Genomic DNA, 288,358 nt, shown 5'->3' with positions numbered 1-288,358 from the left:
GAGGAGGACCTACACCCTACAGATTTGCATCTATTGTGTGTGTGACAAACCTCCGTACCTATATTACATTAACTCCGTCACTCCTCTTGGATCGACATCCAAAGGCTTTACCTTCAGCAATGTATTCTCCATAACTTTACGCATGGTCTAACTACTTGATTCTGCTAACCTGCAGACCTAACTGCTTGTATGATGGTTAAAATTGGGCAACAAAAATCAAGAGACGTTACTGGATAATTTCATTAAAAAGTCCCTACCCTCAAGCGTCAGGGATCACCTTTCTACTACTACTCGTCACGAGAAAGATATGTCTGCTAAGGCCCAGGCTGCACCTATGGCGGATGCTGACAGTGACATGGATGATACCATGTTTAACAGGGACTTACCCGTCTCCAGATCCTTCATTAGTAGCGTTTTGAACAAGGCACTCGAACCGGTCGTCAAAGAACTCAGTGACATCAAACAAGAGGTCGGCCATATTGGCAATAGAGTTGAGCAGCTGGAGTCTGCTCAAATCCATCTCATCAATTACACTGAGGCTTCTACGTCATCTTTTCTCGCCTGTCAAACCCACCTGAACTCTGTCATAGACTGGTTGGAGGACCAAGAGGGTGATGCAATAACTTACGCTTGAAGGGCGTATCCGAATCAATACCTGATGAGGGAGAAAGAGTTCAATTCCGTCCTCTCACAAATTTCTGCTCTAGAGAGAGTTGGTAAACGATCGAAAGCGCTTGAGATACAACGGGATTTGAGTGACTTGCGGAAGAAGTTGAAGGACTTACTTAATATTAAGTCAGCCAAACTTTATCAGCATAGCTCTTTCAAATTTTATGCACATGGGGACAGAGGATCCAAAGTCATGTCCAAACTTCTTAAAAAACATGTAGAACAATCCTTTATCAAGGAGATCTAGACTCCCTCAGGTTGCCTATCTTCCGATACTGGAGATATAACAAACAAGTTCTTGCAATACTATACATCGCTATACAACTTACCTGAACCTCCAGACTCGCACACTCTCACTGATCAATTTCTGCAACATATAAACCTCCTCTCCCTCACAGACGAAGATAGAGACACTATCACTCAGCCTTTTACATTAGACGAATTGTCCAGAGTTCTCTCATCAATACCTGATGGCTTCCCCATTAGCTACTATAAAAAATGTAAACAGATATTACTACCCAAATTCCTTGCTGTATGCAATAGTCTCTTGGATGGTTCTAATCTGCCACCGCAAGCGTTGGAAGCACATATTACCCTGTTACCTAAAGAGGGTAAGGATGGTGCAGAGTGTGGATGCTATCGCCCCATCTCACGTCTTAACACTGATCTCAAATGGTGGGGAAAACTCCTGGCCAACAGACTCACCCCTCTCCTCTCCCGCCTGATCAACCTCGAACAAGTGGGGTTTGTACCCTCGAGAGAAGGCAAGCATAACACCACTAGACTTCTTAACATAATTCATTATGCCACATAGAAGGGGATCCCTTTATTCTTACTAGGGACCGATGCCAAGAAGGCTTTTGACAGGGTCCGGTGGTCCTTTATGCTTGCCACTCTACAAAAATTTGTTTTTCCTGACAAGTTTATATCCGCCGTTTTCTCTCTATACACTACACCCAAGACTAGCTTACGCATAAACGGCACAATCTCACCTACTTTTGACATAAAAAACGACAAGGTTGCCCCCTCTCCCCAGCCTTATTCATCCTCACCTTAGAAACACTTATCCAGAAACTTATACAGACTACTGATATCTCAGGTATACAACTGGGGAACCACACTCACAAAACAGCTGCTTTTGCAGGTGACCTGCTGTTTATCACGAACCCTAAGCAGGCATTTCCCTTGATATTACAAGCTTTCAATTCCTTTTGGTTACGTGTCAAATTTCAAAATTAATTACTCCAAGTCGGAAGTTCTTAATGTTTCTGCATCACTGGTGGATATATGTGACATACAACATCTGGCCCCGTTCCAATGGCCACAACATAACATCAAATATCTGGGCGTCAAGCTTACTAAAAAATCCTCACAACTTTATGCTGCCAATTTCGTCCCCTTACTGAACAAAATTAAAACCCAATTAAACTTCTTGCGGATTCCCTTCCTATCCTGGGTGGGGAGAAAAAATTATCTGAAGACTTACATTCTCCCTCAAATCTCGTACGTGCTTCAAACTATACCCATTCATTTGCCCAATACTTTCTTTAACTCCATCAAATATCTACTCTCTAAATTTCTTTGGAACTCTATGAAATGTTAAATACTTTTGTGTCAAAGCCACGACTAGCACACAGACACTTGATTCTCAAATCCCACTCTTGCGGAGTGGGCCTCCCAGACATTTTGACTTACTATAAGGCTATACACCTTAGCAGGTGGGTTTCCTTGAATAGAATCCGGGACGCGTCCCCGACCCTGGATGCTGAGAGAGCTTTACTTCCTCCAGGTTTACAAGCTCGACTCTGGTGGCCCTCTCTAAAAACTGGTCTTGCAAACTCCATAAGCCCTATGATTAAAGGCACCATTTTAGTATCTCAGAAATTTTTCTGCGGCAGTACCCCAATGACAAAAATACTGCCACTTACACCTCTCCACCTACTCCCTATACTCACAAATTGCACGGCTAACCCTGATGCTTTCTGGTCTTCTTTAAAATATAATACTGTAGCTGACACTTTTGGCGATGGAAAAATCCCAATACACTTTTTTTTATTATATATTTGTATTTTCCCAAAATAAAATAGTAATATGAATTAAACACCAATGTATATGTACTAAAAAAATCCCACCTAAGGAAAGAAAGTACAACGCATCCCGCAAAAACCACAAACTAATACAGCTACATCAACTTATACCACCATTTTTTATGCAAGTTCAATCATAGCATACGTAATATAAATGTCAGATGTTACAATAACTATGATTTTTATGTATGTTCCGCCAGTCTACTTTTTATGGTTGATTGTTTTTTACATCTTGAGTAGTCAATAAGTTCACTTGGAAATAATCAAATCGCAACAATTATTGCTATCTGTAAGGGTATGTTCACACGCAGAGTCAAAAATGTCTTAAAATATTGAACTGTTTTCAAGAGAAAACAGCTCCTGATTTTCAGACGTTTTTTATGCCACTCGCGATTTTCGCTGCGTTTTTTACGGCTGTTTTTGGAGCTTTTTTCTATAGATTCTATGGAAAACGGCTCCAAAAACGTCCCAAGACGTGTCCTGCACTTCTTTTTTGCAGCAGTTTTTTTACGCATAAATAAACGCTGCGAAAAACGCTTCATCGGAACAGAACACCGTATTCCCATTGAAATCAATGGGCAGATGTTTGGAGGCGTTCTGCTTCCGATTTTTCGGCCGTTTACGGCACGAAAAATGACCGAAAATAGGCCGTGTGAACATACCCTAAATGTTGCTTAAAGGGAATGTGTCACTAGAAATTTTTGTATTTTTTTTAGGTTTAACTGTTAGTACATAAATAATTACACATTGTTCTAATTTTTTTAATTTTTTCACAAGTCGGGAAATATTATAAATTAGATTCTAATTTATAACATTTCCATGTGCTGGTCACTAGAGGGAGCAATTCCCAAAATTGCAGCATTGGCATGTGGTAAAGCAACCTCATTGCTTTATGCTGCAAATTTGGAGAATACACACTCGCTCTAGTGTGCTCAAAGAATCCCCCCTCCTTTATCCTGGCTAGTGCTAGGAGAAAGGAGGGGGTTAAATGTTCAAACCTCTTACACTGTGTGCCGCCATTTTTTGAGCGAATGCACAGTGTAGGAGGATTAGATACAGTATACACGAACATACACAAACATACACAAACATAATTACCTGCTCCTGCCGCCGCCGCTGCCTCCGCTCCCTCCGCTTGTAGTCCTTGCTTCTCAACATATGGACGGAAGCCGCGACCGGAAGTCGTCATCTGTCCGGCCGCGGCTTCCGGTCCACATGAAAATGGCGCCGGATGTCGCTCGGCCGAAGACCTTCCTTTTGGACTGTGTGGGAGCGGCGCATGCGCCGTTCCCACACAGACGGCATATGCTGTAGTGAATGGAACGGCTCCCATTCGCATTCACTATGGGGATGTATGTGCCGTATTCCATCTCTGTATGTGTCGTTAATCGACACAGAGATGAAAAAAAAAATGGCAGCCCCCATAGAGAAGTAAAAGTTAAAAAAAAGAAAAAAGTACAACAAAAAAACACAAATAAATAAAATTTATTTTAATAAGATACTAATTGCAAAAACATTACAAATTTTTTTTTCGTGACACCTTCCCTTTAAGGGAAGTTTCATGCTATTGTGATCAGAAATGATTGTTGCAATGGAGACAGTACAGGGACATCACCGCAATCTCTTCCTGTCACTAGTTATCTTATAAGGTCAGGATTTAGAAGATAAGGCTGTTAAGTGATCACAAGTGAAAGTACATCGTGCCAATGGACTAACAGTATATCATATGCGTTTCTTGTTCCATGTTATCCTTCCAAGATGTGGCATGTTAGCTATTAATGCAAAATATACCCAAGAAGGGGACATGACCGTGTGTATGAAAGGCACTTGCACTCCAATATAAATGCAAAAAATACATAAAAACTTTAATTAGACCAAAGGATATTAAAAAAAACGTGAGCTGCAGAACATTAAAAACCTTTAGAGGCTCTGTCACCACATTATAAGTTGCCTATCTTGTACAGAATGTGATCGGCGCTGTAATGTAGATTACAGCAGTGTTTTTTATTTAGAGTTATGACCTTTATTAGCTTTATGCTAATGAGTTTCTCAATGGACAACTGGGCGTGTTTTACTATATGACCAAGTGGGCGTTGTACAGAGGAGTGTATGACGCTGACCAATCAGTGACCAATCAGCGTCATACACTTCTCTCCATTCATTTACACTGCAAATAGCGATATAGCTATATCGCGATCTGCAGCCTCATACACAAACACTAACATTACTGCAGTGTCTTGACAATGAATATACATTACGTGTATAGCCAGGACGTGACGTGTATTCATTCTCCTGACCACTTCTGTAGCGTCTCTGTGATTTACAGCACAGCAGGCGTAGTCTCGCGAGATTACACTGTAAACTGTCATCCACAGCGAGATCTCGCTGTGCTGTGCTGTAAATCACACAGACACTACAGAAGTGGTCAGGAGAATTAATACACGTCACGTCCTGGCTGGAGGCAATGTATATTCATTGTCATAACACATGAGTAGCGTTATAGTGTGTTTATGTGACTGCAAATAGCGATATAGCTATATCGCGATCTGCAGTGTAAATGAATGGAGAGAAGTGTATGACGCTGATTGGTCACTGATTGGTCAGCGTCATACACTTCTCTGTACAACGCCCACTTGGCCATATAGTAAAACACACCCAGTTGTCCATTGAGAAACTCATTACCATAAAACTCTGTCAAAAATGATCGTTTTTCTAAATAAAAACACTGCTGTAATCTACATTACAGCGCCGATCACATCATGTACAAGATAGGCCACTTATAATGTGGTGACAGAGCCTCTTTAAAAACACATCTCTCCCCCACATGAGGTGATCCTGAATATGGATAAACCTCCTGTATGGACACTTTGGGCCTCTTCACATCAGCGTTAGGCTACCGTTTATTGGTTGCTTTTGACCTTTTTGTCAGAGGAACCGATGAGTGGAAAGCCAAACGGAATCTATAGCTTCCATTTGCATTGCCATTAACCTCTTTTGTTCGGAAACAATAGCATAGTCGACTACACTATTGTTTACGTGAAAAAAACAGAAACTTTACGGAACGGAAACAAACTGCAATGGAAGCATTACCATTGAAATAAATGATACTGCAAACGGAAGCTATATTTTTTGTTCGGCTTTCCGTTCATCAGTTCCTCCGACAGAAGGGTCAGACAGAACCGATGAACGGAACGCAATGATAATGTGAACATAGCCTAACTGTCGGAATACAAAAGATAAAATCTTGGCTGCCCAAAATATAACATGTATCAATATAACATGAGAAAGAGAATAAGCATTGCCGATTCACGCATGTCAGCTATTAGATACTACAAATTACGACATGCAGGTTGCAGTATATTGATATATATAAGGAGATGGGCGCTGTAATGTAGGTGACAGTAATGCTTTTTATTTAAAAAAACGATCTTTTTTCACAACGTTAGGAGCGTTTTTGGTTTATGCTAATGAGCTTTCTTAATGCCCAAGTGGGCGTACTTTTACTTTCGACCAAGTGGGCGTTGTACAGAGGAGTGTATGACGCTGACCAATCGGCATCATGCACTCCTCTCCATTCATTTACACTGCACTAGCGATATAGTTATATCACTATGTGCAGCTACATACACAAACCCTAACATTACTGCAGTGTCCTGATAATGAATACACATGACCATCCAGCCTGGACGTCATGTGTACTCAGAATCCTGACACTTCTGACTCTTTTTTGTGAGATTCCAGCAACGGATACGAAATCTCACGAGATCACGGAGCTAAACGAGATTTGGGTTCACTTGCCGGAATCTCATAAAAAAAGATTCAGAAGTGTCAGGATTCTGAGTACACATGACGTCCAGGCTGGATTTCATGTGTATTCATTATCAGGACACTGTAGTAATGTTAGGGTTTGTGTATGAGGCTGCACATAGTGATATATCTATATCCCTAGTGCAGTGTAAATGAATGGAGAGGAGTGCATGATGCTGATTGTTCAGCGTCATGCACTCCTCTGTACAATGCCCACTTGGTCGAAAGTAAAAGTACGCCCACTTGGGCATTAAGAAAGCTCATTAGCATAAACCAAAAACGCTCCTAACGTTGTGAAAAAAGATCGTTTTTTTAAATAAAAAGCATTACTGTCACCTACATTACAGCGCCGATCTCCTTATAAAGGAGATAGGGCACTTATAATGTGGTGACAGAGTCTCTTTAACTTCAATATATACTGGACATAACACTGGGAAAGGTGTGGGGTTATGTGGGAACCAAAAATGATTAGCAGTGTACTCACTGCAGTATGTGAGTACACTCACTAATATACAAGCAGGAGCAGTAGTATAGCGAGTACATGGAGTACAGCGGGGTGGGTCACATGTCGAAGAGTTGTATCGTCATCAAAGAAGACTGTGCCACTAGACTTCCGGTCCCCCGGCAGCGCTATAAAAATCTATGAAAATCTCAGAATCACATACTACAGTGTGTACACTGCTAATCATTTTTGGTCCCAACATAACCACTTTAAACGGATTGCCTGCTTTAGAAACCCAATGTTTAAAATTCCTTATTAAGGGTAGTCTGAGTTAATAGGGGGGGGGGTTCTCCATTCGGGACCTCCATGTATTAGCCAGAGTGGAGGTTAACTACAAAGAGTGTCTCTCACTCTCGGGGACCAAGTACAACCGTACATTTATAATTAGGCCCCATGCACACGACCGTAAAAATCGTCTGTAATTACGGACCGCAATTACAGACCCATTCACTTCTATTGACCACGGACACCTTCCCGTATATTTTCGGGAAGGTGTTCGGAACATAGAATTGCTCCGAAAATTATGGAACTTTTCCGTTCTTTTGCTTTTTACGGGCAGTGCTCCCATACTTTGTATGGGAGCACGGGCCGAAAATGTGAGTGGCTGTCCGTGGCCGGCCATGCCTGTAATCGCGGGCTGTTATTACGGGCACGGCCGTGTGCATGGGTCCTTGCAGTCAATTGATTTTAATAGGAAATGTGTAATGCCTCGTATCCCCTGTGGCAGTGCTGCAGGTGAATTAAACACTTGCTGTCTGGTTCCTTAATATATTATAGCTGTTTGCAGGAGGTTCCCAGCAGCAAAACAACTTTGATTAGTGTATCTTTGAGCAAAACCTATAACAAAATGGCCCACATGTTCAAACGTTTCAGATTCATTGTATAAAATCTGTTCCATACATCTGAATGTTGGTGTTTCTGCAGCATATAGAATTTACAAACCTCATTCAGATGTACTAGTCCTTCTCAATCAATTAGAATATCATCAAAAAGTAAATTTATTTCAGTAATTCAATTCAAAAAGTGAAACTCATATATTCTATAGATTCATTACACACAGAGTGATCTATTTCCAGCATTTTTTTCTTTTAATGTTGATGATTATGGCTAACAGTTAGGCCTTATTCAGACAAACGGGAAATACGTCCGTGCAACGCGCTGGATTTTCACGCGCGTCGCACGGACTTATATTAGTCTATGGGGCCGTGCAGACATGTGCGTGATTTTTACTCAGCATGAGTCCCCTGAAAAAAGTCACGACATGTCCGTTCTTTGGGTGTTTTTCGCGCATCACGCACCCATTGAAGTCAATGGGTGCGTGAAAACCACGCATGTCACACGGAAGCACTTCCGTGCGAACAGCGTGATTCGCGCAACAGCTGTCAAAAGGATGAATGAAAACAGAAAAGCACCAAGTGCTTTTCTCTTTACAAACATCCAAACGGAGTGTCATAATGATGGCGGCTGCGCGAAAAGCACGCAGCCACGCACCATATGCTGAGGCCACACGGAGCTGTTAAGTGCCTTTTGCGCAGGCAAAACGCCACGTTTTTGCATGCGCAAAAACGCTGCGCTTGTGTGAATCCAGCCTTAATGACAACTCAAAATTTAGTGTCTCAGAAAATTTGAATATTGGGTAAAAGTTGAAGATTCAGACTCATGGTGTGACACTCTAATCAGCTAATCAACACAAAACACCGGTAAAGGTTTCCGAAGCCTTTAAAACGACTCCTCTGTTGCTCAGTGTCCAAAGTCCTGTTTTCAGATGAAAGTAAATATTGCATTTCATTTGGAAATCAAGGTCCCAGAATCTGGAGGAGGAGTGGAGAGGCATCAATCCAAGTTGCTTGCGGTCCAGTGTGAAGTTTCCACAGTCAGTGATGGTTTGGGGGGGGGGGAGCCGTGTCATCTGCTGATGCTGGTCCACTGTGTGATATCAAGTCCAGAGTCAACATAGCCATCTACCAGGAAATTTTAGGGCACTTCGTGCTTCCCTCTGCTGACAAGCTTTATGGAGATGCTGATTTCATTTTCCAGCAGGACTTGGCACCTGCCCACACTGACAAATACCTGGTTTAATAATCACAGTATCACTGCGCTTGATTGGCCAGCAAACTCACCTGACCTAAACCCCTTAGAGAATCTATGGGGTATTGTCAAGAGGAAGATGAGACACCAGACCCAACAATGCAGACGAGCTGAAGGCCGCTACCAAAGCAACCTGGGCTTCCATAACAGCTCAGCAGCGCCACAGGCTGATCGCCTCCATGCCACGCCACATTGATGCAGTAATTCACTCAAAGGGTATGTTCACACGATGAGAGGCATTTACGTGTGAAAAGAGAGACTGTTAACAGCTGCCTCGTTTCACACGTAAATGCTCCTCCTCGCATTTTGCGAGCCGTCTGAGACGCTCTGAGACGCTCGTAAATCTTGAGCTGTGCTTCATTGAGTTCAATGAAGAACAGCTCAAATTACGTGGCAAAGAAGTGCCCTGCACTTCTTTGCCGAGGCAGTCCATTTACGCGTCGTCGTTTGACAGCTGTCAAACGACGACGAGTAAATTACAGGTCGTCTGCACAGTACGTCGGCAAACCCATTCAAATGAATGGGCAGATGTTTGCCGACGTATTGTAGCCCTATTTTCAGGCGTAAAACGAGGCATAATACACCTCGTTTACGCCTGAAAATAGGTCGTGTGAACCCAGCCAAAAGGAGCCCCGACCAAGTATTGAGTGCATATACTGTACATACTTTGCGGTAGGACAGCATTCCGGTATTGTATATAATATATGAGTTTTACTTTTTTAATTGAATTACTGAAATAAATTAACTTTTTGATCATATTCTAATTCATTGAGAAGGACTAGTATAAAACAGATTTCTGCTGCAGAAATATTCCCTTAGGCATCCCTATAAATTCATAGAAATTAAAAATGAAATAAACTTTATTTACATAAATACATATTTACCCTTTCAAAAGTTGAACCTATCCCACATACGACCCTCAACTAACGGTGACAGTAGGTGGATTGGCTTAGTCACCGTTAGGTGTTAGATCTATTCTGATCATACAAAAGAGATAAGAGTTCAATGCCAGGTTGACAAAAGTTAAATTTTAAAAATCAGCAATTATGGTTTTCTCCCTTTTTTATTTATTTGTATTTTTTTCTCTTACTTCCCACAAATGATTCACCTCGTTATTGTAACTTTTTTGTCACTTTGCTTGAAATGCAAATTGTTCGCTCAAGTGGTTAGTCACTCAACTTTCCAGAAACTGAAGATATACTTTTCACTCTGCTGGTTCTGAATCAATCAGATGAAGCTGAGCTAGCTGACACTGGTTACCATCGTATGAGTAGAGAACACTTGATATGTAATGTAATCAGAGGCAGCACAGATGAAAACCTACCGAGCTGGGCACTTGAAAGGTTTAGCCTTCCCGCAGATAGCAGTGCCTTTCCACTTTCATGCAGGGATCGGAGCCTCACCAAATGGCATGCTGGAGGTGCTATTAAATATTTACGGGCAGAAACAAAGGTGTGCTCCACTATCTTGTGTTACCCTTCTCTACTGTTACTTTAGCAGACAAAGGGTATTAAACCTGCCTCATGAATAATGTGTTATGTAATATACAGGCTGAATATTTCATGCTGCAAGCTAATAGCATTAAGAAAGATCTTTTGCAATCTTACAATATCACACAGCACCCAGCTCAGAAATGTGTAGTGATTGTAGTCTTGCGAAATCTAAATGATATGGCATAAACTTTAGATTTAGAGAGAACTGCATGCAGGAAAGAGCTGGCAGGGTAGGCACAGGTGTGCCACAAATTATTTATGACCTGCCATCTTATGCCAATAGTTATATTTTATTAAGCTTTGTTCCTATCCCTTTATAGATACGGGACGTTTGGAATTACTGGATACTTTTTACATTGGTTTGTGTATTTCTATCTTGTAATTGTTCAGTCACTAATTTATAGCAACAAGTCAGCTCTTAGTTTTGTCAGTCAAGTACAAATGAAAGCTTAGCTATATGGGCATTGTTGGCTTGCGCGGCAGCGTGCTGTAACTTTGTCAGACAGTCACCGGAAAGACATACTAATTGGGAAACTCTACCTCCGAAGTGGTAAATCATAGAGAATTGCTTAAAAAGAACCTGTCACTAGGTTTGAAAATCGAATGAAATGTTTCCATCGCCGTTTTTCTTTTCTTCCTGCTCCCTCCTGGGTTATTGTCCCCCATTCTTTTGGTGTCCGATATGTAAATTTACTGTAGTAAGCCAACAGGGCGGGAACTACAGTAAATCTCACCGGGCGGAGCCATCTTCACTGCCTCTGATACTGTCCAGTTAGCGCAGGGCAGCCTATGACAAGCCTTGCCCAGTGTGAACTCATGAGAACCAGGCTGGGAAAAGACATTATCAATTTGATTTTCCTCTTACTGATGCAGTGGAAGGACATCTGAGGGCTCTGGTTTCCGCCGATGTCCAATTCCGTAGAATGAGGGTCCCATCATACCCAGTTTGCTGATTATGGCCACCAGAGCCTCCATATGGTACAATTGGGCTAGATTTACTAATTCAGTATAAGATTTGGACAGTGTAAACAAGACAGTCAGAAGATGTACCAAATTTAGTAAAGTGGTACATGCTGTATGATAAATTTGGCTCATCTTGCTCTAAATGTTAGACACATTTCTTATACTAATCCTTGGTTACACCAGTTTTTTGGGGCATCACATTTAAGCCCCCTTTCTCGCTAAGACATGCCCCTTTGTCCAGGGTGGTGTAAAAAGTGTCCTTAGCAGTTAATAAATGTGCCACACAGCATGTACACCATAATTCTGGCACATTTTAATAGTAAATGGTATTGCATGTATGTATTGTACACTGTGTGTATTGTGTTGGTATTATGGAAAGAGACAAGTTCTGCTTGCGCAACTCTTTCTGTAACTCCCATAGCAGTCAATGCAATTAACCAACTGATATCTATGAAAGTACCAAACTACATTGCTGCAGGGGATTTCAATTTAAAGCTCCATCAACATATTACAAGTTGATATTAACAGCAGCCTGTGGGACAAGCACATCGGACTTAAAAGTCGTGAAATACCCAGTAGCTAACGGGAGCGTTTCTGAAAATGTTATATTAGGGAATTGCTATTTATGCCATTTTTTAATATATTTCCTCTTAGTCTAAATTTGTTACTGCAACATAACTACATAAAGCTCTACTTTCCTAAACCACAAACAGTCACCATGTAGCAAAGCACCCCAGATGGATAAACATGACACAGATTTATTATAGTGTATAAATGTGTACTCTATTTTGGTAGGACATTTGCAAAAACAAAAAGAACAAGAGCAACAAATAAAGCAACACACAGTTCATACAAATACATATTAACCCCTTAATGACTAGCCTATTTTAGACCTTAATGACCAAGCCATTTTTTAAGTTTTTCCATCGTCGCATTCCAAGAGCTATAACCTTTTTATTTTTGCGTCGACATAGCTGTATAAGGTCTTGTTTTTTGCGTGACAAGTTGTATTTTTTAATACCACAATTTTGGGGGACATATTATTTATTGATTAACTTTTATTAACTTTTATTTGGAGGGAAATAGAAAAAAACCTGAAATTTCGCCACGCTTTTTCGCGTCTTAAATCTACGCCGTTTACCGTGTGATATAAATAACACAATAACTTTATTCAGCGGGTTGTTACAATTGCAACGATACCAAATTTGTATCGTTTTGTATGTTTTACTACTTTTACACAGTAAAAACGCTTTTTTTTCAAAATTATTTGTTTTTGTGTCTCCATATTTGAAGAGCCGTAACGTTTTTATTTTTTCGCCGATGCAGGTGTAGGAGGGCTTTTTTTTTTGCGGGAAGACTTGTAGTTTTTATTGGTACCATTTTGGAGTAGGTGCGACTTTTTGATCACTTTTTATCACTTTTTTTTAAAGTCAGGATTCACAGAAAACAGCAATTTTTCCATAGTTTTTTATACAATTTTTTACGGCGTTCACCGTGCGGGTTAAATAATGTAATAGATTTATAGTCGGGGTCGTTATGTGTAACTTTTTAACTTTATTTTGTTTTTTTAATAGTAAAGCATTTTGTAAGGGGAAAAGCTGGGTTTTTCATTTTTTTTCACATTTTTTTTTATTAACTTTATTAAACTTTATTTTAACTTTTTTACTAGTCCCACTAGGGGTTTATAATATGCGATTCTGCGATCACTATTATAATACACTGCAATACTTTTGTATTGCAGTGTATTACTGCCTGTCCGTTTAAAACGGACAGGCATCTGCTAGGTCATGCCTACGGCATGATCTAGCAGGCATTCGCTCCAGGCAGACCTGGGGGCCTTTATTAGGCCCCCGGCTGCCATTAGAGACACAGACACTCGGCGATCGTATCGCCGGGTGTCGGTGGGAGAGAGAGGGAGCTCCCTCCCTCTCTCCAAAACCACTCAGATGCGGTGCTCACTATTGAGCACCGCATCTGAGGGGTTAAACGGGTGAGATCGATACTAATACCTCTGGCAGCTGAGAGCAGGGAGATTTGACAGCTCCCTGCTCTGTTTACTTATTCCGATGCCGCAACGTAAAAAGTCTATGGCATCGGAATAAGGCCCGTTAGTGACCGACATAAAAAGACTATGGGCCGGTCACTAACGGGTTAAGCTGCCCCAACAATCACAACTTCCTGCAGGAACATTTACATACATACGAGCGATTGCTTATTTGCAACTCATAATAACAATTTTTCTTTTTATTCTCTTTTTACTATAGGTTTAGTAGCCTTTTAAAAGGGGTTATCCGGGGACCAAAAATTGCATTGCAATAATATATTTATGTGAAACTAAGTAATTTACTAACATACTTTAAAATTCTGTACTAAATGGTGCAGTTCAAACCTCGTGAATTGTTCCCGGAAGTCCTGGAGCTTTTCTAATAATGACGACGGCCCCACGTGACTGAGCTCTTGCTTCATGTGCTGTTCGTGAACATGACCGCAAGGGGCAGTCAAATTGCCTATGGCTGGAGTCCCGAGCAGAGCATCAGCTAGCACTTTTCTCGGGACTCCAGCACTGCTCCCGACATCCATAATTGGTCAGTTCAGGGGTTTCCTACCACTGGAGTTCCCAGGCAGAGCATCAGCCGATGCTCTGCCTGGGGACTCCAGCACTTCTGCCAATGTCATTATCCATATATGGACAATGACGTCGGCAGCAGTACTGGAGTCCCCGAGCAGAGCATCGGCTGATGCTCTGCCTGGGAACTCCACGATAGGAAACCCCTGAAGTCACTGACCATATATGGATAATGAAGTCGGGAACAGTGCTGGAGTCCCCGGGCAGAGCATCAGCTGTTGCTCTGGTCGGGGACTCCGGTACTGCTGCCAACATCACTGTCCATATATGGACAGTGACGAGGACAGAAGTGCTGGAGTCCCCAGGCAGAGCATCAGCTGATGCTATACTCGGGGACTCCAGCGATAGCAAACCCCTAAACTGACCAAATCTACATGTCGGGAGCAGTGCTGGAGTCCTGAGCAAAGCACTAGCTGATGCTCTACTCGGGACCCAAGCAATAGGCAATGTGGCAGCCCCTTGCGGTCACGTTCATGAACAGCGCATGAAGCAAGCCCTCAGTCACGTGGGGCCGTGTCGCAGCGTCATCATTATTAGAAAAGCTCCAGCACTTCCGGGAACAATTCACGAGGTTTGAACTGCACCATTTAGTACAGAATTTTTAATTAAAGTATAGTAGTAAGTTACTTAGTTTCACATAAGTATATTATTGCAATGTCATTTTTGGTCCCCGGATAACCCCTTTAAGGCTATGTATACCTTTGAAAATGTTGGTTTTTTAAAAATGAATATGTGTTTCAGTGTGTTTCGTGCAACTTTGTAATTACTTTTTAATAAAAAATAATTTTTACTTTTTGAGATACAGAGCAGCTGTATCTAGTGCTGAAACCTGAATTCATCAGGTCAGGGGCACTGACAGGTTCAGTGACAGCGGGTCCTGCGTGTCTCTGACACACAGGATCCACCTGTTATCGATCACATCTGTTATGAACTTAAATGTGATTGGTAACAGCTCAATCCTGTGTGTCAGAGACTCGCAGGACCTGTGGACACTGAACCTGTCAGTGCCCCTGACCTGACGAATTCAGGACTCTGCACAAGATACAGCTGCTCTGTATACAGCATACAAAGCGGCTGTATTTTAAAAAGTAAAGATAATTTTTTAATAAAAAGTCATTAGAAAGTTGCACCAAACACGCTAACAGACATTTTTATTCAAATAAAAAAGTACAAGGGTGTACATAGCTTTCAAAGGGAACCTGACACCAGAGAAATCCATTATAATTAGGGCATCTACTGCAACCCCTTAATACCCCTCTTCTGTCCTGAATACTGGATCATGGGGTTGAGGTTGTAAAAGAGCATGTGCAGGAAAGTGCCATGAAGCCGGTCAGCTGATTCCTTCCTCTCCCTGAGTAGTCTGGGGGACTCTTCAGTGGATGATGTCATTTAAAGAGATCCCTGGTGACTGGGTTTTGCACCAGCATTTCAGCCACGTCTGAACATGGCCTTAATGGAAACTGGACTTACAATCTGTATTTTCCAATTCCTCCCTGGCATTGTATCTTCAGAACCCATATTTAGCAAAGACTGGAGTTTTTCTATTTTAAACGACCCATGTACAGTGACATCATCACACTGAGCTCCCAATATAGTAATCCTCCTACAGACGCTAATTTCAATGTCCTGTAGCTTTTGCAGAAAAGAGTAAAATCAGTGCATTTGATCTGTATAGAAAAAATATATATTTAAAGGGACACTAAATGTATATCTTATGTTCATTTGCTGTGTAGTTAAAGGCTATGTAAATGTTTGAAGGGGATTTAAAAAAATAAATAATTGTGAGAGCAGCTGTATCTAGCGCTATTCACTGAATCCGTCACTCCCGGGGACCTGCCGGGTTCAGTGACAGCGGGTCCTGCATGTGTGACACACAGAATCCACCTGTAATCTATCACATCTAAGTTATGAACTTAGATGTGATAGAGACATGCAGGACCTGCTGTCACTGAACCCGGCAGGTCTGCAGGACTGACGGATTCAGTGAATAGCGCTAGATACAGCTGCTCTGTATAGAAAATACAGAGCAGCTGTATCTTAAAAAGTAAAAATAATTTTTAATAAAAATTAACAAATTTAATAAATATTTACAAAGTTTATTAACACACAGTAATACATAGCTGAGCCCGCTCCATACAATTCGGGTGTCAACTGTATGTTACATCCAACACTTCACAGTAACAAGCGAGATCGCGCTCCAGCATGGTCCTGCTCGTTTAACCCATTAAATGCCGCGGTCGATAGCGACCACGGCATTTAAATCTTAAATCGTTAGAAAGAGGGGGGCGATCCCCTCTAACAGCTAATCACCGCCCGCGACGCAATCGCGGGGTGGCGATGGTTGCTATGGCAGCCTGTGGACCTTATGTGGGCCCCGAGGTCTGCCATCTCTGTGCTCCTATTAAGCCCTGCCTCTGGCCTGTCTGAAAGACGATATACTGCAATACTTTAATATCATCCAACGATTAAAAAAAAAGAAAAATCAGTTAAAGTTTTTTTATGTACAAAAAAATATTAAGAGATCAAAAATAAAAACCTTTTCCCATTTTCCCCCTAAAGCAATTAAAAAAATTAAACTTTAAGCGGCATGAGGGCTTATTTTTTTGTGTGATAAGCTGTCGTTTTTATTGCTACCATTTTGGGGTATATGCGAGGTTTTTGATCACTTGTTATTCAATTTTTTGTTTGAGATGAGGTGACCAAAAAATAGCGATTCTAGCGTTTTTTTTTGTTTTTTTTTTACGGCGCATGCTGTGCGGGTTAAATAATGATATATTGTAAAAGTTCAGACTTTTATGGATGCGGCGATGCCAATTATGTTTATCTTTTATTTTTTTACTGGTCACGGTGACTCCTTATATCTTTAATTTATAGAAGGGGTTTTATTATTACTTATAATACATACCTCAACTACTGCAGAACCTCTTTTTAAAAGGGGAGATTCCTGTACACAATTAATTAATATGAAAAGGGTTCATCATTTTCAAAAACAAAGTGTGTATAGAGATGTTCTGCAGCAGCTGGGACATTAATACACATTGCAGCTGCAAGAGAACCTCCTTTTTTTTTTTTTTTTTTTTTTTTTTTTTTAAAAGATAGGAAGCTCAACATGTTAATCAGTGGTTGGCACAGGACAAGGAACTTTCTGCAAAAGTGATCTATTTCTGCAGGAATAGATGAGCAGCACCAATGTATATTTCTGTATAATCAGAATGTGATTTTATATGAATATTATATTCAGACCTGATGTGTATTATAATGAAATTAATAGTAGACATGTACATTTTCTGTATAGCTGGAGGGTGGACATCCGAATCATTTCCTCTGGTGGGTCCCCAGTGTGTACGATCTAAGCAGCTCATTTTGTAAGCCGCACTTCTGTAAGCGTCTAGAGAGTTTAGTTCAGTCCTTTAATGTTTTTATAATGAAAAGTGACACTAATGAAACATCTTTACTGCTACGCCCTCTAGTTTAATGTAGGGAGGCAAGAAAATACACAACCACTGTTCTCTAGGCTAAAAATATGCTGTTTATTTCCTTCCTCCAACAAGTAGAAGTTTGTTTGTGGCACCATTGCCCTAAAAACACCAGCTAAAATGCATTTATGAGTGCTACTATGAGCGCTGGGTGCTACTGTGAGCACTTACACTTATTCAGTCCTCAGCTATCTCCTCCAACCTCACGATAAACATGTGTGTTTGGCCATCAGGATGCGGTCTGGAGGGCCTCATACACATTAGAACAGCCACCATTATTTTAATGTGTAGCCTTAAGACTCTTTCATATGAGCCCATTTTTCATGATTCTTACGTCAGTATTTTTCGGTGCATAATACGGAGCCAATGTTACTCTATGGGGTATTTACATGGACGTGTAAAATGTGCACGTATTTCAACAATGCAGAATGCACTTCTTTTATCCATTCTGCGGATATTAAACAGTCAACAACTTTCCAAGAGTAAAACCATTACCCAGGGAGGGTCTCCATAAAGAACGGTTTTACGGCTAGTTTTAATTTGTAAGCATGCGTAATACAGATCTGTAATGCGTCCATATTAGCGCTCCTTTAAACAGTATTTTTGAAGCTTTTTTTTCGCCATTTTTTACATGCGTTTTTAATGGCATCCTTTAATTTGTGGAATTTTGCATGTGCATTTTTCGAGGGGTCGCACTGCAGTTAAGAAATGATGTACATGGTCAGGCTCGGTGTATTTAACCTATGGATACGCCTGCTTATTACTATTTATATGGCTTCTATTGAAGAAATGTTAAGAATACCTAGTGTGACATTTCTATTGCTTTACATTTTATCTTTTAATGAGTAAATCGCACATTAAAAATTGTTGGCTGTAAGATTATTCCATTGCGTACTTTTTTAATTCATGAATAAATCTCCAGTGATAATGTTCTGCTAAACATCCTAAGGTCGAGGAATCCCACCTGTTGACATAATATATGGGCACAGCAGCTTGCATACCTGTCTGTGCAGTGAACAAGGAAACCAAACCTGTCAAAGACGCAGATCCAGCAGAATGAAAGGAGGGTCTGTTGTTATGACCCCTGTGATAACATTTGGCAGGCATGGTCACTCCGCATCAGTTCAGTAACACAATACGGATATATATTGTTCTACCATTATGTCAGACTCCCATTGTCCCTACATTGGTATCACAATTCACGAGTACTCAATGTCTACTATCAATCCATTTCTTTCTGTGTACTCGGCAATTCAAGGAGGGAAAAATTGGAGAAAACTGCACTACAGTGATTTTACTTGCCTACAGAGGGGACAAGTATCACCACTAGGCACATCAGACCACCAAAACGTAGCAAGAAAATAGATACAAAACCCAATTGAACCTTCCACACGCGTGGCGGATTTCTTGCAGATTTTTCTGCAGCAAATCCACAGCACGATCCGATATCTTTGAGAAAAATGTTGAACAGCATGTGGGTGAGATTTGTTAAACTCATCTACATGGCCGGGATTGTAATCCGCTGCAGATTTTCTGCTGCATTTCGGTCCCACGTGGGGGGGGGGGGGGGGCATAGCCAATATAAAGACCACCAGACTATCCTATATATAACAACTTTCTGGATTAACAGCTTCATCCGCCCAATAGACTTTGACTAAAAGAAAACAAAAAAGGATCCTGAGCATTTGGGACTGCAATTTAGTGTGCAATACACAACCACATTGCGAATCTGATGGGTTCAATAGATTTGTGGTCATTACTGTTCCCTACTTGGTGCTATATATCGCCAATATTGTAGCATGCATGCCCCCATTAAAATGCATAGCATCTGTATTCAGGATTCATGTGATACAAATCCCATATACGCCATTGTGCAGGAGGCCTTAATTTAGTCTCTTGTGTATATATTATGTATCTAATATAATGCACATCCCTGTACCATCTTTATAATGTGATAATGTGGGGAAAAGTGTAGCGATAGCCAATAGGATCCAATATAGAAATGGCAACTGTGGTCTAAGAGAAGGCTTCCAATCCTCAGAAAGTGCAACGCGTTTCTATGTAATAAAGCACGGGATAGCAATTGTTTCTATTGCAAAACTTTTTCTTTCCTCTTTATTAAATACAAAGATAATGACAGGTGCATGATATTATTAAAATTATTTGACACCACCCTTACTGCCAAGTGTTCATTAAACGCAAAGGTTAATCTTTATCCCGTGGAGGTGAGATATAGTGCAGAAAATCCACGAGAAGGAGAGGTTGGCGTCTTGCAACACCAATGCGATGTTTCTGGGGTCTACTCCCTTTCTCAAACTTGGCAAAAGCCCTTTAATGGAATTTTACAAATATTAATTTATTTTTTTGTAAAATAACTCAGGGTGGTTCAGATCTTTATGCTAAAACCATGGACACTGTACATGAAGGTCTAGTAACTTTACATTTTCTAAAACTTTAATTTAGTCACTTTGCAGTTTAAAAGCAAAAGCATCAATTGATGAACCCTGAATTGGGTTGTTTCTGTAGCATGTGCATGGATTTCTGCAAGCCCTATTTAGATAAATGGGACAGCCACCGAAATGTCTGTAGCACATCTATTGTATGTGAATAAACACTATAGTAATGATTGAAGGCGTTGTTCTGTTTTCTGGAGTATCCCCCTATTTATTATAGTCTTACTGCTTTCACCTTAAAGACTGGTCATACATGGCCCAACCTGATGATCCAGTCTGATGTTGTGGTAACACTCAAGTGTTAAAAGCACGTGACTTTGTACATCTTAAAAGACTTTGGAAAATCTTTCCACAGTGAAATGAAAGATAAATTTAAAAACAAAACAACAACTGGTGTTTCTATCAGTGGAATCAAGTGAAGTTTTTTGCTGGAAATGATGTAATTTTATTGACACGAGGACATAATTTGGAGCAGAAGTAAGCATCACACAGGGCAATGATTGGGATCATGTCTACATACAACATAAGTCAAACCAGTTACATAAGTCAAATGTTCAATTATCACTCCCCCTCCCTAGACTTCTATGGGCAGTGTGTATATTTCTCTCTCTACCTGCACCCTCCTTCCCTCCCAACAGACTTCTATGGGCATCATGTCTGTGTGTGTGTGTGTGTGTGTGTGTGTGTGTGTGTGTGTGTGTGTCTCTCTCTCTCTCTGCTTCTCCATCCTCTCTCCATAGACTTCTATTGGCAGGCAGTAAAGAGACACACCCTCACTTTCTGAAGTCCTTCAATTCTGCTCTGTAACTAGTGACGGATTTAGCTTGACAACAAGGGGTGGACAGCAGATTACATGAAGGGAGACACCTAGTGGCAGTAACTTCACACAGAATTTGCATGGATAAAACAACTAAATTTTAACAGTAAGTAAATTACAAATGTGATCTATATCATGTATACGATTAGATTAGCATAAGTGGTTTGAAAAGTTAGTGTCTATTTGAGGACCTGAAGACCGGAAAAATGTTTTTGTTCTTAGATATCCTGCATTCCAGATTTTATAACTTTTTATTTGTATGCCGATTTTTTGCTGTACAAGCCACAGCTTTTTTGCATTACAACTTGTAGTTTTGGAGTACATGTACAAGAAGTCTTAAATATACGGTAGTATGGGAGAAATGCAGAAAAACAATACCACAATAAACAATTTATTGTATGGGTTGTTATGGGAATACCAATGGCACAGAGGCATAGGTTGGCTTCACTAAGGGGTTAATATTTTGCCCATTTTGCCCATGAGCATGTGTCCTGCTTTAGCCCCAAATATTGCCCCATCATAAATAGGCACAGCATACCTTTAAATTATGGTCATAGAGTCTCCAAATAATACCGCTATACAAAGACTAAATAATGACACACTGACAAAATCATACCTTCTCACCAAGACCAAATGTTACCACCACATCGTGTATAAATAATATCCCATGGGTACAATTAAAAGTGGTGATCACTGGCCCGGGATACCCAGGGCACCAGGTAAAAGATCCGGGACATGTGCCCCTGGTGCCAAGGTGTAACAAAGCTACTGAGAATATATAAGTAGAACGTGACTTAATTAATGGCTAAAACAGTTATAAGTTTAGGCAATAACATGGCAACATGTATAATTCTGATATATGTCAGATTTCTGATCATGCCATTATTTTTGGCACAGGTTGATGTCAAATACTGTGCAAACATCTTGGTGTTTTAGGTCACTTGGTCGCTGCATGTTTTTTCTTTGATTTTAAATGACATTATAAAATAAAAGCGAAGTTGACTTTGCTGGGAAGCGGACGAGATGAGTCTGAGTGTAATACAGAAGTGCACTAACCACGAATTGTGAACTGGTAGCCAGCGCCTATTCTCATAGTGAACACAGCACTTCCCTTAACCACGTGTCTGTCTCCTAGCCAGATTTATTTGTAGTCTTTATGACATTCAGGTGACTGAGAAAGTGGCTCTGGATCTTTCACTTCCTTCCTAGAATACAAGTACATTTAAAAACCAAAGAGTTTCCTTCTGTTTTTTAAATTTGTTTTTGGAGGTAAGGGAGGAAGTTAAATATAAATTGTACCGTAATAATTTACTTTATATTTTATGAGTTTCTTATGTGTGGGAAAATGACACCTTTGCATGTGAACATTATGGTTTGTGGGTAGTGGTATCATTTGAGTTGGAAATCATGGTTTGTGGGTAATAGTCTAACCTGAATGTCAAAAGGGTATGTCGATAAATGTTACAGTACTGTTGGATTTTCTTAATCACATTTACAATAAAGTTGTGAGATGGAACAGAGAATGATGCGGAAGCAATCAGTTATGGTGTTAGGTCTTACTCCACTGGCCTTAGGTGAATAGGTAGTCTAGGTGGCTCCCTCCATAGAGGTAAGCAAGTGTTACTAAGTAGGGCTGGCAATCATAAGGGCAATAACCACATTTCTTGAAGCCTATCTCTATGCATAATAAAATACTGATTCCGTTTTTACAACATTTTTGCATAGAGCAGTGCTGTACTAGACATGATAATGTCTCCCATGTTAGTCAGCCCTTCTCAATAATGGGGAAACTGCTGGTTTTCAAGCAAGGACTGGACAACCCTCTGCCACCAACAAGCTCAGAAATTAGGACTCTTGGTAATGAAAATATTTAGGAACAAGTGGATGAATTTTCAATGGGCACACTCACTCCTCTGGGCCCATGGGCAGCTGGATAGAATATATGTCCACCAATGATGTATAAAATATGCAGAGCCCCACAAAACTCCAAAAACAATAGCAATAGGAACCCTATAAGTTGGCCTGATGAAGACGATTGTTCATCGTCGAAACGCGTAGCCACTGTCAATAAAATTGAACTATTAAATTTCCTGGGACTTCGTTCCACATCATTTATACCACACAGCAGCGCCTCCAAAAAGATCCAATTTTCTTTTATCTGCAATTTTCTACCCAAGCGGTCCCATCTTGGATACCGACCCGGATCTGGCAGCAGCACTGTGGATATTATACGCTTTTTTACCTCCGTCTATCTGGTGAGCATATTTCTTTGCACTGTGTTCTCACCTCGATCTACTGATCTACACAAGGTGGCGCCGTCTTTTTTCTCGTATTTCCTTCTCAATAATGGGGAAACTGCTGGTTTTCAAGCAAGGACTGGACAACCCTCTGCCACCAACAAGCTCAGAAATTAGGACTCTTGGTAATGAAAATATTTAGGAACAAGTGGATGAATTTTCAATGGGCACACTCACTCCTCTGGGCCCATGGGCAGCTGGATAGAATATATGTCCACCAATGATGTATAAAATATGCAGAGCCCCACAAAACTCCAAAAACAATAGCAATAGGAACCCTATAAGTTTTAGCTGCTATAGTACCTCCATAAGTGTCAAACACTGTACCCCTAGAAGTGACAGCTACACTTAGAGTCCACTTAGCCCTTTTGCACCTAAGGACAATTATCACACTTTTGACATATACAAATAAAACCTAAGTGCCCAAATAAAAAAAATCATATTAAACCCCCATAGGTTTAGATTTTCTGAAAGAAGACACCTGGCACATTGTCAAGGTGCCACCAAGCACTTTATACATACAAGCCTGTCATGCACTTTGTGTCAATGTGTAATGTTCCATAAAAAAAAGCATAAAATGTATATTTGTAGCGAAAAGTGAGATTCAAGCAGAAAATTAGATGCATCACACATCCTAAAAATAAACGTTCATGCAAATATCTTCGTAAAAGTTTAAGAGACCAAAAATCTGGTTTTTAGCTGGAAATCTAAAAAAAAGTAACAATCTATAAAATGCAGAGATTCCACGCCTTGGAATGTAAGTGCACCCCCTAACCCTATATATTTCCTGATAGCAGACAACCTGACGATCGCAGTTGTCTTGACGTGCTGTTGGTAGCTTGTGCTCTCAAAAAAGCTGAAACAGAGGCCATGCAATATTTGCCCATCATCCACAAATGTGTTAAAAATATATACTCCACACCCCACAAACAGCTACTATACTATCAGTATTGTCATATTTTTTAGAGCACATAGCAGGGGCGTAACTAGGTAAGACTGGGCCCCATAGCAAACTCTTGACCGGGGCCCCTCCCCCGGGTGCCACAAACAGCCCCCCTTATAAATAGTGCCCCCTGTAGAATGTGCCATACAGCCCCCCTGTAGAAAGTGCTATATTGCCCCGTCTATAGACAGTGTCACACCCGTTTTGTAGATAGCACCCCCACCTCCCCCTTGTAGATAGTGCCATTCAGCCCCCTGTAGATATCACCATAAAGCCCCCGCTGTATATAGCGCTATACAGCTCCCACTGTATATAGTGCCACACAGCCCCCTCCCTTGCATATAGTGCCACACAGCCCCCCTTAGTAGATAGTGCAGCATAGCCTCCCTTAGTAGATAGTGCCACACTCAGCCCCCTGTAGATAGAGCCACAGCCCTCCCCCTTGTAAATAGTGCCATACAGTTCCCCCATGTGTATAGTGCAACACAGCTCCCCCTTGTGTATAGTGCCACACAGCTCCCCCTTGTGTATAGTGCCACACAGCTCCCCTTGTGTATAGTGCCACACAGCTCCCCCTTGTGTAAAGTGCCACACAGCCCCCCTTTGTGTATAGTGCCACGCAGACCCCCCTTGTGTATAGTGCCACACAGCTCCCCCTTGTGTATAGTGACACACAGTCCCCCCTTTGTGTATAGTGCCACACAGCACCCCCCTTGTGTATAGTGCCACAAGGCAATGATGCATCTGAGAAAGTTGTATCAGCCAGGGAGATGTTACTCAAACATGGAAAGGTGGGTTTGGAGGCAGGACCATGACTCTTCGGGATAGCGGCACCGCCCCATGACCCTCTAACGAGTAATTAGCATATAGTGTGAGCCGTTTTAAAAGTGTATTTTAAAGCTTTTGCTGCATCTGAAAAACATACAAGGGAATGTTTGGAAATATTGTCAGGTCATGTATTACCGCATAATGACGGTTCAAGGGGTTAAAACTACCTGACAGATTCCCATTAAATATATAATGAATTGAGAACAATTCCATATATATAGCAGACAACCTGACGATCGCAGTTGTCTTGACGTGCTGTTGGTAGCTTGTGCTCTCAAAAAAGCTGAAACAGAGGCCATGCAATATTTGCCCATCATCCACAAATGTGTTAAAAATATATACTCCACACCCCACAAACAGCTACTATACTATCAGTATTGTCATATTTTTTAGAGCACATAGCAGGGGCGTAACTAGGTAAGACTGGGCCCCATAGCAAACTCTTGACCGGGGCCCCTCCCCCGGGTGCCACAAACAGCCCCCCTTATAAATAGTGCCCCCTGTAGAATGTGCCATACAGCCCCCCTGTAGAAAGTGCTATATTGCCCCGTCTATAGACAGTGTCACACCCGTTTTGTAGATAGCACCCCCACCTCCCCCTTGTAGATAGTGCCATTCAGCCCCCTGTAGATATCACCATAAAGCCCCCGCTGTATATAGCGCTATACAGCTCCCACTGTATATAGTGCCACACAGCCCCCTCCCTTGCATATAGTGCCACACAGCCCCCCTTAGTAGATAGTGCAGCATAGCCTCCCTTAGTAGATAGTGCCACACTCAGCCCCCTGTAGATAGAGCCACAGCCCTCCCCCTTGTAAATAGTGCCATACAGTTCCCCCATGTGTATAGTGCAACACAGCTCCCCCTTGTGTATAGTGCCACACAGCTCCCCCTTGTGTATAGTGCCACACAGCTCCCCTTGTGTATAGTGCCACACAGCTCCCCCTTGTGTAAAGTGCCACACAGCCCCCCTTTGTGTATAGTGCCACGCAGACCCCCCTTGTGTATAGTGCCACACAGCTCCCCCTTGTGTATAGTGACACACAGTCCCCCCTTTGTGTATAGTGCCACACAGCACCCCCCTTGTGTATAGTGCCACAAGGCAATGATGCATCTGAGAAAGTTGTATCAGCCAGGGAGATGTTACTCAAACATGGAAAGGTGGGTTTGGAGGCAGGACCATGACTCTTCGGGATAGCGGCACCGCCCCATGACCCTCTAACGAGTAATTAGCATATAGTGTGAGCCGTTTTAAAAGTGTATTTTAAAGCTTTTGCTGCATCTGAAAAACATACAAGGGAATGTTTGGAAATATTGTCAGGTCATGTATTACCGCATAATGACGGTTCAAGGGGTTAAAACTACCTGACAGATTCCCATTAAATATATAATGAATTGAGAACAATTCCATATGTTCCTGCAATTTTGTTATTATAAATATATCCTATATAATTACAGATCCAGAACCAAGCTCTGACATATATACAGCACCAGAACCAAGCTCAGTACATAAATACAGCACTAGAACAAAGCCCATACATATATGCAGCACCAGAACCAACCTCAGTACATAAATACAGCTCCAGAACAAAGCTCACTACAAATATACAGCACCAGAACAAAGCTCAGCACATAAATACTTCCCCAGAATCAAGCTCAGTACCAGTGGCGGATTAAGAAGACCATGGGCCCTGGGCTGTTACCCAAACTTGGGCACCCCTTCTCCACCGCCACCCTGCCGCGCCGTAACTATTGCGAACACTACCTTTTTGCACAAGCATTAACAAATGGGTGTTACGATTCCCCTTTTACAGGGCTGTGTCCCTACATACTGACAGTATCACACTGTGCAGGGACACATCCTCCTGACAAGGGGATTGGTAACACCAATTTTTCTATCAGTCTTGGACTGCACAAAGACGTTATGTGGAATACAAGGATTTCCTATAATAAACATGTCAAGAGAGGGGACAGATTCTCTACAAATCCAGTGACTCACAGGTGACAACATCTCAGATGCTAGTAGTTTTTTTTCCTCTTTTCTTCTCCATCCAGTCCAGAGCACATGACGACTTCTCCCGGCCATGACCCATTTCTGCAGCCCTTAAATATAATATCACGATGCACTGCGCCCCTGAATATAATTGTGTCACACACTGTAAAGTAAAGCACCACATACACAGTGCCCCCTGTAGATAGCGCCAACCCCCCATCTAGACAGCGCCACACACACACCCCCTGTAGATAGCGCCACACACACACCCCTGTAGATAGCTCCACACACACCCCCCCTGTAGATAGTGCCACACACACACACACACACCTTTGTAGATAGCGCCACACCCCCCCTGTAGATAGCGCCACACACACAACCCCCTGTAGATAGCGCCACACATACAACCCCCTGTAGAGAGCATCACACAGCCCCCTATAGATAGCATCACACAGCCCCCTATCGATAGAGCCACACAGCACTCCCCCTTGTATATAGTGCCACACAGCGCTCCCTTCCTTATATATAGTGCCACACAGCGCTCCCCCTTATATATAGTGCCACACAGCGCTCCCGCCCCTGTATATAGTGCTACACAGCGTCGCTACAGTGCAGCCCTGGGATGACATTTGATCCCATATGACTGCTGGAGCCTGTGATTGGCCTGTTATTGGCTGCAGTGGTCACATGGGGTGAAACATCATCCCGGGAGGCCGGCCCGGACCAAGAAACAGTATTCTGAACAAGTATACGATTTTTATTTTTTCTAAATTGCGTTTTTACATAACATCTGCTATCTGTTGCAAGTTTTACCTCCCCACTGAATTAAATGGGGAAAACCCGAAACAAATGAGCAGCGTTTACGCAAATACAATTGACATGCTGCGGAATAAAAAACCGCACCGCAGGTCAATTTCTGAGCTTTTTTTCCCCACTTATCATTTACGCAGCGTGTATGAGAATTGTTCACATCTAATCTACTCAGCTGCTACTGTATTAGGGCTTGTCCACACTTAATGGAATTACCGGGCGGAAAATACGCAGAATACAGTAGCAGCAAAGTGAGTGAGATTCAACAAATCTCATCCAGACACTGCGTAAAATTTGCCACCAGACATTTTGTCCCGCGGTGCGTATTTCTCGTACTGCAGCATGTCAATTCCTGTTGCGGAAAGTGGACAGAATTGCTGCGTTTTTTCAGAGGAGACGTCACCATCTCCCAACATTGGTAAAAACGCAGCAAAATACGCACCATTCTCTGCAGCAAAAATGCAGGAAATGGTGCTTTTTTTCTTCAGCGGAATTTCTGCTAGTTTCTGCGGAATTTCTGCTGAAATATATATATTATATATACACACACATCCATCCATACATACATACATACATACATACATACACACACTATACATATGTATATATATATATATATATATATATATATATATACACTACCGTTCAAAAGTTTAGGGTCACTTAGAAATTTCCTTATTTTTGCAAGAAAAGCACAGTTTTTTTCAATGAAGATAACATTAAATCAGAAATACACTCTATACATTGTTATTGTGCTAAATGACTATTCTAGCTGCAAACGTCTGGTTTTTAATGCAATATCTACATAGGTGTATAGAGGCCCATTTCCAGCAACCATCACTCCAGTGTTCTAATGGTACATTGTGTTTGCTAACTGTGTTAGAAGGCTAATGGATGATTAGAGAACACTTGAAAACCCTTGTGCAATTATGTTAGCACCGCTGTAAACAGTTTTGCCGTTTAGAGGAGCTATAAAACTGACCTTCCTTTGAACTAGTTGAGAATCTGGAGCATTACATTTGTGGGTTCGATTAAACTCTCAAAATGGCTAGAAAAAGAGAGCTTTCATGTGAAACTCGACAGTCTATTCTTGTTCTTAGAAATGAAGGCTATTCCATGCGAGAAATTGCCAAGAAACTGAAGATTTCCTACAACGGTGTGTACTACTCCCTTCAGAGGACAGCACAAACAGGCTCTAACCAGAGTAGAAAGAGAAGTGGGAGGCCCCGCTGCACAACTGAGCAACAAGACAAGTACATTAGAGTCTCTAGTTTGAGAAATAGACAAGGAGGCAGCACTTCAAAAACTCAGAAAACCTTTAATCACCCATGCAACGTTTCAATCCCTCAGGACCTTTCTCAAGCTTGAGAAAGGTCCTGAGGGATTGAAACGTTGCATGGGTGATTAAAGGTTTTCTGAGTTTTTGAAGTGCTGCCTCCTTGTCCGTTTTTCTGTCCGATATTGTGGACCTAGGACCGGGTTCTGAAGAGACGTGCACCGCTTTGGCGGTTCTGTGCTGTGGTATTTCTCTACTTTTAGTTTGAGAAATAGACGCCTCACAGGTCCTCAACTGGCAGCTTCATTAAATAGTACCCGCAAAACGCCAGTGTCAACGTCTACAGTGAAGAGGCGACTCCGGGATGCCGGCCTTCAGGGCAGAGTGGCAAAGAAAAAGCCATATCTGAGACTGGCTAATAAAAGGAAAAGATTAATATGGGCAAATGCAAACAGACATTGGACAGAGGAAGATTGGAAAAAAGTGTTATGGACAGACGAATCTAAGTTTGAGGTGTTTGGATCACACAGAAGAATATTTGTGAGACGCAGAACAACTGAAAAGATGCTGGAAGAGTGCCTGACGCCATCTGTCAAGCATGGTGGAGGTAATGTGATGGTCTGGGGTTGCTTTGGTGCTGCTAAAGTGGGAGATAAAGGTAAAAGGGATTTTGAATAAGGAAGGCTATCACTCCATTTTGCAACGCCATGCCATACCCTGTGGACAGCGCTTGATTGGAGCCAATTTCATCCTACAACAGGACAATGACCCGAAGCACACCTCCAAATTATGCAAGAACTATTTAGGGAAGAAGCAGGCAGCTGGTATTCTATCTGTAATGGAGTGGCCAGCGCAGTCACCAAATCTCAACCCCATAGAGCTGTTGTGGGAGCAGCTTGACCGTATGGTACGCAAGAAGTGCCCATCAAGCCAATCCAACTTGTGGGAGGGGCTTCTGGAAGCATGGGGTGAAATTTCTCCCGATTACCTCAGCAAATTAACAGCTAGAATGCCAAAGGTCTGCAATGCTGTAATTGCTGCAAATGGAGCATTCTTTGACGAAAGCAAAGTTTGAAGGAGAAAATTATTATTTGAAATAAAAATCATTATTTCTAACCTTGTCAATGTCTTGACTATATTTTCTAGTCATTTTGCAACTCATTTGATAGATATAAGTGTGAGTTTTCATGGAAAACACAAAATTGTCTGGGTGACCCCAAACTTTTGAACGGTAGTGTATATATATATATATATATATACATACACATACATACACTATACATATGTATATATATATACATACACACACTATATATATATATATATATATATATATATATACACACACTATATACATACATATATATACACACACTATATACATACATACACACACACACACACACACACTATATATATACACACACTATATACATACAAACACATGTACACATCACAGACACACAAGAGTATGCACATTATACACATATAAAGTGCACATTGTAAACACACATGCACTTACCTTTTATGTAGGATATTTGTGAAGGGCGTTCAGCAGGTTGATGTGGTGGGAGTCTTCACTGCAGCTCTTCTCCTGCTCACAGCCCGACACAGAGCCCGCCGACAGTCACCCCTCCCCCATGTCCCGACTGCTAGCAGCAGGAGGAGAGATGTGTAGAGCAGGGAAGGGGGGCTGGAGGGGGAGCTCCTAAAGCAGCAGAGGGAGTTTCAGCACAGACCACGGCTGCTAAGTAGGAGCGAAGCTCACCTCGCCTCATGACAGATGCGGTCCTGGCACCGGGGCTCCCTCCGGTGCTAGCGACGCCACTGGGCATGAGGGGGTTTGAACCGCCCGAATGATAATACGCCACTGCTCAGTACATTTATACAGCACCAAAACCAATCTCATACGTATATACAGCACCAGAACAAAGCTCAGTACTTACATACAGCATCAGAACCAAGATCAGTACATATATACATCCCCAGAACCAAACTCATTACATATATGCAGCACCAAAACCAATCTCATACGTATATACAGCACCAGAACAAAGCTCAGTACTTACATACAGCATCAGAACCAAGATCAGAACATATATACAACACCAGAACAAATAGGGCTCAGTTTAGTGCAACCCCTGCCGTATTGGTTTGTACGGCGTAAAGCTACAGCTCCCAGCATGGCCCGAACAATGGTAAGGATATGCTGGGAGATGCTGTTTCACAAAAAATATCATACCACCCATTATCTCGCTGCAGATCATACAGTGACTACAGTACTGAATAGAGGCAGAATAAACATTTACATTAAGTGACTCACCGGTGACGTCTCAGAGTCTAGTTCTTTTCTTCTCCCTCTGGTCCAGACCTCTATGATGGATTTCTTCCGGCCACGACCCATTTCTGCAGTTTTCTGATCAAATGTCTTCAGCTTCTCACTTTTAAAAAATGTCTGCACCTATAAACGAAGTTAAAATTCTCAACACCTCTAAATATAATAAAGCACCATACACTGCACCACTAACTATAATAGCGCCATACACTGTGTCCCAGATTATTATAGTACCATACACTGTGTCCCACACACACAAACACACACACACACACACACACACACACACACCGTGTCCCATGTAGACAGTGCCCCCATAGCCCCTTGTAGATAGTGCCCTACTTAGAAGCTCCTGTAGATAGTGTCCCACATACAGCCCTCTGTAGATAGTGTCTACATATGGACTCCAGAGCTGCAAGGTAAGGGTATGTTCACACGATGAGAGGCATTTACGTGTGAAAAGACAGACTGTTTACAGCTGCCTCGTTTCACACGTAAATGCTCCTCCTCGTAATTTACGAGGCGTCTGTGACGCTCGTAAATCTTGAGCTGTTCTTCATTGAGTTCAATGAAGAACAGCTCAAATTACGTTGCAAAGAAGTGCCCTGCACTTCTTTGCCGAGGCAGTCAATTTACGCGTCGTCGTTTAACAGCTGTCAAACGACGACGCGTAAATTACAGGTCGTCTGCACAATACGTCGGCAAACCCATTCAAATGAATGGGCAGATGTTTGCCGACGTATTGTAGCCCTATTTTCAGGCGTAAAACGAGGCATAATACGCCTTGTTTACGCCTGAAAATAGGTCGTTTGAACCCAGCCTAATAGTGCTAACCACTGAGCCACTGTGCTGCCCTACATATAGCTTCCCCTACAGATAGTGCTCCACGTATAACCCACCTCTGTAGATAGTCTCACATATAGCTCCCCCTGTAGACAGTGCCCTACCTATAGCCACACTGTAGCTAGTGCCCCACAGGTAACCCACCCCTGTATATAGTGTCCCACCCCTATAGAAAGTGTCCTAAAAATATCTCCCCTATAGATAGTGCTCTACATATAGCCCGCCCCTGTATAGTGTCTCACATATAGCTCCCCCTGTATATAGTGCCCCACATATAGACCCCCTGTATATAGTGGCCCACATCCCCACATATAGACCCCCCTGTAGATAGTGGCCCACATATAAACCCCCCTGTATATAGTGGCCCACATCCCCACATATAGACTCCCCTGTAGATAGTGCTCCACATAAAGACCCCCCTGTATATAGTGGCCCACATATAGACCACCCCTGTATATAGTGGCCCACATATAGACCCCCCTGTATATAGTGGCCCACATCCCCACATATAGACCCCCTGTAGATAGTGCCCCACATATAGTCCCCCCTGTATATAGTGGCCCACATATAGATGACCCCCCCCCTTTAGATAGAGCCACCACTATAGATAATGCCAGTCACAGTTTTATTAGAAAAAAAAACTTTAAATACATGATCCCGTTCCCACGCCGTCCTATGGCAATGCAGATCCGCTTACTTCCGAGCAGGTCTGCTGGAGCTGAACGATGCGTCGTTCAATGACGCTGATTGACGGGGCAGAATGGGTTGGGGGCGTGTCGGCTGGCGGCACGGGCCCCCTCAAGCTACGGGCCCCCGTATTAGCCGCTACCGCGGTATTTATGCCAGTGGCACATAGCATACCGTGTATAAAAATACAACTTAATAATTATACACACTCCCGCTTTCACGCAACTTTGCATCAGTGATTATAAGAAAAAATTGCATGAAAAACTTTGCGACTAAAATGCGTACTCAAATAGACCCCTTATGCAAACAAAATTTTCTTTGCAAAAAACTAAGATGTTAACGCACGCACCTGTTAAGATTCACAGATGCGTGTGTTATAGAGATGCCAAAACCGCGGGAATGCGCCAACCAATTTTTGCATGCAAATTGAATTAGGGGTTATATAAGTAAATCATTTTTTATCCCCTATACAAATTCTAAGGCTGTGTCCACATGTCGCGATCAAAATGTTTTTTGCTGCGATTTTAAAATAAATTTGCCGCAAAACCGTGCCATTTTGCCAGGATTTTTGTGTGAACACAGCCTAATTCTAATCAGTACTCACTAATCTAATGCGTTAAGTAATACTGATTTTATTTTTTAATAGAACTAGTTGGAAACGATCATTTATGGAGAAATTCAGAGGGTGCAAATGAGTGCCAGAAATTGTTTCCATCTATCAGAAATGTATTCTACATTCTTTAGTGATAAATGTTATCACTATCACTTGTAGCAGGTATCTAGAGAAGCGGTCAGCAGATTTTACGCTTAAAGCGGTTGTCTAACAAAACACATGTATCCCCTATCCACAGGATAGGGGATACATGTGTGATCGCTGGGTGTCGGACCGCTGGGACCCCCAGCGATAAGGAGAACGGGGGACCGAAAGTCCCCCGAAGTGCTCCATGAGAAGCATGGGACATCCGAGGTCTGTGTCCAGCTTGTGTTTGGCAGCTCCATAGAAATGAATGGAGCGCCGGTCGCGTTTGAGCTTGAGTGGTCGGACCCCCAGCGATCACACATGTATCTCCTATCCTGTGGATAGGGGATACATGTGTTTTGTGGGACAACCCCTATAAGATCTGGTACCGACAGAATAGGGACAGCGTAAAATGTCTAAACTTTATTGATATTGGTGTGTGCGTATGGTGCGAGTGTTTGGTGTGACATGATTAACGCTGTGATCTGGAAACTGGTTAACGTCGGGGTCGTGGAAATACTAGACTACCTAATTAAGCACAGATCGATGATTGGATGATCTACTGCTCATCTTCTCACTCATTTTCTGAAGAAAAAAAGACCTCCACATGTGACAATCATAGAGCAAATATGTTTTTTGATTGACAAAGGAAGGTGATAACCTGAACAAAAGTTAATGTTACCCCCTCCCCTGTTGTCATCTTCAGCCATACAGGGACAGGAGGAGAATCCCATATTGCATGCCTTCTGCCAGCGCATCCCCCGCCCCCCCCCCTCTTCTCCTGAAGTGAGAGCTGCAAATATACGCAGCTCCAAATTCATCTTGCTCTAACTCTGCCAAGATTCTTCCTGAGCCTAAGCTAGAGCCTTTAGAATCTTAGCTATAAAACAAGACCTAGATCGCAGCTCTAGCTGCAAACTAGCCTGAGCTAGAACCTTTATTAGCAAGCATTTATCAGATAGGTCCTTGGCTACTGAAGTGCCTTCATGCTAAGGATGTATCCCATGCGTCCTTGATCGGAAGGTTAAAGTGGTTGTCTCATGAAGATAAGCCCTTTTTTAAAATTAGATCAGTTTATCAGAGCATCTCTAATCCCCGGTGGTCAGCTGTAATCACCGTACCATTTAGGTATCAATTTATTCAAGAGGTACAGGCCAGTCAGCATAGCTACAGTACTTTACAAATAAGTACACTTGGAGGGTCTGAAACGGTCTGGTGAGTCTGTAAAGTAAAGACCACACCAGCCTGGCACTATCATTTTTATTCTTTCCTGATCTCTAGAGATAGGGTTTAGCAAGACAAGAGAAAGTGACATGCAATTGGCTGCGCATAGGCTTTTAGTCAGTGGAGGAACACAATAGCTGGCATTTAATGATGCACCATGGCTGGCAGTTTTGGAGCACTTTTGTATTTCCTGGGCAATATAGCCTGGTATTTTGTATAAGTTGTATGCCTCTATTTATTACAAATGTATAGACTATGGTTGCAATTATTCAGTGTACACTATGGCTGCTACTTTCATATAAACACTGACTGGTAATATGGTATAGGCACAATGGCTAATACTAAATGTGCGCTATATTCTGGAGTGATTTTTTGTGGGATTGTCATCCCAATTCTTTCTGTGTACATGGGTTCTACTATATCTGGTATTATATGGGCACTGTAGTTGGTATTATCCTATTGAAATTATGTTTAGTACATAGACCCACTTCATGACTAGCTTAAGCAGCGAGGACTTGAAAATCATAATAATTTTAGTCTTTCCTCTGTTCCATGTTTAAAGATTGGATGGATGGATGGATGGATAGATAGATAGATATCGTTATCGGCAGCACATCTCCCTAGGTAAACAGGGAACTGTGCTGCCGAGATGATGGAAATGTATGGAGCGAACGATCATAGTAATGATCGCTTGTCCCCATACATAATCAAGCATTGCTCCTTGTGAAAGGAGCAAATGAGCGCCGATCATGAGCCGTCTCATTGATTGGTGCTCGTTTTCACAGGCAATATCGGGCCGTGTAAAAGGACCTTTACTCTTGTTCTTTTCTGTGACCTTTATTCAGTAGGTCCAAACAATACTCAAACAAATGAAGAAATTATTTTTATTAATTTAAAACATATTTTTCCAATAAATAGGCATCATTAAACAAATAACACTTCAAATGACCCATGGCCATCATATATTTACAAACAGCTTGACTGGGAACAGCTCTAACAGTGAGATACATAGTAAAATGTTATGATTAAGGCAAGAATCTTCAATGATCAAATCAAAGAGTGTAGAAACAGATCTGACTTGCATGCTCACTTTCAAGCTTACGTTCCACAGAAATTCATACAAATCTCCCACTTTACAATTCATCTTATCCTATATCGCTTTGTGTGCATCCCTTAACACCTTGACCACATAGTAGAACAGTGCACCAGCTTGGAAACTGGATAAGCTTATATTACGCTGGGGAAGTGGAAATCCATGTGATTGAAATGCAAATAAGAAGCCTTCTAAGCACAGGAATTCAAAGGGACTGCCAGAGATCCCCTACTTGTTGGGTGTTTTGTCTTAAACTCGCCTGACATTGCCCAATATTTTTGCCGGATCTGGTTATTGGACCAGTAGTTGAGCTGTTCAGGGATCGACGCTCAGGGAAGACTTAAAATCAGTTTTCTTATAGATGAGGCACCCAGCTGCAACGTCAGTGGTGGCTAGCTTAATATGGAGATCGCATTTAGTTCACTTTGATGCATTCTTGTATAGCTGATTTAACACATTTATCCTGAAAAGATGTGTATTTCCAGTTCTCTGATCTCTAGATACATTCACTTCTAGTGCAGATACAAATCAGTAACTAAACAAAAAACAACTACTCCTGAATGGTAGAAGGAGCTTTCCTACGATACGATGTGGAAGATCGATATTAAACAGATGTAATGTACTAATAAATGGATCATTCACATTGCAGCAGGTGTTTTTCTCATAACAACAAACTGATAGAAAAGAAAGCAAGTTTCATACATACACGGTCAGTGTTTGTTCATAGGAGAATGCTTCAGTTCTCTCACTAAATATTTTTGGTATTTTTAGGTTACAAAAATAAATAATTATTGAAATAATTTAGTTAGTTAGGGTTTGGATGTTGTAACCCTTGTTTGCTATGACTTGATGTGTCCTTTTGGAGATTTGAAGTCATCTCTACTCTCTCTGCATCCATCCACAAGAGCTGCAATCCAAACCAATATCTGTATACCATACTCTTGACCTGGGTACTTGCTAGTGACCTTGATCATGGAAGACTGACTCTAAGGTGAGAGTTTTTTCACATTCCACCCCCATTAGTAGTCAATGAATCACCTAGTGTTCTCAGATGACAAAGGTTTCCTGCATGGAACGAGAGACATTTTCACTTCTTGATCATTTTAGTCCATGCTGTGTTTCCCGATGTCTCCTCAGATCCACCTTCCTTTGAAAGCCCTTGCCACAAAGGTCACAGCCAAATGGCTTGAAGCCAGTATGTTTCCGACTATGAGTGATGAGATTGGAGCTCTGGCTGAATGCTTTGCCACAAACTTGACACTTGTGAGGCTTTTCCCCTACAAGACAAAGACAGGGAATAAATAAAACTTATTGATCAATGCCTATCAATTTATACTTGAATTTCTACAATTTGAATTGTTCAATTTAGGCCTCATGCACACAACTGTAGCCATGTGAAAGGCCGTGATTTTCGAGTCAGCCGGCCACGGAGTGTCAGCCGCGAGCCGCCCGCAAATTGTGGGCTGTGCACATGGCCGTGGCCATTATTTTCAATGAGCCTGGAACCCGGGCTCCGGGGCCATGCACGAACCATGGAAACCACGGTCGTGTGCATGGCCCCATAGAAATGAATGGGGCCGTAATTCTCCCGTGGATTTTCGGGGGAATTGCGACCGCAAAAGCACGTTCGTGTGCATGGGGCCTTAGTTATTTTATTTATTGGTATTCATAAATTATTGCACATTGTTAATACATTTACCATGTATATGATTTTGGCCAAAACAAAAATCAAGAAAATCCCCAAAAAATCCTGGTTGCTACTTAACCTCTTCAGTACCACCAGGGCTGGCCTTAGGGGTGTGCAACCTGTGCGAGTGTACAGGACACTGCACCCACCCATTTAAGGGGCGCCACTGTACTCTAACTCTGCTCCTCGTTACACAGAGGAAACAAGAGCTGAAGGAGCAAGAGCTGAAGGAGCAAGAGCAGAGGAGCAAGAGCAGTGGAGGAAGCTCCGCCCACAGCCTGTCCTGAAAGAAGCCTGTGATCCTGTCAGCAAGCAGATATGGTAATCATGCACACGACCATTGTGCCACTCGGGCCGTTTTTGACGGCATCCGAGTGGCACCCGATAGTCTTCACGGACACATTCACTTTAGCGGGTGAATCGGGTCCTTGAAAAATGGTCCGAGTCTCCGATCCAAGGAAAGATAGGACATGTCCTATCTTACCTCGGATCACTGACGGGACTCGGACGGCACACACGTTCATGTGTATAAGGCATAAGTGTCTGTGTGTGTCTGTTTCTCTGTGCTTGTGTGTGTATATATGTTCCAGTATGTGTGTATATGTGTATATATGTCTATGTCAGTGTATATATGTATGCCTTTGTGTGTGTATAGTTATCACTGTGTTATCTGTGTTGTTACATAGGACTGCAGGTATCATCTAATACATTGTCTGCACTGTGTATATATGGGTAAGCATGTGAATGTGTCTTTGTGCTTGTATATATGTGTATTTTATGTATTTGTTCCGGTCAGTGTATTTATGTGTGTGTGCGTGTGTGCGTGCGTGCGTGTGTGTGTCTTTTGACAGCAGGCGGTGCAGGTACCTCGTCCACAGCGATGTCTTTTGGCGTTGCTGTAGAAGAGGCTGACGAGCGCTCATGCTCAAAGCAGGAGCTGTAACTTACAGCTTCTAATCTTAGAGCAGCCTGCTAAATACAACTGGGATCGCAAAACATTCCAATCCCAGCTATTTAACTCTTTGATCGCCACAGTCCGTGACCGCGGCATGATCAAAGGAAACTCCCCTCTTTGATCTCGTCATCGGAAACCCAGTGACGTAATCAAAGAGCAGGGAATCCCTCTGCAATCAGCCCTGGGGACCTAGAAAGGACCCCAGGGCTGTGTGTTTAGTTTGCCCGCTGTTAGGGCACACTATGTGCTGCCTTAACAGCAGCCTGTGTCATAGTGACACAGTGTAATATATTAGCATACAGGAGTATGCTAATACATTAGAAATAAAAAATAAAGTTGTAAGTAAAGTTATCCCTTAATGTTTTTGTTTTTTTAAAAGTAACAAAAAGAAATAAATAAAAAAGATCCCAAAAAAAGGGTCATTATTTTGCATAAAATATATTTTATTTCTCCTATATTACATAAAAACAAAAAACCTACACATATTAGGTATCTACACGACCGACATAACCTGAAGAATTAATTAGACAGGTTATTTAGTGTGAAATGTGAATGGGATAAAAATAAATAAGAAAAATTATGCAGAGTATTGCTTTTTCCTATATTCACGTCGTAAAAATAATTTTTTTCTGACCCCAAACTGCAAAAAAAAATAATACTATTTCTCCCACATAAAACAAGGCCTCATACAGCCACGTCAATGAAAAAATAAAAAAAGTTATGGCTGCTGAAATGCAGAGAGACAAAGACAGAAAAATGTAGTTGGTCATTAAGGCCTTTTCGGGCCCGGTCATTAAGGGGTTAACGTTGCATTAAAACAGATTGATAGTAGGGCGACTGCCTTTCATTGTCATCCATGATCACCTGTCATTTCTAGTTGCCTTTAAATTCAAGTCCACAGTCACAATGGATTGCAGTATCCTATAGAAAAGCCCTTCTGTACAAACACAGGGCAGATCGTATTAAAGCGACACTGATTGCATGGCTAGGATTCATTTATTAAACAGATGCTGGTACTGAACAAAAATCTCTCCACAGCTATTGTTCATGGACTAACGTTAGTGCTGTGACGACGGACTAGGTGGCTTAAATCATCGAGAGAAATTACAAAGCTCATTCAATGGGACAATACTATATGTACAATCAGCAGTTTTGGAAGCAGAAGAAATATATCAGTATACATTTGTACACTTGGAACAGAACACAGAACCAGATATTATTTCATATCGATTCATATAATGCCATCAATTTAATGATGATGTCCAATGCCGCATTTAAGGTTTCTGTTAAAGTTCAGTTAAAGAAACACCCAGGTATTTTTTGTGTGATGTGATGTAATGTAATGTAGACATGTGTATTGACTTACCTGGTGCTGTATTTCACAGCCGCTGCTCCATTCCGGGCCACAGTGGGGTCATGTGATCTTTATTCTGACTCCCTGTATCCTACAGCGTCTACTGAAAGGAACGGAGGTCAGGTTCTCAATGCAAGTCTATGAGGGCCTCGATGTGAGTCTCCTAGATTTTCATAGAGAGCCTGATCTCCGGCCCAAACAGCAGACGCTGTGGGATTTTGGTTGTCCGGGTAAAGATCATGTGACCTTACGGCGGGCCAGAACACAGCGGCGCCCTGTGACATACAACACCAAGTAAGTCAATACACATCACCCCATTACACTACATCACATTTGAGAAAAGGGGTGGAAAAAAGAATGGAGCGCTTCTTTACAGGATATAGATATAACTATAAGAACTGCGCAGTAGGCATGATCAAATTGTCTAATGTAGTTCGGTTACAATGAAATGTAAAAATACAAACTCATTGTCCATGAAATATCCTCCATGTCTGTGCTGCTGGCGTCACTTGTGTGGGCTGAGGAGTCTTCTAGCACTACTGATCATTTTTACCATATCATAGAAGAATATTTTATAACATGAGATCAAGGATTAAAATGCCAAAACATCTCCTAAAATGTCTACCAAACAACAAGTGACCACGAAAAAAAATAAAAAATTACTACATGTAAAGAATTATTAGAATCTGTGGATTTTCAGCTGTTCGGAAACTACTGATCCCATGGTTATAGACTACAGATTGGTGCGCGCGCGTGTGTGTGACACTCACCTGTGTGTATGAAGGTGTGCTTCTTCATATCTGATTTCTGGTGGAATCTCTTGCCACAGTACTGGCAGGGGTACGGCCTTGTGTCCGAGTGGATAAGTAAGTGTGTGGAGAGAGTGGATGATCTCTTAAAGCTTTTACCACAAATTTTACAATCAAAACTTCTTTCCTGGGTATAATAGAGAGATAAAATGCATCAATACAAAAACACATGTATATTGTCTGTCAAGTTATTTAATGTATTATTTATTTATTTAAGTTAAACCGAAATTCCATGAAAAATTATCAGACTCGTCACACATTTTGGAAGCTTTGGCCACCATGAATGGACTGCGGTGAGTGCTCTGTAGACTGCAGGGACTTTTCAGTCACTAGAAGGGACAAATCTCACAGCAGAGTATCAATAAGTTCAATGGCCTCTAAGTTTTTGAAATTGGTTAAAGCTTTCAACAGTGGAAGCGCTTACTTGTAAGTATCCCTAGAGTTTTAAGTAAAAATAGAAGCCACTGGGGGAGTTCTTCAAAGTTCTGTCCATTTAAAGGTGCAATGGACTGATAATGCTAAACGATAATGAGTGGGAATTTTCTTTTAATTATCATACTATTGTAATAATGGATTGTTGTGCTATATAAAGTATCTGATATACATAATATATCATATAAAATGCCTTTAATACCTGGGAGTGAACTGCCTTATGTTGCTCCAAACTGACAGCATGGCCAAAAGTTTTCCCACATATTTCACAGGCAAAGGGTCTCGTGCCACTGTGAGACCTTCGCACGTGTACTTCTAGTCCATGAGGTGTGGAAAAGACCTGGGGGAACAAAGAGTAAATATTAAATGAACAGTCGAAGTAAACCTTATTACAGTAATAATGATAGTGATTTATTATAACAGAGAGGAAGTGTTCTTAATGGTGAACTCCTAAAGTTCAAAAACATGGTCAACTAAACGTCTCAAACAAAGTGTTGATATTGTGTGACACGTCGTTGGGCATGAAGTGATCTACGTGACATACCTTGCTGCACTTAACACATTTGTATGAGCCGGTGTTGAGCAACAGTCGTGTACACAGCAGGTCCGACTCCACCTTGATCCCTTGCGTCTTCTCTCCATACAGAGTAGGGGAAGAACGAGAGTCACTATAGCGGGATACCCCCTGTGCATAATCTCCATAGAGTCCATGTACACGCCTGTCAGAGCTATACAAAGGCGGCGGCAGAGCTGGTGGCGCCCTGTCTCCATAGACACCCAGGGAAGAACTTCTCTCCAGTCCTGAGGGCCTGTAGTCATGCACCAGCTGTCGTAGTTCTGATCCTGCTAGGCTGCTCCAAATATATGGTTTGAAGGAGGCTGGAAATGGTGGCGAATCCTCCAAGGATGGGCAAGCAGACCTTTCTGAAGCTACAAGACAATGACAGTGTTAGAGACACTAAACAGCAAAGTATATGTAAAATCAACTGTTACCATTGAATGGATACTTGCCGTGGTTAGCTAAACTGTATGTTTTCATTTGTTAATTGACATTTGGTAATCTGACTTATCATAAACCATTATTCACCATGAGGTACATTACACATAATGGTTATTCAACGGTGTACAAAATTGTTTGAATTGTAAAGACTAAGGCTCTGTTCGCACTGGCATTTCTCCTATTCGATCAGGTTTCCAATGCTTTTTTTACATCAAAAACAGCAAAATCTTCAAAGCTATTCTTGCTGGCCAAAATACCCATGTCCAAGCAGAAACCCAATGGACTCCATTATAAGTCAATGGGATCCGCCAGGATTCATTTGAAAACGTCATGGCTGTCATGCACAGAGTCTTATTTTTTTTTGTTCATGTCCTGTGAAGAAAATTTATATGGTTTCATGCACCAGTTGTCCAATCTGTTTGGATCAATTTAAATAACAAAAACAATTTAAATTGTACTTGAAATAAATGCTGATAAGAATTGATTCTCTTATTTTAAAACAATTGGGTAATTTAAAAAAATGAATAAATAATATGAATGTTTTATGATTTTTTTTATCAAATTGCTACATCTAAGGTCAATGTCACATGAGGGTTTTTTCATCCACGTCACATCCATATTTATATGATCTGTACTGTAGAGCCAATGTAAACCTATGTGGCTTTTCAGATGGTTGTATAAAATATGAATGTATTTGAAATACAAAGCTTGTGCGACAGTCGCAAAACACACAGTGAAGCCTATTAAGAGTGTTCAAAATACGAATGCATCCAAATGTCATCCAGATAACGGATCTGGAGGCAGATACCTTATTAAAAACAAACCTAAAAAAAAACACCTTATTTGACATAAATACACATACATTTTTTGAATTAGAAAATTCTAAACATGAATGCAAATATTGATACAGTATAGATGCTACATAACCTATACAGGTGTATTGTAGATCCATATTCTGGGCAGAATAAGCCACCAATGTGGTCCAGGAGACCTTATTAAAAATGTAACAAAATATAAATTAGTTTGTTACATCCATAGTGAAAAAAGAATCTGTATTTATATTGTCGCTTGTAAATATGAAATTATAGCAGTCTAATCTTTACCCCATTGACCTCAATGCAACATAGGGAAAAGCATATGGCTCTAAAAAAAAACATGGATTGGACAACTGATGCTAAAAAAAAACATCTATAAAAACAGACTCAAAAGAAACTATAATGGTATAATGGCATCAAAACTCATCAAAATTTCTCTCTCTAAAAAAAAAGGAAGAGATTACATTCCTTTCTATAGTATGTAAACAGATGCAGAAAGGCATGTTTTATTTGACAGAATCTGTTTGTTTTTTTAACAGGATTCCAAAATTTCAATATGAACTCTTTCCACACAAATCAAAATGAAAAAGGACACAAACAATCAAGGGATTTAATTTCTTTCTTATGGATTTGGATTTAAACTGAGAAAATGTATCAAAAACACCAGTGTAAATAGAGCCATGCTACATATTTGAATCCTGTAAATAAAGGAAACTTCTTAAAAATTTGATATAATTTTATGCATCAGTCGTTTATTTAGGTTGGTTCAGTAAAATGAAAAAATAGCTGCAAATAAATACGACCATAAACCTACAATTATGTAATTATTTGCGCTATGGCTTTTAATGGTTTCAAATAAAACAAAAAGTTCCATCTATAATACAAAAAATTAGTAAAGCCACATATTGATCAATAAAAGAATGGGTCAAGTATAGGATTTATAAAAAAGCTGGTTGTACCTTTTTTTTTTTTTATAGATATGAACTATTAAAAGGATTAAAAACTTTAATATATAAACTTGCTATGGAAATTACAGAATTGAGGGAAAATTCAAATTAGAATATTTTTAGTATTTCATATGCTAAAGTAATGGCACACCAGTTTTATTTTTTTTTTACCTCAGTTGTCAAATCTGTACTCAATTGACTTCAGTGAAAAAAAGAGACCTGTTTTTCTTTTTTCTTTAAATTGAGGTCAATAGAGAATAGAGGTAAAAAGTGCATAAGTGGTGCAATCCCTAAAAAGACTCAAAAGACTGATGTGAATGTGCCCTTATTCTTATTATTAAATGCCAAAGAATAGTTATAGGTAAGCAAAAAATCTTACTGTTAAATTTGACTATTTTTCATATTGTTTTTACAATTCTTCAGTTTAAATGTCTTTTTTAGTTTTTATCTGTAGAATAAAATTACATGGGTATTAAAATCCTACCAAATGCCTTAAAGGTTATCTTTTAACACCACAAACATTCCAAAAATAAAAAAATTATTAGAATAATTATTACTATTATTATTGATTAAATAATCTGTGTTTCTTTCCCTAGAATGTTTGTTTTATCTTCCAAGTTGCATAATTTTAATTATGTATTTAACTTGCATAAAACATAAATTAGCTTTTAAAATTTCAGACTTGAATGCGTTACTTTACTTCTGTACATCTACATAACCAAAAAAGCCAAGTATATGTTATAACTCAATATTGGCCAAGTTTTTAGTCTTCTTTTTTTTTTTTAAGAAAGTGGAACTTATATTATGTAAAAGGGGAAGTAACATCCTATGTGTTTAGGTAATCCTGGCTGAGGAGTAAAATCTGAAAAAAATCATTGCTTCCCAACTGACACATACCTCAGTGCCTCTGTTAAATGTCAATCTTATCCACCTTTTTTTTTTTTTTTTCAATTAAATGACAATATATAGGGGTGACCTTTATTTAACCACTTAAATTCCATCATTCATAGTTCTTGGAATTCTTATTTTATCCATTGAGAAATAATCAGATTTGAAGAAAAATGTATCATTCTGACCTGATCCTTCTAGTAATAGATGATGTTTCTTATTATTAAAATAATTTCCTTTATAACTTCTGGGCAGGAAGAGTTTAACCTGTGAATAAGTGATGTCTATATAGAAGCATAGGCAGTGTTCATATTATTAGGAGGTGCTGAGTAACATTGGTATAGATTTAGGCTGTTCATAAGTGCAATGAATTATGATTCTGAGACAGAATTTTTTTTCAGGCAGGCTTTATATTCTTGTTTGGTCCATGATCATCCCAGTGAATTATTAAAGATCATTTACTGCATTCACAGCACACAATCCAGTATCTATACAATTCTTCACATTTGTACGAATAGTCTTTTAATGGGGTGTAATATAGAGATAGATTTGCCATTATATGTGTATATAGGTATATAGAGAAAGTTTAAAATTACTGTAAGAGTTCCATTCTAAAAACCAAATTACACTGTAAAGAAGGATAGTTTATATAACCCCTATGTAGGTACACACTGCTGTCAGTCATCGCACTAATATATATATATATATATATATATATATATATATATATATATATATATATATATATATATATATACATACATACATACATACACACACATACACACACACACACACACACACGATGGGGACATATGAAAACATGTATAAATATTTTTTTATGCATCTGTATATGTGTTTATAATTTCTGAGAAGGTACTATAATGACATGCTTATGACTTCATAATTGCAATGATCGGGGTTAACCCGCTAATTACCCCATCCCGGCAGTGTATACTGTGATTACGTCCTCTGCATAGGAAGTGTTACAACGCAGACGGCGGAGCCCGCAGGGATGTGCTCAGGATCAGTACTGTACATGGCTCACAGGGATGTGCGATTAGTCGCTGCGCCGTGCTACTGTCGCATCTTCACTATTCTCTATCATTACTCGTGGCACAACCTATTGTATTCCGGCCGGGACCATACATGAGAAAATCCTCATATGATCATAATAGTAATAATTAAAAAAACAAACTTCTAACGAACTTTGAACGGACGTTTATGATAGCAATATAGAACGGACGATAACTAGACGCACAAACTGGAGGAGAAAAAAATATTCCTTACATTTTTTGGAATATCTCAAAATCTGCTGGTTAGGGTAATATTAGTGTCGCTATTATTCCTATGTGTACTCACTGTAAGGACCATATATAATGGTCAGTCACCACTAGACGCATATAGAAGTATCACATTGTAAGGAAACCATCATCTGGCCAGTTTTCTTAAATTACTTTGCTGGATATATTATAAAATTCTATGTATTGATTGTACAGATTTTAGGTTATTTTCCCATGATACATATGTGTTGACTTCTCATAAATGTACAAGAACACCTACAGTATATGTAGAAGACCATGAATCAGAAACAAGAAAAACAGCTATGAATGAGAGATAACTGTACAAGCATGATAGTGATATTATAGCTGCATCTACAGGAAAAGAGCTCCTATTATCTATGTATCTATCTATTATCTATCTATCTATCTATCTAATAACTGTCTATCTATCTATCTATCTATCTATCTATCTATCTATCTATCTAATAACTGTCTATCTATTTAACTAACTAACTAACTAACTAACTAACTAACTAACTAACTAACTAACTAACTAACATCTATGTAATAACTAACTAACATCTATGTAATAACTATCTAACTAACATCTATCTATCTATCTATCTATCTATCTATCTATCTATCTATCTATCTATCTATCTATCTATCTATCTATCTATCGTCTATCTATCATCTATCTATCTAACATCTATCTAACATCTAATAACTATCTAACTAATATCTATCTATCTAATAACTATCTAACTAACATCTATCTATCTATCTATCTATCTATCTATCTATCTATCTATCTATCTATCTATCTATCTATCTATCTATCTATCTATCTATCCTGTGTACTTTTGGTCACTAATAAATACATTATATAAACACACCAGAAGTCGTCATCATCATTACCTGGAGAGGCAGAGGGAGAAGGAGGTCGCCAGAAGTCCTCACATTCAGAGGCTGTGGTGTCACAGAGGCTCCCTGCACTGCTGGGTGGAGAAGCGGAGGAGGACACGTCTCCTGTCTCCCCTAGGTGACAGGACACAGGGGACACACTGCCCTCAACTGGAGGGACATCTTTACTCTCTGTATTATGAAGAAGAATAAATACAATATATTGGAATGATATACTATGAAATAATACACTATGCAATCTAGCACAGTACAATACCACTCCAAAAAATATAACATGGAAAATAGAGTGCTATCCAGTAATATACTCCACTATAATACAATTCTATACGAATATTACTATACTACTAATTGCAGTGAACGTCATACAATAGATTATCAGACCATAATATACTATATAATAAATACTGGACAATACTGAAATATATACTATATACTATACACGACAACATGCAAAACGATACTAATACAATGCTACCCTCTATTATGAAATACTATTATAGACAACTGTAATATTAATCTCGTTAGTTCTACATACACATCTCACAATATTTTATAGAACACTATATGGGACTTATATAATAAAGCAGAATGATAACACAGATGAAGCGGTATGATCTCTGCCAGGTGTAAACTGTATATTCAGAAAACTGCTGAGATGTGGGCACCCAGATCTGCCAGATGCCCCTAGAATGATGGATCCATTAGAAAACCATCATCAAGTAATGGAGAATTCGTATCGGAAAAACAACAGAACATCAGATGTTGAGGTCATTCATCCAATGGGATACAACGAATGTAAATATTTGATCTACCCCTCTGTGTCCAGCTCTGACACATTGTAACAAATGATTTACCTAAACAGATATGTTACCATTTCAGATCATTTAAGATCAAACGGTTATGCATCCCATTGCTATTTTGGTACTGGAGACAGATACAAATTAACCAGCAGCATCAATGTGTCTACTGTCTGTCTATACCGCATAGAGATCTCCTCAACAAACCTATGCTAGATTACATATACAATCGTACTAATTAGAATAGATTATATTATGTATTATGAATTAGGTTATATAGGAGATATATATATATATATATATATATACACACACACACACATACATACACAATGTATGTATATACATATATATGTATGTATGTATGTATATATATATATATATATATATATATATATATATATATATATATATATATATATATATATATGTAATAGGTGTGTCTTACCTGCACAAATATGAGCCAGGAGAACCCCATGCTGCTGCAGGCTGTAGTCCTCCCCATCAGTTGCCCTGGGCTGGTGGTAGCTGTGAGCCTTCTTGCTCTTGACCAAGAATGACCTGGGCATTGCTGCAGGTCTCTGTCCTATGTCCAGTAGTAGTCACAATAAAAGTAGCACCAGTAGTAGCTGCCTCTATATCTCCAAACCTGTTATCTGTCCACAAATGTGACATTAGCCATTGGTTAGGAGGAGGCAGTAGTTAGGGAGGGAGAGGTAGGGGGTGTGGGCGGTGTAACACACAGATAGAGGGCGGGGTTACAATGAAGACGGGGCTCTAGTACTGATTGTCAGTTCCATTCACCAGGTGGCATTCAGACAGGTGGCTGAGCAGCGACATCCTCCTCTGATTCTCCCTCAGCATGGGGGGGGGGGGGGGGGGGGTCAGTCTTTTCTAGTAGATTGCCCGCTGTACACCTGGGAAATCAAACCAGACAAGCTCAGAGTGATGTTACTCAAACCCAGGCTGTATCCTTCATCAGGAGGAGGCAGCCTGGTGACAGCTTCTTGAGCAAGAGGTGGAACAGCAGCGGAGACACAAGACATGCAGATAAGAGCACTTATGTAAGGAAGCTGTGCTCTTATATGTGGAGCAATACACAACGACTTCCTAAGAAAACAGCAGTGCTCTAACTAGACTACAACCCCCAAGAATATAACTGTACTAACCATAGCAGCTTGTACTACACCACAGACACAAGCGTGCCATACGTATATATCAGTATGGAGGGAAACCGACAAAGATAGATAACACAAAAAATGAGAGAGAGAGAGAGAGATGATAGATAGATAGATAGATAGATAGATAGATAGATAGATAGATAGATAGATAGATAGATAGATAGATAGATAGATAGATAGAAGATCGATAGAGAGAGAGAGAGAGATTATATAGAGAGAGAAAGATTATATAGAGAGAGAGAGATTATAGAGAGGGAGATTATAGAGAGAGAGAGAGAGATGAGAGAGAGAGAGATTATAGATAGATATATGATAGAATAGTCGATTATATTATATTATACTATATATGAGAAAATATATGGAAATGCTGCTGCTTATTTAGAAAATAGTTAATAGTTTACTTTTCATTTTACACAATACTATTAGTTGTGAAGAAGCAGCAATCCCCACCATCCTCCTCCTCCTCATGATCTATGCTTTATTTCCACAGCCCTGTACACATGGTGGTAAAGACGCATTGCCGGGCGAGGCTGGTGCGTGCAGGGCATGGGCAGATGATGGCCCGGGACAGAGTGCACTGTCCTCTGCCATCTGCGGAACTAGGGCACCACCACTTATCATGCATATTGCTCTGTGGCTTGGAGACATTCTGCCATAATAACATACACATATGTGCCCTGGATGAAGCCAGCACAGACACAAGGAACAGACATCGGGCGTGTATCAGTGCAATGCTGCGTGCAGCTCTTATTGTTATAAAACTTCTGCACAGTAGTAATAAACATGGTCATCTAGTATTGGTTACTTTTAGTATTAATAACCCTTATTAATCATTACACTTCTGCTTAAATACTACTACTAAAAATAATAATAATGTCATATTATATATCTACTAGTAGTAATTATTTTCTCTACAGTCCTCATTGTCCCCTATCTCTTCCCTCTCCTGTCCCAATCTGGCTGCCAAACTTTATAATAACACTCTCAAAAATGCATTGGATGAAGCAGCCCCCCCTACACTCCGAACCACCCGACAAAGACGACGACAACCCTGGCACACGCCTCAATCCCGCTTTCTTCAGCGGTGCTTGAGATGTGCCGAACGACTGTGGAGAAAATCGCATTTGGATGCAGATTTCCTCCATTACAAATTTATGCTCAAAACTTACAACTCTGCCCTTCACCGCGCCAAACAAGTTTCACTTCTCTCATCTCCACACTATCTAATAATCCAAAACGCCTCTTTGATACTTTTCACTCCCTCCTTAGTCCTAAAGTGCAGACGCCAATCACAGATCTCAGTGCTGAAGACATGGCCACTTATTTTAAAGTTAAAATTGACAACATCCGGCATGATATTATCTCCCAGTCTCCTAGTAACATCGATCCCCTTCCCTCCTGCACTCACTCTTCTTCACTCTCAGCATTTGACCCAATAACTGAAGAAGAAATCTCGAGGCTCCTCTCTTCTTCTCGTCCTACTACCTGCCCTAGTGATCCTGTCCCCTCACACCTCCTCCAGTCCCTCTCCCCAGCTGTCACTAGTCACCTGACTAAAATATTTAACCTCTCTCTTTCCTCTGGTATCTTTCCCTCCGCTTTTAAACATGCCATTATAAACCCATTACTGAAAAAACCAACTCTTGACACATCCAGCGCTGCTAACTACCGACCAGTCTCTAATCTGCCCTTCATTTCCAAACTCCTGGAACGCTTGGTCTACTCTCGCCTTATCTGCTATCTCTCTGCTAACTCCATTCTTGACCCCTTACAATCTGGTTTCCGCACTCAACACTCCACAGAAACTGCCCTTACTAAAGTCTCAAATGATCTCTTGGTGGCTAAGGCTATGTTCACACGGGGTATTTTGCAGAGTTTTTTGACGCGGAAACCGCGTCGCAAAACTCGGCAAAAACGGCCCGAGAACGCCTCCCATTGATTTCAATGGGAGGCGTCGGCGTCTTTTTCCCGCGAGCAGTAAAACTGCCTCGCGGGAAAAAGAAGCGACATGCCCTATCTTCGGGCGCTTCCGCCTCTGACCTCCCATTGACTTCAATGGGAGGCAGGAGAAAGGGTATTTCTCGCTGTTTTATGCCCGCGGCGCTCAATGGCCGCGGGCGAAAAACAGCGCGATAATCGCCGCGAAAATCGGCGTGCAGGGAGAGGAATATCTGCCTCAAAGTTCCAAACGGAATTTTGAGGCAGATATTCCTCCCCCAAAATACTCCGTGTGAACATAGCCTAAATCAGACGGTAAATCCTCTCTCCTTATTCTTTTGGATCTCTCTGCAGCCTTTGACACTGTAGACCACAAACTCCTACTTAACATGCTCCACTCTATTGGCCTCAAGGACGCGGCTCTCTCTTGGTTTTCCTCCTATCTCTCTGACCGCTCGTTCAGTGTGTCATTTGCTGGTTCCACTTCTCCTTTTCCCCTTGCTATCGGGGTTCCTCAGGGATCAGTCCTAGGTCCGCTGCTCTTTTCTCTCTACACAGCTCCTATTGGACAAACCATCAGCAGATTTGGCTTCCAGTACCATCTCTACGCTGATGACACCCAATTATATACCTCTTCCCGTGACATCACCCCTGCTCTAATACAGAACACCAGTGATTGTCTGTCCGCTGTCTCTAACATCATGATCTCTCTCTATCTGAAACTGAATCTTTCTAAAACTGAGCTCCTTGTGTTCCCACCATCTACTAACCTCCCTAAACCTGATGTCTCCATCTCGGTGTGTGGCACTACCATCACTCCTAAGCAGCACGCCCGCTGTCTCGGGGTTATTTTTGACTCAGATCTTTCCTTTACTCCTCACATACAATCACTTTCACGCTCCTGTCATTTTCACCTCAAAAACATCTCCAGAATCCGCTCTTTTCTTACGGAGGAAACCGGCAAAACTCTCATTGTTGCTCTGATTCACTCTCGTCTTGACTACTGTAACTCATTACTAGTCGGTCTTCCCCTCACTAAACTCTCCCCTCTCCAATCTATCCTCAATGCAGCAACCAGGCTCATCTTTATGACCAACCGCTACACCAACGCCTCTAATCTGTGCCAGTCACTGCACTGGTTGCCCATCCCCTTCCGAATAAAATTCAAACTTATTACTCTCACCCACAAAGCTTTCCACAGTGCTGCACCTCCTTACATCTCCTCCCTCATCTCTGTCTACCGCCCTGCTCGGGCTCTACATTCTGCCAACGACCTTAGATTAAAATCCTCCATAATCCGAACCTCCCACTCCCGTCTCCAAGATTTCTCTCGTGCTGCACCAGTCCTCTGGAATGCGCTACCCCAGACAATCCGATTAATTCCCAATATCCACAGTTTTAAACGTGCCCTGAAAACACATCTATTTAGACAGGCCTATAACATTCCCTAATCTGACTCCTTTCCATGGCCCTCCTTTTAGATTAGTCATCAGAATAAGATTCCCTCACACTCCTTCTCTTCATGTCCGTCATACACGGATACTGGCTGGTGACCGGCTCATGCAGCTTTATGTTACCACCGCATGTGTATTAAAATGGCCGGACCATTGTACAGAACAAACACTGTTACACTTTGTGTCTCCCTTATGTCCTCATAGATTGTAAGCTCTTTCGAGCAGGGTCCTCACTCTCCATGTTTGAATTGTAAATGAACTTTGTTACTATGTAATGTCTGATATTGTTTGTTTCATGTCCTCTCTAAATTGTAAAGTGCTGCGTAATATGTTGGCGCTATATAAATAAAGATTATTATTATTATTATTATTATTATTATTATCATGTTAGTACTGGTAACACTAATTGTTTACATTATTAATAATAATAATAATAATAATACTATACAACTACTACTATAGTAATAATATTTGTTATTATCTTCATGTTAGTACTGGTAACACTAACTATTTACATTATTATTATTATTAATAATAATAATAATAATAATAATAATAGTAATAATAATAATAATAATACTATACAGCTACTATTAGTAAAAAAAAAAAAGGCGCAAGCATAGTTGTACGGAGCCATAATATAGCACCTACAAAAGTTTATGGGCCCATAATGTACTTTCTTTTGCATCTTATCTTATATGGAGGTTCTTTCCCCCTCGGATTCATACAAAATCAGAGAGAAAAAAAAAAGAAACCGGCCATGTTCCATAGGATGCCGTATTATAGAGTTATACTTGCCTAGAAGCACTGCATTGCTTCTAGGGGAGAATACCTCCGGATCCGTGTGGTAGCACATTCATTATCTATGGCTCTGTAATATAAAACTGTAGTGACACTAAAGCCTTATTCACGTGAGCGTATTTCACTGTCTGTGTTACACGTGTTAAAACAATGGATGCCACACAGACCTATGCAATTCAATGAGGCCATTCACATTCAGTGTTTTTCAGGCAGCGTGTGTCCGCTGCGAGAAACTCACTGCATGTCCTATTCTTGTGCATTTCTTGAGCATCACGCACCCATTGAAGTCAATGGGTGCGTGAAAAAAATGGACAGCACACCGACATAATCCGTGTGCTGTCCGTGTTTTTCGCGCACCCGTTGCTAAAGAAACGATGAGGAAAAATTAAAACACCTCCTTCAGGTTTTTTTTGCAGACGTAAAAAACGCGTAACATATGCGCGTAAAAAACGCAGACATGCACCGTACACGTATGCCACACGGAACTGCAACACAGGAAAAATCCTGCGTTTTTTACGCGCGCAAAATGGACACGCTCGTGTGAATTTGGCCTAAGGGAGACAAGTTTAGCCATACCTATGACAGTGTTGTGGCCAAAATCCTAACCCTGGAAAAGGAGTTTAATAACGATGACCTATAAGTTAATGGATGGTTATTAGCTGGATCCTGTGTGTCAGAGACAGGCAGGACCAGCGATCAGCCATGCCGTCAGTACAGCTGTTCTGAAGGAATCGGCTTTGACTGCAAGCTACATCTTCTTTGTATACTGGATACATAGAAGTTGTCTCTTAAAAAGTAAGAAAAAATTTAATTTGAAATTTGAAGTCAATTGAAAAATTTAAAAGTTGCTTAAAATCACCTAAAACATTGTTTTATTAAAAAAATAATAAATAAATAAATATATATATATATATCAAAGATGTACATAACCTTTAAGCTAGCCCCTTTATTTCTTTACATTGAGGTCAATAGAGTATGGATTGGACATGACCTAAGACTATAAAGCAGTTAAACCACTATAAACCCGTTATAGATGATAGCCAATGTGCATGATGCTGGTAATGTGCCTCACAGGGAATTACCATTTACAATCCATTATCATGTATTGAACAGTTATGATCACCAATAAAAAGAAAAATAATCCAAAAACATGATAAATGCCCCTTATCATTCAAATACTTTTAATTGATTATATGGAATCGGTTTAACACCATAGATGCATTTATCAATATCATTAGGGCTTATTATTAGGCAGATTGCAGGAGAAACCATTATGTCTCTGACCAGCTTTGCATAGTAAATTAATATAATTTTGTAAAGTTGTTACAATACATGGATCTTCTACACAGTTTAGTGCCAACTGTGCTCCAGATGTGCAGATGGGAAGGTTTGACTCATACATGAGAGGTTTCAATCAGGGCAGATACAACCCAGCACAGTCAAATCTGTAACAATGTGACCTGTTGAACCCATCTTATACTTCTAATCAACCATGACAGCTGCAAACTCAAACAAAGTATGTCCTAGTTTACACCAAGCTATAAGAACAGTCACAACTTTGCAAAAAGTGATGAAATAAACAAAGTATGTGTTAGTATGTGTACTAACTTTGTGCAATATTACTCCTGTAAGCTCACATTTGCGTACTAGACTACTCCTGCTTTTAGATTATGGGACAGCAATACGGTCAGCCATGTTAGCTCTCATGATAGTGCTTTTTCTGTCACCTGGTCACACAGAGGTTCCTTCCCCTCCCTTTCTCAACTCTCTCCCGGTCAATCATTGTGAAAGAACCATCTATTTGTAGAGTATAATACAAGTTTGGTAGTGGTCATTTTTCCATTGGGTATGTGCTAGACAGACCAGTGCCTCCAACCTAATAAAATACAGGCAATCCATAGCGTAACTTTTGGGACCTTAAGAAGAGGTGACCCAGATCAGGTAGATCATATGCCTGTGTAAACCTAATCATGACCCCATCTCCACATTTGCAGCAATGTGAGGGGATACTGCGAGACGTTATGCCACCCTACTCTCCCACAAGCAATATAAGTAGGATGGGAGGGCTCTGTACAGCCAGAATTAAAGGGATGTCATGACAGAAACCAACACCAGCAGCAGGGGCCCCTTTGTTCCATGTATGCCAAATTGGACAAACAGATGAATGGAACGGGTTTTCAGTGTCAGAAATCACAGCAATAAAATCTGCAGCATGTGAATCCACCCTTAGGGCCCATACACACGACTGTAGTGGTGTGCATGGCCCGTGATTTGCAGCTCGGACGGCCGCGGAGTGTCATTCATTTCAATGAGCCTGGACCACAAAATGCGGCCGTAATAAGACATGTCCTATCTTTTTACGGTCCAGGCTCCCAGGCAATGCACGGACCGTGGAAACCACGGTCGGGTGTATGGGCCTATAGAAATGAATGGGACAGCAATTCACCCGCAGATTTGCAGGTAAATTGCGGCCGCAAAAATGTGGGAATGAGGCCTAAGGCAGCAAGAAAACAGTCAGTTCTTGAAGTTGATGGGTTGGAAGCAAGAAAAACGGCCAAGCGTAAGAACCTAAACGACTTTGACAAGTGTCAAATAGTGATGGCAGACCGTCAGGGTATCTCCAAAACGGCAGGTCTTGTGGGGTGTTCCCTGCAGTGGTTAGTACCTACCAAAAGTGGTACAAGAAGGGACAACCGGTGAACCGGTGACAAAGTCATGGGCACACGCAGGGAATGATGGCTAGCCCCTTTGGTCTGATCCTACAGAAGAGCTACTGTAGCACAAATTGAAGAAAAATTTATGCTGGCTATGATAAAAATGTGTCAGCACACACAGTGCATCACAGACCTGTGTATCCGCAGAACACACATGCCGACCCCTGTCCATGCTGACCCTTGTCCACCAGCAAAAGCGCTTTTAATAGGTATGTGAGCATCAAAACCATGAAGCAGTGGAAGAAAGTGGCCTGGTCTGATGAATCACATTTTCTTTTAGATCATGTGAATGGCCAGGTGCGTGTGCGTCGCTTACCTGGGGAAGAGATGGCACCAGGATGAATTATGGGAAGGTGGCAAGCCAGCGGAGGCAGTGTGATGCCCTGGACAATATTCTGCTGGGAAACCATGGGTCCTGCCATTCATGTGGATGTTACTTTGACACGTACCACCTACCTAAAGAATGTTGTAGATCAAGTACAACCCTTCATGACAGCAGTATTCCTTTATGGCCATGGCCTCTTTCAGTAGTATAATGTGCCCTGCCACACTGCAAAAACTGTTAAGGAATGGTTTGCGGAACATGTCACAGAGTTCAAGCTGTTGACTTGGCTTCCAAATTCTTCAGTACTCAATCCGATCGGGAACCTATGTGATTTGATGGAAAGACAAGTCCGATCCATGGAGGCCCCACCTCGTAAATTACAGGACTTATACGGGTTTTCCCATCAGGAACATTTATGACATATCCACAGGATATGCTATAAATGTCAGATGTGGGTCCCACCTCTGGGACCTTCCCCTGTCTCTAGAATGTTGCCCATTTAACCCCGTTCTAGCTTTCTGTGTTCCCACTGATAGTGATGTCCGACCATGTAAGAAGAAAACAGTGTAGCTCGCTGACCTACGCTGTTTCCGTAACTCCCAAAGTAGCGAATGGCTGTTATGTAAACAGCGTAGTATGCGAGCTACGCTGTTTCTGTAACTGCCATTCACTTCTATGGGACTTACGGAAACAGCGTAGCTCAGCGAGCTACACTGTTTTCTTCTTACATGGTCGGACATCACAATCAGAAGGAACAGAAAAAGAACGGGGTTTAGGGGGCCCAATTCTAGAGATAGGTGCAGGTCCCAGAGGTGAGCGAGATCTTATGAAGTTCATGCTTCGACGGGTAAGTGCTGTTTTGGCGGCGTAAGAGAAACCTACACAATATTAGGCAGGTGGTTTTAATGCAATGGCTAAAAGGTGTGCATATATAATTATTGTTAAATAAAATGCTGCATATATGTAAAACAATATACACATAAAAAGGGTAGACTGAATGGACTTGTAGATTATTTTCTGCTGTCGAATTCTGTTTCTATCTCACTCTCTTCTTACATGTGGCAGAGATTTGGGCATTAGAGGAAAGCAGCAGAGAGGAGGCGCTCTTTATGGCACCCGCGTTCCGTGAATGTGACAGGAGCTGTTGCAATTTATACAGAGAGAAGCAGCTGCAGGGAATTTTCTTTTCCCATCGCTGTTCTCCTCTGACATACCAACAGGTCCACTTGTAAAGGGAGTAATTTGGATACTATATGTATATCAGTGAATTGGAAAAATGGCTTCAAAATGTAATAATTTTCATCCTAATATTCTGCTATGGGCAGGCAGCTTTTTCTTTTGTTTTTGTTTGGTGGATGAATTCATGTCTATGGGACTCAAACTGATGCCAAAGAACACGAGTTTATCAGTTCCATCACAATCCTTTTTTTTTTGCATTTATCAATGAGCTCAATAGGTGACAGATTGAAAAAAAAAGCTGATGGAAACGGATGCATTTTGTAAATTGTTATCAGTTTTTCCGTCAGTTTAGATATGAATGCCCTATTAGTGTATGGTCACATGTGGCAGATTAGTTGCCGAAATGTCTGTTCCATACATCTGAATGAGTTTTGTAAAAATCCATGCACAAGCTGCAAAAACCACCCCATTCACATTTTGAGTTTCAGAAATTTTTGCAAGAATTATGCTACATGTGAACATAACCTATGGCTATGTTCACACTTCGCAGACATTTTCCACCGTGGATTTCAACACAAATCAGTTGCAAATCTGCAACAATATCCGCTTATGCTATATGTGGATTTTGCCACGGATTTGGGGCAGAATTCATCCTATGCATAGCAAAGGGCGAAATCTGTGGTGAAAATCATCAGTATTTCGGCAACAGAATAAGAAAGCTATGCATTTAAAAATCCGCTGCATGCTCGGATTTCCACGGTTTCTTTTTGCTACTTGTTGATGACAACTCCTTCCACATATATTGTACTGTAAATTGCTGAAGACTTTCGGTACAGAATCCCCCTGCTGCTATTCTGCTATATCTGAAATTGGCCTTATTGTATCAATGCATATTTTGTACACAGCTGTATTAAAAGGGTATTCCAACAGGATATGCCATTAATATCTAATAGATGCAGTCTTAATTTTGGGACCTGCATCTATGTTCTTTTTCGGCTTTTTACGTAACTCCTACGAAGCGAATGAAATAAGCTGCATACACCTGCGGCCATCTCTCCATTCATTCTCTGCCTGGATGTGGCAGCCGGCAGCCACCTCAAAAGGCAGACCCACATTTATAGCATATCCTGCCGCCCAATGTGCCTATGGTACCGTAAGAAGTGCTGACTCCCTATGCCCCTTACAGGCTCTGCACACATAGCACTGCTATATGTGGAAGCCCAAAATATTCTAATGAAAATCTACAGCCAGTAAATTCAATTTGCCTCTCGATATCTTATCATCTATGACTCAGGTAATTGTCCTGCAATATAAACAACTACGAATAACAATCACATATAACACTTTGTTTTTGTTTTTTCAATATGATTTTTGCTCTGCAACTTATTGAAAAATGTTATGACAAATTGTCAGCAATTTCATTATTACTTTTCAATTTATCACCCACTAACCTCAAAAATTAACTCCCTGCCGTCATTATGATGATTTCCGGATTACTGTCCAAAAACTGATATGACGTCGGTACCAGGAAAGACTGATGCGGACACACTTTTGGCATCATTTTCAGACCCATCGAAATTAATAGGATCTTTTGACAGATCTATTTTTTCACACTTCTTTGCAGGTTTTATGTCGTTTTAGTTTTGTTTTGTTCCTTAAACTTCTCATGAAGGATTGTTTCCTATTCATTTCATCAGCTTGCATCAGTTTACATATAAGCTCTTTTTGCCCAAGCTCTCTCCTACTGTATCTGCCCCCTGCTACCGTATGTCTGTTCTGCATATTGTATTGGTATTATAGTCATGTATTCATCTTCCTTGTATCTCAGCTTGTTGTACAGCACTCTGGAAGATGATAGTGCTATATAAACAATAATAACCAGTTCTGTCATGATTTTTATTTATCCGCTACTAAAACGGATAATTAATTTAGTTGATAGAAATTCAGCCTGAACAATGCTGACACCTAGATGTGAAATAGCACAAAAATATGTGTCGATATACATCACTTCAGCTGATGGGAGAGTGGCCGTTCCACCCACCTGTTTATATTTGTATCCTTGAGATTGAACGCACTTAACTGGAACCACAGAGGAAAGGAAAAAAATCAGAGTACTCTGATAAATCTGTTTACACAGTCTCCATTCATGAAGCAGTCAATCCTGAGCAGATTTTCTGTCCCAGACCAACTGAGTATATATTGTTTCTATATATGGTGCATGCGCTGTAATGGAGAAGATATACAATGGAGAGAGAAACATATATATATTTTGTTCTAACGTAGTTATTTTCTAATACTACAGAATAGAATATTTCATTTTCATGCTTATATTCATAGTTTTTTTATTTGTCTTTTCTGCTTAGAGGAGTTTTCTAGGAATAGAAAATTGGGTCTGCCTTTTTCCAGAATAGATCTACCCCTGTCCATGGGCAGTAAATTGAATTGCAGTTTAGCTCCATTTACTTGAATGGGGAAGAGTGGTGCACTGGTGCAGTCCCTGGGGGGAAAAAAAGCTGTCCCATTTTCCTAGAAAACGCCTTTATGCCAGGATCACACACACAGTTTTGGTGCAGTTTTTGGCTCAGTTTTTTGAGCCAGACACCGGCGTGGGCACAAAATAAAGGAGATGTCTCAATCTTTTCTTTTTACCTGTCCCTCCTTTTGGATCCACTTCAGACTTTGGCTCAAAAAAACGGAGACAAAAACTGCACCAAAACTATGTGTGATAAAAAAACTTTTAAATGAGCCCAAGATGTTAAAATAATGAACTTGTCAATATACATGTATTTAAGCTTCCTGACCTTTCCCTCGCTGCCACAACCCGCATTTTCTTTATGTACACCGAGGCGCGAGGATGTGTTGTCTGCATATGAATTCATTAACGTTTTGGCGTTAACACTACGGAATATGGGTGGAATATGGTGTAGGCAGCATAGACATTGAAGCAGACCTCAACAATGCTGTGTGGCCCATGGAGGGCGGGCCTGTATTGAACCACGCCTCCCTTATGTGGTGGCTCCGGAACCCCTGAGTGGTGTGTCAAGTAGCAATACCACTGTAAATTCAGGGGGTGGGGGGTTAGTGACAGGAAGAAACCAATCACCAGGAGGGGGGTCTATTTGTGCCTCTCTCCTTCATGTATAACCAGTGTTGGTTACTCATCATCCTTTCCTATGTGGCAGATAGTAATCTGCTATATGTGGATCTCACTGTGATCTTCCCCCACAAGTTGAACTTTTGTACCTGATTAACTAAAAACCATTTATGTGTGTTCAGTGTTTGACTTAATCTCAACTTTGTTTATACCGAGGTGGAAATCTTTTTCTGGGCTTGTAATGTCAAGGCCAAATATTGTGATAATTCTGGTTGTTAATGTGAGAAATACATGTCTATTCCCATCTGGCTCACCAAGAAACCCAACCACAAGCAGCAGCATATGGGAAACCTGGGAGTGTGTCTGACATTTACCCAGGAGGCATTTTCTAGAGTCCACAGCCCCGTAAGAACATCTCGCATACCAAGCCTATTGTTATATATAGCTGCAGGTCCTCAGCTCTGGATTATTTATTTATTAACCCCTGCCATGTGGCTGATGTAGCATTTAAACCTGTAACGAAACAATAAGGGAGATTGTAATGCTAAAATCAAAACTATGGCAGACAATAATCACAGTCAAACTATCTAAAAAATATACATATTCAACAAGAAAATCTTGAAATAATCAGTGGTTCCTAAATCAAGTTAATGCTCCTGCCCATAAAATAATATTTTGTTACTAACCTGGTATATGGTACAGATATATTATAAGAGTATAGATTATGGCATAGTATAGATTATAGCTTTCATTTGGTGCTACTGTGGGCACACATACCACAGAGGAAGTGGGAGCCCCTATGCTGCCATGGAACCCATGAAGAATGGGTTAACTTCATCCTTCTGCCACCTGGGTAGTGTGGATTTGGACTGGGCTGATCGCTCTACAGGCACCAGAACATTTGCACATATGGAAGGGGGTTGGGGACTGGTCCAATGCACTTTTCTACAGCGCATAAGAATAGGTAGTCTATAAGCACCGGCATGATATTGAAAGATTTGGGGCTGGGGGGGGGGGGTGTACACTAACGATTCAAATAATAAAGTTTCATTAAAAAAACAAACATTATTTTGTTTTTTTAAAATAGTTCACCATAAATAAAAAAAACATATTATGTATCCCTACATTGGTAACAACCCATAGAATAAAGTTAACTTGTTATTTTTACTGCATGGTAAACTGAGGAATAAAATCCCGGAAAAAAGCAATGGTGGGATTGCTGGCTTATTTGCATCCCCCCCCCAAAAAAAATGATAAATATCAATAAATTATATGTACCCTAAAATAGTAGCAATAAAAACTTCAACTCGTACGCAAAATTCAAGCCCTCATACAGCTATGTTGAAAGAAAAATGTAAAGTTATGGCTCTCTGAATGCGGCAACACAAAAAAGTTTTTTTTCTCTAAAAACGTGTTTTTATTTTCCAAAAGTACCAATTACAAGTAAAAAAAACACACATATTTGGTTTCCTTGTATTCATACCGACCCGTAGAATAAAGTTACCTTGTTATTTTTACCGCACGATAGAGGCAAAATGGCAGAAGGGCTGTTTTTTGTTGTTTTTTTTTGCATTCAGACCCCAAAAAAAAATCTTTCAATTATATGTACCCCAGAAGGGGCCATTGAAAAATGCAACTCATCTCACAAAAAAACAAGCCCTCATAAGGCTATATTTCTGGAAAAATTTAAATGTTATGGCTCTTCAATTGCAAAAATAAAAATAAATAAAAAAATTGCACACGTGCGTTACATAGGCATTAATTCATCTTGCTGTTGGCACCCATTTATCCATGTTTGAGCCCCATGAGAATCACAACTCCAACCTACTCCTCGTAAGGAGCTAACAGATGTTAGACAAGACAAACGAAAATGTGGTTAGGCAATGACCACATCCAAACATGAAGGGACCATATGGTGTCTGCCTGCTCGAACAGGTTTCCTCTCTTGACTGACAGGCAAATAGATCACATCATTCTCTACCTTAAATTCTGATAGGTCAACGGAACCTGTCCATTCAATTGACCCATGTTAGGTCTGATATTTTACATTTTAAACTGTACCTGTTCCAGAACTGGTGCCACTATGTGGTATTATGGAGTTCACCAGTATTGATAGGTGAAAAGAAGAAAGCTCATTGATACCACAGCATTAACGGCAGCTAAAAATGAGAAATTATTCTCAATACTAAACAATTTATAATGCAGAACATCTCATTATGAGCCAGATTAATCAGAACCTGTATCAAGCACCTTCGTTATAGGGTTTGGGGAGATTGCAAATGGTACAAAGCTCCCCTGTACAATATTTGAAAGCAACGTGCACAATTTATGCTAGACATGAATTATTATTCACATCATTATTATCATATTCATTCATGATACGTAGGGATAGGTTACTACAGCAGGGGGACGGTGCAACCGGTTACTTCAAGCTTTTTGAATATGGCCTGTGTAATACTGTACATTCCAATAATTCATGCTTTAAAATAAATACTATAATAAAAAATAATCGTGACTATATATAAAATAATATGTTTCAACTTACCTAATATGTAGCAACGGAAAGAAGAGAAGTTGTCACTAGTTTTGTGCATTTGGCTGTCATTAGTTATAGGCGCAATTTATAAGTATCTTATTTTTGAAGTGATGGAAACCGCAAAATCCACTTCCTGATTGTCAGTAGTTCAGAAATCGTGTCTGCACTCTTTAGGGCAGCTTTCCTCTTTCTTTTCCTCCTGTTTAGTATCTGAAGTTCAAAAACGTTATGGTGAGTTTCTCTAACTGAACTGAAATCACATACATACTGAGAGCATAACGAAATACAGCCCCCCTTCAACTTCCGTAACAGAAGTCACAGATTTAAGACACAGATTGACTCAAACATCTGAAGTCACTGGACTGAGCTGTACAGTCTGAAATGATGCGGATACATTTCATTGAACTTATGACAATCAGATCATGTTTTTCCATTCAGTAGTACAATACGGATTTCTGAAACCCTGTCATACTCGAATCTACACGTTAAACTAACAGATTCACTGTGTTAATAATATTTAAAGGGGCTTGCGTCTTCATACAACTTTAATATAATGACTTGTAGAGGTTTCAGTGCACTTTTTTTTTTTCCGCTGTCCCACATCTGTGTGTTCACAGGTGGATCCATGTCATTTGGTAGAATTGTTTTTTTTAGTCTGTGAACAAGATGGGACCACTGTGCTTTGTGTTGTCCGAAGTTATTGTGCCACAATGACAACAGCCATAAAAAGCTCTAAATTTGAAATGGAAAATCATTAAAAGTAGCTAGACATATTTACTGTGGGCAAGTTATTTATTTATTTATTTTATGTAGTATTAGTAAATAAATAAATAAAAAAAGGACCTAAAAATTGCCGCAGGTGACTTGCTCGATATTTATCAAACAGATGCAACATTTTGTGGCTGCTACTAAGACTTGCTTATGGCAAACCCATCCTGTGTGAACATAGCCTAAAACACTTTTACATTTGGAGCGAATAGTTAGTCACAACTTTAAACTTTTAACTTACAAAAGCAGAGTACATGTATGACAGGTCAGGCCCAGAGCTTGTGTCAATTTTAGAAGTCTTAAAGGGAAGGTGTCACGATTTTTTTTTTTTTTATAATATTGGTTTTAGTATGATATTAAAATAAATTGTATTTATTTGTGTTTTTGTGTTGTACTTTTTTCTTTCTCTTACTTCTCTATGGGGGCTGCCATTTTTTTCCCCATCTCTGTATGTGTCGATTAACAACACATACAGAGATGGAATACAGCACATACATCCCCATAGAGAATGCGAATGGGAGCCGTTCCATTCACTATAGCATACGCCATCCCCACACAGACCAAAAGGAAGGTCTTTGGTAGAGCGAAATCCGGCACCATTTTCATGTGAACCAGAAGCCGCGGCCGGACAGTAAGATGACGACTTCCGGTCGCGGCTTCCGCCCATATGTTCAAGGCAGCGAAGACGCAAGGTTTAGGGGCCAGACCATTTTCTTATGTCCCGGATCACGATACTTCTGTCCCAACAGATCACAAGTGACAGATTGATTCCTTCATCCAGGAAAATATTATCCTGCGCGGTAGTAACAGGAGGTTCAGGTTAACTTTCCATTAGTAATAGAAGAGAGTCCATGGAGAAGGTAAGTGACTGGTAGTTTTGGCTGGTATTGCGAGCACAGAGGATGATGCTGATGGCCCTCTACAAGTCCCTCTTTTGGCATGAATGTTGACCATTGGTGAGGCACTACTATGGTTTCAATGAATAAATGAAACATTCAGCACTAAAACATAAAAACGTCAAGTCAAGCTTTATTCTGGTCCATTTAAAAGCATTTACAGAATTATTGGCAGGCATACATCTCCGCTTACACATTCTAAAGTCGCGAGCCCCCGTTCCTTCTCACTGCATGTTGTAAGTAGGGACTTTGAATGGAGCGGTGGAAGAGCATGGGCAATGCCGCTCCATTGAAGTCTATGGGACTCACAGGGACCGCAGATTGAAGCTCAGCTGTTTGTCAGTCCCACAGACATTGAATGGATTAGAGGTTAATAAGAGGTTCTGCCCCTGCGCAGTCCTCTTACAATTCAACAGCTTCCTTTACATGCTGGCACATAACTGGTTGGTTATGTGTAATCACATGTACAATTGGATAACGGTGAATGTTATTGGTCAAACCTCTGACTGAAAAAGTTTATAAAATTCAGTTTTTAGACTTGGTATTACTAATATGTTGTTAGGAATATTGCATTATGTATGAGAATGTGTGCATTGGAAGAGCGCTAAATAAACTAGTTGTGTTGAAGTGGGCTAGGGTCAAATTCTCCAGCAGGTCATAACCATCACTTACCCCAGCTGATAATCTAATGCCTATCAGGGTTACATTCTACCTCACTCTTCTTCTATTTTCTCCTCCCCAAATTCAAAATTTTTTGGTAATTACATTTTTGCCCTAGCCTTCCCCCATTGTGAAAGGCCCGGTTGACCCTACGGAGACATTCTCTTAGTCTTGTGAACCATTTTCTAAAGTTGCGCAGGCACTAAAGTAACATTTATCTATGTCTACTAGTTCACATTATATTTGTGATGAGGACTGGGGTGACCGATATGAAAAGTTGTCATCAGTTATTCTAGTTCTGCCATGTGTTCTCCAACTTCTTCAGTGGGTGTAAAGTCTTCAGTTTTACCACTGTTGATGCATCATGAAAACGATTAGTTTTAGGTTAGGGCTAGGATGTTAAATCAAGGTAGGGCTTAACACTGATGTGTATGACAGTGCAGATGTCAAACGGATCACCAGAATAGAACTGTATGTTTAAAAAAAAAAATAATGTTAAAAAAATTTGCAGGAATTTACTGTTTCCTGGAATCACTGAAAAAACTTGGAGTGAACTTTAAAATATCTTCTAATAACTATATCTAAAATATAAATTTATATCTAAACAAGACTGTAGACATGATTCACAACAACAAATGATTCTCTGCCTTATCTGCTGTCTCATAGGTGTGTAACATCTCACCATGTACAGCAAGTGTTAGAGAAATGAGAGAGAATAGGGTTTTGAGCATTCGTGGAAACCTGCATATTGACATGTTCACAATCACTAGGACAAAGCCACTTTATTATGTGTGAATACGATTTCATTGGAAACTGTTAAAAATAACATTAATTGTGGTCAATCAGTGGTGGTGGTGGGGGGGGGGTAGTTATTATTAAGTTGACATTTTCTATAAAAGCTTTTAGAGCTACATAGATACATTTGCCTTACCCCTAGCAATTAATAGGTTAACTTTATTTATGTCCCCACATAGTCTGGCACTGTCAGCGCTGATGGACATCGTCAGTCGGTGTAGACACACACCCCTAACTGGTTACACTCAGTTGTCAATTTATTCATAAATTTCTCGGAGGAATAACAGAGGAATAGCAGAACACAGGGTTCTAAGAAAATATGTTTCAGAACTGTTATTTTATAGGGAATACAAGTATTAAAACAAACCTGTCAAGAGAGCCGACCGGTGCTCTATAAAGACAAATCTGATCAGTCTAGAAAGTGAAGCCTTTGACGGCAACCCCTCCCCTCTGCTCTTGAGTGACAGCTCTTGGATTGCACAGGCTCATTCAAGAGTAGAGGGGAGGGGATGGGGAGGAGTTACAGGGGAGAGCCAGACACGTCCTAGTCAGCGTGTGAAGATTGCGGCCACGTCATCAACATAGGTATGCCTAAACTTTTCTTCCCTACACCTATTTAGTGATGTTAGCGGTGTGGGGGGGGGGGCAAAGGTCCTGACAGACACCCTTTTAGGGTCGGTTTTATACAGGTCGCTTTTCTGCCAGTAACGAGTGGCGATTGACGATAACAGCATGTCAATCAGCGCCGTTTGCAACATTTAAACGGAGCAATGATCAGAATGCATAGGGACAAACTTTTACACAAGGAGACGTGCTGCCGACAAGCAACCATTTTTTTGGCTGCATAAAACATCCAGTCAGCCGACAAACGAGTGTTTGCTCATGTGATGGATGATCACGGCTGTGTTTACACAGGGCAATGATCAGGAATGAGTCTACGTATGAGCGCCATTTGTTCGATCATTGGCCCATGTCAAAGGGACTTAAGCCATGATAAAAGAGTTGTCTCTGATGGAACTTAATCCCTGGAAGTCGCACACAAAAAGGCAGCAAAAGACCATCCCATCCACCCCACTTATCCATAGGGTTCTGGGGTAAGGAAAGATAATCTTGGGGACATAAGAAAAGGTCTTGGTCATTTCACAATGGCAATATTAAATGTAGTAGTGGATTCACATTTATCTATCTTCTAAACTGACCAGAATCTGAACCCCATATTAACTCTTCTATCTGGGTTGTTTCCATCCTTTAGAATTTGTATTTCTTAATGCAAAGTGCCCTGAAAAACATAGGTTTCCTAATTTGCTTGAGAACGCTTTTGTTCCTTCACTTCCTATTACATATGTAACTGCTTTAATGAGTTTAGAAATGTTCTTTTTCTTAAACAGGGGAAACATTTGGAGTCCGATTATTCAGCTTGACCCTTCTTTAAAAGATTGCATAAGTTAAAGAGGCTCTGTCACCAGATTTTGCAACCCCTATCTGCTATTGCAGCAGATCGGCGCTGCAATGTAGATTACAGTAACGTTTTTATTTTTAAAAAACGAGCATTTTTGGCCAAGTTATGACCATTTTTGTAGTTATGCAAATGAGGCTTGCAAAAGTCCAAGTGGGTGTATTTAAAAGTAAAAGTCCAAGTGGGCGTGTATTATGTGCGTACATCGGGGCGTTTTTACTACTTTTACTAGCTGGGTGTTCTGATGAGAAGTATCATCCACTTCTCTTCAGAACGCCCAGCTTCTGCCAGATCACGCTGTGACGTCACTCACAGGTCCTGCATCATGTCAGACGAGCGAGGACACATCGGCACCAGAGGCTACAGTTGATTCTGCAGCAGCATCAGTGTTTGCAGGTAAGTAGCTACATCGACTTACCTGCTAACCCGATGCTGCTGCAGAATCAACTGTAGCCTCTGGTGCCGATGTGTCCTCGCTCGTCTGACACGATGCAGGACCTGTGAGTGACGTCACAGATCTGCACTGCCAGAAGCTGGGCGTTCTGAAGAGAAGTGGATGATACTTCTCATCAGAGCGCCCAGCTAGTAAAAGTATTAAAAACGCCCCGATGTACGCACATAATACACGCCCACTTGGACTTTTACTTTTAAACACACCCACTTGGACTTTTGCAAGCCTGTAATCTACATTGCAGCGCCTATCTGCTGCAATAGCAGATAGGGGTTGCAAAATCTGGTGACAGAGCCTCTTTAAGGGTCCTATTACACGGCCTGGCCGAAACAGCTCGTTGATCGGCACTCGTTTGCCCCTTCACAGGGAGCAATGATTGCTTATGTATAGGGATGAGGGATCGATACTCCGATTGATCGTCCCCATACGTTTTCATCATGTCGCAGCGCATCTCCCTGACCACACAGGGAGATGCGCTTCCGACAACGATGCATAAAAGAGCACATCAGCCGATGAACGAGCGTTTGCTGGGACCTCCACCGATCGCTAGCACGGGGGTCACGAGCCCCCTATTCCTTGTCACTTCATAATTACAGTGAGGAAAAACTTGAATAGAGTCGCGGTCACGCATTTAATGTCCCTTGATTCAATGTTTATGGGGCTGACGGAAATCCCTTTAAACCAGGAAAATAATGTAATAGAGCAGCGGTCCTCAACCTTTTTTTGCACCAAGGAACAGTTGCGTGCAAGAAAATTTTTCCAGGGACCGGCGGGGTGTCTGCGGTTGGGGGGGGGGGGGGGTTGGAGTCCGTTCACACGTTGCGTAAATGCCGCAGATTTTTCACAACATAATTCTTTGCGGAAAATCCACAGCATAATACAGTAACAGCAAAGTGGGTGAAATAAAACAAATTTTATTCACACGCTGCAAAAATACTGAGCGAAAGAACCGCTCAGAAATTGACATGCGGTGCAGAGATTTATTGCACAGCATGTCAATTGTATTTGCGTAAACGCTACTTATTTGTTGCGGGTTTTCCCCGTTGAATTCAGCGGGAGGTAAAACCCACAACAAATAGCAGTTGTTGCGTTTATTGCGGCGGAATTGCAACGATTCCGCTGCAAAAACGCAACACAAAAAAAAAACAACAACTTATACTTAGGCTGGATTCACACGAGAGCAAAAGCCACTAAACAGCTCAGTGTGGCAGCAGCATATGATGCGCAGCTGTGTGCTTTTCGCGCAGCCGCCATCATTATGACACTCCATTTGGATGTTTGTAAACAGAAAAGCACGTGGTGCTTTTCTGTTTTCATTCATCCTTTTCACTGCTGTTGCGCGAATCACGCAGTTCGCACGGAAGTGCTTCCGTGCGGCATGCGTGGTTTTCACTCACCCATTGACTTCAATGGGTGTGTGATTCGCGCAAAACGCCCAAAGAACGGACATGTCATGACTTTTTTTCGGCGGACTCACGCTGAGTAAAAATCACGCACATGTCCGCACGGCCCCATAGACTAATATAGGTCCGTGCGACGCGCGTGAAAATCACGCGCGTTGCACGGACGTAATTCCCGTTCGTCTGAATAAAGCCTTACCCAGAAGTCTGTGTTCTTCCTCCAGGTCAGCCTCCTGGGATGACTCTTCATCCCATGTGACCGCCACAGCCAATCACAGGCTGCAACGGTCTACTGGGATGGAACGTCAAACCACAGGTCGGCGCCATTTTTCACCCGAAATTCCTGCGGCCACCGGAGCAGATAACAGATACCGCAGCCCGGTACCAAATGATCTGCGGCCCGGTATTGGTCCGTGACCCAGTCGTTGAGGATCACCGTTTAAGGCCTCATGCACACAACCGTAGCCATGTGCACGGCCGTGATTTTCGTGTCGGCCGGTAGCGGCCGGTCAGCCGTGAGCCGCCCGCAAATCGCGGGCCATGAACATGGCCGCGGCCATTATTTTCAATGAGCCCGGACCGCAGAACACGCCCGTAATAAGACATGTCCGTTCTTTCTGCGGTGTGGGCTCCCGGGCCTTGCACGGACCGTAAAAACTACGGTCGTGTGCATGGCCCCATAGAAATGAATTGGGCTGCAATTCTCCCGTGGATTTTCGGGGGAATTGCAGCCGCAAAAGCACGTTCGTGTGCATGAAGCCTTAGAGGACTGAACAAAGTCAGATGATTCAGAATGAGAGCAGGGAGAGCCTATATTAGAAGCATGACTGCAGGTTGACTGCACTGATCACATCTACGCTGACTTTTTAGCTTCCTTTTTACACTGTCACACTTCGAGAAGATCTACAGGTCACCACAAGCCCAGCAACAACAAGGAAGAAGCAAATAAGTATGTATAATTTACGCCGGAAAAGTGGCGTAAATTATAGCGGAAATCTGCGCTAGCTCCTAGCTGCGTGGTGTAGCAAGGTAGAGGCCTGTGCCGAGCCCTGTAGGTGGGGAATGGATGGCGCACGCCCTGCTGTGAAGGATGCAACAGATTTTGTGTATGAAATGCCAGTCTTAGAAAATCTCCCCCTTTGTCTGCCATCACTTTTCTTAGTTGCAGTCTTAATGTCCATTTACACGAGTAGATATGAATATTCGCGATCGCCAATATGATTGCTGTAAGCGTCCTAACCGTAATTATTGCTAACCATTTACACCATGGTTAACAGTTAAATAATCATTCTAAATTGTTTGGTTGCTTCATCAAACGTCGTTCACGGCCTTCAGATCTGTAGTATATTAGAAGATAAATAATATTCCTATAATTGTGATAACGACCAAAAATAATTTTCACGTTCACATAAATCTTATTCCACATAATCAACCAGCGTTCTATCGCTAGTCATTTAGTAGCTTCGTCTCTTTGCATTAAGCGATTATAATGAACGCTCTCATTTGTACCTGACCTGTTATCTGCTCATGAAAATGGCCATTAAACAACCAATCTGCTGCTAAAGGGAAAGTGTATATTAATGCTCGTTCATCGGCTGATCTTTTATGCGACCCAAAAAATGTCTAGTCGCTGGTCGGCAGCACATCTCCCTCTGTAAACCGTGAGCGGTGCGGTCGATATGATGCAAATGTATTGGGACAAATTTTGGTAGTAATAATTGCTCGTCCCCATACATTACCGACGATTGCTTCTTGTGAACGGCGTTATCGAGCACCGATTACCAGCTGAATCATCAATTGGCGCTCATTTTCACGGCCATCTATAAGGACCTGAAGTATCCTTTTACACTGAAAGATTTCGGCCAGTAAACAAGGGCCGATTGATGAAATAGAACGTCGATCAGCTCTGGTTTAGATCTATTTACATGGAGCAATCACTGTGCTCTATGCGGACGAACAAAATAGTTTGTTCCAGTTTGCATCATTGCTGGCAACACATCTCCTGTTTACATGGAAAGATGTGATGTAGACAAAGATACATTTTAATGGCGCATAAAAGATGTGATCAGCCGACAAACAAATGTTTCTTTTTCAGCTGATCGCTGGGATCTTTTACACGGGCCAATCATCGGGAATGAGCATTCTGTTCATCAGCCCGTGTAAAAGGGTGAAATGATCTATGTGTAGACGGCCACCTCAGACCAATTTTAGAGATATTGTAATTGGTCTGATGGGTCAAAAATGTGTGTGTGATCGCAGCTGCCCTTGTGTCTATGGCCAGATTTAGAAGTAGATGAGGTGTTTTAAACTCAGTCTGCTGCAAAGTACTATAACAACTTGATCTACACATTAGTAACCATAACAGAGATCAAAATAAAGGTAAAAAAAAAAACGTGTCCACAAATCATTTTAGTTTCTAAAGTTTCAAAATGCAGATTTATTTTATGTCAACAACAATAAACCTATGACAAATATGTAATAAAAAAACTGAAATAACCTTTAGTGGTTTTTGGCAAAGAAACCACATTCAGGTCTTAAAATAAATCGACAGCTAGGAGATAATGACTGCTTATTTCCCTTGGATATGGGCACAGTTAAATTGGGTACAGGTGGGCGAGATGCTCTCCTTGAGACTAAATCAGAATGTGTGCAGAGTCCTGTTAACCCATTCTGTAGTATTTGCACTAAAGCAAATAAAAAGATATCCAAAAATGATCTGTGAGCAGGCGATCGATCGGTGGTTTGAACCGCTGTTGCACATGTACCCCCAGGTTTATACATACTGTCGTACAATGGAAGGCGTATACCAGTATAATAAGTGCTAGCATGGGGAACATGCAGAAGAGTATGTCAATGTGGCCTACAGTACTTTGGAATTGGATATGTATATTCTTATTAGAAGGAGTTTTTTTTATATATGTCTATTCAGAACTCTTAAAGTAAACCTCAAGTCAAACTGATCAAAAGTTCAGGTTTGAGTGCAGTTATTCCTAATCCACCCAAGTAATACTCGCATGGGCCTATAAGCAGAGATCTGGGCTGCTATACGCAGGCTACTCACACGGGTGGTGTGCGAGTTTTAGGTTAATAAAGCTTAATGAAAACCTTTGATTATATTTTCGGGAAAATTTGGAAGACACTGGTCTTACTCTATAAAGCACAAAGTATAATATAAAATTAGTCTACCTCTATATTACACATATTGATCATTATACACATATATAAATTGCAGCAGTCCAAGGAAATTGCAATCATAGCAGTGATTTATTCATCCTTTCAGCCGTATCACACGGCCTTTTTCAAACAAAGTCATACAGCAAATGTCAACTTTTTATATCGTGTGGAATCAACATCCAATAAAGAGCAATTAGGTGTAAAACATAGTTACCTGTGCCCAAAAAACAGTAGTTATGTTATATAAAAGTGTACACACCTCATGTATAACGTGTATCAAAAAGTGTTATAATATATAATATACATGTATAGAAATACATAAAAGCAATAATAGTCAATAAGTGAATCATAAGTGAAGAGGAAAAGACATTCCCCAATCAAAAGTTCGTACCTGGCAGGATTGTTAGAAAGTATAACTAAGTGTATAGTGTCTTTATGCGCAAAGCGCGCATGTCAAAGGAAGTTGCCAAACAACCGGATCACATGTTTACAACGGCATTCCTAGTTATTAAACGCCTCCAAACCCGTCGCGTGATACGGTGCATCGCAGCTTGCTGTGTTTGGGGCCGCGTATCTGCAGACTGGTCAGAGAGCCCAGGCTCAACGGAGGATTAGATGATGCCCATTTTGGGCGGCCACCCAAACAGCCAGTGTACATAGCGGGGACACATAGCAGCTGTGTGGTCATGACAACGGCACTTAGCAGCAAGGGAGAGAGCAGGGGGACACTGCAGAGCAGCGCTCAGTAGAGCATAAGTACGTAGGAAGATGGTAGGGACAAGGGAGAAAGCAGCAGGACAGGGGAGTAGTTTGTGTCGGGAGCTGTCTGGGAAGCTACTGTGTCTATAGGCGGCACTCTGGGTCGGATTGTTGCTAGAGATCCTGTACACAGACAATCATATGTACCTTTTTGCTTTATGTATGCAAACCCAAATTTAGTGCCATTCTGTTACAGAATGGTACTAAAGGGGCAATGAATTCCAAATGTCCACTAGTTCTGTGCCCATTTGCCATTCATTGCCCCTTTAGTGTCCTTCTGTTTAGTGCTGCCTTTTCTGCTCATTTTCCATGAATAGTGATTTTACTGCAGTTCTCTATAGATACGGCAGGGGGCCCAAGTTTTGTGAACCGCCCAGGACCTATATTTCACTTAATTCGCCACTGCCCATGCTGACCCCTGCCCACCACCGCAAGCTAATAAAATAGGCATGTGAGCATCAGAACTGGACCATAACACAACGGAAGAAGGTGGCCTCGTCTGATAAATCACATTTTCTTTTTCATCATGTGAATAGTGGACGCGTGCATGTCGCTTACCTGGGGAAATAGGACTAGGATCTACTACAGGAGAAAGGCAAGCCGGCGGAGGCAGCGCGATGCCCTGGGCAATTTTCTGCTGAGAAACATTGGGTTCTGGCATTCATGTGGGTGTTACTTTGACACGTACCACCTACCTACACATTGTTGTAGATCAAGTACACCCCTTGATGGCAACACGATTTCCGAATAGCAGTGGCCTCTTTCATAAGGATTATGCCACACGGCAATTTTTTTTTAGTAAACTGACAGAGTTCAAGGTGTTGACATGGCCTCTAAATTCCGATAGCCTCCAGATCATCCAACTCATTTTAATAAGATAAATACAATATGAGTAAATACAAAATGCAGCTTTTAAATGATCATTCAATTTATTGAGGATAACCTATATCACGCACGTGAAAAAGTAATTGCCTAACCTTTTAACTGGGTCTGCTACCCTTGGCAATAACAGCATTCAAATGTTTGAGATAACTTGCAATGAGTTTTTTTTTTTCTTACATCCCTGTGGAGGAATTTTGGCTCACTTTTGTTTGCAGAATTGTTTTAAATTTCGCTACATTTAAGGGTTTTCGAGCTTGAACTGCCCGTTTAAAGGCTATGTGAACTTTTGAAAGGCTATTTTATTTATAAAAAGTGCATGTTTGGTGCAACTTTATAAATACTTTTTTATTAAAAATTAGTTTTACTTAAGACACAGCTGCTCTGTATTCTCTATAGAGAGCAGCTGTATCTAGCACTATTCACTGAATGCGTCAGTCCCGCGGAGCCGACAGGTTCAGTGATAGCGGCTCCTGCATGTCTCTGTTCATAACTTAGATGTGATAGTTTAAAGGTGGGAGGGAACTGCACGTCCGACACAAAGGACCCGCTGTGACTAAAACCGTTAGGTACACGTGACTGACGGATTCAGTGAATAGTGAACGATACAGCTGCTCTGTATACAGAATAGAGCAGCTGTATCTAAAAAAGTAAAACTAATTTTTAATAAAAAGTATTTGTAAAGTTGCTTCAAACACACTGATACACCTTTTTATTTAAAAAAATAAAAGCCTTTCAAAAGGTGTACATAGCCTTTAAGGTTTTGCCACAGCGTCTCAATGGGATTCACGTCAGGACTTTGACTCGGCCACTCCAGAACCTTCATTTTGTTTCTTTTGAGCCATTCAGAGGTGGACTTGCTTGTGTGCTTCGGATCATTGTCCTGATGCATAACCCAACTGCACTGGAGCTTTAAGTCACAAAGTGACGGGCCAACATTCTCCTTTAGGTTTTCAGACAGAGAACAGAATTCATGGTTCCACCAATTATGACAAGTCCAGGTCCTGCAAAACCAAAGCAGCCCCAGACCATCACAGTACCACCACCATGTAGGACTGTTGATGTGATGTTCTTATGGTGGTATGCAGTGTTAGCTTTACACCAGATGTAACAAGACCCATGTTTTCCACAAAGTTATACCTTTGACTCATCAACCCACAGAATATTATCCCAAAAGTCTTGAGGGTTCATCGAACAATTTTTTGGCAAATGCGAGATGAGCCTGTGTGTTCTTTTTGGTCTGTAATGCTTTGCACCTTGTAACTCTTCCAAAGATGCCATTTTTGACCATTGTCTTTCTTATTATGAAATCAAGTACATTAATCTTGACTGAGGCAAGAGAGTCCTGCAATTCTTTAAATGTTTGTTTGAGTTCTTTCGGGATAAGTCGTCAATGCGCTCTTGGTGAAATTTTGGTAGGCCGGCCAAATCTGGGAAGGTTCACCAATGTTCCACGTTTTCTAGATTTGTGGATAATGCCTCTCACTGTGGTTCACTGGAGTCCCAGAGCCTTAGCAATGGCCTTGTAATCCTTTCCAGACTGGTAAATTACAAAAAACATACAAAACTGTAACCAAAAACCGTAAAAATGTAATTAAAAAATATTTTCTTTGTTGACAACGTTTTGTTGTCCCCAGATTTTAGGGACTTTGAGGACTTCTGTGCCTTTGTTGTGCCTGCAGTTATAAAAGTAACATCCAACCTCAAACAGTCACAGGTTATACCCACATTACTTAAGTGGATGCAATTCTGAAAACGCATGCACATCAGTCGCTGAGGTGAAATGTGGCCAAATGTAGTTCGATTCAGCTACTTTAGTGGCTTTAAAAGAGACCCTGTCACCCCTATACAGGACGGCATTTGTTGCAAAGACTGTTTCTGAAGACTCATTAACCGAGGTTCATTGTCCTTCATGGTGGTGCTATCCAAGTTTACTAAATGTACTTATTTCCACAGTGCAGTTTTGGTGTTTTTGTTTTTTTTTTAAAGAGTTTCTTTAGGCAAAAGCAATTGGACCATAAATGGAGGAAAAATTTATTGGTCTATTTTTGGATCCAGTTTTGGTTAAAGAAAATGCATTACAAGTTGCAATCAAAACGGCACTTTAAATAAGGCTTTATATAGAGATCATAGGTGTATAGGACATTCCAGCATTATAGTTTTACTGAGGACATCATTTACTTTGTATTGCCGGGCTATCAATGAGATATTACCAGTAATATAGCTGGGTGCATGGCCAGCATAAGACTATGTTCACATGAGGCAGTTTGGTGCATTCTTGTATAAAAAATTTTATGCTTCTGTTTTGTTTGGTTTTTTTTTTTATACTTTTCCTTCCCATAGAATCTATTCATGCCTTTGGCTAAAATGAAAACCAACCCAATAAAAACATAATTTGCCTGGCCAGGGTGAACCTCACCGCTTGCTTTTTCATTTGTGTATGTTTTTAGTTTTTATTTCTTTATCCAATTTTTTTTATTCTACCTATAGGGTATAAGATTTACTTCTACTGGTGTTCACATATTTTTCAAGACATTATTCAAAACAATAGGAATCCTTATCTATGTGAATATTCTCAGCCCCTGTTATACGTATCATTCCTGGGCATGGACGCACATGTATTTTCACTGCTGATTAAATTCTACAATGGTAGCAACGATTGCAAAGCCCAAAGCAAGTAGGTACAATCATTTTAGTGAATAGAAAAAAAAAATCATTCCATTAAGTACCACAGATCTAATCGCCACTGTCCCCCTCTGATGTAACTCGGGTCAGCTTCAGATGGTCTAATATGGCCGTATTCTAGCATCCATATAACAGACCCAGCACCAGCCCCTCTCCGTTCTACTGAGCAGATCACCATAGGGTTCTATGATCATCTAATTTCAATAGAATGGTGGCAAAGCAGATTTTGATTGCAGAGTTCTGGGTCCGAAATCAGCACCAAGCATCTCAATGAGGTTTGTAAAAAAAAAAAAAATCTCATACACATGCTGCAGAGACGGGCCATTCAAATGTATAAAAAAAAAAATCTGCCACAAAGTAATTGCTTTATATGACTTTTAAAATTCATGCTGCAACCCATTAGTTCTTGATATTGTTGGGTGGTCTCTTCTTCTAGATCCCCTAACGTTGTGACTCTGCTAATATGTCTGACACGTCATTAAAAATCTACTGGGGGGGGGGGGGGTGTCATATATGCGATAGAGCTAGAACTTTGAACTTTTTTTTAAATATCTACATATATTTTAAATGATCTTAAAGGTGAAGATGTGGGGTCACAATGGACATTCTGAGTCCGAAGAGATCTCATTGATCATGGTGACAAATTTATCTGTCAGACACCAGACAGACCAGAGATATCATCTTGAGATATGGCATCTTCTCTTTGAAACTTCTTTGTCTGACTTGTGCACGTGCAGTAGCCTATCTGTGGTGGCTACTGTGCTTATTCTGCGATTTGTACAAGTGCTACTGTGTGTAAAATCAGCATGAAGCCTTATCACTGGGTGTTGTAATGCTGACACACTGCTGAGGTGTTAAATGAGAATGCATAGAAGGAAGGGAAGCAGGATGGAGGATCCACGGCTCCTCTTTTTTATGTTGACCTGAGTACTTTAGGTAAGCCATATGAGACGTCCAAAATGTAGCCGAAGGGCCAAGGAAAGCTCCTTAGATCTAACTAATCTGTACTTTGCTTTAGCAATGCTGCTGTAAGGGAAATGGCACTTATTAAACGCCCCAACTCTTGCTTCATGTCAGGATTTTCTGGCGCACGATGCAAATGTCCATCAATCTCTAGACTCCAAAATGCAAAATATAGCCCATTATACTCTAGCCACCCAACCGTATTCCCCAGATCCATGGATCCTTTTTCTAAAATATTCAATTTAAAGAGGTTCCAGCACACTCGGAGTACAAAAATGGCCTAAATCTCTTCTAAGGTCACAACAATTGCCCTGCGTCAATTATTTACTTTATAAAATAGATTTTATTGGTGTATTTTCCCCTGCTGCGTGATTGCATACATGAAAAGTGCAGTGGTTCACCATGGAACTAAACTTCTGGAAGATGTCCGAATTGTTTCTTATTGTGAATTTTTAAATATACGTGTAGAGACAGAGAGACAGAGACAGATATAATTTTTGTAACGTAACTTTGTAGGTATTGATCAAATATTTCCTATTTGGTATTTACAACTCCTATGCGTTTCCATGGCGACAGACAACAAACTGTGTGTAGTCTAATTCAGCAGTCTAAGTTCACACAGCGTTTTTTTGCAGGCTTCCGTTTGGAAGTTTGAGGCAGATTTTCTTCTGCCTGCACGACGATATTCGCTGTGTTTTTCGCCCGCGACCATTGAGCGCCGTGGGCATAAACTCCGCGAAATACGCTTTCTCTGCCTCCTATTGATGTCAATGGGAGGTCAGAGGCGTAAACGCCCGAAGATAAGGCATGCCCCTTCTTTCTCCTGCAAGACGGTTTTACCGCTCACGGGAAAAAAAGACGCCTTCGCCTCCTATTGAAATCAATGGGAGGCATTTTCGGGCGGTTTTTGACTAGTTTTGCGGTGCGGTTTCCACGTCAAACTCGTCCAAAAAACTCAGTGTGAACATACCCATACGCTTTTTTTTTTTGTTCCTTCTTGCTAAGTTATTGAATTCCTGTAGGAGACCGTAGGGGACACATGGAGAAGACACTTATCGTGGAGACGTATAGGTCTACGTAAGAGCTTGTTGAAACAAATGGATAAGAAGTTTTCAATCCAAGATTACATGCAAAGTTGCTTCATTTTTAATTGTAGATACATTGGAGCAATAGAAGCAATGCTTCTAGGGGAGAAAATGGCTTTGTAGGATGGCGTTAGAGAAGAGCATGCCGCAATTTTTTCTTTTCTTTTTTTGTCTGAAAGTCTTGAAAATATGGATTCCCTGGCATGGCCCATATAACTCGGAGCCGTAATAATGTACTTTTTAATGTTACAGTTCTGAACCTGTGTCCCCGTTAATGTCAATACTTTATATCCTACAAGTGACCACACAATCTCCTAAGACTACAGGCTCACTCCAGGTTTTCCAAAAAGACAACGGTCTTCTCCACACACCAGGCAAAGTTAGCATGGCGTCCCTCCCTAGTCTATGCACTGGAGCTATACAAGTCATATGCTATTCTATGGTACCCATCCCCTGTGCTTATCACTCTCTGCAGGCAGAATTTGTGCCTTCCATGTCACAAATGAGGGAATAATTAATTTGTGATGAGACATTGTATAGAAAAATAAAACACATTACTTGACTTTCTTCATGTATTATAATTTACTGAAGAATATGTTATAGCGGAGATGGTTTTAATAATAAATGAATCCAGTACTGTGAAATGTATTCATCTATATGTAAAGCAGAGGACTTAAGAGTTATTGGTCACTGTGCTATGACAACATGTGTTCGTGTTGTGACAATGGCACCACAATTTGCAATTTCCTTTTGGTATAACATTTCCTTTTTTTTTTTTTTAAATCTGACCGCTGTTCTTGATTGTAATTTGTTTGTGTTTAAATCTTTCTCCATTGGTCAGTTTGTTTTAATTGACCTGCACATATACGGAGTGCAACTTTCCTGCTGCTTATTTGCTGCATAACATTTACCAAAATTCATATAATCTAATTTTTTTTATTGTGATTCTCAAAGTTTCCGAGTTTAGAATTGAAAGTACAGTCATCAATAGGGCAAGCATGTAAGATAATTTTAGGATTATGTGGAAAATATGTGGTAGCAGAGAAGTCACCTGTATCAATTGTTTTGTTCGCACTCTAAAATAAAAAAAACAAAACCGGAAATCGCCATTCTGTTACTGAATGTCACATGCAGTTGGTAAGTAAGGGAACGAATGACGTTGGAAGCACTCCTTTGAAAAGTATAAAACCCTAAGAAATATTTATTCAGGATAACAGTCACTGAGAATCACATATCCATACACCAATAAGGGTTGCTTGGGAATACTCCCATAAAAAAGAAAAATAGGACATTTACTTTAGCGAAATTCCCATTTCCTTTAGTCCAAGCAGCAGCACCAAAGAGTTAGTCTCTGCATGCTTCATTTTGCCATACACCAGGGATGTGGAAGCCTTCCTAGAGGCTAATAGGCTCTGAATCACTGCTTTAGACAGGCCTCAGGGTGATCAGATTTAACCTGGCTATCTATGGAAAAGTTAGGTGATCCCGTGAAATCAGGTCCTCCCTCAGAAGAAAGCTTCTAGAACGAACTCCTGCTGATGTGAATCGACTATGCAAACCATACTGCCTTTGGCCATGCCAGTGCTATCCGCATAATTTTGGCTTGATCCTCCTTGATCTTGTGCAAGTTTTGCAGGATCATGGTCACTGGTGGAAAACTATATGCCCTATGGAAATTCTAGGTGATGAAAAACCTTCAAAGTCTGCTGAATTTTTCAATTGACAATTGGGTTTCATTTCACTAGCCACACCCGAGCATAAATGACTGCCAGACCTGTTGAATAAACATCACTTAAATAGTAGCTGTCTGGCAATATGAAGCAGGCTAGGTCTCAAAATGCATCGCATGATGCCACGTTTTAAAGAGATCTATATACAAACGGCAAACAAAATCATTGTAATATTACAGTCGTGTGCATGGGGCCTTACTAAACGACCTCACAAAATCCAGTCTGTGGATAAAGGGGCTGATGTCCCATTATATTATAAGTCCCTGAGTAAAAAGGGAAATATAAAATCTCAATGGTTTCCTCATTTAGCCTTTGGATAGAAACCCAATTCAAGGTGTATCTAGCATTAATGCGACTTCGGTGTCCTTTCTGATTCAAGCCACATATAAAGGGGTATCGATAGGTCAAATGGGAGCCCGATTAGGATCTTCCTTAATTGATAAGTCTCCCTCAATGAGAAGAGGTAAGTGTCCAAAATTATGCATTTTGGGACAATTTTTGTGAATCCTGCTCAAGGTACAATAGATTTGGCGCAACTTGCTAGGCCTGTCAGACATTTTCCTTCTTTACGCCGCCTCATGGCTGGCATACATGTATACTAGTAATCTGCAGCAATTATGCCTATAATTTCAAAACTGTAAAGGTTGGAGAAGGTCACTTGGCACACACTATGTACTCTAGTTTCTGGTTCAGTTTAGAATATAATCCTAGCGCATTTTGCTTAAAAAAAATCAAGTGAAAACACAGCAGCATCCGTGTGTGCGCGATTTTAGAGCCTTGAGATCCATCCTCTCTATGCATTTTGAAACAAAAAATTACGGATATAGGAAGCTACAACTGAATATTAAAGTGATTGTAGACAAAATCCTTAGAGACAACAGTCTCCAATAATGGGCCAAGATGCAGGCTCAATGTGAGTTGCAATTGGCATTTGTTACGATCTATCAAACATTTAATAAAGGGTCTCGCGTATGAGGACTTCTCCTTGCAGATGGAACAGAAGGTAGGTTTGTGTATACAGTCACTCTGGACCTTTGTAAATTATCTTCACTCCCCCTACTGGTGTGGCAGGACTTCTCCCAAAGGAGTACTACGGCAGAATTTCTACTGTTACCCACAGATAACGTAGTAGTCAGGGTAAAAATGAGGTATTCCGTTGGCTATAGAATAAAAGGAGAACGCAATTGCTTAATTTGCCTCGGAGATGACATAACCGCTCCATCAAGCCTCTGGGGTGTTTCTATGCTGTGAATCAATTGTAGAGCAAACGCTCTGTTCACAGAATGGAGCCTTATAGTAAATGCATCTTTCGTGTTCAAGCAAACTCAGGCCTTTTTCTTCAAATCTCCTTTCTTGCCAATATAGACTTGTAGAACATGTAAAAAGTCTGTCTCGCAAGCTGCAGTCACATATCAGAGCTGCAGGGTCTGTCTCGCAAGCTGCAGTCACATATCAGAGCTGCAGGGTCTGTGTCGCAAGCTGCAGTCACATATCAGAGCTGCAGGGTCTGTGTCGCAAGCTGCAGTCACATATCAGAGCTGCAGGGTCTGTCTCACAAGCTGCAGTCACATATCAGATGTGCAGGGTCTGTCTCACAAGCTGCAGTCACATATCAGATGTGCAGGGTCTGTCTCACAAGCTGCAGTCACATATCAGAGCTGCAGGGTCTGTCTCACAAGCTGCAGTCACATATCAGAGCTGCAGAGTCGGTCTCACAAGCTGCAGTCACATATCAGAGCTGCAGGGTCTGTGTCGCAAGCTGCAGTCACATATCAGAGCTGCAGGGTCTGTGTCGCAAGCTGCAGTCACATATCAGATGTGCAGGGTCTGTCTCACAAGCTGCAGTCACATATCAGAGCTGCAGGGTCTGTCTCACAAGCTGCAGTCACATATCAGAGCTGCAGAGTCGGTCTCACAAGCTGCAGTCACATATCAGAGGTGCAGGGTCTGGCAACAGCTAAAAGTCCTTTATTATAAGTTACGAGCCCCTACGATGAGTTTTTCGGAAGGCTGACTGTACTACTAAAACACGCTGTTTGTGACATTTGTGTGGGTAATTGGACCTTTAGGACAGTTTCCATTGTCTTACAAATTTCCCTTAGTCCATCTCCCTCAGATTCAGAGCTTGAGAGGGATTTACCAGGCACCCTGCTTTTTTCCTTTCAATTTCTCTCTAAGGAAAGTGATAAAAAGTGTACTGTATGGCGAAACCTACAGGGGGGGGGGACCTGTATGGCGCAATCTACAGGGGTAGGGCTGTACAGAACAATATACAGGTGGAGGGCTGTACGGCACAATATACAAGGGGCACTATCTACAAGGGGGGGCTGTGTGTGTCACCCAGGGGAGGGGGGGGGGGTCCATTAAAAAGTTTGCTATGTGGCCCAGCCTTTCCTAGTTATGCCCCAGTTGGTGACGCGGTGGTCTCCACAACCCACAGCTGCCGTTTTGTATGTCATCCACTATACGGTTATCTTACCTTGTGTTCCAAACAAAAAAAGCAAAAAACAAAATTTAAAATGTTAAGTGGCAGTTAGAACGCACATAAACCAAGCACGGACTTAAATCATGAAAAAATTTATTTTAGTTACATATACATATATATATAATGTTAAAAGATTTCCATTAATAGTGTTTTATCAAGCATCTGTTAAGTGATGACATTTCTAATGTGAAATGCTATGTATGGTTCTCCACCTATTTCAAAGATCTGATTAGTGTTTTGCATTATCAGTAAACAATTCTATTTACATAGAGAAAAGTCCGTTTTTTTTTACCCCTCTGTCATGATACAGGAATTGGTTATAATTCAACATTTACACTCTCAGTAAAAAAACGTTGGTGTGCTTTATGCACCTTCTGCATGAAATATGTATATTTATGTACAAAATATCTCACAAGTAACATTAATTGACCTGTTAACATCAAAACACGCAACATAAAAAAAAAAAAAGTGTATTAAAAAAATAATAAACCACCGATAACATTTGGTCTCATTTTGCAGCTTCAGGACACTTATGCGCTTGCACTGTGATCTTTAAATGCATTTCCATAGAGTTTAAATTTAAAATAATCTGCAACAAATTGTATGACTGTAGCAGTATAGACTAGAGAATAAAATTTTAGTTTACCCTACTGGAGGAGATTAGAGTTGGTCTGGAAATTGGAATGGCAAAATTAAAATCTGCTGAATTAATACATTCCCAAGCAGAAAACTAAACTCCATCCTAACCTTGGTCCAGGGCATTTAATGTTATTTTAGCGCCATTAAAGAGGGAAGTTCATCCTTAACACTTGGGGCCTATTAGGCTGAAGACGCAGCAGCGCTAGTTGACTTGGCCATGTCAGTGTATGCCGCTCTCTGAAAGAGCCGCCGAACATTGATCTTCTGTGTGTGCAACTGGTCCTGAGAGTTTTAATGACTGATGGGGCAGTGTTAAACACTGGCCAGTCCTCCGCCATAGACCCCTAGATATGGTTCAACCCTTTAAAAGCACTAATGCATTTATATTTCACTGGTGGAGTTCTATGTGTCTAGAAGACCTGATTTAGTGTCTTTTGATGTGTTTAAAAATAAGACAGACATTAATACAAACATTTAAAACATCAGATGTGACGCCCAAAGCAATGTTCTTTAACTTCTGCCCTAAGGGTAATCTCTGCTCAGTATATGTTATACAGCAAGCCATTTTCTGCCCTCAGCACTTTGATAAGCTGCGGGGCTTCAAGATTGTAATTTAACGGTGTGATATGTCAAAACCATAAATATGTCCACACATTAACAAACATACATTTTGTTCAACAGGCATAAAATATTGCACAGGTTTTTCTTTTGTACAGGTGAAAGTAAGGATGACCAAATGGGTCATCTGCAAAGCAAATGGTCACCATCTGGTACGGACCAAACATTGGAAATAACACCTGGTTTGATTAAAAATTAGAAACATTCAAAGAAAACGTATTTGTCGGATAATACTGTAATAATAAACATGTCCATTGAACCTCTGTCTAGTGTATGGCAATGATGAACATTTGGCAAAAGGCAAGTGAAGGCAAGTAGAAGTTCTGTACATGCTGGGTCAGTCAGGTCTGAGGATGATCCACGTACTGTAACAACTAATTGTCAGGACTCGGATTAAAATACAAAAAAAAAAAGTCACAGTGATGATCAAACTGTAGTGGAGTAAGACTCTGTTCTTTTTGCCATTTGTTTTGGGACCACTCCATTAGAATCAGTAATGATCGTTAGTTCTTCTGGATCACTGTCACTGCTGTCCAAATCAGAAGGTACCAAAACCATCTTCCCATGCTTCTTGGCCAGGCCATAGTGAATGCCCCCCTGTTGTAGTGAGCTGGTGGCAAAATCTTCATCGGAGGAATGGAAAGACACATCATCTTCAATTATGTGATTGACTATATGGATCCCATCAAAAGTGTGTTGGCCTTGGAGGCCCCTTTGACTTTTTAGAAACTGTATCTGTAAAGAAAATTTATTATTTTTTTTTTAGTTTTGTTCACATTATTACAAAAAAACATCCATGTTCCTGCCAAATAATGGTGGCTACCATGAAATTACATACAGCAGCTTCAACTGATTTTTATGAACAGATTTTACTAGTAGTAAAGTATGGCAATACCCCAGGAAAGTATAGCTGTAATGACTGCACAACATAACAGCACAATGGTGTGACTATGTGATCACGTAACATGCACACTCAGCAAACAGCAAATTTAAGCATTCTGGTTTTATCAGCTCAGGTCAAAGACGAACTTTGGTTTATATTTGCTAAGGCCCCAACATCACACTAATGACATGCACAGAGGACATTTGGTAGCATTCCCAGCATACACCATGGGTAGATGTATTTTAAGAATTCCTGGGTGTCAGATGAATTATGTGATAGTACATGTACAGTACATAGTGATGACCTACAACTCCATTTATGACTAACAAGCCGGCCCTTGGGAACAGACTACCCCAAATCGTAGCAGGCTTCAAACTCACCTGGAGCTGACTGTTCCATTGAGTCAGGCATGTGTAGAAACAGGGGGAGTTAAAAAGATTGTGCCGATATTTTTTTTTTTACAAAAATGATTGAAGCCAATAAACAAGAAACATAAATAACAACAGGTCATACACATGAAAACATTACAAGGTATACCTTCTTAGGAAGTGTAAAAAAAAACAACATTCTTTTTTTATTGCTAATCAGAAGCGATCAGAAAGTTTTTAATACGGTGTGCCATTCAGCACTTTGATCGCATAATGGTGTCCTGCTCGGACTGATTTACCAGCACCTTAAGTGGCTGTAGATGTAAAGTCAAAACTATTTTACAATCCTTCTATCGATGGTAATAAAAACTTTGAATTGGAACTATGTAAACCTACTCCATTGGTCATAACATGTATTGCTCATGCTTTAAAGTCAACCCAATGAACTACTAGCCATATCGCCTGCTGAAATTTTTAAGCAAGGGTGAGAGATGCAACGTCAGACAGGGAGGTCTCGTGCAACCGTACAGCACCAGAACCTGCTCCTTCAGTGAACATTTTGGCAGGAGATGTGGCTTGTAGTTCATAATGGTCACTAAAGTTTTTTAAGCTGTTAGCGGTAAACATGATCCCGGAATTTACCATTATCCAAGAAATGTAAGTGTGAGGAAATGCACAAATATGATAGAATACAAACGTTTTTTTAATGAATATTCGGAAAATTGTAAAACATTGGCACCATAGCAATAAAAAAAAAAAAAAAAATACTTAAGAGCTCTACTACATATCCTAGCCTGTCTGGTCAAACAACATGTATACATAGTTGTGTTTTTTTTCAGTTTTTTATTTCTTAAAACTCTACATGAAATCAATCTGCAGATATACACCAATCTTCACTGTATGTGAAAAGCACACAAAAATACAAGCTGAGGAGAGGACACTAATCAAGTCACAGGTTCCCCTGACCACAACCACTGACAAATCAGCCGACACACAAGGAAAACCAGAACAGTGAAGCCTGGACTGTATGCTGTGGAGTAAGGGAGCATTGGACTTCTAATTTCAATAATCGAATAATTTTAAGACCTAAAAGACAGCGTTCTATGGAAATATTGCAGATTTAAAGTGAACCTATTGCTGTAAAAAAAAATACAAAATAAAAAAAATGAATGTGCCGGTTATTTAATGTCAGTACGTTTGTGATATTGATTTGGGAACATGGAGGAACCAAAAATAGAATAAAAGGAACCATTGTGAAGGCCAAAATTAAGTGGAGAATCGGGAAGGAACAAAGATGCTGGAATTGTTGAAGAATCAGCAATAGTAAAAAACACTGAAAGCCGCACAACTAATTAAAATTAGAACAATAGAAGACCTACAGTTTGAAAACAGGCTGTACCCCAGGAGCAGTGCAAGATAAGTAAAGGGGTTTTCAACACAACTATCACCACATGTGTTATAAAATGTGTGATTGGTGCAGGTACCACCTATCGGGAGAGCACTGGTGCACAGACTCCCCATGCACGCAACAAGTCGACTGCCGCATCCCGATGGAATGAATGAATGGCCATGATGCTCTCCCCATCTAATCTATGTGCGTTACAGAAACGGGGACAACTGTTATTGTGCTCAGCCAACATTAGAGAGAGGTATAAGATCATGGAATACTTCCAAACGTCATCCTATACATTTGATCAACTTTCGTTTAATCAAGACTACCATTCTCTAGGGACTGGATTATCTTTTAAAAACTCCACTCGTAGCATGGTTGCAGCCAGCTTTAAAAATCAATAGTGGCTACCATTTGTGAACCCAAGCCTGGCCCAAGATAACAGGGTCCCCACTAACAGGAGAAATGACCACAAGTCCCATGTCTTACACCACATTATGTGAACAACTTTCTTTACTATTTACAGCAGACTTTTTGTACGAGTCCACATGTCCATTCCCTGATTATACCAGTAATATGAAATCTGCATTGACCTGTAATTATGTGATCTTTTTATTACTGTAGTACTAATTAAGCGATTTACATTTTATTTGGTAGTGTTGCCCTGTGACTGCAAATCTGAAATATTTCTCAGAACTCAACAGCTCAGCGAGCTGTGAAAATAAACACCACCAGGTCTATTTCTGCCTGCACATTTCCCATGTAGCAGTAAAGTGCGTTTGTGGGGATGTCCCACAAAGGGGCAGTGTCATTTACAAAGAAACTATACGTCACAAGTACACAAGCAAATATAGAAACAATTTAACACTTAGGCAAACGTTAAAAGGCTATGAAAATCTTTGGTTTTTTTTAAGTTTTCAATGTATCATGGTATTTTAAGCAACTTTTTAATTGTTTAGGGGTCAGAAGAAGCGCGAAACAGGCTGTAACCGGCCACGCAATCAGCTCTGTCCTCCCTTGTACGCTTTTTTTTTTGCTGGATGCCACAATAAAAAGAAAGAAATACAACCATATGGGTGAGTGCCGTAATTTCCCCTTCCTCACTACTTGTTTTTAATTGTTTATTACATTTTTTTACCTTTTTCTTTTAGATAAAGCTTGTATGTATCCTGGATACAGAGCAGCTGTATCTTGCGCTCAAACGCTAATCCGTCAGGTCAGCGGGACTGATGGCTTCAGTGACATCGGGTCCTGCATGGATCCACCAGTTATCGATCATATCTAAGGTATAAACTTAGATGTGATCGAAACAGGTGGATCCACACAGGACCCGCGGTCACCAAAGCAGTCAGTCCCGCTGACCTGACTGATTTGAGCACAAGATGCAGCTTCTATGTATCCAGGATACATACAAGCTGTATCTCAAAAAGTAAAAAATGTTTAGGGAAACATTTTGTAGTTCTATTCACCAGTTTCTTGTAATGCTGTGTGGCATCCAGTTGTCCGTTTTGATATTCCAGCTCATACTGAGGTTGTCACCAAGTGTTGCCCAAACTCCTAAATGATAAATCTGCATAGCTAGGCTGCAAAACAGAACCAAGGGATTCGAGTGGGGATATTTCCTATTGTTTTGGTTAAGCTGCATGAAAACACCTGTAATGGGACTATATTAATTGTCACCCTGGCGGAGTGTTTTCCCAGCAGGTTAACCCCTTAACACTGCCTGTATTTTGGACCTTAGGGGCCGAGAAATATTTTTAGTTTTTTCATTGTTGAAAATCAAGAGCCATAACTTCTTTTTTTCCGTGGGTGAAGTTGTAGGAGAACTTGTTTATTGCGACACTAATTGTACTTTTCAATGACACCATTTTAGGGTAGAAATAATTTATTGATTAGCATTTATAAAAAAAAAATATTGAAAGACTGCATAAAAGACAGCAATCACTCAATTTTTTTGCGTCTTTTCTCTGCTGCTTACCAAGTTAATGTAATTCTACCTGGTGGTACATTTCTGGCGACACCAAATAAATAAATATATCTATATCTACACACACACACACACACACACACACACACACACACACACACACACACACACACCGTTTTCTTACATTTTAGTACTTTTGAACAATAAAAATGTTTTATATAAAAAGTTATTTGTTTTCTGCATTCCAAGATCCATCGTTGTTTTTTTCAGTCAACGTAGCCATATGATGGATTGATTTTTGTGGAACAGGTTGAAGTTTTTATTGGTACAATTTAGGGGTACATATAATTTGATTTTTATAATTGTTTTTTGTGGGTGGGGGAATAATAAAAAAAGCAGCTATTTCCCCTATCAGTTTTTACATTTATTTTTTTTTTACCATATAGCGTAGAGTAAAAACATCAAGCCAACTTAACGATTGTGGCGATAGAGGGAGAAGTTCCCCCGGTCAGCCTATCAAACACCTTTATATGCTGCGGTTACTATTGACTGCAGCAACTCAGGGGTTAAACGATCGGAGACCAGCTTTATTGGTTTCTGATCAGTGACCTGTGCCCAAGGATGTTAGAAATAACCTGGGCACCGGGATTGTACAAGCATAAGTGCTGCAATCTTCTTCTGAAACACCACCATAGAAAGAAGAAGTCCCCTAAACAGCCGCCGCAAAAACACTATACGGTGATTGCTCAGGGGTTGAGTTAGGATTCACATATGTAGTTATTTGCACCAAAGCCAGGAGTGAATCTAAAAGTATAAAAGGAAATCCTGATACATCTCTGTTCTAGCCACTTCTGTGTTTAGGATGGATTCACGCATTTCAGCTAAAAGACTGACAAAACTTTTCATTAAAGGGTTATTTTCTTTTTATATAGTGATGGCATATCGCTAGGATATGCCATGACTTTATGACTGGCAGAGGTCAGACCGCCACTTGAATTGGGCTGTGCTGCAGTTCTCTGCACAGTGGGTGGCCGGGGCACCGCTGTGCAAGAAAAAAAACACTGAAGAGGGCACAGCACTAAATCAGCGCTGTGGCCTATTCTCTCTCAGGATGGGTTGCGGTCCAGTGGTCAGAACCTCAATCATTAAGCGATATGCCATCATTTTATAATCTGGGAATACCCCTTTAAATTCCTAGTTTACTAGGGGGTGTTATCCCTTCCATATCGTCAAATCATAAGATATTAGTGTTTGTACCAATAACAAAATGTAAAAAAAAGTAGTCACATTTCTGTGGTCTGCAGGATACATATGGGTTGCATGTATATCTTGTAATCTCTTTAGCCACCCCTGTAATCTAGGTAGAGCAGGCAGATCTTGCAACATCCAACAGGAAGCAGGCAGATGCCAAGCAACCACCGAGAACCATAAAAACAGGACAAAGCGAAGGCTGATAAATCATTGGATTTCAATGGTTTGCAGGGAGCAGGAAAAGGGGTAAAAAGAGATTTATTATGGTTTAGAACAAAAATAGTTTTTTCTATATATACAGTTTTCATAAGTTTACAAACCCCAGGCAGAATTTGTAAGATGTTTACCATTTTTAGAAAATATGACTGATCCTGCAAAACACCATTCGTTAATTTAGAAATACCTGTCAGGTGAGTAATTTATCATCAGAATTGTGTATCCTTTATTAATAATAATGGACACACAAATTGTCGTCAACAAAAGCGTACATACCCTTAAATGTTCGGGCTGATCATAAACACTCAGGTTGAGACGGCAATGAACGGTCAGTAGCCACACGTGCCTTGTTTGATTAATTCCCCATTGACTATTTATACACCGACACGAATTACAATCAAATGCTCAACGCAGGTTTTCTGGCGTAGAAAAGTCGCAAATGCCACAGAAGTCACAATATAAGGAGGCAAATATAATTGTAACTTTTGCAACATTTATGCCACTCACATCACTTTACCAAAAAGTGAATGGGGCCATCCACGGCTCAACCAATTTACTATAACTTACACCTGAAATTGCCATAAAATACAGTGCAAATCAACGCCAGCACAAAGCTGGCATAGATTTGAATTTGTGGTGCACGGCCGGCCAAAGATGTGCCAAAGATGCGCACGCCTCTTAATAAGTCAGGTGCATTTTACTTCATCCCTCTTTAGATAAAGACCCACATCGGTAATACCAGTCTTAATAGTTTCCCCCAGTGAGTTTCTTAGCTCTTGAGAAACCCTTGTGAATTTCATCTAGGCTGCACTGACTTTGAACCAAAACTATTGAAGCAGGGGGAAAGCAAAAGAACAATCAATCAGAGGATCTGCCAGCAAAAATAGTTCAACTTTGCCACAACCATAAGGCCGGATTTACACGAGCGTGTGCGTTTTGCGCACGCAAAAAACACGGCGTTTTGCGTGCGCAAAAGGCACTTAGCAGCTCCGTGTGTTATCACCGTATGATGCGGTTGCGTGCTTTTCTGTTTTCATTCATCCTTTTCAGTGCTGTTGCGCGAATCACGCGCGTCCCACGGAAGTGCTTCCGTGTGGTGCGCGTGATTTTCACGCACCTATTGACTTCAATGGGTGCGCGATGCGCGGAATACGCACAAAGAACGGACATGTCGTGAGTTTTTCGCTGCGGACTCATGCTGTGTAAAAATCACGCAACTGTCTGCACGGCCCCATAGACTAATATAGGTCCGTGCGACGCGCGTGAAAATCAGGCGCGTTGCACAGACGTATATCCCGTTCGTCTGAATAAGCCCTAAATGTTATGTTTGGACAGGAGTCAACAAGGCCTATGAAAAGTAGCCCACCATCCCTACCGTGAAGTATGGAGGGGGATCTCCACTGTTTTGGAGGCGAGTGATTTTAGTCAAAGGCAGGATAAATGCAGCAAAAAATACTGTACGGGAATTTGCATTTTTCAGCCAGGATGCAGTGCATGGGACGCACTTGGACTTTCCAACATGACAAGGATCCAAAACATAATATCAAGTCGACTCTTCAGCGGCTGCAGCAGAAGAAAGTGAAGGCAAAAGACGATATGGAGAACGAAGGGTGCGCAAACTTTTGCTTTAATGCTATGGTGTGTTTATTTTGTGATTGTGATAGCAGGAGACGGTCTACAGCAGTGGCCCTCCAAGTGAATAATAGCCCTGCAGACTCCTGGATCCTGTGAATGAACAGCTAAGGAAGGCTGTTGTGTTGTGAACTGCAGGAATTGCTCCTAATTGTAAAAAGTGCTTACAATAGTAATATTTTAGGTAATCGCTCATAAAGCAATATCCTCATATAATCTATAAAGTGTCTCCAGTGGTGGCTATTACCCGCTATTCTATTCCTGGTAAACCTACACAGCTGCTCCAGGCACTGAAGGCCCCTTTCTCACGGCATTTAGGTCAGTATTTTGAAGCAAAATGCAGGAGTGGAACCTACACAGAGAAAGTAGAATAGAAAGATTTGTACCTCTTCCATGTTTTGGACCCCCTCCTCATCTTGGCTTACAAATACTGGAACAAAAATCTGATCATAATACTGCCATCTGAATGAGGCCTAAGAGTCATGGACTGAACCCTGGTCTATTTCTTGACTTCCTGCCCCTACAAAAGAAAAACTTCCTGAGTAATAGGAGAGAGCAGGAGCGAAACGATCAATTCCATCAACAGAATAGAAGTGACATTTAAAGCACCTATATTCGGTCAATGGAGGGAGCCTGTATCCTACCAATGGTGCTGAGCAGAAGAAACATTCAGAAAATAGGTATATTTCAAACTCTGAAAATTCAGTTTGCAAATATATATGTTAAAGGGTAACTAGACTCTTAAAAAACATTTGACATGTCAGAAGTTTTAATTGGTGGAAGACAGAGCACCGAGACCCCCACCAATCACTAAAAAGCAGCAGTAGAAGTGCTCGGGTGAGCGCCTGTGCCGCTTCGTTTCTGATCGGCTTTCCTCTGAGCGGTGTATGGGCTGAAAGTCTATGAGTCTGTGCATAGCCGTTCAGAAATGAAGCGACAGCGCTCACCCGAGCGCTTCTGCTACTTCGCTTTAACAAAATCGGTGGGGGTCTGAATGCTCGGACTTCCACTGATCAAAACTTTTGAGATGTCACGTCAAAAGTATTTTAAAAGTTTAGTCACCTTTTAAGGTGCCTTAAAAAGATGAGCCTTTGTTTCAATGGCACCCAAAACCTTCCTAAAACTTTGTCAAAGTACTGATACAGAGTCTGACTAGAAATCTAACAGAATCTGCATCACCGTCTTCCTATTACATCCCATGTACCCAACTGCGCAAAAAGTGATTTGTATTTCCCGTCCCTCTCCTTACGGATGATCCTTTCTTTTGGAAGGAGGACACCATTTTCAGGTTGAGTTGCTGTATTGGTTAGAATGTGCTGAATTTCTCACTTCATTTTTCCATTAGTGAGTTCATTACCAGGTTCTCCGGAAAACAACACGGTTGACTGAGCTCTGGATACAATTCTGTCTAGAAATACGGTGTACAAATAACATTGTAATAGTAATAGTTGCTATAAATTAGCAAGACCGATATGTTGCTGATATAATTTATGTCATCACTTTGTTTACATGAGCTGCAAAATGAAGGAATCATTTGGTTAGAACTCACAGGAATACAAATGGTCAGTATAAACTCAAAGCTAAAAAATATACCAAAGTATTTTTTTAGTATTTTTTATAAATCAATGTATTTAGTAAAGATTGTAGGATACGGCTTACAAACCAACAAACTTTATCTGATGAAACGTTTGCTGCGCAGGCATTTTTAAACGGATGCACTAAAAATGCAAAACAGACAATTGGTAGAATTAGGACAGGTTAGGTCTATAGTTGCTGCAGTTAAGGGACCGATTGGCACAAATTGTGCAGAGAAAAACAAAAACAAAACCGGGTAGAATGTCTGTAAGTACTACCGTAGTTGATTATACATAGAAAGCCATTACTACACTTTACCTCAGATATTTAGCATGGCAGCTAATCACCAATGCCAAGCAAGTACGACTGGAGAACAGTGCCATCTAGTGGACACTGCAATAATGATTCACATTAAACGGACGCCAATCATTTTATTTTCTATTTTGAATAAAATATATAGGTTTAGATGTGGTTTTTCTACATTAAGGAGGCTTATTACTATTGGTGACAGCAGTGTATGGCTGTCTATGAGAAATTACCTCCCTCTTAGCTTTTCACAGCTGTATTCAGAACAGTATTTCCTCAACAGTGGTTAAAACCAAATTAAGGTTAAGTTCTATTTTGCTGCCAAATTCTCAGTTCTGTTTAACAAAAGTATTTTCAAAAGGTGCTCAGTACTGCACGGCTTATTTTATGAAAAGAAGAATAATGGCGGCATATTCACACTTCTAATATGGCTCCGGATGTCGGCCACTCACCAGTCTGTACAGCTATCTAATATTTATGTATTAACTGAATTGCAGCAATGGGCAGCGAAGAGAATTCTACTTCTCCCAAGATGATCCGGTCTGTAGAACGTACAAAATAAATAAATTATATCTATCTCATACCTCCCAAATGTCTCTCTTGGAGGGACAGTCCCTACTTTTTACCATAATCACGGTCCCATTTTGCGCCTTTAAAAAGTCCCCCTTTGTGTCCTGATAGATTTCCATTAGTAGATCTACCGTATAGCCGCAGAAAGCATCAATCTGGCTTCTCAGTGCATATTAGACCCCAACTTCTATATGGTTTATAAGATTTGTTGCACTTTGGATAATTTTCCTGATAACGTGCAAATGAAAGCTATTTAGGCATATAGACATGTATTAAAAATGGATCTTTCACAAAATGAACCATTAGGGTACGTGTACATGATCTCTTTTCAGACGTAATGGAGGCGTTTTACGCCTCGAATTACGCCTGAAAAGACGGCTCCAATACGTCGGCAAACATCTGCCCATTGCTTGCAATGGGTCTTACGATGTTCTGTGCAGACGAGCTGTCATTTTACGCGTCGCTGTCAATATACGGCGCGTAAAATGACGGCTCGTCAAAAGAAGTGCAGGACACTTCTTGGGACGTTTTTGGAGCAGTTTTCTCATAGACTATTGAAAACCTCTCCAAAAACGGCCGTAAAAAACGCAGCGAAAAACACGAGTTGCTCAAAAAACGTCTGATTATCAGGAGCTTGTTGTAAAACTCAATAAAATTTGTTGAAAAAGAAAATCAGGAGCTGTTTTCCCTTGAAAACAGCTCCGTATTTTCAGATGTATTTTGTTAATCGTGTGAACATACCCTAAGCGTGCCTCTAAGGGTATGTGCACACACACTAATTACGTCCGTAATTGACGGACGTATTTCGGCCGCAAGTCCCGGACCGAACACAGTGCAGGGAGCCGGGCTCCTAGCATCATACTTATGTACGATGCTAGGAGTCCCTGCCTCGCTGCAGGACAACTCTCCCGTACTGAAAACATGATTACAGTACGGGACAGTTGTCCTGCAGCGAGGCAGGGACTCCTAGCATCGTACATAAGTATGATGCTAGGAGCCCTGCTCCCTGCACTGTGTTCGGTCCGGTACTTGCGGCCGAAATACGTCCGTCAATTACGGACGTAATTAGTGTGTGTGCACATACCCTAACAATCCAAAAAGTTGGTAAGTAATCGGTTGTTGTCGAAGACAAAACGGCCGCAGACAAGAGATAAAGTATTAAGTATTTATGGCATTTTCACACCTATCAGGAGAGCGGGTGTCTGCTTACCTCCCACTCTATGAGCCAGGGTGGCGAGCCGCTAACAAGTCGCGTCTATCTCACTCTGGTGGACTTGGGCCATAGTTCTCATATTGAGGGGGTTGTCTGTGATGGGATAACCACTTTTAGGCCTCAGTATGTGAACACTTCACTGTATAGTCTTGACAAGCTAGTAGCCAAACCACAGGATAATTAATTTCCCCTCCTATTCTGTCAGAACACGCATGATCCAGTTAATAATGGTATATTAAACGCATTGCAAAAAAATGCAATTCCCTAATTCCAGACCGTGTGTCTCAAAACCAGAATTCCTCTTTAATACAGACTAGGCAGGGCAGCACTGCCTCAAGTACAGTAGTCAAGCTTCCCTGACTGCTCCAAATTCACATTTTCATTATGGACCCCCTTTAGTTCCAAATCTAACTACCACTCCTCATGTAAAAACGGAAACTTTTTAGGATTGTATTTACTTTAGGTTATGAGAGATTGGGGGAAGTGTTAAGCTACCTACACACATGGCAGATAAATTGCAGAATTTCACAGCAAATTTTGCTGCAGATTTCAGCCCTTCAACATTGAAAAGGGTGAAATCCACTGTGAAAATCCAGAACAGAATGAGAATGCTGCGATTTGGAAATCCACAGCCTGTTCTAAAATCTGCATGGAAAACGTTCAACAGCACGGTAACCGATTTGGTAAAACTCATCCATTTGGCCTGCAACAGTTTTACGCTGCAGATTTTCGCCAGCCAATCCAGATGCAAAATCTGCACTAAATCAGTCTCGTGTGCCTTAGGCCAAATTCAGGTGACAGTAGTATACGTCCGTGTGACGGCGGTTAAAACAATGGCCGTCACAAAAACGCATGTATTTCAATGTGGCCGTTCACACGGCCGTTGTTTCAACGGACCGGGTGAAGGGTCCGTTGAAAAATAGAACATGTCCTATTTCGTTCCATTTTCACGGATCCCTCGATACTCAAAGTCTATGGGGATCCTTGAAAACAGCACCCGAACGGGGACAACTCGCACTTGAAAAACGGCCGTCTTTCACATCCCAATTCGGCCTTAGAGTTCACTTAAGAGAAAAACATTGCTATTCATAAAGTAAGTAATTCTGATTAGTATATTATGGACTCTAGAATAGAAATGCGATTTCCTAATATATTACTATAAACCTACTCACAGCAAATGCATCTAAAAGAGGATTTCAGAAAGCTCACATCTATTGTCAACAATTCAATGCCTTGGTTCTATGGAGGGCCATCTACACAGTCGGTAACGCAAGTGAACCACTTCACGCAAAGTTCAATGTTTCTCAGGGTACAAATGTACAAGGATCCATTGCAAACCTCTCTATAATTCATGGTCCAAAGCTTATATTGCCGGATTTGGCATGGAGAGCGAGATCTTCTTACTACTTGAATGAGCTTATATCAAACCGGTCTATTTAAAAAAATAAAAAATATTTTACCAGCAGATTAACCCCTTCCCTCTTTAGCCACTTTTGACCTTCCTGACAGAGCCTCATTTTTCAAATCTGACATGTTTCACTTTAGGTGGTAATAACGTTGAAATGCTTTCACCTATCCGGGCGATTCTGAGATTGTTTTCTCGTGACACATTGGACTTTAAGATAGTGGTAAAATTTGGTCGATACATTCAGTATTTAATTGTGAAAAACACGAAAATATAGTGAAAAATTGCAAAAATTTGCATTTTTCTCAATTTAAATGTATCTGCTTGTAAGACAGGCAGTTATACCACACAAAATTGTTGCTAATTAACATCCCCCATATGTCTACTTTAGATTGGCATCGTTTTTTGAACATCCTTTTATTTTTCTAGGATGTTACAAGGCTTAGAACTTTAGCAGCAATTTCTCACATTTTCAAGAAAATTTCAAAAGGCTATTTTTACAGGGGCCAGTTCACTTGTGAAGTGGCTTTGAGGGCCTTATATATTAGAAACCCCCAAAAAGTCACCCCATTTTAAAAACTTCACCCCTCAAAGTATTCAAAACAGCATTTAGAAAATGTCTTAACCCTTTACACATTTCACAGGAATTAAAACAAAGTAGAGGTGAAATTTACAAATTTCATATTTTTTTGCAGAAATAAATTTTTAATACAATTTTTTTTTATAACACAGAAGGTTTTACCAGAGAAATGCAACTCAATATTTGTTGCCCAGTTTCTGCAGTTTTAGGAAATATCCCACATGTGGCTCTAGCGTGCTACTGGACTGAAGCACCGGCCTCAGAAGCAAAGGAGCACCTAGTGGATTTTGGGGCCTTATTTTTGTTAGAATATATTTTAGGCACCATGTCAGGTTTGAAGGGCTCTTGCGGTGCCAAAACAGTGAAAATCCCCCAAAAGTGACCCCATCTGGGAAACTAGACACCTCAAGGAAATTATCTAGGGGTGTAGTGAGCATTTTGACCGCACAGGTTTTTTACAGAAATTATTGGAAGTAGGCCGTGAAAATTAAAATCAACATTTCTTCAAAGAAAATGTAGGTTTAGCGATTTTTTTTCTCATTTCCACAAGGACTAAAGGAGAAAAAGCATAGCAAAATTTGTAAAGCAATTTCTCCCGAGTAAAACACTACCCACATGTGGTAATAAATGGATATTTGGACACACGGCAGGGCTTAGAAGGGAAAGAGCGCCGTTTGGCTTTTGGAGCTCAAATTTAGCAGGAATGGTTTGAGAGGCGATGTCACATTTACAAAGCCCCTGAGGGGACAAAACAGTGGAAACCCCCCACAAGTGACCCCATTTCGGAAACTACACCCATTGAGGAAATTATCTAGGGGTATAGTGAGCGTTTTGACCCCACAGGTTTTTTGCATAAATTATTGGAAGTAGGCTGTGAAAATGATAATCTAAATTTTTTCAAAGAAAATGTAGCTTTAGCTAATTTATTCTCATTTCCACAAGGACTGAAGGAGAAAAAGCATAGCAAAATTTGTAAAGCAATTTCTCCCGAGTAAAACAATACCCCACATGTGGTAATAAACGGTTGTTTGGACACACGGCAGGGCTTAGAAGGGAAAGAGCGCCATTTGGCTTTTGGAGTCCACATTTAGCAGGAATGGTTTGCGGAGGCCATGTCACATTTACGAAGCCCCTGAGGGGACAAAACAGTGGAAACCCCCCACAAGTGACCCCATTTCGGAAACTACACCCATTGAGGAAATTATCTAGGGGTATAGTGAGCGATTTGACCCCACAGTTTTTTTGCAGAAAATATTGGAAGTAGGCCCTGAAAATAATAAATCTACATTTTTTAAAAAAAAATCTAGGTTTAGCTAATTTTTTCTCATTTCCAGAAGGACTGAAGGAGAAAAAGCACCACAAAATTTGTAAAGCAATTTCTCCCGAGTAAAACAATACCCCACATGTGGTAATAAACGGCTGTTTGGACACACGGCAGGGCTTAGAAGGGAAACAGCACTATTTGGCTTTTTGAGATCACATTTAGCAGGAATTGTTTGCGGAGGCCATGTCACATTTGCAAAGCCCCTGAGGGGACAAAACAATGAAAACGCCCAAAAAGGGACTCCATTTAGGAAACTACACCTCTTGAGGAATTCATCTAGGGGTGTAGTAAGCATTTTGACCCCACAGACGTTTCATAGAATTTATTAGAATTAGGCAGTGAAAATAAAAACAGTCCTTTTTCTTCAATAAGACGTAGCTTTAGCGCAAATTTTTTCATTTTCTCAACAAATAAAGGAAAAAAAGAACCCAAAATTTGTAAAGCAATTTCTCCCGAGTACGGCAATACCCCATATGTGGTCATAAACTGCTGTTTGGGCAAACGGCAGGGCTCAGAAGGAAAGGACCGCCATTTGGAGTGCAGATGTTGCTGGATTGGTTTCTGGGCGCCTGTGGGCCCAAAACAGTGGAAACCCCCCAGAAGTGACCCCATTTTGGAAACGACACCCCTCAATGCATTTACCAAGGGGTGTAGTAAGCATTTTAACCCTGCAGGTGTTTTGTAGAAATTAGTGTTCACTCGATGTTGCAGAGTGAAAATGGGATTTTCTTCCATAGATATGCCAATATGTGGTGCCCGGCTTGTGCCACCATAACAAGACAGCCCTCTAATTATTATGCGGTGTTTCCCGGTTTTAGAAACACCCTACATGTGGCCCTAATCTTTTGCCTGGACATATGACAGGGCTCAGGAGTGAAGAGTACCATGCGGAGTGGAGGCCTAATTTGGCGATTTACAAAGTATTGGTTCACAACTGCAGAGGCTCAGATGTGAAATAATAAAAAGAAACCCCTGAGAAGTGACCCCATTATGGAAACTGCACCCCTCAAGGCATTTATTAAGAGGTGTAGTGAGGATTTTCACCCAACAGGTCTTTTCCATAAATGAATGCACTGCGGATGGTGCAAATTAAAAATTTATATTTTTCCCTAGATATGCCATTCAGTGGCAAATATGTCATGCCAAGCTTATGACACTGGAGACACACACCCCAAAAATTGTTAAAAGGGTTCTCCCGGGTATGACGATGCCATATATGTTGAAGGAAACTGCTGTTTGGGCACGCTGTAGGGTTCAGAGCCGAGGGAGCACCATTTGGCTTTTGGAGAGCGGATTTTGCTTGGTACTAAATTTGTTTGAGTATTGCTGGTGTTTTATAATGTGGGGGTACATGTAAGCGGGGCGGAGTATATAAGGGGCATAGTCAGGTGGTATGAAAAAAAATTAATAATCCATAGATGTGTGTTACGCTGTGAAGCAATCCTTTCCGCACAGGCCAGTGTCGCACTGATAAATGGTGTCATTTCTTATCCCCCTTTTGGTCCACACTCTGCACCTTTGTAGTTTGAGGAATTTTGCTGTGAAGTGTTGTCCTGGTATAATACGGGCACCGTCGCTTCCAGCGGATATGTTTGGGCCTCCCTTTCCTGGTTCCCTAATTTTAGGTCCTTGATAAATCGCCTCTTCAAACAGAAGAAATGTTCCCCTCGGGCACAACTGCATATTTTTTTATTTCCTGACTTATTGGAGCCATAACTAATTTTATTTTTCATAGACGTAGTGGTATGAGGGCTGGTTTGTTGCGGGATGAGCTGTAGTTATTATTGGTACCATTTTGGGGTACATGTGACTTTTTGATCACCTTTTATCCTATTTTTTGGGATGCCAGGTAAACAAAAAAACGCAATTCTGGCACAGCTTTTTTCGTTTTTTTTTATACAGCGTTCACCATGCGTTATAAATTACATGTTAACTTTATTCTGCGGGTCCGTACGATTCTGGCGATACCGAATTTATAGCATTTTTTTATGTTTTACAACTTTTTTCACAATAAAATTACTTTTGTAAAAAGAATGTATTTTTTTTCTGTCGCAAAGTTGTGAGAACCATAACGTTTTAATTTTTTTGTTGACGGAGGTGTATGAGGGCTTGTTTTTTGCGGGACGAGCTATAGTTTTTATAGGTACCATTTTTGGATACGTGCATCTTTTTGATCACTTTTTATTCTAATATTTGTAGGGCAAAGTGACTAAAAAACAGAAACTCTGGTAACGTTTTTTACGTTTTTTTTTACGCTGTTCACCGCGTGCAATAAATAATACAATATTTTGATACCTCAGGTCGTTACGGTCGTGGCGATACCAAATACATATGGTTTATTATTATTTTTCAATAATAAAGGACTTGATAAGAGTAAAAGGGGGATTGTGTTTTATTTGATTACTTGAAACTTTTATTGTTTTCAAACTTTTATTTTTTGCACTTTTTTATAGTTTTTTTTACACTTTTCTTCAAGTCCCACTAGGGGACTTGAAGGTCCAACGGTCAGATTTTTTTTTTTCTAATACATTGCACTACCTATGTAGTGCAATGTATTAGATCTGTCAGTCATTCACTGACAGCAAGCCGATTAGGCTTCGCCTCCCGGCGGGGCCTAATAGGCTTCCGTAATGGCAGAGCAGGAGACCATTGTGTCTCCTGTTGCCATAACAGCAGTCGCCAGTCCCGATTGCCTGTCAGGGCTGGCGATCTGCTAGTAACCGCTACGATGCAGCAATCGCTTTCGATTGCTGCATCGAAGGGGTTAATGGCAGGGATCGGAGCTAGCTCCGGTTCCTGCCGTTACAGGTGGATGTCAGCTGTACAGTACAGCTGACATCCACCGCTGATGACGCCGGATCAGCTCCTGACCCGGCGCCATCTTGCCGGCAGCTACGGAAGCCGATCAGGCTCCGCCGCCGGGCGGATCTTGACCGGCTTCTGTGCTAGGCAGACCGGGAGGCCAGTATTAGGCCTCCGGTTGCCATTGCAGCCACCGGAACCCCGGCAATTTCATTGCTGGGGCTCCGATGAGCTGCAAACACCTTAAGTGCAGCGATCGCGTTTGAGCGCTGCACTTAAGGGGTTAATGGCGGGGATCGAAGCTAATTTCGGTCCCCGCCGTTACAGTCGGATGTCAGCTGTAAGATACAGCTGAGATCCGGTGATGATGGCACCGACTCCGTTTCTGAGCCGGTGCCAAACATTTGACGTACATGTACGGCATTTTGCGGGAAGTCAATGCTTTCCATGACGTACATGTACGTCAAATGTCGGGAAGGGGTTAAAGGGATCCTGTCATCAACATCTTACCTGTTAAACTCGCCAGACCCCTCAATGGCCGCAGCTGTCCAGAGTTCATTCCTGTTCTCTTCTTTCCTGAAGTCCTCCTCTGTCAGTAAATATAGTCGTTTAAAATTTTCCCGCCTTTTATGGTAATTATTTTTCCCTCTGGGATGCCGCTCCTTAACTACGCCCACTGCCACCACCTGTCCGGCCCTGACTGGCTAAGGAGCTGTCAATCAAAAAGAAGGAGGTGGAGTCTACTCTGAGATGCTGGAGGAATGAAAACCTGACTCTTTTCAGATGAAGATTTGACTCTTTTCTGCTCATTTGCATACGGTGTGGGACCACTGAAAAACGGAATACTAAAGCTACAGAGCTTACTTAGAACATATTTATAGCTTAGATGACGATTTTTCACCCACTTTCACCAGGTATTGCTGGCTTTATAGCTAAAATGCTGGTGACAGGTTCCCTTTAAGTACCATAAACCTCATGAAGGAGTACAGCTGTACAGCCCATAGAAGTATCCAATGTACTTTACATCTGGGCTTTGAATGGTTAAAGAACCAAAAATAGGATATAGTTACTGAGCCCAAATAAATGATGTCTCTATTCAACAAGTAGTTCAGCTGATGTGAAACTGGAAGATATAATATTATGTCTTGTAGGTTGATTTTAAATCTATGTGTAATAGCACATTCTGCTGAAGAAATACGCTGCCATTTAGGAAATACCGTTGCCATGAGGGGTTGTACTTGGGCTGCAAAATTGTTCAGGCGAGTGGTACGTGTCAAAGTAACATCCACATGAATGTTCAGCAGAACATTTCCCAGAACCTCACACTGCCTCCATCGGATAGCTTTCTTCCCATGTTCATATTCTGGTGCCATCTCTCCGCAGGTAAGTGATGCACACGCCATGATTTATCAGATCAGTCCACCTTATTTCATCGTCTAACGGTCCTGTTCTGATGCTCACTGAAATTCTTGTATTCCACAAAGTCTTTGTGTACCCAGGACTAATAGACAAATGCGTGTTACCATTCACATTGTCAGGAGGATGTGTCCCTACACAGTGTTATATTGTCAGCGATGGTTGGAGACTGTCAGTATGTAGGGACTCCGCTCTTTGACAAGAGGAATCGTAACACCCATTTTGAATGCTTGCACAGAAAGGTAGTGTTCACCATAGACAGGACAGAGCGGCGGTGGGGAAGGGGGGCCCAAGTTTCTGGAACAGCCCAGGGTCTATGGTCTACTTAATACGTCACTTTATATGTTCCTGAACCAGTAACAGACAAAAGCTAACAAAAATGAGCTCAATATTTCAGTTCTGAAGTTATCATTGGAATAAAAATATTGAGGCACTAGAACATTCTGAACTTTTTTTTTTATTTGTTAATTGAAGTTGAATGTTTTGTATCGTGAGGCTTTTCATAGTGAATCCTGGATGCAGGTCCCTCAGGACTGTTCCTAGTCACATCAAAAATGAAAACTCAGCTTCTTGCCCCCAAAGTTTTAACCCCTTAACGCTCCATGACCTACTATTAGGTCATGCTAACTGTAGCGTTCGCGCTCAGTGACCTAATAGTAGGTCATGGAGTAAACACAGCGCCGTTCGCGCGGGGCGCGTTCATGAGCTGTGATAGCTGCTGTTTCCGACAGCAGACTATCACTGCTCAATGTGCCGGGACCGATCGCGGAGCTCCCCCGCCGATTAACCCCTCAGAAGCCGCGTTCAATAGCGATCGCGGCTTCTTAGGGGTTAATCCGCCATCGCCGGCATGCTACACGATAGCGGCCGGCAATGGTGACTATGGCAACCGGACACCAAACAATGGCGTCCGGCTATGCCATAGACGGAAGCCTAGTGGGTCCTGACAACGTCAGGACCCACTATGCTTGCTGTCAGTGAGTAGCTCACAGTTCTAATACACTGCACTACGCATGTAGTGCAGTGTATTAGAATAGCGATCAGGGCCTCCTGCCCTCAAGTCCCCTAGTGGGACAAAGTAATAAAGTAAAAAAAAAGTTAAAAAAATGTGTAAAAATAAGAAAATAAAAGTTTTAAAAGTAATAAAAGTAAAAATCCCCCTTTTTCCCTTATCAGTCCTTTATTATTAATAAAAATATATAAACAAACAAACTATACATAATTGGTATCGCCGCGTCCGTAACGGCCTGAACTACAAAATTATTTTGTTATTTATCCCGCACGGTGAACGCCGTAAAAAAATGTATTAATAAACCGTACCACAATAACAATTGTTTGGTCACTTCACCTCCCAAAAAAATGGAATAAAAAGAGATCAAAAAGTTGCATGTACCGAAAAATGGTACTGATCGAAACTACAGTTCGTTACGCAAAAAATACGTCCTTGCACGGCTTTATTGATTGAAAAATAAAACCGTTCTGGCTCTTAGAATAAGGTAACACAAAAAGTGAATGATGGTTTATAAAACGTATTTTATTGTGCAAACGCCATAAGACATTAAAAAAAACTATAAACATCTGGTATCGCCGTAATCGTATCGCCACGCAGAATAAAGTGAATATGTCATTTATAGCGCAGGGTGAACGCAGTAAAAAAAAAAAGAATAAAAAAACAATAGTAGAATTGCTGTTTATTAGTCACCACGCCACCTAAAAATAGAATAAAAACTGATCAAAAAGCCGCATGCACCCCAAGAAAACTACAGTGGATTCCTCAAGGGGTCTAGTTTCCAAATTGGGGTCACTTTTGGGGGGTTTCCAATGTTTTGGCACCACAAGACCTCTTCAAACCGGACATGGTGCCTAATAAAAAAAGAGGCCTCAAAATCCTCTAGGTGCTCCTTTGCTTCGGAAGCCGGTGCTTCAGTCCATTACCGCACTAGCGCCACATGTGGGATATTTCTCAAAACTGCAGAATCGGGGCAATACGTATTAAGTTGCGTTTCTCTGATAAATCCTTTTGTGTTGTAAAAAAAATGGTATAAAAAATGTAAATTTCACCTCTACTTTGCTCTAAATTTCTGTGAAACACCTAAAGGGTTCATAAACTTTCTAAATGCTGTTGTGAATACTTTGAGGGGTCTAGTTTCTAAAATGGGGTGTTTGATAGGGGTTTCTAATATATGGGCCCCTCAAAGCAACTTCAGAACTGAACTGGAACCTAAAAAAATAAATACATGAGGCAATACTTCGCTTCTCACATTATACTGATAATGAGCCGTGCCCACCCCGAGATGACCCCAGTTTTGACCGTTTGTATAAACGGAGACCCCTATTAGACCGTTTCAGTGCCCTGTTTTCCCAAGCATACACCCCGAGAAGTGTATTTCTATTGATGAGTCCCTGTTACATTTTAAAGGGAGGGTTCAATTCCGCCAGTACCTGCCGGGTAAGAGGGCAACGTATGGCGTGAAGATGTATAAGCTGCGAGAGTGCATCAGGGTATACCTACAGGTTTAGGATATATGAAGGAAAGGCCACCCCCAAACCAGACTGCATCCTGGACTACAATAGGTACATGGGAGGGATGGACTTGTCAAATCAAGTCCTGAAGCCCTATGCGGTGTGGTATAAGAAGCTGGCCGGGCACACCATACAGATGGCTTTGTACAATGCGTACGTGCTACGTCGATGTGCAGGCCAGACGGGAACTTTCCTGGAATTTCAAGAGGTGATTATCAAGAACCTAATCTTTAGGGAACAAGAAGGGGGGGCACCCAGTACTTCTGGAAGCGAGGCCACACACATCGTACCAAGGCGGCAACACTTTCCAGGAGAAGTTCCCCAAACCGGTGGAAAGGGAAAGAGTCAAAAGAGGTGCAGAGTCTGCTATAAGAGGGGGATAAGGAAGAACACTATATACGAATGTGACACGTGTCCCGAAAAACCAGGGCTCTGTATAAAAGATTGTTTTAAAATGTATCATACATCCCTTGATTTTTAATTTACCCTGATGCACTCCGCACAGCTTACCCCCCTCATCTTTCCCTTCTGAGCCCTGCCGTATGCCCAGGCAGCTGATAACAGCCACATGTAGGGTATTGCCGTACCCAGGAGAACGCACATTACAATTTAAGGGGTGTATGTCTCTGGTGGTGCATGCTGGGCACAATATATTGGACACTGAAATGGCATATATATATATATATATATATATATATATAAAATTGCAAATCTCACTCTGCACCATCTGCTGCGCATTATCTTTTACACAGTACCTGTGGGGTCAAAATGCTCACTACACCTCTAGATGAATGTCTTAAGGGGTGTAGTTTTTAAAATGTGGTCACTTCTCGGGGGTTTCAACTGTACTGGTACCTCAGGGGCTTCTGCATACATGACTTAGCACCAGAAAAGCTCCAGTAGGCCAAATGGTGGTCCTTTCCTTCTGAGCCCTCCCATGGGCCCAAATGTCAGTTTATCACCACAAATGGGGTATTGCCGCACTAAGGACAAATTGGGCAACAAAATGGGGTATGTTGTTCTCTGTGAAAATAAGAAATTTTGATCAAAAATTACATCTTATTGGAAAAAATATCATTTTTTTCATTTCACAGCCCAATTCAAATAGGTGCTGTGAAAAAACTGTGCGGTCAAAATGATAACAAAAACCATAAATGATTTCCTTGAGGGGTGTAGTTTCCAAAATGGGGTCACTTCTGGTGGGTTTCCATTGCTTTGATACCTCTGGGGCTCTGCAAATGCGACATGGCACCCGAAAACCAATCCAGCAAAATCTGGACTCCAACCAACACATAGCGCTCCTTTCCTTCTGAGCCCTCCCATGGGCCCAAACGGCAGTTTATCACCACAAATGGGGTATTGCCGCACTAAGGACAAATTGGGCAACAAAATGGGGTATGTTGTTCTCTGTGAAAATAAGAAATTTTGATCAAAAATGACATCTTATTGGAAAAAATATCATTTTTTTCATTTCACAGCCCAATTCAAATAGGTGCTGTGAAAAAACGGTGTGGTCAAAATAATAACAAAAACCATAAATGAATTCCTTGAGGGGTGTAATTTCCAAAATGGGGTCACTTCTGGCGGGTTTCCATTGTTTTGATACCTCAACACCTCTTCAAACCTGGCATTCTGCCTAAAATATATTCTAATAAAAAAAGAGGCCTCAAAATGCACTAGGTATTTCTTTGCTTCTGGGGCTTGTGTTTTAGTCCACGAGCGCACTAGAGGCACATGTGGGACATTTCTAAAAACTGAAGAATCTGGACAATACATATTTAGTAGTATTTCTCTGGTAAAACCTTCTCTGTTACAGAAAAAAAATTGAATAAAATTGAAATTCAGCAGAAAAAATGAAATTTGCAAATTTCATTTCCACTTTGCTTTAATTCCTGTGAAATGCCTGAAGGGTTAAAAAACTTTCTATATGCTGTTTTGAATACTTTGAGGGGTCTAGTTTTTAAAATTGGGTGTTTTATGGGGGTTTCTAATACATAGGCCCCTCAAATCCACTTCAGAACTGAACTGGTACCTTCAAAAAAAGGCTTTTGAAATTTTCTTAAAAATATGAGAAATTGCTGTTTATGTTCTAAGCCTTGTAACGTCCAAGAAAAATAAAATAATGTTCAAAAAACGATGCCAATCTAAAGTAGACATATGGGAAATGTGAACTAGTAACTATTTTGGGTGGTATAACCGTATGTTTTTCAAGCAGATGCATTTAAATTCTGAAAAATGATATTTTTTGTAAATTTTCTCTAAATTTTGCAATTTTTCACAAATAAAGACTGAATATATCGACCAAATTTTACCACGAACATGAAGCCCAAAGTGTCACGAGAAAACAATCTCAGAACCGCTTGGATAGGTTTAAGCATTCCGACGTTATTACCACATAAAGTGAAATATGTCAGATTTGAAAAATGGGCTGTAAGGCCCAAACTAGGCTGCCTCCTTAAGGGGTTAATTACCTGAACCGTCTTGGCCATCAAGGAGTTTATACAGGAAATGTGTTCACAATACAAGAAGTCATTGATCGATAGCGAGGACATGGCACCAGAACAGAGAAACAGCTGCAGGTAACAACGCATTTTATTGCTATTAGAAAAGTGGAATTGAGCTTTAATAATAATATGTATTAAAAAATAACTATAAACACACTCAAAGTCTGGACAGAAAACTCACAAGGATCAGAAAAGTTTTGTATGCCAGTCTTAAACAGAAGAATGCTGGAGTGAGAGGTGACAAATGTATTAAAACGTAATACATTTGTCACATTTTGGGCTGTATTTGCGCCACTAACTAAACACTTTGCCAGCTACGTGATGGCATAGATTTGCACTACAATTTACGCTAATTTCTGGCGTAAACTCTAGTAAGTTTGCTGGGACGTTGGTGGTCCCCATCCCATCTTGCTAATCGCCACCCACATTTTTTGAAAACATGCAAGAGCTGTGTAAAACAGAAAAAATAAAAATGATTGCGTAAATATGGTGTGCGCTATTTGTAACTTAAGGCCAGAAAACGGATGTAACACCATTCTTAAACTTCCCCCAAAGTGAGTTGGCCTAATCTTTAAAGGCTATAGAAACCTTTGAATTGACCCGACGACTCGGCTGAGAGCGGTTCCGGTATGTCTCGGACATACACGATCCACCACCTATCAATCCTATCAGAGTTGATCAACTCCGATGTGATCGATATTAGGGGGATCCTGTGTGTCAGAGCGAGACAGGACTCGCTCTCAGCTAAACTGACAGAAACGGCTGAGAAAGAATACAGATTCTACGTACAAGAGATACATGAAAGCCGTATCCAGTAAAAAAAAATGTTTCAAATAGAAGTCAATTTAAAAAGTGCTTAAAAAAAAAAATCAAATGAATTGAATAAAAAATAAGCTGCCACACATTTCCACCATAATTTACACCAGTTTCTGGAATAAATTATAGTAAATGTGTTAGGCGGCGCCCCGTCCTGCCGAGTCCCGTTTAGGGTTGCTCCCTCAAATGGTTCAATACCGTTATTTCATGTATTTCGATACGAAGCTGTGCGGCCGCACAGCTTAGCATTAGAACACATCAATGTAATCAGAGCGGGGCTGCGGCTGTGTAATACAGCCATTGCCCCGCACCCGAGTGCTAACAAGTGCGCGCGGTCAGCATGAGGTGATGAAACCAGCGCTGCATAAATGAGCGCCGGCACTGAAGACAGAACTTGGCAGGCGCACACTGAAAAACACCCCCATGTTCTGTCTTCAGTGCCTGCGCCGCTGCTCGTTCGTGCAGCGCTGGCCGTATCACCTTATGCTGACCGCGCACACACACTTGTTGTCAGGAGCAGGGCAATGGTCGTATTACACAGCCGCAGCCCCATGGCGGAGATCAGAGTAATCTCCGTCGTTATTCCCCTGAATTCAAGGGGTAAATGAGAAGGGGGGGGGGGGTGCGTCCTCTGGATCGCGTCACAGGGATTCCCTGTGATGCGATCGAGGGACATACCATGTATGGGCAGATAGTGCAGGGTCCATTGAAGGACCCCAGGGCTGTATGACAATATTTCCTGTTAGGGCATACTTGGGTATGTCCTAACAACTGCCTGTGTACTATCCGTAGCCAGTACATTAAAGTTTAAAAATAAAAAAAGTAAAAAAATAATTAAAGTAATGTTAAATAAACAAAGACAATTTTTATTTTTACAATAAACATTAAAATAGTCTCAATACATAAAATACACATTCGGTATCGTCGCGACCGTAATAAATTTATAGCGTAATTTATGATGTTTACGCTGTTCTAAAATAAAACAATTTTTTTTCACTTATTAATGTGATGCACGAGGTGTTATGAATTTTGAACCATGTGCCTTAGATTAATAGTAATTAACCCCATCATGTACCCCACACATTAACCCAATGTTGTCCATTATGACTGAGGAACGTGATGGGGTTAATTACTATTAGTGTGAGGCACATGGAGATTCAAAAATTCATAAAACCACATGACTCACATCAGAAAACGGAAGAGCTTTTTTTTTTTTGGGGTTGGCAAAAGTATAGTTTTGGTATAGAGTATCGCAATATGACACGAAGTATCGGTATCGAAGTCCAAATTCTGGTATCGTGACAACTCTAGTCGCGTTCAATTTTTTTAAAACGTGGTGCGAACGGCGTAAATTAAAAATAAGTCGCAAAATGAGTTTTAGCGCAAAATGCTAATTTTCTATGCCAGAAAACAGTGTGTTTGAAAAATTCTCCTAATTTTTTTTCTAGAAGAGAAAGTGAACATTTTTCCATTATTCCAGACAGCCATTTTAAGCGGTCAACAAACGGGATAGTAGTCAGACAAACTATTGTTAGTGCGACAGCCATATTCCCCGACTCCTGCATGCTCAGTTTTGGGGAGGGAGTTTAGTGGCTACAAGATTCCTCTGCTCATCTTTTGGGGGAGACAAAGGATTAGATGGCCTAGACTCCAACTGGTACTGGTTTCCTCCAACAAGAGACTTGAGGGGCGGTCAGGCTTCCCCTATACACTGATCCAATTAAAACTGGGAGCATTGGTTGATCAATACCTAATGCGTATGACCAGTTTTATATATACTTTGGTCCCTAATTTGCGCCAGATATGCATAATTCCAGGAGGTGCAACCGTGCCGTCTGAAGTCCAAACAGAAGACTTTCTGCCTGCCATTCCATTTGCTTATTTAATTTGACAGATTATACTCTGGATAAACGTAACCTAAAAATAGACACAGACAGAGACGCACACACACACACACACACACACAAACACACACACCTTCATTCAAACGAAAGCTGGCCATACATTTCAGATAGCTGTCGTCCGAACACTCGTTTGACCGACAGCTATTCTTCCCAACATCCCTACAACACATGCACATTGTATGTGTTTTCAATAGGAACGAGTAATGCTGCTGCCAGACTTCTCTGGCATGCAACAAAAGGATTGGGCATTTTGGAATCGAATATGCCCGACCTGTCGCTCACCAGACATCTGCTGTTGGGGGGGGGGGGGCGTGTCGGGACACTGCCATACACATTAGATGGACGGCTGGTCCCACTGAATAGGCCATTCCAGTAACCTTAAATTAAACGGGGTGTCTGGTTTCAGCAATCTGTTTTTTTTTTTGTTTAATTAAAAGTCAATTTTCCAAGGTATATAATATAAATAATATTCCAATATACTTTTATTAATACCTCACGGTTTTTAAGACCTCTGCAGGAGAAATATTCCATATTTACTTCCAGTGAATAAAATTCTGTCCATGGTCATGTGATGCACAGCTAGTTACGGTATGTGTATCAGATCTGTGTCTATAACCTGTGTGTCCATCACATGACCATGGACAGAATTCTATCCACTGGAAGTAAAAAATTCCTACCGAATAACAAGCAGAGGTCTTGAAAACCGTGAGGAATTTATAAAGTATATTTGAAAATTGTTTGACTTAAATTATACAAGAAAACAAAACATTAAATTTGCTGAACCAGGACAACCCACAACAGTTGCAGGCAATAATAACAGTAATAACAGGAACCGTGTAATGGCAGCCGACGTAGCTGATCAGACTGAAAACATTCACCACTACCTGGTCGTATGCAGTGCGCCTTCTTGAGTGAATACTACACGATCGCAGTAATATCGGAGAAGTACAATGATGGCCAATTGAGTAACCCAGTGAATGAGGTGAACGGTTATGGGAATTATATAAGACCTTTATGTACAAATCTGCTTTCTAATTCAGTGTTTAACTGACATTAGGCAAGTATCCTTTTATGCAATCTCAGTCATACCAGCACATACTTTCTCCAAAACGGTAAGCAACCACAAATCAGCACACGTGCTTTAGGCAAAACAGCACATGAGTTTCACATAAACCTCAACTATTTAGACACATGGATTTAAAAGAAGTAACGGGCTACTGCATCACACGCAAGAAAACAGATACATGCATGAAGAATCTCTCAGGAGACTAACCCAAACTGTTGTTTTCTATCTAATCAAGTGTTAAAAAAAAATAAAAAACATAAAAATACAGTAAACAAATCAAAACGAGAACAAGAGAAACGTGGGCGGTATCCCCAAATTTTTTTTTAGGATATATCACAACTTATGGAAAGGAAGAGAGGTGTAGTTGTCCATGGAAACCAATCAGGTTGAAGGTTCATTTTCAAAAAGGCCTTTGAAAAACGAGAGGTGGAATCGGATTGGGTATCATGGGCAACTGCTCCACTTTTCCTTAGCACCAGTTTTCATATATCTCATTCATTGTGAGATTGTATTTTTGTGCCCTAATGTCACCCACAGCAAGAATATCCAAGCGTCTAATTCCTAAATCATAGTAAAAAAAAATAAAAAATATTTTTTACTGGATTCTAGAAGTTATTGCCCTTCTCAGCCATCTATCGCCAAGGATGGTATAAAACATGATATGTACAGCAGGTAGTCGGGTGTTGTGGCCCTACAACACGAGACTGATGCGGAGGATGGTGGTGTTTAGTAAGGAGCAGTTTCACAGCCCGCTCACACTTACCTCGTGTTTCAATTCTTCAATTTGATCTTTTAACTCGCGAATATACTGGCTGGAGTCGGAGTTGTTGAGTTGTCCTTGAATTTTCCCTTCTTCTTTCTATATAGAGAAAAAGAAAGCAAAACAGGAAAAAGATGTCTCAGTGGTCTGCCAGTCAAGCACATAGCGTCGAGTCAACTCTGCATAAACATAATGGCCAAGGCACATGATCTGAGAAACGACACTTGTAAATCTGAAATCGACATAACTTTAACGTTGGGGGATGAGTAAAAGACCGTGCGGAACAAAGAAGCATATAGGGAACCAATCGTATTTCGGGGAAATTCACACCACGTATTTGCTGCAGATTTGACGGCAATGAATCAGCCGGAAAATCTGCATTGTTACATGCAGATTTTCAAGTGAATTTGCGGTTGATGCGATGCATAGGGTGAATTCTGCGGCAAATTAGTCTCTAAAAATTGGAATGAAAAAACTCGGAGGAACAATCCGCCAAGTGTGAATCTCTCACAGCGTTTTACTGTAAATTTTCCTTGCCATGCAGCCCCAGCCTTGTGTACATGGAGTCTTAAGAAGCCATAGGCACGGTGTGCGCTTCCATATGGTGAACCATACTTTACTTCTATGACACATGGCTCACAAACGACATTCTAGAAGCACCTGGTTTACACATCCTCTGAGTATACAGGGCGCAAATATGGCTAACATCTCTGCATAGGTAAATATAAGGGGAAAAAAAAAAATGAAAAAAAATAAGGTCTTCGTTCCATCTCTCGTGGGATCCTAAAAGGTTTCAGTCATTTAGACAGTGTGGATGAGAGCGAGTGGAACCGGCTGCTTTATAAGCAGGAACATTTCCAATAACATAACAACCACATGGAAAAGGTACATTACTCACAGGCTCCATGTGAGCAGACAGAAAAATAAAAAAACTGCCCTAAACAGCAGCATGCATTCTCATGAGTATATGAAGAGCAACAGTAAGACATCGGAGTTCCTCATAGCCCTGCAAACCTATTTAGTAAAGACTGCATTTATGTAACTTATACAGAACTAAAAAAAACAAAACACTAATTTTACCCCTATAATATTTTATTGCACTCAATCTTCTAGTCAGTTTCCCAATATTTTCATGAGAAATAAATTCAGCCACAAACATTTTCTAAGAATCTGCACATAACTGAGGTTTATCAGAGGCCGTCAGTTAACAGACTTCCTTCACAAGCAGGTGCACGACACAAAAGGGAAGGGAATTCGGTAGGTAAGGCTGCTCCTGCAGAGCGATGGCCGCTACGTATATTCAGGAGTGGGTTAAACATCTGCTGTCACAAAGAGAAGAGAAGGCATGGTGACAAAGTTAAGTTTGATCAAAACCGCAGTAGCGCGGCATGGTGGAGTAAAGGGCTGTGCTTTTCGCACAAGGGGGTGGGTGAGATGGTATATGTCAGGGAATATTTAAATGCTACAATTAAAAATCTGTCCCTTAAACATTTGGCGACATTCGTACAAGAAAAGTCAAGACCAAGCAGGAGCTGGATCATTACAATTATTAGCATCTTTGTATCAGCTGATGATAAACCATTTTCTATCAGACTAAGGAATTTTACTGTATTTTCACATTGCCTTTAATTCCATTTACCAGAATGAACAATTTACCAACAGATCGGTGTGTGCAGAAAATAAAGCAGCTTTAGCATCAAAGATATAATGACTATTAAGTATCTACAGTACATGTTACATATATGGCTGCTGTAAACTGCTTAAAGTGGTATTCCCATTACAAGAAGTGGTGGTATATCACGTTATGATTGACGGGGGTTCAAATCCTGGGACCTCCAACCGATAACCTTGTTGAATGAGTAGAATCCCTGTCTTTTTCCCTGCACAGCGGCGCTCCCATCCAGCCACTGTGCACATCGCCTGGACAGGAGATTTACTGTGTAGGGGAAAATTGTGCGAAATGCGCTCATGCTCTGCTACTTAGAATTTATCTACCACGAAAATATTTTGGTTTGAAAAGGATTTTCCCTAAAAATGTCCTACAGGTGTTGGCTTCTGTAAAGTTACTATATTCGGTCGTATCAACCCCTCTACCTGATACGGTTTCATCTTGAATCCTGAAGGGTAGACCCATCCTATCCAAGGTGGTTATAACAGACCAATGCAACAAAAGATCTGTTCACACGTGCGCTATAGGGTTCCATCAAGCTTTTTTTTTAATTTTGACAGCAACAACAGCGCAGACCGCTAGGCTTATCTTTCTATCTAAACAAAACTATTCCCTGCAGACCCTATTAAAGTCAATGGGGTCAATCAGCATCTGTTTGGATCACCCATACATATGTGATACAATATGTATGTGCGAAAGTGGCCAAAGACTTCATTAACATGAACGTGTCCGACTTACGCAAAAAACGGACCAGGTTTCCTGCATTTCATGTCCGTGTGCCATGAGGGAATTTCACGCATGACCTGCGTTTTTCACGTCCGTGACTCTTCTCTGAAAGCACTCAAAAGTCACGCATGTCTGAATAGACCATTTGACTTGCATGGGTCCGTGTGCTGTCCGTTATTTAAAACGAACAGAACACGGACGCGGAACTCGCTAGTCTGAATGGCCCCTTACACTGTTGCGGAGGACACACTTTCTAGTGACAGAGGCGGTCTGGCAACCGTTACAGAAAGCCTTCAAGCAGGCAAATTGGCACTACAGGCTGCTGAAAGGCAACGAAGATTTTTTTTTTCCTTAATAAAATTAGATTACAAAAATGTATGTAGATCCATGCACTGGAAAAAAAAACACACACAAAAACAAAAAAAAATACAAGTTTCTGAACGTGTGTAATGAAATTTTAAATATTTGGCCATTCAATATAAAGGCAAAATATCAAGATTTTGTAGGGTGGGTTTAGGAATCAAATTATTTTACTTTTAAAAACTTTCAATTTCTTTTGTTTTGGATCTGAAACCATTACATAAAATAGCGGATATATGTTTGTGTGAATTAAAACATTTCAAGTAAATTAATGGTCAGCTGGCTGGACAATACCATATTTCACGCGTTTTACTATTTTTAACAGTTCATGGCCATATGCAGAAGCTCTCGCTGCTGAAATAAATGGTCTAAACTGATCAGATAGACACAAATGCAATTTTGCTGTACAATGAAGCAATCGCAGAACAAATTAAGTAACTTTTCAAAACTGTCGCTTTGAGCACATTGTGGTGAAAATCTTGCAATTGCTAAGCTAAAGAGTTAGAAAGATTTCTTAAGAAACAAATGTTTTAAATTAGCATCCTGTGCTTTTTCTTTTCATCTGGCAACACATAAAAGCAATCAAAGTTCCCTATACGCAAAGCTTTCTTAAAAGGAAATACAGGTGTTTGGGGGCTTTAGGGGGCTGCAGCAAATATGTGAACATGTGAGAAGGAGAAAAAAAAAAATACATACAATTCCTAGAACAGGTGTCGAGAAGAAAGTGCGGTTCCATTACAGGCACTTTAACAATAAAGCTGATTTCACTTCGAATTTAGATGTTACTTTATAAACTTGTTATAGTGACATCTGATCAATATACAATCCATAAGGAAGAACCCCAACTAACAAATCATCTAAAACAATCTGACAAACTGTATAGAGTAGATATAGTAATAGTGTATTCATGGTTCAAATAATATAAATTTGATGGGCTAATAAATGATTTGCGGGTTCCCGAATACTTGTGAATGGTTGTGGATCCGTGAGACACGCTGATGCACAACAAAAGTTTTAAACCAATGCGGTCATGTGCCCGAGGCCTAAGGGTGGCGGATTTGTAATCCTGTTTTACACTGGACTAGAATAGTTAGATTTGATGTCATTTCCAGCAGTTTTAGTATTTTCCTGTTGATGAGGGACAGGGGTGAAACAGGGTTGAAGAAGATTGCAGGGGTGTTTAGTAAATGTGCAGTTATGTAAAGCAGAATATTTCAAAATTATACTGCGAGACAGTGGGTAGGGGCTAAAAACTAAGTTGTAATACAGGGATGGTTTCCATCTTTCACATGTATTTTACATGCTTAAAATGATTGGGAAAACGTCTATAAAAATACATTACACGGATGAATGCTTCCATGGGTTAGGCTCTGTTCACATCGGAGTCGAAAACTCCATTAAAAGCATCGGTCACTGATTTAGTTGTTTTTGAGGGGAAATTGTGCTTCAAGCTGTGCTATTTTATCGGTCAAAAAGATGGACACCCAGCAGAACCCATTATAAGACAAATCGGGTCCATCGGACCCAACTGGTGTCTGTCGTGCGACGGATCTGTTAAAGCATTGTGACTTACGTTATGAATGGAAGCCACAACGCAGATGTGAACTGAGCCTTACCGACCAAACACAGTCAAGCGCAATTGTCAAATTTATTAGCATCAGAGAGAGAGGCTTCTTGCCTTTGGGCTGACAAATACACCTTTTTGTTGGGCAACTGTAGCATGGGAACAAGGCATACTAAGAACGCTATGACATTTTCAGTGTTATCCGTATGTACATTCATTAGTTGGCTTAAGGGAATTAAGAAACACTAAAATGTATAACAATAAAACCAAGATCCTCCCTTCCTAATGACAGAATCAGGAGACCAAGATTTGGACCCAAACTGAAGTGGCCCAAAGTCATATCTGATCATTTATGGCCACCCTAACTAGTTCAGTAAAAGGTTAATGTATTTTAGCTGACATAAGATGATAAAGAGTGTGGAGGAAAGACAGCATAAAGTATAAAGACTGCAATTTCTTGGCAAAACATAGTACATGTCGCCAATGATGGATTTGAATACCCTCTTATGCCAGTATTCCACTTTGGTAACAATGATGCAATGGGGCAGACCAATTCAAGTGAATAGGGCTGAGATGCAATACCACATATAGCCATGGGAGTTGCCGCATCAGCATACTCATCCTGCTGATTGTCCCGGGCACAGCAAGTGTGCCCATAAAATCAGTAGCAAGGTCTGTAGTACACAGCTGCAGCCCCGCTCTAATGGCGGACAACAGAGTAGCCTGATCTTGGCATTCAAAGGAAGAGCCTAAGGGGTGACGCCCCTCTGATCGCCTCACAAACAGGGCCGCATTAACCAGAAGGCAAACTGTGCACTACTTTCAAGTGTATCCGTGCCCTTAGGACCCAGATACAGTTGAAAACTATGGCAGAGAAGTGAGCCATTAGTTCGGGGCAGGTGGCGTGATGAATTGACTGCATCGTTCCGGCTGCCTTGGGCCTAGACGTGTCTGGCCCACTCTACATGTGCTCCCAGCAGCCTGACGCAGGCCAGAAGAGGCCCATAGCTGCTCTATAGAATGTAGTTAGGTGAATATCGGGTTTTTATTTTATTTTCAGGGCTACAGCCATTACTGGGGGGAGCACATTTATTGCTATGTATGGGGACAAAAAGGGGGTATTATTGCTCTGGGTGTTACATATGGGGTCCTTAACAGTGTGGGGCACAAAGTGGGCATTATTACCGTGTAGGGGGCACAAATGGAAGCACTATTACCGTGTGTGGCCTAAAAAAATAAAAGCAAAAAAAGGTGGGCACTATTATGGTCTGGGGCAGGATAACAAATTGGATCACTATCCTTCAGGCCGGTTTATTTTTGGGGTAACTATAGTTGACACCAACAGTTATGTTGCAGTACAGTATTTGGGGGGACTGTGCAATACAACACCTGCAGTAATGGGGGAAAAAGGGGCAGGAACAGGCAAAGGGTATATACAAACGCAAAACGAAAAACCGTCTAAAATACGGAGCTAATTTTAAGGGAAACCAGCCTCTGATTTTCAGCCGTTTTTAAAGCATTAAGCATTTTTTATGGACGTTTTTGGAGTAGTTTTTCTATTGACACAATGAAAAACTGCTCAAGAAGTGATATGCACTTATTTTACGGGGCATTTTTTTTACACTGTTTTCTCAAACGGCCGCATAAAAAAAATGCCCCGTCGGAACAAAACGCTGTTTTTCCCATTGAAATCGATAGGAAGATGTTTGGAGGGGTTTAAGCCTCAGTTTTTTCAGCCGAAAAACATCTGAAAATAAGCTGTGTGAACATACCCTTAGGGTAGCAGCAGAATGGGGAGTTTGTATAGATGGTTGGGATAAGGTGGGGTGGGGTGGGGTGGGTGTGAGAAAAGCAAGGAGCCAAAGATGTCCAAAATGGGTGAATTAATGACTACAGAGAAGAAGTCATCTGCAACTCAACAGCTTTCTAATTAAATTGGTCTAAAAAATGGTCTCTAAATAGATATAATTATTTATGATATTTAATTGACTGAAGACATCAGAAGACAATTAATGTTCGGGGAGGGGGGGACTTATGAAATCTCTTTGCTGAGTTTACAAATTTGTTAAAACGGCACTGGACACAGGGAATCCCTAAGACGTGATCTGGGCCCATACCTAGTATGGGCAGATAGCCCAGGCTCCAATGAAGGACCCGAGGGCTATCTGACCATATTTTCTATTGTTAGGGCATAGTTAGATATTCCCCAACAGTGGTGTACTGTTCATACACAGGCTAATTTACTGGCATATAAATATTTGCGAGTACAATACGGTTAAAAAATAAAAATCCCCCAAGGGGATTAAAAAATAAATTTAAAAAATAATGTTTAACACGTTAGAGACCACCCATAGGTCAATAACGGGCTTTATTCTGATGCAGACTTTTTACAGCGCTGCATTAGAATAAAGTAGCGCCGCCGGGACGAGGGAAAGCTTCCAGCTCTCAGAGGTAGTTGATCTTGAAACACTGACTAGGGACCGTTAGCAGTCCCCAAACCGGTGATCGTCGGTATTCAACGTATATCGGCGATCACCGTTATGATGATGCTTGAATTTAATATGAGCTTTATCTCCTCGCACCATGAATGTTTAGTGAGAGGAGATTAAAAAAATAAAATTAAATTATGTTAGGCCCCCACAGCCACCGATCGGCACCACCCCACCCGCCGGGAAAAAAACAAAATGGCGCACACACGCGCTGTAAGTGCATGGCAGAGTCTGCCTATAAATAGAAACTGATCAGGGACCGTTATAATGGGTGCCTAATCATATGGTCGCTACAATATACCCATCACAGTGACCATGGTCATATATTTAGAAAATACAGCACAGGATTTGTGCGGTTTCTGTCTCACTGTAGTAGTGTGAGGAGAGAGATCCTGCACATATTCGCAGATTACCCGTAGTCCCCCCCCAGATTACCAGTGATCTTTTTTTGCAGATTACACGGTTCTAATAGCGGTTATTAGCTGCAGTTTATCTTAAATGTTTTTATTTTTTTGTTAGTGATACATAAAAAAATAAATAAAAATTGTTTCGTGTAGCGAAAAATGAATCGCAGGATGTTCACTGCGGAGCGGGCGTACACCTTGCTGTGCTCCAGCAGTTCAGGCAGCGATACCGACACTGCGTCAGAAGCAGAACTTCGTTCAGAAAGCAACAAGTTCTGCTTCTGCCACTGGACCCCCAGTCCTATGGCGGTGGAAGCAGCTGTCACCATTGAACCATCAGGAGCAGGTCCCTCCTGCACTGTGGGATTCTGCAGTTTTTCTCCCCCCAAACTTCACCATTTATAGCCACTCCAGACATCAACAGGGATGTCGCAAACTATACCCCCTATGACGAAGATGTTTATAGGCGATCAGGTCCTGGAACTAATTTTTATATGGCAGGCAATTGGTGACCGAAAATCCAAGGTCTTGAAGTGCCAGAGCACGGATCCCCACAATGGTCTCGCAGATAAAAAAAAATTTGGGGGGGGGGGATTTACCCTAAATATGGGGTAGGTAAAAAAAGCCTTCCATCCGGTCCTACTGGGCTACAAGCGCTATCCACAGCACCCGTTTTTGCAGCCGTTATGGCCCGAACGCACTAAGAAACAATATTGGTTTCATGCACTTCTGACAATTCCCAAATCCCTCCCAAGAAGTGACCCAGGCTATGATCGCGTCAAAGGGAGACCCCATATCTCCCTCCTAAAATAGTCATTCATAAATTTATATACCCTAGGCCAAAAACTACTGATAGTCGAGTCTCTTATGAGCTTCAAAGGCCATCTATCCTTTCACCAATACATCCCCTCCAAAAGAGCCCAATATGGTGTGAAACTTATATAAACTACATTTTTTGCCACCAGTATTAATACTTTCTTGGAGCAGTATGTTCATCCTGACCAGGTGGGTTTCGTACCAAATAGACAGGCGACTGATCAGACTAGAAGAATCATTGACCTTTTATCCCTTGTTCGTTCACACTAGGACGGCTCGTGGAAAACGGGAGCGTTGTGTTAGTCGTTGGACCTGTACAAAGCCTTTGATTCCCTGACTTGGGACTATTGATTTTTTTGTTCTTCAGAAAGAAAGTCTATGAGCCTGTACTCCGTTACATCGGCTTTCTGGAAAAAGCTGAACAGAAACAAAGCAGCTGAGCACCCACACGAGCACTTCTGTGGCTTCGTTTTAGCGATTGGTGGGGATCTCAGTGCTCGGACACCCAACAATCAAAACTGCTGACATGTCACTATGACAGGTCAGAAGTTTGTTGAATGTTTAGTTACACTTTATTTAGGTGGTAATAGTAGACGGATACGATATGCCTAAATTAATTAAAGTACATGTGACGAAAAGGCGGACATAGTTTTGCATATCCAAGTAATTCTGAAATAGAGTTATTGTTCGATAAAGTCAGACATACCAGATTTGAAAAATCTGGCTTGGTCATTAAGGTCCAAAAAAGCTTGGTCACTAAAGGGTTAAACCCCTCCACACAAAAAAAAAACAAAAAAAACAACCCACTTTTTTACACAAACATCATTAAGTTCAAAAACATAAAATACTCACAATTGATATCATCATGACTAAAAACTGTACAATAAATGTTTGTAGCATAAAAGGTAAAAACTGCATTTGTACCAAAATAAAAAATATGAATTAAACGCTATTGTATATGTACCAAATGGCACCTACATGACTTACATCTTCAAAATTGGCCCGGTCCTCAAGGGGTTAAGCTTAGGACAATCTGAAAAGGGAGTTCATCTACAAAATATGAACATTACCAATTCACAAACTAGCAACAAGTGCCGACCACATGTTACCTATGTTCGCTTAATATATTGCTCTATATTGCTCTGAGGTCTATGGAGATGGTGATCAGATTTTTTTTTTAAATTGTGACAAAAAAAAGTGTATAGAAAAAAAATGCGGTAAGGTGTCCTTTCAGTGACATTGTGGTGACTCATTTTAAGTGCAAACTAAAAAAGTTAACAATGCACTTGGGTTGATTTAGAAAAAGAAAAAGAAGCTAAAAAGTGTTTCCTGTAAGGCAGAATGGAAAATAAACCTTGAGGTCAGGGTCTATAAAAGATCATGACATTACTAACAAATACACAGAACCAACCGAGGCACTGATTTGGGTAAATAAGAAATTCTGTATTTTCCTGTATAGCTGAAACACAAAAGGTGAGCAGAAACAAAAATTTTAAGAAATGCACAACAGCATGAATGCAGATCATTGGGTATTTTTATAACCAAGGTGTAAAAACACAAGTGAAAATGACATGAACCGTGTAGAATTATTGCCTCTGTTTCCATACCACACGCACACAAAGTTCTTGTTTCTTAACCGGCATTTACAGAGAATTTTAATCAAAATAATCACAGCAGAAATTCTGGGTTTGTGATGAGTGTTTAGAGATGCCGTAGGGTGAGAGTCAAGACCACTAGCAGTTTTAAGGTTACGAGTTACGCACACAGTACAACCTTCAGCTAAACTTACCAGAAACTCATCATATATTTAAAAAAAAATCAAAACCGATAGAAACAATGGGCCTCAAGGACCAACCGAAACAGAAAAATTGGCCTTTCTGCCCGAAGCAACCAGAGTACAGCTCCATTTTTCATAAATTAATTCTACAACATGTAGATTAGGCCTCGTTCACGTCTACGTTGCGGTCCCGTTCTGACGTTCCGTCTGAGCTTTCTGTCAAAATGGGACCCTGAACAGACAGATGGAAACCAGAGGTTTCCGTTTCCATCACCATGGATTTCAATGGTGACTGATCCTGTGTCCATGGTTTCCGTTTGTCTCTGTTGTGCACTCGTTTTGCCAGAAGCAATAGCGTAGTCGCTTCATTAGGCCCCCAGGCTTCCATGACAACCACTGGGGGGGCGATGAGCTGTCAGAGGGGGTCAACCCCCTCTTACTAATGACTTAGATCTAACAGGTTAAGGGGGCAGAATCAAAATTATCTTTGATTACACCCCTTGCAGTGAGGAGTCGGGAGTAACAGTACACCCACCATTCAGTATTTTGTGTTCTTGGGAAGGTGAAGGTCTTAGATCAAAATTATGTTCTGCATCTTACTATATTAATTTTGCAAATTCACAATGCATGGTCTAAAAAATACAAGGTGATTTAGATCATTAGGACTGAATGCCACCTCCACTGCCCGGACCCTGGTTGAGGGGGCCAAGAAAAAGACGACTGCTCAAAGTGGCGGTAAAAATGACTGCGCAACGCTGCAGAGAGAATGAGAGTTCTCCCCTGGCCTCAGCTGAATGTAGCACCGACTAGAAAGCATCATATAGTCCTGAATTTGAAACCGTAAATAAATAATCATAGTTTACATTTCCTACAAAAGCTACCAATAATTTCAGTTAAAAAGTGCATTCGATATTTTAAACCATGTAAATAAATGATAAACTTATAACCCTAGCAATAAACACCCTCAAGTAGATAACACTACAGTTGCGTGATGGAAATCCACCCTCTATACTGCACTTGGGAAACACTTCCTTTACTTCTCTTCTCTTACCCTATTGCATTTAAACTGTAATCTCTTGTAAATTCTTCTGAAATTGGGGTTTGTTCTTCCTCAAAAGTAAAAAGGGCATTTCTGAAGTAGATGAAGAAGTGGTGGTTAGATGGAACGGGAGAAGATGGAGTAAACACTGAGTGATAAACAGAGAACTACAGCATGTGTGTCTGTATGCCATCCAATGTGAATTACAGCAGTCAGATTTCATGCTGGCAGAAGACATGGTATTTGCTAGTCAGTCATTCTTGAATGTAGCCAGCTAAAAAAAGCGCAAACTAAAAAAAGAGGAAAAAAAAACCAAAAGAAACAAAAACATACCACGCATACATGCATAGAGAATAGATTAGATAGAATACCTCTTTTCAATGCAAACGATAAACCTTATTGTAGGGCACAAGTATCTAAGATTTCATGGTTTATATTTTACAGCTGAAAATAAAGCTTGAAGAATAAGATGCGGAAATTATACATTCCTAACAACCACTATAAGTGCAATATCACACCTTTAAAAAAAAAAATAAAGCCTGTAAGATATGCTTAAAAAACCAAAAACCCGTAAAAACCATATATACATTATGTAGTACATATATCGTGTGTGCAGAGCTCACTGAGGTGACTTATGAATAATGTTTTCTGATAGATTCCCTATATTTATTTAAAATAGTTTTGGTGGTCTTTTTACGTGGCCAATATTCCAGTTTATACAATAACTACTAGAATGCACACTATAAAGCTGACAATACTGGTTTTCTGGACTCCCTTTTAGCTTTGCTGTGTAGACTGGGATAGAATCAGTGAAGTCATATCATTATTTTACATTACTACCGGTAATAATAATGAGAAGTATCAGTTTGTAAGTCTAAACGTTTGAACTTGATAGAAACAGATGACAGCTCTATACACAAAACAAAGGCTAGGTGTGCATCTCCCCTTCCACTCCTCGGTCTAGGAGACAGGCAGTACTTTTAATCTCTTCCCGCAAGCTGTATATGGATAAATGTACATGCGGAAAATACGCAGCAGAATAGATTTGCAGCCAAATGGACGAGATTTAGTTAAATCTCAATTACTCGCTGCAGAATTTGTCCACAGAGAAATTGACCTGCAGTGCAGATTTTTGAATTTGTAGAATGTCAAATTTAGGTTGCGGATTTTCCTCATGGACTTGAATGGGAAACTCAAAATCTCCAATTGTGGATTTTAAAACCTATAGACTCTTTTTTCTTTTTAGGAATCCACAAAAAATTATCCTGTGTGTATTTACCCTAAGGCTATGGCTACACTGCAACTTCGGCCGTGAAACAGGTTGAATGGCCAAACTTTGCTGTGAGGCACCGCCTGTATCACAGTAATGACAGTAGATGTGAACAGATGGGCAATCCAAAGGTTACCATGACGGATACGGCAGTCACAAGAAATCCAGCAGGTTTGGAATTCTTGGGACTGTTGTGTTGCAGTCGCTGCAACCCAGCCACATTCACTTTCTTTACAAAGATGCAGTCAGCGGGCCACAGCAACGTTTGCTTGTGCAACCTGTGTTGCGGCCAAAATCGTCACATAGCCCTAGCCTTTGCATATTGACATTTCACTGGCCATTAATGCTGGATTCACATATCACATATTTGCTGCATTCCAATACCAGTACAGGTGTGCAGGGAGCAGTTTCAGGAGAATAGACTATAGAATCCTTTTTTGATCTCCCCAAAATGTTGCACAGCACTATTCAGAACCTGTTGCCATAATAACAAACCCAACAATTTCCCAATTTTTCCAACAGGGGAAAGACCGGTTATATTTTGTCGCCAGATTTAAATGGTTTGTCCCAAGAGCAGCATGATTCATCTATCCATAGTATAGGTGATAAATGTCTGATCGCTTGGGACTCCAATGCTGGGACCCCTACGGATCACTAGAACTGGCCCCCTATGGGAGGTGTAGAAAGGAGGAACTGCAATGGAGCGGCAGTCTAGCATGTGCCCTGATGCTCCATTCAGGGTCTATGGGGCTCACGGAAACAGCTGAGCAATGTACTCGGCTGCCTCCGTAGATGTTGAATGGAGCAGCACTGCGCATGCTTGACGGCCGCTCCATTCAAAGCACAACTGCAGTGAGGAAGAACGGGGGGCTCCTGACCCCATTCTAGTGATCGTGGGGGCCCCAGCGGAGGGGCCCCCAGCGATCAAACATTTATCCCCTATCCTTTGGATAGGTGATAAACGTTGATCTTGGGACAACTCTTTCAAGCACGAGCAGAAATCTATGACACCCGCTTATTTCCCTCCTATTAATATGCACATGGAGCCTAGCGAATCACGCAAGTTTATTAGAGAGATTAAAGGTCGACATTGTCCGCAGCTGAGCAATCATTTGTTTATCCCCCATCTTCTAAGGGGAAGTTAAATCTACATAAAATGTTATGCAACTCTGCAAATAGCTTTTTTCCTGATTTTAAGTTAATTTTTTTTCTCCATTCACATCATGAGGCTTTCAAAATGCTGCTTTCTTAGCACATCTAACTGTGAAAGTCGCGTGTGCAGATAAAAACGCACTGCTCTATGGTAACAGGGAATTGCTTTAGATGTGACTGGAGTATGAAACATATCGAGACATGAAAATAGTACAAGAAATAATGTTCAAAGTTACTGATCCTAATTTTTAGATCTGAACTGTGAAATATCGTCAGAAAGTGTTTCTTCAATTACTATATTATCTTTAGTGCAGGTAATGATAAAACACTAGGCTGATAGCAAAGTAGGATGTTGCATTGTGATCACAATTTTACCCATCTGTTTACAGGGGAGACCGTTCTTTGACAAACTTTTTGAGAAAGTAGTCAATTATCTTGGTTTATTCCACTGTGTGAACGCACTCGCTGTGGGGAGTCGCTGCCAGGCATCAGCAGTATGTTGTACCCGCACAACAGCATCGACGATAGCGAAACCATAACATGCAAGTTCTCAAGCCATATTAAATGTGCAAACAGGGATGTCATATAGGTAGAATATATTATGTGGTTAAGTTCAAGTATAGAAATATCTCTGAACAGAATGGTGGTCAAATAAAAAGTTTCACTCTGAACAAGTTAAAAGTTAGAGTTTGCAGACATGGTGCATGGAAACAAAGCACTTGAGTCAAAACCATTGTACACAGATTTACAGGCACATCAAAGTATTAAAATAGAAACTTGGCTTTTACAGAAAAAAATATTCTTCTATGTGGGGTCAAATGGGTGAAATGACAAAAAAAAACAAAACACATAACTAATAGGAGGCATTTGGGATTAGGAGTTTTTCTTTTATTTGATTTTTTTAAATGAAACGATCCTGTAGTCCAGGGGTCCGCAACCTTCAGCACTACAGCTGTTGTGAAACTACAATTCCCAGCATGCCCTAACCGCCTGTGGCTAGAATAATAAAGCCTTTGGCTGTGAGGGCATAACGGGCGTTGCAGTTTCACAATAGCTGGGGTGCCAAAGGTTGCATACTCCTGTAGTCTAAAATTAAGGAGGCTCTGTCACCACATTATAAGTGCCCTATCTCATACATAAGGAGATCAGCGCTATAATGTAGGTGACCGTAATGCTTTTTGTTTAAAAAAAAAACTATCTATTTTCACCATTTTATTAGCGATTTTAGATTGATTCTAATGAGGGTCGTAATGCTCAAATGGGTGTGTTTTTACTTCAGACCAAGTGGGCGTTGTACAGAGGAGTGTATGACTCTGACCAATCAGCATCATGCACTCCTCTCCATTCATTTAGGCAGCACATAGGGATCCTTTTAGATCACTATGTGCGGTCTTATACTAACACTAAAGTAAAAACACGCCCACTTGGGCATTAAGACACTCATTAGCATAAATCTAAAATCGCTAATAAAGTGGTGAAAATAGATCGTTTTTTTTTTAAATAAAAAGCACTGCTGTCACCTATCTCCTTATTTATGAGATAGGGAACTTATAATGTGGTGACAGAGCCTCTTTAAATATCTAATATATTAAAAATGTATGGCTGTTGTACATGTAAGGAAGGGCTCTGTATAGATACTTATGTCCATCATCAGCCTGTTCATTTTCTTCTATAAGGAACTAGACCTGGTTGGGTTTCTCGAATGTATACTGAAAGGGGAAGATGCTCTTCTCACCTGTTCCAACCCACACAATTAATCAGGTGGGATCAGGTTGATATTAGTTGCGGCTGAGTCATTTAGCTACTTAGAATATTTTATCAGGTGATGTGAAAACGTCTTCCTGCCATTTTTACAAAAATGAAACAAAAAGCAAAAATCTGTGCTGGAAACACCACGTATATACATAACCTAAAGGGCAAGCCACAAACATCTGATAGATATGGGTCTCGCGCCTGGCGAGGCGGCCAACAGTTGCAACACCCAGGCGGAGAGCCAATGGAGAGGTGGTGGGCTTTGCTCGGTTTGTTTAAGGAAATACCATAGAAGTGAACAGAGCACAGCAAGCTGGGCCGTTTCCAGAATTCGCGTCCACCTCTCCCTTTATTTTCCCCCTGTAGGTGTTTGCCACCTCGCCAGGCGAGACTGCAGTCGAGTGATTACACGCCCAGCGCTGGAACCCACATCCATTAAACAAATGGTCTTAGGCTACACGCACACAACAGTTTGTATTTTGCAGCTCATAAAACAGATCTGTTGTCCAATTTTTGCGGTCCGTGTGTCATTGTGTCCTTTTCACAGGTGAGACCGAGCCAAAAACACGGACAGGCATAGGACCTGTCCTAAGTTTTGCGGCTCTATACCGCGGTCCGCACACGGATCAGTGGAAACCACGGTCGTGTACATGGGGCTGTTAGAAATGAATGGGTCCGTGTGCTATCCGTTAAACAATGAATAGCACACTGACATAAAACTATGTTCGTGTGCATGGGGCCTAAGATGGGAATAACCCTTTAAAGTGTAGGTTCACCTAATACAGCAATTTCTTATTTGTTCCTGATTGTTTTAACCATGTAAAACATAGAAGGCCTGGACTGCTAGAGCGAGAGACACTTGTGGGAGGGAGTATATGCAGTATCTCCTAAATCTATCATTTAAGATTTAAAGGGAATGTGTCGCAAATGAAACCTTTTTTTTATTTTTTTAAGTGTTAATACTTATTTCTATTATATTTAAGTTTTTTGCTGTACTTTTTTTTTTTTTCCTTCCATATGGTGGAAAGTATTAAAAATTAAATAATAATTTGACATGTTTTCCTATGTTGGCCACCAGGGGGAGCACTTCCCAGAATTACAGCAAGGTGAATAAGGCAAAGCAACCTGACTCACAGCTGCCGTAAATATGGGAGGGAATCTCACCCCCCCTCCTACAAGCCAGAAAAAGGTGTCTTCAAATTGCTAAGCAGTGTCCGGCAGCTATTTTGGGTGGGATTCTGCAGCTGGCAGAAGTTATAGGACACACCAAAAGGCTATGTTCACACACTTACTAAACAAAGGGAAAACAGCTCCGGATTTTCAGTCATTTTTTAATCAAACTCGCGGTTTTTACGGCCGTTTTTGGAGCTGTTTTTCTATAAAGTCAATGAAAAACGGCTCCAAAAAACGTCCCAAGAAGTGATGTGCACTTCATTTTGGCGGGCGTCTTTTTATGTGCCGTTTTTGGAAAAAGAACACGTAAAAATCACCGTGTGTGTGTGTGTGTGTGTGTGTGTGTGTGTGTTGCTTGCCGCTGATTCTTCAAAACCGCTGATAAGCGGCTATGAAGTATCAGCGGCACCCGTGCACACACCGCTCTGCCCCACACACACGGGAAAAGTCTTAAAGGGGTCGCCCAGGAAAACATGGCGCCGCACCTGTCCTCAGGTCGTGTGTGGTATTACAGCTCTGTCCTATTCACTTCAATGGAGGTGAACTGCAATACCAGACGCAACCTGAGGACAGGTGCGGCGCTGTGTCTCCAATCCGGACACCCCTTCTGTCCAGAGATGACCCGACGGGGGAGGCGGGTGTTAGAGCCACCCACTGCCATCACTGCAGACAGAACCACACAACTACGGCATGAGGGCAGGGCTTGTCCTGAGTGCACGGTCTCGTTATGGACAGATTTATAGTCACATGAACCCCGTCTGCATCAGAACCGGTAACCTAGGTCCGATCACATGGCAGAGGGGGATCACCAAAAACCCTGTGCACCCTCAGCCCGTCTATCCAGCCCTTCCCTGGTTATATCTACTTCTGGGAAAGCTCGGTGACCACCATTACCCCTCCTACTGGAGTGCAGGGGCGTAACTAGGAAAGACTGGGCCCCATAGCAAACTTTTGACTGGGGGCCCCCCTCTGCTGGGTATCACACAACCCCCCCCCTCCCTTGTAGATAGTGCCTCCCTACAGATTCCACCACACAGCGCCCCCTATAGATAACGCCTTACAGCCCCCTGTAGATGTCTTACAGCCCCAAATCCCCCCTGTAGATAACACCATACAGACCCCCCCCCTGTAGATCGCGCCATACAGACGCCCCCTGTAGATCGCGCCATACAGCCCCCCTGTAGATAACGCCATACAGACCCCCTGTAGATAACGCCATACAGACCCCCTGTAGATCGCACCATACAGCCCCCCTGTAGATAACGCCATACCACCCCCCTGTAGATAACGCCATACAGACCCCCCCCCCCCCCCAAAAAAAACAAACAGCCTATAGTTTGTCCTACAAAAGAGATGTATCCCCTATCCACAGCGGTAAGGAGAACGGGGGGGGCCAAAAGTCGCAGGTCAGAGTCACACAGCAGAGCAGCTGTTTGCAGGGAGATAGCAGGCGCCATACTGAAGACCAGCTGCACTGCAGGTAAGGTGTGTGTTTCTGTCTGTCCCACTCTCTATCTCACAGACCCCCGCTCTCGTGACCCGACAGGCGCCCCCCCCCCTCACACGGCCCCCCCTCGACGGTTCATTAGTCACATCCCCAAACACTCCAGTAGGAGTGGTAATGGTGGTCACCCGGCTTTCCCAGAAGCAAATATAACCAGGAAAGGGCTGGATGGACAGGCTGAGGGTGCACAGGGTTTTTGGCGATCCCCCTCTGTCATGTGATCGGACCTAGGTTACCGGTTCATCAGACGAGGTTCACGTGACTATAAATCTGTTCACTCAGGACAAGCCCTGCCCTCATGCCGTAGTTGTGTGGTTCTGTCTGCAGTGATGGCGGTGGGTGGCTCTGACACCCGCCTCCCCCGTCGGGTCATCTCAGGACAGCAGGGGTGTCCGGATTGGAGAGACAGCGCCGCACCTGTCCTCAGGTTGCGTCTGGTATTGCAGTCCACCTCCATTGAAGTGAATAGGACAGAGCAGTAATACCACACACAACCTGAGGACAGGTGCGGCGCCATGTTTTCCTGGACGACCCCTTTAAGACTTTGTGTGTGTGTGGCAGAGCGGAGTGTGCACGGGCGCCGCTGATACTTCATAGCCGCTTATCAGCTGTTTTGAAGAATCAGCGGCAGGCACCACACACACACACACACACACAAAATCAAGTGTAAATCAAGAGATTTTTTAATGTGTTTTTTTGCACGTAAAATGTGCAAAAAAAAAAACATGTCAAATACACGGCGTGTGAACCGGTCAACTGAAAAGTCATTCACTTCACTTTCATCATTCTAAGGCTGGGTTCACACAACCTATTTTCAGGCATAAACGAGGCGTTTTACACCTCGATTTACGCCTGATAAGACGGCTCCAATACGTCGGCAAACATCTGCTCATTCATTTGAATGGGTTTGCCGACAAACTGTAATTTTACGCGTCGCTGTCAAAAGATGGCGCGTAAAATAACAGCCTCGGCAAAGAAGTGCAGGACACTCCTTTGGACGTAATTGGAGCAGTTTTTCATTGAATTCAATGAAGAGCAGCTCCAAATTACGGCTGTAATTGACGCCTCGTAAAACGCGAGTACGAGCATTACGTCTGAAATGACGGAGCTGTTTTCTCCTGAAAAAAGCTCCATAATTTCAGACGTAAATGCAGTTAGCGTGTTCACATACCCTAATGGTATGTTCACACACAATGTTTTCAGCTGAAAAATCGGAAGCAGAACGCCTACAAGCATCTGCCCATTGGTTTCAATGGGAAACACGGCGTTCTGTTCCGACAGGGCGTTTTTTACGTGGTAGTTTTCCAAAAACGGCACGTAAAAAGACGCCCGACCAAAATGAAGTGCACATCACTTCTTGGGACGTTTTTGGAGCCGTTTTTCATTGACTTTATAGAAAAACAGCTCCAAAAACGGCCGTTAAAAAACACGAGTTTGATTAAAAAATGGCTGAAAATCAGGAGCGGTTTTCCCTTTGTTTAGTAAGCGTGTGAACATACCCTTAGCCTTTTGGTGTGTCCTATAACTTCTTCCAGCTGCAGAATCACACCCAATATGGCTGCCGGACACTGCTTAGCAATTTGAAGACACCTTTTCCTGGCTTGTGAGAGGGGGGGTGAGATTCCCTCCCACATTTACAGCAGCTGTGAGTCAGGTTGCTTTGCCTTATTCACCTTGCTGCAATTCTGGGAAGCGCTCCCCCCTGGTGGCCAACATAGGCAAACATGTCAAATTATTATTTAATTTGTAATACTTTCCACCATATGGAAAAAAAAAAAAAAAATACAGCAAAAAAATTAAAATAAAATAGAAATAAGTAACGACACTTAAAAAAAAAAAGGTTACATTTGCGACACATTCCCTTTAATGACCCCCTCTCCTCACTTCCAGCATATAAATGTAATCCGAGTACAGTACAGAAGCGGACAGCCAGAGAGAATCCACGGGCACAGTTTATGATACAGATTCCGATACACCAGGCCATGGTCCCGATATGGAATAAAAAAAATGTAAGCGCTTTACGCTTTACATACACAGCTTTTTCTAACACAATCATTTTATTCACTTTAGCAATGAATTCGCTCCTAGTCGGCGGGGCGCCTTGTATCCAGTGTAATGCAATACGTTTTCTAGCTACGTATAGCAGCCTTGCAATAGCCAGCCGCCCCAGGACAGAAGTCGGAATATGCGTAACACACCCCAAAACACACTCCATAGGAGTCCCTTGAAGCGTAAGCCCATAAGCATCATCCTGAATCAGCTTCAGTACGTCTGTCCAATATGTAGTTAACTGTGGACAGGACCACAACATATGCATATGATCAGCCCCATCTTCCGAGCATCTGGGACAAGTAGAATCACTCCGTACACGAATGTGGAAAATAAATTTAGGAGTCTTATATACTCTATGGATAATATATAATTGGGAGAGGCGCCCAGCCTCACTAAGAGAAATATTCAGAACTGCTTCCATGATATCTGACCATTGTTTCTCAGAGATGGAACCCATATCCCTTTCCCATTTTCAAGAAGCCATCAAGGGGTACTTATCCAAAAATTTACTGAGCAACAGCTGATAAATGTGTGAGATAACCCCCGAAGTAGCACTCCCAGTATGTAAGACAGTCAGCACCCCATCTGCGTGTACAGTCAAATCTACAACCTTCTTTTGGGCATCAAAGGCATGTCTTATCTGTAAATATTGGTAAAAGGAATTTCGAGGCAACCCAAACTCCTCTTGAAGCTGTTGATAAGTTTTAAATATATCATGGAGCAGCTGTGCTACCCGGGAGATGCCCCTCGATTGCCAACCCTCAAATCCTTCAAGAGAGAAGAACTCCGGAAGTGCCCTATTACCCCATAGATTTGTAAAAGCTGTGCATACCCCAATATCTCTAATGGACCGGACCTTATCCCATACCTTGCGCATTAGTGCATATGTGGGCATGTTCCTACCAACCAGCATAGAATGACCCGCTTCCAAAACGGACAAAACAGATGATCCAAACTGTAACTGCAAAATCGCACTATTAGATCCATTCGGTATAGTTTCCCCCCACCCCTTAAAATGCTGACATTGGGAGGCAAGGAAGTATATCCAAGGATTGGGTAGGGCCAGACCGCCGTCATGCTTTGCACGCTGTAGAATTTCTAGTTTAAGTCTGGGGTGACCCTTACGCCATATTAGATCTCTAAAAAGTGCATTAACATAATAAAAGTCACATAAAGGAATCCATACAGGGGAGTTATGTAAAATGTACAGTAATTGCGGCATTAAGATCATCTTGATAAGATTGACCCTACCTACAACTGACAAATATAATTTGCACCAAGCCGATATTTTCATTTTGAATTTGACCAAAAGTGGTTGCAAATTAAGGGAAATATAATCAGAAGGCGAGGCCGAAACCACTATCCCTAAATATTTAAAGTGCTCAACACACCCTACAGACACATCATGCACCCTTGGCGTAGAACGCATTGGATCCACAGGGAACAGGTGGGACTTATCCCAATTTATTTTAAACCCGGACAATGCACCAAAATTCTAAATTAGGGATATTGTTTCTGCCAATGAGCTACCTACATCCCCCAAATAGAGAAGCATGTCGTCTGCATAAAGCGCCACTTTTTCCTGCACAGAGCCATATGAAAATCCCTTAATATCAGACAGACGTATGTGCGCTGCCAGGGGCTCCACTGCCACAGCAAACAGGAGGGGCGATAATGGGCATCCCAGTCTAGTCCCTCTTTCAAGAGCAAACCGAGCAGACAATCGACCATTTGCCCGTATTCGAGCTGTAGGACAAGAATACAAGACCTTGATCCATGCTATAAAAGGACGGTCCGAAACCCATAGCCTCCAAGGTGCACGAAAGATATTGCCATTCCACGCTATCAAATGCTTTAGCAGCGTCCAAGGAAAGAATGGCTCTTTCCCCTGCATGGTCTGCCCTCAGCTGAAGATTTAAAAATAAGCGTCTCAAATTCATAGCTGTGGACCTAGCAGGCATAAAGCAGGTCTGATCCGGGTGTATAATGGTAGAAATAACGTTATTCAACCTCAGAGCTAAGGCCTTCGCCAGAATCTTGACATCAGTTGTCAGTAACTAAATCGGTCGATAAGAATCAGCTAATTGAGGATCTTTCCAGGGTTTCGGCAAGACCACAATAATGGCCTCTTGCATAGAAGCCGGCAAAGAGCCATGGGCCAGTGAATGATCAAACACCTCTAACAGTTTGGGTAAGAGCACCTCTAGAGTATTTTTTATAAATTTCAACTGGCAACCCATCCGCCCCGGGCGCCTTATCGTTAGCCATCTGTTTGACCGCTTCTTCCAACGTGAGTGGAGAGTCCAAAAGTGCCTTGGCCTCTACTGACAATTTAGAGAGCTGTGCTTTAGCTAAGAATGCGCAAATATCAGTTGTGGATGGATGCACCTTGGAGGCATATAATTCGGAATAAAAGTCCCCCAAAACCTTCAAGACCTCTGAGGTCTCTGTAACCATAGTGCCCCCTGCCGTTTTTAAAGCAGTTATATGCGACACTCCTTGTTGTGCCTTGGCCACCATTGCCAGCATATGGCCAGCCTTCTCTCCTTCTTCAAAAGCATTCTGCGCATAAAACTGACGTTTTCTACCCGCTACTGCTAAAATATGTAAGTTTAATGCGTCTTGCGCATGTCGTAAACTGGTTTGATGCACCACGGTTGGGTTGGAAATAAATGCCGCCTCTGACCTACGCATTTCTTCATGCAATCTCGCATCCTCCGCCCTGGTAGCCGTTTTGTGCCTACTAATTGCCTGCATAAACAGGCCTTTCAAATACGCCTTCATTGCATACCAAACATCGGGAATAGAAGAAGAGCCACAATTAATTTGAAAGTAATCCTCTATCCTTCGGGCAATGAATCCGCGTCCATCAATCAAAGACAGCCAAAAGGGGTTCAGCTTCCACATTCGCTGGCTATGGGGACTCTGATTATTAACATCAACCGTGACCCTAAGGGGAGAATGGTCAGATAACGCTCTAGGGAGATACTCCACCTGACTAACTAAGGGCAACATACACTCATTCCCCAAGGGCAAATCTATTCGGGATAGAGAAGAGTAAGTGGATGAACAGCAGGAGAAATTCCTTTCACGAGGGTGTTGTAATCTCCACATATCCAGTAATCCCAGTTCTTGTACCAGCGTGCCAAACGCTGTCCGGGCTTCCCCGTCACTCCTGTCCCCATCTCTACATTTATCCCAGTTGGAATCAAGATTATTAAAATCCCCAAGGAGGAGCAAAGGTATCCCCGGTTTATCCGCCACAGAAGACATGGCCTTCAGTAAGACTCTATTAGAAAAGGGAGGAGGTATGTATATAGATATTATTATAAACATTTTTGAGTATATGGTACAGAACACACAGATATATCGACCTTCTGCATCCACCTGTCTAAGCAATTGAATGGAATTTGTTTGTGAACTAATACGTATTTTTACTTTAGACCAAGTGGGCGTTGTACAGGGGAGTGTATGACGCTGACCAATCAGCCTCATGCACTCCTCCATTCATTTAGTCAGCGCATAGGGATCCTGCTAGATCCTTATGTGCGGTCTTATACTAACACATTAACAATACTGAAGTGTTTAGACAGAGTAACAAAGTGCAGAGATTGTAAATAGACATCCTGTCTAAACACTTCAGTATCGTTAATGTGTTAGTATAAGACAGCACATAAGGATCTAGCAGGATCCCTATGCGCTGAGTAACTGAATGGAGAGGAGTGCATGATGCTGATTAGACCAAGTGGGCATTAAGCAACTCATTAGCATAAATCTAAAATCGCTAATAAAGTGGTAAAAATAGATCGTTTTTTTAAATCAAAAGCACTGCTGTCACCTACATTATAGCGCCCATCTCCTTATGTAGGAGACAGGGCACTTATAATGTGGTGACAGAGCCTCTTTAAAGGGAACCTGTCACCAGCATTTTAGCTATAAAGCCAGCAATATCTGGTGAAAGTGGGTGAAAAATCATTGTCATCTAAGCTATAAATATGTTCTAAGTAAGCTCTGTAGCTTTAGTATTCCGTTTTTCAGTGGTCCCACGCCGTATGCAAATGAGCAGAACAGAGTCAAATCTTCATCTGAAAAGAGTCAGATTTTCATTCCTCCAGCGTCTCAGAGTGGACTCCACCTCCTTTTTGATTGACAGCTCCTTAGCCAGTCAGGGCCAGACAGGTGGCAACGGTGGGCGTGGTTAAGAAGCTGCATCCCAGAGGGAAAAATAATTACCATAAAAGGCGGGAAGAGTTTAAACGACGATATTTACAGACCGAAGAGGACTTCAGGAAAGAAGAGAACAGGAACGAACTCTGGACAGCTGCGGCCATTGAGGGGTCAGGCGAGTTTAACAGGTAAGATGTTGATGACAGGATCCCTTTAAGATGCATACTATGAATTACCTGAAATCTTAGCTCTGCTATACGCTGCTGGAGTTCAGCCACAGCCGCAATACTGTCGGCTTCTCGAAGTCTCACTGCCATCACGTCTTCCTTGTTCTGCAAAAAGTACAGACACCAGGTCAGATGTATTTTTGTTATGTCAGCATGTTCATAGTTTTTGTATCATTTACAGGAGAAATCATGAAACACCCAAAACACTGCAGATACAATATTACGGAAATTCAACTTTTTCAAAATTTAGTTTGAATGTAAAACTTTCTACGCAAGTGCAAAAGTGGGCAGCAAATGGAAGCCATCGTGGGACTAATGCACTACTATTATAGGCTCCTAGTCATGCCAACTACTGAATCCCGACTTCAATTGGGTTGTCTAGGATTAGAGAAAGGGTCTGCTTACTTTCTAGAAACAGTGATTTGTCGGTCCTTGTGTTGTGCTCTGTATCTAATTAAGTAGGGCCGAGCTGCAATACCAGACACCACTCAAGTACAGAAGGTGGCGTGATTTCTGGGGATAAAAAAAAAAAAAAAAGCAGACCCTTTTTTCTAATCCTGGACAAGCATACTTCAACACATTATAATACAAACTATGCAATTTTATGACTTTGACGAAAGAGACCAAAAACATACATATAATTCTCTGTTCACATCTGCGTCAGAGGCTCCGTTAAAAGCCTCTGTCGCAGAGTCCATAAACCTTGCTGGTGAAAATAGCGCAACATGCATCGCTATATTATCTGGCAAAATGATGGAAACAAACCATTAAATTTGATGGGTTTTGTTTGCGTTCGTCCTTTGTTGGATTCGGTGCTTCTATTATTTTTATTATTCTGTTCCCATGACAGAAATACTAGCGCAGATGTGAACAGATCCTACAATTAAAAATTGCCAACATGTCATATCCTTTTAGATACAGAAACTTGTACCTTCTACTCAGATAGTGATCAATATAGAGGACCAGTTACCACCATTTTACTTGAAAATGGGTAACCTACGGATTGTAAACAAAATGCTTTTACTCCTAAAATTTAGAAAAATTGCTTTTATACTGGAAATAATATTTCTGCTACCAGTGCAGGAGCCCCAGGCAGAGAAGGGTGTCGCTCTGTCGTCATATGCAGCTTTTTATTTGCCTATTACTAATAGGCAACTGAAGTGTTTGGATAAGGCTCTGTTCACATTAACGTCATGGACGGCTTCAGTTTAGAACGGAGAAATGGCCGCTATGCCGGATCCATTGTCAGACAGATACTGGCAAAGCTTGACAGACCCCATTTGACTTCCATGGGGTCTTTCAGAGAAGATGAAGTTTTGAATTGGAAACCACAGTAAGCAGAGACATCAACTGTTTGTAGGATTGTTTCGCAGTATGACCCCCATATCAGATTACAAAGCTATGTTGCCAGGGTCCGTGGACTATGAACTGAAGAAATGAAATCTGCATGTCTAGACGTAGCATACAGGAAGCGTCTGTATGAAGGCCCTTTTACAATGGTGGATAATCAACCGTTGCAGCGAGCTTGGCTCCTGTCAGACGGAGCTATGGATGGGGATGAGCGGTTGTTACTCCAATCGCTTGTCCCCATACATTATCATCATGCTGACGACAATGATAATATTTAACTTTTTCAGAACGATACGATCAGCAGACGATAGAGCGTTTGCTCGTTCATCTGCTGATCGCTGCCCTGTTTACACGGGGCAATGATCGCTAACGAGCATTTTATGAACCGATAACCGTCCCGTGTAAAACACCCTTTACTCCACAAGCAGGATCAAAAACCATATAATGGAATGACAAAAAAAAAAAAAAAAAAAGAAGATGCGCAAGGAAAGTTCGATAACGGTGTAAATCCACTTCTAATCCGATCCTCAGAGAGATCAGACTCCAGACAAGTTTTCTTCCATGGGTAGTTATGAGTTTTCAAACCAGAAAAGAGTTGATTGAACATTTTTGCGGTTCTTGGTAGGTCAATTTCTTCTCTATATTCACTATGACTGTAAAACTTTCCATCCCAGAAATCTTGGGTCTTATTACAGTCAATCACATTAGCACTTAATTGAATCACTTCTCAGCTTCCACTTTTAAGGTTTTGCTTTCAGTATCACTATTAATACGCCCCAGAGATGACACTAGGTCTCAACTAAATTGTACGAATGTAGTCCCCTCTAAAGTTACACACACAGTTCTAAAACAAACTGGCCATACGCATAAGTTCCGAGGTCCCCAAACTTTTGTTAGCTACATTCAACTGAAAAATGTAGGAAATCTGCATCATACACAGGTACAGAAGGAGCCCTATGCACCTCTAAGGAAGATCTATTGGCACTACGGAGCTATAACATGCCTGTGTGAATGAGGCCCTGAGAAAACTTCTACATTGTGGTCACTGTGGATGTCGTATTGTAGCTTGAGCATGTGGTCAAAACTCAATGCCAACTGTGACAGATCATATTTAGCCAAACCCCGCTCCACCCCCATTTTTGCGGGATTGTTATTAAACTTGTGTATGGGGGAAGCACTACAGACCACCAAAAACTATTTAAATTAAACATGCCTGATCCTTTGTCCACTGAGAGGGGAAAGCAAGAGACAAGTGGCGACTGGACTGAACAACATTGCACCTTGAGAGCTGTAAGAGCGTTATAGACTGGAGTTGCTCTGTGGTTTTTCAGCAATTATCTTGAGAAAAAGGTTCAAATGTAAATCACAGGTTTGATGCCAATTTTGCACTCAAATAATGCCACGACCAGGGCTTTGACAACCTGGTTCCAGCATAGTGAAAGTTATTGCTTCCCCATCTCTGCAAAAACATAGCCCTGGCTCCATATGCCCATAATAGCCAGCATGAAACCGCTTCACGGGCAGAAGCAGATCATAAGTTAGGGAACTGAAGACACCTTAACTAACAAATACTTCTGTACACGGGGGGCATCATAGTTTCACAAAATACAATAGATCGAAGACACATTTGAACAACCAAGAAGAGCTTTGTTTCTTCAATTTCTGTTCCATCGAGAAAAGATCTATAGGTTGCAACATGGTCGACCAAGAAAGAAAGTTAATTCTAATATACCCAGAAACAATGTAGGGTAAACTAAAGCCTGTCACGCAATGATAACCGTTGCAAAAATGTGTTTAATTTTATTTTTTTCAATAAAAAAAACAAACAAAAAAATGATCTGTGCGGATTACATTTCTCAAAACATCTAGATTGTAGTCAGAGCGCTGTTTTTTTCTGCTATTGGGCTCCAAATCATCTGCATGGACATAGAAGTAACGCCTAATTCAAACGACTATTTTTGCAGCCGCAATTAATCTGCATTTTTGTGGACCCATTCTATTCTATGCCGTATATATACAAATATATAATTGCCGACAACTTTTATATGTGTACAATTGTGTCACGCACACTTAGGCTGCGTTCACACGACCTATTTTCAGACGTAAACGAGGCGTTTTAAGCCTCGATTTACGTCTGAAAATAGGGCTCCAATACGTCGGCAAACATCTGCCCATTCATTTGAATGGGTTTACCGACGTACTGTGCCGACGACCTGTCATTTACGCGTCGCTGTCAAACGACAACGCGTAAAAAAGGCGGCTCATCAAAAGAAGTGCAGGACACTTCCTGAGACGTAATTTGAGCAGTTTTTCATTGATTCCAATGAAGAACAGCTCCAAATTACGGCCGTAATTGACGCCCTGCAAAACGCGAGTACATTTAATTACGTCTGAAATTACGGAGCTGTTTTCTCCTGAAAACAGCTCCGTAATTTCAGACGTAAATGCAGTTATCGTGTGCACATACCCTTATAGTCAGAAAAAGGACGGAGCAGGTTAAGTTAAGAGTTTGTCCCAAAAACTCTTTTACAAACACTCTTGACATTAAGTGTGCGTGCTCCATTCTATTCTATGGCCCCATGCACACGATCGTGATTTACACGGATCGGTTTGGGGGCCGCAATTGCGTCCCACAAAAACTCAGGACAATTCATTTTACGGTCTGCAATTGCGGATTTACCAATACTGGTGAATCGTTGTGGATCCGTGAGTCCGGATGACACACTGATGCACAACAAGGATTTTTTGCGGTCCGATGACTGCTACGGACCCGTAGATTTGCGGACCGCAATACAAATGTGGTCGTGTCCATGAGGCCTTAAAAAGGGTTATCCAGTCGCTAAAAGTTGATGGCCTGTCCTCAGGATAGGCCATCAATAGCTGATGGGTCGGGTCCGACTTCCAGGACCCCCGCCGATCACCTGTTTTGAAGGGTGTGTAACGCTCTTCACGAGCGCTGCTTCGCCTTTATATCTGCTTGCTCACTGTGAATCGTCGACACTGATGTAGCGGCGCTTCACCGGTATTGCAGTCGCCTTTTTTCATTAAAGTGAATGGGAGTGAATAGCGACTGGATAAACCCTTTAATGATAAAATTCTTGTAGGATCTTACAGCATGCGGTTTATACACTGGACTCAATAAAAGCTCCCTCTAGTGGTGGATGTAGGCACTGAGGATTGTACCATTTAACTGACTACGCAGGTGATTTGGGGCTCTGTATTATGTAAAAAAACAAAACTCCAAATAATGTAAAGATATCAACACAGAATTTAGGACCTAAAGTCCTAAATATAATCAACTATGTAGACTATATCTATACACAATTTTAAGCGGTGCTTAGAAAGTGTACATATCCTTTAAGAAATTAAAATAAAAGCAAGAACTTTTGCACATAAAAAGAAACATGAACCTTTATTATTGCACGGTTCTCCCCAGCATCGTGTCGGCAGCTCCCTGTTGTAGACCTCTATAAACTCCGCATTACCTTGCACTCCATCTCTGAGTGTTTCCGTTTTGCCTCCGTTAGCTGATTTTGCAGGCTCTTGTTTTCTGCTGTCAGATATTGCACCTTGGCTTGTAAACTGTTGACCTCCTTCTCTGCTCTTCGGAGATGGTTGCTGTTTATCTGGTTCTGTTTGAGACCAAAGAAAACAAGTGCCAGATTAAAGATAGCGGGTGCTGAAAGGCTTTCACCTTAGCTCTTCTCCAAATGCTCTGTAGCAGATAAACATACATTTTGACTTCTATATAGAGAGAACACAGCTTTGCCGGACTTGTCGGCTTTAACACCTCTAAATACTTTTTCGTTCTAATTCGTTACAAATCATATTATTAAAATCTATAAGCAAAAGACTGCTTTATAAAAATCAAATATATTAATATAAATATATCCTGGCAATATCTTCAAATGTACAACCTAGCACCTCGTGACACGAGAACATTTCTGCATGTATTACAAATCAGCAAGGAAACCATGCCACCTAGTGGACAAAGGTATAGGATGAAAAAAAAAGAGGGACCAATGCAAGGCGCTGCTAATAACAAATTGGGTGTTTATTAATGATGGAATAATGGTAGGCTACGCGTTTCGACGCAGGAATTGCGTCTTCATCAGGCTATGAATATACACAAAAACATCTCATATATATATATATATATATATATATATATATATATATATATACACACACACACACACACACACGTCAGTAATCAAAAACCGACCAATCACCAGGGGGAAACAGGGATGGGACTCAGGGTGTTTGCTACGAGGAATCGGACAAAAAACTCGCTAAAAGAACACACACGTTTGGTTAATAGAATATATGCCAATTAGATAAAAGAACAATATGATAAATAAATTTAACATAAGAAAAAATAACAGAACATAATAATATAAGCCCAATTGATAAGATATATAAAATGCTTGACATACAAGCCATATTTAAAACACAAAACATCGCTATGTCACCTACGGCCGACTTAAATTGATATGAAATTTTTTTTTAAATGTAAAAATCTTTATGAAAAAAGGGGAAAATTTAATAACAATAAGTCCAATGTAAGCTCCTTGGAGGAAAGCAGAAGGAATCCAATATATAATCCGATAAAAAAACCGGCAAATGGGATAAGCGATCAGATAAAATACTATATAATTCTCAAAAAGAAAGGAATAATGCTCGATCTATTAAAAACGAAAAAAACATTTAATAATTAAATCTATCAATTCTGAATGAAAATTACGATGTTCTAACCATGAATGGATTCATAGGAGACCAAAATACTAATCAGCGCAAACAAAGAAAGGTCAGTGGCGTCTTCGTAGTCATAACAACACCACTATTAAGATAATACATCGGTGCACGAGAACTATGCTGAATTGGTGAAACAATTTATATAAAAAACAAATTAAACAAATTATGCCTACATAAAACGATGTGTTAAAAAAACAAACATGAAATATTGACTGGAAAATTGCAAAAGGCAATCAAGCATTTGGAAAAATAAAATCTATATCCGATGGAACATCAGAACCAATAAAAGGATATGTAAATAGAACTCTAATTCATAATAAAAAATTCCAAACCACGTCTGAAAAACCGGATACTATAATTGCTCTAGTGAACCAAAGAAAGGATGACAAATATGATGCTTAAATGCCATAGATATAAATTAATTATAAGTTATACGTTATACTAATATTAATAATACCAATAAAAACGCAGATTTCCAACCCAAAATATAAAGATATATATATATATATTACGGGAAATATGGACGACAATACCGCAATACAAGAATATAACAAATTATCTGATTGTGGAAAATAAGCCGGATGTTAAAATAAAACATTACGATTACCAATAAGATATAATAAACCCATACCGGATTTGTGACTTTTTTTGTAAGTTATGACTACGAAGACGCCACTGACCTTTCTTTGTTTGCGCTGATTAGTATTTTGCTTTCCTCCAAGGAGCTTACATTGGACTTATGGTTATTAAATTTTCCCCTTTTTTCATAAAGATGTTTACGTTTAAAAAAAAAATTAATATCAATTTAAGTCGGCCGTAGGTGACATAGCGACGTTTTGTGTTTTAAATATGGCTTGTATGTCAAGCATTTTATATATCTTATCAATTGGGCTTATATTATTATGTTCTGTTATTTTTTCTTATATGTTAAATTTATTTATCATATTGCTCTTTTATCTAATTGGCATATATTCTATTAACCAAACGTGTTTGTTCTTTTAGCGGGTTTTTTGTCCGATTCCTCGTAGCAAACACCCTGTGTCCCCTCCCTGTTTCCCTCTGGTGATTGGTCGGTTTTTGATTACTGACATGTGTGTGTATATGTATATATATATATATATATATATATATATATATATATGAGATGTTTTTGTGTGTATCCTTGGCCTGATGAAGACGCAATTCCTGCGTCGAAACGCGTAGCCTACCATTATTCCATTAATAAACACCCAATTTGTTATTAGCAGCGCCTTGCATTGGTCCCTCTTTTTTTTTCATCCTATAACCTCATTTTGACGGTGAATTCCCGTTCACCGGCCCTTGGACCTTGGCAGCAGCTACAGATCGCACTTGGCTGTACACACCCTGGGTGTGTCTCCTCACTTCGTATCTCCACAGCAGTGTGCTCCCTGGAGATCGTTCCACACCCTTCAACAGTGTTATGCCTGGTCAGCATAACCCGACTAGGTGAGTGCAATTCACCCTAGTAATTCTTGTTGTTTTTGACGTCCGGATAATTGCACTATGTGGCGCCGTGTGTTTTTTCTTCCTTTCTAGTACCTAGTGGACAAGCAGCACATTGCTAGACGGTATTTAATATACATATCTATGTGCACAAAATACCATAAAGAATTAATAGTGATTGCAATTATCTATTTCACTTTATAGCTCTAAATAACCCGTCACAGAATTGAAAATGTTAAAAATGTTTAACAGTTTCAGGATCAAGATACTTTATGTTAAGGAAACATAAAATTCACTTATGGGACAAGCTTTAAGAGATTAATACATTAAAGGGGTAGTCCAATCATTTATTCGTATGGAATATAAATAGAATATGTCATAACATTATAATTGACAGGCATCCACGCCTTTGTGCTTTCCTATACAGAAAAAAAAAAAGTATGCCGACACACACCGCCACGGCAAAGGCCAAGAGGACATTGGGTGAACAGCAGTTTATGGTTACATTCGGCATATGTCGAAGGCGTTTACATAACACAATGAGTAGGCTAGATAAACAGCCTTCATTCCAGACTGATCGGGAACATTCAGACTGTAGGGTTGTGCAAGTCGTTATATAGTTCTCAGCCGAATGTGGTTTTAGCACGATTTTAATTTCCTTCACCTGTGCTAGTCGCACACATGATGTTTGCCATGCGGTTCTCAATCTCATAACAACCGCAGCATGAAAATATATTCAAACATGGTGGCGAAATACCAGAGGGATTAGTGCACTTGATGTTTTTAGCTCACAAAGCATTGTCTTGACTGGATACAATTTGTAACAAGGAATTAAAATACAAAAGTATATTAGAAAGTTGTAAAACTAAAAGGTGGTATTACACGGCCCGATGTGGGCCGTGTAAACGAGCACCAATCAACGTTGATCGACGCTAGTTTGCTCTTTTCACACGGAGCTGGTATGGGGACGAGTGCTCGTTACTCAGATCGCTCATCCTCATACATTATCATCATGTCGGCAGGACATCTCCTTGCTTACACAGAGAGATGTGCGGCCGACAACGATAATAGTTTCTGCATTTAAAAATATATAATAATTCGCTGCTGAACCAGCGTTTGCTCGTTCATCGGCTGATCGTTTCCTTGTTTACACAGGGCAATTGTCGGGAATAAGCGTTCTGTGAGCGCTCGTTTGCCCGATAACTGGCCGCTGTAAAAGGGCCTTAAGGGACTAAGCTTTATCTACATAAAACCCCTTTAAGCAAGAAGTATGAGGATGAAAATGCACTATAATTTACAACGTCTCTCGTGTCGTTTTGATAAACTTATCAAAAGAATAAAATAGAGAATTATTAAAATTCTTTGACATTACAAATAAATTTGGGCCAAAGTCTTTCCACTGAAAGTCGCCTTCAGATAAGTAGTGAATCCTCCTGTGATTGGCATGTGTCATTGAAGATTGACAAATTCACTATTGCTGAAGTTCTAGTCACAGTTACACAGAACTAAACAACGATTTAACCGTTTCTTGTTACTCAATTTTGTGCAACTTACTGAAGAACAGCAGCAATAAGAGAGTTGTCGCTCGGATTGTGACAAAACAAAGGCTAAACCAAGGACAGAAGTAATAAATCAGGTATAGAGGGAAGGATGTGGTTATGGATGCTTGACGAGTCACAATAGCAATTGCACATAGCTGACCTGACTAGTGAAATACTTCTAAAAGGTACTAGTAACTCCATGAACCCTCCCCAGATTCTGGTTCCCACCTCAGATATGATAGAATTCAGGAAATAAAAATTATACCTGCATCATTTTTGTGCATGTAAAATAAAAAGAAAAAAGGGAATTAGCATAGGGAAAAGTTAAAGAAAAAAAAAACACCTACACAAAGTTTTAGAACATGTAAAAAATAGGATTCTGCCATTACACGGACTTCTTTCTGTCCATCATCTAGAAATGGACTAAATGGATTAAAACGGTTCGCCAACAAGACCATGGCAGCCAGTGGATCCATAATAGTATCCACTCATGGGGGTAGAAATTCTAGCAATGATCAAGAGAAGTTAAAGGGGGATTTCTGGCTTCAAGAAATTCTATTTATTTCACACAGCACGGGCAGACTGCTACTGCATGTATGTGTCCTATGAAGTTATGTATGCTGAACTGTATGGACACAGAGGCTACCGTATGAACATGGGTGTGTAGAAACAGATCTATGTAGTTTTGGAAATGGAGATCTCAGCTTGACAAATGGTTAACAACTTTTAAAATATAAGCAAATTCACACCTGAGTATCGAGCTCCATCATCCGCTGTTTCAGTTCTCGTAAGTCTGCCTGCCGCTCAGCTTCTCTAAGCCGCACACTCATCAGCTCGTCCTGTAGCTCATTCACTGTATTCTTCTTAGGTGGATCTTTCCACCGACCAGCGGTGCGTGCTAAATGTCTCTGGAATTAATAGACATATGCTCAGAAAAGAGAATGGCACAAACATTAACCAATATTATAAGAATGGATTACACTACCGTTCAAAAGTTTGGGGTCACCCAGACAATTTTGTGTTTTCCATGAAAACGCACACTTATATTTATCAAATGAGTTGCAAAATGACTAGAAAACATAGTCAAGACATTGACAAGGTTAGAAATAATGATTATTTCAAATAATAATTTTCTCCTTCAAATTTTGCTTTCGTCAAAGAATGCTCCATTTGCAGCAATTACAGCATTGCAGACCTTTGGCATTCTAGCTGTTAATTTGCTGAGGTAATCGGGAAAAATTTCACCCCATGCTTCCAGAAGCCCCTCCCACAAGTTGGATTGGCTTGATGGGCACTTCTTGCGTACCATACGGTCAAGCTGCTCCCACAACAGCTCTATGGGGTTGAGATCTGGTGACTGCGTTGGCCACTCCATTACAGATAGAATACCAGCTGCCTGCTTCTTCCCTAAATAGTTCTTGCATAATTTGGAGGTGTGCTCTGGGTCATTGTCCTGTTGTAGGATGAAATTGGCTCCAATCAAGCGCTGTACACAGGGTATGGCATGGCATTGCAAAATGGAGTGATAGCCTTCCTTATTTAAAATCCCTTTTACCTTGTACAAATCTCCCACTTTACCAGCACCAAAGCAACCCCAGACCATCACATTACCTCCACCATGCTTGACAGATGGCGTCAGGCACTCTTCCAGCATCTTTTCAGTTGTTCTGCGTCTCACAAATGTTCTTCTGTGTGATCCAAACACCTCAAACTTCGATTCGTCTGTCCATAACACTTTTCTCCAATCTTCCTCTGTCCAATGTCTGTGTGCTTTTGCCCATATTAATCTTTTCCTTTTATTAGCCAGTCTCAGATATGGCTTTTTCTTTGCCACTCTGCCCTGAAGGCCAGCATCCCGGAGTCGCCTCTTCACTGTAGACGTTGACACTGGCGTTTTGCGGGTACTATTTAATGAAGCTGCCAGTTGAGGACCTGTGAGGAGTCTATTTCTCAAACTAGAGACTCTAATGTACTTGTCTTGTTGCTCAGTTGTGCAGCGGGGCCTCCCACTTCTCTTTCTACTCTGGTTAGAGCCTGTTTGTGCTGTCCTCTGAAGGGAGTAGTACACACCGTTGTAGGAAATCTTCAGTTTCTTGGCAATTTCTCGCATGGAATAGCCTTCATTTCTAAGAACAAGAATAGACTGTCGAGTTTCACAGGAAAGCTCTTTTTCTAGCCATTTTGAGAGTTTAATCGAACCCACAAATGTAATGCTCCAGATTCTCAACTAGCTCAAAGGAAGGTCAGTTTTATAGCAGCTGTAAACAGCAAAACTGTTTACAGCGGTGCTAACATAATTGCACAAGGGTTTTCAAGTGTTAGCCTTCTAACACAGTTAGCAAACACAATGTACCATTAGAACACTGGAGTGATGGTTGCTGGAAATGGGCCTCTATACACCTATGTAGATATTGCATTAAAAACCAGACGTTTGCAGCTAGAATAGTCATTTAGCACATTAACAACGTATAGAGTGTATTTCTGATTAATTTAATGTTATCTTCATTGAAAAAAACTGTGCTTTTCTTGCAAAAATAAGGACATTTCTAAGTGACCCTAAACTTTTGAACGGTAGTGTAGATTTCCATTATTCTTGCTAAATAATAAACACGGAAAGCATTTATGTAAACCGTAACAAAATAACTGCATATTCAGCATGCAGAATTTTTTGAATATTGCCCAAACTCTCCTGCGTTTCTCTAGGAGATTAGTTTCCAGCTTGCCATAGGTCACATTGACATCTAAAACCAAATCTCGTTTAGCTCCGTGATCTCGCGAGATTTGGATTCATTTGCCGGAATCTCACAAAAAAAAAAAAAAGAGTCAGAAGTGTCAGGATTCTGAGTACACATGATGTCCAGGCTGGATTTCATGTGTATTCATTATCAGGACACTGTAGTAATGTTAGGGTTTGTGTATGAGGCTGCACATAGTGATATATCTATATCGCTAGTGTAGTGTAAATGAATGGAGAGGAGTGCATGATGCCGATTTGTCAGCGTCATACACTCCTCTGTACAACGCCCACTTGGTCGAAAGTAAAAGTGCGCCCACTTGGGCATTAAGAAAGCTCATTAGCATAAACTTAAATCGCTGCTAACTTTGTGAAAAAAGATCGTTTTTTTAAATAAAAAGCATTACTGTCACCTACATTACAGCGCCCATCTCCTTATGTAGGAGACAGGGCACTTATAAATGTGGGACAGAGTCCCTTTAAAACAAAATAGTCTGCTTTTGTCCCCAAAACCACTCTTGTGCTTAAGCTGTGTCTGGTACTGCAACCCTGCTCCACTCAAGGAAAAAAAACTATAGATGTTGCACCTGCGTTAAAAAAAAAAAAAAATAAAAAAAAAAAAGGGCTTTAAAGTGTGAATAAAGCACAAAATATCTCTGGTTTTAAGGGTTAATATGGCGTTGGTGCCCACTTTGCAGCTATAACATACTTTACTCTTCTGGGAATGCTACATTTTGGAATATGGCTGCAGGAAGTGCAAGAAAATGCAGTGAGGTTGGCCCGAAACTCCGACACTGAACAACAGTCCCAAATCACTTGTTTCTCCTCCACCAAACTCTACTTTTGGGACTACATGTTTGATTCTAATGGCATCTGACAAACACGGAATTGCCCATTAAATGACATATTCATTATTAGCTAATCTGTTTCTCCTGTTCCAATGGTGGCAAGCTTTACACCACTCCAGCCAATGCCTTCCCTTGTGCATAGTGATCCCAGGATTTGTGCAGCTACAAGGCCATGGAACACTAATTCAAGAAGTTGCTGCTCCGATGAGATTTCCAGAAGCAGTGTGGCAGGAGAATAGAACAGGTTTTTTTTTTTTTTTTTTACTTGTGTTGTGAGCTTGTGTGGCCCCCACCACTGTTAATCCTAGAGGTTTCAACTTTACAACAGCAGCAATTAGTTATCCAGTCTAGATCACGGAATGGATAACAGTAAGTGCAACATATTTTCCGCTTTAAGTTGGTCTGTGATGACTACATGGCTGTTCGCTGGATTGTATTTACTTTCTAGCAGCATTCTGTGACTGAAACGGCCAAATCCCCTAAAAAGTAACTGTCCACACACTTTATGTAGTACATTTGGAAAATGAAGCCTGGAAACCATTTAATAGTTTGTCGTTATAGATTTGCACACAACAACACAGACAATTAGGTTTTAATCAGTTTATCAAAAGTTTGTGAAAAAAGCAATGTAATGGTGATACCTGCCAGTGCTCCTCCAAATCTTTTATCTGTTGCTTCTGCTCCTTCATCGCGGTTATGGCTTCTGCTTCTCTTATCTTCACTGCTATAAGTTCTTCTTGAAGTCTCACTATATTGTTCTCATCCGGAAAGGAATTATTTCTCTGTGTATCACAGAAGAAAACACAATCAGAAGTTTCAGGTTAGCTTTTCTATTAACAGCCTATGTATAATGTCCCATGTACTGGAGGCTGTATGATGAAATGTTTTACTTTACGGTTCTGTTAGTGTAGAGTAAGAGTATGGAGAAAAAGCACAGCCTGTTACGGTCACTGTAGGGGGGCATCCGTGTGGGCTTTATACTGTATAGGTGCCGCTATTTGGCATTACACTGTGTGGGAGGCACTATGGGGCATTAGTGTGTGTGTGTGTGTGTGTGTGTGTGTGTGTGTGTGTTTATATATATACTATGATTTTGTTTTATTATATAATTAAGGTTTTATTTGTGTAATTGTCCTGGAAGCAAAATGGTTAAAGATACAAATCTTCAACTATTGTTAAACAGCAAATAATCTAGTTGAGCACTTCCGAGGGCGGGGCATTTCGCATTGCCGCTTTTAGTATCAGCTCCCAACGGCCTCAGGTTATCTGCGGCGTATCTATGCCATCTTGGCCCCAAGCACCGCTGGCTGGCCATCCCTGGGATCGCTGTGCATAGGGGCGACAGAGGAGCCTTCCATTTTCTTCCCCGGAGTCTTAGGCGGTGTAACTCCGGAGTTAATGCGGTGATGGGTCATCCCGCCACCATATTGAAGGATTGCGGGATGGCGGTGACAGTCCCCTACTCTGTCTCGGGTTAATGGATCTCCGCAGGGGACGCATACTTCCAGGCATTAATAAGCCCCATTGACCCCCTTGCGGACGTCAGGAGTACCCTGACAAAAGTGACCACCATTTTGGCAGGCCGCACGACGGGCCTCAGGCCTGCGTGCCCCTGGGTGAGTGAACCACCCCAGGGGACCTCTCCCAAAGAACCACAGTAGAGACCCATCAGCCCCCCTCCGCTCCACAGAGTGGGTTTGGGCACAGTGGGAACTCCCCAGAGAACATCTGGCCCTCTCTCCACTGCTCCCTGGGGACCTCATTATTCTTCCTGGCCTCACGCTGGCCACATTGATCTGTGGAAGGCCTGCGCTGTAACCCCCTCGCTGAAGAATGAGTGAGGGTGAATTGTACTGCCCCAGACTTGTCCTGAAGCTTGACATTGGTGGAACAATAGCTCTATACTGACGCCATATGGATCTTAAGTGTCTCTGGTCTGGATCTGGAATATAATGCCATTAATGTTTTAATGATCGTCTGAATCTAGTCGGGCAACTTTCCCACTTTACCCTCCGATATTCAGCTCCAATACGCCCTATTGACGGCTCTCCCCTGAGATAGGGGACTGTGTCATGGACAGATTCCTCACAATGTCGTCAAAAGGCAAAATCAACTCGCTCTCAGAACACCCCAGTACTGGGCTCCTCCACCATGCATAAAAATAAGGGAAATGCTCAAAGGGAAACATACTCTAAACGTGCTCCTGTTAAAGTGCACTATCCACAACCACAATTCTCTACGTAGCTACTTACAGGAGATATGACCCCCTCAGCTGTCCCAAAAAAACAGCCCTCAACACAGCTCAGACATGGACTCACTTCAGGCTACACTGGTGGTGCAGGTAGTCTCAAAACTATTGCGGCCTCTCTTTGACAAACTCTTGGACATCCTGCATACTTCTATCAACTCGGCGCTGGCCCAGATTACCTCCAACTCTCAGAAGACTGCTGACTTAGAGAACAGATTCACTTCCTCTGAACACTCCCTTTCAAGTCTGGAGGATGCCCTGCGCCAGAGCCAAGCCACGACTCCGGCGCTGAGAGACAAACTGGAGGATCTGGAGAATAGGGATAGACGCAGCAACCTGAGATTTGGGTATCCCCCAAAACGGTCACGGGTAATTGCTTAACAGACTATCTCAGCAAATCCCTTCCACAAGCACTTATTATCTCCACATGATTGAGAGAGCACAGGCTGGCCCTCCGAGGTCCAATCGCGGAGCTGAGAGCCTATAGGAACCAGAGGGACTTACTGATCAACGACTCCAAAATCCTGATCTTCCAGGACTACTCTGCTGCGGTTTCACAGAAAAGGCCTTTGCTGCGGTTTGCCGCTTGCTTCATGAGAGGAACATTCACTTCCAACTTTTCTTTCAGACAAGGCTGAGAATTCAAGATGGTGACCAAATCAGCATTTTTGAAGATCCGGTTTTGGCTAGGAGACAGCTTCACCTGGAGGAGCGGGACACCGAGTGATATGTACCGGTGTTACTGGGAAATTTGTCCGGCCTTCATTGGACAAGTGCACATTTCGCCCATGGATGCGATTTGATGCAGAAAATACTTAGTTTGTTTTAGTGGCAGTAAACTTGCTGTTCTTAGCTTGGATTACGGTTTATGCTGTTCATCTGTTTTGCCTTTATTGCTTTTACTGCCTGTCTTTGATGTGTGCTCTCCTCTTTCAGACTCCTGGGTGCACGACTCCAGAAATTACGGACACCTTTCTATTTAGGCCACGCATGTGGCTCGCTGGGACCGTGTGAAGTGGTGACTGGTTTGCATCTCTATTGATCCAGAACTTCCTACTAGACGCAGGATGAGTACCTCACATACATTGACACCTGGTGCTCATACAATGACACCAGACACTTATTGCACATCACCACATATAAAATTCCTGAGACAAAACGAGAAAAGGGTAGATCCAGCGCTGATGGAAGAGTATAAAAGGAAACTTTTTCCAAGTTTTAATTCAATAAATAAAATAGCGATCCATGGAAGAAATATGCTGAAAAAATATTGTCCTGTATTGCCAAGATAGAGTGAAAATAGATGGCCTACGCGTTTCGAACGTCACTTGCGTTCTTAATCATGGCTTGATTAAGAACGCAAGTGACGTTCAAAACGCGTAGGCCATCTATTTTCACTCATTATCTTGGCAATACAGGGCAATATTTTTTCAGCATATTTCTTCCATGGATCGCTATTTTATTTATTGAATTAAAACTTGGAAAAAAAGTTTCCTTTTATACTCTTCCATCAGCGCTGGATCTACCCTTTTCTCGTTTTGTCTACTACTCCCGTGTGCCGACACGAAGACCCGTGCGCAGAGATCAAATTATCCATGTCGTAATAAGGTGAGCTGGAGGCATCCATTCTTTCTTATATAAAATTCCTATCATGGAATGTTGCAGGCCTCTGAAGAGACGGAAAGCGCTTAACCACCTCAAGAGACTCTCCCCAGATATCATCTTTCTGCAGGAAACTCACTGGGGACTGGGCACTCAAGGGAAATTGACAGCCCCCTGGCTGGGCAAATATCATTCCGCCTTGAACGCTTTTTCTTCAAGGGGGGGGGGCGATTCTTTCTAGAAAAACCCTAACATACATGCTAGATTAGTGACCCCCAAGGCAGATATATTATCTTGCGCATCACAGTGGTAGAGACTCCCTACTTATTAGTTAACATCTATGCCCCTAACCAGGACCAACATATATTTTACACGGAGGTTCTTCAGGTCATTTTGGGCCTGCCGTGCTGTGACAATCATAGGCAGGGACTTTAATCTAGTCCAGAATGTCTTAATGGACGACTTCCCATCAAACCCTCAGTCCCAAATGGCTGCGTCTTCCTTAGGGTTCTTTGTTGACTATTAATTTGTGTGACCCCTGGAGAGTAACAGATGCTGGAGCTAGAGTATACGAGTCACTCAAGTTCACATGGCATGTTTTCAAGAATAGACTATTTCCTTATCTCCACCTGCTTGTTTGAATCACATAACTCATGGATTTACCAGATTACGATTTCGGATCATGCCCCGATTACCTGGACTATGGCCTTCTCCTCCCCAATTGAGAGAGCTACAGTTTGGCGGTTTCCTGCTTACATGACAGATTCCTCTGATTTCCAGCAATACCTTCAAATACATTGGGGTAACTACTTGGATGACAACATATCTCAATCAGATGATATTCCTCTGTTCTGGGCTGCTTTGAAGGCTATGATGCGGGGACACGTCATCATTTATCTGTCACGGAGGTGGCAATTGCGAAGAGATCGTTTCACTGCCTTACATAACTCTATTATTGACTCAAAAGGACCCACGCCAATTCTACCCCGGAAAGTCATCTAGCGTATCAGACAGCTAAGCACCTCTTGGATGCCTTTATATATGATGAATCTCACTGGCAGGTGAGGAATACAGATAAAAACGTTTTATAAGTGGAGCAACCGGACAGGCAAACTCCTGGCCACACTAAACAGAGACACCCCTTTAAACCTATTCTCTCCTTGCTTAACCCCTCCACAAACACCATTTCCACAGACCCTACTGAGATAGCCCAAATATTAAACGACATATGAGTATCTTTATAGAGCCACCCCGACATCCCTTCCTGACCGATTCCTTTCTGGACTCTGTTCATTTGCCCACACTCTCTGTGGAACAACAGATTTTGTTGAACTCTGAGATACAGGAGGAAGAGGCTAGACAGGCAATTTCTTTGGCCTCTAATGGGAAAACTCCGGGTCCAGACGGATTGTCGCCGGAATACTACAAAATGTTAGGTCCCCAAAAGATACCGCTTCTAACAAATCTATAGAACGAAGCCTTCATACATAATAAGCCCATTGACCGCTTCAGAGAGTCTCGCACAGTGCTTATACCGAAACCAGATACAGACCCATCCTTACCCCAATCTTATCGCCCAATATCACTACTAAAAATCAGGATTATAAACTTTTGGCTAAAATATTGGTGGACAGACTCCAATGTTTTCTCCCCAAGCTCCTCTGTAAAGCCCAGACTGGGTTCACAAAGGGTAGGACCAGTATAAAAAAATATTAGAATGGCAGTGGCTGCAACAGTTTTGGCAAAGGACCTGTTGCAACCGGTCACCATCTTAATGAGCCTAGATACCGAGAAGGCTTTTGACACATTGGCATGGCCTTTTTTAGACACAGTCCCTTCAAGATTGCAATTTGGCCCGGTTTTGTCTGAATTTGTAGTTTCTGAGATTTGATGCGGCGACATGTGACACGGTCAATGGGCTAACTTTTCCTCTAATAGATATATTTAGAGGCATTAAGCTAGGCTGCCCTCGTTCACCTTTACTTTTTAATCTCTCCATCGATCCCATGTTACGTCATCTGGTACAGACCCCGATTTTTGGGGGAATTAAATCACCTAATTTAGAATTGAAGGTAGCTGCATTCGCGGATACTTTAGGATCAGACACCATTAACAAACGGGTGCTGACCCCATTCCTTCGAGACCTGGGGAGACTGTCCGGTTAGGTGTTGAATGTGGACAAAATGGAATCTATTACTAAAGGGACCTTCTGTACCGTTATGGTCCTCAGCTTTCCCGTTTTGGTGGAAGTTTTCAGCATTAATGTATTTGGGGGTGCCAATCTCCAAAACCCGGATAAATTATATAGACTTATAATGTCCCAATATATATCACAACTAGAAAAGAGATTAGGCACTTGGAAGCACTTCACTCTTTCCTATTTGGGGAGGGCGAATCGGATTAAGATGACAGTTTCCTAGACTCCTCTATCTCCTACATACACTTCCAATTTACCTTACACAAGTGGATAAAAAAACGGATTAACTTTCTTCATAGGACCTTCATATGGGGAGGGAAAAAAAAATCACATATAGCCTACCATATTCTGCAGCCGCCGAGGGCTAATGGGGGGACACATTCATTTTACCAATATCAAAACAATACAGCTTGGAGGCATTGCTTCGCTTTGTCGCTGACTGGCTTCATGGCACTTCCTGTTACACGTCTACTCACCTTGACTCTAGTCTCTTCCCGAGTGAGGCACTCGCAGCTCTTCTACATCTTCCTTATAATCATTTGACACTAGAAACAGCCCTTTACTTTTTAACACCTGGCTGGCATGACAAAAAAACAGAGTGGATTTTCAGCTCTCCCCCTTGCCGTCGCTCTACCTGCCATTGATATGCAACCCTAACTTCCAGGACGGCAACCCCCATGGCATCTTTCGTCGGTGGCATGCAATGGGTCTGACCTCCATAAAATACTTTGTCCATATATTGGAGAAGAGGATGCTAACGCTGCCTGAGATGAGGTTGAAGTTCCTGACTGTACCCATTGATCCATTCTACTATTTACAGACCAAAAGCTACATCACAACAGTCTTGAAACAATTGCCAGATCAGGAATGAAATCCCTATCTGTTCCAATGCTTCTCCAGACAAAACTTACCTAAAAGGTCAAATAACCAGGAACTACCAGTTCTTACACTTACCACTGGACTATGTTACAACTCAAACGCCACTGACAAAATTGGAGCTTGATGACCAATCGCTCACTTACACGGTCATTGTGAAAGCTTTGAAGCAAGCTCATAAATGTCTTCCCTCGGCACGATTTTTAGAAAGGAGACTCAAAATCGCACACAGATCCTATCGAACTCCTCTTGTTGGCCACAGAATAGGTTTATACCCCACCTCTTAATGTTTTAAATGCCACATCATGGAGGCCAATCTCCATCATTTTCTCTGGGCCTGCCCGAATATTCAGACTTTTTGGTCACGTATTCGATCCTACACGACTCAAAACCTCACGAATCACACTCCTGAGAGCACTTTGGGCAATTTTCGGTTACAGAGATACAGACACACAGATGTTCCCATATAGACCGTTTCATTATGTGGCAGCGGCAAGTGTGAAGGCCATATTGCAAACCTGGCTGCATGATCAGGCCCCACCCTTTAAATGGTTCCTTGGCAAACTATCATACTTATTTAAGATGGAGTTCTTTATGGAGAGACGCCTCTATCCAATCAAAGTGGAGCAGTTTTTTGCCACTTCCGCAGAGTTAGGACGGATATTAGAAGCGGCTTTCAGAACACTATCTGGTTTCCGGAACAGATACTTTTAGGAGACATACCAGTTTGAGGGTGTACAGGATTCTGGAGTGATTGAGGTGTTGGTGGGAGTCGTGCACACAGTTGGCATGTTCTCTTCTCTTAGGCACCCCTGCAGTGGAGTGGACGGAGATGAGCAGTTGGCTGGTCCCCGTCCCACCTCTGTCCATGGTTGCATTGAGCTTTGATTTAAAGAGGTAAGGGCATACTTCTACTTTCAAATGTTAATAATGAAGCAGGAGATTTCGTTCTGAAGACAGGCTAACTTGTTTAGGTTTATTCCCTCCCTTTCCCCCTGGCTAATGATAAAAGATATTCTGATTGATTGCTGTGTATTATAGAGAACCTGTAATCTCTTGTATCCATGCATTGCTTTTGGGGATCCCCCCCCCCCTTCTACTTATTTGTTTTTACCCCCCCTTTTTTTTTTTCTTCCTGTATCTCATATTTGAAAAAGTTTAATAAACATAATTGTTCATTTTTTTAAAAAAATTCTGTGATCTGAGGTGTTCTTAGTGCACAATAGTATCTGGAGCTGTGGAGCCACAAGTAGGGGGCCCCCAAGAGCCACTGGTTGGGTAACACTGCTCTACAAGGAGTAGGTTCTTGTTGTGACTTACACTAAGAAAAACAAATTATGGATATACCATGACGTTTTGGATTATGTCAACAGATGATGCGATGTTGTGCATTTCATACTATCAAATGGGCAACTAAAATTCATTTTATATATAAAATAACCATTAAAAAACAGAGAACAAATAAATACCTTCTCAATTTCCAGTATCTTATCCTGCATGTCTTTCATTGCACAGTGGGATTCAGCCTCATGTAGTCTTGCTTGAACCAGCTCTTTCTCCAGTTGTAGAACAAACTCCTCAGAGTAGCGAGGACTGCACTTATGCTGTGGAAACAGAATAAACATTAACCATATTTATACCTTATACAGCTAACCATACAGACTGCAGGGAGTTTCAAAATACAGCACAAAATGAACCTATTTAAAAAATAAATAAAGAAAATAAATAAGAATTAGGCAATGGAATAAAAAAAAAAACTCAACTTATTACACTTCTTAAACTTAAAACGTACACAAAATTCAAATCCTAGCTTTATATAGAATAGTCAGTGGTTTTCTCTATTGTACGCATGGTTTGGCACCTTAAGGCTTCGTCCACATCTGCTTCAGGGCTCCGTTCAGACGTTCCATCTAAGCTTTCCATCAGAACGGAGCCCTGACAAACCATAGGTCTCCGTTTCCATCGCCATTAATTTCAATGGTGACAGATCAGGTGCCAATGGCTTCAGTTTGTCTCCGTTGTGCAAGGGTTCCGTCGTTATGACAATCAATAACGTAGTAGACTACGCTATTGATTCCATCAAAACGACGGAACTCTTGCACAACGGAGACAAACGGAAAACATTGGCACCGGATCCGTCACTATTGAAATCAATGGTGATGGAAACGGAAACCTATGGTTCCTGTTTGTTTCAGTCAGGGCTTCGTTCGGACGGAAATTGATGGAACGTCAGAAAGGAGCCCTGACGCAGATGTGAATGAAGCCCAAGAGGGAAATCTGAAGATCTTGCTTACATTAATTCAATAAGTATTTGTGACAATATTTTTTTTTTCTTTTTGCAAAAAATCGATTAAGGCTCTGTTTGCACTTGCATTCTGGTTTCTGTTCTAAAGGAAGGCACGACACTGCTGGATCCCTGAAACAGTGGGAGGGATTTTTAATGTGAAGAATTGCTATTCCACATGTCAAAGCGGACTGATTTTTCAACGGAGGCTCCAAATTAAGCCTAAGACGCAAATGTGAGACCGAAGTGTTCTACTATCTCACCCCGATGCTGGATTCACAGCAACACTGCTCATAACTTTAGTATAAACGTCCTATATGATAGTTGCGCTACAGAGCATTAGGGGAGCAGGCTCTCTTTTTCTCTGTGTATGAGAGACATCATAGCAGCTAGTGTCCTCCACTTCTGGAGAGGAGATCAGGGAAAACGGTCAATTAGTGATCGGCAAAAACTGCTGAAAAATGCAGATATAGGTCATATAAATGGCCAGAAATAGCGTTATTCCTCATGTACGCACATGTTCTAAAAACATTCACCTGAAACAAGCTATTCTTTAAATGTTAAGAAATTAAAAAATCTACCCTTCCTGACCACCAGATAAACAGCACTGAAAGCTTTATTTATTTATTTTTTAATATACTTTTACTTTTTTTCCACATCATTTTATAAAAATATAATTTGTGAGACTATAAAATTGAAATGTAAACAAAATGTGTAATTTTCCTACTACATCATCTTTCTCCCCCTCATGAACCTGCAGCCTACCCCATCATGCTTTTCCAATTTAACTAATCAAAAATTCCTCTGAAAAGTATTTACTCAAAACGGGTTTCGGAGTTATCCATCTCGCAATGTTATGATCCTTTATGAACTTATTTCTACCTAGCTATTGCACATAAATCAGATTTTCCAACTTCCTTTAAACTTGAATCAAACGGCAAGTGTGTTGAAATCCACTCTATCTAAAAGTTTAACGGCCAATATGATTAGATGGATAAGGTCAAATACATATCCTGTTTCTCCGGGAAAAGTGAAATAGACACATCTAGGGTAATTTCCTTATTAAGAACGTATTGTAAATACTTCTCAGTCAACACCATAGTATTCATCTGGCCGGGCACCACCATGAACAGTGTATTAAATCTGCTTTATTTCCCCCACATTTCAGGCATTCTTGCTTAAATTTGGTATATGATTATCGAGTGGCGTGTTAAAAGATCAATAGGCCCTACATCCAACTTTCCACTGCATTTCCTGCAAACTTCTGAGATCACTTTCTGTAACTGACCCGAGACCTTGGTTTATCACTCCGGCAGATCGCTGCGCACCTAGGCAAAGATGTCATCACTGTTCAACGTTGCGCGACTCAGAGGTTGGGAGAACAACGAACGGGAATGACAGCAAGAGGTGCATGGAATCTCTGCACGGACGGTTTATCTGATTGGAAGAATGACGCGCATGATCCATTCTGTACTGCAAGTGAAATTGGACGTCACATCCCAAGCCTTGGACGGTAACCAATGTCGACACAAACCATCAGAAGGCGTTTGCACGATATTGGACTACGAGCCAGACGTCCAGCTACAGGTGTTCCATTGACCACACGCCACCGCTCTAAAAGGCTATCATGGTGCACAGCAAGACGGCAATGGAGGTTGGAACGGAGGTCTATCCTCTTTAGTGATAAGTCCTGCTTTTGTCTCAGACACAATGATAGCCAGAGATAGTTCTGAAGACCACGTGGGCAATGCCATAAAGAGGCCTTCACAAGGGAACGTCACACCGGTCCTACTACTAGGATTATAGTATGGGGTGGCATAATGTATGGTAGCTGGGCACCTCAAGTCTTAATTTCAGGTACACTAACAGCTCGGCGTTACATTGATTTGGTCGTGGAACCAGTGGTATGGCCATATCTCCAAAGTGTCCCAGAAGCCGTCTTTCAACAGGATAACGCCAGGCCGCATTTTGTTCGTGCTGCTCTGAGCAGCCTGCACGGCCTAAACGTGCTTCCATGGCTTGCAGTGTCTCCCATCGAGTACATCTGCAACGCTATTGGTCTGCAATTGCAAAGGGAGCTGCCAGCCACCAATCTTGATGATTTGTGTGCCCAAGTGCATTCAGCGTGGCATAACCTTCCTCAGGCAACCATTAATAAACTCATTGATAGCAGACCAAGGTGTGTAAGGGTGTGTATTTCTGCGTGTGGTGCTAATACTCTACACTGAATAAATCATGAGGTTTGGATTATATTGTGTGTAAAGTTCAAAGTAATTTGGGTGTTAGAGAATTAAATACACCGAGCAATTCCAGTTGTCCGTTAAACAAAGTTCTTTCAGAGTGATCTAAAAAGGTCTCAGAAATGCAAGTCTTAAGCATAATAGTCATCATATATAAAACTAAGCAAAACAATGCTAATAAATAAAAGCCTTTACTAGAGAATATGCGCTGAAATATGAAAAAACACATGAAAATCAGGATTGCCATCAAAGTCAATGCGAAATGTGCACTTGTCATCTGTATGTGCGTCAGACTGGACCAGAGCACATAATGTAATTTAACACTAGAATCTTCTGACAGCTTTACACGCACTTCCTGATCTACGCCATGTAATTGACCCTAACTAATGTATTATTGATGATAATCTTGTATTACACATCATTAGAATACATCACTTCTACAGACCTTATTCCCAAACCATTTCATTCTGGTTCATTTACACTCCAGTGAGGACTAGTCACAGACTATACACATTCTGTAAATTACTCCTAGAATTCCAATAGGTGAGTATTGTCGCTTCATCCAAGCAGGTCTTTTTCAGGAACATTTTAGACATGCTGAAAACGGTTAAATATCTGACAAATTGTTTGTACATTTACTGTCGAATACAAACAGAATATGTTGTTTTTCATCACAAGCACACGTATTTATTTTTTTTAAAAATCAACATTAATAAGAGATAAATGCCAAAGTGGTCCTTTACCAAGACTATAAGGTAATGTCGACCGTGAAGAATGCAATGATGTGCAACTTCCTAAATACGTTTTATTACAAATTCTTACTTTTTGAGATACAGCTGCTTTGTATTCTGTATACAGAGTAGCTGTATCTCGCGCTGAATCCCGTTTCCGTCAGATCAGCGGCACTCACTGGTTCAGTGTCAGAGGATCCCGCGTGTCGATCGAGCTGCTATCAATCACATCTAAGTTCATGTGATCGATTACAGGTGGATCCAGTGTGCTGGAGACACGCAGGACCTGCGGTCACGGAACCGGTCAGTCCCGTGGATTCAGGTCTTAGCGAATGATATAGCTGTTCGGATTACAGAATACAAAGCAGCCGTATCTCACAAAGTAAAAATAAATTTTAATAAAAACTTATTTAGGAAGTTGGACCAGTCGCACTGATGCACAATTTTTTATTTGTTTTTATTTTTTTTTTAAATAACACCATTTCAAAAAGGTGTACATAGCATTTAAAGGGTTTATCCTGCGGCACAAAGCAAAAAAAAATAAAAAATCCCCAAAAGACTTCTGAAAACCTTTACTTAAAGTTCAATGTCAGGTGATGATATATAACATTATCTCTGGGTGCTTACCATACCGCGATATCGCCACAGACACACGCGGTCTTATTCTGCTTCTTGGGCGGGATTTAATTATTCAGAGTGTGCTGAAAAACTACAAATCCCTGGATCGCCAGGAACATACGCATTGAGAGACGGCGCTCTGACACTCCCTTGGCGAGAGCAACAGGACTAGGAAGAGGGCTGCCTCGGAAATGTAGCAGAATGGGTCACGTGATTGAGGACACACCGACACCAAACGGAAGGTAAAGCAAGCCCTCTGTCACATGGGGCTGTGTCCGCACATCATCACTTGACAGAAAACGACAGGGTTCTGCCACAATGTGACCAAGTCCTCTATCCACAATTCAGAATGGAATTGAAAATGACATTATTAAGCAAGATCTTTTCCTATTATATTATTGGTTGACATTTTTTTGTCCCCAAATAACCCCTAAAATCTGCATGTAACATATGCAGCGGATCTCTGCAGTCTGAATTTCCCCCCCCATATGTAAATATACCCTAAAAGGTCAGCCTTTGTGGGAATGTCTTGCTTTATGCTGGAAATTGGAGAGTCCAAAAAGTCAAGTATTTACTTAGACAATGTTGGAATAGTAGCGAGCTCTCGGGTGTGCCTGACATACTAGTACGGATTATAGCTACAATATAAGTGTGCCAAAACCATGTGTTTAACCCTGCAGTTTTAACTTTTAATGGGAATCTGCACTGTGACACCCTATGTAAAAACCAATCGCCATTTCGTATGCGGTCGTTTTTTTATCATTAAAGTCACTAAGGTAAGGAAACAACAATTACTGCTTCTTCACCGTCATCATCTGCCAAGGTTGCAAATCTACTCAGATGCTTAATAGCCGATGCTGGTTCATCCAACTTACACAAACAGAATTCATGAAGCAAACTGCATGCGGACCGAACATACTAAAAGGTTTCCTTTTTTTTTTTTTTTTTTTTTAGCATTGGAGGTGCAACTGTTTTTTTTTTGTTTTTTTTAGACAGCTAGGGAAAAAACATAAATCAATAGTTACAGGCTGTTCAATTATTAAGTGAAAATCAAAATCATTTCCAAACACCACAAGAAACAATCATCTGTGAGGTCTGCAGAGAGGAAAGTAGAGTCAAGCACAGGTCAGACAAAGTGCAGCCGGGCTCCTTACCGAATGCTGTTGTTGCCGCAGCTCGCCGATGGCATGGTGAGCCTGCTCCAGCTTACAGCTGGATTCATCATTCTGCTGTTTCATGGTAGCCAGCTCCCGTTTAATGAGGTAGTTTTCCTCTGCCTCCTGGGCCCTTGTCACTTGTCCCTTTGGACATAATTTTAAGGTTTTTGAGCAATCCAGATGAATTATATAAACCTTGAGAGTACGGCTGTAAGCACATTTGTTCAATAGCAAAGTGTACACGTTGCGTAAACAAAATAGAGGCAGCCGTTATGCCGGAGGAATCAATATTCACGATGTCACTCATTTCCAGTCGATTAAAAGGTTTGTTTTGCTAAGACAACCCTCCCTCATATTCTTTGGGAACCCCCCCCCCCTCTACGAGCCAGGGATGGAGACACCACCAAGTATTTGCGGTTCTGACAGACCCGGCAGTGAAAATGTCTGACGGATCAGGTGATCTTTGGAGGATTAAGAAGCTATACTTGGATATCAGCTGATCACGAGGGATCGGCTTCATTTCTTTCCATGAAACCCCTTTTAATGAACAGCTTCTATTGAACATATCAAATTAATCATTACGTACAGATCCCTGACATGGTCAACTGTCGATTTTCTTAAAAACTCAATTCAACCATTTCTTAGTTACTGAGAAATTTCCTAGTCCAGGGACAGCTGGGCGACAACAGTTACAGGTCCCCAAGGGTTATCTTGATTTTTACAGAGACAAATCCAAAGATCCCATACAGTTGCATAACCATGCAAATTTGCCATTCAGGACTCCAGGAGAGCTAAGTGACAACCCCTATGGCAGCTAAAAAGACAGCAATATTGGTTATCACCAAGTTTTACAAGAAGGTACTCAAAATTTAAAATAGTTGTAATTGTTTTTTAATTTATTTGTATAATTTTATGGAGAAAAGCTATTTAATCACCGTGTCTCCTGTTTGCCATCATGTTCTGCTGAGGTACTACCAATTTATTAACTTTTTTCTTTTTTTTCCCGCTCATCTTGGTTCTGCTCACAAAACGGCTGCCTCCATAAAGTTTACACAACAACCTCACTTTAACGTCCCCATCTCAAGATCTTTATGCATTCTGGACTGTATTATTAAAGGTGGTTTACATAAGCTAAAATGGAGCAAGCACAATGAAGATGATAGATGACATTCCAATTAGGGATTAAAATCATGCAAAATGATCAAACTTAGATCATGCAATGCAGTTAGTTTTGTTTGATCAATTAAGAAAAAGGTTAATTCTGTGGGACCATAAATTTTAAGATTTTTTTTTTCTTCATTAAAAATGAGTTAGACACACCGGATTAGGCAGCGTGCAGTTCAACAGGATTTAGAAAATTAAAAAAAATAAATAAATAAAAAAAAATATTTGAATGTTAAAAGGGGCACATTATAAACAGATGCATGTTTCAATACATGCATCATACCCCAGAAAAAAAAACAAAAAAACAGGAAAGCTAGAACAAAAAAACAAAACTGTATTAACTGGGATTGGTTGTTATTGAGGACAACATGTAGTGACTATACCTGGATCAATCTATCTGCCAAGGAAGCACTTTCCTATAGAAAGGAAAAATTCAGAAAGGAGTTTCAGAAAAGAGATGAAAAACAAAAGTAACAAGGAACTATTTAAAGAAAAAAAAATGTGTGTGTAGGGTGAGCAGGTAATGCTACCTTCTTTGACATTGAGAACTATAAAATGAAGGAATACATTTGGTTAAAATGGGTTGTCCATTCCCAAAAAAGTGATTGCCTATCCACAGCATTGGCCACCAATATCTGACTGGTCAGGGGCCAACTCCTGGCACCCCTGCCGATCAGCTGTTTGAAGGGTCCGCAGGGCTTGTATGAAGGCTGCTTATGCTTCATTTCCTTTACTGCTCACACTGAGTCACATACACTTGTAGCGGCTGTTCAATTGGAGAAGGCTGTAATACTGTGAAGTGAATGGGAGAAGGCTGTAATACTGTGAACCGCAGCTACAAGCGTGTCAGCAGTAGGCAAATGGAGAAGCAGCGCTTGTAGGAGTGCTGCGGCCCCTTTGAAACAGCTGTCCGGCGGGGGGTGCCGGGAGTCGTACACCCACAGTTTACATATTGATGGCCTATCCTGAGGACTGGACAGCCCCTTTAAAATTGGAAACTAAAGCCAGTAAGGCATAACTATACCCTTTAAAGAGGCTCTGTCACCAGATTTTGCAACCCCTATCTGCTATTGCAGCAGATAGGCGCTGCAATGTAGATTACAGTAACGTTTTTATTTTTAAAAAACGAGCATTTTTGGCCAAGTTATGACCATTTTTGTAGTTATGCAAATGAGGCTTGCAAAAGTCCAAGTGGGTGTGTTTAAAAGTAAAAGTATTATGTGCGTACATCGGGGCGTTTTTAATACTTTTACTAGCTGGGCGTTGTGTATAGAAGTATCATCCACTTCTCTTCAGAACTCCCAGCTTCTGGCAGTGCAGACACAGCCGTGTTCTCGAGAGATCACGCTGTGTCGTCACTCACAGGTCCTGCATCGTGTCAGACGAGCGAGGACACATCGGCACCAGAGGCTACAGATGATTCTGCAGCAGCATCGGCGTTAGCAGGTAAGTCGATGTAGCTACTTACCTGCAAACGCTGATGCTGCTGCAGAATCAACTGTAGCCTCTGGTGCCGATGTGTCCGACACGATGCAGGACCTGTGAGTGACGTCACAGATCTGCACTGCCAGAAGCTGGGCGTTCTGAAGAGAAGTGGATGATACTTCTCGTCAGAGCGCCCAGCTAGTAAAAGTAGTAAACACGCCCCGATGTACGCACATAATACACGCCCACTTGGACTTTTACTTTTAAACACGTTAATAAAAACGTTACTGTAATCTACATTGCAGCGCCTATCTGCTGCAATAGCAGATAGGGGTTGCAAAATCTGGTGACAGAGCCTCTTTAAAGTCTAACGAAAGGCTCATTCACACGGACATATTACAGTTCCATAAAGCCTCCAAGTTGTACAACGCCATATTATGAAACCCAAAGAAGTCTATGGGGCTCTACTGTACCTTATACCTCTAATTTCAAACGGAGGCTTTTCCTGTACGATTCGATTGGAACCAGACTAATGGTCAGTTCACACTGCGTTTTTTGGCAAAGATTTTGATGCAGAAACCGCACACAAAAAAACAAAAATAAAAACAAACACTGACATTTCTAAATCTGCGTCAAAATTCCTGAAGGAATTTGAGGCAGATTTTTTTCTGGCTGACAAAACGCCGCTTGAACAAGCCTTGAGGGTCCGTTGACATAACATTATTTTTTAGGCTATATTTTTTACAGCTCCATACCTGCTGACAAAAGAGGAACATATTCCAGGGGAGAGTAGTAGGTAAACTTTTCCTACTTTTTTCTGCTGGCAAGCTTTTCTGCCTCGGTCAAGAAATATTCAGCCATGGATAGAAAATATAACGGTCTGGAAAAACCATGATCTGGAGGTCACATAATCGTGATCTTAGATGGTCCACTGCCAGGCTGCCCCTATCTTGCTTGTCCACAAGTCAGCATAGGTGATGGGCAGTACATGAACCAGCCCAGTATTATCTAAGTAAATTAGGGTCCGTCATAAACATGGTGCTCAGGAGTCAGAAGAATGCTGGATATACAGTACTGTGCAAAAGTTTCAGGCAGTTGTGGAAAAATGCTGCAAAGTAAGAATGCTTTCATAAATAGAAGAGTTAGATTTATTTTTTTTATCAATTAACTGCAAAGTGAATGAACAAAAGAGAAATCTAAAGCAAAAATCAATATTTGGTGTGACCACCCTTTGCCTTCAAAAACATCATCAATTCTTCTAGGTACACTTACACACAGTTTTTGAAGGAACTCGGCATGGAGGTTGTTCCAAACATCTTGGAGAACTAACCACAGATCTTGTGTGGATGTAGGCTTCCTCAAATCCTTCTGTCTCGTCATGTAATCCCAGACACACTCAATGTCGAGATCAGGGCTTTGTGGGGACCATATCATCACTTCCTGGGCTCCTTGGTCTACTTTACGCTGACGACAGTTCTTAATGACTATGGCTGTATGTTTGGGTTCGTTGTCCTATTGCAGAATAAAATTTGGAGCCTGAAGGTATTGCATGATGTATAAGTATCTGTCTATTTCTCTGCATTGAGGACACCATTAATCCTGACCAAGTCCGCAACTCCATTTGCTTAAATGCAGCTCCAAACTTGCAAGGAACTTCCATCATGCTTCACTATTATCCGTATAAACTCATTGTTCGACTCCTCAGCCCTTGGGGGAACAAACTGCCTTCTGTTACAGCCAAATATTTTACATTTTGACTCATCAGTCCTGAGCACCTGCTGCCATTTTTCTGCACCCCAGTTCCTATGTTTTTGTGCATAGTTGATTCGCTTGGCCTTGTTGCCACATTGAAGCGAATGCTTTTTTGCTACAACTCTTACATGAAGACTACTTCTGGCCAGACTTCTCCGAGCAGGAGATGGGTGTACCACGTCCCACTGGTTTCTGCCAGTTCTGAGCTAATGGCACTGCTGGATATATTCAGATTTCAAAGGGAAGAATGATGTGTTTGATCTGCTGCACTAAGTTTCCTCGGCCGGCCACTTTGTCTACGGTCCTCAATGTTGCCCGTTTCTTTGTGCTTCTTTAAAAGAGCTTGAACAGCACATCATGAAACCCCAGTCTGCTTTGAACTCTATACTGTATCAACAAGGTCTCTCCCAGGCAAAAATACCGTGTCTTGTGGCTGTGCTTAATCTTGCCATGGTGAATCTGTGACATGAAACGGTCTTCCGCAACCTCATCTTTGTAGCAGAGTTTGGCTGTTCTTCACCCAGTTTTAAGCCTTCTACACAGCTGTTTCTGTTACAGCTAATAACCGTTTCAACCTACACATTGGTTAATCATACACCGGATTATAATCTACAAAATACATGACTTTGTTTGTGCAAGTGTACATAGAAGAATTAATGTGGTTTTGAAGGCATGTCATGGTCACACCAAATATTGATTTAATTTAGATTTCTCTTCTGTTCATTCACTTTGTATTTTGCTAATTGATAAAAAATTATTTTTGAAAGTATTCTTACTTTGGAGCCTTTTTCCATGATTGACTACAATTTTGCACAGTACTGTATTTTGCAATGCAAAGCATAAGGGTAAATCAGACTGAGGGGGAGGGAACTGTGACATCCATAATTTCAGAAAATGCACCAACAACGATTTCTAAAATTAAATTTCAAAGGAGGTTTAATGGTTTCAGCAAGTGCATAGAATGTCGTGCAACATCAAAAATTCCACAGACCGTACAGAGAGAGATCATTCACGTGATATAAAGAGCATGGATTATATACACTATGAATTCTAAAAGCTTCCTAAAAAAAAAAAAAAAAAAAAAAAAAAGTCTGAAATAGTGTTTGGTTGTTTTCTTGTAGTTCAGTCATATTAAATACAGGTCAACACCAGTTATAGGATATTGACCCATTCCAATGTATTGATTTTTGCACAACAACAACGCCAAACAAATGATAGGATGCTCAGCCAAGCAGTATGTCTAGGTCCTAAGATTTTCTCTATATTCATTGTTTGTTTTTGGGTTTTTTTTTTTTAAGAGGCAAAAGTTTACACAACAATGATGCATAAAAATAGATATGTCAATGCAATAAAGGAATATTTCAATAGTGTGTCCTTATCTGTATTGCTTTACAACCTCTTTTCTTTCATGAAATGGAGTTTCAGGAAGCTGTTAGGCTACGTCCCTGAGTCAGTAACAATCCGTTATTTCCAAAGAAGGCGCATACAAAATTAGGTTTTTTTGTAGGGCTTTGGGGCGGGTTGCATTTCGTTGGAATCGTACGTACTAGGTAACCGGTGAGGTTATGCCATTTTAAGTTGACAGATTATTTTATTTTTAAATTGTTCTAATATTGACATGTAAGCACTATTAACCCCTTAGTGACCAAGCTTGTTTGGACCTTAATGACCAAGCCAAATTTGTCAAATCTGGTATGTGTGACTTTATCAGAGAATAACTCTGTGAAAGTTTTGAATATCCAAGTAATTCTGACATTGTTTTTTCGTCACATGTTGTACTTTATTTTAGTGGTAAAAGTAGACTGATACGATTTGCGTTAATAACTTAAAAAATAGAAAAATTGAAGAAATTTTGTAAAAATTATCATTTTTCCCTATTTTTAACTGCAATATGTCACATATGTACACACATACTGTACAATTTTTTTTATTAAATATATATTTCCATCTCTTTACTCTATTTTGGCAGCACTTTTGAAAAAAAAAATAATTTTTGAGCAATTTAGAGGACTTACAAGTTAAGTAATAATTTTATAAATTTTGTAGTACATTTTGTTTTCCTGCACCAAGCCAGGTTTTCATAGGCTCATAGGTGTCAGAATGGTGGAAACCCCCACAAGTGACCCCATTTTGAAAACTAGACCCCTTAAGGTATTTATTAAGGGGTGTTGTAAGTATTTTGACCCCACAGTTTTTTTGTAAGAATTCATGCAAAGCAGGCATAAAAAAATATAATTTAACTTTTTTCATAAAAGTATCACTTTGAAGACCGATTTCTGTGTAAAGCGACTATAAGAATGAAGAAACACACGCCAAAATCTATCACCCTGTTTCTCCTGTTTTCAAAAATGCCCCCATTGTGACCCTAATGTGTTGCCTGGACACACAGCAGGGCCCGAAAGAAAGGGAGCACCCGGTGGCTTTCAGGACTCATATTTTGCTTGAAAATGTTTTAGGCCCCACTGTACATTTGGAGAGGTTTTGAACTACCAGAACGATAGAAACTCCCCATAAACGACCCCATTTAGAAAACTAGACCCCTTAAGGTATTTATCTAGGGGTGTAGTGAGTATTTTGACCCCACAGTTTTTTGCTAAATTTAATGCATAGCTGGTGAAATAAAATAAAAAAAACACTTTTTATATAAAAGTATCACTTTGAAGACCGATTTCTTTGTAAAGCGAACATGAAAATGAAGAAACACACCCCAAAATCTATCACCCTGTTTCTCCTGTTTTCAAAAATACTCATTGTTGCCATAATCTGCTTATTAGACCTGTGGCTGGGCCAAAAAGAGAGGGAGCACCCTTTGGCTTTCAGGGCACAATTGAATAAATTCTAGGCCCCATATCATGCATTTAGAGGCATTGAGCTGCCTGAACAAAAAAAAACCACGCAGAAATGACCCCATTTTAAAAACTAAACCCCTAAAGGTATTCATCTAGTGGTGTAGTGGGCATGCGGACCAAAAATTTTTTAAATGAGGAAATAATGGGTATCATTTCAGACACTATGGGTATATAATGTTTTCTTCAAGCTTTTATTACGTTTCCACATGAAATAGAGGAGACGTGGTAGAAGGTTATTTTGTTAGAAATACGCCACATTAATAAATTTGTGCGGCACAGAATAGAAGTGAAGCCGTGTATTCATAACGGATACATGTTGCTATAGACGTATTTGCCTGTACTTATGACTATGTCTTGCTGAAGAAGCAGTTGGTGCCATTATGATGTCATTGTGGACAGAATTCTGTCCTAATATAAAATCAGTCAGAGAGGAAAAAATAAACTGTACTGGAGTGACGGGCAAAATCTTCAAACAAATGGAGGAAAATGTATCCAACTATGTTGCAAACTCGAGTCTGTTCACTAGATAGAAGAACACCTGCAGGGCTGTCATGACAAGGATTTTTTTTTTCAGTGACTGGTTGTACAACGTCTCTTTAGCTCCATCAATCCTTATGAGGGACGAATGTGCCAAGTGACGCGGTACACCATAACAGACCCCTGCCCGGCAAGGTAGGAACCGCTATGTGCACAAAACAACCAATCACCTACAGAATATATAAAAGGACAGTGTCCAAAACCATCTATAGGAACAGTAAAGGATCACTAATCCCCAAAATGATGTCAGTATTTCCAGAAGAACCGTAACAAAGCCCATGGTGTATTGATAAGGAACAGCTCAATTATTAGAGATCCTCCAAATAAAAAAAAAAGATCATGCCCGTATCACGGTACAGAATTAGGAATGTAACAGCTGTATGTGGCAGGACATAGTCATAAGAACAGTCAAAATAAAAAAATTGTGGATGTGGGATTTTGTACTGGACAATTAATTCCAGCACTTGATCACCCACAAATAAATAAAAAAAATCATAAGGGGTAAAATTAGTTTCACGGTCTGAAAAAAATGTGCTCTACAACCTCTCCCACAAGAAATAATCCCTACTTGGAAAGCCCACGAACTAAAAAGAAAATATAAAGAAATTGACTCCCTAAAAAGGCCCCCAACCCATTATTTTTTTTTGCGTTAAATTCTAGTAATTTGCAACCGTGTGAAAGGTTTCGAAACAGGGATAGTTACAAAGGGCTGGTTTTGATGGACACATGGGGCAATAAAAGCGGGTATCCCTCCTCCTGCCATGCCTGCTACATACCCGACACCTTTTTTGGGGATATTTTTGGGTCTCAGTGGAGGGAATAGGGTGTAAAAAGTGGCGCTCTGAAAGCCTGCGCACATCCTCAGATTCGCAGGATTGTGCCGGTATAGTGGACTCAAAAAGGAGATGCTCAATGACCTTCTCCTGAAATTGAAGGAAAGTGAGCGTTCCTTGGGCTTTTTTGAAAATAACAAAACTGTTATAGGTAGCAACCTGGATGAGGTAGATTGCTACCTTTTTGTACCAGGCCTTATTTTTGCGCTTCACCAGGTAAGGCTGAAGCACCTGGTCGGAAAGGTCTACACCCCCCATAAATTTGTTGTAGTCTGTTACACAGACAGGTTTCTGCTTTGCAGTGGTAGCCCCCCTCTCCGTAATTGCCACAGTGGTGTCCGTGTGTACGGTGGACGGCATGTAGACATCCTTCTTGTCGGCCCACTTCACTGCAAGCAATTCCTGACTTGCAAGGGCCATGGATGTTCCCTTTCCCAAACGCCTGGACACCAACTGTTGTGGGAGTCCCACTCTGTTCTTCCGTACTGTCCCACAGGCCCCTGTATTTGCAGCATGGAGGGCTTTATAAAGGGCAACGCTGGTATAAAAATTGTCTGTATAGACGTGGTACCCCTTGTGCAGAAATGGCTCCATTAGGTTCCACACAATTTTGCCAGAGGTGGCAATAGTTTCTGGGCAGCCTGGGGTATAAATTTGGCAGTCCCTGCCTTCATAGATTTTGAAACCGCAGGTGTAACCCGTTGTGCTCTCGCAAACTTTGTACAATTTCACCCCATATCTGGCTCGTTTGGAAGGGATGAATTGACGAAAGGAAAGACGCCCTTTGAAGCTCATGAGCGATTCATCTACTGACAAATTTTTGTCAGGGGTGTACAACTTTAAAAATAAATCATTTAGAAGGGTGATTAATGGCCTTAATTTATTAAGCCGATCATAAGCTGGGTCACTTCTTGGGGGGACTTGGGAATTATCAGTAAAATGCATGAATCGCATTAGGGCCTCATAGCGGTTTCTGGACATCACTGCTGCAAATACAGGGGTAGCGTGGACAGCACTACAAGTCCAGTAGGACCGGACAGAGGGTTTTTTAACCAAACCCATATTGAGGGTAATGCCTAAAAAATTTTTTATTTCTGGGACACTTGTGGGGCTCCACATTCTGGAGTACATAGATGCAGGCTTTTGTAGAACAAACTGCCTAGCATACAGATTAGTCTGCTGGACTATCAAGTCTAGGACCGTATCACATATAAATAAATTAAAAAAATTATAGGGGGTAAAATTTTGGACGTCGACACTAATTCCTGGGGTCACTTCAAATTGGGGTACTTGGGGGGAAAATGATAGTGCAGGATCCCACATCACGGGAGGGACTGCAACACTCGGCCCTGCACTTGACACCTCTACAGCGACTGACGTATCCACCACCATAGGACTATGGGGTTCAGCGGTGGAATTAAAATCGTCACTGTCACTGTCTGGAACAAATTCTGAAGCGGTGTCTGTTTCGCTTTCAGAAGTGTCGGAACATAGCAAGGCGTAGGCTTGCTCCGCGCTGTACATACGCTGAGACATATTTATAGATGTGTATGTATATATATATATATATATATATATATATATATATATATTTTTATATATATATTTTTTTTTTTATATATAACAGACGTAAAATTAATTCTAAACGGCCCTAAACACGAACGCTAAACTAGCCCTAACCCTAAAGTAACGCTAAACTAACGGTAAACTAGCACTAACGCTAAACTAGAACTAACGCTAAACTAGCACTAACGCTAAACTAGCGCTGACGCTAATCTAGCGCTGACGCTAATATAGATTTGATATATTATATATATATATATGTATGTATAAGAACGATGATTTTTTATCACTTTTTTTCTTTCTTCACAGCACAGGACTTAGACTGATTTCTCTCTCCTCTCAGAACAACTACAATGGGAGGAGAGAGAAACACAGCCCATGTCCTGGCTGTGTTTTGAAAATAACTGTCAGTGATCTCTGTGATAGGTTTTATCACAGAGATCACCTGATCAGGGACCAGTCACAACGGTCCCTGATTGTTGCTGTGCCAGATGACGACACAGGTAAGTTATGCAAAGCGCACTCGGGCGCCATTTTGGGGGGGGGGGAATCGGACATGAAGGGGAATCGGACGGGGGGGGGGCGCACTATTTACCCGTTCTCTCTCCTCTCTAAGGAGTTATTCCATGAGAGGAGAGAGAAGTGGCGATTATCCGCCGGTTTAGCGTGAACGCCGTGAAATAGCGATTCACGGCGATCACGTGACCAGAGACCACTCGTTATAGTCTCTGGTCGTTGCCCCGAACTCTCAGCTACCTCCGGTAGCTGAGAGAACGGAGCCCCGATCTTTAATTTCGGCGCTACTTTAGGCTAATGCGATCACGTTAAAAGGCGTCGCATTAGCCTAAAGCCCATTAGTGAGGAACGTAAAAAGGCGTACTGTTGGTCACTAAGGGGTTAACATGCTGTAATACAAACAAAGTTCTCATGATGTCACCAAATTACAGATCAAGGGCTCCGAGAATGCGCACGTCTATACATCACATAGGTTGCACACGTAAATAAAACACATGATCATACATATGTGGATCCACAAGTTCTAAGATCTAGACCAAACAGAATATGTTATTAAAAAAAAACAAAAAAAAGACTGTATAAATTAGGCCGGATTTACACGAGTGTGTGTGTTTTGCGCTTAACAGCTCCGTGTGTCATCACCATATGGTGCGCGGCTGCGTGATTTTCATGCAGCCGCCATCATGATGACATTCTGTTTGTATGTTTGTAAACAGAAAAGCACGTGGTGCTTTTCTGTTTTCAATCATAGTTTTGACTGCTGTTGCGTGAAAAACGCGCGTCCCACGGAGGTGCCTGTGTGGCATGCGTGATTTTCACACACCCATTGACTTCAATGGGTGCGTGATGCGCGAACAACGCACAAATATAGGACATGTCGTGCGTTTCACGCAGAGGACATACGCTGCGTGAAAATCACGGACTGTCTGCACGGCCCCATAGACTAACATAGGTCCGTGCGACGCGCGTTGCACGTACATATTACACGTTCGTGTAAATCCGCCATTACAGTGTGATCTTCTGCACACTGTTTTGCAGCTTCATGAATTGACCATATGTTAGCCAAGGACAGGATAAAACACCTGCATAGAAACCCCTAATTTGTACTACTTTTAGAACAAATAATTTATATATGTATTAATAAATACTATGTTGGAAAATTTATGAAGCAAAAAAAAATAAAAATAAATTATACAAACGGTGGGAGCAGAGGTTCGAGGAGCGACCTCTCCTTACGAATCACAGATCAAGTAGCTAATAAGCAGGACTCAAAAAATAAATTGGATTTATTCACCAAATGTTCACAGCAACGTTTAACCTTTTCAATGAGGGCATTCAAAATGACCTCACTGAGAAGTTGTCTAACAATTGACTATGCAACCAAACCATCTACTCTCTCTCTATTAAACTTCGTCAGGAGATGTGGTCGGAGGTACATTAACATATTTACATCCAAGTGACTACCATCTCAGGGGTTAATGACATATTTGATTTTTGCGACTTAATTTTTTTAAATAAATAGTTTTACATTGTTTTATACAGTTAAGAAAATGGCACTTTGCACCCAATACTTATTTATCATTCACTCCAAAAAGAATTTTTCTGTCAATTAAAACACAAAGACTCCAAATTAACTTTTTGCTTTACTGTCAAGTTGAGCTTTGCCCAGCATAAGAACTGCAGTTTATCAACATGGATGCATAATGTACTTATTAAAGTGACATTTCAGTCAGAGGGCGCAGGTGAAAAAGCGTGCAAGACAACCAAACACTGGAAACATCAAATCTTAAAAATGGCAATTCTACTCAATTTAAAAACTTCTGAATCTTTTCAAAATCTTACCTTCTCCAAGGTTTCAATGCGCTGCTTCAGCAGTCTGTTCTCTGTGCGCAACCTCTGAAAGAACAAATATAATTCAGTTTTAAGTACAATAACCTGCAATTTCCAAGGCTACATTCAGACGAACATGTGCGATTTGCGAGTGTAAAAAATTCAGTTTTTTCTAAATTTAATTTCAGTGTGCATTGCGTGTAGCATCAGTGTGCTTTGCGTGTAGCATGCGATTTTCACGTCTGTGCAAGTATTTTATTTTTTTATTTCTCTTGTAACGGATTTCGTGAAACACGGACAGCACATAAATGTCGTGGTTTTGACGCACCCATAGACTTTAACGGGCGACTAGGTGCGGAAAAACGCACCAATATAGGACATGCAGTGAGTTTCACACAACAGACTCTCGCTGCGTGAAAACTCATGCATGTCTGAATAGCCCCATTGAAATGAATGGGTCCGTGTGCTGTCAGTGATTTGACCGCACAGCACACGGACGAGTATTATGCTCATCTGAATGAGACCCAAGAAATATACAGAGCAACCTTGGAAACCTCCATTAGGGTGACCAGAGTGAAAGCGTTAGGGGCTCTGGTATGTTACATAACCACAGAATTTATTTTAAATGCTGAAAAATTTTAAAAAAAATCGGTCACAATATTCTATTACTTTATACCTTGATTTCAACTTGCTCTTCCATCTCCTTTGTTTTTATTGTAGTGTACTCTTTTTCTAATCTAAAATAACACAAAACGCCATCATGAGTAACAAGAATAGGAAGACAAAACAAGTCCCATTGTAGCAGTTGTGTACGAAAAACAAAGATTTCATTTATAAAAACTGGCGTAGAAAAGTTCTCTACGGCAACCACAGATGACGCTTTTACGCTTTAATCTGCACTTGAACAATGACAGAGGGGCTCGGACTTGCTACCATAGACCACTGCTCTATTTTGAGTCAGCACTAGTCTGCATACTAAGACACTGGCAGTGAAAGACACACTTCAGTGACACAAAATAAAAAAAGTGTCCCATAAATGAAAAAAATTTACGTAAAACATTTAATTTTTTTACAATTTTGTTACGAAACCAGCTTGTTACTTTATTGACATACACTTCAATAGGGGGCGATGTATCGTTTCCTTTTATCCGCAACGTGGAGTTCCCATTGACAAGAATGGAAGACGTAATTCACGTGGAGGCGGACTAATTTCAAGTTGGAATTCGAGTGCAAATTCCATGTGAATAAAGTCTAACCCTTTACAAGCAGCGGTCTCCTTTTCTAGCAGATTAACCGTTTTTGAAGCTGTATTCTTCTCTATCGGTGCTGCGTAATACACAGTGAAATTGTATTATGGAGGCTGATAATGAACAATATTTTGTATGAACACAGTTTCGGCTCCTGGCTAGGGGTAAGAATTTTTCAGCCAATTTGCGTTTTGGGGATTCGTCACCTATTGAAATGCTGGGGGAATCTATTCTCCCAATTTCTTCTATGGAGAAACAAACTGATACGATACTGGTGCCATTTATTCTCCTTCTCCTAATCCTGACCAGATCGGAGCATAAAACTCCACTCTGTCCTTCAAGTGTGAGGGGGACAATTCTATACAGTATCTGGTGTCTCCCAGAGACGATGAGAAGACCAGATTTTGATTTCATATATATGAAGTCTATTTCATCTGTCACTTTGTGTTTTTTCTCAGAACCGATTGGTCCTCTAACTTTCAAATATAATAAGCGCGATGGCGACTATTACACAAACAAATTTGAACAAACTCAAGTAATCTCATACTTTTTCATCTTTTTTGCATTGTATTTCACTTGATAAGCTGCTTGAATTAGCTTTTCAGGACCTCCATCAAACTGATGTGGAATGACCTTCTGAAAGTGCTGCAAGAGAAATTATAGTTCAATTACACGCATGCCGAGATGAACAGTCAGATCCATGCTAATGACTAAGTAAACATTTCAGATTCCTATTCATATAAGGACTAGGAATGACCAGGTTAGTGATTAGGACCAATTAAATCTGATTGACAAGCAAAATACAGTAGTATCGTAAATTATCTAAAGGATCTGGGCAGAGATCTCAAATGGTTTTTCAGATAATTTAATTAAAAATGCAAATGACTGCAGAATAGAATTCCAATACGTTACCTGTAACATCCCTTCCATATCCAGCTCCATTAATTCAGCCTGGTTCATTTGAAGAACAGCAAGGCCTACCCGAAACACAATCTCTAAACCCTAGAAATAAAAGAAGGGGATCAATATTGAAATGATCATAAAAAACCAAATGCACACCAGTCAAAAGACACTGTCCAGTTTTTCTTAGTTATGCAAACTTTAAGTGTAATTTCTCATTTGTCTACGTGGATATTGTTAATGTGGTTGTCTCAAAGAAACCCCCTGCCCCACTCAATTAGCCACAAGGGAGAGCCACCCTTTAATATTGCATTTCTCCTGCATGGGAAGAAAAGGTTGCAGCTTTTCAGGCCAAAATCAGTTGAAGCCGCAACTCCAATCTGAAAGAGGTTATCCCTATATTTAAAGGGTTATTCCAATCTCAGACTTCTATGGCATATCCACGGGACATGCCATTAATGTCTGATCGATGCAGGTCCCAACTCTTGGACCCACATCGGTCGAGAACAATGGTCACTTAACGTCTGGTGAGGTGGCCGCTGGCAGTCCCTGCCTGAAATCTTCTGAGTTCTGTTCTATGGGAGTTACGGAAACTGCTAAGCTGAGGCCCACATCTATTGAAGGTGTCCTGGCAATCCGCAGATCACCACAGGTCCAGCTTCAGGACCCCTTGGCTATCACTTTTGGTCAGCAGGGGAGGCTCCGGATTGCCACACATTTACTCAGCAGCAGCTGCTACAAGAGAAATGTAGTGTTACATTACTGCCATTTAAATAAATGGCCATCCATAGATAAAACACATTGACTGTTTACAACAGCTCTCTTCTCTGGCTCGTAGGTGACAGATGTGGAATCTCCTTTAGGACATCCATAACGGCTTATGACATGGGTCGTTGTAATGAGAAGAACTATTCAATGACACTGGTTCCCGCAGACTCCCGACGCGGCACACAAAGTATACTAATCGAATGTTGCCTGAAAATACATCATGAAGCATAACAATCTTTTCTTAAAAATGTGTTAAGTCAATAGTTAGAAATGGGAGTGGGTGTGAGTCGATTGAGTAGGGATTCTTTGTCATTCATTCCTTCATATTGTATTTTCTTACCTCAGACATAAATATATCAAAAATTCTTGTGGCGATTGGTAGTGGAAAACTTGTAAGAAAAATAGTCAAAAACCAGGAAGAAGCGTACATGGAGGTATGAAAACTCTGGGCTTGAAAGTGCACAAATATCTCTGGCAGCTGTTCCTGTAAGAAAAAGTGAATATTGGTGATCATCAATACAGGATAAAATTAATAATCACGCTAAACCTGTCTGTAGCGGATTTCATCAATCTGCATGTGCATCTTAGAACAAAATCGGGTTTTAAAGCAAATAGGTAGGAAAAAAAATAAAAAAAAGTAGTGTAGTAATGTATAATTTGGGGCAATTTTTGTAACCGGTTTAAAAAAAACACGAACTTTGGAGATATACATGTAATAATAATGATGTCGATATTTTTCACAATCGGGACGCTAGTCATTAAAGGGGCATACATTAGAAGCCTACATTTCCCTGTTGCAAATATTGCGCATTGCCATAATTGTATTTTTACGTACGATTACTGATTTAGATGCTACTTCAACCATTCTGCCACATATCCAGGGCAAATTTTCATGTTGCACGCAAATTTTGCCACGGATGTCAACCTATTCATTAAAAATGATGTGACATAATAGGCATACCGCAGATTTGTTTTCCCCCAAAATCCATGCCGATCATTATCAGCTACATGAACGAACTTTTGAAATTTTCCAGTAACTGATTTTGGTAGAATGGTCACACACTAGAAATAACCAAGACCAGGTTTTCACAGCACAGTTTGTTGCAGTTTCCAGCGTTCACCATCACTGCCCTGTGGTGACGGATACTTTACTTATGGTTTCCGTTTGTCACCGCAACAGACTGCGCTATTTATTCCGTCACAACAACGGACCCCATTAGCAAAGTATCCGTCTCCATTGAGATCAATGGTGATGCAAACGTAAGCGAAGGTTTCCGTTTGCCTTTCCGTTGAGGGGTTAACCAGACAAACCTCGGACGGAACCCCTCAACGTAAGGGCAACGCTGATGTGAACAGGGCCTAAGGTGTAAGCGAATACACCTCACTACATTTCACCTAATCACATTTTTTAAACAGGGGAAGGGGGACAGAATTTTTTTCTCTGTTAGAGTGCTTCTTTAAGAAAATCTAATTTTTGTACTCACAGTAAAATCCTTTTCTCACTGGATACATTGGGGGATACAGCACCATTGTATAAGCCCTTGCTACTAGGAGGCCGACACAAAGTAGACATAAAGGGTGGCTCCTCCCACATACATTAGGCCATACAGTTCGTGCAAAAGCAGTAGGAGAAAAAGGAGGAGATCAACTTAAAATAAGAGACCTGAAACTTTACACATAAAAACATTATTGTAGTCCAGAGAAAGAAAGAAAAAAAAAGAAAAAAAAACAAACTTGAAGGACTCTAGACCATTTTATTAAAGAAATAAAAAAAAAAGTGTTCTGGAGGAAAACAGCACTATAGGAAGTCCTAAAGGAGTCCCAGAGGGAGGGAACTAAAATGAGAATTGCCATGCGGCCCACAGCAGCCTGAAGAATCCTACAACTCAGACTTATCGGAGGAGGCCATGGTGTGCACCAGATAGAACGTAGCAACAGTATATACCGAAGACCAGGCGTCGGCCTTGCACACTAGAGATGCTAAAGCTTGAGGACATACCGCCCATGATGCGCCAACTGACAGCATAGAATAGGAATGTAAACAAGCAAAAAAAAAATGGGGGGGGGGGGGGATCCTCCAGCTCACTGGTCCGAGTCTGTGAATCCAATCTGCGGACGGATCCTCGTGGTGACACACGATGAGGTAACAGGCAGGTAAAAGAAAACTTGGATCCAGCGCAATTAAAAAAAAGAAGGCTTCTACAAACTTTATAGTCAGCATTTAAAATCCAAACTGCATATGGGGGTGAATGCATCAAGTAGCCTACGCGTTTCAGACGTATCGCACGTCCGTACTCATGGCAAGTCGCATGTTGGAGTGGTATAGCTGGAGTGGGGGGGATGGGAGAGTCAACACTTGGTGTCAGCCTCCTAGTGGCAAGGACATATACCATGGTGCGGTGTCCCCTAATGATTCTGAGAGGAAACATTTCATTTCACTTCAGCAGCATAGAGGGAGTTTTAGAATTACAAGGGGATTTTATAGTAATCTCAGTCATGTACTAGTGTTGTAAAGAAATTGAATTGGAAGGAAGTGCAAACCACATTCCAGCTCTGCAATGTACATGGGTGATTTGATGCTTTCTGCGGTCTAATGGAGCTGGAATGTAAGGAGTGACGAGTGTGAACCTCACCTGAATCATGCATTCAAACTGATACATGCACAGGCCCAGCTCAGCCATGCTGGGTTTAAAGAGCTCCCGAAGGCGATAGTCCTGCATTAATTTAACAAATACACAAAAAGCTTCTTCTTCTGGCATCTAGAAGAAACAAGACATTGAAACATAAGACAATGAAAGGACTGCTAAACTTGGAATATTAAATTGATATACTCCTATTTAGTTAAAGGGGCTGTGTCTCAAAGACCACCGCCGGCATCTCTGACCCCCAGTCAACAGCTGTTATCAATAGGTGAAGAAACAGCCAGCCACGCATATGTAGCATTACATGCCGGCCATTTAAATTTATATAAAGTCCATATAATGCATGGATGTGCCGAGTCTGCCAGGGTGGGAGCTACTCTGTAAAAGCGGCTCTCCGTTCTGGCACTTAAAGTGGGTCGCATGCTCTATGACCTCCATATGCCCTTACAAGGTATAAGGACAGGGGTTGTCCTGATGCGACCACCCCTTTAGGACTGCAGGGTATTTGTATTCTACTACCCGATTTCGGCTCCAGGCAGGAGTAATTAATAAGAGTATGCTGGTAGCACATGCTCGGATGTATAGCCAAATTAAGCAATTGTCTCAATATAACAGTCAATGCTGTCACAACACAATGTAGTGCCAACAAAATTAAGACTACAGACTGGATCACTTCTTACTGGAAAATAATGGTACATTCATAATGGTTCAGCTAATACGTGAAAGCATAGGACCACTAAAAGTCTACAGTGTCAACGTTGTGTCTCTACAATACAAAATACAAGTGTTAACACTACTCTGTGACCGGTTACAGGTATCACATGTTGTACTCCAATATCAGCAGTTTGGCACTGGTAGCCAACATTACTAGAGTTGTATTTCCTACAGAAAAATAAATTTGTACGAATGAAATATTGGTCATTGCCCGCACCACGATAACTAGTGTTTAGAATATGCCTGAGAAAGTATTAAGTATGAACAATCCGTTTTCCAACCAATGGGGCAGATTTCTATTGGTTGTATCATAAATAAACCAATTATCATTCAGGAAACCGGTAATGAGTTGAAAGTGTGGGCGGTTAAATGACAGATGAAATGCAATATTGACAAAACGTTGCCTGCGCATACAATAACTGTAAGGGCCTGTTCACATCAGCGTTGGCTTTCCGTTCCGGGGTTCCGTCGGAGGTTTCCGTCGGGTGAACCCCGCAACGGAAAGTCAAAATGAAACCACAGCTTCCGTTTCAGTCACCATTGATATCAATGGTGACGGAAACATTGCTAATGCTTTCCGTTCGTCACCTTCCGGCAGGTTTCCGTTTTAACGACGGAATCAATAACGCAGTCGACTGCGCTATTAATTCCGCCGGAAAAACTGAAATCTGCCGGAATGGTGACGAACGGCAACCATTAGTAATGCTTCCGTCACCATTGATATCAATGGTGACTGAAACGGAATGCTGTGGTTTCATTTTAACTTTACGTTGCGGGGGTTCACCCGATGGAAAACTCTGACGGAACCCCGGAACGGAAAGCCAACGCTGATGTGAACAGGCCCTTACAAAACAGCAAGAAAAGCAAAGCAGAAGATCACATTGCTGTGAAAGAAAGTCATGATAATCTGATATTATATTGTGATTAATACAAGGTACAGTTTTGGACACCACAGTGCGGAAAAAAAAGAAGGCGCTGGAAAGGTTCAGAAGGTGTGCATATTTCTTAAGAAAAAAAAAACCCCTGGAAATATTGGAGTCGTTGGAAAACCTTGGGAAAAATAAACTTTATCATAAATATATTACAATACTAGGCTTACCTGCATAAGAAGGAGACCCACAATAAAAGCACTTCCCTGGCAATACCCAACTTCCCGATCTACTAAGGAATATGCCTGAATACAAAAAGAAGAAAAAAAAAAGGGGCGGGAAAAAAAAAAAGTCACAACATGTATGTATGTATGTATGTGTTTACATTATTTAATGTTAATATTGTTAATTTCAAACAGACAACCAATGTGAACTACAACTGCAGTCGTTAGGCAGAGAATTCCTAGCAACCAGACTGCCAGCAACAACTCCGCTGTCCAGCTTATAGATGGATTAGTACTGTACAGACAGCGAAAAGTGGAAAAAAATACGTTAACAGTAGTCATAGCATACTATTCCCCTGTCTGAGAACGCAGTATTTGAAGGGGTTCTCATGTAGGCAACCCCTCTTCATATGCCATATTAAGGCATATGAACATCATAGAGAGCCCGCCGGAAAGTTGCTAACAAGTGGCTCTGGTGGACCAAGCCCGTCTATGTATTACTAGTATATGTTCAACCGTTCATTTAAAAAGCCAGCATGTTATAATTTATGTATGGTTGGCTGCAGCTTCCCATTGCTGGAACAGCCTGATTTTTCTGAACCCGTACCGGTAATGATCAGCAGACTACAGGGCCGATTTTGGTTTGTCTACACCCATTTAATCATATTTCTTAAAAATAGTTAGGCAGAGGATTCCTCTCTTCAGGAAAAAAATAAAAATAAATTTGATCCCCCGGACAAAGCCCTTGGGCGAAACGTACGTTGGGGCTCTGTGGTGGGCTGAGGTTGGTATAGATCAGTTATTAGTTCTCCTGCTATAATATCCTTTCATCAGTGTTGTATTTTGGCAATGTACAGGTACAGCCATTACTTATGTTATACATAGGGGTGATATAGCATCGGAACATGTGGAAAAAGTTTCTATCTATATATTTCTTTAACAAAAACATTTTACCACCTCAGCCCCCACCATGTGCTCTTGATGTTTTTTTCTTATATGTATAAATTTGAAAGCATTTGTATGCACAATAAAGTGATCAGTTTCTATATACAAGTGTGTCCTGTGTTTATATCGGTTTTCTTCAACAAAAAATTAGTCACTGGGTTAAGAGGACACAATACTAATAACTGGGCACCAGTATTAAACCGAAAAGCTTCTAGTTTTTAAAAACCACTAGGTGTATACTATTTACATAACCAGTAAATCAGAAGATCAGCTTGTACATACCATTTCCTGAAGACTAAGGCCTCATGCACACGACCGTATTTTTTCCCACCCGTAAATACTGGCGTAAATACGGGTCCGGTGTCACACGTATTCCACCCGTTTTGCACCAGTATTTACGAACCCGTGCCCGTACATATGGGTCCGGTGTCACCCGTATTCCACCCGTATTTACGGGCACGTTTTTGGCACTAATCGGCAGCCCCTTCTCTCTATCAGTGCAGGATAGAGAGAAGGGACAGCCTTTTCTGTAATAAAAGTTAAAGAAATTCATACTTACCCGGCCGTTGTCTTGGTGACGCGTCCCTCTCTTCACATCCAGCCCGACATCCCTGGATGACGCGGCAGTCCATGTGACCGCTGCAGCCTGTGATTGACCTGTGATTGGCTGCAGCGGTCACATGGCCTGAAACGTCATCCAGGACGTCAGGCCGGATGTCGAGAGGGACGCGTCACCAAGGCAACGGGCGGGAGACCGGACTGGAGGAAGCAGGAAGTTGTCGGTAAGTATGAAAGTCTTTTATTTTTATTTTTTACAGGTTTATACTGATCGGCAGTCACTGTCCAGGGTGCTGAAAGAGTTACTGCCGATCAGTTAACTCTTTCAGCTCCCTGGACAGTGACTTGACTATTTACTGACGTCGCTTAGCAACGCTGCCGTAATGACGGGTGCACACATGTAGCCACCCGTCATTACGAGAGCTCCATAGACTTCTATGGACTGTCCGTGCCATTATTACAGCCTGAAATAGGACATGTTCTATCTTTTTCAACGGCACGGGCACCTTCCCGTGAGAAAACGGGAAGGCACCCGTCGCCAATAGAAGTCTATGAGCCAGTTATTACGGGTCGTAATTACGACCCGTAATAACGGGAGTTTTTACGGTCGTGTGCATGAGGCCTAAAGTATATGTAAAATAGGTGGGCAATTAATCGAAAATCAGCGCAATTAAAATAGACGTCCTCTTGCGAATTTCAGCTTTATCAATTATTTTCTCCCGGTTTAAAGTGTATCTGCATCTTCAGCACACAGATATAGTTGAAACCAAATGGAAGAGCAGTGGATCGTAAAGTCCCGGCTCTACCATTCTCTATGCATCGCTGGACAAGAGGCAGTGATGTCATTGTGTCGGTCTGCGCCGAGTTACTCCGACCAGAGGGATCTCCTCCTCTCGTCATTAGAATGGGGTTAGGGGAGTACGTATATTATTTTTATCAGGTACTATTGGGGGCAGTTATGGGGGGCATTTTAAAGTGTGGAGGGCAGTTATGGGGGGCATTATACAGTGTGGAGGGCAGTTATGGGGGCATTATATTGTGTGGGGAGCACTATGGGGGCAATATAATGTGGGGGGGGAGTAGTGTCTGTGTATATTATATACAGTAGTATACAGCAGGCTCAGGGAATAAATATTACTTCAATGGGGCAGCTTGCAAATAGGGGGCGTGGTATGCAAAAAGGGGGTGTGGCCTAAATAGATCGAGGTTACATGTTCCTTTAATCGTGCTTTTTATTCAGGTCTTAATTGCCCAGCCCGAATGTAAAATGACGTTACTGTAGTTGTGAGGGACGCTAACACTATTTAAACACGCAGAATGAATGCATAATAGAACAATTTACATGTCTCCGCCCACAATCTTAGAATTAGGATTCTGTATTAAGAAGGCCTTGGCATGTACACTATAGAAAGCAAATACAGAAACATCTCCAACACCAACCTTCATGACATTGAACAGAACTTCTTGCCCAAGACTATCCTTCTCTTTAAAGAAATCATGCTCTGGGTATGTTCTGGCAATGTCTCTTCTGATGAGTTTTTCACACGGTGAAGTCATTTTTAAGAGTTCGGAATACTGCTCTTTAATTGGCATATTTTGAGCATTGCATAATAGTTGCCATACGATTGCACGAAAGTGGTGAGGGATCCCTTTTCTGACAAATTCCTGCAAAAAATTTATAAAATAAACAGAAATATTACGATAACTGTACTATCGAACAGATTACAGTTTAATAGACCGACTATTAAAAACTCAGTTGTATTGTTGCATGCTTGTTCAAATGCATATGCAAAGCCTTGGTGTGCTCTAGAGGACTGGCACAACCATATGTTAAAAATGGTCGCCCATTCATTTGGATGGGCACCCGTGTAATACATTCACAGAGGAAATGTATGGCCACTCACAGGTGCCCATAGCAGCCAGACCCATGGTAATCAGCTGGATGCTGGCAGGGCAGAATTTAGAAAGGATGTCAAGACAGGGGAGGGATGGCGGAGACCGTAGCAATTTAGATACATTTTCAGTTTCTCAAGATCATGAACGAGTTATGTCTTTTTGTATTGTTAAAACATGTTCTACCATTTCAGTGTACATTAAAAAGCAACGGAAATTACCAATCGCGAAACTAGAAGAAAAATCGTGTACCAAAAAGGCTAATAGGGTTATGCACCAACTCCCTTTTCCTCATTGAGCCCTCTCAGTCAGTAGCATTCAGAGATCAAATGTCAGCTTTCCACACCACTTGGACTCCAATGACACATTAGTCTGGAGGGCACAGCAGTGCCATTAAGTGAGTTTGGACACCGCTTCCCATTGCTACACTGTACACTGGCTAAGAGGGATCACTGCAGGGAGGGGAACTGCCTTATATGCTTCTTAACATTTGGAAAGTTGAGTGGTTAGTGGGAGAATTCACACCTACCAGATTAGCATGCTAGGCCCCCATAGTACAATTTCGCGGATGCTTCTCTTTTTTTTGGGGGGGGGGGGGGGGATCTAAACCAAGAGTGAATCCTAAACAGAAATGGAAACCTACACCGAACTGAGCTGTGCCAATACAGTCTTGGGCTATGTTCATTTTGATAGACTGATTTTGTATGTGTGCTGTTCAACAAAATGCGATACCTTGACCCATTAGTCAGGACTAACAATACCTTGATTTGCTTTTCCTTCTTCTTGTACACTTCCTCCCACTCATTGACAATTCTACCCCAGAGCAGCCAGGCATCTTCTTCCTGATGATGACTGAGGTTACTAGATGCTGAGGAGCTTGACACCAGCGAGGAGCCACTATTTCTTCTTGATCCATTGACAGATCGTAGAGACTTACTGTCTATCTCCAGCAGCCTGGAAAATAAAAGCAAATTGACTATTTAAAAAGGAATATCTTAACCAAAAAATTCAAAAATCAGAGAAACATTGTTTTTCCAATCTATTTTGATTTTCTGAATTTAGGTTTTTTTAATTCTATTTTCTTTAAATTATTATGGGGCAGTCAGCTTGCCTGAGCTGATGACTGCTCTGTTAACAGCATTAAGATATATGCTGTACAGCAGCCATATGAACTATAATTAACAGTCTGGAGATGACCCATTGACTTCTATGGGAGTGTGGTGGGCATGCTCTGTGACTTGGGCTGCGGTCACTGTGCAGGGAGAGCGAGGAGAGATGTGTCCATCACCTATTGTCAGTGATGGATCCTATGTTCTCTGCTTCCAGCTTAATAATAAAGGTGTTACCCTTCATTGAAAACAAGCCTGAGTTGATAATAAAGTGATCTCAGCAGAACAGGAAAGGTCAGTCTATTATGAGGATCACAGCGAAAACTGCAAGATTTTAGGATTAAAAAATAAATAAATAAAAAAAATTCTATATACATATACATACATACACACACACACACACACACACACACACACAGTAACTGTCAGGTTGCAGCACTGCCACATTCACTATCATTAGTTGTAATGTAACGACACAACGTGTAGCCCAGCCTTAATCTCAGCTGGACAATCTACACGAAGCTAGTCAACCTTGCACTTTATATTAGGAATATGAGAATATATTTGTAAATCTTGTCCTGCTAGTTATTAAAGGGTAACTAAAAACTTTCAGAAAACTTCTGACATGTCATAGTGACATGTCCAAAGTTTTGATCGGTGGGGGTCTGAGCACGGAGACCTATACCAATCACTAGAACAAAGTGGCAGAAGAGCTCGGGTGAGCACTGAGCCGCTTGGTTTCTGATCGGCTTATCTCGGAAAGCCAATGTAACTGTGTACGGGCCCATAGACTTTCTATTGAGTCCATACACCGTTACATCAGCTTTCAGAGAAGCGCCATTTAGAAACCAAATCGCCCAGTGCTCATCTGAGTGCTTCTGCCACTTTGTTCTAGTGACCTTTAAGGGGTCTCAGTGCCCGTAAGTATTTTACTTTTCTTGGCACATGGTGCTTTTATGCAATTCTTTTGGCAGGTGTTTTCAACCATCAATATTTCTGTGTGAAGTTGAAGTTACAGGCCTGAAGCCCTTCTTGCTTCAGTTTCCCTATGACAACACTTCCAGTCTTGTGTATTCTGCTAAATCCAGAATAGACTTTCAGATAATGTGAATGTAAATCACTCCCCACCTTGAAAAAGGTTCTCACACCGCTTGGAACAGCCATTGCTCCAAACGCCTCCATACAAATTACTTCACTAATCCTAGTTTCAATTATTTCCCCAACCCATTTTAGAACAACCTCACCAACAGTGTAAAGTTGAGTATATATATTAAAATGTAACTTTAAGTTATTGATTCTAAACGAGCTCAAAAAAGGTTTCGCTCACAGAAAAAAAAAACGTACTCTGCAGATTTTAGTCAAGCTAGCTCAGGAATCTTGTTATTCTATTTTAAAGCGCCATTAATTCCAGGGCGCTATACATAGGAAAAAGGATTTAACAAAAACAGGAGACAATAAAAACAAGTACAATAAACAGGAGCTTAAAGGAACAGTGTCATCACAAATAATTTTTTTACATGTTAAAGATGTTAGTGCTTTAATAAAAACGTTTATATTCATTTGTGTGTTTGTGTTTTACTGTTTCTTATTTTTACACTTTTTCTTCCCTATGGGGGCTGCCATTTTTTGTTCCATTTCTGTGTGTGTCGATTAACGACACACACAGACATGGAATACGGCAGCCACAGTCCCATAGGGACTGCGAAGGGCTCCCGTCCCATTGACTGCCGTGTACGGCGTCTGTGTGGGAACTGCGCATGCGCCGCTCCCACACAGTCCTATTCGAAATTGGCGCCGTCCGGCGCCATTTTCCTGTGGACCGGAAGTCGCGGCCGGACAGTAATATTACTACTTCCGGTCGCGGCTTCCGGACTTGTGCACATGGAACAGCGGCAGCAAACGGAGCGGACGGGCCGGAGGGAGCCGCGGCGGCAGGAGCAGGTAAGAGATTTCAATGTATGTTAGTGTTTGTGTGTGTTTACTACTGTATGTAAACCTACTACGCTGTGGGTTACCTCAAAAAATGGCGACACACAGTGTAGGAGGTTAAACCTTTCAAACCCCTCGTTTATCCCGGCACTAGCCAGGATAAAGGAGGGGGGGATGCTGAGAGCTCACTAGAGCGAGGGCTTTTAACCCAATGTTGCAATGCTGCAATTTTGGGAACTAGCTCCATCTAGTGACCAAAAATGGGTAGTATTATAAATTAGAAATAATTTATAATATTTCCTGACTCGCGAAAAAAATAAAAAAAATTTGAACAATGTTTAATCACCCACACACTAAATGTTTAATTTTTAAAAAAAAAACATGTTTTTCTGGCAACACATTCCCTTTAACGAATGGCAGACTGCTATATCAGGAGAGAGAACATGCAATATAAAAGGAAACGGGGAAGGAGACAGTAAGTGAGGGTAGAAGCTGTTCATCCCGTAGATTAGTGGCAGCAGGGATATTGAAGATTGTAAGCTTTTCTGAAGAGGTGGGTTTCAGGTTGCTTTTGAAGGTCTCGATGGTGGGAGGGAGTCCCCAGCGGTGATTGGCTATTGACTGGTTGCAGCTGTCCCATGCATGAACGGCACGTCATTGCTGGTTGAAGGACAAGTCAGGGACCGGGAGGACCACCAAAATGGAAGGGAATTTAACTTGTGAGTATGGTTTGCTTTTTAAAGACTTTAAAAAAGGGTTATTCCAGGGTTTTCCTTTATTGGTTTATAGAATAGAAAACAGATTCATTCTGTGTACTGAATCGTTGAGTTGATTAAACATGGAGTCGGTCATGTGACCCCTGACATCACCTAGAGACAGGCAGCCATGTTATACAAGGAAACACAGTGAGGCAAGTATTCTAACAATAATAATAATTATTCATCTATTAGTCATATTCAGTTAGCCGATGGATGTGTCCTTGCAAGCTGATTCATGTAGGTCATTTAGCCCTAACTGAATTGCAGTTGAATATATAAATGCATATTACAAAATGTTATGGCTTTCCTTTTTTATAAATAAAAAATAATCCCTTTCAGTCCAAAAAGTGTTAGGTGATCTGGAACTTTCTTACTTTCACTCTTACAAACCCTTTTGCTGTCACATCCAGAGTATTAGTCATAAAGCAAGTTGTCGCATCCAGACCAAATTTAAGATAATTGACATGGTAACCATATCTCATGTCAAAATATTGACCTTGAGACCTTACACTTAAGAATCAGATAGGACGATGGCAACACTTTCTAGCAGGATTATTAACACTAGAAAGCTAAATTACTATAAACTGAACATAATCGCAGAACAGTTATTGTATATCAGATTATTTAAGTCAATTTTGGATTTAAGGAAAGCTTCCTGTTACAAGCGATCTTAAAAATGACTTCATAAGCATTTTCCGGATATACCATTATAGTAATTGATCCTTTTAGCAATGGAAAATAAAAAAAAAAGTTGAGCAGTCAGAAATTGTCAAATTCCTCTCCACTTTCATCAAGTAACTTAGAGGCTGTTTTAGTAAAATCTATAGTCTGAGCTTCATCTATAGGCAATAAGCATCTATGAACATTGGCGCGTAGTTTTCAGACAGATAATTGGGGTCAACAAGATGCTGTTGTCATTGATCCCAAAAATTGCTAATTCCAGAATTTAAAAAAACAAAATAAAAAATCCAGTAGCCTCCAAAGTACAGTTCACACGTTCTAGGATTCTGCAAAGAAATCCCCATCTCGATGCAGATGTCGCAGAAATGTTCTGCCCCGATATCAAATCGGTCATTGAAAAAGGGAAAAAGTTGACATGTCACTTGATGCGGAAACCCAATGAACTACCACAAGCGGATTTGCCATACATCAAACTGCACAACCACGGCAGAAATCCAAGCGAAGCCCCAGAGGTGTAGAATTTCCCTAACATAGCCTTAGGTAGTCAGCAGGACACAAGCTACGTCCCATAGTCTGACTACAGACTACCATAAACACAAGTCTGTGGTGCTGCGGACAGGAACTTCATACAATGTCAAAAAGTTTGATTTGACTCGGGCTGACCTGGAAAATAATTTAATCACTTCTGCTCAACCAGGAGCAAATCTTATAATAAAAAAAAATAGCTATGCCATATATTTTGATAGAGAAGGCATTCTTTGCAGGGCACCCTCTTGTTAAAACAAATACTGTATTATTCCTAGACAACAAAAAAAATAGAAAAAAAAAAAAAAAAAAAAAAAAATCTAAAAAGCCAAACTACTTACTTCTGTGTGTTACTTTGTCTCTTTGTAATGTTTGCTATGCTATCTGGCCCAGACATTTTGGTATTTGTAACTGCAGTGCCCTTGAACATTGATGTTTGCTAAAATGTACTCTGCTCGAGATTAGTTTAGATCCACAGGAGTCCTTTTTACATTACAAAAAAACAATTCCTACCAACATAAATGAAGGTGTGTGTGTGAAGAATTTCTCCAAGATATGAGTCAAATGTATTATTGCCTGCTTAATGGTTTATTCCTAAAAGTTAAACTGCGGTTATTGTCTGTCTACGCACTACGACGCTTTGACGGCTGTAACTGGGCTGCATTACAGCATCCATATTATGGCTGCAATGCCCAAACCTTCCGTGTTTGTAGTGACCCTAACTTAGATACCTATGGTGATCTAAGTTCGATTCACTACAACCACAGGTGGTCTGGGTATTGCAGCCATAATATAGACCCTAAATCGTGACCATATGAAAGTGTAAATGTTGCAGTCTAGCCTGGGCCAAGAAACAGAATTTGGTAGTGTCCTTCACAAATGTGTAGATGTAGGACAACATAGGCCTTTGAGCTGTAATGTTGGCTACCGGTAAGAGATATAAATTTCCAACATTAAAAAGTTACAGTCAATCAAAAACAATAAAAAAAGACAGACAAAAAAAATTATAAACATTGTGCACATTTGCCAATACATTATAGTGTTATGCAAGCCACAGTGTGGTTAAATTGAGTTTACCTGAAGAGGTTGAGTACTGACATACCAGGGCAATTTTGTGGCTTAAAAGGCAAGCTCCGTGTCTCCGTCAAGCTACGCTTTATGCTCCTATTTTAATGTGCGCAATGATTTACCTTGACAAACCGTGTGATTTACTAGGATGAACTAAGCCATACCTGAACCCTGTGAAGCCAACGTTTGTACACAGAAGGAGCATCAACCTTTGTCCTTCGGTATCAAACATGGTATGATAGCGAGGACAACATTGCCTCACATTACAGACGTAAATATCGAAGGGAAAGTTTGGTTTCTGAACTCAGATTAGTAAGCATGCTACAAAGTGTGTATGTATATGTATACAGACAACTAGCACAGGTCGTACAACGCAAGATCCGACTAGAAAAATAATTAAAGGCAACAGGCAATGGAAAAATTTAACAACACCGGAGACACACAGGGAACAAAATCAAAGATTACTTTGATGGCAAAACACTGGGCATGATTTAAAAATACATGAGTTAGAAGAATAACCTCCGGTAAGCTGAACTCATTCTGTCAACACATAATTAGAATTTTGAAACAGGTTCAGAGAAGCTCCTGCTGCTTATTTAATACGTTACTTCGGTAAAAACAGTCGCAACAGCCTCATACAATGTGCTTTTACTGTGCTATTGCCAGGAGGTCAGGAGTTACTGCCCTTGTGCTCCGAGGAGCACAGCATAGCCTCTATATGTGAAGATATTAATAAAGGGGTATTAAAAGTTTAAAGGGGGAGAAAACAAACATGGCTGCGGTCTTCAAGAAACAGCACCATTCATGTCCACTGACTGTCTGGTAATACGGCACAGAGACATTTAAAGAGGCTCTGTCACCAGATTTTGCAACCCCTATCTGCTATTGGAGCAGATAGGCGCTGCAATGTAGATTACAGTAACGTTTTTATTTTTAAAAAACGAGCATTTTTGGCCAAGTTATGACCATTTTTGTATTTATGCAAATGAGGCTTGCAAAAGTACAACTGGGCGTGTTGAAAAGTAAAAGTCCAACTGGGCGTGTATTATGTGCGTACATCGGGGCGTGTTTACTACTTTTACTAGCTGGGCGTTCTGATGAGAAGTATCATCCACTTCTCTTCAGAACGCCCAGCTTCTGCCAGATCACGCTGGGACGTCACTCACAGGTCCTGCATCGTGTCAGACGAGCGAGGACACATCGGCACCAGAGGCTACAGTTGATTCTGCAGCAGCATCAGCGTTTGCAGGTAAGTAGCTACATCGACTTACCTGCAAACGCCGATGCTGCTGCAGAATCATCTGTAGCCTCTGGTGCCGATGTGTCCTCGCTCGTCTGACACGATGCAGGACCTGGGGCAGGAAGTGACGTCACAGCGTGATCAGGCAGAAGCTGGGCGTTCTGAAGAGAAGTGGATGATACTTCTCTTCAGAAAGCCCAGCTAGTAAAAGAAGTAAAAACGCCCCGATGTACGCACATAATACACGCCCACTTGTACTTTTACTTTTCAACACGCCCAGTTGTACTTTTGCAAGCCTCATTTGCATAAATACAAAAATGGTCATAACTTGGCCAAAAATGCTCGTTTTTAAAAAAAAAAAACGTTACTGTAATCTACATTGCAGCGCCTATCTGCTGCAATAGCAGATAGGGGTTGCAAAATCTGGTGACATAGCCTCTAAGTTAAGAGGGCTAAGCTGCAATACCAGACATGGACAAACGTGGCGCTGTTTCTGGAAGAAAGCAGCAATTTTTTTTAATCTTGTACAACCCCTTAAAGAGTAATGGAACAATAATCAGAAACGTATCATGTATAAGGGAGATTGATACATCATAGATCGCCTTGAAGTAAAAAGGTTGTACACTTGCGCAAACTTACTGAACACAAACCCCATCCAGCTGAAAAATTGGATGAAGATCAAACATTTAGTCAGTCTGGTAGAGAGGCTCATCGAGGGCTTCATACACATTGCCCCCACCCACACAAGTGCCACTGGCGGTGTCTGGAAACAAATCACTCCTCACCTCTAGGTGGATTAATACTCACAAATGTACAGGTCCATTTAGAAATTTGGGAGTGTTCTGCTGGCCATAGACATGTAGTACCCGCTAACCTCTATTCGGCCCAATTATTCTGTAGGGACTTGGGATAAGCAGTTGGCAGATATGTGTTGAGCTACTCATCTACATAGGAACAATTGGCTTTGTCAAAATTCCTTTTAAACCTTCTTACCCCTAAGTATGTCGTTGGCGAAAATACATTAGCTTGTCATCGGATCTCCTCACAGTGCCACAAATGTGAGTGGTGAAATTTCAAAACTTTTTTTTTATATCAATGCAGCTGTTTCAGGGCTTATTTTATGTAAAAAATTTTTAAAAAGGGACAAGCTACATTCTTTGTGGAAATGCAAATAAATCAGCTGTGAATTTACATTAACTTTTTATGGGGAAATAACGAAAAAGGGAAGAAAAAACAAATTCAATCATTGGTTATTTTACTTTTTTGTTTACTGTTCACTGATCATCAAACATATAAAAAATATATATCTTAGAGATGGATAAATCTATCTATATATTAATATACTAGGCCTGTGTAAATTATTATAATAGGGAAATGAAGGCAGCAAGAGCTCACCTGTAATTCACATAGAATTAGAGGGTACACTAAATATTCCTTTTAGAAATTGATGAATAAATTAACAACTGGATGTTACCAGTTGGGGTCCGTACAGAGAGTGACAATATCCAGTGCTGCAGTAAAAGACTGTAGGGACACAAACCTCTGACTAGGGGAATGGTAACACCCAGTTGTCAATTTATTCATACATTTTTAGGAGTAACAGAGGAATGGCACAATATATAGGAAATATGTTCCAGAACTTATTTCACGTGGAATACAAGTATTTACAAAAAGAGACATTTCAGGAGAGGTTAGGGGTCCTCTTTAAAGAGGCTCTGTCACCAGATTATAAATGCTCTATCTCCTACATAATCTGATCAGCGCTGGAATGTAGAGAACAGCAGTGGTTTTTATTTTGAAAAACGATCATTTTTTAGCAAGTTATGAGCAATTTTAGATTTAGTTTCTTAATGCCCAACTGGGCGTGTTTTTACTTTTGACCAAGTGGGTGTTGTAAAGAAGTGTGAAGCTGACCAATCCGTGTCCTACACTTCTCATTGTTCCAGCCCAGCATGATCCACAGCACAGTGAGATTGTGCAGTGAAAGAAGCTGGGCTGGAACAATGAGAAGTGTAGGTCACCGATTGGTCAGCTTCACACTTCTTTACAACACCCACTTCGTCAAAAGTAAAAACACGCCCAGTTGGGCATTTTAAGAGGCTCTGTCACCAGATTTTGCAACCCCTATCTCCTATTGCAGCAGATCGGCGCTGCAATGTAGATAAGAGTAACGTTTTTTTTTGTTTTTTTAAAACGAGCATTTTTGGCCAAGTTATGACCATTTTTATATTTATGCAAATGAGGCTTTCTAAAGTACAACTGGGCGTGTTTAAAGTAAAAGTACAACTGGGCGTGTTTAAAGAGGCTCTGTCACCAGATTTTGCAACCCCTATCTGCTATTGCAGCAGATAGGCGCTGCAATGTAGATTACAGTAACGTTTTTATTTTTAAAAAACGAGCATTTTTGGCCAAGTTATGACCATTTTTGTAGTTATGCAAATGAGGCTTGCAAAAGTCCAAGTGGGTGTGTTTAAACGTAAAAGTCCAAGTGGGTGTGTATTATGTGCGTACATCGGGGCGTTTTTAATACTTTCACTAGCTGGGCATTCTGATGAGAAGTATCATCCTCTTCTCTTCAGAACGCCCAGCTTCTGACAGTGCAGATCTGTGACGTCACTCACAGGTCCTGCATCGTGACGGCCACATCGGCACCAGAGGCTACAGTTGATTCTGCAGCAGCATCAGCGTTTGCAGGTAAGATCGACTTATTTGCATAACTACAAAAATGGTCATAACTTGGCCAAAAATGCTCGTTTTTTAAAAATAAAAACGTTACTGTAATCTACATTGCAGCGCCTATCTGCTGCAATAGCAGATAGGGGTTGCAAAATCTGGTGACAGAGCCTCTTTAAAGTAAAAGTACAACTGGGCGTGTATTATGTGCGTACATCTGGGCGTTTTTACTTCTTTTACTAGCTGGGCGTTGTGAATGGGAGTGTATGATGCTGACGAATCAGCATCATCCACTTCTCTTCGTTAACACCCAGCTTCTGGCAGTGCAGACACAGCGTGTTCTCGAGAGATCACGCTGTGACGTCACTCACTTCCCCAGGTCCTGCATCGTGTCGGACAAGCGAGGACACATCGGCACCAGAGGCTACATTTGATTCTGCAGCAGCATCGGCGTTTGCAGGTAAGTCGATGTAGCTACTTACCTGCAAACGCCGATGCTGCTGCAGAATCAAATGTAGCCTCTGGTGCCGATGTGTCCTCGCTTGTCCGACACGATGCAGGACCTGGGGAAGTGAGTGACGTCACAGCGTGATCTCTCGAGAACACGCTGTGTCTGCACTGCCAGAAGCTGGGTGTTAACGAAGAGAAGTGGATGATGCTGATTCGTCAGCATCATACACTCCCATTCACAACACCCAGCTAGTAAAAGAAGTAAAAACGCCCAGATGTACGCACATAATACACGCCCAGTTGTACTTTTACTTTAAACACGCCCAGTTGTACTTTAGAAAGCCTCATTTGCATAAATATGGGGATGATGCTCTGTCACTCATACAGACACCAGCACTTCCTGTGTGATGAAATTGCATGGACTGTTGCACACAGGCTCTTCAGAGGGGAGGCAAACTTCTTCTCAGTTACTGCTGATGACTAGACAGGCTCCTGCCACACAGTTATAATTAAGATGATCACAGTTTAGCCTCCCTGGTTATTTACTTATATAATTTTCTTTCTTATTTAGGAAAATACAGAGGGAAGGATCACTGTGCTCCCAGCAGGCAGAGATTGTACTGGCTCTAGCTGCTCACATGATGCGGTGCTGAATCATCATGGGATTGATAGCATAGCTCAGAGAAATATAAAATTCAAGACGGCATCTGACCAGAAGCACAGAGGAGATCGGTCAGCAGGGAAGTGGCTACAATACACAAAAGAGACGATCAGGTGGAGGGTACTATGACGGAAGTCATGTTTTTAATGGAGGTCTTCTTTAAAAAGGACATGTATGTGTCCCAATTTTTAACGTAGAGATTGGTGATGAGTTTTGTCTTTTTTGAAACAAAAGTATTTAACATTGCATAAAAAGAAACCGAAACATGGATGATGCTATATAGGAAGGGGAAAACAAATAAATTATAGCACATAAGGTCTGTATCGCTCCTAAGACGGATCTTGCCAACCGAACAATGCAAGTTAACTCTGCACCAATTAGCAAATGAAAAAGGGGGGGGGGGACACGCACACCACAAGAAGCACTTGGCACTACTTACCGGTTCTGTTCTTCTAGCTTTGCCAACAACTCTACTTCGTCTGGACTTAGTTGTACCGGAGAAGATGGGGAAAGTGCTGGTGTAGACAGGGTTGTGGACGAAGAAGTAGTGTGTAACGAAGTTGATGGACTCGCCACCTGACTTGCCATTTGACTGACAGTGTGCGACACCGTGTTCTTCACCCATGAGAGAGTAGAACTCAATTTTTCTGCAACCTTGTCTGTCGCCACCTGAAATACAGGGAGGAAAAAAACACTTTTCACAGATATATTACAGTCTCAGTTCCTGAACTGTTTACGTCTGATATATTACTGTGTAAGTAAAATATTCTCAGGATGATTGAATTGAATAATATTAACAAAAGCTGCATAATCTAAACAGTCAGCCATGATCTCAACAAATCCAATCTTCTAGTCACAACTTAGCGATGTTCAAACAAAACCCAATGGTGGTGATTCTTCAATGGACAATGGAGCACTTATACTAGATCAGGTTTAGAGCTAATGCACACTAAAGTGCCATGTGCATGTCCTATCCGGCGGCACACACAACGGCTATGGGTTTATATTACGGGCCTGTAGGCACTCAGCGAGACTCCGCTATTGATTCCGTCGGAAAACCGGAAACCTGCCGGAATTGTGACGAACGGAAAGCATTAGCGATGTTTCTGTCACCAATGAGATCAATGGTGACTGAAACGTAAGTTGTGCTTTCACTTTCCGTTGTGGGGTTCACCCGACGGAAACCTCAGACGGAACCCCGGAACGGAAACGAACGGTGATGTGAACAGGCCCTAAGTCACACGATCATGGGCAGAATTTTATCCTCTGGAAGCAAACCATGATCGTTCATATCGAAGAAGGCTTCTTTCACACTACCGTTAGTATACGTTTACCTCTCTTCCGTCAGAGGAAGAGAAGATCGAAAGACAAAACTGAAAGCAAAGGTTCCGTTGGAATTACCATTGATTTCAATGGTAATTATTTTGTTTCAGTTGCCTTCGATTTGTCTGTTCGCTAGGTTGAAGGCTTTTTTTTCACGGAAACAAAAAGATCTGCAGACTGCACTTTTGCTTCCGTTAAAAAAAAATAAAAAAAATGGAAACCTAGCGAACAGATACAAACGGAAAGCAACAAACAAAAGAATTACCATTGAAATCAATGGCAAGTCTAACCGTTGCTTTCCGTTTAATCTTTCAATCCTCTCTTCCTCTAACGGAAGAGAGATAAACGTATATGAACGCTAGTTCTTTACTTTACGCTAGCCATACAACAAGGAGAGAGCTTGAAAACTGTTCGGAATTAAAGGGGTTGTCCAGTAATAAGAAACTGATGGCCTATCCTCAGGATAGGCCATCAATATCTGATCGGTGGGGGTCCGACTCTCCAAAACAACCACGATCGGCTGTTTTGAAGGGGACACAGCGCCCGTAAGAGCACTGCTACCCCTCTATTACGGTCACCGTTCGTACTGTGAATCGCTGACACACATGTAGCAGCAGCTCAATGTATGAGAAGACAAGGAATGAAGTGGAAGCAGCGCTCGTATCAGCTCCTTCCAAACAGCTGATAGTGCTGAGGGTGCTGAGAGTCGGAACCCCACCGATCAGATATTGATGGCCTATCCTGAGGATAGGCCACCAATTTTTTATTACTGGGCAACCCCTTTAATTCCTAATGGTTTTCAAGGTCTCGCCTTGTTGTTATTCAATAGGAACGGTTAGGAAATAAAGGGGTTGTCCAGTAACCCCTTTAAGCAAAGTAGGTTTGGAGACCAATTGGATAGCATATCATTACCCAACATAGACATTAAATGTCAGCTGAACATTCCAGCCAGTGCAAGCATGAGATGCACACCGAAGGCTCCAGTGCCAACTTACCTTAGAAGATCAAGTCACAGGCTGGCCATGCAGTTTAGATAGCGGCCAGCCGAACAATCGTTTAACTGACAGCTATTCCTAATATCTCCCCTACACACCAGCACGCCAAGCAAACCGTGCTTATGTTTTCAAGAGGGAGAAGGCCGATGCCAGACTCCTCTGGCAGTGGTTTATTTCCTTACGAAGATGAGGGTCGGGACCGCCACCATACACCTTAAATGGTCGGCTGGTCAAGCAGAAATCAGTGTGTTTGACAGACATACATATGAAGCCCAGTAAGATCCACTTCTGCCGATTGGGTGATAGTCCTAATGTTTTTGTGTGATATTAACATGCAACATTATACATTCCAGGACTGATCTACTGGAAACATTCACCAAGATGGACTATATTGAAGGAGTCCTTCTGGGATTACACACGCAGTACTACCAGGCCAACTGTTGAGAGATACAGATATTACTAGAAAATCACTAGGAAACCAAGGCTTCAAAACAAAGCGATATACAAGGCATCTGTTCTGAACAACATATTTACCTCGATGTTATTTCCATAGTGGCTGTAATATATTATACACACGCTGTATCAGCATTAGTGGGCAGAAACGGATCATCATCAGGACCTAATAAAACTACAGCAAGACATTGTCATGGCACAAACTGTGAGCTGGCTCCTTCATGTCAACTGAATGTAAATGCATGATGCAGAAAAGCTGAAAATAGCTGCTGAGTTTTGTGTGGCGCTCGTACATCTGCAGTATTCATCTCCAGAACGAATTAGCAGCCAAGCCAGAATGTTGTGTGCACCCATTTAGGCATATGGCACAACTACTGCTGGTAGGATTTTGAGCAGAAGCAATATTAAAAAATGAGCAACATAGAACAAAGAAGCTTAAGTGACATGCATGTGACAAAAAGCCACAAATGCCACTCTTCGCACTACATTTCGAAGACATTTTATTGGCGGAGAATACAGTATCCGCAGCATTTTACTGCGTCATCTTGTTTAAAAAAAACACACACACACACACTTTAACAGCATAGAACGAGGTTGGGCCTCATTGAGTTTCAACAAGCCATTCTACCTAGTATTCTGGGTTAGAAGGGACGAATATTCACCCCTTACCACTCCTTGCAAAAGTGAAGGCCATTGTATGGCACTGGCATGCTATCCCCTCTCTAACAGTTTGTGGATGCGGGGAGCCCAGCACGAATGGCGAAACTGGCAGAGGTCAACTGTACGTATAACTTACGATCATCGTAATGGTCAAAAGCCATTATGTACAGTGGTATGGATGACTACATTAATTTATGGTAGCACCAACTGAGTAGACCCCAGTGCTGCCCTGCAGTTTTAGCAAAAGTGTACGCGTGCGTGCGGCCACAATCTACTGCCAGATGACATCCACTAATCTACAACTGATTCTAAGTAGCAAACCGTGAACAAGGCTGAAAATAAAGGGGTGAATTTATTCACGGCTATATACACTAGTATTACGGCGTTTTACGCCACCTCCACAAGGTTATTTTTTTTAGTGGGTGAGGCTTAGCTGAAGAGGATGCCTGCAAATTGACTTCATAAATTGGCATAAATAGTGGAAACCAATGCTAGTTCATAGCTGGCTCAGATTTCCCATTTATGGCACACAACGTGCACCTCTTAAAAAATGAGGCACATTTTAATCTAACACTCTTTTTGTGAAGACAAATTCCACCCCATAGACTGAGCTCAGATTTTTTATTTTTGTGTCAGAATACAAATATCACAAATAATTATTTCCCTGGGTAATGATGACTAGCACTCTGTTGGACTTCCTCGGTATCAGACACTAATCAGCATTATTTTTACGTGCAGCTGACTGGATATTTTTTTGTTTTTTGAAATTGCGCTGAGACTTCCTGCTAGGAGAGGAGAAGGGGGAACAGATTTGCAATTTGAACATTGAGCTGCTCATCTGACTGCAGAGCCACATACAAACACTGGATTAAAAAAAATATTTTAAAAAAATAGTGGAAGTAGCATGGACACTAAAATGCACCCTTATTACAACCACGTGAGAGCTGCCTGAAAGAATTCAGGGGCCTAGCCCATATAATTTCAATGTCAGGAAGATTTTCAATACGACAGTAATAGAACGAATTCCCAAATGCAAACTTTTTGTAGCCAAGAGCCAATTTAGGGCCTGTTCTGTACTTGCAGTTTATAAAATGAAAATGCCGATGCACAGCCAGATCCGCCATGCCAGTGCCCAACAGACCCCATTGACTTACAATGGGGACCGGTCAGGTCCCGCTGAGGTGTCAACATGCAGTGCCATTGGCCTCAGCAAATAATGGAATCTGCGGCCTCAATTTATTTTTTGATTTAAAAAAAAAAAAAAAAAGTTTAGATTTGTATTAGTTTGTTTTTAACCCCTTCCCGCTTTGGCCACTTTTGACCTTCCGGACAGCCTCATTTTTTCAAATCTGATATGTTTTACTTTATGTGGTAATAACTTCGCAATGCTTTCACCTATCCAAGTGATTCTGAGTTTGTTTTCTCGTGACACATTGGACTTTGTTACTGGCAAAATTTGCTCAATATATTCAGTATTTAATGGAGGAAAAACAACAAAAATTTAAATGCATCTGTTTGCAAGAGAGGCAGTTATACCACACAAAAATTGTTGCTAATTAACATCCCCCATATGTCTACTTTATGTTCGCATCTTTTTTTGAACATCCTTTTCTTTTTCTAGGACGCTACAAAGCTTAGAACTTTAGCAGCAATTTATTGCATTTTTAAGAAATTTTCAAAAGGCTATTTTTACAGGGGGCAGTTCAGGTGTGAAGTGGCTTTGAGGGCCTTATATATTAGACACCCCCAATAATCACCCCATTTTAAAACTTCGCCCTTCAAAGTATTCAAAACAGCATTTAGAAAGTTTCTTAAACCTTTAGCCGTTTCACAGGAATTAAAGCAAAGTGGAGCGGAAATTGACAAATGAAATTTTTTTTTAATGCATTTTTTTTGTAACACAAATTTTTACCAGAGAAACACAACTCAATATTTATTGCCTAGATTTTGCAGTTTTAGGAAAAATCCCACGTGGCCCTAGTGTGGCAATGGACTGAAGCACCGGCCTCAGAAGCAAAGGAGCACCTAGTGGATTTTGGGCCTCCTTTTTATTACAATATATTTTAGGCACCATGTCAGGTTTGAAGGGCTCTTGAAGTGCCAAAACCGTGGAAATCCCCCAAAAGTGACCCCATTTGGGAAACTACACCCCTCAAGGAAAGTATCTAGGGGTATAGTGGGCATTTTTTTTATCCCACAGGTTTATTGCAGGAATTATTGGAAGTAGGCCGTGAAAATGAAAATCTACATTATTTCAATGAAAATGTAGGTTCAGCTAATTTTCTCATTTCCACAAGGACTAAAGGAGAAAAAGTATAGCAACATTTGTAAAGCAATTTCTCCCGAGTAAAACTATACCCCACATGTGGTAATAAACGGCTGTTTGGACACAGGGCAGGGCATAGAAGTGAAAGAGCGCCATTTGGCTTTTGGAGCTCAAATTTAGCAGGAATGGTTTGTGGAGGCCATGTCGCATTTGCAAAGCCCCTGAGGGGACAAAACAGTGGAAACGCCCAAAAACGGAATGCATTTAGGAAACTACAGCCCTTGAGGAATTCATCTACGGGTGTAGTGAGCATTTTGACCCCACAGGTTTTTCATAGATTTTATTAGAATTGAGCAGTGAAAATAAAAACAATCCTTTTTCTTCAATAAGACATAGCTTTAGCTCAAAATTTTTCATTTTCTCAACTAATAAAGGAAAAAAGGAACCACAACATTTGTAAAGCAAGGTTTTTCAATAGCGGAGTCGACTGCACTATTGATTCCGTCAGAAAACCGGAAACCTGCCGGAATCGTGACGAACGGAAACAATTAGCGATGTTTCCGTCACCATTGATATCAATGGTGACTGAAACGGAAGCTGTGGTTTCACTTTCACTTTCCGTTGCGGGGCTCACCCGACGGAAACCCCGGAACAGAAAGCGAACGGTGATGTGAACAGGCCCTTAACTTTATTCTGCGGGTCAGTAAGATTCCGGCGATAACAAATTTATAGCACTTTATGTTTTACAACTTTTTGCATAATAAAATTACTTTTGTCAAGAGAATGTACCTTTTCTGTTGCCATGTTGGGAGAACCAGAACTTTAATTTTCCGTCTACGGAGCTGTATGAGGGCTTGTTTTTGCGAGACGAGCTATAGTTTTTATAGGTATCATTTTTGGATATATGCGACTTTTTGATAACTTTTTATTCTAACATTTCTAGGGCAAAGTGACCAAAAAACATTTATTCTACACGGTGAACGGCATAAAAAAAAAAATAATTTCAAAAACAGGTCGTTACAGTCGCGGTGATACCAAATATGTATGGTTTATTTATTTTTTTCAATAATAAAAGGACTTAATAAGGGAAAAAGGGCGATTGTGTTTTATTTTATTACGTAACTTTTATTATATTTTTTACACTTTTCTTTAGTCCCACTAGGAGACTTGAAGGTCCAACTGTCTGACAGATCTAATACATTGCTCTACATAGGTAGTGCAATCTATTAGAAAATAAATCTGTCATTCACTGACAGCAAGCCGATTAGGCTTCGCCTCCGTGCGGGGCCTAATCGGCTTCCGTAATGGCAGAGCAGGAGGCCACGGTTAGGCCTCCTGTTGCCATAGCAGCAGTCAGCAGCCCTGCGACTGCATGGCAGGGCTGCCGATCTGCAACCAACCTCTAAGATGCAGCAATCGCTTTTGATCGCTGCATCTAAGGGGTTAATGGCAGGGATTGAAGCTAGCTCTGGTTCCAGCCGTACAGGGGGATGTCCTCTGTAACATACAGCTGACATCCACCGCTGATGACAAGGCTCAGCTCCTCGGCTCAGCCGGCGGCTATAGAAGCCTTTTAGGCCCCGCCTCCAGGCGGGGCCTGAATGGCTTCCATACTTGGCATACTGGGAGGCTAGTGTTAGGCCTCCGGTTGCCTTTGCAGCCACCGGCACCCCAGCAAGTTCATTGCTGGGGTACCGACGAGCTGCAAACCCCCTAAATGCAGCGATCGCTTTTAACCACTGCATTTAAGGGGTTAATGGCGGGGAACGGCGAAAATTTCGATCCTCGCAATTACCCCAGTGTGTCCGCTGTAACATACAGCAGACACCCGGAGATGGTGGAACCGAATCCGCTTCTGAGCCGGTGTTCACCATTTGTCGTATGGATACGGAAAAATACGGGAAGCACTAGCTTTCCATGACGTATCCATACAACAAATGTCAGGAAGGGGTTAAAGAGGAAGTAGTGAAATTTTTTGCTTTTCCTGTTCCCTGACATACCATAAAACTGCACAGTATATGTTTGGATCTAAGGGCTCAAGCACACTTCAGTGATTTTCTTTATTGTGCTATCCATTTTAACGGATAGCACACGTCCATTATTTTCGCGGATCCGATTGTCCGTTTTACAAATTATAGAACAGGCCCTATTCCTTTCCGTTTTTGCGGATCAGTCTCGGCCATTCTATTCAGTGGTATGTTAAAACCACGTACCGCACACAGAAGCCATCAGCGTGCGGTCCTTGTTTTAAAGATCAGTGTTTTGCGACCGTAGAAATGGCCACGGATGTGTGCTTGAGGCCTAAGTCTAGACCTGTTTAACCATCAACTTTCATAACAAAAAGGTACCACTGCGTACATCTTCTCAAACTAAAACAATGCAGTATGTTTATTGGAAATTTCCTCAGTTATTCCTCCTAGAAAGGTATGCATAAATTAAAAACTGGGTGTTACCAGTTAGGGGTGTATTGCTACAGACTGACAGTGTCCAATCAGGGCTAACAACACTAAGACGCTCCAGAATAGTTAATTTTATGGGGAAAAATAGGTATTTCCTAAAACTGACATGTCAGGAGAACGGTCGGGACCTCTTTAAATCACAAAGATTTTTCATTTTACATTCATGGACTATAAAGATGGGACACTAAAAATCCCACAATGCCTCGCTCCTCCGACACTAAATATCAAGCAAGCAGCATGGCTAACTGCACATTAGGGACTCCATCTCCTTAATGGATAATCACAATGGGAAACTCCAGTTGCCAGGTTTTCACCATTGTACTCGTTTTAACACGGAGGTGCGAAATTTATTTATGTTATGTTCTTCTTCAGCCACGTTTACGCAGAGACTTCAGTAGAAATTTACTCTTGACTATCGTAAATAAAGAATTCACCTGCAGCGGCCTCTGCAGGGGAAACGTAGCATTACATGCCAGCTTTTCAAATTAATGGCAAATTACATAATGCATGGACATACAGAGCCTGGCATAGTGAGAAGCGCTCTTAGGCTGGGGCTAGACCAATACTTTTTTTATTGTAGTGAACAATAAATGTCTGTCCATAGGAATGCGTTAGGCTAAAGCAGATTGCCTCACTACAAAAATAAAATAATTTGTTGTCTATAGGAATGCATTGAGTAACTTGAAGATCTTTTCATATTCGCTCTTGACAGGTGTGTAGCTCTAAAATCCCAGCATGTGGCAATTTAAAAAAAAAAAATTATTGATAGTAAATTGCTTGACTGGAGTACGGATATAAGAACTGTAATCTGCAAATAGAAAGGCAAGAAACTTTAAGTTAAAGGGGGTTTTCCCACGAGGGACATTTATGACATATCCACAGGTTTGTTCCCATCGTGTATAATCTCAGTGGATGAAGTTGGAGCCTGTTAATTGTAAACCATTGTGAAATCCTATGGGATGAAATAAATAATACTCGGACCATCTCAAATACATGCAAGACATTCATTTAATAAATCTCAATTTGGTTCCCAAGCCAAGGTTTTGGAGAATACGTCAAGACGTTGTATTGAGACATTTATGTATGTTCTCCCTGTGTTTGAGATCGGGAAAATTGATTGTGAGCTTCAGTGCAGCGCTGGGGAATTGGGGTTGCACGATGCATCAAAATATTGATACAGTGCACCCTCAAACGGTTCAATACCATGAATTCATGTATTTAGATACTAAGCTGTGCGCCCGCACAGCTTAGTATTGTAATACATGAATGTGGTCACTATCCTGTTGTGATGCGGCCGGCTTTGCACGAATAAGCAGCAGCGCCGGCCCTGAAGGCAGAGAACATGGCGGGTGCACTGCACAGTGCCTGCCAGGGTCTCTCTCTTTTGTGTCGGTTGAATCACATCATTCTGATGGCACGTGCACAAGTGTGAGCATGCGTGATCAGGAGCGGGGCAATGGCTGTAGAAACCTCTGACCTCCGCCGCTATTCTCTTGAATGCCGTGATCAAAGCTGACCGTACCATTCACAGGGAAAAGGACTTTGATAGAGTCACTGGGAATCCGTGTGATGCCATCGAGGGACATACCATATATGGGCAGACAGTCCAGAGTTCATTGAAGTACCCCAGGGCTGTCTGACCATATTTCCTGTTAGGGCATAGTGAGGTATGTCCCGACAACTGCCTGTGTACTATTAGTACACAGGCTAATGTACTGGTATATACATATATGGCAGTACATCAAAGTTAAAAAATAAATAAAAGCGTAAGAGTGAATAAAAAAAAAAAAAAAAAAATACACAAATGCTTTTTTTTTTTACAAAATTATTAAAATAAAAATATAAATAAGTTATGAGCACGGGATGAAAAGAGGGGGGGGGGGGAATTGTTCTGTCCTCAAGGCCAAAATTGGCAGTGTCCCTAAGGGGTTAACCCAATGTCGCCATTATATGAGGGAAATTATGGTGTCACTTTGAAAATCCATGTGCCTCACATTAAGGCTGGGTTCACACAGTTTTTTGCAGGCGGAAGTTCCTCTGCCTGCACGCCGATTTTCGCCCGCGAGCCGGTTTTACTGCTCACGGGAGAAAACCGCCTCCGCCTCCTATTGAAATCAATGGGAGGCATTTTCGGACGGTTTTTGCGGGCCGGTTTCCGCGTCAAAAAACTCAGTGTGAACCCAGCCCAATAGTAATTAACCCCATCATGTACCTCACACATTAACCCAATGTTGCCCATGATGACTGGGGTACATGATGGGGTTACTATTAAATGTGAGGCACACGGAGGTTCAAAAATCACACCACATGCCTCACATCAGAAAATAGAAGCACTTCTCTTCGTGTTTTTTTTTCTTTGTTTTTTTTTTAATTGTTGGCAAGCATCGTTTAGATATTTAAAATCGCAATACTACACAATGTATCGGTATCGAAGTCCAAATTCTGTTATGAGGATAACCCTATAGGGAATTATGCACGATGCATCTAAACGTCGATACGGTTTCGATACCGTGCACCCTCAAAACGGTTCGATTCCTTTATTCCATGTATTTCGATACGAAGCTGTGCCGCCGCACGGCTAAGTATAGTAACACATGAATGTAGTCAGAGCGGGGCTGCGGCTGTGTAATACACTGATTGTCCCGCTCCTGAGTCCTGACAAGTGTGTGTGCGCGGTCAGAATGCTGTGATGCGACCAGGGCTGCACTTATGAGCGGCGGCACTGAAGATAGAACATGGCGGTCGCACTGCAAAACACCCCCCATTTTCTGTCTTCCAGTGCCTGCGCTCATTAGTGCAGCACTGGTCGCATCACGTCAGGCTGACTGTGCGCGCACTTGTTGTCAGGAGTGGGGCAATGGCTGTATTACACAGCCGCAGCCCCGCTCTAATGGCGGAGATGAGAAACCTCTCAGGTCCGCCGCTATTCCCCTGAACACTGCGATCAAAGCTGAACGCAGCATTCAGAGGGAAAATGAGAAGGGGGGATGCCCCTTGGATCGCATCACAGGGAATCCCTGTGACGCGATCGAGAGACGTGCCATATATGGGCAGACAGCCCAGGGTCAATTGAAGGACCCCAGGGCTATCATTAAAGTTTAAAAGTAAAAACAAAGTAATATTAAAGAGGCTCTGTCACCATATTATAAGTACCCTATCTCCTACATAATCTGATCGGCGCTGTAATATAGATAAGTGGTTTTTATTTTAAAAAACTATCATTTTTGAGCAAGTTTTGAGCAATTTTAGATTTATGCTAATTAGTTTCTTAATAGACAACTGGGCGTTTTTTATCATTTTACCAAGTGGGCGTTGTAAAGAGAAGTGTATGACACGGACCAATCAGCGTCATACTCTTCTTTCCATTCATACTCGCGAGATCACGCTGTGCTGTCACATACACCCACATTAACTTTACTGAAGAGCCTTGAGAGTGAATAGACATTGCTTCCAGCCGGGATGCAGTCTATTCACACTCCCCACTCAAAACTTTACCAAAGTGTCGGACTTACTCACAGCACAGCGTGATTTCGCGAGATCACGCTGTGCGAGTAAGTCCCACAAAAACTTTACCGAAGTGTCGGGAGTGAATAGACATTACAACGTCAGAACGGGACCCCAGCACAGATGTAAACGAAGCCTAACTAACAAAGTAAAACTTGCCTGGGCTTCTATGAAACAAAGGAAAAACGAATGACTTTTGTGGAAGCCCCCAGACAAATTGGAAAAACATAGCAGGTATAATCCATTGTAAATTCACACTTGCATTGTATAATCAGTTATTCTGATCAGTTTTTAGTTCAGAATAAGGGTGAGTTCGCATCAGCGTTCGGTTTCCGTTCATGGGTTCCTCCAATGGAAAAAAAGTCTGACGGAATCCTTCAACAGAAACCGAACGCTGATGTGAACAGGCCCCAAGTATAGAAACGGATCAGTTAAAAATCCCATTGAAATAAAAATAACGGATGCAAACTGATTACAATCAGTTTGTATCCGCTTTACATTGGCACCAATGAGCAAAAATAACAAATCCGTTGGAGTAAGGCTTTGTTCGCACTTGCGCTAGGGCTCCGTTCAGACGGAGGTTTCTGTCAGAACGGAGCCCCGACAGACACACGGAAACCGTAGGTTTTCATTTCCATCACCATTGATTTCGATGGTGACGGATCCCGTGCCAAAGGTTTCCGTTTGCCTCAGTTGTGCAAGGGTTCCATCGTTTTGACGGACTCAATAGCGTAGTCGACTATGGTATTGATACTGTCAAAACGATGGAGCCCTTGCACAACTGAAACAAACGGAAACCATTGGCACCGGATCCATCACCATCACGGTTTCCAATAGGGGCTTCGTTGCGACGGAAAGGCTTAGATGGAACTTTGGAACAGAGCCCTAGCGCAGATGTGAACGAAGCCTTAATGTCCTGTACTCTGCACTTTTATCTCCATCAAAAAAACGGATGACTAACATAACGACCGGAAATGGATGCTAACTGAATTAAAAATCGCATTGATTTCAATGGGAGTGAACAGTTCCATTTATCCTTATTCTGATCTAAAAACAGATTGGAGTAACGGCTTATACAACGTAAGTGTGAACTTCGCCCAAGGCTTCGTTCACACCTGCGTTGTGACAGTCAACAAAGGTATAACGGAAGTAACGGTTCCATTGCACAATGGACACCGCCGGCGGCCGACGAAACCCATTGACTTTAACAGCTTCCGTCGGGGTGTCTGTAAGTTTACCGGACACAATAGAGCAGCATCCTGCGCCATTGTCTCCAGTCATTCCTGCCAGATCTGCCACGGAGGCCCCTAACAGAGCCGCCAACAAAGATGTGAAAGAAGCCTCAGGGCAAATTCTTTCAAGTTTGCTTCGAATGTTTTGAGGAGAATCAAACCTCTTCATCACTTTATTATGCACGGGTAACACTGGCATCCTAATTTAAGAAAATCAGATCTTAGCAGTGGTAACATTTAGATTGACTCTACAAAGTGTCCTTAAAACCTAGCCTCAATCTGTCAAGATCTATTGCTGTGACTCTGGGAACAGCAAATACTACGGATGACAGCAGTTGACAAGGCGGAATATTTTTTTGTAACCATCTGTTTAATTGTAGACCAGAGACCGCAGAAGTGAGGGGAGCCGTTGCCAGACTGGAAAGCAGCAGAAGAAAAAGCGCTACATAATATTGCCCTGTGGTGGGATTTTTTTTTTTTCTTACTGCACCTAAGAAACCGTCAAAGCGAATAATTTTTCTCAATAACAACTTTATAATATGCAAACATCACAAATTAATTTGGCAATACTGCTTTAAATGTTTAAGACGTGCCCATTTCTGGTGCAAATTAGTGCAAGACGTGTACGCCAGCCAGTGTTACATAGTTAAGGTTGAAAAAAAGAATACACTGGTCCATCAAGTCCAATCCTACAATCCAGAGGAAGGCAAAACCCCCTTGGAAGTGGATGCCAATTGCCTCAATGGGGGGAAAAATGCTCACCGGCTCCAAATATGGAGATCAGAATAAATCCCTGGATCAACGTCCCATCTCCGGATCGAGTCCACGTGGTGTAGAAAGGAAGAAAAAATTTACTAAGTCTCCACCACTGTATTGTCACCAGCTGACAGAAGTGAGGTCTGTTCCTTTACATGTGAACAAGCACTAAGAAGAAATAAATGCAAAATTGCAAAGGATCATATGACTTAGCGTATCTAGTACCATATGCAAAAATGAATGCCAGGCAATGCACAGCCACAGTCCTGAATTTGCATGTCACTATCAACAACACTGGCTGGTCAAAACCTCACATAACATCAAACAGGAGACCGGTCCCATATCAGCAGCAACGGGTAATATTAGTGCCCGCCACAACCTGCACAGGATTAAAGTGCCACTAAATTACCCAAGTCAAAACAGTCAGCTCAATACTTACCGACAAATGAAAACCTACCTGGACCACAAAACTTAGAGAAGGCGATTTTCGAAATTGACACATAAAAAGATTCTTATACCATAGCCGCCTAAATGAACATGAATGATGCTTGTAACTCCAAAAAGCATAGACCGTGTGTATATATAAGTTCATAAAGTAAACTTAGGTGCCATTTTAGCAGTTTTCACTCTTTACCAAAATTTTTGTTTTTAAATTTTGCCCTTTTTTCCCAACTTGTCATGATGTTCTTTTCATGAAGGGGAAATCCAACATGCCACTGACCTGCGTAGAATCTAGAGTTCTCCAAGAAACGCGCTCGCTTTCCAAATAGAAAGATTCTGTGTAAAGATCTGCTAAAATGAGGTCTAGAAGTGAATAGTGATCAGCCTGAAGTTACATGAACACATTACCCACTTGCTGACCTTGCTTAGCGCACAGATTACAGCCCACACCGCCGCCACTGAAAAACATCATTCTCTTCCGCAGAATAATCATTTCTGGGACTTTGCTGACAGCTCCGTTTCTCTGCAGTTGTAACTCCTTACCAGACATCTTGTACATTTACAGATCGCCATGTCCCTGTACACATATGTATTGCATACAATGATTATATTCAGCCAGAATTAACCGTGCATGTTCATCTCAATATAACGGTGTTCAGTACAATGATCGCTAACCGTGTACAGCCCCGCACCCATTTAACCTTTACACTGCCCTCGCTCATGACGCTGCCACCAATCCAGACGACTGCTCTGGCTCACACAGGACAGAAATCAAATTTCATTCAAAAAGATGGCCGGACTACCCAGTGTCACATTGTGGGTGCCCATCATACAAGCTTATCGCATAGTTGGTTCATAACACGACATCGGAGCCCACTGAGATTAGTTTACAACGGTTGCTTGCAATATTCCCATCTCACCCCGTGAGGAGAGTTGTTATGGGCAACTCTCATACTTAGCGAAGGCCTAGTATTTTAGCAAAATAGTACTTGACTGGCAGAAAATCCCCTTTTGAATATTATGTATGCCAACCTTATGAAAACCCTGATGCATTAGTTAAAATGGAACCGGTCACCAGATTTTAGGGCAGTAAACCACCAGCATGTCATTATACTGCTAGGAAACAGCATCCTCAGGCTAAGTTCACACTACCGTTACTATAAGGACCTGTTCACATCAGCCTTGCCTTTACGTTGAGGGGTTCTGTCAGAGGTTTCTGTCGGGTTGACCCCTCAACGGAAAGGCAAACTGAAACCTCAGCTTCCGTTTGCATCATCATTGAACAAAGATATAATAGGTAAATGCCCTCGGAGAATTAAATAATTGAGCAAAGAGAACCACACAAGGTGGGCACCACCAATGTAAATCTATAAATTGCAAATAGGGAAGGGAAAGAAAGGAATGATAGTGTGGTGAAGTGAAAAATTAAAAGTTGTTTTTCATTTTTTTATTAGTAAATCTATGAGGATTAAAATGATCAATGCAAGTATATACTAAAGCCCCATGCACACAAACGTATTTTTGCGACTGCAATTCACCCGCAAATCTGCAGGTGATTTGCGGCCCCATTCATTCCAATGGGCCTATGCACACGACCGTGGTTTCCACGGTTCGTGCATCGCCCAGGAACTTGGACCGCAAAAAGAACGGACATGTCTTATTACGGCCATGTTTTGCGGCCCAGGCTTAGAAATGAATGCACGCGGCCATATGCACAGACTACGATCTGCAGGCGGCTCGCGGGTGACACACGGCGGTCGTCCGAGCTGCAAATCACGGCCATGCACACCACTACGGTCGTGTGCACGAGGCCTAACAAGTGCAGATGTCCCCTAAACCTGCACTAAAGACATAACGTCTATTAATGAAGTGAATACTCAAATTTGTGAATCAAAATATAGGCTGCCTGCTATATACTATATAACGGATCCCTAAAATACCTCAATATGGCATGAATGCAGGGTTGGTGGGTACCAGTTGTATCAGCTTTAATGATAACGTTGTGTAGGTTTTATCTATACACTGTGTGAGGTCCATTAGACAAAGGTCACTGTAACCCCTTCTATGGCACTATTGGGGTATGGGCCATGTGCGGTTACTAATGATCAAGCAGACCAATGAAGGATTGGCACTGCGCTAAACAAGTTTATATTATGAAGTATGGGCCTATGACTCCTTCCATATGAGTAGAGTTCCTCCACCGGGCTGTACAATTGTAGCCCAGCGGTGGAGCAACCCCACAACAGGAAGCAAAGAGCGTATGTGCGGCAGTAATGCCGTGTATACAGATTAGCGAGTGAGAGATCGTGGGCCGTGACAAACTCACTGAGTGTATTCTCACTACAGCCCCTATTGTTCAGCTGCCATTAACCAAGTCCTGCATTCGGCATAAGCGTAGGGTGAACGGGCACGTAGGCCGCATACAGCTCCAGAAATTGTGGCGATAATGTCCACTGAACTGCGTCTGGGGATTCGGACACAGAATAGCGATAGACGTAATGCAGGCTGAATGACCATTTAACTGAGCATAGACTATGACTTAACATTGCATTTTAAAATGTATGAGTATCTAAACACCCTGTGTTTAGATACTCATTGCATACAGCGCACTTACGATTATAATGTCTTTTTAGACCAAGTGACAAGACAGACAGTTCTGAAAGGGACATGTTTGGAACGCTAAACCCCATTTGTATAACATGCTGGTGGTTAATGTCCTAATATCTAGCAACAGGTTTCCTCTAACCCTTGTGTGTGTATATATGTGTGTGTGTATGTATGTATATATATATATATATATATACATACATACATACATACATACATACATACATACATACATACATACATACATACATACATACATACATACACATATACACACACACACACACACATATATATATATATAATAGCTGGGGTTTTTTTTGTAAAAGAGGTAAAACGTAGGTCGTACTGTCCCGCCGAATAAAAAGACATGTCATTTTTAAAAATAATAAAAAGAGGCGTAATTGCTATATTTTTCTTCATTCCACCCCAAGGAAAAGCTTGTAAGTTCCATTTAAAACTACAACTCGTTACACAAAACAACAATCCCTTTTATACAGTTGCTTCTTTTCCCATAGAAATCAGTACAAAGGTAGCGCACAGACTTCTCCATTACAGTCTATGGAAGTTAAGGAAAGAGCCAAGCAAGCAGTGATAGGCTCTTTCCATTATCTCCAAAGAATCTCCATTGACTTTGATGGGGGAAAAACGGCCCACTCATAAGACCACCATCCTCCCGATACGCAAGGTCCCAAAAGGTGGGACTTGCACCTATCAGGCACTTATAGCATAAATGTGAATAAGTCCTACATATTTAAATAGAGAACACCCTCTCATCATGCAGTAAGAATTCCAAGAATAGCAGAAAGAGCGACTTAACTTTTCTGTATTGCTGAAAAAGAAACGTTACTCATTACCCTGATGGGTTTTTTATGAGCACAGCTCTCAATGACTGGAAATATACGAATACCATCACATTATCTCTCCCAGGACCTAAATAAAAGTGCAAGTAACGGAGCGTCCAAGCAACAGACAAAACAATGACTCAACTACATGACACCCATCCAGAATTATCACCGGTAGTAAACATGGGAAAGTCAGATACATGTATTTCCTTTGCCTGCATTTTCATTGTTCATATTGTAACATTCACTTTTAGGCCCACACGCCACTATATTTCCTATGCAGAGAAGCACATAACAGTATCTAGGTGTATCTGAAGCAGAATAGCTCATTTACCTCCGGCCTAGTGAGAAGCAGCCAAAGAATCACTTTAAGGGTATGTTTACAGGCGTATTTCGGGACAAACGTCTCAAAATAGGCCTGAAAAAACGGTAGCTAAATGCCTACAAACTGTCCATTGAATTCAATGGGAAAAACAGTGTTTCATTCAGACGAGGCGTTTTTTTTTGCGTCGCCGTTTTAAAAGCAGTCGCGTAAAAAAAACAGCGCGTAAAAGGAAGGTACATGACACTTCTTGAGCCGTTTTTGGAGCGGTTTTTCAGAATGTCAATAGAAAAACATCTCCAAAATAGTCTAGAAAAAAAAAAAAAAAAAGCCTCAAAAACAGTTTTCAGCTTCAGAAACCAGAGGCTGTTTTCTCTGAAAACCGCTCCGTAATTTTCTGCCGTTTTGATTCAGCGTGTGAACATCCCTAAAAAGGGGTTCTCCCAACATAGTAAATTATATTATAATCGCTAGGATATGCCATTGCGTATTGGTCGTGTGGGGGGGGGGCACTGACAGGACCCCTTCAAAGCACAGGAATGAACTAGCATTGTGACTCCTCCCACGGTACCCAGGAAGTTAAAAGGGTTTTCCCATCAGAGACATTTATGACATATCCACAGGATATGTCATAAATGTCAGATAGAGGAGTCCCACCACTGGGATCTGCACCTATCTCTAGAACGGGGACCCCTAAACCCCATTCTTCCTTTTTCTGCTCCCGCTGCCTGCCGGACACTTCCTATATGGTCGGGAGTTCAGAAAACCGCATAGCTCGCCGAGGTATGCTGCTATCGTAACTCCCCGAGCTATGCTGCTATCGTAACTCCCCGAGCTATGCTGCTATCGTAACTCCCATAGTAGTGAATAGCAGTAACAGAAGCAGCATAGAACGCGAGTTACGCTGTTTTCTTCTTCACGGTCGGAAATCACATGAGTCAGCCGGAGCACAGAGGTAGAACGGGGTTTAGGGGGACCCGTTCTAGAGATAGGCGCGGGTCCCAGAGGTGCATCTATCTGACATTTATGACATCTTGTGGATATGTCAAAATTGACCACTGCTGTTATCTACATTACAGCGCCGATCAGATTATGTAGGAGATAGGGCATTTATAATCTGGTGACAGAGCCACTTTAAAGAGGTTCTCCGGACTTATTTTTTTTTATTATTGATGGCCTATCCTTAGGATAGGTCATCAATATGAGACCGGTGGGCATACGATTCCCGGGTCCCCTGCCTATCAGCTGACTGAAGGGCTCATGGCTTTTGTCATCGCAGCCTGTTCCCAGTTTACAGGCACAGCGCCGTACACATCCGGAGCACCTGTGACTGGGATTGCAGTTTCGCTCCCATTGAAGTAAATCAGACTGAACTGCAATCCCAGGCCGCTACCGATGTGTACAGCGCTGTGCCTGTAAACTAGAAAAAGGCCGCAGCGACAAACCCCCCAGCCCCTTCAGTCAGGCCCCCACCGATCCTAAGGATAAGCCATCAATAAAAAATATCCGGACAACCCCTTTATTGACACTATAAAATAACTAAATAACACAGCCCCATTCACTTGAAGTCTGACCTATATGATCAGAATGAGCTTATGATAAAATGGGAATACCCCTTAAAGTCTCATGCACCCATCAGAGCAATGTGCACGGAGGCATACAGAATGGCTACAGCTCTGTACTATGGAACCATAGGTACTCTGTCTGCTGCCTCCGTATTCTCCCCTATAAGAAATTATTCTAGGGAAAAACCGCTCGGTAATCAGTTATTGCCATGTTTTTGTTTCTGCCGTATATATATATATATATATATATATATATATATATATATATATAAAATCTGAGGGATGCGGAGGTACAGTAGGGCTCCATATACTTTTATAGATGACATAATATGGCTCTGTACCCCTGGGAGGCTGTAAGGAGTTATAATGCACCAGTGCTTGAGACTTTTAGGCAACAGAAGGTATAGATATAAAAAGATTACAACAGTTCAGATTCATAGGTGTGGAAGACAAAATAATACATTCCTAGACTGTCAGAAAGGTTTACTGACTGAGCACATGGCGGGCTACAGGAGCCTCGAGGACTGAGGATTGCTTATACGTGGACATTGTATCAGCAGAACACGAAACACCCAGCCGGGCAGGTTTGTCAAGGGGAAGGAGGTTATTCAAACTTTGTGTATTTTATACATTTTCCACAGTTCGAACGGAAAAGTAGAACCTGGATCCAGCACAGCGCTAAAGTTCAGACCAGTGCCGTGTTGAATATAAACTTAGTTAAACATAAATGGACTGGTTAACAGCGAGGTTAAGCATCTAAGTGTTATTATTTTGTATTCAAAGCAAAAGGTCGCACGTAAAATGAAGGCGCTAAGAAAGCTAGCAGATTGAATATCAAGCGCTAAAAGAAGTGTTGATAGTCTGCATTATGAAGATCTTCTACTGGTGCCCAAGTGGATCTTACCGAGCACCACAGCCACTATTGTCTATCAGTGCTCTTTCAAGTACACGGTTCCCCCGCAAGGTTATCTTTTGGTGAATAAGGCGGCTTCACACATAGCATAAAAACTGCGGATTTTCCGCAACAGATTTCATTAGGGAAAATCCACAGTGTAATACAGTAGCAGCAGATGAAGATTTAAACAAATCTCATCCACGCACTGCGTAAAAAATTAGCAGAACAACAGTGAATAAACGGACCTGCGGAGTGTTTTTATAATGTCAATTTATGCTGCTGAAATCGCTGGTTCTCTGTTGTGGGCTTTCTCCATTGAATTCAATGATTAGGTAAAACCAGCAACATAAAAAGCAGAAGACACAATTTTTGCAGTGGAAAAGATGCGTTTCCGCTGAAAAACGAAGGACAAAACCCCAAACTATACTTACCCAGATCGCTCTGCTCCTGCGTCCAGTCCGGCCTCCAGGGATGCGGTTTCATCCCATGTGACTGCTGAAGCCAATCACAGGCTGCAGTAGTCACATGGGATGAAACGTCATCCCCAGAGGTCGAGATGCAGGACGTCAGAGGGACGCGTCTCCATGGCTACAGTTAAATATGGACTTTTTTTACGTGCCGTTCTCTGCAGCAGATATTATGGCCGAAAAACTGCTCCAAAAATTTGGTGCGGTTTTTCAGCTGGAATTCCCTGCGGTGTCCGGGGCAGCGTGTCTGCCATGTGTGAGAATATACTAAGGGTGGCCATATATAATGTGAACAAAAAGCTATTGCTCCTAGTGCCACCATAGATATGCACGCTTGGTATGTTCACACAAGGCAGATTTGTTGCAGACATTTCTGACTATCGACTATCCCATTCATCTGAATAGAGATCACATAAGTCCATGCATATGCTGAAAAGACAACCCCATTCAGATGGAAGGGAAGTTTCTGGAACAAATTTGGCACATGTGAAAATACCTTAAAAGGCACCCGCAGAAAACATTGGTATCTATCTGGCTCCTTTAGATTTGTAAATCTATGCTTTATGGGCTGTCAGAGGATGTAGGTGAAGTTTCCCTTTAAAAGTACAAATAATATTTAAAGGGTGTGTGCTTCAAATTAGTTTGGTTAAAACACAGGTAAAATAAATGTTTCGTTATTTGGATAAATTGAAGGGGTTGCAGCGTCTCGCCCACCTATGTAACGGTTTTGGATCGCTGGGACAGCCTTAAAGGCGTTTTCCAACTAAGAGTATTTATCACCTATTGAAAAGATAATTGTATGATCGCAGGCCCCCCCCCCCCCCCACGATCGCGGTGAGGAGTACTTTGAAAAGGAGTGGCGGTGGTGCATGGGCCTTGCAGCTCCATTCAATGTCTATGCGGCCAATGGCAATGGATGTTTCAGTCAGCAATCTTGCAGTAAAGAGGCATAGGATTCCCCCCGATCTTGTGATCGGTAAGGTTCCCCGTGATCATATATTCATCATGTTCTTAGTGGGAAAACCACTTTCATTTGAAAAAGGAATAACCCCTTCGGCCACCTGCACACTTGCTGCGGAATTTCCACCCATATTCTCCATGTGGAAATTCAGCAATGTATTACAGTAGAAGAAAAAAATAAATCAGACTTGATTGAAATAAAGCTCATCCACACGCTGCAGAATGAAAAAAATAAAATCTGCAGAAATTGACCTGCGGTGCATATTCTTCAGCAATTTATGTAGCCAACACGCTGCGGAAATTTTGGAAAATCAGGACGGAAATTCTGCCGGCTGGCACCCATCGTGCCCTGGAGGCCTACTATTTTTACGAAATGACGCCAGAAAAGAACGTTAGGTTGGTTTCAAATTGTCATAACATTACAGTCCATGTAACTGTGCGCAAAAAGATACATTACACACACACAGACCTAAAACGATACAGGTATTTTCAGCAGTGAGGAGGTATACAGGGACAGCTTCCATAGCAATAAAAACACAACGCAGCAACGCTCACATTACGACACCAGCGTCCCTATCCTCCCACCTGTCCACAAGTTACAGGAGTCACAGTCAACACCTGAGTCATGACGTGTGGAGAGAGTTTGATGTTTTTGGCCAGAATCACACCATGCAGTACTGATGCAGTTTTTGGCTCAGTTGTTTGATCCAAAGCCAAAAGTGGATTTCAAAAGGAAGGAAAAGTATAAAGACTGATGCATCTCCTTACTTGTGCTCCTGTGTTTGGCTCAAAAAAAAAAAATAGATCCAAAAACTGCAAAAAAAAAAAAAAAAAAAGTGTGATCCTGGCCTTAAGAAACGCATTACTGATAGGTCAGAAACCTGTGAACCTTGTAACATAGGAAACCCAAAGACTCTTCAAATACTTTGGAACGCGTTATGAGACAACTTGCTGGATGCTGCTGGCCAACACCTGGGTTGAGCAAAGATGCCGATCACCGAGCAACTTTAGGGTGTTCTCAAACGTTTATAAATCACGGATTTATCATAGATATTGACGTTTGTCTTTGATATTTATTCACTAACGGCTTAAAAAGACTATTAAAAAACTTGCCATTTATTTGCTTATAAATAAAATTAACTCACACCTCAAAAAAAAACTAAACATTTTTTATAAAATTAGCTGATTTGAGAAAAAAATATAAAAAAGTTTTTTTTCAATTTATAGGATTGATTATTGGTCTCCTAGTCCTATAACAGAGCCACTTAGTTCAGTATTCGGCTGGGGGTACACAGATTTTATTTTTTTTGTAGTGAACGATAAATCACAGTCCATAGGAATGCATTAGAACAGAGTGATTCATTTCAATCCCCAAAAAAATATATAAATCGCTATGACAAACAGGGCGATGATAGGGAACGAGCATTCTTACGAGCACTTGGACGTTCAACCATTGGCCCGTGTTAAAGGGCCTTTCGCTTTGTGAAGTCAGTGTTATGGACAACAAGATAAGGCGCTGTTCACACTAATGTTCCGAGGTTCCACTTGACGGCACGAATTGCAGCATGCGGTGATATTTTTGCAATCAATATTTTGGAAACCTCCAAGTCCATGGAGTACATCGGTGACCATTTGAAACAATTGTACTTTAAGGCCTCCTTAAAAAAAAAAAAATAAATATGGCACCTCTCGTGTTTTAAAATAAATTTACTCACGGCAGTTTGTTGTCGAAATTTCTGTGATCTGTTCCACGCATCTGAATGGGGTTTTTCTACAGCATACGCGTGAATTTCTGCAAATCCCATTCTGATGAATGCAGACGCAGAATGGTCAAAATTGGCCTGGTCAGCCGCCCAAAATCCCTAACGTATGGTCAGCTTTATATATTATACAGAAGCGTTCACGAAAAACAGAACCCCATTTCCCTTGTGTGTTTTGTACAGGATTATGCTGATCAGACCTCATTTATCAAAACGGTCTTACATTAGAGCCGGCCATTCACCTGTGTCGGCCGTATCTAATCCTTTTGTTCATTATTAAGCCGCTGCCAGAGAATTTGGGAAGCGGCTTTGTCCTTTTCCCCCATTGAAAACACATGCTGAGTGTAATTGTGTATGGGGGACTCGGGAGGAACAGCAGTCGGCTAAACGGTTGTCACAGCTATCTAAAGCATATGGCCATCTTAATACTATCTGTGGATTGTGGGTCCGATATTTTTTAATGAAAATGTGAAGTCGTGTACATGAGTATGGTTTGTTTCAACAAGATGGGGAAACTTGCCATATATCAAACACGTCCCTGTGCCAAGTCCATGCAGCGTTCACAGAAGAATTGTGGCATCCACGGTCACCAGACCCAACGTCGTACGACTTAATTATGGGTTACCTAAAGGCTAGGGTTTATAAAGCTGATCTCCAGACAGTGCCCAAACAAACCGCAAACTGAATTTCACGTGTGGAATATGGAACGTGTGATGCTGCAAAATCCGATCAGTCGGGCACAACTTCGCATTGCCGCTAGAGGAAACTGCATCTCCTGTAACAGGGCAGTACGTCGTTCCTCCATTATCCTGTACTAACCACACAAGGGAAGCCGGGTTCCGTTTTTCGTGGACCACCCTTTAGTAGGTCATAGGAATTGCACGATGGTCCTAGTTAGACGTCCACGAAGCAGGGATTAAGATTTTTCGTTGTTGCCCAACAATTAATGCATATCTAAAGTCAGTTTTACCCTTTATAGACCCAGACATTTTTCTAGTTTTTTATTCCCTGCCTTCCAAGAGCCATAACTTTATTTTTCCATCTATAGAGTGAGTGGTGTGTGAGGGCATAGTTTTTGCAGCGGTAGTTGGTTTCTACTGCCATTTAATGTACTGGGAAACTGGAAAAAAAATAAAATAAATTCCACCATTGTTTTTTGTGTTTCCTTTTACCGGCTTTCACTGTGCGGTAAAAACGTCAACTTTAGGCCGGATTTACACGAGCGTGTGTGTGTTTTGACTGCGCAAAAGGCACTTAACTGCTCCGTGTGTCAGCCCCGTATGATGCGCGGCTGCGTGATTTTCGCGCAGCCGCCTTCATTATGACACTCCGTTTGGATGTTTGTAAACAGAAAAGAACGTGGTGCTTCCGTGTGGCATGCGTGATTTTCACGCACCCATTGACATCAATGGGTGCGTGATGCGAACAACGCAGCAATTATAGGACATGTCGTGAGTTTTACGCAACGGACTCACGTTGCGCAAAAATCACGGACTGTCTGCAGGGCCCCATAGACTAACATAGGTCCGTACGACACGCGTGAAAATCACGCGCGTTGCACAGACGTATATCACGTTCATGTAAATAAGCCCTAACTTTATTACGGGGATACCAAATTTACATAGGTTTTTTTGTATTTTACTACTTCCACAAAGAAAAAAAAAAAAGTTTGTATTGTTTCACCACATTCTCTCGTTTCACCATAACGTTTTGTTTTTTTTTCCATCGATTGAGCGGTGTGTGGGCTTATTTTTTGCGGGCTGAGATGTAGTTTTTATTGGTACATGCGATTTTTTTGACCACTTTTTATTTAAAAAAAAATTAACAATTGAGCACTAAGTTCACCAAAAAAAATTAATTCTGGTGTTTCTCTTTTTTTTTTACGCTGTTCACCGTGCAAGTTAAATAATGGTATATTGTAATAGTTCTGACTTTTACGGACACGGAGATACCAAATGTGTTTATTACATTTTTTACATTGTGCTTGGGGAAAAAGTTTTTTTTCTTTTTACTTTTAATATCTTTTAGACTTCATTTTTTTACACTTTTTATTAGTCCCCCTAGGGGACTTGAACTAGCGAACGTTACATCGCTGGTACAATACACTGCAATACAAATGTATTGCAGTATATTGTCATTTTTATAGGCTACTGCTAAGCCCTGCCGGAGGCAAGGCTTAGTAGAGACAGACAGAAGGCAGACCTGGGGACCTTCATTAGGCCCCCAGGCTTCCATGAGAACCATCGGAACCCCTCTATCACATCGTGGGGGTGCTGATGGGCTGTCGCAGGGGGCCGCCCCTCCTAGTGGTTTAAATGCCACGGTCGCTATTGCTGGCTGTTACAGCAGAGTCAGTGGTGAAACACAGGTGACACCTGCAGCGTATGGAACGGGCTCAGCGCGTGAGCTCGCTTCAAACTTCACCCCCCTCCGCTCAATGACTTACAGTTTCGTCATGGGATGGGAAAGGGTTAAAGGAATTCGCCAGGAGTTGAACAAACGGTGGGCCACATTTACTAATGCTTTCTAATAGTTAGACAACATAAACTTAGACCATGCAGGAACAAAATGTATCTGCGTGATGAATGCTGCATGACCTGTGAGACACTTTTCTCTTCCTTATACCACTTTTGATTTGGCTTATTTTGTGCCAGAATTTCGTGCCAGTTTTTTGGCGCACGTTAAAGGAATTGAAAGCTACGCCCCCTTTCTGATACACCACACCCCTTTCCAGCTAAGCCACACCTTTTTTAGTGAACACTTAAAAACAGTCTAGTGAGGTGGAAACATCAAAATGGTGCCAAACTGTTCCTATTTTCACCAAAATTTTGTGTATTTTTCAATACTTTCTAGACCCACAGTAGTAAATCTGCCCCATCGGGAGAAAAAAAAAATGGAGACCCCCCCCGACTCAAATGTAACACCTGAGGGTGTCTGACAACAGGCATGGACAATACACCTGTCAACAATCCACTAAAGCTAAAAACTCTTATCTACATTCATCGTGAAGCTGAACGGAACCTATTCTTACTTGGAAGCTATCATAGCCTGAGGAGAGAGTTTTGTTCTTCAATAGAATTAGGCTCTATTCACATTTAGTTGTTTTATACGTCAGGAGTATTCCACCACGTATGCCACTGTATAGCCAAATAGTGGGATACATCGGCCATTGGACGCAATGTAAAAAGAAAAATACTTACATAAACTATACCGCACAGTTTTTGCAAAGGCCCACTGTATAGGAAAGCAGCCTACTGCGCTTTCCTAAACAGTTAAAAAAATAAAAAATAAAGTGTATGCCAACCCATACCACCCTAATTAAAGCCAGATGGATACTTGTCTACGTCGGAATAATGGAGGAAAATTGCTACGTTCGATATAATGAGATGTTGCAAAAGGTGCCCATACACACTACATGAACCACATGCAAACCCGACAATTTCATTGGAATCGTCCAACCATCTATGTATAGGGGGTAGATGTCGGGGGTAGGGATGTCACGATACCAGAATTTGGACTTCGATACCGATACTTCGTTTAGTATTACGATTTCGATACTTTGCCAACAGTAATAAAAAAAATAGTTCTTCCGTTTACTGATGTGAGACGCGAGGTGTGATGATGAATTTTGAATGTGCTTCACATTAATAGTAATTAACCCCATCATGTTTCTCAGTCATAATGGATTAATGTCTAAGGTACATGATGGGGTTAATTACTATTAATGTGAGGCACATTCAAAATTCATCACACCTCACATTAATAAGTGATAGAAAGCAGTTTTTATTTTATTTTTTTACAGCGTACACATCATAAATGATGCAAAAAAATTGTTGTGCAGGTTATTACGCCCGTGCCAATACCGAATATGTGTGTATTTTATGTAATGAGACTTATTTTAATGTTTATTGTAAAAAAAGTTGTGTGTGTGTTTTTTTAAATTTAACATTACTTTGTTTTTATTTTATTTTTAAACTTTAATGTACTGGCACATATCTATATACTGATAGTACACAAGCATATATCTATATGCCAGTACATTAGCCTGTGTACAGATAGTACACAGGCAGTTAAGACATACCTCAGTATGCCCCAACAGGAAATCTGGTAGGACAGCCCTGGGGTCCTTCAATGGACCCTGGGCTGTCTGCCCATATATGGTATGTCCCTCAATCGCGTCACAGGGATTCCTGTGACGCGATCCAAGGGGCATCCCCCCTTCTCATTTTCTCCTGAATGCTGCAGTCCGCTGTGATCGCAGCATTCAGGGGAATAGCGGCGGAGATGAGAGATTTCTCTGATCTCCGCCGTTATAGAGCGGGGCTGCGGCTGTATAATACAGCCATTGCCCCGCTCCTGACAGGAAGTGCACGCGCGGTCAGCATGATGTGATGCGGCCGGCGCTGCACTAATGAGCGACGGTTCAGGCACTGAGGACAGAACATAGGGGTGTTTTGCAGTGCGCCCGCCATGTTCTGTCTTCAGTGCCGCCGCTCATTAGTGCAGCGCTGGCCGCATTGCATCATCCTAACCCCGCGCACTTGTCAGGACTCCGGAGCGGAGCAATGGCTGTATTACACAGCAGCAGCCCCGCTCTCATACATTCACGTGTTACTATGCTGAGCTGTGCGGCTGCGTAGCTAAGCATCGAAATACATGGAACAACGGTATCGAACAGTTTGGGGATGCAGAGTATCGAAACAGTATCGAAGTTTCGATGCATCGTGCATCCCTATTCGGGGGAAAGAAAGATCGGGTAAGTTGGATTTTTTCATGCCAAATCCTATGTTCTCATAGGAGAGAAGCCTCTACCAAAAGGTGTCTGGCACAGTCTAAAGGCCCTTTTACACCAGCCGGTCCAGCGAGCGCCGATCAACGAGACATCGTTGATCGGCGCTCACTTGCTCCTGTCACACCTAGCTATTGATGGGGATGAGTGGTCATTACTCCAATCGCTCGTCCCCATACATCATCATGTCGGCAGCGCGACTCCGTGTTTACACAGGGAGATGTGCTGACGACAACGATAATATTTTACTTTTTTAAAGCGATACGACCAGAAGATGGTTGAGCCTTTGCTCGGTCATCTGCTGATCGTTCCCCTGTTTACACTGGACAATTATCGGCAACGAGTGTTATAATGCTCATCTGCCCGATAATCTCCCTTTATTCCCCCTCTCCCCATCGAGTACATACACCCCCTCAGCCGAGCATGCATGTATATGGGGGATCTGAAGGTATAGCCATCAGACATACAAGCGTTCAACAGAAAACTAAAATCTAAGGTGTATGGCCAGCTTTACCAACCAGAAATCCAGAGAAAAATTCTGCCACACATCGTCCACCTTTATTCACATATGTCCACCCATGTTTGAGAATAATATCACTTTTAGTGGCCCTCTAAAAAGGGATGTATTCTCATATTCTTCCTATATCAGGATCCCCCTGACCTGTGTAAATGCAGCTTAGAACATCACAATTTATCAAACTACAAACAAACGATAGGTAGATGATTGTACATAAACCGCCATTTCGTACACAAAGGCAATCGTGACCGCAATGTACTTTAACAGGTAATAGTATTTATGTCTGAAAGATCAATTTTAATAAAAAATAAATCAAAAGCAGATAAGTCGGATGGGCTTCATTGGTTACGCTCATCTCCCCTGCAGCAACATCTATGCTGTCAATTGTTAAAAAAAATGTAGCAAGATTTGGGTTGCTACCTGGCCAGCTGTCCACATTGGCTTTATCTGTGTAATTTTTCAAGAAGGCTCTCACATGGTTATATTATAACTGTGTAATTTTACTCATAACTGATTGCCATCAAATCTACTGTATTTATACAGACCATACATGAGTGCAAAGCCAAAGGAAGGCCATTTTCACTGATTCTTCCAGCCACTCAACCAAAGAGGCACGTTTTTCCTAGAGAATGAGAAGTCAGACAATTCTAACCCTATATATTGACAGTGACGTGGGCAGAAGTTGTGGAGTCCCCAGGCAGAGCATCAGTGATGCTCTGCTCGGGGACTCCAGTGATAGGAAACTCCTGAATTGACCAAATATGGACGTCGGGAGCAGGGCTGGAGTCCCGAGGAAAGCGCTAGCTGATGCTCTGCTCAGGACTCAAGCAATAGGCAATGTGACAGTCCCTTGCGGTCATGTTCACAAACAGCTCATGAGGCACATGGGGCCATGTCGGAGCGTCATTATTAGAAAAGCTCCAGGACTTCCGGGAACAATTCACAAGGTTTGAACTGCACCATTTAGCACAGAATTTTTTAAAGTATATTAGTAAGTTACTTAGTTTCACATAAATATATTATTGCAATGCAATTTTTGGTCCCCGGATAATCTCTTTAACCCCTTCCCGACATATCACATACAGTTACGTCATAGCCGGGTAGGGGAAGTGAACCCGCTCCATACGATGCCGGCTGTATGTTACAGCCGACACTTCAGAGTTACGAGCAGGATCCCACTCGTTTAACAGCAACCACAGCATTTAAATCGTTAGAAAGAGGGGGGCGGCCCCCTCTAACTAACAGCTCATAGCACCCCCCGCAACGCAATCACGGGGGGGGGGGGGGCGATGGTTGCTATGGCTGCCAGGGGGCCTAAAGAAGTCCCCCAGGTCCGCCATCCTTGTGCACCTATTAAGCCTTGCCTCTGGCAGGACTTAATAGATGCCTGTCAGAATCACGATATACTGCAATACATTAGTATTGCGGTATATCATGCAAGTGATCTAACGATCGCTGGTTGAAGTCCCCTAGGGGGATTAATAAAAAAAAAGTAAAAAGGGAGTTTTTTTGTGTAAAAAAAATAAAAATAAATTAAAAGTTCAAAAAACCCCCTCTTTTCCGATTTTCCCCCTAGAGCAAAAATAAACATAATTGGTATCGCCGCGTCCGTAAAAGTCTGAACTATTACAATATATCATTATTTAAACCGCACGGTGAACGCCGTAAAAAAAAAAAAAAAAAAAAAAAAAAAAATTGTAAACGCCAGAATCTCTATTTTTTGGTCACCTCATCTCACACAAAAAATGAAATAAAAAGTGATCAAAACATCGCATGTACACCAAAATGGTATTATTAAAAACTACAGCTTATCCCGCAAAAAATAAACCCTCATACCACTTAACTGACGGAAAAATAAAAAAAACGTATGGCTCTCGGAATTTGGCGACATAAAATAAATTCTCTTTATTACACTTCGGTTTTTACTTGTAAAAGTAGTAAAATATAGAAAAAACTATATATATTTGGTATCGCCGTAATCGTATTGACCCACAGAAAAAAGTTAACATGTTGTTAAGTGAATTGCGTAAAAACGGCACACAAAAAACCATGGAGGAATCAATGGTTTTTTCATTTTCTACCCCACAAATAATTTTTTGCTGTTTCCTAGTACATTATATGGCAAAATAAATGGTGCTACGAAAAACTACAACTCGTCCCGCAAAAATCAAGCCCTCATAGGACTATATCGACGGAAAAATAAAGACGTTATGGCTTTTGGAAGGTGGGGAGGAAAAAACGAAAATTAAAAACTGAAAGTTGTTTACAACGGGAAGGGGTTAAAAAGGGAATCTGTCACCAGGCACAACACCTAAAGACAGAGCATCTATAAAGTGGAACACTGATTGTAAATGAATGTTCCCCTCAGCCGGATTGAGAGACACCATGGCAGGTAATAAAGTACTGTGACCAGGTGGTGCCTTTTGGCCAACAAGACAGAGACAATAATTCAAAGTCCTGTTTGGGGACACTGTTCAGTAAAATAGTAAATCACATAAACGGATGCTAAGAGCATCTCACAGAAGGGGTTTGCCTGGTAACATCAAAACTTCCCACAAAAGCATTTCCTAAAACTGTAAAACCTCAATAAAACCACACGTCTTCGCTGCAATTTAAGGTTTCACACGAAAACAGTGCGAACCTAACCCAAGAGCTTCATCCTCACTCCAGTGACATTATGATGTGTTGAGGACAGCACCACTGCCTCCTACCCTGACCCCAAAGCTCAAGGCCACTCAGGGGAGCCAAATATAAAATACAAGTATATAAGAAAATGAGAGCACGACAAGATCAAACATGAACAACTTTTATAAAACCGGTCTAACTGTCCTCGTTGCTCTTGGCAACCAATCAGAGCACAGCTTTAATTTCTTAAATTGCTCTGGAGAAATGAAAGCTGACCTTCGATTAGTTGCTATGGACAACAAGAGCAGTTTGTCTGTAGGACAGTTTTCATAAATGAGGCCCATTATCGCGTCAGTAGATGTAACAGAGGAGGTCCCACACTGCAACGTTTAGGCCTCCTTCACACACAGATTATATCTGGCAACTTAAACCATAAAAAAATAAAAACGCCATTGTTCTTAAAATGTTACGGGTTTCTTGTTGTTTTTTTTTTTTTTTTTATAGTGTTCTTAGCAGCGTTATTGGTGGTGTTTTATTTAGTGTCATTTTGTACATGCTTTTTTACTCGCGTTATTAAAGGCCTGTAAAGAAGTTATGAAAAATCTCCCTGCAAAAACACACAAAACATGCAGCGTTTGGAAAAAAACACCACTGAATACAACATTGCCGCAAATCAAAATGCAGTTGTTTGTAGTGCATTTGATATTTTACTATAGACTTTAAAATAACATCTGGCCGAACTAACAAAAACAAAAAGACAAAAAAAACACATCAAAACGCTGTTATTTCAGCCTTACGGCTCATTCAATCGAGCGTGTTCCTCGACCCCGTGCTGTGCGTTGAAAGAACGCACAGCACACGGAACCATTAATTTCAATGGGTCTATTCAGACATGCATACGATTTCACCAGGCGAGTGTCCGTTGTGTGAAACTCCGTGTATGTCCTATATTGGTGTCTTTTTGCGCACCTAGTCGCCCATTGAAGTCTATGGGTGCGTGAAACCCACGCATGAAATCCATGTGCGGGCCAGGTTTCACTTATCAGTACAAGAAATGGAGAAAAAAAAAAAAATGCTTGCACGGACGTGAAAAATGCATGCCACACTGATGCCAATACGCAACGAACGCGGATGGCACACGGACAGGAAATGTAAGAAAAACGTTGCATTTTTTACGTGCGCAAATCGGACACGCTCGTCTGAATGTAGCTTTAGGCCTAGTTCACATCCTGTTATAGCCTTCTGTAGGAGGTACACATCGGGAGGACTCCCGACACATGCCGCCGACAGAAGCTGAAACTTATCCCACTGTATAAGTATAGTCGAAAAACATCGCCTGAAACCCCCGGGAGAACGCTACCTGAAGAGCGGTGCCTAGGGAAGCTCCTGATGTCACTGTTCATGTATGGAAAGTGATGTCAGGAGCTACAATGTCAGAGTCCCTGGGCAGAGTATCGCAAGCGCTCTGGCCTGGACTCCGGCTCTAGGGCAGCTTCTGACATCACTATCCATACATGAACAGTGATGTCAGGAACTACGCTCCGGCCGGGGACTCCGGCATTGCAAAGCTCCAGACGTCACAGTCTATATATGGCCAATGACGTCGGGAGCTACCGGATGTATACATTTAACATATACCTGTTATGGCTGCCACGCATCACCCATGGGCTCCCATGTTTCAAAAAAAAAAAAAAAAAAAAAAGTATATTGTCCAGTAGTGTTTTTTTAAGATCTCTCAGGGTAGAAAAAAAAAAAAGATATATGGATGCATATCAGCCCAACGGAGACCAAAAAGGCAATCTTTTGGTCTGCACCATGCTAATAAAGGCCCATGGACACCTTTAGCGTGCAGGTTGAGAACTTCCCCGACATACGTGCTAAACGTTGGGCAAAAACGCAATATAAAACGAGGCCTTAGTCAGACAGCCACTGCCAACACGAATACTATGTTACCCCCATGTGTAAATAATAGAAGCTTTCCTCCCATGATAAATCTAAATGGGAGATTAGTGGCTGGACCACTGGCGACCAGAAGTTTAAAGCAGCGGATACAGGTTACTGGACCTTACATGACAGACTGGTAAATACAACCCAAGTCTGTACAGTAAAGCAAAAGTAAAAGCAAGCAAAAATGACCGACATAATATGTATATGATCTACACAGAGAATGTGAGGTCTGTTCTGCACCAGGAGAAGTAATGCCAGCAGATGAAGGGGCAGCCAATTCACATGGGGGCATGATTCACTAATAAAGTACAGTTATCCCCCACTTCAGATCCTCTTAAAGGGAAATCCACCCATCTCCTGACATGTCATACAAAACTTATCCGAGGATGACGTCACTAAGGTCAACTGCACAAAAACCCTACAAAAGAATTATCCATAATGGTCACAGTCCCTTCAGTACCACAAGTCAGAACAGCACCGATACAGAAATGTTATAGAATCACTACAAGGATTTCCCCTTTGACACAGCTGACAGTGTAACAAAGTAGCAGCTTCGCACAAGGCTCAAATTCTTGCGAGTTACAGTTTTCTTATATCTCAAGGCTATGGGACCTGCTCCAGGAGCTGCAGAACTACATGTCCCAGAAAGCCTCTGGATAGTACAGAGCAGCTACAGGTTGTCTACAGGGTATATACGGTGGTAGGAGACTCCTGAGGGGGCAGAGCCCTGGTCCCCGACATATCCAGCAGCGGAGGGTGATCACCAGGCCCAGGCTTGACACGTCCATTTAACTGCTCCTTCAAAACAAACCTCAGTCGCCTCCTCCTGCGTCTTCCCGGACCCTCCTCTCCAGGAAGCCGCTGGAGAACACCGAGCAGCCGGAAACATCACCCCGATTCAGTCCCGTAGTTCCCATCTATCTCCCATGTACCTTGGAAACCTTTCCCGAACCTCTCCAATCAGGGAAACCGTGCTCTTCCCATCCAGCCTGGCGTCCCAGTAAAGCACAAACCGCCCGGGGTATAAAGCGAAGCGCCGGCACGATCCACTCCTGCACCGAGAATCCTGAGTCTGACTCCCCGCTTCTCTCCACACTGCGGCCGCTGCCACCATACACCAGCCGTGACGTCAGCACGCAGGCGCACACCACTTTTAACTCTTCTCCTCCTGCTGGCTCCTCGCCCCGCCTCCTTCTACAGCCTGAGGGTCATGCCCAGGCCAGGGTCATGTGGGGTTGTCCTAATGTCAGGTCCTTGATGGGACTAGCTGCTGCCCTACTGGGATTTATGCATTGTCCTATTATACAGCACCATAATGTATATTATAACTGTCTTACTCTTCCATTGTTTGGAGGTCTAGATTTATGTTGGGAATTAAAGGAGTTGTCCTAAGATCAACATTTACCACCTATACACGGGGTAGGTGATAAATGTCTGATCTCCAGGAGCCCCAATGCTGGGACCCCACCACTATCTTCAGTGGTCTCACAGACCTTGAATGGAGCGGCAGCGCGCGTGGTCGAGCACCGTTCTATTCAATGTCCTCCTCACTGCGGTCATTCAATTTGGAGAAACCGGGGGGGGCTCAAGGCCCTTGTACTAGTGACTGGTGGCCCCAATGCTAGCCTCCCACCGGTCACTAGAACAGACCGGTCACTAGAACAGGGGCCCTTTTATGATGGTGAAGGCATACACAGCCACCCCTCCACCATGTACAAGGAGCATATCGCATCATTCTCTCTGATGGTCACAATGTCTGGAACTTCACCAATCAATTTTTTTATGTCATAAATGTTATTCAATGAAAGACCCCTTTAAATGCCTCGGTAGCAAGAATAACAACTACCGGGTGTGAAAGCAATTATTCTGATGATTGAAGATTATTTTGGTATCAGGGTTGCACCGATGATCAGCAGGATCGACACTTTTAGCCTACGGCCAGGTTTAGACTTTTAGCATTTCTTTTATCTATCTATGGAGGGTACAATATAATACTTATTCCATCAAATGACAGGACACAATACAAAGCAGGTACTGTCCTTGGAGGTGTCCAAACAAATCATTGAATGGAATTCAATAAGGCCAAGCATTGTAGGTTTTACTTTGAAGGTGCCAAGTAAATATTTGTGGAAGTAATGTGAGGGCGACTTCCAGGTTTTGAAAAAAACTAAAATATCCTGGAAGGTGACCTGTAATGTTATAAAGTAAGGTTGCCAATACTCTGGCCAAACCAAGGATTGGGCATATTAAAATCAACATGCCTAATACTTATTTCCACTGAAATTTGTCCCCTGGAAACAGTTAAGGAGCCCCCAATCTACGATGACATCTAATGTGTATGGGCAATTTGAAACATTTGTCACACACCGCCTGGTAAAGCTGGTCATGCAAATTCCATTAAAGTTGGCCGAAAATGCCAGTTTTGGCCATTTCGTCCGACCGTTGCTTGCAAAATTAACGCAAGCAATTGTTCACAATGACTGACAGCAGAAAATCGGCTAAGGTTGGAAAATTTTGGTTGTGTTTGGCCTAAACCATGTGTGTCATGATCATTTGCCACTTTGCGCTGGCCCCAGGTAGTCAGTTTTTTTAAAAACGTACTATGTGATCGACCAGCTTACTCTGTTATGTTGCTGGTGACAACAATCCCATTGGCTATTGATCAGGCGCATTCTGGACAATCAAAGACCTATGTGTATGGCCAGCCTAAAACTAAAGATTAAAAAGGCTGCACGTTTTTCATTGAGCAGATCTTCCAAATACATTGTCAGGAGTCCCCCAGAGCGGGTGTCACTCTTTTCCAGTGGCTTTCCACTCTGTCTAATAGAGGGGGGTCCTGATCAGGAACCTCATCTCATTAATGTCCATTTGCCACAATATCACACCACACAAAACATTACAGAAGTTTTTTTTAAGTTTTTTTTTTTTACGGTGGTTTTTGAAGAATCTTTTTATTTTTAGAAACAGTTAGAAACTGTTTCTGCAGGCGATTGCAATTGCTTTACTATTTCTAAAAACTGCTGATTTATGTGTTTTAGATGCCTTTTTTTAATTTACATTTTTTTGTCCATTTACGTCAATGGAGAATGAACGCCACAAATCGCCACACCCAGAGCAGGCTCCGTTCCTGTTGAAACATGTTGGGAAATGATTTTGAAGGACAGTTGTTTGAGATGGATGTTATATGTGCACATGGTTGTTTGGCCATTGTAAATGGTAGACAACATAATATCTGCTACCGTATAAAGCGGTAACAAAACAATCCACAAAAATGGCATGTTTAAAGTAGAGAATGTAACAAATGTATATAAGGTTTCTAAACCATCTAATGACTAAACTGTAAAATATTTTGGAAAGGTTTTTCCATTGGTATAAATGGCACAATGGCATTTTAAAATTTATTTTATGGCAATTTCTGGCATAAATTATAGTAAATCTGTCATACCAATGGAAGCGTAAAACAACAAAATGTCTCAAATTATTTTGCAAATGTGGAATACGTCACAATTTGGCACTCTTGAACGCCAGAATTGTGGTGCAAATGTAATAATAAATTCCCCCCTGCATGTTTTACACTTTACATTTCACACTGGTCTTACTTGCTGGAACATTTATTTTATTGCATTGCATGTTGTTACTGCCCTTTGTTACACTGCTCTTTGTCCTATTCATCAATGAAATATTTGTGATAGTGTATACCAGTAAATTGCCAGAATACAGCACAGGTATCAAATTGACATACACATTTCGGAGATTTCTGATACTATAGCTCTAGCCTGATAAAAGCTGTTACATTTATACAGATCAAACATATGAAGACGCATTGTTTTTTTACATATTCCTTGTAGAATTTCTTTTAGCTTTGTGAAAAATTGCACTGTGTACAACCAGCATAAGGGCTCTCATGCACATGCCGGCCCACAGAGGGCCTATAAGTCCGCTTTACCAATACTCGGTGTGCCACCCATTTTTACGCTTTCTGTTTCTTTCCGTGCTGTAAACGTTCCCTCTTAACATTACGCACTTTGTTTACATGCCTCCTATGACAGTTTCCGGTCAGCTCCCAGCATGCATCGCTTTTCTCCCAGCATGCTATGCGCCGGGAGCAAGGACGGTCAAACACGCTATGAAAGAGACCACACATGCTCAGATGCCGGAGTAAGAGTATCCGGTCCACCTCTTCCTTCAGTGTGCAGTGACGTCAGAAATTACGCTCCCCTACATTGAGCCAGCCGGAAAACGGAAGTCAAAGATCATGTACGGGGGAGCACCTAATGTATAGATTTTGCTACTGGAGATGCATCACGTGACCAGCGCTGGAATCGGGTGTTAGAAAATGAAAAGAAAACGTAAGTATATTACAAATTACATTATTTTTATATGTGCAGTGAAATAGAAATTAGTTAATTTGTTCCAGAAAACCCCTTTAAAATAAGTAAATGTAAGGAAAAAAGGTATGGGTTATTTTTAGTGGAAAGAGACAAGCAGAAAGCCAACCAAAGCGTGTCAAATATGCAACAGTAGGAGATAACTGTAAGGGCACATTCACACGTGGCGGAATTGCTGTGGAATTCTCCAGCGGACGTTTTTTACATTTGCTTCTATACATATCTAGGAAAGTTAGTTCAGAGATTGCGGAAAACTCCGCTGCGGACCATAGGCTGTGGTGCAGAATTTTCCCTCCGAAGCATGCACTGTCTGTTGCGGAGAAGAAGCAGAATTTCACAGCAGATTTCAGCCTTTGCAATGCAAAAACTGAAATCTGTGGCAAGTCCGCTGTGTTTTCTACAACATCTGAATTACCTGTTAAATATGCAAATGCTGGTGCGGATTCGTTGCGTAATTGCCCCAAATCTGCACCAACATTTGCAGCGGAAAAACTCTGCCACGTCTGGCCGTGAACTTAGGGAGAGCAGATTTTTCCCTCATTCTCTAACATGTCTATTATAATAGAATTGTTCATATAAGGGTATGTGCACACACATTAAATACGTCCGTAATTGACGGACGTATTTCGGCCGCAAGTACCGGACCGAACACAGTGCAGGGAGCCGGGCTCCTAGCATCATACTTATGTAAGATGCTAGGAGTCCCTGCCTCTCCGTGGAACTACTGTCCCGTACTAAAAAATGATTACAGTACGGGACAGTTGTCCTGCAGAGAGACAGGGACTCCTAGCATTGTACATAAGTATGATGCTAGGAGCCCGGCTCCCTGCACTGTGTTCGGTCCGGGACTTGCGGCCGAAATACGTCCGTCAATTACGGACGTAATTAGTGTGTGTGCACATACCCTCAAGGGTTTCCTCAGGGAAACCTGAACTGTTTTGTAAAAGATTACCACTTCAGCTGTTTCTATTTTTTTCCCTTTTTTATTTTTCATTTTCTCTTTTTAGCTCTGTCAGCAATTTTTGATCAGCAGAATGTCCACAACACAGGAAGAAGAAGAAAAAAACCTGACACTCACAGTTTATGCTTAACCGAGTTGAGGAACTTTACAGAGCTGGATTCTATTGTGTCATGTCAGAAGTTGTGATCCGGGAGGATCTAGGTGCTGAGATCCTCACTAATCGCAAGAATGAGGGGAACCTTTCATCTCCTTTTGGCTTTTCCTAGCTATCCTGGGCTGAATGAGGGCCATATACTGTTGTGATGTCACCAATCACTTGGCAACTTCTGTTGAAATATTTTTCTCTGGCAACATCTGGTGACATATTCTTCTCTGACAACTTCTGGTGACATATTCTTCTCTGACAATATCTGGTGACATATTCTTCTCTGACAACATCTGGTGACATATTCTTCTCTGACAACATCTGGTGACATATTCTTCTCTGACATCATCTGGTGACATATTCTTCTCTGACAATATCTGGTGACATATTCTTCTCTGACAACATCTGGTGACATATTCTTCTCTGACAACATCTGGTGATATATTCTTCTCTAACAACTTCTGGCGACATATTCTTCTCTGACAACATCTGGTGACATATTCTTCTCTGACAACTTCTGACATGTTAGTTGAAATGACAGTGACACTAGTGACCCCTTTAAACCCTAACCACAATATAATTCCAGTCTTAGTGCAAATGCAATGAGCAAAGGACAACTCACTCATGTCATATTATCGCATAGAGGTGGCGTTACATGGACATGCACCACTTTTTACAACACATACAATACAATTACATATGTGGCACAGAGAACTACGTATTTATGAAAGATTTCTAACACTTTTTTTACTTAGAAAGGTGTAGGAAAACAAATTACCAAGTACATAAGGCTATTTATGGGAGATGCTGCAACCTGTGGCCTCTATGAGAATATTTTACCATGCAAATTATGTCCAGCTTTAGTTTATGGACATGACGGCTGCATATAGGCTACAAATCCACAAATTCAGGAGAAAACATCCCCGTAATTTCAGCCGTACCGGCATGTGCAGGCGTTTGAACGCCGCGTCCATTACGGACGTAATTGGCGCTGCTTTTCATCGGAGTCAATGAATAACGGCTCCAATTACGCCCCAAGAAGTGACAGGTCACTTCTTTAACACGGGCGTCTATTTACGCGCCGTCATTTGACAGCGGCGCGTAAATATACGCCTCGTGTAAACAGACAAACGTCAGCCCATTGCTTTCAATGGGCAGATGTTTGTCAACGCTATTGAGGCGCATTTTTCGGACGTAATTCGGGGCAAAAACGCCCGAATTACGTCCGTAATTAGTGTGTGTGAACATACCCTTAGGGTATGTGTACACGTAGTGACCAAAAACGTCTGAAAATACGGAGCTGTTTTCAGACGTTTTTTGAGCAACTCGCGTTTTTCGCGGCGTTTTCGCAGTGTTTTTTACGTCCGTTTTTGGAGCTGTTTTCATTGGAGTCTATGAGAAAACGGCTCCAAAAACGTCCAAAGAAGTGTCCTGCACTTCTTTGACGAGGCAGTCATTTTACGCGTCGTCGTTTGACAGCTGTCAAACGACGACGCGTAAATTACAGGTCGTTGGCACAGTACGTCGGCAAACCCATTCAAATGAATGGGCAGATGTTTGCCGACGTATTGTAGCCGTATTTTCAGGCGTAAATCGAGGCATAATACGCCTCGTTTACGCCTGAAAATAGGTCGTGTGAACCCAGCCTAATGGTGGAATTGGCAGCAATTTTAAGACACCTAGATTGCAGATGACTAACATGGTAAATACTTAATCTCTTCATTTTGCATTGATTCCTTGGTAAGTACACAAATTCCAGGACGGTTACCTTCCCCTAGGCTGTATATACGGTATCAGCTTGGCTATTGTTTGATTCCAGAATTATCACATAATACCATCCATAGCTGCAGGCTAAGGGCTTGTCCACATGTAGCAGAATTGCTGCATATTTTCTATCCGCAATTGTGGACAAAAAATACGCAAAATAATACAGTAGCAGCAAAGTAGGTGAGATCTAATAAATCTCATCCACATGCTGCGTAAAAATTCAGAGCAGAAATTGACCTGCGGTGCGTATTTTTCGGACTGCAGCATGTTAATCCCTGCTGCGGAAAGTGAACAGAATTGCTCCTTTTTTTCAGAGGAGATGTCACCATCTCCCAGCATTGTGAAAAACGCAACAAAATACGCACCATTTTCTGCTGTAAAAAATGCAGGAACTGGTGCGTCTTTTCCGCAGCGGAATGTCTGCTACTTTTAACAGAATTGCTGCAGAAATTTTCCGTTAAGATTTGCCATTCCCATTTTCAGGGTTTAAAATGACTTATCCGATCTGACATCTTTCCTAGTTTTTTGAATTGCAAATAACACATGTAAACTCAATAAATACTTATCCTCTACTTGTTCGTTTATTGATGCTGCTGTAATCTTCAGCGACTTTTTAGGACAGATCGATAAATGCAATTGGCATGTGAGGAAAGACATTACACTCTTGTGTTACTCTCACCAGATGACATTCCAGCTGTCCATCTTTAAAGGGATTACAACAGTTGTTCCTAACCACCTGGGAGGTTGCCTTCACATTTTATTGCATGACAACAAGTCATAAGCAAGGCAGAGTGATCGTATAACCCTGCTTGACGTGACTGCATAGTATGAATGATGTTAAATACTTTCATGTGAAAAAAATACAAAAATATAATTCCTCATGAACACGTGCGCCGGCCGGGTCCCATCAGTGATCCTTGGAAAGATAGGACATGTTCTATATTTCCACGGATCGGAGAATCTGGTCCGTTTTCACGGACCCGATTCACCCGCTAAAGTAAATGGGTCAGTGAAAACTATCGGGTGACGCTCGGATGGCGTTAAAAACGGCCCGAGTGGCACATCGGTCGTGTGCAACTGGCATTATAAAAGAGTGATGCCTTTATCGACAAACCAGAAAATTATAACAGCAAACTTTTGGAGCTCAGACAAGTTTACAAAATAATAATTGAGAAAAGGATACAGAGGCACAGTACATAATATTTTTGTCTTTTTATATGCAAAAGTATTTCATATCATATACTTTTTACTGGCTAAGATGGTGCCACATTATTTTATGCTGTACATCTGCATAATGTAAAGTCTTCAAGCACCAATCTGAGCAGCACTGGTTTTAAGGGGTGGAAAACTGGGCAATTACTAAGGGCTCCATTTGCTAGAGGGCAGTTGAGTGTAATAACCCCAGGAGCAAACGAAAACCATCAAGAATTATTGTATGGCGGTACTGTTTTGGATTTGAATTGCAGTATACGGTAAGATCTGCCAATATTATGTGGGCTCTTTAAGGAAGTACTGCTTAGATACTTCATATTATTTTGGAACTATTTGGTGGTATTATGTAGGTTGTATAAAACTCTATACGTCTCCATAAGACATATGGAGGTACAGTAAGGCCCCATGCACCTCTATTGGTGCCATAATATGTCTCTGTACAAAACAGAGTTGTAATACGACCGTGGGCATGAGACTTAAGACACACTGTGGCTTGCAATTCCAAAACTGAAAATCCCAAAAGCCAACTACATACCTCCATTTCCAATAGTCATGAGCAGGATTACCCCTGAATATTCTCAGTTTGTAAACAGATGTTTTCTTGTGTCTCCAAATAATTACAGATCGTCCCTGTCTACAGGGAAAAGAGAGAAGTAATTGTAGTTTTGTTTTTTGTATTTTTAAACAGGGACTTTTATACTCCGTCAGCCTGATTTGGGCACTTCCTGTTTCCTCGCCAGAATGACGCAGAGTTCAGACGTATAGTTTGACATTGCAAGCAAAATCTTAACAGAGTTCTGTTGGTGATTAACTCCCAGAATGAATGCACTGATTTTTTTTTCTTTAGTAGCCAACAAAATTGAAAGTAGTGATTTAAGTTTTACCTGAAAGAAACTAAGGAACGTTTGGACATGTTTCATTTTATTAAAGGGGTTTTCCGGAGAGAAAATTGTTAGCCTATCCCCCGGATTCTAAAAGCCCTCAACAAAATTTATGTAGGTGCAAATGCTTAACCCCTTAATGACCGCCGATACGTCTTTTTACGGCGGTCATTAGTGGGCTCTATTCTAGAGCGCCGCCAAACTACGTCGGCGCTTTAGAATGAGATCGCGCTGCAATCAGCGCGTATATCTCCAAGCCTCAGCTGTTAGCTGACAGCGGAGGCTTGCAGACAATGTTAGGGGAACCTCTGATAGGAGGAGGTGACCGCTGTGAACAGCCTATCACAGCGATCACCACCCGCTGTTAGTGTAAACAGCGGGCTCTCTCCTCTGCTCTCCGTCTCTCCTGTCAGTTGTGGTTTTGTGACAGGAGAGACAGAGACCTGTGAAATCGAAACGAACAAATCGTTACAGTCAAGAAACATCACATTATATTGTAACAACTCCCCCCCCCTGTTTTTTTAGTTACTTTTATTTAAATTTTTATAGTAAAACTCATAAAAAGCAAAAAAAAAAAAATTATAATTTTTTGGAAAAAAAAAAATTTTGTTACAAAAAAACTGTTACTATTAGAGAGGAAACCTATTAGAATGGCGCGCAAACTTTATAGCGCAGAGCAAGCTTATGCTATTTTGTGCCCTGATTCAGGCAGTGACACAGGAACCGCATCAGAAGGGGAAATATGCTATGATGAAACTACAAGTACTGCTTCGGACGCTTCCGCAACAACTCCCCCTATGGAAGATGCCGCTGTTGCCGAATCCACAGGCGCAACTGCGGGAACTAGTAATCCAATAGTACCGCAAATTTTTTGGGATCCTGCAGCAAACTTTATCCCTCAGGTGCCCCAATTTATGTCAACTCCGGGCATAAACCTTGACACCACGAATTTTGCCCCACACAATTTTTTTCATATTTTTTTTACGGATGAGCTGTTACAATTAATTGTGGACCAGACGAACCTTTTTGCAAGGCAGTTTTTGACGGAAAAGCCTGCATGTGGTTATGCAAGGGTCTGGGTTCCTACCAATGTCCGCGAGATAAAAAAAAATTTAGGGCTCATTCTGAATATGGGCATTGTAAAAAAACCGTCCACCCGTTCTTACTGGGCAGCAAGTCCTATTCATGTAACCCCAGTTTTTTCATCAATAATGTCCCGGAGCAGGTATGAGGTATTAATGCGTTTCCTGCATTTTAGTAACAATTTAGAAAGCCTCCCAAGAAGTGATCCCGGGCACGATCGCCTTCACAAGCTGAGGCCCTTTATTACTGCGCTAAAAGACTCATTCCTAAAATCCTACACTCCTGACATGAACTTGAGTGTGGATGAATCCCTAGTAAATTTTAAGGGGAGATTGTGTTTCAGGCAATACATACCATCAAAGAGAGCGAGATATGGCGTAAAGCTATATAAAATATGCGAGAGTAAGACCGGTTACACATGCGGCTTCAATATATATGAGGGCAGAGACCGTGAAATAAATCCCCCAGGATGCCCACAAAACCTTGGTGTCAGTGGAAAAATCGTCTATGACCTTATGCAGCCGTTCCTTCAAAAAGGCTACAGAGTATACACGGACAATTTTTATTCTAGTGTGCCACTTTTCAAAAGTCTTCACGCTGACAAAACAGGGGCCTGTGGGACGGTTCGCAGAAACCGCAAAGGATTGCCACCACAACTTCTCTCAATGCGCCTGGCAAAGGGGGAATCCATTGCTTTCGCAAGTGATGAACTTCTTGCACTTAAGTGCAATGATCGGAGAGAGGTTTTTATGCTGAGCACTATACACACTGACACCAAGGTCGCTATCAGAGAGAGAGGCGCTACTGCGAACAGACAGAAACCGCTCTGTATTACAGAGTACAACAAGTACATGGGTGGCGTCGACCTTTCAGACCAGGCTCTCCAACCTTATTTGATCAAAAGGAAAACTAGAGCCTGGTACAAGAAAGTGGCAATTTATCTGATGCAGGTTTCTACGTTCAATTCCTATATAATATTCAAAAAGGCCCAGGGAACCATGACATATATGGAATTCCAAGAAAAAATTATTGAACATCTTTTATTTGAAGGAGGGGAAGTAGGACACCATGAATCAGAAGATGTCAAGAGACTCACGGAGCGTCACTTCTTACATCCTATCCCTGCCACTGAGACGCAAAAGTATCGGCAGAAGAGATGCAAAGTTTGCCGAAAACATGGCCGAAGAAGAGATTCACGTTTTTATTGCCCCTTTTGCCCTTCAAAACCAGGACTGTGTAATTACCCATGCTTTGAGACCTACCATACAGTAGCACATTACTGAATTACCAAAAGCCAAAATAGGGAGGGATTCCTTATGCAAAAGTGAAACTGTCAATGATAATTCTGGGTGGGGGGGTCTTTATATCTGTGGGGTCTTCTTTCCCAGATTGGGTAATTTTTAAGTGTATTTTTATTTTCCGACACCACAGGGCCTCTGCAAAGACTCTCTGGTGCCTAAAAATCAGCTTTGGAAACAGTCATCCTTAGGCCAAATTGGACACCTTTAGTTTGAGGCCTTGCCAAGTGCCCGTGAGATAACAAACACCAACATATTTGGTATCCAAGTAATCAGAACAAACTCAGAAATAAATCTAGAGGCATGCAAAAGTAAAAACATTATTTATTTAAAAAATGTTACACAATAAATTGAAGAAAACATATTTTTTGTCTACATTTTTTTGCATTTTTGTAAAATTTAAAAAAAAAACAAAGAAGAAAACCTATAGTATAAACCACCAAAAGAAAGCCCTGTTTCTGCTGAAAAAAACAATACCAAATTTGTAGGGATACATTTGATTCCTACAACGTTATAACCAATTAAATAAAGACCTAGTGAAACTGCTAATTTTGCTTTGGTCATTAAAGAGGCTCTGTCACCAGATTTTGCAACCCCTATCTGCTATTGCAGCAGATCGGCGCTGCAATGTAGATTACAGTAACGTTTTTATTTTAAAAAAACGAGCATTTTTGGCCAAGTTATTACCATTTTTGTAGTTATGCAAATGAGGCTTGCAAAAGTCCAAGTGGGTGTGTTTAAAAGTAAAAGTCCAAGTGGGTGTGTATTATGTGCGCACATCGGGGCGTTTTTAATACTTTCACTAGCTGTGCGCTCTGATGAGAAGTAACATCCTCTTCTCTTCAGAACGCCCAGCTTGTGACAGTGCAGATCTGTGACGTCACTCACAGGTCCTGCATCGTGTCGGCCACATCGGCACCAGAGGCTACAGTTGATTCTGCAGCAGCATCGGCGTTTGCAGGTAAGTAGCTACATCGATTTACCTGCAAACGCCGATGCTGCTGCAGAATCATCTGTAGCCTCTGGTGCCGACACGACGCAGGACCTGTGAGTGACGTCACAGCGTGATCTCTGGAGAACACGGCTGTGTCTGCACTGCCAGAAGCTGGGCGTTGTGAAGAGAAGTGGATGATACTTCTATACACAACGCCCAGCTAGTAAAAGTAGTAAACACGCCCCGATGTATGCACATAATACACGCCCAGTTGTACTTTTACTTTTCAACACGCCCAGTTGTACTTTTGCAAGCCTCATTTGCATAAATACGAAAATGGTCATAACTTGGCCAAAAATGCTCGTTTTTTAAAAATAAAAACGTTACTGTAATCTACATTGCAGCGCCTATCTGCTGCAATAGCAGATAGGGGTTGCAAAATCTGGTGACAGAGCCTCTTTAAGTACAATGGTCCAGCCATCTTTTATACATATGGGGTGGTACATAAAGCTGCATGAGCCGGTGACCAGCCAGTGTCTGTGTATGACAGACATGAAGTGCATTAGGGTGCAAGGAATGTGGGGGATACTGCTGAATGAAGGGTCAAGCTCTCATGACTAATGTAAAAGGGGGGCCAGGGAAAGGACTCAGATTAGGGAATCTTATAGGCCTGTCTAGAAAGATGTGTTTTCAGGGCACGTTTAAAACTGTGGATGTTGGGAATTAATCTGATTGTCTGAAGTAGCACATTCCAGAGAACTGGTGCAGCACGAGAAAATCTTGGACACGGGAGTGGGAGGGTCAGATTATGGAGGATGTTGGGAGCCCAAAAATAAAGTTCTGGTCCTGGTATTCCAACAATTGACGTTTATGGCATATCCATGACTGTAATCAACGAAGAGAAGTTTATGTGTCCTCTGGGAGACAGGGATTATGTTAGGGAGGACAGGAATGTGACACTAGTTACTTTAAGGGGAGACATAGCAGGCTTCCACCACCCTCTTCCTGCCCAGGCCATTTAAAGTCACAACCGGTTCGGGAGCTCCAGCAGATGCTGACATCCCCCACCAATTTCTTTTGCCCAGGTGCCCCCACCAACCTTAAAAGGATTTTCTCATAATTTATATTTGTCATCTATCTACAGGATAGGTGATAAATATCTGATCATGGGGATCTGACCGATGCGACCCCCACTGATCCCAAGAACAGACTTACCTGGCCAGCCTTGTGCGCCCCATGTGAATGGAGAGGTACTGCACATGCTCGGCCACCACTCCATTCATTTTCTATGGGGTTGCCCACAAAAGCCAAATACAGCGCTCGAGACCCCTCCCACACTCCCCGAAATATTAAACACTAATCATTTAAGCTTACAGATAGGTGGATAGGTCTGATTTTTAGAGTTTTTATGGTAGGTCCACCCCTTTAAGGCCTCATGCCCACTTCAGTTTTTTTCGTCAGGGTGCTATCCTTTGTTTTAACTGATAGCACCCTGACACATTCATTTCAATGGGGCCATGCACACTTCCGTTTTTTTAACGGAACCGTGCGGCCGTTCCTACTCCTGTCCGTTTCTGACGGAACAGTCTCGGCCTTATCATTGATTTGGTGCGTGAAACAACGGACTGCACATGGAAGCCATCCGTGTGTGGTTTGTGTTTCACGGAACCGTCATTAGCGGCCGTATAATGGCCGACGGAAGTGTGCATGAGGCCTTAGGCAGTTAACCAAAGGGACATACAAAATAATAAAGAGTGTACATATACAGTTTGAGGAGTCATGCACGGTCAGTAAATACTGCACCGATGGGCCGCGGCGTGTCACCCGCATTTGCGGACAGTGCTCAGAGTAATAAGTATAGGAGCACGGTCCGTAAACGCAAGAATAGGACATGTATTTTTTGGGGGTCATTTCTACGGCCCGGACACACGGGAAGGTGTCCGTGGTCGATATAAATGAATGGATCAGTATTTTTGCTGCAATTATGGATCCGTAATTGCGGATAAAAATGACGGTCGCGTGCATGAGGCCTAAATAGTTAGATCTATACAGCGCCCTCTTGTGGTACACAACAACATTTATAAATTGTGAAAGATACTGCATGTTATATTTTTGGGATATTATAGTATAATGTCTCCTGCATCACATGGAATAAAAGTAGATCTAACACCATCTCGCATAGGATGGGATTAAAACGGATGGTAGTTATTGCAGCCCTATATAAATATAAGTGTGTTGCAGCCCCCTAGTGGCAAACCAATGTATACATTTTCTCAGACAACACTATATCTAAAGGGAGACAAAGTGTAAAAATACCACCGCCCCCCCACCCCCCCCCCCCCCCCCAACACATATTAATCCCTGCAACACTTTTATTCATAGTATATCCTTTTAGTTTCAATTTTGAAAATTAGGCCTTTGTTAAAGGTCTCTATTAGTTTGTCTTTGGTTACAGCATAGAAATACGGTATGTGTTTGCTCAGACTACGGCACTAGCTCCCACTGCATGATGTATAATCCAGTGCCCTTTCCTACAGGGCTGCCCATAGGCATGGGCCTCCTGGGCCTAATTGCACCTTTCATGTTAATAATGCAACTACTAGCTGAAAGAAAAGTCCTGGGAAAATGAATTAACTCCCAGGGTGCACTGCGGTACCTCCTTTCAAGTATTGAGTACAGGCTATGAATGTTTCTATCGCCTATAGACATTCCTAACAGGTCCTGACAGACCATACATTCAGTAAGCTTGTTACATATGCATCATACTTTGTAACAGAATCATAACATGCATCCTTAAAGAGAACTTGACACTAGATTTTCGGGCACTAAACTACCGTCATGTCATTATACTGCTGGGAAATAGCCTCCTAAACATGCCCCTCACAAAACTGCCTGTTTTATCATTTTGTCTAAAAAGAAATGATAAAACATTGTGCGCTATATGTAAATTACCAGCGATGAGTCCAGGTGTACCGGCCTTGGCTTCATCTGAGAACTGAGCATGTGCAGGATACCATTGGCCTCATCTCAGGACTCTTCTCTGGTAATTTACATACAGCGCACACTGTATTATAACTTCTTTTTTAGACCAAATGCTAAAACGGACAGTTTTGAGAGGGGCAGGTTTATGATGCTATTTCCCAGCAATAGTAGGGGGGATGCACACGAGCGTGTATTCGGTCCGTGCGGGCCGCATGGTTTTCACGCGGCACGCATGGACCAATATAAGTCTATGGGGCAGTACAGACAGTCCGTGCTTTTTGCGCAGCGTTTGTCTGCTGCGCAAAAAGCGCGACAGGTTCAATAACTCTGCGTATTTCGCGCATCACGCACCCATTGAAGTCAATGGGTGCGTGAAAACCACGCAGGTTGCACGGAAGCACTTCCGTGCGAACCGACTGAAACAGCGCACCAGCTGTAAAAAGGATGAATGAAAACAGAAAAGCACCACGTGCTTTTCTGTTTCCGAACATCCAAACGGAGTGTCTTTGCGATGAGCGAAGCCGGACAAGCGAACTCGTTTTGGCCGAACCCGGCAAAAAAATTATCGGTACGCGACGTCAGGAGATAGTCACTGTCCAGGGTGCTGAAAGAGTTAAACTGTTTCAGCACCATGGACAGTGACTTCCGATCCCAATATACATGAACCTGTAGAAAAAAAAACAAAGTTCTCACTTACCGATAACTCCCGGCTTCTTCCTCCAGTCTGACCTCCCGGGATGACAATTCAGTCCAAGTGACAGCTCCAGCCAATCACAGGCCAAGCACAGGCTGCAGCGGTCACATGGACTGGCGCGTCATCCAGGGAGGTGGGGCCCGATGTCGAGAGGCGCGTCACCAAGGACGCGTCACCAAGGACGCGTCACCAAGGCAACGGCTGGGAAGTTCTCGGTAAGTACGAACTTTTTCTTTTTTTTCCACAGGTTTTTCGATATTGTGTTCGGCATTCACTGTCGAGGGTGCTGAAAGAGTTAGCTCTTTCAGCACCTTGGACAGTGACGGCCGTCGACTAGCCTCATCTCTATGATGTGATGTGAAAAACACGCAGCCGCACATCAGACACGGATGACACACGCAGCTGTCAAATGGTTTTTGCGCGCGCAAAACGCAGCGTTGTTTGCGTGCGCAAAAACGCAACGTCCGTCTGTATCTGCCCTAAGGCTGGGTTCACACTGAGTTTTTTGCAGGCAGAAAATCTGCCTCAAAATTCCGTTTGGAATTTTGAGGCAGATTTTGCTCTGCCTGCACGCCGATTTTTGCAGCAGGCAAAAAACGCTGCGAAATACACTTTCTCTGCCTCCCATTGATGTCAATTGGAGGTCAGAGGCATAAACACCCAAAGATAGGGCATGTGCCTTCTTTTTCCCGTGAGCCGGTTTTTCCGCTCGCGGGGAAAAAACGCCTCTGCCTCCCATTGAAATCAATGGGAGGCATTTTCGACTGTTTTTTTTACGTGTTTTCCGATGCGGTTTCCACGTAAAAAAACTCATCAAAAAACTCAGTGTGAACTGGCCCTAACACCATGCTAGTGGTATACTGCCCTAAAATCTAGTGAAATTTTCCCTTTAAAATGGACCTGTCATCATCCAATGTTTCTCTATTTAAGGGCAGCATAGTATGGGGACATGGAGCCTAATAATGAATACAGCAGAATTATAGTTATGAGTTATGAGCGGAGTGCTCCCCTGTCCCTCTCACCAGTTACATAAATACATGGCAGCCATCAACCCCTGGTGGAAGAGGCAGTGGGAGCACTCCCCTCTTGTATACTCATGTATTCTTTATTAGACTCTATTAGCCAAACAGCACAATATTGTTTTTGGGCTAATTGTAGAGCAGACCTGTATCCATACTATGCTGCCCTGATATGATGCTGGCCAGCATCAGGACCTTGAAAAGCAGGGCCCTGCAATCTAATGGGGCCCGTTCCTTTCTTCAAACGAACTGCCGCTTGGTATAATTTTGATGTGTGGCAGGAGGCGGGTTCTGGCCTCTGGTGTTAGGTGATTCACCGGACACGCGACGATTCCTCATCGCAGCGTCTGACGTCATCGCTGACTTTTTGGATGTTGGCACACTGGGCCGGTCGGGTGAACCCGGTGTCTGATACCGGTTTCTGCTGACTAAACATTAGGTGCCACAGGTGAGCAGGACCGCTTCTCATTGGTGTATTGACATTTAAATGCTTCTCTCTGACTCTCTGGCACCACCCTCAGATGAAGGCTTCCAGCCGAAACGCGCGTCAGGGTGTGACACCAGGCAGTTCTTTCACACTTATGGGTAAGATGCTATGATGCATTATGTTTCTATATGTATTCCTGTATTTGCTCCATTGGACAGTAGTACTTTGGTGAATTGCGGGATTGTACCGCCACCTCTATTCACTGTGAGTTGCATGGAAAATGGGATTGGATTATTCCCCTGCTTCTCCTCACCTTTAATATAGATGAATAGTTTTATATGCTGTGACATGGCTGATTCAGCACTTATGTCCGTCTATCCTGCTGCTGCCTGGTATCCATCTATCACACTGTGGTAATCATCTCTGAATTTCTAATATATGTGTCTTGTGCTTTTTGTATTTAATAAAATGTATATGTTTATACAGCATTGGTGGTTTATAGACTCTATATTTTAGGTTATTATTTCCATGTAGTGAGTTGTCACCATTTATACCGTGTGTAAATTGGGCATACATGCCCTCCCACTATATATAACATATGTTACATTTATGAAATAATCTTTATGATGTGGAGGTGGATTTTGGTTGTTCTCCGTATTGATTTAGTATAGTTTTGATGTGTGGCAGCCGGCGGTTCGGCCCCTTTTTTTTTTTATATGGCCGCACTACATACAGCAGTACCACGGGGCCCTGATAGTGGCCCCGGGGGAGCCCAACAGCAAGTGTTCAATTCCCGTGTAGTGCCACCATTGGAGAATTGAAACAATACACAATTTTAATATAGATCAGTGCGCTGTCTATGTAATGCACAGACGTGCCGAGTCCTCCAGAGACAGGAACGCTCTTTGTAGCCACTTTTCACTCTGGCTAATAGATAGCAGTTCTAAATGGGGAATTCTTATCTAATAATGCACAATTCCCTAAAATGGTACTTGAAAAAGTGTTTTCTAATCCAGACAATCCCCTTTACGGTAGGGACACACAGCGTAAACATTGCAAATTTTCCGCAACGGATTTCAGGGCGGAAAATCCGGAGCATATTACAGTAGCGGCAGAGTGGACAAATCCGCAAAGAAACAGTTTATTAATTGACCTGCGGTGCGTTTTTTATTATCCGCAGCATGTTAATTTATGCTGCGGAATTGCTGCTCTTCTGTTGCGGGTTTTCCCCATTGCATTCAATTGGTTTAAAAATAGTAAAAAGGTTCATACATACCCCCGGGCGTCGTTCTCTCTCCATATATATAATATTGTTAGATATGGGCATGGTTCCTAATTCATGATGTTCAATGCAAAACTCCAGACTAAATAAACATCACATCATTTCCTGGCATTTTTTCTGATAACTAGTTTATAATGAGGTTTATCTAGTGATTAATCATGCTTTACTTTAGAAATATCTATCATATATTAAATCCAAAAGCAATTAGCCCTCATACTCACTCCCCCGCCTTCATTTAAAGAAATACAATTACCTGGCATATCCGCCTGTAATCCAATGTAACAATAGACAGTTGCTTTGCAATAAGATTGAGTTTGTGCAGTGACAGAGCTGAATATTCCAAGAGACTACTAGTTAACTATTTATTTACCATGCAAAAAGTCATCGTTTTTTGTCTGAATTTTGCATATACAACCATATATATATATATATATATATATATATATATATATATATATATGTGTGTGTTTGTGTGTGTATATATATAAAAAATAACAAATAACTGTTGTCCAAACCATTCGGGATCAGTTGTAGGCAGCCAAGATATTGCTTATTAAAGTCTACGGGGCGGTACTGTGCCTCTGTTCATCCTACATTTTCAGATTCAGTGTGCGCTGTGTTGATAAATGCTGCACTAAATTTAAATAGATGTACATACATTTTACATACATTTTAAGTTTACAACGAATCTGTCTCAAAGTTACGCACTGCAATAATCACGCAACATGCACCTCCATAACTTGGGAGCTTCTGGCTACTGTTTCCGCAAAGAACAGTGACCTATGGATGGAGTTTTAAAGAGGTATTCTCAACATAAACAATTATGGCATATCCACAAGATATGACATAAATGTGTGACCAGCACCTATATCAAGACTGGTAGTCATCTTTCTTCACTACTCTCCGCCTCAAATCTGTGGCCAGCAGCCACAGCACCAGGCAACACAGGGGCCGAGTGCGGGTGCCAGAGCTGGAAACCGCATCCATCAAACATTTATGGCATATCCTATGGCTATACCCTTTAAGCTCTGGAAATTTTCACGCCCTGTTTGCACATGACAGGCATGTACATCAGCACGCAGAGTCCGAGCAGCTCTGTACTATGGAACCGTAGGTATTCAGTGTGTCGCCAATTCATATGGATTCTGACAGAAAAAAACACCCTCTGTATTTTTAAGTATGAAATCTGAGGTATACGGAGGTACAGAATGGCACCATAGACTTCTATGAGTGCTATATTATGGTTTTGTAAAACTTGGAGGTTGTACTGAGCTATAATATACCATTTTTAAAAGCCCTAAATCGGATATCTTTCCTTGTTGCAAGGCAGCCAGTGGTGGGCCCTTTAATTTTTTATTAAAAATATTTGCAAAGTTGCGTGTCTTTTTAAGATTCATTAGCGCAATATACAAAAAACTTGGTTGCACAAGTGCACATAGCTTTTGAGTTCTGAGTATTGTCCTTAGGCAATGTCCTTGGAGGAGGATGGGGACAAACCCCCACTGGTGAGAGAAAAAAAATGAACATTTCAGGTAAGGCTCTGTTCACATCTGCATTCTGTTTTCTTGTGTTCAGCTCCGTAATTGGAGCAGAACAATGAGAAAAAATGGAAATGCTCGATACGTTGCATGATGGAAACCAGTGACGCCCGCCGGAACCCATTAACATTCCTTCGGGTTTCTGTTATGGTTTTCGTCATTTAGCCAGACAAAAATACGCTGCATGCTGCACTATTTTGTCCAGCAGAAATTATGGAATCTGCGACCGAGACCCCTAACGGAGCCCCCGATGCAGGTGTTTACAGATTCTAAGTAAAAGTTTTTTTGGAAAAAAGAAGAAATGATCCGAGCTCGGGCAACAACCCGTTACTACTCTTCACCTTGAGACTGCGTCTCTCTTTCATTTTTAATCCTATTTGCTAATAAAAGTGGGAATAGTATTTCCTTTTTAACTTTAGACAGCGCTGGATCATTTCTTCTTTTTTCCTACATTGCTCACCGCTGGCCGTCGCGGGGATCCGAGCGAAGTGTCTGGAGACGCAAAAACCAGTGAGCTGGAGGTTTCCTCCCTTCTTTACTTTACTTAAAAGTTTTTTTGTTTTGTAAGTAAATATAATAAATGGACTGTGTCATACTTGTTGCACCTTAAACTGTACTGCCAAAGACGTATATACTATGCTTTAAATTCTCAAGGGGACTAAATCTTTTTTATGAAGATCTAAAAAATGTCTAGAAAGGCATTCTATCACGCCTGTGGAGTATGTGGATCCACTAGGCCGCTCCGCCGTAGCGGAGTAGCAGCTGGCCAAACAACAGTCAATAACAGTCTCTGGGGTAAGAGTACCTGGGAAGATGATCTGGCAGATACTCGGAGAAGTAGACACGTGGTGTAGCAGACACTTGGCACAGATGATGCTTGGCATGGCAGATAACACTGGACGTGGCAGATGACACTAGACATGGCGGATGAAACTGGACATGGAAGATGACACTGGACGCGGCAGATGATACTGGACGTGGCGGTTGACATGGAACGTGGCAGATGAAACAACTCAACTCCAACACTAGATACAGCTCAGGAACACAATTACCGGAATACAGGATGCAGAAAGCAGGATACGGGAACACTGGGATCAGGATACAACTAAGGGACCATTTGCTTAGACTAACATGGGAATACAACAAAGGAAAGGAGTGGAAAGGCAGAGCCCTTTATATTGTCCAGGATGTAAGGGGATAGGTTAGGGAACACTTTTTTTGTGCACCCTTTAAGGCCGGGGACGAGCGCATGCGCGCACCCTAGAGGCAGGAGAAGCAGAGTGCAGCCACATCTGTTGGCGTCTCCTGGGAGGGCGATGCCGACAAGCCTTCAGTGTCCCTCAGTTGCGGCTGCAGTGAGTACAGCGTGCCAGCGGTCAGTGACCACGGACTCAACACATTCACTGCTGAGAAATGGGACATCAGTGTTACCTTGAACCCTGGCTGAAATTCTTCTTGATAAACTGATCTAAGTTTCGTTCAGTAGAACTGGGGAATCTAGGTCTTGTGGCTGTAATACGGATGTTGAAGTGCAACCATCTGGGAACAGTCTCTACAACTTCTCTTGAAAAGCCTTGACCCAATAGAATATGGTGGTCAACTTCCATCAAGTCTAGTGTAGGCGGTCTAGGTGAGGAGTTGAGAAAGACCTTGCTAGAGAAGACCATACATATCCAGAAGCTGCATGGGACATGTATTAAAGCTGATGTACATGAAGGTTTTGTTGCCTAAAAGAATTGGAAAATAAATTCTTTTTATGGTTGTAAGTAAATGAAGTAGCAAGTATAACACTTTTATTTCTATTGGCAAAAAATTCTTCCCCAGCATTTCTATGCAACTATATCTAATGCAGCGTAACCATAGCGCTATATATTTCCAGATGCTGGATTCACATGGCACTGTTGCAGTGTTTCTAGTAACTACACTTAAAGGGAATGTATCATTAGAAAATGACATATTATTGACATCAGATTTGTATTATAAACATATTTTTACCTTATTGGTGGTGTTTTTTGTTTTATTATGTGACTATCCATCTAAAAAAATAATAATCTTGAAATCTTGCAGTTTTCACTGTAGTTACTAAAGCAGACACAATAGGTTGACACGACCGGTTTTCTGTAGCTCACTTGTCAGTTTTTCTGTATAGACTGAGACACTATGCGCAAAGTCATCTCACTATCATTACAGGTTGAAGGATTGAATGACAGCTCTTTAGTACTGCATTAGGGCTATATAATGCAGGATAGCAACACTATATTCTATGCACACAGATAAAGCTGCTCTTTCACTCCCTGGTCTCTGGGGGAGTTGGCTGTACTTCATCAATTCCTAAATATTATAATAATAAATGTAATTTCTCTGTCAACCGTCATTCATTGCTGCTGCCAGTCCATAAAGCACGCACACCCTGTGTGTCTCTAATATGGCTGCCCCAGGATCCGGCGATACCAATTATGTTTATTTTTTTATTTTTTACATTACTGTAGGGGAAAAATGTGAACAGGGTTTTTTTTTTTACTTTTAATATTTATTTTTATGTAGATTATTAACAAACTTTATTTAACTGGTTTTCACTTTACTTCTTTTTTCACTTGAACCAGTGATCGTTTGATTGCTGGTACAATACACTGCAATACCTATGTATTGCAGTGTAATGTAATTTATTACCAGCTCCTATTAAGCTCTGCCTCTGGCAGGACTTAATAAGAGCAGAAAGATGGCAAACCTGGGGAACTTCATTAGGCCGCAAGCTACTTGACAACCATTGACACCCTGCAATCTCATTGCGGGAGGGTCTATGGAGTGATCGAGTGGGCTACCCCTCTCTTTCCAATGGCTTAGATGCCATGGTGGCTATTGACCATCTAAGTGGCATCTAAGTAGAGAAACAGCTATAATCGGAGTTATCGCCGATCCTGGCTATTACAGTAAAGTTTTGGTTGTAACATACAGCCAACACCCACTATGCATAGAGCAGGCCCAGCCCCTAAGAATCCATACTCCCCACCCACAACATATAGTTTTGTAAAAAGTCAGTAAGGGGTTAAAATAGTCTCAAAGTGTACCTTTTATTAAAGGGGTTGTCTGGGCAGTTTTGAATACTGATTACCTATCCACAGTTAGGCTGGATTCACACGAGCACATTACGTCCGTAATGGACGGACGTATTTCGGCCGGAAGTCCCGGACCGAACACAGTGCAGGGAGCCGGGCTCCTAGCATCATAGTTATTTACGATGCTAGGAGTCCCTGCCTCTCCGTGGAACTGCTGTCCCGTACTGAAAACATGATTACAGCACGGGACAGTTGTCCGGCAGCGAGGCAGGGAGTCCTAGCATCGTAAATAACTATGATGCTAGGAGCCCGGCTCCCTGCAGTGTGATCGGGACTTGCGGCCGAAATACGTCCGTCCATTACGGATGTAACGTTCTCGTGTGAATCCAGCCTTAAAGGACGAGTGTCACGAAAAAAAATAATTTTAGATCAATTTGCTTTTAGTGTTTTATTAAAAAATGTTTTATTTATTTGTGTGTTTGTGTTTTACTTTTTTTATTTTTTAACTTTTTCTTGTCTATGGGGGCTGCCATTTTTTTTTCCATCTCTGTTTGTGTCGATTAACGACACATACAGACATGGAATACGGCACATACAGCCCCATAGTGAATGCGAACGGGGCCCGTTCCATCCACTATGCTGTACGCCGTCTGTGTGGGAACGGCGTATGCGCCGCTCCTACACAGTCCAAATTGAAGGTCTTCGGCCGAGCGACGTCCGGCGCCACTTTCTTGTGTAACGGAAGCCGCGGCCGGACAGTAAGATTACTACTTCCGGTCGCGGCTTCCGGACTGTGTTCTGAAGCAAGCACGAGGAGCGGAGGGAGAAGACGGAGCGGACGGACCGGAGGGAGCGGCGGCGGCAGGAGCAGGTAAGTTAGGTCTGTGTATGTACGTGTTTTAGTGTGTGATTACTACTGTATTTAAACCTACAAAAAATAGCGACACACAGTGTAGGAGGTTTGACCGTTCAATCCCCTCCTTTCTCCTGGCACTAGCCAGGATAAAGGTGGGGGGATTCTGTGAGCTCACTAGAGCGAGTGTGTATTCTCAAATTTTGCAGCATAAAGAAATGTGGTTGCTTTACCACATGCCAATGCTGCAATTTTGGGAATTGCTCCATCTAGTGACCAGCACTGGGAAATGTTATAAATTAGAATCTAATTTATAATATTTCCTGACTCGTGAAAAAATTAAAAATATTAGAACAATGTTTAATCATTTATACACTAACTGTTTAACTAAAAAAAAAAAATAAATGTTTCTAGCGACACATTCCCTTTAAGGTCATCAGCATATGATCAGTGGGTATCCGACACCTAGACCCTGAACAATCAGCTGGTCCGGCTGCCTACGGTCTCCCGGGTGTTATGCAGTGGCCAGTGTCGGAAGCAGATGACTCCGTACACTGCATAGCGGTCATGCTGCAGTAGGGCAACTCTGCTCCTATTCACTTGAGTAGGAACAGCGCTGCAGTACGGCAGGACGGCCGCTATACTGTGACCGGAGCCATCTTGTTCCGGCACAGACATTTGGTGCCCGGAGGCAGCTGGATCAGCTGATCGGTGCGGGATCCGGGTGTCGGACCCCCACCGATCATATACTGATGACCCATCTTGTGGATAGGTCATCAGTATGAAGAACCGTCCTGTGCCCAGACAACCCCTTTAAGCAGTGGCGTAACTACCACTGTAGCAGCCATAGCGGCTACTACGGGGCCCACAGCATGAGGGGGCCCGTGCCGCCCACCAGCCCCCCATGCCCGGTGGCGCCGCTAGCACCCGCTATGGCTGCTACAGCAGTAGCGATGCCACATTCAATTCCTAAGGACGCAGATACTATTGAACACTATTTAAAGAGGCTCTGTCACCAGATTTTGCAACCCCTATCTGCTATTGCAGCAGATAGGCGCTGCAATGTAGATTACAGTAACGTTTTTATTTTTAAAAAACAAGCATTTTTGGCCAAGTTATGACCATTTTTGTATTTATGCAAATGAGACTTGCAAAAGTACAACTGGGCGTGTTGAAAAGTAAAAGTCCAAGTGGGCGTGTATTATGTGCGTACATCGGGGCGTGTTTACTACTTTTACTAGCTGGGCGTTCTGATGAGAAGTATCATCCACTTCTCTTCAGAACGCCCGGCTTCTGGCAGTGCAGATCTGTGACGTCACTCACAGGTCCTGCATCGTGTCGGCCACATCGGCACCAGAGGCTACAGTTGATTCTGCAGCAGCATCAGCGTTTGCAGGTAAGTAGCTACATCGATTTACCTGCAAACGCCGATGCTGCTGCAGAATCATCTGTAGCCTCTGGTGCCGGCTCGTCTGACACGATGCAGGACCTGGGGAAGTGATGTCACAGCGTGATCTCTCGAGAACACGGCTGTGTCTGCACTGCCAGAAGCTGGGCGTTCTGAAGAGAAGTGGATGATACTTCTCGTCAGAAAGCCCAGCTAGTAAAAGTAGTAAACACGCCCCGATGTACGCACATAATACACGCCCAGTTGTACTTTTACTTTTCAACACGCCCAGTTGTACTTTTGCAAGCCTCATTTGCATAAATACAAAAATGGTCATAACTTGGCCAAAAATGCTTGTTTTTTAAAAATAAAAACGTTACTGTAATCTACATTGCAGCGCCGATCTGCTGCAATAGCAGATAGGGGTTGCAAAATCTGGTGACAGAGCCTCTTTAAGAGGTAAACTCAAGGACTCCTTAGGTCGATTTGCAAAAATAGATTTATTAGTGTAAGGCAATAACTGTAACGTTTCGGCCACAATCTGGCCTTTGTCAAACTCTATTGCCGCTGGTCAATAGAAAAAAAGTTTTAGCTTGTGAGTGAATGAGGTAACTAGTACCATGGGTATGCGTATCTCTGGACGGGGTGGGAGCCCTACCCAAAGCACCCAGAAAAAATGCAGAGTGCCACAGATTTTGATCATTACTATTGAACACTATGACAGAGCAGGGAGGTATCTCGCTTCTCTCCATTGGATACAAGCCAGCGTGATGAAGTCACTGGATCACGCCGGTCTACGCAAGGATCCCGTCCGCATTGAGGAGGCTTGAAGGGATTTGTGTTTTGCACCAAGTATACGGCATTGACACAGATCCATGATATGCCCATGTAAATAAAACCTTACAGTTCTGCCCCCGAGGATGCATGTCGGGAACTATGACTATCAGACATGTGGTCTATGATTGTCTACTTATATCTTACCCATGGACCTTGGGTATGACCATTGGGAGGTAACTACGTATCCAATACTGAATTGTAATAGAGACTATAATAAAAAAGTTAGAACCACATTATATGCATCGTGGCTATCTCCTTCCAGAAACTAATTGTAGGGGTCTTATTCACAGCATTCTTACGTCATACATCTGACTTGCACATTTAAGTGAATAAATCTCAAATCCACACAATATTTTTTTTTTCCGCTGCTTGTGCAACCCAATTCAAATGTATTACACTGTACTTTATTGCAGATTTTTAGTGCAGAATCCACAGTAAAAATCCAGAACTCCTGGAAAAGCAGGAAAATCTCTCAGGTGCCTGGCGTCCTTTATACTTACCTTTCCCGTTCCTGCAGTTCTCTTCCCTCCTGGGCACCGCAGCAGACAACGCCGTGAAGGAGACTGCAGGAATGCGAACAGGTGAGTATCTTCCAGTCTGGTCCGTGGTCTGTATTACTTTAGGGGGTCTGTATTTAGGGAGTCTGTACTGGGTTTTGTATTAAGGGGGTCTGGCCTGAGTCTGTATTTATTTAGGGGGTCCGCTTTGGTGTCCGCGTTTAGAGGTCTGGTCTGGGGTCGGCATTTATTTAGGGGATCTGGTCTGTGGTCTGTATTTATTTATGGGGTTTGGTCTGGGGTCTATATTTATTTAGGGACTCTGGGGCCTGTATTAGTTTAGGGGTTTGGTTTACGATCTGTATTAGTTTAGGGGGTCTGGTCTGGAGTCTGTCTTTGTTTAGTGCAGTCCGGTCTAGGACGGAATAGTTTACGGCGTCTGGTGCCTATATTCAATTTGGGGCGTAATAAAGGGGGTCAGATGTAATATTTGTGGTTTAAATGCATTAGGTTGGGGGGGGGGTGTTCCATATAAATGAGCGGGGCATAAGGTAAAAAAATGTGGCGCTTCATACGCCGCTTTTCATAACCTCCCTGATTGTCTTTCTCAAAAGTTAAATTAACAAGGCTTTCCTTAATACTGACAAGATCTTAAACCGGATGAGACTGAGACTTTTAACCAGTGCATGTAATAAAAAATTCATGTGTCTGTGTTTGTTTGTTTGTTTGTTTGTTTGTTATTTTGCTATTGTAGCTTGTGCAGGTTATTATAATTATAATTATTAGTATTTTACAGCTCACAATAAATGCTGCTTATGTCCTTATATTAATATAGTCACCTATAGACATATAATATTTGATTTATTGGGGGTTACGGATTGTGGACCCCTCTGATTATATGCCTACAGCTTATTTTATAGATATTTAGTAATATTCTAGAGCAGAAAAAATACATATATAATAGAATCTTCTATGTCGTGCTCACTTTCAGGCAGAAAAATCAGTCTAATCATCCAGTAACGAAAAACCACTCAAAAGGGAGAAATATGCAGCAGTTAAATACATTATGGTAAACGATCCTGTGTTCAACCATGGGATGGCAGCATATTCGTCTGTGCACACTTTTCACAAGACGTGGCTTCCTATCTTGCCTCATGAAAAGTTCCAATCGGCCTGCGCGGCAGCCTACATACTGAGCATGCGCACTTTGTACGGCCTTTTCCCAGTTCTCCAGCGCCGTAACCAGCGCTGTGACTCTCCGGTCCTAGCCTTGACGGGACAAAATCCGGCGAAATGGTCAGTAAACCGGCTCGATACCACCGGCAACCAATGTCTAAGTTTCCTCTGCTGTATGCTCGGTGGTTAGGAGCCAGTGGGCCGGTGTTTCGGGCGAGGATGGCAGTAGATTGTAATAGTGTCTGATCGGCTTCCAGCGTGGCCCAATGGCTGCTGCCGTGTCAGGCCGGCCTGGCTTCCTGCTGCTGCCCCGGCACTTGTGACCAGTGTTCTCTGTCTGCTCGTGCTTTATTATGTGAGGCGGTGAATTGTCTCCATTATAATGTATATTGGTTTATATACAGTGATCTTGTCACTGCTGATCAGTACGTGTAATATTAATGTGTATGTGTATATATATATCCTACAGATCTAGTAACCCTGGTTAATGTGTTGTGTTCTTACTATATTTATTTTATGTATGAGGCCTAGATTGATTTCCTGTCTAACTTCCCTTGCATTAAAGGTTGTGAATCTGGGGTCACTAATCTGTCCTGCGATTTACGATCTGTGCTTTACGTTTTGCAAGATGTCACATGACATTTAAGACCATCTACCATAGCTTCACTACAACAGGCCCTTCATCTGCAGGTTGTGGTGTATCCCTTTAAGTGTTGATCATCGCCCTTATTGGTAGTAAAACAAAAGGGCCCCAATAAATGACAGTCTCAAATATTAGGACTGAGATGCTGATGGGGCCTTATTCAGGGTCACCTACTGATACTCATTCTGTCCCTGGTGTCTTATATTGCGTAGCTGTTTTTATAGCGCTGTTTTACCCTAGTCTGTGCTTTAATGATTCCTGTTAATGTAATTTGCCCATTCTACTCTTAGGGGTTCGTGAAAGTGGTGAAGAACAAGGCTTATTTCAAGCGCTACCAGGTCAAGTTCCGCAGAAGGAGAGGTGAGCGGTCCTGAGACTACTGAGTGTTTCCAACATAAGGAGTCGCTGATGTAACTTTCTTTTTTCTTTCTTTTTTTAGAGGGCAAGACTGACTATTTTGCCCGTAAGAGACTGGTCGTCCAGGACAAGAACAAGTACAATACCCCTAAATACAGGATGATTGTGCGTGTCACCAACAGAGATATCATCTGCCAGGTACATAGCCCTTTTACTGGTTGATATGTCCCTGTGGCTTGGAAAAGTAAGGGGGTGTTCAGAGTATTTTGATAGATACCGCGTAGGAAATGGCGCCAAAAAAATGCCCAAAAGTTCCTCCCATTGATTTCAATGGGAGGCGGAGGTGTTTTTTCCCTGAGTGGTAAAAACCGATTGTGGGGAAAAAAGTGACATGCCCTATTTTTCGCGGCCGAAAAACCTGGCAAACGGTTTGCAGGCAGGTCAAAATTCCTGAAGGAATTAAGGCAGACTTTTCCGCCTGCGAAAAAAGTGTGAACAGGGCCTAAGGTGTACAAGCTGTGGCATGGCGTGCTGTTCCTTGGCTGCAGGACTTTTCTCCAATGAGAGATCCTGAGTTACTGGGAACCGAGAACTATTTAAAAGCTTTGACAGATTGGCTAAGGACGTGTTCTTGTTTCCATCTAGGCTGGCCATATATGCCAACTCAGTCTGATAATTAGCCAATGAATATTGCACTTGGGCAGATGTTTAAAGAGTTACTGACATGTCACTATTTCATAAAACTATTGACATGTCAGATGTATTGATCGGTGGTGGTCTGGGTGCTGACGCCCCCTCCCTGTGATCACTGAGGCGAAGGGGCAGAAGCTCTCAGCCAAGCAGTCCCTCTTCAGCTGTTATGAAAGAGCAATATTCTATTACAGGGGTTGTCTAAACTGGGAGCTTCAGCATAGAATAAAGCCATCCTGGTGATCAACTGATACAATTTCAGCTCTTCTAACCTTCAACAATCAACTTATCACCCGGGGTTATTAACCCCTTCCCGCTCCTTGACGTACTATTACGTCATGGCAGCTCTATCGTTCGCGCTCCATGCCGTAATAGTACGTCTTGCAGTTAGAACAGCGGTGCGCGCGCCCGGCGCGTTCATGCGCTGTGATAGCTGCTGTTTCTGACAGCAGGCTATCACGGCATAATGGGACGGGACCATTTACTATGGTCCCGCCTCGCCGATCGCCGCTATTGGCTAGTCAGTGAGTAACTAGCCAATAGCAGCGATCGGTCTCATTCAGCACAGCAGTGCTCGAGCCCGGCGTTCCTGAGCTGTGATAGCTGCTGTTTCTGACAGCATGCTATCACAGCATAATGGGCCGGGACCATTTACTATGGTCCCGCCTCGCCGATCGCCGCTATTGGCTAGTCAGTGAGTAACTAGCCAATAGCAGCGATCGGTCTCATTCAGCACAGCAGTGCTCGAGCCCGGCGTTCCTGAGCTGTGATAGCTGCTGTTTCTGACAGCATGCTATCACAGCATAATGGGCCGGGACCATTTACTATGGTCCCGCCTCGCCGATCGCCGCTATTGGCTAGTCAGTGAGTAACTAGCCAATAGCAGCGATCATTCTCGTCACTTCCTCTCTCTGACCTCACATCCTGCTGCAACCGCCCTGAACGCCCTGTTGGAGTTAGCGAGGCGTTGAGATCGGTTGTGAGCAGAGAGTCAGAGAGAAAAGAAGTGAAAAAAAGTGAAAAAAAGTTTCTAAAACAACGTTTTTTTTGCTTCCCACCACCCCATCCACTACCCACTCCTGTTCCCTTCCTCTTTGAGTTCTACCCACGTTTTTGGGTCAGTGATCTCCTATCACTGACCACTTTTCAGTCTTCAGGACCACATTTCTTGGTCCCTGGGGATTTTTTTTTCATTTTTTTCTATATAAAACATAAAACAAAAAAAAAAATATAAAAAGAAAAAAAAGAAACAAAAAAAAATAGTTAGTTTAGCCAATTTTGAAAATTTAACTGGTTAGTTTAGTATTAGGGTTAGTTAGTGTCAGGGAACCGTCAAAAAGCGTAGTTAGGTATAGTGTCAGGGAATTTAGCGTCAGGAATCGGTCACCGTAGATAGGCTTAGCGTTAGGGATCCATCACCGTAGTTAGGTTTAGCGTCAGGGAAGCTCGGAATAATTAGATAGGTTTAGTGTCAGGCACCCGTCACCGTAGTTAGGTTTAGTGTCAGGGAAGCTTGAAATAATCTAGATAGGTTTAGTGTCAGGGAATCGTCGCCGTAGTTAGGTTTAGCGTTAGGGAAGTCCACATAAAATTTAGTTAGGTTTAGTGTTAGGAACCCTCGCCCTAGTTAGCTTTAGTGTCAGGGAAGTCCACTTGCTCTCTAAAAACAAAACACACATTTGTGCTAGTTGTGCTATCCTATTGCTCCCAGTTAGGGATTTATTTTTTTGCAGTATATAAATTTTGTCTTCGCACAACAAGCATGTCCCAACGGACATTTACTGCTGAAGAGGCGTATGCATTTCTGGCCTCCGACACAGACTCGTCGGATGGCGATACAGTATTTTATTTGTCTACCTCCTCATCCAGCGATGAAGAGGAGGGACCCCCTAGGAGACGCCCCAGGACCACCACCATAGTAGAAATCCCTGAGAGAAGTGACCCCACAACAAGTGATACCCCTGAGCGAAGTGACCCCATTTGGACACCCACACCAGACCATTATGAACCCCAAATCCCTGAGTACACGGGCAGCCCAGGCATCAAATTTAACACGGCAGGGTTCAGTGAGATGGACTTTTTCAAGTTCTTCTTCACTGATAACTTTATAGAGCTAATGGTCACCCAGACTAATTTATATGCCCAACAGTATATCACCAAGAACCCCAACTCATTTTATGCCCAATCCCAGAGGTGGACTCCTGTAAACGCAGCAGAGTTGGGCAAGTTCTGGGGACTGCTCTTGAACATGGGGCTTCTAAAAAAGCCATCCATTAGGACCTACTGGAGCACGGACATCCTATACCACACCCCGATGTACCGTATGGCCATGTCCAGGATGCGTTATGAGGCAATACTTCGCTTCCTACATTATGCCGATAATGAGCAGTGCCCACCCCGAGATGACCCCAGTTTTGACCGTTTATATAAACTGAGACCCCTATTAGACCATTTCAGTGCCCGGTTTGCCCAAGCATACACCCCCGAGAAGTGTATTTCCATTGATGAGTCCCTGGTACATTTTAAAGGGAGGCTTCAATTCCGCCAATACCTGCCAAGTAAGAGGGCAAGGTATGGCGTGAAGTTGTATAAGCTGTGCGAGAGTGCATCAGGGTATACATATAAATTCAGGATATATGAAGGGAAGGACAGCAGTATTCAGCCCCCAGAATGCCCCCCCTTACTGGGAATTAACGCAAAAATTGTGTGGGATTTGGTGCACCCACTGCTGGACCAGGGTTACCACCTCTACCTGGATAATTTTTATACCAGCGTCCCGCTCTTCAAGTGCCTCGCTTCCAGAAGGACTGCGGCATGCGGCACTGCTAGAAAAAATCTTAGAGGCCTCCCTAAAACACTGCTTGGGCAAACACTCAGAAGGGGTGAGAGCAGGGCACATTCTAGTAGCAACATATTGTGTGTCAAGTACAAGGACAAGAGAGATGTCCTTGTATTGACAACAATACATGGCCACACCAGTACCCATGTACCTGTACGAGGTACCAGTACAGAGACCCCCAAACCAGATTGCATCCTGGACTACAATAGGTACATGGGAGGGGTGGACTTGTCAGATCAAGTCCTGAAGCCCTACAGCGCTACGCGGAAATCGAGGGTGTGGTATAAGAAGCTGGCCGTGCACATCATACAGATGGCATTGTACAATGCGTACGTGCTACGTCGATGTGCAGGCCAGAGGGGAACTTTCCTGGAATTTCAAGAGGTGGTTATAAAGAACCTAATTTTTGGCGACCAGGAAGGAGGGGCACCCAGTACTTCTGGAAGCGAGGCCACACGCATCGTACCAGGGCAACACTTTCCAGGAGAAGTTCCCCAAACTGGCAAGAAGGGAAAAAGTCAAAAGAGGTGCAAAGTGTGCTATAAGAGGGGGATAAGGAAGGACACAACATACCAATGCGACACGTGTCCCGAAAAACCAGGGCTCTGTATGAAAGATTGTTTTAAAATTTACCATACATCCATTGATTTTTAATTTACCCTGATGCACTCCGCACAGCTTATCCCCCTCATCTTTCCCTTTTGAGCCCTGCCATGTGCCCAAGCAGCAAATAACAGCCACATGTAGGGTATTGCCGTACCCGGGAGAACCCACATTACAATTTATGGGGTGTATGTCTCCGGTGGCACATGCTGGGCACAATATATCGGACACTGAAATGGCATATATGTATAGGAAATTGCAAATCTCACTTTGCACCATCTACTGCGCATTACCTTTTACACAATAACTGTTGGGTCAAAATGCTCACTACACTCTAGATGAATGTCTTAAGGGGTGTAGTTTTTAAAATGGGGTCACTTCTCGGGGGTTTCAACTGTACTGGTACCTCAGGGGTTCTGCCTACATGACTTAGCACCAGAAAAGCTCCAGTAGGCTAAATGGTGGTCCTTCCCTTCTGAGCCCTGTCGTGTGCCCAGGCAGCTAATAACAGCCACATGTAGGGTATTGCCGTACCCGGGAGAACCCACATTACAATTTATGGGGTGTATGTCTCCAGTGGCACATGCTGGGCACAATATATCAGACACTGAAATGGCATATATGCATAGGAAATTGCAAATCTCACTTTGCACCATCTGCTGCGCATTACCTTTTACACAATAACTGTGGGGTCAAAATGCTCACTACACCACTAGATGAATGTCTTAAGGGGTGTAGTTTTTAAAATGGGGTCACTTCTCGGGGGTTTCAACTGTACTGGTACCTCAGGGGTTCTGCCTACATGACTTAGCACCAGAAAAGCTCCAGTAGGCTAAATGGTGGTCCTTCCCTTCTGAGCCCTGTCGTGTGCCCAGGCAGCTAATAACAGCCACATGTAGGGTATTGCCGTACCCGGGAGAACCCACATTACAATTTATGGGGTGTATGTCTCCAGTGGCACATGCTGGGCACAATATATCAGACACTGAAATGGCATATATGCATAGGAAATTGCAAATCTCACTTTGCACCATCTGCTGCGCATTACCTTTTACACAATAACTGTGGGGTCAAAATGCTCACTACACCACTAGATGAATGTCTTAAGGGGTGTAGTTTTTAAAATGGGGTCACTTCTCGGGGGTTTCAACTGTACTGGTACCTCAGGGGTTCTGCCTACATGACTTAGCACCAGAAAAGCTCCAGTAGGCCAAATGGTGGTCCTTCCCTTCTGAGCCCTGTCGTGTGCCCAGGCAGCTAATAACAGCCACATGTAGGGTATTGCCGTACCCGGGAGAACCCACATTACAATTTATGGGGTGTATGTCTCCAGTGGCACATGCTGGGCACAATATATCAGACACTGAAATGGCATATATGCATAGGAAATTGCAAATCTCACTTTGCACCATCTGCTGCGCATTACCTTTTACACAATAACTGTGGGGTCAAAATGCTCACTACACCACTAGATGAATGTCTTAAGGGGTGTAGTTTTTAAAATGGGGTCACTTCTCGGGGGTTTCAACTGTACTGGTACCTCAGGGGTTCTGCCTACATGACTTAGCACCAGAAAAGCTCCAGTAGGCTAAATGGTGGTCCTTCCCTTCTGAGCCCTGTCGTGTGCCCAGGCAGCTAATAACAGCCACATGTAGGGTATTGCCGTACCCGGGAGAACCCACATTACAATTTATGGGGTGTATGTCTCCAGTGGCACATGCTGGGCACAATATATCAGACACTGAAATGGCATATATGCATAGGAAATTGCAAATCTCACTTTGCACCATCTGCTGCGCATTACCTTTTACACAATAACTGTGGGGTCAAAATGCTCACTACACCACTAGATGAATGTCTTAAGGGGTGTAGTTTTTAAAATGGGGTCACTTCTCGGGGGTTTCAACTGTACTGGTACCTCAGGGGTTCTGCCTACATGACTTAGCACCAGAAAAGCTCCAGTAGGCCAAATGGTGGTCCTTCCCTTCTGAGCCCTGTCGTGTGCCCAGGCAGCTAATAACAGCCACATGTAGGGTATTGCCGTACCCGGGAGAACCCACATTACAATTTATGGGGTGTATGTCTCCAGTGGCACATGCTGGGCACAATATATCAGACACTGAAATGGCATATATGCATAGGAAATTGCAAATCTCACTTTGCACCATCTGCTGCGCATTACCTTTTACACAATAACTGTGGGGTCAAAATGCTCACTACACCACTAGATGAATGTCTTAAGGGGTGTAGTTTTTAAAATGGGGTCACTTCTCGGGGGTTTCAACTGTACTGGTACCTCAGGGGTTCTGCCTACATGACTTAGCACCAGAAAAGCTCCAGTAGGCCAAATGGTGGTCCTTCCCTTCTGAGCCCTGTCGTGTGCCCAGGCAGCTAATAACAGCCACATGTAGGGTATTGCCGTACCCGGGAGAACCCACATTACAATTTATGGGGTGTATGTCTCCAGTGGCACATGCTGGGCACAATATATCAGACACTGAAATGGCATATATGCATAGGAAATTGCAAATCTCACTTTGCACCATCTGCTGCGCATTACCTTTTACACAATAACTGTGGGGTCAAAATGCTCACTACACCACTAGATGAATGTCTTAAGGGGTGTAGTTTTTAAAATGGGGTCACTTCTCGGGGGTTTCAACTGTACTGGTACCTCAGGGGTTCTGCCTACATGACTTAGCACCAGAAAAGCTCCAGTAGGCCAAATGGTGGTCCTTCCCTTCTGAGCCCTGTCGTGTGCCCAGGCAGCTAATAACAGCCACATGTAGGGTATTGCCGTACCCGGGAGAACCCACATTACAATTTATGGGGTGTATGTCTCCAGTGGCACATGCTGGGCACAATATATCAGACACTGAAATGGCATATATGCATAGGAAATTGCAAATCTCACTTTGCACCATCTGCTGCGCATTACCTTTTACACAATAACTGTGGGGTCAAAATGCTCACTACACCACTAGATGAATGTCTTAAGGGGTGTAGTTTTTAAAATGGGGTCACTTCTCGGGGGTTTCAACTGTACTGGTACCTCAGGGGTTCTGCCTACATGACTTAGCACCAGAAAAGCTCCAGTAGGCTAAATGGTGGTCCTTCCCTTCTGAGCCCTGTCGTGTGCCCAGGCAGCTAATAACAGCCACATGTAGGGTATTGCCGTACCCGGGAGAACCCACATTACAATTTATGGGGTGTATGTCTCCAGTGGCACATGCTGGGCACAATATATCAGACACTGAAATGGCATATATGCATAGGAAATTGCAAATCTCACTTTGCACCATCTGCTGCGCATTACCTTTTACACAATAACTGTGGGGTCAAAATGCTCACTACACCACTAGATGAATGTCTTAAGGGGTGTAGTTTTTAAAATGGGGTCACTTCTCGGGGGTTTCAACTGTACTGGTACCTCAGGGGTTCTGCCTACATGACTTAGCACCAGAAAAGCTCCAGTAGGCTAAATGGTGGTCCTTCCCTTCTGAGCCCTGTCGTGTGCCCAGGCAGCTAATAACAGCCACATGTAGGGTATTGCCGTACCCGGGAGAACCCACATTACAATTTATGGGGTGTATGTCTCCAGTGGCACATGCTGGGCACAATATATCAGACACTGAAATGGCATATATGCATAGGAAATTGCAAATCTCACTTTGCACCATCTGCTGCGCATTACCTTTTACACAATAACTGTGGGGTCAAAATGCTCACTACACCACTAGATGAATGTCTTAAGGGGTGTAGTTTTTAAAATGGGGTCACTTCTCGGGGGTTTTAACTGTACTGGTACCTCAGGGGCTTCTGCATACATGACTTAGCACAAGAAAAGCTCCAGTAGGCCAAATGGTGGTCCTTTCCTTCTGAGTCCTGCCATGGGCCCAAACATCAGTTTATCACCACAAATGGGGTATTGCCGCACTCAGGACAAATTGGGCAACAAAATGGGGTGTTTTATTCCTTGTGAAAATAAGAAATTTTGAACAAAAATTACATCTTAATGGAAAAAAATATCATTTTTTTAATTCACAGCCCAATTCAAATAGGTGCTGTGAAAAAACGGTGTGGTCAAAATGATAACAACAACCATAAATGAATTCCTTGAGGGGTCTAGTTTCCAAAATGGGGTCACTTCTGGTGGGTTTCCATTGCTTTCATACCTCAACACCTCTTCAAACCTGGCATGCTGCCTAAAATATATTCTAATAAAAAAGAGGCCTCAAAATGCACTAGGTGCTCCTTTGTTTCTGAGGCTTGTGTTTTATTCCACGAGCGCACTAGAGCCACATGTGGGACATTTCTAAAAACTGAAGAATCTGGACAATACATATTTAGTAGTGTTTCTCTGGTAAAATCTTCTGTGTTACAGAAAAAAATGGAATAATATTGAAATTCAGCAAGAAAAATGAAATTTGCAAATTTCACCTCCACATTGCTTTAATTCCTGTGAAATGCCTGAAGGGTTAAAAAACTTTCTAAATGCTGTTTTGAATACTTTGAGGGGTCTAGTTTTTAAAATGGGGTGTTTTATGGGGGTTTCTAATACATAGGCCCCTCAAAGCCACTTCAGAACTCAAGAGGTACCTTAAAAAAAAGGCTTTTGAAATTTTCTTAAAAATATGAGAAATTGCTGTTTATGTTCTAAGCCTTGTAACGTCCAAGAAAAATAAAAGAATGTTAAAAAAACGATGCCAATCTAAAGTAGACATATGGGAAATGTGAACTAGTAACTATTTTGGGTGGTATAACCGTCTGTTTTACAAGCAGATGCATTTAAATTCTGAAAAATGCAATTTTTTCAAAATTTTCTCTAAATTTTGCAATTTTTCACCAATAAACACTGAATATATCGACCAAATTTTACCACGAACATGAAGCCCAAAGTGTCACGAGAAAACAATCTCAGAATCGCTTGGATAGGTTTAAGCATTCCGACGTTATTACCACATAAAGTGAAATATGTCAGATTTGAAAAATGGGCTCTGAGCCTTAAGGCCCAAACTAGGCTGCGTCCTTAAGGGGTTAAAGGTGATACCACAGACCTTAATGGCAAATCCACCGGATATCTGATGTCAGATAGGCGTGGGTCCTAACTCTGGAACCCGCACCGAATGGGGTTACCCCACCCTGTAAAGCAGCAGCTGTCTGCCACATCCAGGTGGGGCCTAGGTGCACTACAGGACGTGATTCTGGAAACCGCTGCGCTACTCCCATTTACTTCTGAGATCCACGGAAACGGTGTAACCCAGCGACCTCAGTGGTTTTAGGAATCCTGTCCTATTGTGCAGTTATGCCCCACCTGGCTGCCACGGCCACTTTACCAGGTGTCAGGAGGCCCCTGTTCGGGTGATATTAGACATTGTGGCATAACCTGTGGATATGCCATAAATGTCTGGTGACACAACCTTATTAAATGGCCCTTTGAGTGGCAATGAGCTCTCTAGTGGTTGCTATTAATGGGGTTTTCCCATCAAGACAGCAAAGTGGTGGTAAATAAAAATCCTCACGCTGCTGCTAGTATGAGCAGGTCTTTCCTTCTGAAAGATATTTTGGTAATGCCACTTTACAGAAAACAATTATTTGCCACGTGTTGGACAAGACTCGCAGCTGTACGGACAAAAGATCTAGTTTGGGGTATATGCACACATGGCTGTTTCACAGAACTGTATTGTTTTGTAGACCTTGCATGGGCATTTAGTGTGGTTTTTGCCCTTAGGTAGTTGGCTGCTTGTGAATAGCACTTGTTAATCAGCGGGTTTTGCGCCAGCGTGCAGCCAGATCTTTTGTCTGAGTGGGGAGCTGCTACAGCTTCATCCCGGGGTTCAGAGCTCAAAAGGATGAGCTCTGCCAGCTTGTGTTCTGACATGATATCCTGTAAACTTGGAATGCGCCTAGGTAGTCGGGCATATGTTGGGCGTGGCCATGCTAGTCGTCTACAGGATTATAATCTGCTGGAACTATAAAACTAAATTGTAATGTGTCTTTGAACTTGTCTGTTTCTTTTCATGTCTTCATTCTGCTTTTTTCCTCATTTACAGATTGCCTATGCCAAGATTGAAGGAGATACAATTGTCTGTGCAGCATATAGCCACGAGCTTCCTAAGTATGGTGTGAAGGTTGGACTGACAAACTATGCTGCAGCTTATTGCACGGGACTGCTGATGGCCCGCAGGGTACGTCACACTGAAGAATAGGATAAGGCGGTTTTAGAGCTGGCTGTGTCCCTCCCTGCGGAGGCGCAACAGCAAGAAGTAACGCTCTGCTATTGCGTCCTCGTGCTGTCGAGCGGTGTCACTTCAGAGGCAACATGCTGGATTACCATATTCCTATAAAGAGAGGAAGCATTAGGGTTGAGGTTGGATTAATGGGTTAAAAGGTTTTTTGTTTCCTATTCCTATACTTGCTCCATTTTACTAAATACTTTGTTGGATAATGTGAGCGAAGGACTGAATGCCGTCAGTTTAATGACTAGTGAGCAGTGATGTTGGGTCTATACTGACCTGATGGATGACTCAGTCATGTTACAATGAATAGGCTGTAGTGAAATTGCATCCAGTATAATGTATTGTCACTTTGCTTCCCCAGTTTCTAGCGTTTGGTTGCGGTCCCTTTGGATGCGTCCAACAAGTAATTTTGCTCTGGAGGGTTAATTGGAAAAATGTGGCTTAGTCTTGACACTTTGTTTGTTTTTGTTATTCCACTGTCCACCAGGAGTGTTTTTCTAACAAAGTAGTAACCTGTGTACTAATGACATCTACCTCTACTCTAGCTTCTGAACAAGTTTGGCTTGGACAAAGTCTACGAAGGCCAAGTGGAAGTTACTGGTGATGAGTATAATGTGGAAAGCATTGATGGACAACCTGGCGCCTTCACCTGTTACCTGGATGCCGGTCTGACCAGAACCACCACTGGAAACCGAGTCTTTGGCTCTCTGAAGGGAGCGGTTGATGGTGGCCTCTCTATTCCCCACAGGTAGGCGGTGCAATACTCTTAAAGCAGGCTACACAGCATCGTATGGCCATGTGCGTAGCTGGAAAATCATGGCATGACCGGGATGTGCCCTCCATGTTCCCATCAGCAACAAGGATATGGGCAACCATTCAGACTGCAGTCGTCCTGCACTTTTCGATGTAACTTGTGTCCAACCAAAAGTTTTGACTTTTATGAAAAGATTTCACTCTTTGACTCTGCGGCATAGGTTGCCATTTGAATCTTAGCGTGACCGTAAGGGTCTGTTCACATGTGGGTTGTATTGTAAAAATGAACATGCAGCAAAATGGCATGTATGAGCATACCCTTACTCTAGAGCCCTGCAATTAGATCCTGATGCTGGTTCACAATCTCAATACAGTTCACTGATGATTTACCAGATGTGCAGGACTTCCTATGGAGTTCAGACACTGACTAGAATTTGACACAAATATCCTTAGACTTTTTTTTTTTTTTTTTTTTGAATGCATGTGTGGAGTGATTGTTCTCAAATGTTAATCCCTTAAGGGTATGTTCACACGCTTACTAAAAAACGTCTGAAAATAGAGCTGGTTTCAAGAGAAAACATCTCCTGATTTTCAGACGTTTTTTTATTCAGTCGCTTTTTTTGCTTCGTTTTTTTTACGGCCGTTTTTTAAGCGGTTTTTCTATAGTCCATGGAAAACGTCTCAAGAAGTGACATGCACTTTTTCGCTGGCGTTTTTTTTTTACGTGGCTGTTTTTAAAAGCTGCTGCGTAAAAATACGCCCTGTTGGAACAAAAAAAATACGCCCTGATCTGCTTCCGACTTTTCAGCCGTATTTCGGGACGTTTTGCTGAAAATGTCCCGGGTGAACATACCCTAAAGGCTTAATCCCATCTGACGTTACATTCAAAGCACATCCTGTGGAAATGTCCGTGTCCCAGATCTAGGACCCACACCTATGTTAACAGGGGTCACCTTACCTTCATCCTGCCTGCTGAGGTGGAAATTGCATCCAGATACAAAATGAATCTAGGTGTCCCTGCATGTGCACATTTCTACTATGGTCTGAGAGTTAAAGGGGTTGTCTGGGCACAGGGTGTTTTTTCATATTTGACCTATCGACTTCTAAGCTCTGCACCGGTCAGCTGTTCTGCTGCCCGGAGGCAGCTGGATGTTATGCAGTGGTCTGTGTCGGAAGCAGATGGCTCCGTACACTGTATAGCGGCCGTGCTGCAACTCTGCGCCTATTTACTTAAATAGCATAGCTGCATTACTGCAACACCGCCGCTATTCAGTGACCAAAGCATCCTGCTTTTGGCACAGACAACCAGTTCCTGGAAGCAGTTGGAGTCGGACCCCCCTCCGATCATGTGCTGATGACCTATCCTGTGGATAGGTAATCAATATTAAAAACCACCCTGTACCTGGACAACCCCTTTAGGGGAACAGCAGAGCAAGCTTTCATAACCTAGTTGACGTTCCCACAAGCTTCTACCTGCAGCGATCAGACCCTTATGGTATATCCTGTAGAAATTCCACAATTGTCTTAGTTGGGAGTAACCCTTTACTTTCACTTTATCTTGGTTTGCAAAATTGCTCAGTTACTGTATACTTTTTTTGTAACCTCTGAACGGTTTAGTCTGTATTAATAACCTGATTTGAGGCATGAAGAGATTTAAACAATCACGTTTTCTGGTTTAAAAATTACTGTAATCTCAGATAGGATAGCTTTACCAGAAACTGAAGTGCCTGAATCCAGGGCAGGGTCACTTGGCAATTTGTAATATTCCTAAAATCACTGGCTTTCTCCTACAGCTTGTATTTATGAGCTGTGGCTATGCCACTCCTGCTGATTGACCGCTCTTTCCCCATACTGTGTAAACTAGCCAAGGAGGCCGTCACCAGTTTCACAATTTCCTATCTCCTACCTAAAAGGCGCTGTGTTGTAGATAACAAAATAATTTTATTTATTTTTTTAATACGACAAACCGTAGTGACAAAGTTATGGGCATTTTAACATTTATGCAAGTTTTTTTGTAAAAGCCCAACTGGGTGTTTTTTTACTTAAACGAAGTGGGTGTTGTAATAAAGTGTGTGACGCTGACCAATCGGCATCATACACTTCTCGACTTCATGTCCAGCTTTAGTCACCGCAAGATCACGCTGTGACGTCACTTACTTCGGCAGTTCCTAAACCAGCGACGGGAGAATGACTAAACATCGCCTCCTGGCTGGAGGCGATGTCTGATCATTCTCCCAACGCTCCGGTGAAGGAACTACAGGATCTCGTCTTTTCTTTACGACGCCCACTTGGTTAAAGTAAAAAAAAATGCCCAGTTGGGCTATTACAAAAAATTTGCATGCATGTTAAAATGCTCATAACTATCACTAAAACATTTTATTTTTTTTCTAAAAAAACAAGCACAGTAATCTACAACACAGCACTTATTAGATTAGGTAGGAGATGGGGAAGTATGAAACTGGTGACATTCTCTTTAGGGCCAGTTCAGTTTTTTTTTACGCGGAAAACGTGCCAAAAAATGACTGAAAATGCGGAGGTGTTTTACCCGCGAGTGGAAAAACGGTCTCGCGGGGAAAAAAAGCAACATGCCCTATCTTCAGGTGTTTACATCTCTGACCACCCATTGACATCAATGGGAGGCAGAGAAAGCGTATTTCGCTGTGATTTTGGCCGCTGGCGAAACGCGGCTGACATCGTGCAGGCAGATCAAAATCCAGACGTAATTTTTAAGGCAGAATTTTATGCCTGCAAAAAAACAGTGTGAACATACCCTTAAAGGCTCTCACCAGATTAGAAGTGCCCGGTCTCCTACATAATCTGATCGGCGCTGTAATGTAGATAACAGCAGTGGTTTTTATTTTGAAAAACCCATTTTAGATTTGTGCGAATTCGTTTTTTTAATAGACAACTGGGCGTGTTTTTACTTTTTACGAACTGGGTGTTTTAAAGAGAAGTGTCTTGACTCTGACCAATCGGCCTCATACACTTCACATTGTTCCAGCACAGTGTGATTGTGCAGTGAAAGAAGCTGGGCTGGAACAATGAGAAGATAGGGCATTTATAATCTGGTGACAGAGCCTCTTTAAGGACACCTCTCCCCTCCGACCTCTCTGCACAGGTCAGAGCATGCCCTTTCCCCATAAGGGTACAAACACTAGGCAGATACGCCGCATAAGACTACATACGTATCCGCCCTGGAAACTGCAACAAATTCTGCAACAATAAAAAAAAAAAAAAGTTTACTTGCCCTGGCCATAGTCATGGCAACACATCCCTCTTCTGAGCATAGCCTGGCCTCCTGGGATGACTAGTCCGTAACAGCGGTCACATGGGATGAGACCTCCTCCCAGGAGGCTGGGCTGCGCTCATAAGAGGTGCGTGTTCCTAGGGCTGTGGCTGAGGTAAGTATACTTCTTTTTTTTATAAAATACGTAAAAAAAAAAATTGTCGCGGAATCGGTGTTTCCACTGGGACACAACACATAGCTTTTTGTTGCAGGTGTTATCTCCCTATTGAATTTGGTAGGGGGTGGGAAATCCACACAGAACAGTGATTCTACAGCATAAATTGACCTGCTGTGGCTTTAACAGCACCGCAGGTAAATTTATGAATTGTTTCTTTGACTTTTATTTTTATTTCCCACTGTGTGGATGAGATTTATTAAAATCTCACCCACTATGCTGCTACTGTATTAGGATATGTGCACACGACCTCTTTTCAGATGTAATGGAGGCGTTTTACCCCTCGAATTACGCCTGAAAAGACGGCTCCAATACGTCCGCAAACATCTGCACATTGCTTGCAATGGGTCTTACGATGTTCTGTGCAGACGAGCTGTCATTTTATGCGTCACTGTCAAAAGACGGCGCATAAAATTACGCCCGCGGCAAAGAAGTGCTGGACACTTCTTGGGACGTAATTGGAGCAGTTTTTCATTGACTCCAATGAAAACCAGCTCCAATTACGGCCGTAAAAGACGCCGCGAAAAACACGTGCACTTGTAAAAACGTCAAATTCAGGAGCTGTGTTCTCCTGAAAACCGCTCTGTAATTTCAGACGTATTTGGCGTTGTCGTGTGCACATGCCCTTACACTACAGATTTTTCGCAATGAAATCCATTGCAGATAATTTGCATTAATTATTGCAAATACTGAGTGCGTTCCTACCCTCAAAGTTTTCATGGGTTCCCTCCTGTTAACAGGTTACTATGGGCCATGTGGCTGGCGTAAGGCATCTCTAAATGCGGAGCTCGGGCAAGATGGCTCCACCCATTATGTACAAAAAATAAAACTAATCAAAATATAAACGGTTCAGAAAAATGTTCTTTTCATTAGTATAAAATATAGGTGATTTATTCCATTTTTAGAGGGGTTTTCCCATGACATCCACAGGATATGTCAGAGCTCTGGGACCCGCACCTATCAGAACCGGGCCCCCTAGACCCCATTCAGGCGCTCTGTGTTGTGGCTGAACGAGGTGAATTCCGACCATGAAAAAGGTTATATGGCCAGGAGTTACGGAAACTGCGTAGCTCGCACGCTATGCTGCCTCTAACTCGCATTCAGATCTATGAGACTTATGGAAACAGCGATGTTCAGTGAGCTACGCAGTTCTTGTAACTCCCAACCATATAACCAGGAAGTGGCCGGGAGGCAGCAATGTCAGACTAAGCTAGAACCGGATTTAGGGGGCCCGTTCTAGAGATATATGTGGGTCCCATCTGACACTTAGGACATATCATAAATATATCATGGGAAAACCCCTTTAAAAAACTTTTAAAACCTACTATCTACATACCAAATTCAAAAGGTCCTCTGTTTCCTATTGGTTTAGAGGTAATTGGATTATGTTGTGGGATTTGATAAATGTTGGCCTGATTCCAAGAGGTTACTTTGGGGCAGATTTATTTGAACTGTTCTAAATTTAGACCGCTCAAACCCAGAACAGTGTCTAGCGTGCAAAGTGTCAAACAGGTAACAACAAAGCTTTGTGTGCCCTGGCCGTATGTAAACTGTAGTAATAGATGTACCGCTGTACAATAATAACTGGTTTACATAATAAAACATTTTTCCTCCGTAGCACAAAACGATTCCCTGGCTTCGACTCAGAGAGCAAAGAGTTCAACGCTGAAGTCCACCGCAAACACATACTGGGCCAGAACGTGGCGGACTACATGCGCCTCTTGATGGAGGAAGATGAGGAGGCATATAAGAAGCAGTTTTCTCAGTACATAAAGAATGGCATTACAGCTGACCAAGTATGTATAGATCAAATAAGCCATACATAAATGTCTTCTGTGTAGTATAAATGGTGCGCTGCATACAGGTCTCCAACGACAAAACTCGCAACGAGCAACTCCTGCTGATTTAAAGTTTTTGGTCCTTGCGGATAGTGGTGGGTGCCGATACTGCTGCAGTTACCATTATTACCCTAGCCTGTCAGCAATCCATTCCAAAGCTGCAATACATGTGGGTGCTTAACAAAATAAACTCACCATGGCACAACTGAACCCAAACTGGCTGAACGTAGCCAATAAAATGTTACTATTAAACAAGCCATTTAGTATCCTAGTCCATGAATTAGACGCTTGACCTGTGTTTTTGGCTCCGTACTTGATAGTATTTATCCTGCTGTGATACATGTGCTTCATTTGCACTATTCTCTCCTATGTATCGTATTCCTTATAATCTACATGCTACTTTGCACGGTTCAGTCCCATATGATTTTTCAATTAACACAAATGGCGTTGGCCTTGAGATTTTAATATCTAGTGTTACATTTTACTCGCTGGGCGAGTAAAGCTGCGGGTCACGCTTGAACCTTGCTCTAGTTCGAACGGATACAACACAAAGATCCATATATCCCAACTGCATGTTGACGTTGGGATGCATTAACATGTTTGCTTTTTTGGACTGCATTTGCCTGGGACCGACCCACTCTGAAGAGGCAGCGATGACACCAATCACATGATCTCATTTCTGCAGGCCACAGCAGTGCTTCTTCCATTGGGATGAAATGTCCTATAGTTCAGACTGTATTTTCTGCCACAGATTTTGCTGCCAATTCACTTGCAAAGGGAAAATGCATTAAGGGTGGAAATCCTGGTCAGGATTGATATGCTGTGGATTTTAAAATCCTACTGCATGCCCTTTTTTTTTTTTTTTTTCTGGTACTTTTGGATGACCTTTTGAAAACCCCATCCACATTTATTGTACTATAAATTGCTGTGGATTTTAAGTGCTGAAACCACATGGTAAATTTTGTTCTGCCGCATTTGAATTCACCCTGATTCTGAATGGTCCTCAACTCCGTTTCCACATGAGCCTATTTAACTGGCATTTTTTGTAAGATCATCCTTGACTTACTGATTCCACTCTAGTCTCCTGCATCCCCTGGTTGTCCCTCCTTGTGCACATGATTGCTGGCTGAAGTGATCCATCCATAGTGACCTGAAACTCCATTACTATGGATGCTGGCATTGGAACTTTTTTTTTTTAGGTAAACTCTAAATGACTTTCTAAATCCCAGAAAACCCTCTAGAAACAGTTGAATGACTTTGTGCAATTCCTAAATTTTTAAAAATCCTACTACAACTTTTCTTAACAGATGGAAGATATATACAAAAAAGCGCACGCTGGTATCAGGGAGAACCCAGTACACGAAAAGAAGCCAGTTCGAGAAGTCAAAAAGAAGAGGTATGTCTTTCCACTGTGATTGTAATTTATCCTGTTTATCAACTCTGGCATATGTAGTTTATCAGGGGTTAGATGGTGTGCCTTTCGGTTGTTTCTAGAACATCCAATAGACCATAATAGCAAATGCTGCGAATAAGCTTAGCAGTCGCTTCCCTATGTTGCTGAACTCCAGGGCAAATTGGATGACATGAGTCTATATTTATACCCCCTATTAAATGCAGTTGAAGTGAATGGGAGAAGAGGGTACAATACCTGTAAATTAGCCACTAAATGCGTGTTGAAGATTCACAGTGAGCAAGTAGAATTGAAAAGGAAGCCAAGCTCGTATGGGTGCTGCACCCCCTTCAAAACAGCTGGTCGGCAGGGGTCCCGGTAGTCTGACTCCGACCCATCAGCTATTCATGGTCTATCCGGTGTATAGGCAGTCAATTTTTACTGGGTAGAAAACCCCCTTTAACTAAGGGATAATTCAAAGGTTAATTTTTCCCACACCCTCACGGTGCTGTAGGATTTGCAATACTGTTAATACTACAGCATAATATTAATTAAATTTATTTTTTTTTCTATATTTCAGGTGGAATCGCGCCAAAATGTCTCTGGCACAAAAAAGAGACCGCATTGCGCAGAAAAAAGCAAGCTTTCTCCGAGCTCAGGAGAAGATTGTCGACAGTTAAACTGGGCTTCTTGCAGTTTTCTACAAGAGTCTCATGAAAATAAATCTATTCACAACAAATTCAGTCTCCAGTGTGAATTATAAGGTGGGCTTTATCAACCTCCCTATGAGTTTCATGTTGTAAAAAAAGCCACAGAAGGGGGCTTTTTGTGACCAGACAGTTATTTTTTTTTTACGACAGAGATTTGGCATAAGCTATAGCAGAATTCTACACCGTACCTGGCCCCATTGCGTGCCCCCTCAAGACTTGACCATTAAAGTATGCTCATCTCACAATCTATCGTCTCCACTTAGTACATTGTATGAGCTGCAATATGCTGACGTCAGACGGAGTCATAACATGTGAGGCCGCACTCAGGACGTGGATTGCTGCGTCACTTTTTTTTTTTTTGGTCTGATGGGAAGGGGGAATGGATGACACACGGCCATGGTCATTGCACCATTATTGTAGCGCACTGCCAGCTGAATAATGTGACCTTTATTATTAGGCTATCACCTCCTAACCACTAAAGTAAGATGCAACACGTTTATCAAGACTGGTGTATAAAATGCCAGTCAATCTTTTTGCATAAAAATTCACTTAAACACAATCTATAAGCCTTTTCTGTTATAATTTAGAAATACTCATAGCTATTAAATTGGCTAGATCCCTCTCACTCCTCCTTTCTTCCAAACAATGTGTTCCATACAATTTCAGTAATGGGCAATATGTTGCTTTCCACAAAAATTAATGGGAGTTGCTGCAAATTTCATGTTCCAAATTGCCATAGAAAATGCAGGTTTAGAACCCCAGTTATTTGCATTGATGGGGTCCAAACTGTTGTATATGCCACAAAACTGATCAGCAGGGGGTTTATTATGCCAGAACTACTTTTAGGTTCTTATGAATTTGAAGTGGGTGTTTTTTCTGTTTTTTGGTCGCATGGGTCCTGCACACAGGAGGTTGAATCTCCCCTCCCTATCAGGGACAGGAACACAAGGTTAAATATAAATAGCCCATCCCCACTTCAGTGCTTCTGTCCCGGTTAGGGGTCGTACAAGAGGGAACTGCTCTTGCAGCGGGAAAACAGTCTTCGGTACAGTTTATGCTCCCTACCACTGACCTTGGTCTCGTGCTGCATCTCCAGGCAATGCTGAATAGCCGCCTCCTCAGGTCCTCCTGTTGGCTCCCCAGCCTTCCCGTTTGAGAGAACCTCTCCTATCCACAGCATGCATTCAACTCTGGGACGCACGTATTACTATGTTGGTAGGTTACGGATGTGCATGACTTGCTGCCAGTGCGTGTGGGAGGTATTTTTTCTACTAATTTCCATATCCGAGGGGAGGATCTATAGCGCAGTCTATTTACAACGCATACAGACTTCACTCAATGCATACAGATCTCAATCGGGTAAGACGCTGTCTTATAATGATTGCACGAGATGAGGCTGCAGCTTCTAAACCGGGCTCTGAGCCTTGTGTGTCCCCAGCTCCAGTAAGTTTCTTGCTATGGGTTATTTCCCTATTATGTCTGTTCTCATTCCCAGTGGTTTTGTTTTGTAGGACAATCCTAGGGAGCTATCCTCTAAGCAAAAAAGGGAGTCTATTGTGCAAATGTGCCATATGTGGGGAAAAGCTTTCTTCCAGCAAATAAGATTTAACACTTTCACCTATGACCGCATCCCTGGAGAGACATCCCATTCGCTGGACAGGAAGCTTGACAATATAAAAAAAGGACACCTCTCCACACACCCAGTCGGGTTTCCTGTCTGCCGGATGGGATTGTTCTGTGGATCAAGACGCTCCAGGATTGCAGACCCTCCAGCAGGTTCTCACCTGTGTTCCTGGAGGTCTACTGAAGGTGTAAGCCTCTTAGGAAGCAACCTATAGTCTGGGACTGGCATCTCCCGGTCACCGCTTCCCTCTTCGGAGGTGGTAGGTTCCCACCGGGGGTGAGGTCTCCTCGGGGGGGGGGGGGGGGTGAAGTTCTCCCATCTTCCAGGGTCAGGCCTGGCTCCAGTTTAAAGAGCAGAGAGCCAGGACTCGTGACCCAGTATTCGGCCGCTTCCGGCTCACTACAGTGACAACTTCTGGTCGCGGAACACGTCACTTCTGGTGGGACTGACGCACAGACGTCCCACGAAGCGGTGCTCCAGCGGCCCATGTGTGGAGGAGGGGCTACTGCGTGTCGTGGCCTGGGAGCCTCCCCAGCCAATCCTAGGCCTGAACGAAGACGTCCCCTCCAACAAAGCAACCAGCATGGAAGCTCCAGGAAAAGCAGGAGGACGTGTGGAATGACCTGAGCGATCAGACCCAGGAAGATCCTCCAGTCTGGTACTTTTAACGGCATGGGATCTTCTAGGAAGCATAGTAGGACAAACCTTTTTCCATTAATTTTGTCCTTGTATATTGCATGTTACCTAGGCCAGAGAGGGTCCCAGGAAAAAGTTGGACAAGGCTCGCAACAAAGAATGTGCAGTGTCTTGTAGGAAGCTAGCAGCTGCTTATCAAACTGTTATGCCAGCTTTGTTTAGATAAGATCCTGGCAGAGGAATCCCCCAGCCTTGCCTCTAGCATAAAAGATATAGTGCGTACAGAGGTTGAGAATTCCCTTAGATTCCTTAGAGAATCCTGATCTTCCTAGCACCTCGTCTGGCAAGACACGGCAGTGCCTAGGCGTTTCTAATTCCTCTAGTGAAGAGGAAATGTTTGAGGCGGAAGGGGAGCTATGCTCCTCTGAATTTTCCTCAGACGAAGATGGGGGAGGAAGAACTTATTTCCAGCGGATGACGTGGACCGACTTCTTAAAGCAGTGCAGGCCACTATGAATATCTATGACCCCAAGGATCCCCGGTCCATTCGGGACATTATGTTTGAGGGCCTGGGTCCTAGGAAACCGAGGACTTTTCCTGTTCACGGGAATATAACCAGCCCCACTAGGAGGGAGTGGAAGAACCCTGACCGGAAGTTAGGCATTCCCAAAATTAAGAGAAAATAACCCTTTGAGGAGGGTTTAAGTAAGGACTGGGAGAGTTTTCCTAGACTGGATGCCCCAGTAGCAAAGAGATCCAGGAAAAATGCCTTACCGTTTGAGGATCTTTGGTCTCTCCCCGATCCTATGGATAGTAAGGCAGACTATTCTCTAAAAATAACCTGGGAAGCCTCTGCAGGGGCCTTTAAAGGGAAGGTGTCATGAATTATTTTTTTTTTTTTTAATAATGCTTTTAGTACGATATAAAAATTTTATTTGTGTTCTAATTTTTTATTTTTATTTTACTTCTCTATCGGGGCTGCCATTTTGAAAATTTTTTTTTTTTCCCATCTCTATATGTGTCTATTTAATGACACATACAGAGATGGAATACTGCACATACATCCCCATAGCGAATGCGAACGGGAGCCGTTCCATTCACTGCAGCGTACGCCGTCTGTGGGAATATTTCCTGACTTGTGAAAAAATTAAAACCATGTGTAATCACTTAAATAATTGTTTAACTAAAAAAAAAAAAAAAATTCTAGCGACACATTCCCTTTGGACCTGGTATTGTTGCCACGTGTGTGTGTGTGTAGCCAGGTCACTTAAAATCTAGATGGCTCAGTTGGAGCTTCATCTCGGAGACAAGACTCCTAGGGATCAGATACTGGCTTCCCTCCCAGTTTTTTTTTTTTTTTGTTTTTTTTTTTGGCTGATGCCTCAGTGGACTCTGTCTGTCTGGCAGCCAGATCTGCAGCTCTATCCAACTCAGCCAGAAGAACTATATGGCTGAAGACATGGGAGGGAGATGCAGGCTCAAAAGGGAAACTTTGTTCTAGCCCTTCAAGAGATACAACTGGATCTCCTAGAGAAAACATCTGATAGGAAGGGGTTTCCTACCCAGGGCAAACCAGACTCCTTTCATCCCAGTAAATTTAATAGAAAGCCCATTCCCAAGGGACAGTAATTTAGATCCTCTAAATTCCCTTAGGAAAAACAGTGAGGTTTCTTGTTTAAGCCTCAGAACAATCCCAAGAATAAGGATCACCAACAATGTCGCCAGAAGGAGTGGTGTAGGAAGTTGCTTATCCCATTTCTGCCAAGAATTAGAAAAGATCTCAAACAAATGGTTTCTAGATATCATAAAAACAGGATACAAGCTAGAATTTGTCCCCTCCTCCAGAGAGATTCCTCCCCACAGAGGCAGAAGGATATAGAGAAACAGCTGGCTCCAGAATCCGAGGTTATTTCTCTTATCCGGAAGGTGGTTCTGGTACCAGTGCAAAGATAGGGAAAGGCTACTATCCAACCCCCCCCCCCCCCCCTCTTTCTGGTAAGGAAACGAGGGCCGATTCAGGGTTATAATAAACCTAAAACAGCTAAACTTCCTAATTTACAAAAAAATTTGGATGGAGAATATCCCCTCTTCTGTAAATCTTCTCTTCAGGGATTGTATGATGGCCTCTAGATCTGAAGGATGCTTATGGCCGTGTCCCTGTCTGCATCACTCACCAGAAGTATCTGAGCAGTAGTTTTGAACGACTCTCTAATCCACCTCCAATACAGGGCGCTCCCGTTTGGCCCCGAGAGTCTCTACCAAACTTATCAGAAATTACATCATATATACGAACGAAGGACATTCTTATCATTCCCTTCCTAGACTATTTTTTAATAGTGGCAAACACCGTCCAGACTTTGTGCTGACTTTTGATGGAGTGTCAATCAACTTTAATAGATCTAGGATGGAGTATAAACCTAAACTCAATTTTAAAGAGGCTCTGTCACCATATTATAAATGCCCGATCTCCTACATAATCTGATCGGTGCTGTAATGTAGATAACAGTGGCTTTTATTTAATTTCTGACCAAGTTATAAACCATTTTGATTTCTGATAATTTAGTTTCTTAATAGACAACTGGGCGTGTTTTTTACTTTTTACCAACTGGGCGTTGTGAAGAGAAGTGTATGATGCTGACCAATCAGCATCATACACTTCTCATTGTTCCAGCCCAGCATGATCCACAGCACAGCGTGATTATGCAGTGAAAGAAGCTGGGCTGGAACAATGAGAAGTGTATGAGGCTGATTGGTCAGCGTCATACACTTCTCTTTTAACAGTTGGTAAAAAGTAAAAACACGCCCAGTTGTCTAAAACGAATTGCCATAAATCTAAGATTGTTTATAACTTGGTCAAAAAAGATCGTTTTTCAAAATAAAAACCACTGTTCTCTACATTACAGCGCCGATCAGATTATGTAGGAGATAGAGCATTTATAATCTGGTGACAGAGCCTCTTTAACACCATCTAACAGATGCATTTTTTTGGGAATCCTTCTAGACTTCTCCAGATAGATGTCTTTTCTCCCTCAGGGAAAGATCTAGCCTTTGACAGAGGGTCTTAGTCCTCTTTTTGGATCACTTGACTTCTTTCAGAAGGGCTATATCGGTCCTGGGTCTCTTAACCTCCTGTATCCTGGCCATAATGTGGGCTCAGTTCAGGTCCAGACCTCTGCAGAGGGACCTATTAGAGAAGTGGGACAAGAGCAAACTCTCACTAGATCACTCCCTACTCCTTTCCTCGGTAGTCAAACTTTCTCTCAGGTGGTGGATGAAGATAGAAAATCTCAGGAAGTGTGTTTCATGGGAAATGTCTTCAGCCCTGAACATTACAACAGATGCTAGTCCTTGGGGGTGGGGAGCCCATGGTGAATCCTTCTGCCTTCAAGGTCAGTGGGATCCTCAAACCTCCATAAGATCTTCTAACTACAGGGAGCTGGAGGCAGTGCTCCAGGCTACGAAAAACATAATTCCTATACCTTCGGGACGAATGGTAAAGATTCTTTCAGACAACGACTAAAGTAGCATACATAAATCAGGGAGGAACAAGATCTGGGCTTCTGATGAAGTTAGCTACAGAGTTCTTTTCCCTAGCCGAGCTGCATCTATTATCCCTTTTCAGCTGTCCATCTAAGGGGAAGGGACAATCCGGTAGCAGACTTCTTGAGCAGAAGACAGTTGCTACAGTCGGTGATCCCTGAATCAGGATGTTTTCTGGATGATTGTGGCCAGGTGGGGGAATCCTTCCATAGACCTGTTCGCTACCATGGAGAACAAGGTGCCCTGATTCTTCTCCCTAGACCCCAGGGAATATCCAGTAGCAGTAGATGCTCTCTCCCAGTGTGGAGCCAGGAACAGGGTTATGCCCCCCCCCCCCTTTGTCTTTTAAAAAAGATTAGAGAAGACTGCCTCGGTGATCCTGATTGCGCCATTTTGGCCAGAGAGACCATGGTTCACCTGGTTGAGGAAGTTGTCCGTAACCCAACCATGGATCCTTCCAGACAGACTAGATCTCCTGTCCCAGGGCCCAGTAGTTCATCCAGATATCTCCAGGCTACATCTTACAGCATGGAGACAGAGGATAATCCTCAGCAAAAGAGGTATCTCAGAAACTGTCATCTCTACTGGCAAGTAGGAAACCGGTTACCTCTAAGGGTATGTTCACACGTAGTCAACAAAAACGTCTGAAAATCCAGAGCTGTTTTCAAGGGAAAACAGACCCTGCTTTTCAGACGTTTTTTTACCAACTCGCATTTTTCGTGGCGTTTTTACGTCCGTTTTTGGAGCTGTTTTCATTGGAGTCTATGAGAAAACAGCTCCAAAAACGTCCAAAGAAGTGTCCTGCACTTCTTTTGACGAGGCTGTATTTTTACGCGTCGTCGTTTGACAGCTGTCAAACGACGACGCGTAAATAACAGGTCGTCTGCACAGTACGTCGGCAAACCCATTCAAATGAATGGGCAGATGTTTGCCGACGTATTGGAGCCGTATTTTCAGACGTAAAACGAGGCATAATACGCCTCGTATACGTCTGAAATTTGGCCATGTGAACATACCCTTAAATATATTTAAGGGTCTGGAAAGCTTTTCTTGCCTTTTACAGGAATTGATATAGATCCATTAGCAGATCCAGATATTCCCCTGATATTTAGACTTTCTCCAGATGGGGCTGGAGAAGAACCTCAAGCCCAGTACATTGAAGGTACAGATTTCTGCCCTAAACTCCTATGATTCCAGATTAGCAGAACAACCCTGGATTAGAAGGTTCTTGATTCTGGCCTCCAGGATAAGACCCCAAATAAGGTCTTCAGTCCCACCTTGGGACTTAAAGGGAACCCGTCAGCAGCATTTCACCTATTGAACTTTACATATCCATACATACAGGAGTCTCGCTCCATACATTAATCGTTTGCAGTGCTTAGGCCCAAATTAAGCTTTTCCCATTCATGAAAAGCTGTTAAAGAGTAGGAATAGACACATCCCTTCCACAAGAAATGAGAGGTTCCCTCTGGATGAGAAAGATATCAAGAAATGGTCAGATGTACCCAACATAGAACACCTTACCCTTTGAAGATTCCTCCCAGTTTAAGGAACCTCTGGATACAACAGGCTGACCGCTTGTTGAAGAGAACCTGGGTAGCCTTAGCAGCTCTTCAAAAGATTAACATTGACACTACATGTGTAGAAAGAACAATATAGAGTTGGCTAAACCAATTAGAAGAGACCCCCAGAGAAGATATAGCCTCCTTACCACTCCAGAAAGCTACTGGGCTCCTGGCTGATGCCTTAGCGGAGTCAGTAAAAGTGGCAGCCAGAACTGTCATTTTATCCAATGCCATCAGACCCTTTCTGTGGTTTAAGATGTGGACTGGCGATCCCCTTTTCAAGCAAAAATTGTGTGCCTTGCCTTTCCAAGGGGAGTACGTCTTTGGTCCTGACCTGGAACCTATATCGGAAAAAGCTGTTGACCAAAATAAATCGTTGCCAGAGCCGAAGGTAACAAGAAAAAAAACTGATTTTTGGCCCTTTTGTAACTACAGGCAAGGCTATAGAGCAGTGGTTCAAGTGCCGCGAGAACCGTCCAGGGATGCCGCGACACTCCGTTCACCCACTGCAAAAAAAACAGACCACAACTTTTGCTTGTAGCAGACGTCACTCGCGCACGTGTGCTACAAGCTCCGCCTCTGATGCTTACTCCAACTATGCTTGTAGCAGACGTCACGCACGTCTGCTACAAGTACTGAACACCACTTCCCGCTAGAAGAGCCTGATGGAGGGAGAGGAGCCATTAACGCAGGGTAAGTATTTATTTATTCCTTCCCCAGGTACTCAAGATTCTTTTCCCAGCGGAAACACATCACCACAAACTAATTGATCTTAAAGACCATTGCAGAGGGATACAAAATAGAGTTCTTAGCCCCCCCCCCCCCCCCAAAAAAAAGGGGAAATTGCTTTTCTTCCCTCCAGCACCTTACAACTTGCCCTGATCAAAGGAACACAAGAATTGCTAGAGATGGAAGTAATCTCTCCAGTGCCATTGAAAGAAATAGTGGAACGCCACTACTCCTGTCTATTTCTTGTGAAAAAACCCAGTGGAGTTTTCCCAGGGTATAATGAACCTGAAACCCTTGAATCAATTTGTGATGTATCATTGGGTCAAGATGGAGTCCATCAGATCATTCCATGAATAGGTCAGGAGAATTTCATGGCAACCATCGACCTACAGGACGCCTACTACCATATCCCGATGCATCCACAATATTGCAAATTCCTCAGGTTTGCCATCCTACAAGATCACAGCATACTACATTTTCAGTTTAATGCTCTTCCATTTGGAATATCTTCTGTCCCCTGTATATTCATGAAGGTAATGGTGGATATAGTAGTGTTATTCAGGAAACCGGTTATGAAGAGAATACCTTACCTAGACTATTAGTATTTGCGCCTACGTCTCCACTTTCTATACACCTTCACAAAGTTTCCCAGACACTTCAGGATTTAGGATATCTCATAAACCATGAAAAATCTAACTTTACTCCTCCCTGACAGATCTTTCTGGGATTTCTTCTGGACTCCTCAATAGGTGTCATTTCTTCCTCCAGACCAAATCCATACTGATTGCAAA

At 41.8% G+C, this 288,358-nt stretch overlaps 3 protein-coding genes and 1 long non-coding RNA gene across 9 annotated transcripts; 2 read left to right on the top strand and 2 right to left on the bottom strand.

Annotated features, from left to right (window-relative positions):
• Positions 1-36,908: 36,908 nt before the first annotated feature.
• Positions 36,909-48,509, bottom strand: GFI1 (growth factor independent 1 transcriptional repressor). The gene is made up of 6 exons (XM_075832190.1): positions 48,389-48,509; positions 47,138-47,314; positions 41,831-42,216; positions 41,489-41,626; positions 40,816-40,981; positions 36,909-37,326 (listed from the first exon to the last, which is right to left on the bottom strand). The coding sequence occupies exons 1-6, from the start codon at positions 48,507-48,509 to the stop codon at positions 37,148-37,150; spliced, it is 1,167 nt and encodes a 388-aa protein (XP_075688305.1). The 3' UTR covers positions 36,909-37,147.
• A 35,186-nt stretch (positions 48,510-83,695) lies between these two features.
• Positions 83,696-232,681, bottom strand: EVI5 (ecotropic viral integration site 5). 6 transcript variants are annotated; one of them, XM_075833205.1, is made up of 20 exons: positions 232,466-232,681; positions 198,585-198,814; positions 187,813-188,005; positions 186,599-186,823; positions 183,662-183,736; positions 181,840-181,965; positions 179,547-179,690; positions 178,451-178,540; positions 178,086-178,183; positions 176,968-177,028; positions 176,304-176,357; positions 165,370-165,402; positions 163,820-163,966; positions 158,262-158,396; positions 150,511-150,651; positions 147,037-147,195; positions 142,013-142,159; positions 137,187-137,282; positions 113,040-113,135; positions 83,696-85,340 (listed from the first exon to the last, which is right to left on the bottom strand). In XM_075833205.1, the coding sequence occupies exons 2-20, from the start codon at positions 198,731-198,733 to the stop codon at positions 85,032-85,034; spliced, it is 2,478 nt and encodes an 825-aa protein (XP_075689320.1). In that variant the 5' UTR covers positions 198,734-198,814; positions 232,466-232,681; the 3' UTR covers positions 83,696-85,031. The 6 variants fall into 6 exon arrangements, with proteins under 6 accessions (XP_075689320.1, XP_075689323.1, XP_075689321.1 ...); XM_075833208.1 differs by lacking the exon at positions 232,466-232,681 and adding an exon at positions 212,515-212,591; XM_075833206.1 differs by lacking the exon at positions 163,820-163,966.
• Positions 190,726-201,522, top strand: LOC142657814 (uncharacterized). Its single transcript, XR_012849984.1, has 3 exons — positions 190,726-190,808; positions 198,056-198,317; positions 200,817-201,522. It is a non-coding gene; the product is annotated as an uncharacterized LOC142657814 (long non-coding RNA).
• Positions 232,682-259,962: 27,281 nt separating the features above from the next.
• RPL5 (ribosomal protein L5) lies at positions 259,963-279,502 on the top strand. Its single transcript, XM_075833201.1, has 8 exons — positions 259,963-260,070; positions 260,884-260,953; positions 261,033-261,148; positions 271,136-271,270; positions 271,867-272,069; positions 277,154-277,331; positions 278,681-278,769; positions 279,344-279,502. Exons 1-8 carry the CDS (start codon positions 260,068-260,070, stop codon positions 279,441-279,443), a joined length of 894 nt encoding a protein of 297 aa, XP_075689316.1. The 5' UTR covers positions 259,963-260,067; the 3' UTR covers positions 279,444-279,502.
• Positions 279,503-288,358: the final 8,856 nt, after the last annotated feature.

This window comes from Rhinoderma darwinii, chromosome 7 (genome assembly GCF_050947455.1).
Source record: "Rhinoderma darwinii isolate aRhiDar2 chromosome 7, aRhiDar2.hap1, whole genome shotgun sequence".
Classification (NCBI taxonomy): Eukaryota; Metazoa; Chordata; class Amphibia; order Anura; family Rhinodermatidae; genus Rhinoderma; species Rhinoderma darwinii.
This window is presented reverse-complemented; position numbering and strand designations above follow the sequence as displayed.

Coding starts and splice junctions, on each gene's coding strand:
- GFI1 (XM_075832190.1), bottom strand. CDS start 48,509: ATGCCCAGGTCATTCTTGGTCAAGAGCAAGAAGGCTCACAGCTACCAC. Junction 40,982..41,488: donor ATAAGGCAGTTCACTCCCAG/GTATTAAAGGCA, acceptor TATTATACCCAG/GAAAGAAGTTTTGATTGTAA. Junction 37,327..40,815: donor GCACACCTTCATACACACAG/GTGAGTGTCACA, acceptor TTTGTCTTGTAG/GGGAAAAGCCTCACAAGTGT.
- EVI5 (XM_075833205.1), bottom strand. CDS start 198,733: ATGGCAAGTCAGGTGGCGAGTCCATCAACTTCGTTACACACTACTTCT. Junction 177,029..178,085: donor AATGCAAAAAAGATGAAAAA/GTATGAGATTAC, acceptor GTGTTATTTTAG/ATTAGAAAAAGAGTACACTA. Junction 147,196..150,510: donor ATTTGGAGGAGCACTGGCAG/GTATCACCATTA, acceptor TATTAATTCCAG/AGACATTTAGCACGCACCGC.
- RPL5 (XM_075833201.1), top strand. Junction 260,954..261,032: donor CAAGTTCCGCAGAAGGAGAG/GTGAGCGGTCCT, acceptor TTCTTTTTTTAG/AGGGCAAGACTGACTATTTT. Junction 278,770..279,343: donor CGAGAAGTCAAAAAGAAGAG/GTATGTCTTTCC, acceptor TCTATATTTCAG/GTGGAATCGCGCCAAAATGT.